The sequence below is a fragment of the Somniosus microcephalus genome, chromosome 2 (assembly GCF_052327205.1).
Source record: "Somniosus microcephalus isolate GS21.2 chromosome 2, FLI_Smic_1.0, whole genome shotgun sequence".
Taxonomy (NCBI): domain Eukaryota; kingdom Metazoa; phylum Chordata; class Chondrichthyes; order Squaliformes; family Somniosidae; genus Somniosus; species Somniosus microcephalus.
The window spans coordinates 272,013,468-272,264,807 of record NC_140988.1 but is presented as its reverse complement, the minus strand read 5'-3'; the positions used below and the strand labels follow the sequence as shown (position 1 = coordinate 272,264,807).

The following is a 251,340-nucleotide window of genomic DNA, read 5'->3' as shown; positions in this document are numbered from 1 at the left end:
GTCTGGGCCAGAAGCCTGGGACTGGAGTTGCGCTGCTGGCTGTTGGAGAAGCCTAGGCCTCGGGCCCCTGCACTGACATGGCAAGTGGTGGGGTAGCAAGGGGTGGGGAAACATGAAATTTAAAGTACTTATAAAACATTTTTGGTAAATTCTTCTATAATACACTTTAGAACCTCACCAATCTTTTTATTAAAAAAGGGGTCCTCACCTCTGTGTGTTGTATCACAAACAATGGCCGCCGCTTGCTTTTCAGTTGGAAAGATTAGGCCCTGCCCACACAGCTAATTGTCTGTCTCGGTCACCAGGACCCGATTGGGAGCACAGAAGCCCCACCCACTCTATGTTCCTGTACTAAGATGGCCGCGCATGCACTCTGTTACACACTGAATCAAAATGGCGTCGCACTGAAACTTTTCACCCTCCTTGACAAAGATGGCTGCCGTTAACCTGTGGCTGTCAGCAGAAGAAATTTCCTCAGCTGCAAGCACAGGATCTTCAGATTATTATTCAGGGCTTGCAACCTGCCCCAGTTGCTTATGAAGCCTCCCCACCTGCTGACCCCGGGAATGGAGCTGAGGCAGCACACCCTCTCCCCTCTGCCAGTGTTTGGCTTTGTCTAGGCCTGGAGCCTGGGACTAGAGTTGCGCTGCTGGCAGTTCGAGAACCCTAGGCCCCGGGCCTGGAAAAACGGTGAAAGGTAGGAAAATTATAGACGTTAGAGAAAAGATTTACAAATTAATTAACTTTAAAAAAAAACAATTTGTGTTTTAAAAGCAACTTTTTTTTTTGCTGGAAATGTAGATTTGAAAAGAAACACGCAGAAAGCGGGAAAAAGAAATGAAAAGTTTGGAATCAAGATGGCGGCGACTCACCTCGGTTCAGAACGATAAGGCCCACCCACACATGCACCGATTGGTCGACCGTCAGGTCACCAAAGCGTAGGATTGGTCAATCATCCCGTCACTCGACTCTAGGAGGGCTCGCCCGCACGCGCCAGGAACCCGCCCCCGCCACGCAGCGATTGGTCGACTGTCGGGTCACTCGACCGTACGATTGGTCGACCTTAATGTCACTCTATTGCTAATGAGCGGATAATGAGTGGAATTTTGAACGTTTTTTGGATACCGCGGGCGCAATTTTTGTCCGGCCAAAACGTAAATACGCTTATGACGGTTCTGGAATTGTAAGCTTTCTTTTGATGTAACGCACGTGTAGGTACGCTCTATAACTTTAGAGTGTATAGCCGGACAGACACACCGAAGGACAGACAGACAGACAGACAGACGTATCCTTTTATATATATAGATAAAAAAATAGATATGATGTCAAATTATTACAAAATTACATTTCACTGAACAGATTTATGCAATTCCTTTATTTAAAAACATATAAAAGATAATTATAAGCTCGTGTTCTTAAAAAATTACAGGACAAGATGAAATCCATATTTAAGTTGTACATGAAGACACATTCCAAACAACAACTGCAAAATTACACTGACTAAATATATTGAATGAGAAGGTGATGAAAAGTAAATATCCTTTTGTCTGGTAGACATAGCAAAAAATGGTAACTGTGACCTTGATTCAAGGCTTTGTTTGATGTTCAAAGGAAAGAAAGAAGTGTACATATCAATTTGTGAGGTAACTCATTCTTAGGATTGATTTCCAGCCAGCAAGTCTATGTTGCTTACAAATAATACAAGTCCAATTCTGTAAGAAATCTGATATATTCGAGTGCCAATTCAAACAGCTTCATTGACCCAGATTGCTGAAAGCATCAAATGAACCAAGTAAAATACTAGTAAGTCACTGACCACCATTCGGGATGGTGCAGAGATGTACATAAGCCATTGGAATTTCAGAAAGATAAATAAGATTTTTTTTAAATCACCTTAGAATATATACTATATAGCTGAAGTGCTCGGCGGTGCTGAGGGGATTTTTGAGGGAATGTTGTTGTTGGAAGAGAGAGAGAGAGCGACTGGGGGGAAGAGAGAGAGAGCGAGCGACTGGGGGGAAGAGAGAGCGAGCGACTGGGGGGGAGAGAGAGAGAGCGAGTAACTGGGGGGGAGAGAGAGAGAGCGAGCGACTGGGGGGGAGAGAGAGAGAGCGAGCGACTGGGGGGGAGAAGAGAGAGAGCGAGCGACTGGGGGGCAAGAGAGAGAGAGAGCGACTGGGGGGGGAAGAGAGAGAGAGACTGGGGGGAAGAGAGAGAGAGCGAGCGACTGGGGGGAAGAGAGAGAGCGACTGGGGGAAGAGAGAGAGCGACTGGGGGGAAGAGAGAGAGCGACGGGGGGGAAGAGAGAGAGCGACTGGGGGGAAGAGAGAGAGCGACGGGGGGAAGAGAGAGAGCGACTGGGGGGAAGAGAGAGAGCGACTGGGGGGAAGAGAGAGAGCGACTGGGGGGAAGAGAGAGAGCGACTGGGGGGAAGAGAGAGAGAGCGACTGGGGGGAAGAGAGAGAGCGACTGGGGGGGAGAGAGAGCGACTGGGGGGGAAGAGAGAGAGCGACTGGGGGGGAAGAGAGAGAGCGACTGGGGGGAAGAGAGAGCGACTGGGGGGAAGAGTGAGTGACGGGGGGAAGAGAGAGAGCGACTGGGGGGAAGAGAGAGAGCGACTGGGGGGAAGAGAGAGAGCGACTGGAAGAGAGAGTGACTGGGGGGAAGAGAGAGCGACTGGGGGGAAGAGAGAGCGACTGGGGGGAAGAGAGAGCGACTGGGGGGAAGAGAGAGCGCGACTGGGCGTAAGAGAGAGAGCGACTGGGGGTAGAGAGCGACTGGGGGGAAGAGAGAGAGCAACGGGGGGAAGAGAAAGAGCGACTGGGGGGAAGAGGAGGGGGGGAGGGGAGGGGGGAGGGGCGGGAGGGGAAGCGGGGGGGGAGGGAGGGGGGAGGGAGTCCCCGAGCCCCGCCCTCCCGAGGCCCGATCTCCGGAGCCCCACGCCCCAATCTCCCAAGCGGCGATCTCCAGAGGCCCGATCTCCCGAGGCCCGATCTTCCCCCCCCCCCCGCCCGATCTCCCGAGCCCCGCCCGAGCCGGCTTCAAGAGCAGAGAGACGCCACTGCGCAACCTACCGCGTGAGGCCCGGCCGGACTCAAGTCGTGCGCGCTGACTCCTGCCCCACCCGCCTTTACTAACATGGCGGCGGTGGCGACGCTCGGCTCAGGCCCGCCCCCTCCAGCCTTCACAAAGATGGCGGCAATCGCGAGCCGCTTGTTCAGCGTGACGGGAGGTGCCTAGCTCGGGCGTGGCTGGGCAACAGAGGCCCAGGCTTACAGGCCTGGAAAAACGGTTAAAGGTAGGAAAATTCTAGATATTACAGAAAAGATTTACAAATTAATTAACTTTTTTTAAAAACAATTTGTGTTTTAAAAGCAACTTTTTTTTTGCTGGAAATGTAGATTTGAAAAGAAACACGCAGAAAGCGGGAAAAAGAAATGAAAAGTTTGGAATCAAGATGGCAGCGACTCACCTCGGTTCAGAACGATAAGGCCCACCCACACACGCACCGATTGGTCGACCGTCAGGTCACCGAAGCGTAGGATTGGTCAATCATCCCGTCACTCGACTCTAGGAGGGCTCGCCGCAAGCGCCAGGAACCCGCCCCCGCCATGCAGCGATTGGTCGACCGCCGGGTCGCTCGACCGTATGATTGGTCGACCTCGACGTCACTCGATGCTAATGAGCGGCTAATGAGCGGAATGTTGAACGTTTTTTGGATACCGCGGGCGCAATTTTTGTCTGGCCGAAACGTAAATACGCTTATGACGGTTCTGGAATTGTAAGCTTTCTTTCGATGTAACACACGTGTAGGTACGCTCTATAACTTTCGAGTTTATTCAATACAGACAGACAGACAGATCGACCGCTTATATATATATATAGATTTTGCATTATTTACACAGTTAAGGATTATGATAGGTTTAAAGTGCTGCTTTTATTAGAAGTTCAACAAATCTAGTTTTGGAATCTTCAGCCATCAGAGGCAACACCTTTCTGCTAATAAAGCCTGATTCTCAAACTGCTGCAGCTTGCATTTAGTTTGTATAATTATGCATTTTGCATCTGCTCATTTTGTGTACACTGGTGAATGTATAGCAATAATTAGTCATTTATGGGCTGCATCTTAAATTGAGATCTGCAGATTTTCTTAAGAAGCATGCATGAAGTGTGCAGCAGAGCCAAACCTCCCCAGGAAAACCAAGCAATTCCATTAATATTCTAATGTAAGAAATCACACAACACCAGGTTATAGTCCAACAGCTTTATTTGAAATCACAAGCTTTCGGAGCGCTGCTCCTTCGTCACCTGACGAAGGAGCAGCGCTCCGAAAGCTTGTGATTTCAAATAAAGCTGTTGGACTATAACCTGGTGTTGTGTGATTTCTTACATTTGTCGACCCCAGTCCAACACCAGCATCTCCACACCATTAATATTCTAGACTAAGCTCTTACCTACCAAAAATATTATATGGCGGTTGGTTTAGACTTCAGCCTCTAGTCCTCAAGACATGAGGGTAGATTTTCCGATACAGGTACAATTTATTCTTGGATTGTTAGAAAAGCTCACCTGAAGTGGAATGTGCCTGTGTGTCATCTTACCACCATTTTGCACAGCTCCTATTTAATTGTGCAGGGAGTACAATAGTGGTGGGAGTAGAAAACTGCATGTAGGTGAAATTTAAAACGTTTTGAATAATTAAAGGAAAGGGTCAAACTAGGTGGACATAAATTCTTGGCACCTGAGAAAAGCCTCAAAAGGTATTGCAACTCATTAGAAACCTTTGCCATGGCTCAAGGGGAAGCCAGGAACTGATGGGCAAAAATGAAGAGAAAGGAATCCCAAGGCATGAGTCTGAAGGCAACTAGTGGAGCAGTTCATCATCCAAATCACTGTTTGGTGGCTGTTGAAGTGATTGGCAGTGCACAGGACCACCCTCACAGGTGAGCATTACAGTATGCATGAAAGGAGATGGAAGCAGGTTTGAGGCCTCAGCTGATCGGTACTGTCACTGACTGTATCAGCTGTAAGTGTCCTTGCAGCATATGAACCAGCCATGACTGGCTCACTGCTCAGCAGCAGGTGCGTGTGCCAAGGTCTGAAGATATCATTATGATCTAGGCATGTGCGGTCAATATGGTTATGCTGGCTGATCACCCTGGCATGCTTTCTTTCATGCAGTAGCACTTAAAGCATGGAGCGAGCCTTTGGCTTAGTGGTGGCATTCCCGCCTCCGAGTCAGAAGGTGCAGGGTTTGAATCCTGCTCCAGACAGCAAGTGGAGACCAGAGCTCCAGCTCTGAATTCTGGGTTGACAGGTGGGGATACCCGTGTCTGGTGGGTGTGAATGTCCCCCCCCCGCTCATTGTGTGGGTTGTGGGATCCCACAAAACCCTTCCACCATATAGTACTAACTACCCTATCGGCTGGTGTAGGATGGTTACTGCCATGGACGGAGCACTCACGTCATGTCCTGTCAGACTGATAATCAGCCTGCAAATCCTTCCACTACTTCACACTCTTCTCCAAGAGAATGATAACTTAATCCATACTGTGATTGGGATGCCTCCAAAGAATCATCTAGCATAGTGGTTGGTCAGGCTTTCACATGTCATTTTCATGCCATTGGATCTGCTATGGGCGCCTTCCTCGGGAACTGCCAAAGCACGGTAGGTGCACCTGTCTCTAGATGTGGATGCGTAGGTATAACAGATGGGCACAGAATACACTGGTGTTGCCTAAAATGCCTGGCATCTTTCTGTAGATCCACCTCTTCCTGTAAAAAGATGCGTAATTTTGCTGGGATACAGTTCAACGGGTGCCAGTTGCCCTCCAGAACCTCAAGCCTCAGGGGTGTGGTGCTTAACACAGCTCAAGTGACAGAAACTAGGGCCTTCTGGTCTGTATGCCGTAGTATCACACCACATATCACAGTTACCTATTAAGCCATTGGAAGAATAATTCTAACTCTAATAAAAAAACTGGTCTTCTCATAAGCAATCCTCCTCTCATCTCTAGCTTTCAAACTTTCTTCCCTGAATAATCTTTCTTCGCTTTGTTTCATCAATATTCCTATGGTTATTACTCCTCTGAATCCTTTCCATTTGGTTTGAAATGTGCTGCTCTATATGCTCTTCACCCTCCTGATTCCTGACTGCATTGAAATCAAGGTTCATTGCATCATCTTCTACTTTAACTCATTCTCTCCCTGGACCACAAAACTTTCAAACCCCTTACTTCCTGAAGTCTTCTCCATGTCCTACAATCGATTTGGATGTTAAAATCCAAGCTTGATGTCGCCTAACCACTACTTTAAGTTACTTATGTCTTCCCTCCTACTCGTTTTAACCTTGTGGTGTCCTGAACTATAGGCCTTGTCCTTTCAGATAAAATGTAAGAACATCAGACTGAGACATATTGTATATTAAACTGTTTAACTGTATCCAATGAGTTACATGGCCATTACCTGTACTTACACTAGGATGTTCCCTAATTATTAATCAAATGATTACTCTCCGCTTGTGGCAAAGCAACAAGCTCTGTGGTGAAAAGCAGGTTACCGTCTTTGCACTATATATATGTACTAGCTGGGGGTGCCCGGCGGTGCCGAGGCTTTTTTGAGGGCATGTTGTTGTTGGAAGAGAGAGAGAGAGCGAGAGACTGGGGGGAAGAGAGAGAGCGAGAGACTGGGGGGAAGAGAGAGAGCGAGAGACTGGGGGGAAGAGAGAGAGCGAGAGACTGGGGGGAAGAGAGAGAGCGAGAGACTGGGGGGAGGAGAGAGCGAGAGACTGGGGGGAAGAGAGAGAGCGAGAGACTGGGAGGAAGAGAGAGAGCGAGAGACTGGGAGGAAGAGAGAGAGCGAGAGACTGGGGGGGAAGAGAGAGAGCGAGAGACGGGGGGGAAGAGCGTGAGACTGGGGGGGGAAGAGAGAGCGTGAGGCTGGGGGGAAGAGAGAGAGCGAGAGACTGGGGGAAGAGAGAGAGCGAGAGACTGGGGGGAAGAGAGCAACTGGGAGGGAAGGGGGTGGGAGGGGGGAGGGGGAAGGGGGAGGAAGGGGAAGGGGGCGGGAGGGAGGTAGGGAAGGGGGGGAAGCCCGGCGTTGCCAAGGCTTTTTTGTAAAACGGCAGTTTACAGGGCCGCGCGGTTTACGGCCGGCCGCTGCCGCTCCCCCGCTCTGTGTCTTGGGCCGAGCAGTTGTGAGGCCCGGCCCGAGTGACCCCAACTCACCGCCCGCTCCGGCGGGCCGGGAGCGGGATACTTTGCCAGAGCCGTACTGTGGGGGTTTGTTGTGCTGGTGCTGTCGGTATTTAAAAAATGGCGGCGACGTTTCGGGAGGCTGCAGTATTAGGCACGCCCACACATGGAATGAAACGCCCCCCGTGATGCAAGAGAGAGAGAGAGACTGGGGGGAGACGAGAGAGAGAGAGAGGGAAGGAGAGAGGGAGGGAAGGAGAGAGAGAGGGAGGGAAGGAGAGAGAGAGGGAAGGAGAGAGAGACAGAGAGAGAGAGGGAAGGAGAGAGACAGAGAGAGGGAAGGAGAGAGAGAGAGAGGGAAGGAGAGAGAGACAGACAGAGACAGAGGGAAGGAGAGAGAGAGAGACTGGGGGGAGAGAAAAAGAGTAGAGAGACTGGGGGGAGAGAGAGAGACTGGGGAGAGAGACGGGGAGAGAGCGAGATTGGGGAGAGAGAGAGAGACGGGGAAGGGAGAGAGACTGGGAAGAGAGAGAGGTAGAGAGACTGGGAGATGAGAGAGAGAGATAGAGAGACGGGGAGCGAGAGAGAGATTGGGGGAGAGAGAGAGAGACTGGAGGAGGGAGAGACTGGAGGAGAGAGATGGAGAGAGAGAGACTGGGAGAGAGAGACTGGAGGAGGGAGAGTCTGGAGGAGAGAGAGACTGGGAGACTGGGGGAGAGAGAGAGAGACTGAGGATTGAGAGAGAAAGAGAGACGGGGAGAGAGAGAGAGAAACTGGGGGAGAGAGAGAGAGAGACTGGGGGAAGAGATAGAGAGACTGGGAGACAGAGAGAGAGATAAAGAGACGGGGAGAGAGAGAGAGATTGGGGGGAGAGAGAGGGAGAGGGCTAGAAATTCGGTGTCGCCCTGTTTGGAGAGGGAAGGAGAGAGAGACAGAGAGAGAGAGGGAAGGAGAGAGAGACAGAGAGAGACAGAGAGAGGGAAGGACAGGGAGACAGAGAGAGGGAAGGAGAGAGAGACAGAGAGAGGGAAGGAGAGAGAGGGAAGGAGAGAGGGAGAGAGAGAGAGTGAAGGAGAGAGAGACAGACAGAGACAGAGAGGGAAGCAGAGAGAGAGACTGGGGGGAGAGAGAGAGAGACGGGGAGAGAGAAAGAGTAGAGAGACTGGGGGAGAGAGAGAGAGACGGGTAGAGAGAGAGAGACTGGGGAGATAGAGAGAGAGACTGAGGGGGGAGAGAGATAGCGACTGAGGGGGAGAGAGAGAGACTGGGGTAGAGAGAGACAGGGGAGAGAGCGAGAGTGGAGAGACTGGGGGGAGAGAGAGGAGAGAGAGAGACTGGGGGAGAGAGAGAGAGAGAGAGACCAGGGGGGAAGAGAGAGACTGGGGGAGAGAGAGAGCAACTGAGGGGGGAGAGAGAGGGAGAGACTGGGGGAGAGAGAGAGACGGGGAACGAGAGAGAGATTGGGGGGAGAGAGAGACTGGAGGAGAGAGAGAGACAGAGAGAGAGATAAAGAGCTTTGGCAATATGGTTCTCTGTAAACTTTCATGCCAATAAAGCATTTGAACTGAACTGAACTGAACTGAACTGAGAGACTGGGAGAGAGAGACTGGAGGAGGGAGAGTCTGGAGGAGAGAGACTGGGAGACTGGGGGAGAGAGCGAGACTGGGAGATAGAGAGAGAGAGAGACTGAGGGGGGAGAGAGGGAGAAACTGGGGGAGAGAGAGAGAAACTGGGGGAGAGAGGGAGAGAGACTGGGAGACAGAGAGAGAGATAAAGAGACGGAGAGAGAGGAAGAAGCCCGGCCCGAGTCACCCCAGCTGAGTAGGCTGGGCACAGTGAAAGCATTGATTTCTTTATGACAGCACAAAAACTGCTCTGACATCATAGCAGCTCTTCGACATCACAGTCACTCAATGCTAATGAGGGGATAATGAGTGGAATGTTGAACGTTTTTTGGATACCGCGGGCGCGATTTTTGTCCGGCCGAAACGTAAATACGCCTATGACCGGTCCATAATCGCAAGCTTTCTTTTGATGTAACACACGTGTAGGTACGCTCTATAACTTTTGCGTGTATAGAGAACGGACAGACAGACAGACAGAAGAGCCGCTTTATATCTATAGATGATAGATGATACAATATAATAGTGGCTAAGCACATTTCTTGCTAACTTTGATATTCTCAAAGTAGATAGAAAAATGTACAGTACCAAATTAAATATACCACAAGGGGTGTTACAGGACATACTAACATGTTTCAGTGAATAGTTATAGAATGTAATTTCAAAAACGGTACATGCAAACATCAGAATATTGAGGAATCTGAAAGAACTTCTCTACCTGTAACTCTCAGCTGAAGTTAAAATATCTAGTGCAGTTAAATATAGGATTGCACATAAAGTGGAGTGTGCCAAAATATAAAAGGTGGAATTTGGAAAGGGGAAATGTGTTTTTTTAAATAAAAGCTTGCCTAACAGGGCTCAACTTCCCCAGCCATCCTATGCTGGCCATGGATCGGTAGGCAGATGTCAGCACCTTCCAAACCCGCACCCTCCACCACAAGGGCAGCAGTTGTGTGGGAATACTATCACCTCCAAGTTCCCCTCCAGGTCACACCCCATTCTAACTTGGGTATATATCATTGTTCCTTCATCATCAATGGGTCAAAATCCTGTAATACCCTATCTAAAATCATTGTAGGAGCAGCATCAACAGAAGGACTGCAGCAGTTCAAGAAGAAAGGCCACTGACATCTTCTCAGAGCAATTAGGGATGGATAATAAATAAAAAAAAATCGGCTTTGTCAGTGTTACCCACATCCTAAGGACAAATAAAATAAAACCCTGCTACTAGTACAAGAAATTAATCCATGAATAAAATTGAAAAACAAATGAAAAAAAAAATCAATTTTCTTTGGCAATGTGAAATGGAGGTTACTCAATACGCATTAAATCATGGTAAAGTATTTTGCCGAGCTTTTACATTGTCACATGGGAGGAGTGTTCTCATACAGCACTTGAAATCGAAAGGTCCATCCCTCTCTGTGGCAACAACAACAACAGCTTGTATTTATATAGCGCCTTTAACGTAGTAAAACATCCCAAGGTGCTTCACAGGAACATTATCAAACAAAATTTGACAAGGAACCACATAAGGAGATATTAGGGCAGATGACCAAAAGCTAAGTCAGAGAGGTAGGTTTAAGGAGTGTCTTAAAGGAGGAAAGAGAGGTAGAGAGGTGGAGAGTTTTAGGGAGGGAATTCCAGAGCTTAGGCAGCTGAAGGCATAACTTGAAACAAGTTGAGGAAAGAAACCCCTGTCTTTGCTAATTGTAGCATAAATGTGTGTGTGAAAAAGCGGTGTTTCACCACTTTATACATACGCCTAGTTTTTCCATTAAAATTACTGAAGATAGGAATTTCATCCCCATAATTGATAAAGTAACAAACTTATTCTTTAAATACAGCTGAAAGTAAACTGCCCTCACATATTCTTCATTTTTCAATAGTATGTATTAATCATGTGTTTAAAAATGCCACTTGTATTCCTTTCATCTGAAAGTGAAAAATTTCACATTGGTGCAGAGGTGGATGCTACTTCTGGACATTGTTGAATTGGAATAGAGGGAGTTTTGCTCTGCATTTGATTTGAACTGTACATGGACCTTGGAGTACTTGGTGCTGATACATAGTGATAGAAATTGAGAAAATATTCCATTCCCCAGTCCTGCCCATCCTTTACAAAAGCACATTACAAAAAAACAGCCCCCCCCATAAAAAATGAAGGCGCCAAACTTTTGAAGTGCTTATATTTCATTTTTTGCAGTTATTACAGATAATACCTAGTAAAATTAAAAAACGGAAGCCAGCCTCATGCTTCAATGTTTTTTTCTAAGTCTTCAAAATCAAGTTGACTTAGCCTTAAAATTATTTTTTTTAATTTTCAGCTAATTATCTATATGTGTCTCATAGAATTATCAAGAGTAGTTAAATTAAGTTAATCTAGATTTTGAAAAGGGATCAAATGTAATTTCTTTGGCAACAGGTCTACTGAAAAGGCATAGAATCTAAGGTAAGCAGCATCTGATTTCAAAGCTTCATTGCAAAATGTTAAAATACTGATTTTAAAAAACATTGTATCTAATTAATTTAAAAAAAATATATTTCAAAACTTACTTTAGCCGTGCAAGTTGCAAAGATGCTGAATGGAGTTTCTGTCAGAAGTTTGCCTGTCTTACACTCTATGGGCTGAATTTTAATGGGGAAGATGGGTTGGGGGCAGTGGGTGGGGTGGGGAGAGTTGGGGGGGGGGCACCGAGGTAGTTGGGCAACCCGGGAGAACGGGTTTCCTGCAGGCCCTGCCGATTTTAACGGCAGGGCCTGATTTGAATGGGAAGCCTCTGTTTCCCACCTGCAGCCAGCCAGATTGAAAGGCTGGCTAGTTCTGGGCAGGTAGGCCTGTGGCATGGAGGGATGGAAGGGATTGCATGGGGGCCGGGAGCAGCAAGAAAATTGGGGTGTGGGGGGAGCGGGAAGAAGATCGAAGGGGGCTGGGCCGGGAAGAAGATCGAGGGGGCTGAGAGAGGCAAGAAGATTGGGGGCTGGGAGTGGCAAGATGATCGGGGGCCAGGGGGCAGCGCCGGACCAGGATGTGGGGGGTGGAGGGAGCCAAAGAGGTTCAGGGGCCGGAGGAGCAGCACAGGGAGAGCCAGAGAAACGATGGGAGGCCTCGTGGAGGAAATCAGAGGCCGGGGGTGCGGGGGTGATTGGAGGCCTCGTAGGGGGTCTCCGAATGGGGTGGGCAAGGTAGGGACCCTGGATTCAGGAGGTAAGTGTAAAGGCTCTTACCTCCTGGATCCAGTAGTCCTCGCCTTGCATTAGCTGGCAGGTCTCACGAGGTATGCAAAACCCAACCAGCTAAAGTTAAACACAAAATGGAGCTTAAAAGAGGCATCTAGCCTCATTATAATACTTAAATAGACGACCCACCTCCTGGCAGCGGATTAGCTGCCTGCCCCTGTCCCGCCTCCGTTAAAACTGGAACTGGGCAGGTTGGAGGTGGTTTCAGGATGAGTTTCAGATTTTTCACACTTTAACTACCCCCATGCCCCCAACCCATCTGTTTTTTTAGGTTAAAATTCCCCCCTATAATTCAGCAAGGTTTATAGGTAGAAGCAAATCTCTTGCTTTGTTATACCCAGTACTGATTATGCCTCAAGGTTGGATTGGTTGTGCGACAATGGTGCACCATTTCTGCATCAATCTGATTACAATTATAAAGTAGAGTTGAGGTTTCTTTTGAACTAGTGGCTGTTGTGACCATTTGGTTATGTCTTTCTATCAGTGAAGGACTAGAGGGGCCACCTGTATTAAGGCGGGTGACTGTGACAGCTGGAACTGTCGGGCTCCTCTCTACTGGCTGAAAGCTTGGACTTTTTGTTCCACCATTATTGGGATAATTACTTATCAGAGGTTTGTGCTTTGGTTTTTTCTTCTGTTTTATCAAAATTACAACAATGATGATAATGATGAGTGAAAGTGCTAGAAAAGCTAGGGGTAAAATTATATGAAGAGAGCTGGAAACTTGAATGGGTTGAGCAACAGGCTTTCCGTTGACTGGTTCTATTGTAGTCTGTTTTACAAAGCTTGCCAGAGTCACATCTGGGGCAGAGGCAGAAGTATTACTTTTGTGATTTCCCCAGCGAGATTTGTTTCGCCACCGTGGCACAGTTTTAGTAGGCGTTATAGTGGGCATCTCTGTTTGAGTTCCCAGTGGTAACTGACTTGAAGTAGATGTTGCATTTGATGTATGTGAATTGAGAAGTGGTGGATTTTCATTTAACGTGATGTCTTGTACTTTAGAACCATTAAATGGAATAATGCTGTATAGAAAGGTGCCTTCAGCTGGTTGCACATTATTTGCTGTCAAAACAAATGCAAAGGAGTCATTCAATAAGTCCACTCCAGTCATATTGGCCTCAATCTCAAGCAGTACAAGACCTAGTTCGATGTCTTTCTGAGTAAATATTTTTGCAGCTTCTCTGCGACCTTTGACCATGTGGCTTGGTCTCACTAATCTGCCATAGGTTGGTAATCGTTTTACTTCAAACTTGGGAACACTCCCGGTCTGGTTAGCCAATTTGCTTGCATCCAGCACATCTGTTCCAAGTTGACAAATAGTTCCAGTGGGAATCTTAAAATCTTCTGCCATTTTCAGCAAAGGCCTCACTGTAATGTTAACCACCTGCTCAGACACATTACCTTCAGAAGTCATCACTGTGAACTCAAAAGTATCCTGTGATGCAGAGAGGTTGGTCATGTGATAAGTCAAATGTCCTCTCACAAGGTCTTCCTGCTCAAACAAAGTCACACTTTTGTTTCCAATCAAAATATGTCCAAATTGTGGAGGGCTAGTAATTTCATAACTTATCACTGTAACTTTCCCATTAGTTTCTGCAGCCAAGTGTTCATTAGTGATGGTAGAAATACTTTGCCCCTGTTGAACTTCCAGTTGAGTGTTGTTTATAAGCGTGATCATAATAGGTATAACCTCCAGATTAAACAATTTGTATAATGGCCGGTGTTTACCATCAGTGACACTAAAGTAAAAAACACCAGATGATGAGCTTCCATCTTGAACAAACCAAATTTTACCATCATTGATATCAGCCTGTGTGAAATGCTTGATCGATATATTTAAGTTCTCTGCTGTTGCCACATAGCCATTATTGGGTCCACTGATAATGCTGTATTTGATTTCTTCTGGTAGATTATCTAAATCTACAACATTTATATGGTCTGAATTAAGTACAGCATTGTAACCCTGCACTACCTTCAAACTGGGAGCTTTGGTTTTCAATTCTGGAGGCTGATCATTAATAGGGGTAATGGTAATATTGAACATCTCTTCTACCACCTCACTGTCATTCAAGGGCCTTGATGCAGCTTTGCTCTTTAGGTTTAGCCATGCAGCAAAGGTAAAATTATCCGTAAGACTTTCTGAATTATCATGTAAGTAAGTTATTCCATATTTATTAACAATAAACTGAGAAAAATAGGGTTTCTGCTTGGTAATGTTACGCTCACCAACAACAATCACACCATGGGTAGGCAAAGATATTACTTGATACCATACTTCATACAGCGAGCGTTTGGACTCTGGAAGCTTCACCATTAGGTTTGAAGCATCCAGCTTGAATTTGTCAATTAATATCCTTTCACCTTCTGTAACAACAGCACCTGTTGAGGAAAACAAAGACTGCCTTAAGTAAAACAAACTATGCAGTTAGACTTTACTTTGCATTTATATAGCACCTTTCACACCCTAAGAACAGCCCAGCACAATATGATCTGTGAAGTAGAGTCACTGTTGTTATGTAGCCAAACGTGGCAGCCAATTTGCACACAGCAAGGCCCCACAAATAGCAATGAGATAAATGGCCTGTTTTCGTGGTGTTAACAACTGTATTTCATCAAAGCTACTCATATTTTATCAAATTTTTAAATCCCCTTGGTTTAAATAGTTTCTTATTACTGGAATTGGGGGTGAAAATGGTCTTGGTCTAAATTAGCGATAATGAATCAGCACAAATTTTGATTACAGAAGACCGATTTCACCCCCACTGTATCAGCTCATGAACATTTTATCTTACTAATAATTATAAATAATTGGTTCTGAATTTCCTCAGACTTTCTGCTTCTGGGTCATCGTAGCTTCGAAGTGCGGCAGAAATCTCGTTTATGTGCGAGGAAATTCAGGGCTAAAATTTATTTTAAAAAGTGCAAAACTTCATACTGATGACGTTTGGCAGGCTCTGGTATTTTCATACACTGGAGATGTACTTTGAATATCTCACCTGTATTTGCAAGAAGACGACTGGATCGTTCAGCGTTGTCATATGAGATGGTGATATGAAACTCTCGCGGTTCCAATGAGGCTGGCGGGGAGAACACTATAAACTGAAACGAGTCTTCGGCACTCCAGCCTATGGCCTCAATGTGTGTGTGCTCATATGCAATCAAACCTTCATTCACCTGTAGGAAACAATACAAACGAAAATGCTACATCCAAAGGACAGGCTTAACTTTGATAACTGGAAAGAGTTAATGTAAAAAGTGTAATACTATAGCATATAACATTTATAAGCAACTATACGTAGACACTTTCTAACTGCCAGTCTTTACCTTATCTTCTATGTTACTATTATACATTTACCTGTTTTATTAACTAAATTTACCCATTCATCCCCAATTAAAAATTTATCAGGAAGCATGAGATCAATGCCTAAAAGACAAATTTTGGTATTAAAAGCTCATGAGGATTAGTAAACCTTAATAAGCTTTGGCAAATTTACAGACCTTTATCAGGACTTTGAGAGGAAGGAATAATCACTTCTGCTGTGAGAGATGGCTGGATGGGTAAGTGTGTGACAAGCAAAGTGTGACACCCTAGTCAAAATTCCTAATACAGTACCACCTACAGTCTTAACTGGTACTAAAGACTGTACAATGGGTTTGCCCATTGGAACAAAGTTACCAAAGTTTTCAATGAAACTGTGCCTCATGTAGTGAGTGTAATATATACAGTAATAGATGTAAAATATAGTTGTCATGTGTTTTGATATACATCTTCCTGAGCTAATTAGTGGCTTTAGATTAAATTCATTTAAATTATCTATTTAACTTTTCCTCTATGTCAATTCTCTATATCCCCATTTGTTTAAATTTAAGATAAATTAGCTGCTTGGACTCAATTCTCTAAGTTTTTGTTTGAAGGATACCTAAATTTATTCCCTTTTTAATTAAAAAGGTGTTTGCCTTTGATCCAAATTCTCTCAGATTTTTTTCTGTTTTAATGATTTCCCCTTCCTTTATTTAATCATTGTATCATGAGTTATAGGTAGCAACATGACAATACAGGATTTCAAACAAATTAGAACGTGTTAATAAAAATCCCTGTCAAAATACTTCTTTTCTCCTATGTGCAATGAAAACATAAATGCATTCCTTAAAAATAAGTTTAGGATTTTGTTACACGCAGTACATAAATGAAATGTTATCTAGTTATAGGACCTAATGTAAAAATCAGCCAGTCAAAATGACTTTATAGGGTAGACTGACCTTTGTTTGGTGCCCAAAAAGCACCTAAAAAGTGGGTACAATACACAGGAGCAATGGGCACTAATCATTTGCCCCCACTTTGTACTTTAATATAGAGCTACTTCCAAATTTCCTGTATGGCTTTTCAGGTGGCTGGACCTGACTGGGCATGAAGAGGGTGCACAATTTAATTTACAGGAAACTCTCTGTTAACTGGCAAAATTCAGGAGTAGGTTCAGTTAAGTTTTACTTCATATTAGTGGCAGTTCCTGAATCTGTGGCTGTGTAACTGGGGTTCGTGCACTTGTTGCTAAGCAACAGGGACGCTTGGTCTGTGGCCGGAGTTCCTGCACATGTTGCTAAGCAACAGGGAAGCCTGGATTTGTTGCTGTGTATGGAGCTCTCGTACCTTTTAAACTATACCTCTCTGTAATCCGGACTTTTTGATAAACCGGCACCATGCCGGTCCCGTTGGTGCTGGATAATAAAGAGTTTCCTGTACATCAAATGAACATCTGATGGTTCTGCACCTATACAAACAGTGGGTGCAGATCTTGGGGGGAGGGGGGAGGGAAGGTGTGGGTGGGGAAGACTGCCCCCATATAAACCTGCTGTTACTGTTTCCAGAATTGTTGTGTGGATGCTCTGGTTACTTTGGTGCCAGAATGCCACAAAGTATGAACGGCAAAGCAGCTTCTGGGGATGTTCAAGGTAGGAAAAATGGCTTAACAGTTATATTTTGATCACAAACATTTTTTAAGCCTATTAGTAATGCTGAAGAGAAAAATTATGCCTATTAATTACTACTTGTACAATTATAGTAATATAGTGACTCAGAATGGCTACAGCACCTATACAACATGGTGGAGACTGTTGCTGGAATTTTCAGAGGTAAAAACGGGTAGGTTGGGGGGCGTGGGGGGAAAATGTAAAACCCGATCCCAACCCGCCCACTTTCACCTTTCACTCAGGCGGGACCGGGGGGCGGGCTGGTAATTTAAATATAATGAGGCCTGAAGTCTCTACTTTAACCTGTTTTGCAGGTTTTACTACAGCCGGCTGGGAATCCCAGGCCACGGGATTCACACAGCTCGGGAACCACGTCTGTCAACCTGAGGTGCGAGTTCCGTGGCCATTGCTCCAGCTGATTACTTGACAGCATGGAAAACAAACCAAAATAAAAACATGTTGATTACATCAGCTAACAGATTAATGGAGATTCTGTTCTACTTGAAAAGCTACTGGTAAATGTTAATTCAGAAATTCCTGAAGGGATGCGAGTGCTGAAGGCTCCCCTCCTACCCTGGATGGTGAGGGAAATACATTTTTCACTGGCCATTCTCAGCTGTTGCTTTCCAACAGAACAGTAATTGCTGTGAATTGATCTGCACTGTAAAAAATGATATATACCATTTAAATAAACGTTTGTGTTGTTTCTGGTCAGGCTTTTCTCACAGTATACTGTGATTGTCCAGTTAGAGATTAAATCAAGTCATCAACCGTAACAATTTCATTCTCATCACTCATTTCACTGGTTCAATTTGCTTTCAGTCCCTGAATATGACGAATGTAATTTTTCAGTCTGAGATTTTAGGGTGAATACTGCAGAGGTTCTCCCAATTGTCTATTGTTAACTTCAATGGAAGAGCTGCAGAAATCCCAGAAACACATTGTAAGCACTACTTACACTGTTTGTCAGGGATTCCGCAGCTCTTCTGATGAACTTGCATAAGATTGTAAATCCACCCCTTTACAATTACATTTAAAATCTGCTTTATTTTATATATTACCTATACACACACATCTTTTATTTGTACCAGTTACTGATACAAAGGTCTATAGATTTATGACTAAAGCACCAATAACTTCCCAATTAATGTACTTTTTTATTGTGTTCTTGATCGTATTTGTAGATGGAGTCATATTACTTAATAATTTTATTTAAATATTTCTGTCACTCATATATAACTTTTAATATATTATTGTACAGTAAAGATTCAACACCCACTACGTTAGATTAAACTTAAAATTGAATGTGGCCAGGGTCCCTTTAAGGATCCCAGCTTAAAACACGTCATGAGTGATGTCACCAGACCCGCTCCATCTAATTGTGTCGGGTAACGCTCTGGGCAGGCTTAATTGGCCCCATTAAGGTAAGTTCATTCTGTACAGCGGGATGGAGCCAGCAGCGGGGTCGGAACCCGCCAAGGAAAATTCCGGCCAAACTGTCCCAGGACAGTGCTGGTATAGGAAAATCTACCTTGTATTTATTAAGTAGAATAACAAAATACAGCCAAAGTTACCTATGCTTGTTAAGGCTGCAGTAAAAATTTGACTCTGGAGGTTTCTGGCACACAGAAAAAAAAAGGAAATACTGTATTGTGATGTAAGTGGTCAAACAAATTCCCATAGCATAAATATATGTGGATAAGTCATGCAGTCCGGATGGGATGCATCCTAGGTTGTGCTGGCCACAATCTTCCAATCCTCCTTACATACAGGGGTGGTGCTAAAGGATTACAAATGCTACACCCTTGTTCAAAAAAGGGGAGGAGGATAAACCTGGCAATTACAGGCCAGTCAGTTTAAATTCGGTGGTGGGAAGCCTTCAGAAACATAATCCGGGAGAAAATTAACAGTCACTTGGAAAAGCATGGACTAATAAAGGAGAGCCAGCACAGGTTTTTTAAGGGAAAATCGTGTTTGACTAACTTGATTTGAGTTTTTTGATGAGGTAACAGAGAGGGTGGATGAGGGCAGTGCAGTTGATGTGTATATGGACTTCCAAAAGGCATTTGATAAAGTACCATATTTTAGACTTGTTAGCAAAATTGAAGCCCATGGGATAAAAGGGGCAGTAGCGCATGGATACAAACTGGCTAAGGGATAGAAAACAGAGTTGTGGTGAATGGCTATTTTTTGGACTGGAGGGAGGTATACAGTGGCATTCCTCAAGGTTCAGTACTAGGACCACTGCTGTTTTTGATATACATTAATGATGCAGATGACACAAAACTTGTAAGTGTAGTGAACAGTGAGGAAAATAATAATAGACTTCAAGAGGACATTGACAGACTGGTGGAATAGGCAGACACGTGGCAGATGAAATTCAATGCAGAACAGTGCAAGGAAACATTTTGGTAGAAAGAATGAGGAGAGACCATACATACTAGATGGCACAATTTTAAATGGCTGCAAGAAGAGAGACATCTGGGGATATTTGTGCACAAATCTTTGAAGATGGAAGGACAGGTTAACAAAGCAGTTAATAAAGCATATGAGATCCTGAGCTTTATAAATAGAGACATAGGGCTGGATTTTCATTCAGGTGCGGGTTGGTGTTGTGTAATCCACATTTCGTGTTATCCACATGAATCTAAATGGATGTGGGAGATTGATGCAATTTTAACTTAATTGTCCAATTGATTTCCAACGTGTGGGAACCCTTGGCAAATGAGTTTCTCCTGACTGAAAGTTGCCTCCGATGACGTCATCATTGCCGCTGCATTTAAGGTCTACAGCAAGCCTTGCTTCTTCTGCAGACTGCCAAGCTTTTTGACTGTGGAGTGAGAGGGACCTGGAGGCACCATGAGCAGCGGGAGACCCAGATCAGCTCCTCGTTTTGACGAGGTGGCCTTGCAGGCTTTAGTAGATAGGGCTGCAGCCAACAGGGAGGTGCTCTTCCCTTCTACAGGGAGGAAGAGCCCTCCCAAGCAGACCAAGGCAGTGTGGATGCAGGTGGCTGAGGAGGTCAACTCCTTGGGAGTCACCCGCAGAACTTGGATTCAGTGCCACAAGAGATTTCATGACCTTCTCCGCACTGGAAAAGTGAGTATGATTTTCCCATCACCCTCAATCTAATCCCCATTGCCTTTCCTCACCAGCACTCAGCTTCAGCAATCTCTTCCTCCACATCCCACTTGACACTGACATCCATGCACCCTTATCCATTCCCTTTCTCTCTATGGTCACATTCACATAACTATTCGACTATGCTGCCCTCACACTCCCTATCACTCTGATGCTTTGCAAACAACTGACAACACACAGGGAGGGCCCTTGGTCTTGCCACCTCACTCCATCTTTGTCTCCTTCTAAGTGTCGATGCTATGGAACCTCTATACTCCTTCATTCTCTTTGTTGCAGCATTGCGCAGATGTCACTCACTACCTCTCGCGAAAGTCGGAACCGCCTTTGGCACTGCTGCTCAGACATGTTGAGGTAGCTGACCCTGTTTCTGTAGACCCTGTTTGGGGGGTATCTCATGCGCCGACGGGCTTCCAAGCGCTGGCCCCTTCTGGCCTGTGCAGCTTCAGGTGGGTGAGCAGCAGCTTGGCGCTCCTGCTGTTGGTGCTGCTGTTGTTCCTGGTTCTGCTGGTGCCGCGGCTGGTGCTCGAGCTCATCTAATGCCCAGAAGGGAAGGAAATAAATGGCTCCCATGCTTTTGGTATATGCCTCAGTTGAGGAAGCGCTCAGTGAGGGTGGCGAGAGGGGTTTCCCAGGAGGTCACACTGGAGATAGGTGTCAGGCTCCAAACTTCCACAGCTATGGTTATGCCTTCTAAAAGTTCCCCCAGACCTGAGACAACAAAGTCCTGCCACCTGCAAATGATATGATGGCTGATCAAATCTCCTCTTTAATGGTTGACCTGCAGCTGATAGTCAGCAATCCAATAGTGCTCCCGCCAGGTTTCACCATCGTGTTTCCCACCAGGCGTGTTTTGCGTGGGAAAAGGGTTAAATTCGTAAGGGCCTTTCAAAATAGGATTATAGAGGCTATTTAGTGCTTGTTAAGGGCCTTAATGACCTATCCTGCCTGTTGGAGGCGGGACGGAGTCGGGACTATTAGACACGACTGAGGTAAAGTTGCTCGGAGTCGGGAACCAGGTGGGGGGGGCGGGGGGTCCCCCGACCTCCAGTTTTCGCAATTTTAATCCCCCACACGCCTCCACGGCCCAATGAAAATCCTGGCCATAGAGTACAAAAGCAAGGAAGTTATGCTAAACCTATATAAAACACTAGTTCGACCCCAGCTGGAGTATTGTGTGCAGTTCTGGGCACCACACTTCAGGAAGGATATGAAAGTTTTGGAGTGGGTACAGAAGAGATTTACTAGAATTGTTCCAGGGATGAGGGAATAGAGTTATGTGGATAGACTAGAGAGGCTGGGGTTGTTTACCTTGGAGCAGACTAAGGCTAAGAGAAGATTTGATAGAGGTATTTAAAATCATGAAGGGTTCAGATAGAGTAAATAAAGAGAAACTGTTTCTAATGGCTGAAGGGTCGATAATGAGAGGGCAAAGATTGAAGGTGATTGGCAACCAGAGGCGACACGAGGGAAAACTTTTTATGCAACGAGTGGGTTGATTTGGAATGCACTGCCTGATTCAATAGTAGCCTTAAAAATGGAATTGGATAAACACTTGAAAGAGAAAAAAATGCAGGGTTATGGGGAAAGATTGGGGGAGTGGGACTAACTGGATCGCTCTTTCAAATGGCCAGCGCAGACTCGATGGGCCGAATGGCCTCCTTCTGCACTGTACTATTCTATGAAACGATGTTCCAACACCCATAGTTCAGTAAGTGATGGTTAACTCTGCATTTGAGCCTCTGTGTGCAGGTAATCAGAATTCAAAGGGGCAGCATTCCAAAAGCAGAAGTGGTGGAGAGCTTTACTGCTATGTAGAGGTTTTCTGCTTTGACATACAAGGGTAATGTGGAACTGCAGCAGTTCCTTTGCTCCTGGCATAACTCTGGAAGTTTATTTTAACCACCAGTATCATCTATGGTATTTAACCAGTCATAATCTTGTAGCAAACTGACAGTCCAACTATACCTCTCTGGTACTATGAAGAACGGACTCTGACATGAAGCACTTCAAGACCACTAGTCTGCATATCTCTGGGCTGTATTGTGTCAGCAGTTAGATAAGTTTTGTAAAACTAGGGCCAGAATTTTAATCGGGAGGCAGGTTGCCGAATTTAACTACAGGTCCTGATTTGCATTTGAAACCTCTGTTTCCCACCCTGTCTGTGGGTGGGTAGGCCTGTGGCACTAGGCTGCAAAGAGGAGGGAGGTAGGGATCGAGTGGTGGTTGGACTCGAGCATCGGGGGCTGGCGGGCGGTGGGTAGTGAGAGAATATCGGGGACCGGCATCAAGAGATTGGGGGGCGGGGCGGGAGAGAACGGGGCTGGCATCAAGGGATCGGGGGGACGGGGCGGGAAAACGGAGCCGGCAGCAAGGGATCAGGGGCGCGGCGGGAGAGAACGGGGCCGGCATCAAGGGATCGGGGTGGGAGGGAGAGAACATCAAGGGGACTGGAGAACGATCAGGCGGAAGGAGGCTGGGAAGGCGATTGGAGTCCTAGTGGGGGGGGCAAATCTAAGGGCTGGGGAGGGGGTTCGGTGGCCTCGTGGAGGTCTTCGATCGCGGGGGGGGGGGGGGGTGTTAGGCAGGGACACTGGATCCAGGAGGCTAGTGTAAAGTCACGTACCTCCTGGATCCAGCAGGCCTCACCTTCCATTAGCTGTCAGGTTTCCCGAGGCCTGCAAACCCGATCAGCCAGAGTTAAATTTAAAATGGTGGTTAAATCTGAAGCAGCCAGCCTCATTTTAATATTTAAATAGGCGACCCGCCTCCTGGGAGTGAGTTGGCTGCCCCTCCCCCACCCATTAAAACCGAAAGTGGCGGGTTGGAGGCGGGTTCTGGTCGGGATTCAGTTTTTTTAACACTTTAACTTCCCACCCAACCCAAACCCACCCGTTTTTTGGGGTTAAAATTCGCCTCTATATCTTTGCCCTTCAGGAAAAAAATAGAAGACTTGCATTTATGTAGCACCTTTCACAACCTCAGAACATCCCAAAGCACTTAACAGCAAATTAAATTCTTTTAAGTGTAGTCACTGTTATAATGCAGGTAATCCCACAAACTGTAATGACATAAGTAATCAGATAATCTGTTTTGGTGATGGTGATTGATGGATAAATATTGTCCACAACATCGGCAGAAATCCCCAGCTCTTCTTTGAATAGTGTCATGGGATCTTTTATGTTTGCTTGAGAGGGCAGACGGGGACCCAACTTATTGGCCTGTATTTTCCGATCCGAGGCTTCCTGCGAGCGGAGGCCTTCGATCTGGAAAAAATCTACGGACTTAACCTGAGGGATCCCGAGGTCCGGACACCTCCGCTCCTGGGCCTCTCCAACTCGAAATGCGCAGGTTGCATGTATCCCAGAGGTTCATGCGGTTCGCAAGCATCCCTGGGATCACGTGGGCCATGGGGAGCCAATCAAAGAAGGGAATCTCCCTTCATATAATTGACAGGTCTATCTGTAAAGTGTATGAATGGAGATTACCCCAAAATGCTGTAAAAACGCTGTAAAACATTAAATATATATATTTTTTTAAATCATATTTTTAAAATTAGTTGAAATTACAATAAATTAAATATTTTAAACAAAAATTTAATATTTTGAAAAAATAATTAGTTTTTTAAGGGGCTAAAAATAAACTTACCTTTTTTAAAGTATTTTAAAATGATAAATGAGTGAAAAAAAAAATTTCTTTTACTTTTTTCAACTCTTATGCTGGTAAAAGCAGGCCTTACGCTTGCTTTTACCAGGCGTAAGATTTGTAAGGGTTTTCTGCGGGCGGAGGTTCACCAGAAAGCGGAACTCTCCGCCCGCAGAGGCCCTTCTCTAGGGCAGGCGTCCGATCTGTCAAGAGCACTCTTGACAGATCGGAAATGCCGGTTTTCAGCGCATGCTCTTGGCATGCCTGAAACCGGCATTTCTGATGTCCCTACGGGTGTGTACACAGCACGTACACACCCGTAGGGATTGGAATATACTGCCCAATGTCTCATCCAAAAGATGTCATCTCCAACAGTGTTGCACTCTCTCATTGCTTACTGGAGTGTCAGCCTGGATTATGTGCTCAAGTCTCTGGAGTGGGTCTTGAGCACAGGATCTTCGGACTCAGACGAGAGTGTTACCAGTGAGCATATTAAAACTGTTCAGCTATTATGCCTTAAATGTGAAAAATTCAATACTGTGATATTATTGGACCTGATCCATCCATGTTTATTTATACAATTCTAGAGGGTTGCTATTTCAGTAACTTTTTTGTCTTCAAATACAATGGGTTATTGAATCTAAAAGTTCCTGAACTTTTGGCCGTAGGTTTAGATTTGGAATAAACTTTTCTAAATCAATTCACTTTACATACACTAATCTTAATCTGTATTAATGGTGGGGACTCTGTTTAGGTCTGACTTTGAAGGGCTGTATCCTGTTATTTGCTTTATATATTAAATCCCTACTAGCTTTGAAATGGAGCAGAAATAAAGGAAGATATTTTATTAAATGCAACTATAGCATTATTATTGTCTCCTACTGTCAGGCAGTTTAAAAATAAAGTTATTTGACTCCACTAGAGATCTCTTTGCTGTTTGGAATGAATACATGAATTGTTAGTAGAATGGTTAATAGTTTTATAGATATAACTTATGGGAAAGTGAATCACGTTAAAACAAAGTGGGAGCAAGGTGCTGACCATCCCACTGATAAATCTGGAATTTGGTCTATCAGGTGTTTGCGTGTTTTAGACATAATGAAGCTCACTTAAGATTTTTCCTTAATTGCATTTCATTAATAGACTCCTATTTGGACTCTACATCACTTATGTTTGTGCCAGAAAGTTTACAACTTTTGGGTGACTGTCTAATCAAATCTATAAAATTACAAAAATATGATTGGGCTTGATGTCATGCAACTCTTCTGTAAATCATCTGACTTTTAGTAGTAGGACTTACCCGGTCAGGCTTATATGTGACTCCAGACCCACAGCAAGGTGGTTGTACTTTAGTACATTCAAAAATTCCAGGGCCCAAGATTTTTTTTAATGTATTCATTCACGGGATGTGGGCGTTGCTGGCAAGGCCGGCATTTATTGCCCATCCCTAATTGCCCTTGAGAAGGTGGTGGTGAGCCGCTTTCTTGAACTGCTGCAGTCTGTGTGGTGAAGGTACTCCCACAGTGCTGACTTTGTTATAGCGGTTTGGTACAACTGAGTGGCTTGCTAGGCCATTTCAGAGGGCAGTTAGAATCATAGATAGAATCATAGAAATTTACAACATGGAAGGAGGCCATTTAGGCCCATTGTGTCCACGCTGGCCAACAAAGAGCTATCCAGCTAAGAGTCAACCACCTTGCTGTGGGTCTGGAGTCACATATAGGCCAGACCGGGTAAAGACGGCAGATTTCCTTCCCTAAAGGACATTAGTGAACCAGTTGAGTTTTTCCGACAGTCCGCTAGTTTCATGGTCACCATTACTGATACTAGCTTTTTAATTCCAGATTTATTTAATTCCCCAGCTGCCACAGTGGGATTTGAACTCACATCATTACAGATTATTAGTCCAGGCCTTTGGATTACTAGTCCAGTAACATAACCACTATGCTACTGTACCCCGATCAAAACATATGACTTGGAAATAGAAATACAAAATCAACTTACATACATACCCAGACTTGAGATGCTACAAATAATCAAGTGGTCTCCATTTTAATTTATGAAGAATTGATCGAATAAAAGTAAGAGAATTATAGCAGGTTGTGCAAATAAACTATTCAATATTGTGTCTTGTCTGTCTGATCCCTCTTTATTTTTGTTGGATATATAGATTCCCCTTTGTCTGGGCTAGAACTAATGGCTGAATATTTCATGAGACTCTTGATGTTGTCTGTATGAATTATTTAAGATGTATTTATAGTACTTAAATCAAATGCAATTGTTCTTTTTCTCCATTTATTTGCTTTACTCTTACTTTTCTGTTTCATTCCTCCAGCATATGTACTTTTTTTTAGAAAAATCAACCTCGAATGATGCTGTGCATAAAAATATTTGTCTAATTACTTATTTGAATACGGTATCATAGATCCATGGTTACAATCAGTATAGAACAGTACATTACCTAAAATGGCTGGAAATCAGGCAAAGGTTAAGGACATTTGTGTAGACAGCTTTTAAGTATAGATATGGGTTATCAAAAACTCTTCAGAGTACTACAGATACAATGCTGGCTGGACAATAGAAATGTAATCTGAGGAAAGGTTCTACAATGTTTTTCTCTGCCTTCCCAAAAGGTAAAATCAAGCAATCCTCACAAATGATAAATTAAGCAAAACATTATTAGGACAATGAATAAAACTTGAAACACATGCATCAATTTCAGTTTGGCACAAGACTCTGGCTGCAGCTACTTTATATTTTTAAACTCCCCAGGGTATAATTTTTGCGGATGTTCTCCCAATTTCCGACAGAAACCCTGGAGAAACAGCATAAACAGCCATTTCTCCAGGGTCTTCACCACAGTTCTGGTGGGAGATTCAGAGAACAATTGCAGAAATTCTACCCCCTTATGTATTGTGACTGGATTTAAAGGGACAGCCAACAAGCCAATATTTTGCTTTTGTCACATGGAGTACATATAAGAATCATTGCTTTTCTGACTAAAATGTGCTTTTAAATATTTTATTTTATGCTTGGAAGGCTTGAATTTGAAAATGTTAATTTTAATTACTGAATATCCAGATCAATTGTCACCTTGGCTCAGTGTAGCACTCCGACCTCTGAATCAGAGGGTCATAGGTCCAAGCCCCACTCCAGGATTGCATACATAATCTAAGATGACTTCAATGCCATCTTTCAGATGAGACCGAGCCCCCACCTGCCTTTGAAGCTTAATGTAAAAGATCCCATGGCACCATCTGAATAGGAGCAGTGGAGTTCTCGTGGCGGCCTGAACTAAACTTCCAAAGTAAAACCCCTGGCTCTGGTGCATGTGTGAATGTCCTGAGGATGTGAAAGGAGCGACGTAAATGTAAGTTCTTTCTTCTTTCAAATTATTCATTATGAGATGTATTATAAAAATGATAATTTTTTTTAATACAAGTTTATTTACTGTTGAGCCTATAGGATGCAGACCAAAAAATGTTACTGAACACAACACTTACCATGCTTTGGGTGAAGTTGGCCACTTCATGTGTCATGTTGTCAGTCTCAACTTTTACCACTCTACCAAGTTTTGGAAGATTAACCAGAGTGTAAATTATGGTTCGGTTTCCTGTGTTGTCATCATTGGTTACAGCTTTCAAATGTTGGGACTTAATAAGTTTAAGCGTCCCTGGGAGAACAAAATTAAGTGAATAAGATTAAAGTTCATCTGTATAACTGGTTGAATTCTGGCTGACCAGATAAAGAATTGAGGAATGGTAGCATATTGGTTATGTTACTGGACTAGTAATCCAGAGGCCTGGACTGACGATCCAGAGACATGAGTTCAAATATCAGTAACGGTGACCATGACACTACTGGATTGTCGTAAAAATCCATCTGGTTCACTAATGTCCTTTAGGGAAGGAAATCTGCTGTCCTTACCTGGTCTGGCCTATACGTGACTCCAGACCTACAGCAATGTGGTTGACTCTTAACTGCCCTCTGAGATGGCCTAGCAAGCCACTCAGTTGTACCAAACCGCTACAAAGAAGTATCACCACACGGACTGCAGCGGTTCAAGGCGGCGGCTCACCAGCACCTTCTCAAGGGCAAGTAAGGATGGGCAATAAATGCAGGCCTTGCCAGCAGAGCCCACATCCCGTGAATGAAAAACAAACAGCTCAGTAGCTCAAGGCACTAAAGCACGAAAGCACCCACCCACTTGGTAATATTTCCTTTTTTTATTTGCACTGAAATCATTAATGTACACCATTAGAATTGAGAGAAATGTTTGCTTTTGGTGTGTGGTGGGGGGAGGAACGGACAGAATTACCATCAAAATACTTGTGGGGCAAAGTCCAGAATTCTGGAAACCAGACACTTGATTAGTTTACAGCATACTTGTTCACAAATGGCACGCAACATCTCATGAAAGGTTGTTCCTCACAAAATTTGGTTAAAATGATGATTTTTGCAAGTCAGAACATTCATGGATATACATGTCCACGCTTCCAATGTACTCATTCAAAACAAACTCGATATCTGAGAAATGGTCATTAGTAGAGTTTTGTTAAAAATACTCAACAAGGCACTGACACGATGGGCCAAATGATTTCTTTCTGTTCTGTATCGTTCCATGATTCTAAGCTTGTATTCTGACAGATGGTATCATAATGTAAACTCCTCTGCACAACAGGCATACAGACACACCTCAATGCTTTAAAAAAAATGTATCTTTCAAGAGAATAGTTTGAGTATAGTGGAACATCACATCACTCTTGGAAACAGGTGGAGAAATATAACCACTGAGGCCTTTTGCAGTGGTAATGGCCACCAGCTTTGCAGCATTTTAGTCACTGTCCAAAATCAGCAACCAGAAGGCTGCAGCACTGATCCCTATCCCTGAATTAAAATTCTTATCCTCTTGTTCAAATCCCTCCATGGCCCACTATCTCCGTGACCTCCTCCAGCTCTACAACCCTCCAATAACTCTACGTTCCTCCAACACTAGCTTCTTATGCATCTACCACTCATTGGCGGCTGTACTTTCAGCCGTTTAGGCCCCAAGTTCTAGAATTACCTACCTAATCTTCATCTCTCTCTCCTCCTTTAAGACGCTCATTAAAACCTACCTCTTTAACCAATCTTTTAGTCACCCGTTCTAATATCTCCTTTGGCTTGGTGTCAATTTTTGAAGTAATCACATTCCTGTGGATATTTTCCTATGTTAAAGGCACTATATAAATGCAAAGTGTTATTTTTATGGTCCTCTGGTCTGTGCTGCTTGCCCCTCTCTGATCAGAGATGGGCTGTGCTCAGGTCTATGGCTAACTTCCTTTGGGCACCTCAAAATGGTCACTTTCCATCTGAAAAATTAGAACCTTTTCTTGTATCTTTGGGAGAAATCTCAAAAATCTTTGGGCAACGTAATGGGAGCAAAGACTTGGCATCATGGATCTCCGCTATCTGTTTTTCTCCTTTGCATCCAGGAACCGAGTGTTCCCCAGGCACATTGGATAGGAAATAAGTCATACAGTTGCATGAACTATTTTGGGGATGGTATCTTTCTTAAAATAATTGAGCAAAATATCACTTACATCATTGCATCACCAATATGTGATACATTTAGACAGGATCTGGCTCTCAACCTGGCTGGCTGCAGCCGAGAAATGGAGATAAAAATGGTAATGAGGTCCTGCCGTTAAATTTGGTTAGACCTGAGGGAATCCCGTTCTTCTGGGTTTGCCCAACTGCAAAATTGCACCCATCGCCCGCCTCCGAGATAAGATCGGGGCTGATGTTTCAGACAAAATTAGTAGATATTAAAGTCTGTGAACTCAGCTACTTCCTGGTTTGACCTTTTTTTTTTACAGACAATTCTGGTAGAAATGGTGAAATTTCTGGGACAGCAGTTTTTGCCCTCATTATCCTGTCAGTTACATATATGCAACATTTTGGGGCAGGCACATGAAATTTAATGTGTCATTTTAGAATGGGTGTAACTCTGGCATATCCGACTTCCAACCCAAATTCTGGGCCCCTACGCCAGAACTACACCATTTATGCACCAAGAACTTTGAAATTCCAGGTCCATACTGTGTTTAATATAGGTAGAGATAGCATATAAGGGTTAAAATTTCAAAAATCCAAAACCCGACCCCAACTTGCCTCCAATTTTTAATGGAGGAGGGTTGGGGGTCGGCGACTAACCTGCTCTCAATGATAATGAGGCTGCTTGCCTCAAATTTTACCTGACTTTTACATTTAATTGCTGCGGGCTGGGTTTCCCAAGGCTCGGAAAACCCGGCAGCTGAAGGGAGGCGAGAGCGTCCAGATCCAGCAAGTAGGTGCTTTTTAAGAGCACTGCTTGTGGGCCAGGAGGAGCAGGAGTGCTCCCCCCAGCCCCCCCATGCTAACCTGCTTCTCTCCCAGCGTTCCAATCTCTCCCCCCGCTGCCACCTCTATGATCTCAAACCCACCTTCACAATCTCACCCTTGACCTCCAATCTCTCCTCCCTCCCCCCCCGGCCTCCACGTTCTCTCCCTCCCTCCTCTTCACTCCCCGGCTGTGGTTTTCCAGTGCAGGCCTCCACACTCGACGGCCAGCCAGCCTCTCAATCTGACTGGCTGGCTGCCGGCCAGCCAGGAAACAAGATTTTTTTTTAACATTAAGTCCTGCATATAAATTCGGCATTACCCGCATTTCTGGGTTTCCTGCCCGCTACGCCCTCACCTCCCTGTAAACATCGGGGCCAGGATGTTACCGGCAGGAGAAGACCTTTGCTCCATCTAGCCCTGAATCCAGTTTGTTGATGAGAACCTGTCTAGTTCAATTATGAAGCCCATTAAGGATTATTGTTCCACCACACGTGCCTGTAATCTGTTCCACATGCTTATCACGATCAAATATTGTATGGAACTTGATACCTTCTGTGCTAACGGAAGAAATATTATAGGCTGGATTTTGTCATTTCCCACCCGCCCAGAGTGGGGGCGGCCAGTAGACCGCGGGAAACCCAGAGTTTACGGTTTTCCCCACACGCTGTGGACCAAGACGCCGCAGGAACAGGTAGGTGCAGGTTCCGGCAAGAGGCGGGGGGGGAAGGGGGCAGTTTCCAAGCCGGAGGGGGGATCCAATCCCCGACCCTGGAGGGTGTGAGATCCCGATCACGACCCTGGGGGCGAGATCGATCCCGGGGGATCTGATCAATCCCCGGGGGTCCGATCGCGACCCCAGGGGCGAGATCGATCCTGGGGGGTCCGATCCCCAACCCTGGCTGCTGGTGGGTGAGCTTGGGGAGCCAGGAGAAAGCACCTCGGCTGCCGTCAGTAAAACTTGTACAGCAGGTTAAAGCAGAGGCTTCAGGGCTTCATTATCATATTTAAAATACCAACCCGTCTCCTGGCACCGGGTTAGCTGCCCGCCCCCCATCTTGCCTGAGTAAAAGGTGAAAATGGGCGGGTTTTAGATTTTTCCAACTTTCATTTCCTCCCCCCCGCCTCCAACCCACCCATGTGAAAATTCCCCCCTGTATGTGGAAAATAAACAGCCATATTGGAAAAAAGTAGGTGTAAGATATTGACTGGGAATTTCCTCGTAGCTGCTCCCTTTCCAGTGTCGTAACTGAGCTGGAAGTGCAGCGGAAACTGCTGCACTTCCAGTGAAGTAACGGGGGGGAAGAGCAGGAGCAACTCTGAGGAATTTCCTGGACTAATCTGTTTTCATTTTATGTCAAATATAAATTATCCAGGACTCTTTCTACACTGATCCAGCAGGCCTTGCAGTTTAAAATCTACACTGCGGCACAAACGTCACAGATGCTGTGGAACTCTCACAGGTCAACTTAATCATTCCACACTGGCAAGAAGTTTTCATCAGCACTGTACAAGATAAAGACTTGATTAAGTAGAGACCATACCCTTCACTGACCACCTGGGAACTAGGAAGTCCCACTCCCTATAGTTTTTACTTGGACTTCTGTTTTTCCTTGGGACAACCCCATTTACTCAATATGGAAGATCAAACCATGACAAATCCATATTTCCCACCAATGCACCCTTCCTGCCCTCCCAAGTTCAGTTCCACCAGAAATGCTCTGAATAATGCAGTCTTTTTTTTTAATGGTTTTTAGAAACTGCTGAACACTCCGATAACAGTGCTATTCTCACAGTTGAGTTAAAAGCCTTTTACTTTGTAGCCCATTTACAGTATCAAGCTACCATCTAGTTAACTGTTGAATTTGCATTGGAAATGTTAAATTTGTTGCCCGTGACTTTGTGGAATCCCAGCTCTGAGTTGCATTACTGCAGGTTATAGATGTAATTCAGTATACAGTAGTACCATTAAAAGAGACGGTAGCAGTAATCAAAGAGCTGAGGCAGCTACCGTTGTGAAATACTGATGGCCACCTACTCATCCATGTACAGGAAAGCAAAGCAGTTTTGCTATCCCTAATGTTTGGGGGAACTGTTGAAGCAAAAAAAAAGTAATGGCAAAACACTACAGATAAGTGGAAGGTGACATGTTTTGGTGCCACCTTTTTAACTCTTCTTGTTGAAGCCACATACAGGACGGTTTTAAAATTAGAAAGGTTAAAAATCAGAATATACAGAACCACTTTTAGAAATTCTGTATTATAATGGAAAGCTGCAATCCTTTCTTCATTGGGTAAGACTCACTTACCAGGTGAATTATTCAGACATATTAATGCAAATTAATTACGAAAGTAATTAAAAGGGGAGACATTTTTTATCACTCAGTTCTACACTCAAGATTTACTTCAATATTTTCTGGGTTATATATAATGGATTCAAGTTTCAGCCTTGGTTAAGTGGTAGCACTCTTGCCTCCGAGTCAGAAGGTCGTGGGTTCAAGCCCCACTCTAGAGACTTTAGCACACAATCTAGGCTGGCATTCTAGTGTAGTACTAAGGGAGTGCAGAACTGCTAAAGGTGCAGTCTTTCGGATGAGACATTAAACCGAGGCTTTAACCCTCTCAGAAAGACATGAAAGATCCCATGGCACTATTTGAAAGATCCCATGGCACTATTTGAAAGATCCCACGGCACTATTTGAAAGATCCCACGGCACTATTTGAAAGATCCCACGGCACTATTTGAAGAGCAGCGAGTTCGTCCAATGTCCTGGCCAACATTTATCCCTCAAGCAACATCACAACTGCAACAATTTGTATTTATATAGCACCTTTCACGTAGTAAAATGTCCCAAGGCGCTTCACAGGAGTATTATATGATAAAAAATTTGACACAGAGCCACATAAGGAGAAATTAGGGCAGATGACCAAAAGCTTGGTCAAAGAGGTAGGTTTTAAGGAGCGTCTTAAAGGAGGAAAGAGAGGTAGAGGGGTGGAGCGGTTTAGGGAGGGAATTCCAGAGCTTAGGGCCTAGGCAGGGCCACCATTGGTTGAGCAATTACAATCAGTGATGTTCAAGAGGGCAGAATTCGAGGAGTGCAGATATCTCAGGGGGTTGTGGGGGTGGAGGAGATTACAGAGATAGGGAGGTGCGAGGCCATGGAGAGATTTGAAAATAAGGATGAGAATTTTGAAACTGAGGCGTTGCTTAACCGGGAGCCAATGTAGGTCAGCGAGCACAATGTAGGTCACGATGGGTGAACAGGACTTGGTGCGAGTTAGGACACGGGCAACCGAGTTTGGACACGGGCAACCGAGTTTGGACACGGGCAGCTGAGTTTTGGATGAGCTCAAATTTGCATAGGGTAGAATGTGGGAGGTCAGCCAGGAGTACGTTGGAATAGTCAAGTCTAGAGGTAACAAAGGCATGGATGAGGGTTTCAGCAGCGGATGAGCTGAGGCAAGGGCAGAGACGGGTGATATTACGGAGGTGGAAATAGGCGGTCTTAGTTATGCCGCGGATATGTGGTCGGAAGCTCAATTCAGGGTCAAATATGACACCAAGGTTGCGAACAGTGTGGTTCAGCCTCAGACAGATGTTAGGGAGAGGGATGGAGTCAGTGTCTAGGGAACGGAGTTTGTGGCGGGGACCGAAAACAATGGCTTCGGTCTTCCCAATATTTAATTGGAGAAAATTTCTGCTCATCCAGAACTGGATATCGGACAGGCAGTCTGACAATTTAGAGACTGTGGAGGGGTCGAGAGAAGTGGTGGTGAAATAAAGCTGGGTGTCGTCAGCGTACATGTGGAAACTAACGCTGTGTTTTCGGATGATGTCACCAAGTGTCAGGATGTAGATGAGAAAGAGGAGGGGGCCAAGGATAGATCCAGAGGTAACAGTGCGGGAGCAGGAAGAAAAGCCATTGCAGGTGATTCTCTGGCTACGATTAGATAAGAATGGAACCAGACGAGTACAGTCCCGCCCAGCTCGATGACCGTGGAGATGCATTGGAGGAGGATGGTGTGGTCAACCATGTCAAAGGCTGCAGAGAGGTCGAGAAGAATGAGGAGGGATAGTTTTCCTTTGTCACAGTCACAAGGGATGTCATTTGTCACTTTGATGAGAGTCGTTTCGGTACTGTGGCAAGGGCGGAAACCTGATTGGAGGGAGTCAAACATGGAGTTGCAGGAAAGATGGGCATGGATTTGGGAGGTGACAACATATTCAAGGACTTGAGAGGAAAGGGAGGTTGGAGATGGGGTGGTAGTTTGCAAGGATGGAGGGGTCAAGGGTTTAATTTTTGAGGAGAGAGGTGATGACAGCCAATTTGAAGGAGGGGGGACAGAACAGTTAACAATATCAGCTAACATGGATCCAGAAAAGGAAGTTGGTCGGTCAGCAGTTTGGTGGGAATAGGGTCATGGGAGCAGGAAGTGGGTCTCATGGACAAGATGAGCATGGAGAGGTCATGAGGAGAGATCAGAAACTGGAGAAAGATGCGAGTTCAGGGCTAGGGCAGGGGGAAAACCTTAGAGAAAGTTTGGCCCGGTGGGCTAGGAGAAGGAAGGGAAGTGGTAGAGGCAGCTGAACGGATGGTCTCAATCTTAGAGACAAAGAAGTCCATGAGCTCCTCATCCTTGTTATCGGAGGTGAGGGTGGAGGAGACAGGGGAGCGGGGCTTAAGAAGACGGTTAGCAGTGGAGAATAGAAGCCAGGGTTTATCTTTGCCTTCCAGAATGATTCTTGTGGTGTATGTAACCTGTTCCACCTTAAGAGAACTACCTTAAGAGATGTACTACTTTCTCTTGGCTGCTGTATACTGTAGTACCGGTGGTGACCACACCGGTATATAAGCGTTGTGTAGTGATTTACTGGGCAGTTCAGCCCTGACCTCCGAATAGTAAAGACCTGTTAAAGTTATTCTTGTGGTCTGTGTCCAGTGATTTATAATAAGCATAACTGGGACACACAGACTTAACAGTGGCGACGAGTCCGATCTTACCCTGCGGCAGTTTTACATCCAAGGCAGCTTCGTCCTCAGAACGGGCGCCGATAAGAGGCATCCACCCTCATCATCCTGCTGAGCACCATCGCATGGGAGGCATCGAGAACCCGGGTTAAAAAGAAAAATTCTGACCACGAAGCCCTCCATCAGCGACAGGCAGTGATCATCCCTTCTACCACGGTGGTGGGTAAGCCGATCAGCGACACGAGCAGAAAGTCGGCCGCGTTGACTGTGGAGTGGGGGAGGGAAAACGGAGGAAAAAGGGCAGAGAACTCGACCACGGCCGGTGAAAAGGGCCGGGCTGCAATTGAGGCCGAGAGGCGCAGCGACTGGGGCAGCTTAAGGCACGAGAGCCGCGGAGAACTCAAACGCAGCCGGTGTAAAGGACCGGGCTGCATGCGGGGCTGAGAGGCGCAACAGCAGGGGAAGCGTGAATGCCCACGGGAACCGCGGGGGAGTAAAAGCAGCGTCGGGGAATTGAGAACCGCTGGGGAGGCGAGAACGGCAGCAGCACGGCAATCGCCATTGCAGCCAGCGGGGGAAGAAGGCAAACGCGGGAATCCGCCATTGTAGTCGGCGGGGGAAGAAGACGAGCGCGGGAAAGACCGCCAAGCGCGGAAGCCGCCATTTTAGTAGGCGGGGGAAGAAGACAAGCCGCCATTTTGAGAAAAAGGAAAATTTAAAAACTTGCAAGAAATGGATTGCCAGAACAAATATGTTCAGACAACGGACCGCAGTTCGTGTCAGAAGAATTCCAGAAATTCATGAAGAAGAATGGGGTGAAACATTATACCTCTGCCCCACATCATCCGGCTACAAACGGGTTGGCCGAGAGATTTGTACAAACGTTCAAAAAAAGCAATAAAGGCCATGAGCGAAGATCAGATTCCACTACAACACAAGGTGGACAAATTCCTACTGGCATATCGAAACGCCACTCATGCAGTGACAAACCAAAGTCCTGCCATGATGTTCTATAACAGGAGGTTGCGGACCAGGTTGGACTTGTTAAAACCAAATGTGCGGAGGGAAGTTGAAAACAAACAGTTCCAGCATATAAATAACAAGACCACTCGGAGTTTCGAAATAGGACAACCAGTGTTAGCCCGGGACTATAAAAACGAGAAATGGCAATCTGGAACAATTCGGGCCAGACAAGGACCCCTGATGTACACGGTAGCTATTGGTGAAAATGTAATACGGCGTCATGCTGACCAACTGGTAGAATCGAGAACAAGGGTCGAACCCAGGGTTACGGCAGAGACAACCATGGAAGAAGTTAGTGAACCTGAAGCATCTACCTCAGAAGTGAATGTACCTGATGATGATGTCCAATCCATAAGAGATCAACTAGATGAGTCACCCCAGCAACGAGAATCAGAGACCCCTGAAAGGCGTTATCCAACTCGAATCAGGAGGCCTCCTCAGAGACTGAATCTTTGAACTGTTTTGCATGAAGTTGTATATATATATATATATCTATATGTTATTATGTTATGTTAAATGGGGATATTACTGTTAAGCTAAAAAGGGAGGATTGTGGTGTATGTAACCTGTTTCACCTTAAGAGAACTACCTTAAGAGATGTACTACTTTCTCTTGGCTGCTGTATACTGTAGTACCGGTGGTGACCACACCGGTATATAAGCGTTGTGTAGTGATTTACTGGGCAGTTCAGCCCTGACCTCCGAATAGTAAAGACCTGTTAAAGTTATTCTTGTGGTCTGTGTCCAGTGATTTATAATAAGCATAACTGGGACACACAGACTTAACAATTCTGGTATAGTGAGCAATTTTGGCAGACGAGAGCACGACCCGATAATGCTTTATGTGGTCCAGCCAGGTCTGGTGGTGAATGGCTAAACCAGTTGTCCGCCATATCTGTTCAAGTCTGCGTCACTTGGACTTAAAGGAGTGAAGGTGAGGGCCAGGGTGAGAGAGAGTAATTGTTTTAATAGGGACTAGGGTATCAAAGATGGTGGTGAGGATGTGGTTGAGCAGATCAGTAGCTGCAGAAATGTCGTGGTGAATGGAGGGCCAAAGGCTGGACAGTTGGGATTGCATACATGCAGTTGTAAGAGAGTTGGGAGAGAGTTTTTTCTAGGGGTGAACACAGAAGGATATAGGGTTGGGAGGAAGGGAGATGTGGGTGGAGAGTGAGACAAGGAAGTGGTCAGAGATGGCCTTATCTGCGATTGACACGATGAGTAGTGAGGCCACGAGAGATGGTAAGGTCAAGGGGGTGGCTGTGAATATGGGTTGGGGACTTTACATGGAGGGAGAGCTTAAGGGAGGATAGGAGGCTAGTGGACTCAGAGGAGAGAGAATGCATGATGAATTGAGATGGAGGTTGAAATCACCGAGGATGAGAAGTTGCTCGGCGCAGAGGCTGAGGGAGGAAAGAAGTGGTACTTGTGTGGGTCGTAGAGAACGAGAATTTTAAATGAGAGGTGAAAGGGGTGGAATAAGGTGAGATGCTCAAAGGAGGAGAAAGTGCGAGAGGAGTAGGGGAACAAACCAAGATATGATTTGGTGATGAGATCCACACCACTACGATGGTGGTCTGAGCGAGGCAAGTGGTGGAAGGTATAGTCAGGCGGGGAGGCTTCATTTAAGGGTAAGGTGTTATCACAACATCACAAAAAAAATTGTCTGGCCATTTATTTCATTACTGTTTCTGTGTGCAAATTGCTGCTGCATTTCTACATTACAACAATGACTACACTCCAAAAGTACTTCATTGGCTGCCAAGCACTTTGGCATGTCCTGAGGTCATGAAAGGTGCTATATAATGTATGTTATTTCTCTTCTTCAATAGACCACAAATGCAATACTTCCTTTTGCAAATATCCTCAGATGTTTATGTGTTAATGTGCAGATGACAAGGGTAGTGTGGTTACAGATGGCGGTGGGAGTGAAGGAAAACGAAAGCCAATTTACATTTAAAACGTTTAATATAAAAAAAATGAACACAACTTTATTTTGAACAGAATGCAACCAACAGTCCTCAAGAAGATTAAACACTAGGGTCTCAAAATTCCTTGGATCTGCTCTGCTAGTGTAAGTGTGGTAAAACGGAACCCTGTTTAACCGAACCCCAAGCCGGGGGCCTTTGTCCCAAATCCCGAGATGCGGTTATTTGCATGGTTGGGCAGGCCACTAGTGCCTACAATGATGCTCCAATTCGCTATTTTCCTGAGGTCCCACTGAAGCCCAACTATACTGAAGATTTTTTTTTTCTTTTGCATTTTTTGGCTCCCAGTGGAACATGATTCTGTTCAATATTCCCCCCACCCCCCCCCCCCAGCCACCTTACCAGTCCACCCTTTCCGGCTCTAGGAATTTCTGTTTTTGTATTAGCTATTAGGAAGGTTAAGAGATAGGTTTTAAGGAAGATTTTAAAAGTAGGGGAGAGATGTGGAGAGGTTTAGGGAGGAATTTCCAGAGAGTGTGGTCTAGGCGGTTGAAGACACGGCCGCCAATGGTGGGTTGAAAGGAGGGGAATGCATAAGAGGTCGGTGTTGGAGGAATAGTGAGTTCAGGGGGATTGTAGAGCTGGAGGAGGTCATAGAGTTATACAGCACAGAAAGAGGCCCTTCGGCCCATCGTGTCTGCGCCGGCCATCAAGCCCTATCTATTCTAATCCTATTTTCCAGCACTTGGTCCGTAGCCTTGTATGCTATGGCGTTTCAAGTGCTCATCTAAATGCTTCTTGAATGTTGTGAGGGTTCCTGCCTCTACCACCCTTTCAGGCAGTGAGTTCCAGATTCCAACCACCCTCTGGGTGAAAAAGTTTTTCCTCAAATCCCCTCTCAACCTCCTGCCCCTTGCCTTGAAACTATGCCCCCTGGTTATTGACCCCTCTACTAAGTTGAAAAGTTCCTTTCTATCTACCCTATCTATGCCCCTCATAATTTTGGACACCTCAATCAGGTCCCCCCTCAGCCTTCTCTGCTCTAAGGAAAACAACCCCAGCCTGTCCAGTCTCTCCTCATAGCTGAAACGCTCCAGCCCAGGTAACATCCTGGTGAATCTCCTCTGCACCCCCTCTAAAGCAATCATATCCTTCCTATAGTGTGGCGACCAGAACTGCACATAGTATTCCAGCTGTGGCCTAACTAGCGTTTTGTATAGCTGCATCATAACCTCCCTGCACTTATATTCTATGCCTTGGCTAATGAAGGCAAGTATCCCATATGCCTTCTTAACCACCTTATCTACCTGTCCTGCTGCCTTCAGGGATCATGCACGCCAAGGTCCCTCTGATCCTCTGTCCTTCCTAGGGTCCTACCATTCATTGTGTATTCCCTTGCCTCGTTAGTCCTCCTAAAATACATCACCTCACACTTTTCAGGGTTAAATTCCATTTGCCACTGTTCTGCCCATCTGACCAACCCGTCTATATCGTCCTGTAGCCTGAGGCTTCCCTCCTCGCTATTTACCACTCCACCAATTTTTGTGTCATCTGCGAACTTACTGATCATACCTCCTACATTCATATCTAAATCATCAATGTACACTACAAACAGCAAGGGACCCAGCACCGATCCCAGCGGTACACCACTGGACACAGGCTTCCAGTCACAAAAACAACCATCGACCATCACCCTCTGCCTCCTGCCACTAAGCCAATTTTGGATCCAATGTGCCAAATTGCCCTGGATCTCATGGGCTCTTACCTTCTTGACCAGTCTCCCATGCGGGACTTTGTCAAAAGCCTTACTGAAGTCCATGTAGACTACATCAACTGCACTACCCTCATCCACATACCTAGGCACCCCCTCGAAAAATTAAATCAAATTGGTTAGACATGATCTCTCCCTGACAAAACTATGCTGACTATCCTTGATTAATCCTTGCCTCTCCAAATGGAGACTAATTCTGTCCCTCAGAATTTTTTCCAATAATTTCCCTACCACTGATGTTAGGCTCACTGGCCTGTAATCCCTGGTTTATCCCTACTACCCTTCTTGAATAATGGTACTATGTTAGCTGTCCTCCAGTCCTCTGGCATCTCCCCTGTGGCCAGAGAGGTTCTGAAAATTTGTGTCAGAGCCCCTGCAATCTCCTCCCTTGCCTCACACAGCAGCCTGGGATACATCTCATCTGGGCCTGGGGATTTATCCACTTTAAAGCCCGCTAAAACCACTAGTACCTCCTCCCCCTCAATATTAATTTGTTCAAGTATATCACAATCCCCCTGCCTGATTTCTATGCCTACATCGTCCTTCTCCACAGTGAACACAGATGCAAAATATTCATTTAAACCTCACCTACATCTTCCGGCTCTACACACAGATTGCCACTTTGGTCATAGAGTCATAGAGTCATAGAGTAATACAGCACGGATAGAGGCCCTTCGGCCCATCGTGTCCATGCCGGCCATCAAGCCCTGTCTAATCTAATCCCATATTCCAGCATTTGGCCCGTAGCCTTGTATGCTATGGCATTTCAAATGCTCATCCAAATGCTTCTTAAATGTTGTGAGGGTTTCTGCCTCCACAACCCTTTCAGGCAGTGAGTTCCAGACTCCAACCACCCTCTGGGTGAAAAAGTTCTTTCTCAAATCCCCTCTAAACCTCCCGCCCTTTACCTTGAATCTATGCCCCCTAGTTATTGACCCCTCTACTAAGGGGAAAAGCTCCTCAGCATCCATCCTATCTATGCCCCTCACAATTTTGTACACCTCAATCATGTCCCCCCTCAGCCTCCTCTGCTCCAAGGAAAACAAACCCAATCTGCCCAGTCTCTCTTCATAGCTGAAGCGCTCCAGCCCTGGTAACATCCTGGTGAACCTCCTCTGCACCCTCTCTAACGCGATCACATCTTTCCTGTAGTGTGGCGACCAGAACTGCACACAGTATTCCAGCTGTGGCCTAACCAGTGTTTTATACAGCTCCATCATAACCTCCTTGCTCTTATATTCTATGCCTCGGCTAATGAAGGCAAGTATCCCATATGCCTTTTTTACCACCTTATCCACCTGTTCCGCCGCCTTCAGGGATCTGTGTACCTGCACACCCAGATCCCTCTGACCCTCCGTCTTGCCTAGGGTCTTTCCCTTCATTGTGTATTCCCTTGCCTTGTTAGACCCCCCAAAGTGCATCACCTCGCACTTTTCCGGGTTAAATTCCATTTGCCACTGTTCCGCCCATCTGACCAACCCATCTATATCGTTCTGCAGACTGAGGCTACCCTCCTCGCTATTTACCACCCTACCAATTTTAGTATCATCCGCGAATTTACTGATCATACCCTTTACATTCATATCCAAGTCATTAATGTAGACCACAAACAGCAAGGGACCCAGCACCGATCCCTGTGGTACCCCACTGGCCACAGGCTTCCAGTCACAAAAACAACCTTCGACCATCACCCTCTGCCTTCTGCCACTAAGCCAGTTTTGTATCCAATGTGCCAAGGCACCCTGGATTCCATGGGCTCTTACCTTCTTGACCAGTCTCCTGTGCGGGACTTTATCGAAGGCCTTACTGAAATCCATGTATACCACATCCACTGCGTTACCCTCATCCACACACCTAGTCACCCCCTCAAAAAATTCAATCAAATTAGTCAGACATGATCTTCCCTTGACAAAGCCATGTTGACTATCCCTGATTAATCCTTGCCTCTCCAAGTGGAGACAAATTTTGTCCCTCAGGATTTTTTCCAGTAATTTTCCTACCACTGATGTTAGGCTCACTGGCCTGTAGTTCCCCGGTTTTTCCCTACTACCCTTCTTGAATAATGGTACTACATTAGCGGTTCTCCAGTCCTCTGGCACATCCCCTGTGGCCAGAGAGGTCCTGAATATATGTGTTAGAGCCCCCGCAATCTCCTCCTTTGCCTCACACAGCAGCCTGGGGTACATTTCATCCGGGCCTGGGGATTTATCCATTTTTAGGCCAGCTAAAACCGCCAATACCTCCTCCCTCTCGATGTTAATATGTTCGAGCATATCACAGTCCCCCCGCCCTATTTCTATGTCTACATCGTCCTTCTCCATAGTGAAAACAGATGCAAAAAATTCATTTAGAACCCCTCCTACATCTTCCGGCTCCACACACAGATTGCCACTTTTGTCCCTAATGGGCCCTATTTTTTCCCTAGTTATCCTTTTACCCTTAATATACTTATAAAACAGCTTCGGATTTTCCTTTATTTTGCTCGCCAGTGTTATTTCATGGCCCCTCCTTGATCTCCTAATTTCTTTTTTAAGTATCCCCCTGCACTTTTTGTACTCCTCTAGGGCTTCCTCCGTCTTTAGCCTTTTGTATCTACCAAAAGCCCTCCTTTTTTTCCTAATCCATTCCCGTATATCCCCTGACATCCACGGTTCCCTGTGGTTTTTGGAACCACTCTTGACCTTTATGGGAACATGTTGCCCTTGTATGATCTCAATCTCCCTTCTGAAAGCCTCCCATTGCTCCGATGCGGATTTTCCTACAAGTAGCTGATCCCAGTCCATTTTGGCCAGATCCTGCCTTATCCTATTAAAATCGGCCTTCCCCCAATTTAGAACCTTTATTTCCGGCCCATCCCTGTCCTTTTCCATGACCACCTTAAATCTTACCATATTATGGTCACTATCACCAAAGTGCTCACCTACTAGCACTTTTTCCACTTGGCCGGCCACATTCCCTAGAATTAGGTCCAGTACCGCCCCCTCTCTTGTAGGACTTTCTACATGCTGGCTCAAAAAGCTCTCCTGGATGCACTTTAAGAATTCTACACCCTCTGAGCCTTTCACACTTTGACTATCCCAGTTAATATTGGGGAAGTTGAAATCCCCCATTATTATTACCCTATTATTTGCACATTTCTCTGAGATTTGCCTACATATCTGTTCCTCTATCTCCCCCTGACTGTTTGGAGGCCTATAGTACACTCCCAGCAAAGTGCTTGCCCCCTTTTTGTTTTTAAGCTCCACCCATATGGCCTCATTAGAGGACCCTGCTAATATATCATCCCTCCTTAGTGCAGTAATTGACTCCTTAATTAATATTGCGACACCCCCTCCTCTTATACCTCCCCCTCTGTCTCGCCTGAAGATTCTGTACCCCGGAATATTGAGCTGCCAGTCTTGCCCCTCCCTCAACCATGTCTCCGTGATAGCAACAATATCATACTCCCATGTGTTTATCAACACCTTCAGTTCATCCACCTTATTTGCAAGACTCCTTGCATTAAAATAGATGCCATCCAGCCTTGCCCTTATATATTTGCCCTGTCTACCAAGCTGACTTGTTTTTTCCTCCATAATTGGCAGCACATCCCCCCCTATTTCAGCTCCCCTCTGTATCCCATCCCCCTGCCAAGTTAGTTTAAACCTTCCCCGACAGTGCTAGCAAACCTCCCCGCAAGGATATTTGTCCCGCTCTGGTTCAGGTGCAACCCGTCCGACTTGTACAAGTCCCACCTTTCCCAGAAGCAGGCCCAGTGATCCAGGATCCAGGTCCTGTGGTGATTATTCCTTGTTTAGTAAAAGTATTATGATTGATTGTTTGTTAACTGCCTTGGGATATATGTTGTAATCTCATTGGTAGTTGATGTCACATGATGTGTGGTGGCCACCTTAAATTCAGTTCTTTTCCAGCTTTGGTTGGGACTGGATGTGGAAAGATGTGCTGCAGATTTTAAAGTTAATAAAGCCTAGCTTTGGAAGGCAAATCTATTCTTTATTTCAATTTATTAACTTTATGTTAGAATGGAGCGATATCTTCAACCAGAACGATTCAAGGCTGACCCCAATTCTGCTGGAGTGGATGATAAATGGAAACATTGGTATTGTACATTTAAAAACTTTTTGGGCGTGTTGGATCAAGAGTCTCTAAATAAGCTGAATATGCTGATCAACTACATTGCTCCGGATGTATATAAATATATTTTGGACTGTAAAACTTATGAAGTGGCTATTTCTACATTGGAAAAGATTTTTGTTAAACCAAAGAATGAGGTATTTGCACGTCACCTTCTATCTGCCCGTAGGCAGCAGGTGGGAGAATCTTTGGATACTTATTTACAAGCACTTCGGTGCCTTAGTGTTAACTGTAATTATAAGGCCGTGACGGCTGAAGAATATAAGGAAGAATCGGTACGGGATGCTTTTGTTAATGGATTACTGTCTAGATCAATTCGTTAGCGATTGTTAGAAAATAAGACTTTGGATCTTAAAAGTGCTTTTGAGCAAGCTTCTACATTGGATGTGGCTCAGAGAAGTTCGGATTCTTATGCTCTTTTTAATCGGCCTGCGACTATGGTTTCGGCAGTTTCGGATGAAAAGGAATTATGTGGACTTAATGGGAGTGGTTTACTAGATTTTGAAACAGTTTTTACTTCGGCGGCTGTTGCCTCTAGGATTCAGAAGTGTTATTTTTGTGGGAATATCCGGCACCCTCGTCTGAAGTGTCCTGCTCGGGAGGCTGTGTGTAGTAAATGCGGCAAGAGAGGTCATTATGCACGCGTGTGCAAATCATCAGGTTCAATTACCTCCTCCTCTCCTGGTGTGGGAGGGCCCTCCTCTACCACCTCCTCCTCTGTGACTATTCAGCCTTTAGATAGGGTGTTTATTGCATCAATTTCTGCTGCATTTGCTCATGGCCTAAACAAAGCTATAGTTACGGCTCAAGTTAATGGGTTGGAAGTGAAGGCCCTTATAGATACGGGCAGTACTGAGAGTTTTATAAGTCTTCAGTTTACGAAGGAGAAGCATTTGAAAATTTCGCCTGTTACGTATCAGGTGTGTATGGCTCAGACGACCCTTACTTCACAAATAGCTGGTTGTTGCTTTGTGAAAATGATTCTTCTAGGTAATACGTATACTGATATACGCCTATCTGTTTTGCCTAATCTCTGTGCGGATATTTTGATTGGACATGATGTGCTTCAGTTACACGAGTCTCTTAGTCTTTCATTTGGGGGGACTAAGCCACCTTTATCTATTTGTGGATTAACCTCTTTATCCATTTCTCCATTATCACTTTTTTCCAATTTGATGCCGGATTGTAAGCCAATTGCTACCAAGTCAAGAAGATATAGTAGTCAGGATAGAGAATTTATTAATTCTGAAGTTCAACGTCTCTTATTGGAAGGAATCATTGAACCTAGTTGTTCGCCTTGGCGAGCACAGGTAGTTGTCACGACTAACGAGAGACACAAGAAACGAATGGTGATAGACTATTCCCAAACTATTAATAGGTATACTCAATTAGATGCGTACCCTTTGCCTAAGATTGATGAGCTTATCAATAAAGTATCTCAGTATAAGGTTTTTAGCACTATTGACCTAAAGAGTGCTTATCATCAGATTCCTATTGTTAAGAAGGATCAACCATATACGGCCTTTGAGGCTGGTGGAAAGCTGTATCAGTTTTGCCGAATACCATTTGGTGTTACTAATGGTGTTGCTTGTTTTCAACGGGCAATGGATGCTTTTATAAGTGATAACTCCCTCTCTGACACCTTTTCATACTTAGATGACATCACAGTGTGTGGCAAATCAAGGGTGGAGCATGATTCTAATTTAAAAAGATTCCTTCAAGCTGCGGAAAAAGTTGGTTTAACTTTTAATAAAGAGAAATGTATCTTTTCGACTACTGAGGTAAATCTATTGGGGTATATTATCTCGGGAAACAAGATTAAACCAGATCCAGAACGCCTGCGACCATTGATTGATTTACCTTGTCCTACTAATTCTAAGGCTTTGCAACGAGTTGTTGGACTGTTTTCTTATTATTCTAATTGGATTGCAAATTTTTCACGGAAGATCCGGCCTCTTATTCGGGTTACGACATATCCTCTATCATGGGAGGCCAGGACATGTTTTGAGAATTTTAAAAAGGATATTTTAGGAGCAGTTGTGCATTCTATTGATGAGCAGGTTCCTTTTGTGATCGAGATGGATGCTTCTGATTTTGCAATTGGGGCTACTCTGAACCAAAATGGAAGACCTATGGCCTTTTTCTCACGTACTTTGAACAATAGTGAAAAAAGACATTCTTCAATAGAGAAAGAGGCATACGCAATAGTAGAAGCATTGCGTAAATGGAGACATTATTTATCGGGGTGACATTTCACGTTGGTAACTGATCAAAAATCTGTGTCCTTTATGTTTGATGTTAAACATTTTGGAAAGATCAAAAATGATAAAATAATGAGATGGAGGATTGAGTTGGCATGTTACCATTTTGACATAGTTTATCGTCCGGGGAAGGATAATGTTGCTGCTGATGCACTGTCGAGGGCTTATTGTTCTGTGATTCACGGAGATACGCTTATTAATCTTCACAATGCCTTATGTCATCCTGGGGTTACGAGGATGATACACTTCGTACGCAGTAAGAATTTGCCCTTTTCAGTTGAAGACGTCAAGCGGATGACTTCATCATGTTCTATCTGCGCTCGGTGTAAACCGAATTTCTTTAAGCCTCAACGAGCTCATCTTATAAAGGCTACATCTCCTTTTGAACGTTTGAGCGTCGATTTTAAGGGGCCTCTTCCTTCAACTACTCAAAACCGATATATTTTTACTGTTGTGGATGAGTTTTCAAGGTTCCCTTTTGCTTTTCCTTGTGCAGATGTATCAGCTGCTACAGTTATCAAATGTCTGACTCAACTTTTTGTCATCTTTGGGATGCCTGCGTATATCCATTCGGATCAGGGAAGTTCTTTTATGTCTTCCCAGTTGAAGGAATACCTTCAGAGTGGGGGAATTTCTACTAGTAGAACTACCCCGTATAATCCCCAGGGTAATGGACAGTGCAAACGATACAATGGGGTGATCTGGAAGGCAGTTATGTTGGCTTTGACATCCCGGAACCTTAAGAATACACAGTGGGAAATGGTACTGCCTGATGCCCTGCATTCCATTAGATCATTGCTTTCAACGGCTACTAATGTGACCCCCCATGAAAGGCTCTTTAACTATCCGCGGAGATCTACTACGGGATATTCGGTACCTTCATGGCTTACTATGCAGGGACCTGTGCTGCTTCGACGCCATGTTAGATTGTCAAAATATGATCCTTTAGTGGAGGAGGTGGAGCTGTTGGAGGCAAATTCCCAATATGCTCATATTCGATTCCAAGATGGGAAAGAAAGTACCGTTTCAATTAAAGGCTTGGCTCCTTGTGGTGGCCAGCCCTCTTCTGAGGATATTAACAATAGTCATGATTTAGATAATGTGGATGCTGTTACAGATACTACGAATGTCTCCAATCCGATTGCAGATAATTATACTTCTATTAGTCAGCCCTTGATGGATGTTTATGACCGTCCCAGTTTACCTTCTGATGGGATTTCTAATCCGGAAACCGTTGAAAATCGGGATATGGATAGCCTTCCTGCAGAAGATACTTCTGTGTCTCCTGGTGTGGGAGGGCAAGGAATTTCACCAAGGTTAAGAAGGTCGACACGAACAAGATATCCGGTCGACCGATTGAAAATGGACTTTTAAATTGATAGTAATGTTTTAAAATTGTTGAAATATTATATTATATTGTTTTAGTTGAGAGATACTTAATACTTATGTGCAATGTTATTATTTGTTGCTGTTCACTTAGTATTGTGTCATGTAAACAGTTTTACTCTTGTTGTGCATAGTTTTAGTTGTAAATAATTAATTATAAATTGTAAAGGTTATTTAGGTTGGAGTATATTTTAAAAGGAGGGGTGAATGTGGTGATTATTCCTTGTTTAGTAAAAGTATTGTGATTGGTTGTTTGTTAACTGCCTTGGGCTATATGTTGTAATCTCATTGGTAGTTGATGTCACATGATGTGTGGTGGCCACCTTAAATTCAGTCCTTTTCCAGCTTTGGTTGGGACTGGATGTGGAAAGATGTGCTGCAGATTTTAAAGTTAATAAAGCCTCGCTTTGGAAGGCAAATCTATTCTTTATTTCAGGTCCCTAATGGACCCTACTCTTTCCCTGGTTATCCTCTTGCCCTTAATATACTTATAAAACACCTTGGGATTTTCCTTTATTTTGCCTGCCAGTGTTTTTTCATGCCCCCTCTTCGCTCTCCTAATTTCTTTTTTAAGTAGCCCCCTGCACTTTCTATACTCCTCTAGGGCTTCCACTGTTTTCAGTCCTTTGTATCTGCCAAAAGCCTCCCTTTTTTTCCTAATCCATTCTTGTATATCCCTTGACATCCAGGGTTCCCTGGGTTTGTTGGTCCCACCCTTGACCTTTACGGGAACATGTTGGCGCTGTACTCTCTCTATTTCCTTTCTGAATGACTCCCACTGCTGATGTGGATTTTCCTACAAATTACAGAAATAGAGAGGGGTGAGGCCATGGAGGGATTTAAATACGACATGAGAATTTTAAATTGGAGGCGTTGGGGTACCAGGACCATAGGTCAGTGAGGACAGGGGTTCTGGGTGAACGGCACTTAGTACGGGATAGGATATGGACAGCAGAGATTTGGAGGAGTTGAAATTTATGGAGATTGGAGGAGGGCAGCACGGTGGCATAGTGGTTAGCACTGTTGCCTCACAGCGCCAGGGACCCGGGTTCAAATCCGGCCTCGGGTGACTGTCTGTGTGGAGTTTGCACATTCTCCCCGTGTTTGCGTGGGTTTCCTCCGGGTGCTCCGGTTTCCTCCCACAGTCCAAAGATGCGCGGGTTAGGTTGATTGGCCATGATAAAAAATTTGACCCTTAGTGTTAGGGGGGATTAAATACGCGGGGTTACGGGGATAGGGCTTGGGTGGGATGGCTGTCGGTGTAGGGACCGGGTGCTAGGGTTTGGATGATCAGCCATGATCTCGTTGAATGGCGGAGCAGGCTCGAAGGGCCGAATGGCCTACTCCTGTTCCTATCTTCTATGTTTCTATGTAGTGACAAAGAAAAGGCCGAATAGAAAACATTACACTAACAAAACATACTGTAAACAGTGCTGATGTTTAGTCATGACACTAAATACAGGATCACTATTTTGCTTGTACACTATGGGGTAGATTTCTTAGTTGACGGAAAGAATGTGAAATGTGTGCGGGGGACGTGAAATCAAATGGCAATCATCATGCTTAAGTTTCACGGGAGCCTTTTCCAACAATAACAACCACTTGCATTTATATAGCACCGTTAATGTAGTAAAACGTCCCAAGGTGCTTCACAGGAGCTTTATCAAACAAAATTTGACACCGAGCCCCAAAAGGAGATATTAGAACTGGTGATTAAGTAAGTTTTAAGGAGCATTTCAAAGGAGGAGAGCTAGAGAGGTTTAGGGATGGAATTCCAGAGCTTCGGGCCTCGGCAGCTGAAGGCACAGCCGCCAATGGTGGAGCAATAAAAATCGGGGATGTGCAAGAGGCCAGAATTTGAATTTTAGCAGAATCAACAAGAGCTTCATTACCACACGCAATTTTATGTAAATAGCATTGAAAGGAGTCTTTGCTTTATTTCCCTTCTTTACAACAGGAGTGTATGATACACACAGTCCACTGATATTGAATGCGTGCAGTGGAATATTAATGCGCTAAGGAGCTCATGAAGGCTTTTAAAATATTTTTGTTGTTTGATTTGGTTGTTGTGTGTCGGCTTATTCCCGGTCTCCACATTTTGTTGCCATCTACTTCTTTTCATCATGATGATCATTTATCTCAGCCCTAATTTTTTTTTTGTCCACTTACTTTGAAGTGACCGCTTCCCTTTAAATAGCTGTTGCAGCCCTCAACGTATCTGCAGCATCATAAATTCTGTCTCCACACTGTGCAAGCTCCTGACGCGACATGCATTTCAGGTAGGGAGGTCGCACTGAATATTAGAACTACAGGATCCTGGAAGCTGGGCACACTCAACTCAGGCAGTCCAAACCCCACACTGCTCACCTATTCCTACAGCTTTAACACTCTAAAAACACAAGGTATAAACTCAAAGAGTCAATTTACATGACGCACTAAAAATTCTTTGGGTTTGAAAATTTTCCTCATCTATGCTTGGATGCCACTATCCCACTTTTAAGACAAAGAAATACAAGGAAATTCATTTTTCACTGTTTGTAAAAGTTGAAAAATTAACAATGTCCAACATTTTGCTACAAGCAGTTCTTTGTATGTTACAAACGTTAGTAAGAAAACCATGATAATTAACCATAAAGATGTTTTCAATAATCTGCGCATGTGATGTATTATATAATATTTAGAATCTCAACAGTAATTATGCCAAAGCACACCATTCTAGTAAAAATTGCACAATTCACACAAACACACAGCAAAGGCAGTTTTATGACAGAATAGCCTACAAAGAAAGAGTGGGGTAATGTTGACTTTGTACGATAGTGTAAAACAGGCTATAGCGAATTGGCAGCCCATTTCACAGCTCTTCTGATTTTCATTTCCATTGAAGTCAATTGAAATAACTTTCGGGAAGATGTAAAACTGGTTGCTGATTCACTATCGCCCGTTTTACACTACTGGACAAAGTCAAAATTACCCCCAGTAGGTCTTCATTGTTTTTGTTGAATTAGTATGATTTTAAGACTTTTTTTTGCTGAAGTATAAAAAAAATACATCAAGTTGAAATGACCAAAATCCATCCATTTATCAAAATGAAATGAAATAAACCACAGACATTTTAGAATTTTAAGTGATGTCTGCATGTGGCGTCAGCAATCTTTCCATGAGCCTCTGTGGAATTTGGTCAGTTAAAGTGGGCGCTGCATCGATTCAGAGAAAGGTCACATACTGGAACAGGCCACATTCCTTGATGCTACTTGGTGAAATCTATAGATACCAACACTGTTGGTATTAAAAATCTGATGTGAGTTTTCCTTGATGGCTTAGTAGATAAACTGGTCTCAGCACCCCAGACTAGGGAGAAAACATAAAATCAGCAAAGCTTCCTGCAATTGTTTGCTATCCAGTAACCCCTACTGGAAAGTGTGCATCAGCTAAAGATAGGATTGGGCTCAGATGTATTGCCCTCCACAGTGGAATAGCTTTGTGACATTCACTTTCTAGGCTTGTACACGAAGAATGGACACTTGAATGACTTGTTGGTAGACTGCTGAGCAGCTGAGTCAGCACCTTTGGGATAGAAGGGGAGAAAATTGGAAGAGCTAAACATTTTAGTGTATTCTGGATGGTTTCAGAACAATTATGAATGAACTTCAATCCTAAAATAAACAAATTTGGAAGCCTACTGATCAGGAATACACAATCAAAATGTAGTGCAGTCCATATATGGCCAAGAAAACAAAAAGTGACACTGAAGTCTATAATCATCCTGCATCTCAACACTGTCATAACACCCTTAACTGCCTCCAAGGATGAATTATAAACTTACCTTCAAGAATGCCAATTTATTGCTGGCTTCAAGAGACAAAGGGGGAAATTTTAACTTGTCGATATTGGTATTAATGTGCGGTGATGACCTCAAAATGGTGATGTTTGGCCCACTGCCACCTTCACAGGTGCCTACCACTGGGTGTCTGAAGCGCCTTCCTGCTCCAGGCAGTAGGCCCCTTACGGAGGGCCCCAATTGCCATTTTAGGTCAGAATCTGAGAGAGCGGTGACATGCACTCTCAGATCAAATTTACTGCCGATAAAGATGAATAGACCTCAAAAAGGTAAGATTTAAATTATTTTTCCGGGCCCCACACATAATATGGGCCACTGTCACCATGAGCTGTCACTCTTCGCAATCGCCCCACAGGCCTGCACCCCCACCACACTCAACCCCATCCCCCCGTTTACTTTGCTATATAGAAAATAGTTATGGGAATGGAAAATGTAAATGAGGAATATTACTCTAAATTAAATGGTGATATTGTTAACGGGTCTCGCTCCTCAGGTATTGTCCCCCTCTCCCTCAAATCTGCTGTCATCACCTCTCTCCTCAAAAAACCAACCCTTGATCCCTCCGTCCTTGCAAACTACCGTCCCATCTCCAACCTCCCTTTCCTCTCAAAAGTCCTTGAACGTGTTGTCGCCTCCCAAATCCGTGCCCCTCTTTCCCGCAATTCCATGTTTAATCCCTCCAATCAGGTTTCCGCCCTTGCCACAGTACTGAAATGGCTCTCATCAAAGTCACAAATGACATCTTTTGTGACTGTGACAAAGGTAAACTATCCCTCCTCGTCCTTCTTGACTTGTGCTGTGAGGAGGATGCCGAGAAACTCCAGGATGATTTGGACAGGTTGGGTGATTGGGCAGAAGCATGGCAGATGCAATATAACGTGGATAAATGTGAGGTTATCCACTTTGGTAGCAAAAACATGAAGGCAATTATCTGAATGGCAATAGATTGGGAGAAGGAGAAGTGCAACGAGACCTGGGTGTCCTTGTGCACCAGTCGCTGAAGGTAAGCATGCAGGTGCAGCAGGCGGTTAAGAAGGCAAATGGTATGTTGGCCTTCGTAGCGAGGGTTTGAGTACAGGAACAAGGATGTCTTGCTGCAGTTGTACAGGGCCTTGGTGAAACCACATCTTGAGTATTGTGTGCAGTTTTGGTCGCCTTATTTGAGGAAGGATGTTCTTGCCATGGAAGGAGTTCAGCGAAGATTCACCAGGCTGATACCTGGGATGGCAGGAATGACGTATGAGGAGAGATTGGATCGATTGGGTTTGTATTCACTGGAGTTTAGAAGAATGAGAGGGGATCTCATTGAAACTTATAAAATTCTGACCGGACTGGACAGACTAGATGCAGGAAGAATGTTCCCGATGGTCGGGGAGTCCAGAACCAGGGGTCACAGTCTAAGGATAAGGGGTAGGCCACTTAGGACAGAAATGAGGAGGAATTTCTTGACCTAGAGAGTGGTGAACCTGTGGAATTCTCTACCACAGAGGGCAGTAGAGGCCAATTCATTAAATATATTCAAGGAGGAGTTGGATATATTTCTCAAGGCTAAAGGGATCAAGGGGTATGGGGAGAAAGCAGGGACCGGGTACTGAATTTGGATGATCAGCCATGATCGCATTGAATGGCGGAGCAGGCTCAAGTGGCCGAATGGCCTACTCCTATCTTCTATGTTTGTCTGCAGCCTTTGACACGGTTGACCACACCATCCTCCTCCAACGCCTCTCCGCTGTCGTCCAGCTGGGTGGGACTGCACTCGCCTGGTTCCATTCTTATCTATCTAATCATAGCCAGAGAATCACCTGCAACAGCTTCTCTTCCCGCTCCCACATCGTTACCTCTGTGGCCCCCAAGGATCTATCCTTGGCCACCTCCTATTTCTCATCGACATGCTGCTCCTTGGCGACAATATCCGAAAACACAGCGTCAGTTTCCACATGTACGCCGATGACACCCAACTCTACTTCACTACCCCTTCTCTCGACCCTTCCACGGTCTCTAAGTTGTCAGACTGCTTGTCCGACATACAGTTCTGGATGAGCAAAAATTTTCTCCAATTAAATATTGGGAAGACCGAAGCCATTGTTTTCGGTCCCCGACACAAACTCCGTTCCCTAGTCACCGACTCCATCCCTCTCCCAAACATCTGTCTGAGGCTGCACCACAATGTTCGCAAACTTGGTGTCATATTTGACCCTGAAATGAGCAAAACTGCTGCATAACAATGACCACCTATTTCCACCTCCGTAATATCACCCGTCTCTGCCCTTGCCTCAGCTCATCCAGGGGAGGAGCTAAACACGATCAAAATCACTAAGAAAGTGGTACTCGGTAAAATAATGGGACTCAAGGCGGATAAATCACCTGGACCTGATGGCTTACATCCTAGGGTCTTGAGGGAAGTGGCGGTAGGGATTGTGGATGCATTGGTAATAATTTTCCAAAACTCCCTGGACTCGGCAAAGGTCCCGGCAGGCTGGAAAACTGCTAATGTAACACCCTTATTTAAAAAGGGCAGTAGACAGAAGGCTGGAAACGATAGACCGGTTAGCCTAAGAACATAAGAACATAAGAAATAGGAGCAGGAGTAGGCCAATCGGCCCCTCGAGCCTGCTCCGCCATTCAATAAGATCATGGCTGATCTGATCCTAACCGTCAATCCACTGTCACAGAACCATCTCCTGAATCTAACAGAATTAGACACACGAAATAGGAGCAGGATCAGGCTACACGGCCCCTGGGCCCGCTCCGCTACCCACAGGGCCATGACCGATCCGAACCTAGACTCATGTCCAAATTCCTGCCCGCTCCCCGTAACCCTTAATTCCCTTTACTTCTAGGAAACTGTCTATTTCTGTTTTAAATTTATGTAATGATGTAGCTTCTACAGCTTTTTGGGGCAGCATATTCCATGGACCTACCACCCTCTGAGTGAAGTAGTTCCTCCTCATCTCAGTTTTGAAAGAGCAGCCCCTTATTCTAAGACTATGCCTCCTAGTTCTAGTTTCACCCATCATCGGGAACATCTTCCCCGCATCCACCCGATCCAACCCCTTCACAATCTTATATGTTTCAATAAGATCGCCTCTCATTCTTCTGAACGCCAATGAGTAGAGTCCCAATCTACTCAACCTCTCCTCATATGTCCATCCCCTCATCCCCGGGATTAACCGAGTGAACCTTCTTTGTACTGACTTGAGAGCAAGTATGTCCTTTCTTAAGTATGGACACCAAAACTGTACGCAGTATTCCAGGTGCGGTCTCACCAATACCTTGTACAACTGAAGCAATACCTCCCTATTTTTATATTCTATCCCCCTAGCAATGAAAGCCAACATTCCATTGGCCTTCTTGATCACTTGCTGCACCTGCATACTAACCTTTTGAGTTTCGTGCACCAGGACCCCCAGATCCCTTTGTACTTCAGTACTTTCCAGTTTCTTGCCATTAAGATAATAACTTGCTCTACGATTTTTCCTGCCAAAGTGCATAACCTCACACTTTCCAGTATTGTATTCCATCTGCCAAATCTCTGCCCACTTACTTAGCCTGTCGATGTCCCCTTGCAGGTTTTTTATGTCCTCCTCACTCACTACTTTCCCTCCCATCTTAGTATCATCTGCAAACTTTGATATGTTACACTCGGTCCCCTCCTCCAAATCGTTAATTTGGATTGTAAAGAGTTGGGGACCCAGCACTGACCCCTGCGGAACACCACTAGTTACTGATTGCCAGTCTGAGAATGAACCATTTATCCCAACTCTCTGCCTTCTGTTAGATAGCCAATCCTCTATCCATGCCAGAATATTACCCCCAATCCCGTGATTTTTTATCTTAAGCAATAATCTTTTGTGTGGCAGCTTGTCAAATGCCTTTTGGAAGTCTAAATACACTACGTCCACTGGTTCCCCTTTATCCACCCTATACGTTACTTCCTCAAAGAACTCCAGCAAATTTGTCAAACATGACTTCCCCTTCATAAAACCATGCTGACTTTGTCCTATTAAATTATGATTATCCAAATGTCCTGTTACTGTCTCCTTAATAATGGACTCCAAAATTTTACCTACCACAGATGTTAGGCTAACCGGTCTATAGTTTCCAGCCTTCTGTCTACTGCCCTTTTTAAATAAGGGTGTTACATTTGCAGTTTTCCAGTCTGCCGGGACCTTTGCCGAGTCCAGGGAGTTTTGGAAAATTATTACCAATGTATCCACAATCCCTACCGCCACTTCCCTCAAGACCCTAGGATGTAAGCCATCAGGTCCAGGTGATTTATCCGCCTTGAGTCCCATTATTTTACCGAGTACCACTTCCTTAGTGATTTTGATCGTGTTTAGCTCCTCCCCCCCTTTTAGCCCCCTGTTTGTCCAGTGTTGGGATATTCTTAGTGTCTTCTACTGTAAAGACTGATGTAAAATATTCATTCAGTGTTTTTTGCCATCTCCATATTTCCCACCATTAATTTCCCGGTCTCATCCTCTAAGGGACCAACATTTACTTTAGCCACCCTTTTTCTTTTTATATAACTATAAAAACTCTTACTATCTGTTTTTATATTTTTTGCTAATTTACTTTCATAATCTATCTTCCCTTTCTTAATCAATCTTTTTGTTATTTTTTGCTGTCTTTTAAAGTTTTCCCAATCCTCTATCCTCCCACTAGATTTGGCTACCTTATATGCCCTTGTTTTTAGTCGAATACTATCCTTAATTTCTTTACTTAGCCACGGATGGCTGTCTTTTCTTTTACACCCTTTTCTTCTCAGTGGAATATATATTTTTTGGAAGTTGTAAAATAACTCGTTAAATGTACACCACTGATCATGTATCGTCTTACCCTTTAATCTATTTTCCCAATCCACTCTACTCAATTCCGCTCTCATACCTTCATAGTCTCCTTTATTCAAGCTTAGCACGCTTGTTTGAGATCCAACCTTCTCACCCTCTAATTGAATATGGAATTCAACCATGTTATGGTCACTCATTCCAAGGGGATCCTTTACTAGGACATTTTTAATTAATCCCGTCTCGTTACACAGGACCAGATCTAAGGTTGCTTGCCCCCTGGTCGGTTCAGTTACATACTGCTCAAGAAACCCATCCCTAATTACATAGTTACATAGAGATAGGAACAGGAGTAGGCCATTCGGCCCTTCGAGCCTGCTCCACCATTCAATGAGATCATAGCTGATCTTACCAGTTCAGTACCCCGTCCCCGCCTTTTCTCCGTAACCCTTAATCCCCTTAGCCTTCAGAAATATATCCAATTCTCTCTTGAAAATATTTATTGAATTAGCCTTCGCAGCCCTCTGTGGCAGGGAATTCCACAGGCTCACCACTCTTTGAGTGAAGAAATTCTTCCTCATCTCTGTTTTAAATGATTTGCCCGCTATTTTTAGACTGTGGCCCCTGGTTCTGTGCTCCCCGGCCATTGGAAACATTCTCTCTGAATTCAGCCTGTCCAGGCCTGCCATAATTTTATATGTTTCGATGAGATCCCCTCTCAATCTTCTAAACTCCAGTGAGTACAAGCCCAAACTATTTAATCTCTCTTCGTAGGTCATTCCCGCCATTCCAGGTATCAGCCTGGTGAATCGCCGTTGCACTCTTTCCATGGCAAGAACATCCTTCCGCAGATGGGGCGACCAAAACTGTACACAATACTCCAGATGCGGTCTCACCAGCACCTTGTACAGCTGTAGTAAGGTATCCCTATTCCTATACTTGAACCCCCTTGATATGAAGGCCAACATACCATTTGCCTTCTTAATCGCCTGTTGCACCTGCATGCTCTCCTTCAGTGACTGGTGCACAAGAACACCCAGGTCCCTCTGCACTTCCCCATCTCCCAATCTATTGCCGTTTAGATAATAATCTACCCTCCTGTTTTTACCCCCAAAGTGGATAACCTCGCATTTATCCACATTATAGTGCATCTGCCACGTATCCGCCCATTCCCCCAACCTGTCCAAATCGCACTGTAGCCTCCTGACATCCTCATCAGAGCCCACCCCTCCTCCTAGTTTAGTGTCGTCAGCGAATTTGGAAATATTGCATCCAATTCCCTGATCCAGATCATTTATATATATTGTGAACAGCTGGGGTCCCAGGACAGATCCTTGCGGCACCCCGCTGGTCACTGCCTGCCACTCCGAAAACGAGCCGTTTATTCCAACTCTCTGTTTTCTATCCGCCAGCCAGTTCTCTATCCACGTTAATACTTTGCCCCCAATCCCATGAGCCTTAATTTTGCATGATAATCTTTTGTGTGGAACCTTATCGAAGGCTTTCTGGAAGTCAAGGTACACCACATCCACTGGCTCTCCCCCATCTATTTTCCCAGTTACTTCCTCAAAAAATTCCAGCAGATTAGTCAAACACGATTTACCCTTTGTAAATCCATGTTGACTCTGTCCGATCCTTTCCCCATTTGTCAAGTGCTCCGCTATTTTATCCTTAATAATGGACTCTAGCATTCTGCCCACAACCGATGTAAGGCTTACTGGTCTATAATTCCCTGCTTTCTCTCTACCCCCCTTTTTAAATATTGGGGTAACATTAGCTACCCTCCAATCCACGGGTACTGTTCCCGAGTCAATGGAGTTCCGGAAGATGATCCTTAGAGCATCTGCTATCTCCAGGGCCACCTCCTTAAGTACCCTAGGATGTAGTTTATCAGGCCCCGGGGATTTGTCGGCCTTCAGTCCCCTCAACTTACCCAGCACCATATCCCTAGAGATACTAATTTCTGTCAGCTCCTCCCTCTCATTAGTCCCTATGTTTGCCGATATTCCTGGGAGGTTATTTGTGTCCTCCTTTGTGGGACACTCATTGTGGTACTAACATCTGTGGTAGGTAAAATTTTGGAGTCCATTATTAAGGAGACAGTAACAGGACATTTGGATAATCATAATTTAATAGGACAAAGTCAGCGTGGTTTTATGAAGGGGAAGTCATGTTTGACAAATTTGCTGGAGTTCTTTGAGGAAGTAACATATAGGGTGGATAAAGGGGAACCAGTGGACGTAGTGTATTTAGACTTCCAAAAGGCATTTGACAAGGTGCCACACAAGATTATTGCTTAAGATAAAAAAAATCACAGGATTGGGGGTAATATTCTGGCATGGATAGAGGATTGGCTATCTAACAGAAGGCAGAGAGTTGGGATAAATGGTTCATTCTCAGACTGGCAATCAGTAACTAGTAGTGTTCCACAGGGGACAGTGCTGGGTCCCCAACTCTTTACAATCTATATTAACGATTTGGAGGAGGGGACCGAGTGTAACATATCAAAGTTTGCAGATGATACTAAGATGGGAGGGAAAGTAGTGAGTGAGGAGGACATAAAAAACCTGCAAGGCGACATAGACAGGCTAAGTAAGTGGGCAGAGATTTGGCAGATGGAATACAATACTGGAAAGTGTGAGGTTATGCACTTTGGCAGGAAAAATCGTAGAGCAAGTTATTATCTTAATGGCAAGAAACTGGAAAGTACTGAAGTACAAAGGGATCTGGGGGTCCTGGTGCACGAAACTCAAAAGGTTAGTATGCAGGTGCAGCAAGTGATCAAGAAGGCCAATGGAATGTTGGCTTTCATTGCTAGGGGGATAGAATATAAAAATAGGGAGGTATGGCTTCAGTTGTACAAGGTATTGGTGAGACCGCACCTGGAATACAGCGTACAGTTTTGGTGTCCATACTTAAGAAAGGACATACTTGCTCTCGAGTCAGTACAAAGAAGGTTCACTCGGTTAATCCCGGGGATGAGGGGATGGACATATGAGAAGAGGTTGAGTAGATTGGGACTCTACTCATTGGCGTTCAGAAGAATGAGAGGCGATCTTATTGAAACATATAAGATCGTGAAGGGGTTGGATCGGGTGGATGCGGGGAAGATGTTCCCGATGATGGGTGAAACTAGAACTAGGGGGCATAGTCTTAGAATAAGGGGCTGCTCTTTCAAAACTGAGATGAGGAGGAACTACTTCACTCAGGGTGGTAGGTCCATGGAATATGCTGCCCCAAAAAGCTGTAGAAGCTACATCATTACATAAATTTAAAACAGAAATAGACAGTTTCCTAGAAGTAAAGGGAATTAAGGGTTACGGGGAGCGGGCAGGAATTTGGACATGAGTCTAGGTTCGGATCGGTCATGGCCCTGTGGGTAGCGGAGCGGGCCCAGGGGCCGTGTAGCCTGATCCTGCTCCTATTTCGTGTGTCTAATTCTGTTAGATTCAGGAGATGGTTCTGTGATAGTGGATTAGCGGTTAGGATCAGATCAGCCATGATCTTATTGAATGGCGGAGCAGGCTCGAGGGGCCGATTGGCCTACTCCTGCTCCTATTTCTTATGTTCTTATGTTCATCCGCTGCTGAAACTCTCATCCATGCCTTTGTTACCTCTAGACTTGACTATTCCAACGCACTCCCGGCTGGCCTCCCACATTCCACCCTACGTAAACTTGAGGTCATCCAAAACTCGGTTGCCCGTGTCCTAACTCGCACCAAGTCCTGTTCGCCCAACTCCCCTGTGCTCGCTGACCTACATTGGCTCCCGGTTAAGCAGCGTCTCGATTTCAAAATTCTCATCCCTGTTTTCAAATCCCTCCATGACCTCGCCCCTCCCTATCTCTGTAATCTCCTTCAGCCCCACAACCACCCCCCCCCCCCCCCCCCCCGAGATATCTGCGCTCCTCTAATTCTGCCCTCTTGAGCATCCCCGATTATAAATCGCTCCACCATTGGTGGCCGTGCCTTCTGTTGCCTAGGCCCTAAGTTCTGGAATTCCCTGCTTAAACCTCTCCGCCTCGCTACCTCTCTTTCCTCCTTTAAGACTCTCCTTAAAACCTACCTCTTTGACCAAGCTTTTGGTTACCTGTTTTACGACGTTAAAGGTGCTATATAAATACAAGTTGTTGTTGAGTAGAACAAGGGAACACAGATTGAAACTCGTAAAAGGTAAAGTTAAGTGTCAAATTGTGATTGATAATGCCCCTGTGAAGAAGGGACTTGGGACGTTTTATTGCATTAAAGGCACTATATAAATGTGAGTTGTTGTTGCTACCATCGGCCAGGCAGCCTCTGGGCCACCCAATATGGGGCCTGCAGCTCGCAGTTTCTTTTTTAAATGAGCCTTGGGCCTCAAAATGGCTCCGGTCTCTTCCCTGCCAGAATAGGCGGGCTATCGCCGCGCTCTCCCGGTCGGCCATCTAAAAAGGTCAAATCAACCCCTAGGTGACCCGTACTCCAGCGTTCTCTCTCTGTGGCAAAGCACCTTGGCAGGAGAGGTGTCTGAGAGATCAACCCATAGATATCCTCAATTCTGCTCAGTGATTTATGCAGAGTGCTATAGAGGATAAAACGCACAAGACTTGAACATTTACTTACTCAATTTGGCTACAAAGGAATCAATTGCTCCTCAATGCACATGACTTCCATTTATATAGTTTCTAGTTGTATACAAATAGTGTGTTTGTCCCTCACGTGCATGTACTTAACCCTCTTAACCTTCTCCATCTGCCCAAGTGCTCATTGCTCTCTTGGGGAAAAGATAGTTAAAATTACACTATTGGAGGTAGCACTATGGAGTTATACAGTTGTTTCACTTCATTTAAAGAGCACAGGTGAAAGCTGCCTGCAACAGTGTCATTCTACCTCTGCCTTGCCTTTAGAATAAGCACTGATTAAAAAGCACTCACCAGATACAGAAACATAGAGACTATGGCTGTGATTTTACAAACCTCAGCGGCGGGAGACGTCAGTGGCGGGTCCCGACCCCGCTGCTGTCTCCATCCAGGCCTCTGAAATTAATTTCCCGAGATTGGGCTTCTTAAGCCCGCCCAGCGCATTTCCTGGCCAATTAGAGGAAGCAGGTCTGGTGACATCATTTGATGACATGTCATCAGCCGACACGCCATCAGCCGATTTCCTTAAAAGGGACCTGGGTGCAGTGATGCAAATGTTTCAATGATCTCAGTAGATCACGAAGCATTAGTACAAAGCCACACTCAACTGCATCCTGCTGTACCTCTCATCACATCCCCATCACTCTGCCTTCCCTACCCTACTCCTGCACATCCTTACTCACATCAACTTACCTTGCACCTCCACCTATCCCTCTCTATCTACATTATCACATCCTCATCTCACTAGCCACCCCTCACACTCACCCTCATCCCAGTGCAATCATACCAACTAACAACACACAAGGGTAGGCACTTGGGTGTTTTATGCAATGTTCATGTAAAGTTTCTGTTAATGTGGTGTCAAACATTGAAACCTTTATTTTCAACACTTTGCATTCTTGGATAGATTTGTGGGCATGTTTGGAAGTGGCTTAGTGAGTTTTAGTGAATGGTGAGACACAACGGTAACCCCGCAATGGTGATGAGTGTGAAAGGAATGGCTTGGGCATTGTAGGGATGCTTTATGGTGTTGGGGTGGGGTGGTGCCAACCTGGTGCATCATGTGGCAGCCAGGATGTACAGCGTCAAGTGAAGTAAATCTGACCATGGTGAGGCCATCCCTGGCCTCCCGGGCAGCAATGTTGTCGGGTGCTGATGCCCTGTGTCCTGTGCAGCCCTGTGTCCTGTGTAGCATCAGTTGATTAGGAGGTTCTAATGGTGTCCTAAAAAACTTATCCTTGATTACACACTAAATATTGCAGCCAAAAAGATACCAAATTTATACCAACATTTGCAATGTCACTGCTTCTTTTGCTATTTTAAGAGAACAGATTATATAGATTGTACTGAGGGAGTGCTGCACTGTTGGAGGTGCTATCTTTCGGACGAGACATTAAACTGAGGCCTTGTTTGCCCTCTTGGGTGGAAGTAGAAGATCACATGACAGAATGGCAGAGGATTCAGCGCCTGCCTGATCATCATTCCAGTCAAATTAATGGAAGGAAAGTCTGTCGGCTTCTGTAAGGAGCGTGTGATCCTCCCTGACAGATTTTCTTTCTTTCCACTCTGCTCGGGCGAAGTTTAATTTCTGGCTATAAAGACAAAAGTCTACACCATTGTGTCAATGCCAGCTCTTTGCTAGAGCAACCCCTATCAAGGTTCATTTAATTAAACAAGGGGAAATTGAGCCCTGCTCCATTTAGCTAGCCTTGGGTGCACATTCTAGAAAAGGCACAATGTATTAGCATACCAGCTAGCTAATTTGTTCACATGTTGGAAAAGTGGCCTTTCTGCTGGCTGTGAGCTGTACAATCAATTCTCTTAAAATAGGAAAAGCAGTGACAAGCCACTACTACCACACTGGTTATGTTATCAGGTTTGTTGTGTATGTACCTTTAAGGGAATAACTGGTCTCAGACTGCAGTACCGGCAGTGACCACTGTAGTGTCCGTGTGTAGATGAAGACAGGAGTTGGTTCATAGGTATTTACTAAGCAAGTCTGGGGGGGGTTCTAAAGGATATACACAATACACAGGCTTATATAGCCCAAGTGGCAATTACCGGCATTACGCACACCTGGGGCTCTTAAAGGCACATACACCACAATTGCACTTAAAGGCACATACACCACAATTCCTCCCCTTCTAGCTAACTAGTACATCGTATTTTAAGTAATTATTAATTACATGTTATATGCAAAATAATATACATTGCTGTATTAATTAATTATAAGTTAGTCTCTCAGGAGGCTTCCTGACTCGGTCCGGATAACGCCTCGGGGGTGTAGTAGTTTCTGGTGGTGTAGTAGGTTCTTCTGGCAAGGCTGATTCGGCTTGAAGGCCAGTGTCGGGTTCATCGGGTTCCAGTATCACCGGATCGGAGGTAGATATGGGTATCTCTACTTCATCGTTAGATGTATAGCGTGGTGGTGTAGGTTGTCCCTTTTCGGATGACTTGATGATTTGGTCAGCATGGCGCCTTATTATGCTTTCTCCGATGTCCACGCTATACATCAGTGGTCCTAGTCGTGTGCAGATAGTTCCAGGCTGCCATTTCTCGGTACGGTAGTCCCGGGCCAAAACCGGTTGGCCTATCTGGAAGGCCCTAGTTGGCCTTTCATTCATGCCCTGAAACTGCTGGTTCTCCACGTCCCTTCGGATGTTGGGCTTGACCAAATCCAGCCGGCATCTTAGGTTTCTATTGTAGAACATCATGGCGGGAGTTTGGTTTGTAACCATATGTGTTGCATTCCTATATGCAAATAAGAAGTTATCCACCTTGTGCTGAAGTTTTATGTCTTCATTACCCATGGCCTTTATGGCCTTCTTAAAGGTCTGGACAAACCTTTCAGCCAATCCATTGGTGGCGGGATGGTATGTGGCGGACGTGTAGTGCTTTACCCCATTGTTCTTTAAGAACTTTCTGAATTCTTCGGACACAAATTGCGGTCCATTATCAGAACATATCTGTTCCGGCAGCCCATTCCTGGCAAATATGGTCCATAATACTGTGATGGTTTTTTCCGTGGTGGTGGAGGACATCGTTATTACCTCCGGCCACTTGGAGTGTGCATCAACTGCGATTAAGAACATTGAATCCATAAATGGACCAGCAAAGTCGATGTGCACCCTTTGCCAGGGAGATGAGGGCCACTCCCATGGATGTAGAGGGGCCTGTGGCGGAGCATTTTGGACCTTCTGGCATCCTAGGCAGCTCTTGGTCATGTCTTCGATGTCTCCATCGATACCTGGCCACCATACAAACACCCTAGCTAGGTTCTTCATTTTCACTCCACCCAGATGCCCCTCGTGAAGCTCCTTTAGCACTTTATCCTGGAGTTTGGGTGGAATCACCACTCTGGATCCACACATCAAGGTTCCTCGGCACACTGACAGCTGTTCTCTTCTTTGTGAGAATGCTGGCAACAGTGGTTCGCCATGTGCTGGCCATCCCTTCATTGTTAAATCGTAGACCCGTGAGAGAGTAGGGTCATTTCTGGTCTCCCTTTCAATGGCAGAATTTGTCACCGGTAGACATTCCACTATGGTAGAGTGGAATATCTCTACTGGGTCTACTGTAGGTGCCTCTTCTATCGTTGGCAACGGCAGGCGCGATAAACCGTCAGCATTCCCATGCTGTTTTGACCCTTTGTATTCAATGTTGTATTGGTGTGCCCCTAGAAAAAGGGACCACCTCTGTAGTCTTTGTGCCGTCATAATGGGGACACCTTTCTTAGGGTTGAATATGACGATGAGGGGTTGATGGTCAGTCAGCAAGGTAAATTTTTGTCCGTGTAGGTAATGGTTGAATTTCTTCACTCCCCATACCAGGCTGAGTGCTTCCCTGTCTATCTGGGAATAGTTACGCTCAGCTGAGTTCAATGAGCGTGACGCAAAAGCTATCGGCCGTTCCGAGCCATCAGGGACGCCAGTCTGATTGGTAGTGATGGGTTGTAATGAGCCAAAACTTTCTCGGATGTGATTAAGTCTTTACATTTATGGAAGGCACGTTTACAGTCTTCGTTCCATTTCCAAATCACTCCTGTGTGTAGAAGATCATTAAGAGGGTGTAGAATAGTTGATAAGTTCGGTAAAAATTTATGATAGTAATTTATTAATCCCAGGAATGACCTCAATTGTGAAACATTTTCAGGTGCTGGGGCTTTTATAACTGCTTCAATTTTTTCAGGTGACTTATGCAACCCTTCCTTATTAATTATGTGGCCACAATATGATATCTGATTTTGGAAAAATTCGCACTTGGGGCGATTTGCTCGTAGGCCCCGTTCTTTCAGCCTAGTGAGCACCTGCTCCAAATTGGCAAGGTGCTCGTTGTCGTTTTCTCCTGTTATAAGGATGTCGTCTAGGTAACACTGAGTCCCCGGAATCCCTTGCAGGACTTGCTCCATAGCTCTTTGCCAGATAGCTGGAGCTGATGCTACTCCAAAAACCAGTCGATTGTACTGGTACAGGCCTTTGTGTGTGTTTATTGTGAGATACTTTTTAGAGGTCTCCTCAACCTCCATCTGTAGATATGCCTGTGCCAAGTCAATTTTTGTGAAACGTTTTCCTCCGGATAGTGAGGCGAAAATATCTTCTATCCTCGGAAGAGGACACTGTACCGTGTGAAGGACCGGGTTTACAGTCACCTTAAAGTCCCCACAGATGCGAATTTTTCTCTGTTCCTCAGAGTTATTTTTCAATGCTTTTTTCATGACTGGAACGATGGGTGTTGCCCATTCGCTCCAATCTATTTTGGATAATACGCCTGCCTTTTCCAAATTCTCCAGCTCTGCCTCGACTGCCGGACGTATTGCGTATGGCACCGGTCTTGCCTTAAAATTTTTTGGAATTGCTGCATCTTCCACTTTTATTGAGGCGGTGATGCCTTTCAAGGTTCCTAGTTTCTCTTGAAACACTTCTTTGGCGTTGGCCAAGATGTCTTTTAATCGTTCAGGTATGATGTCATCATTTTTTTTTCCTTACTGGTCACCGTTAGTGCCTGAATGGAGTGCCAGTCTAAACGTATCTCCCTTATCCATTCACGTCCCAACAACGGTGGACCACCATCTTGTAGAATGTATAAATACAACTTTTGTATTTCTTTGCCTTTGTATACCACAGGCACCTTTATTTTTCCTTGGGGTATACTTTCTGCCCCGTATATGTTTTTAAGATAATGGATGTGTCTTTTAGAGGTATATGCGAAAATAGCCTCTCGTAATCTCGTCGATTTATTACGGTTAGAGCTGATCCTGTATCTAGCTCCATTTTAACTGGGGACCCTGCTATTTTGAGGGTAACCCAAATGGTCTGGTAATCTTCATTGGCAATTACATTATGTAATTTGAGAGAGCTTAGTCTCTTGTTTCCGGAGTCGCTATCGCTCTTCTGGTCTTTGGAGCTACTGTCCGTCATCATTTGTGCCTTTCTGTGCTTTTCCTTATTGATTCTTTTCCCGTTAGTGGATTTTTTATTTTCAGATCGGCATACACGTGGAATGTGTCCCATCTTTCCGCATCGCCTGCATGCTTTTTCTTTGAACCAACAATCCCTCTGGTCATGGTTGGATCTGCCGCAGCGATAACATCTCTCGAAACCCCGTGTCATTTCATGGGTGCCGAAGTCCTGTGGCCTTTGCTGCATCTTTGCCGCTCCTATTGCACTGAAAGCCTTGTCCAGTGTTAAATCTTTTCCAGAAGATACCTTTTTTTGTGTTTCTACACTTAGGGGATCGCAGATGAATTTGTCTTGCAGAGAATCTGCCAGTCCTGCCTCGAATTGGCAGTGTAGGGTATCAACAATCTCCTCAAAATTCTTGTCCATCGGTTCGGCTGGAGTGATTAAGTTGCGTAACAGCTTGTATGTTTCTGCGCCCATTAGATCCAGAAGCACTGAAGCTTTTTTTTCATCTTCTATTCCATTTGCGGTGCAAAACACCTCCACTCTTTCTACGTATGTGGTCCAATCCTCTATCTTGTTATCAAAAACATCAATATTGCCAAAGTTAGGCTCTGTTTCGTTATCAAAAGCATCAATATTGCCAGACTTAGGCATTTCAAAAAAGATATGGCGCTTCCCGCAGGGTCCCAAGTCAAAATGGAATTGGATACAGGGTCAGCTCTAACCGTCATGAATCGACGAGACTACGAGCAGCTATTCTCACACATACCCTTGAGAGGGACATCCATTGTCTTGAGGATGTATACGGGGCAAAAAGTATACCCCAGAGGAAAAATAAGGGTGCCTGTCGAATACAACGGCAAGAAAATACGGAAATTGTATCTCTACATTCTGCAAGATGGTGGATCACAGTTATTGGGACGATAATGGATCAGAAAGATAAGTTTAGACTGGCACTCCATTCAGGCACTGACGGTGGCTGGTAAAAAGGATGACGACGTCACTCCTGGATGATTGTCAACAATCTTAGCTGACGCCAAAGAGGTATTTCAACAAGAACTGTGCACTCTTAAAGGCGTAACCGCCTCGATAAAAATAGAGAAGAATGCAATTCCCAAGTTTTTCAAAGCAAGACCGGTACCATATGCAATTCATCCAGCCGTCGAGGCAGAGCTGGAGAATCTGGAGAATGCAGGCGTGTTATCTAAGGTAGACTGGAGCGAGAGGAATGATGGGTGTTGCCCAATCATGAAGAAAACGTTAAACAATAAGTCTGAGGAGCCAAGGAAGGTTCGCATCTGTGGGGACTTCAAGGTGACGGTGAACCCAGTCCTTCACACAGTACAATATCCTCTTCCAAGGATAGAAGATATCTTCGCCTCACTGGCTGGAGGGAAGCGTTTTACAAAAATTGACCTAGCACAAGCATATTTGCAGATGGAGGTTGAAGAATCCTCTAGGAAGTATCTCACGATAAATACTCACAAAGGTCTTTACCAGTATAATCGACTGGTATTCGGAGTAGCATCAGCTCCGGCGATATGGCAAAGAGTGATGGAACAAGTCCTGCAAGGGATTCCGGGGACTCAGTGTTACTTGGACGACATCCTAGTGACAGGTGAAGATGACAGTGAACACCTTGCCAACCTAGATCAGGTGCTCACTAGACTACGTGAACATGGGCTGCGAGCCAATCGCCCCAAGTGCGAGTTTTTTAAGAAACAGATATCGTATTGTGGCCACGTGATTGATGAAGAGGGGTTGCATAAGTCCCCTGACAAAATTGAAGCGGTAGTTAAGGCTCCAGCGCCTGAAAATGTGTTGCAACGGAGGTCATTCCTCGGATTGGTGAATTACTACCATAAGTTTTTGCCGAATTTGTCCACAATTCTGCATCCACTGAACGCCCTACTACGAACGGGAGTAGCATGGAAATGGAGCGATGAATGTAAGCGGACCTTTCAGAAGAGTAAGGACCTAATCACTTCAAGAGAAGTATTGGCTCACTACAACCCATCACTACCGATAAGACTGGTGTGTGATGCGTCTCCCTACGGCATTGGGGCGGTACTGTCACATAAATTCCTTGATGGTTCAGAGAGGCCGATAGCTTTTGCGTCACGCTCATTAACTTCAGCCGAGCGTAACTACGCCCAGATTGACAGAGAGGCCCTCAGCCTGGTGTGGGGGGGGAAGAAGTTCAATCACTACCTGCACGGTCAGAAATTTACTCTACTAACTGATCATCAACCTCTCGTCTCCATTTTCAACCCTCAGAAGGGCGTACCGATAATGACGGCACAACGGCTACAGAGGTGGTCCTTTTCCTAGGGGCACACCAATATGACATCGAGTACAAAGGAACTAAACAGCATAGGAATGCTGATGGATTGTCGTGCCTACCGTTGCCGACGGTGGAAGAAGAACTGGCAGTGGATCCAGTGGAGTTATTCCACTTGACTATAGTCGAATGTCTCCCTGTGATGAATGCAAACATAGAAAAGGAAACGCGAAATGACCCGACACTCTCCTGGGTCTATGATTTAACGGTGAAGGGATGGCCAGCACATGGCGAACCACTGCTGCCAGCATTCTTGCCGAGAAGAGAACAGCTGTCAGTGTGCAGAGGAACCTTGATGTGTGGATCCAGAGTAGTAATTCCACCCAAATTGAAGGATAGAGTGCTCAATGAGCTTCATGAGGGTCATCTGGGAGGGGTCAAAATGAAGAACTTAGCCAGAGCGTTTGTGTGGTGGCCGGGAATCGATAGAGAAATCGAAGAGATGACCAAGAGCTGTAAAGGATGCCAGAAGGTCCAAAACGCCCCACCACAAGCCCCTCTACATCCATGGGAGTGGCCCTCATCTCCATGGCAAAGGCTGCACATTGATTTTGCTGGTCCCTTTATGGACTCGATGTTTTTAATTGCGGTGGATGCACAAAGTGGCCAGAGGTAATAAAAATGTCCTCAACCACCACAGAAAAAACTATCACAGTCTTACGAACCATATTTGCCAGGAATGGGCTGCCTGAACAGATTTGCTCTGACAATGGACCACAGTTTGTGTCTGAAGAGTTCCGGAGGTTCTTAAAGAACAATGGTGTTAAGCATTACACATCCGCCCCATATCATCCAGCCACTAATGGATTGGCCGAGAGGTTTGTTCAAACATTCAAGAAGGCTATCAAGGCAATGTGTAATGAAGATATACCCCTACAACACAAGGTGGATAACTTCTTGTTTGCCTACCGGAATGCGACACATGCGGTTACCAACCAAACTCCAGCCATGATGTTCTTCAATCGAAGACTACGATGCCGCTTGGATTTGGTTAAGCCAAACGTCAGAAGAGATGTGGAGAACAGGCAGTTTCAGAATATGAATGAAAGGCCGACCAGGAGTTTTAAGATTGGTCAACCAGTTTTGGCCCGGGACTACCGCACAGAGAAATGGCAGCCAGGAACGATCTGTACACGGCAAGGACCTCTAATGTATACCGTGGACGTTGGAGAGAGCATTGTAAGACGCCATGTTGACCAGATTCTAGAGTCACTGGAAAACGTCAACTCCACACCACGATCTGATACACCTGGCGATGAAGCCGAAGTACCAATTGCATCTACCGCAGAATCGGTGATATTGGAAGCAGACGAACCAAACAACGACATTGATCCCGACTCAACCTTGCCAGAAGAACCTGATATCTCAAAGAGGCGTTATCCAGACAGAATCAGGAAGCCTCCTCAAAGACTGAACTTATAATTGCTTAACTTCAACCAATGTATCTAGCAACTGTAATTGTAATTAGTTATTATTTAGTTGTTAAATGAATGTTATGTACTGTTTATCTAAAAGGGGAGGAATTGTTGTGTATGTACCTTTAAGGGAATAACTGGTCTCAGACTGCAGTACCGGCAGTGACCACCCCTGTATAAAAGGCCCTAGCAGGCTTCTGTAGTTTCAGTTTCCAGGTTGTCTCCATTCAGTAAAGACTTGTTATAATCAACTCCTGCAGTCCGTGTCTCAATTATACACGGACATAATAAGGTTCACTCATGATTTAAAAATATAATTAGCTGTCTTGACAAGCATCCTCCACATACTGCAGATGGAACTTCTAGCTCAATTGGTTCGGTGAAAATCAAGTGCTGAGCACATGCGTAAAAGTGTTGCAATGATGCTGGAGGTAGACTAGGGTACTCATCATGTCCTCTTCCTGTACAACATCAAGCCCGAGGTTATGCACCAGTTTGCTTCGACCTGAAGCCACTTAGGAACAGGAGTAGGCCATTCAGCCCCTCGAGCCTTACACCATTCAACGAGATCATGACTGATCTGTGACCTAGCTCCACATACCCGCCTTTGGCCCATATCCCTTAATACTTTTGGTTAACAAAAAGCTATCAATCTCAGATTTAAAATTAACAATTGATCTAGCATCAATTGCCGTTTGCGGAAGAGCGTTCCAAACTTCTACCACCCTTTGTGTGTAGAAGTGTTTCCTAATTTCACTCCTGAAAGGTCTGGCTCTAATTTTTAGACTATGGCCCCTAGTCCTAGAATCCCCAACCAGCGGAAATAGTTTCTTTATCTATCCCCCTTGATAGCTTGTTTGAACTTTCAGAGAAGACAGCGATAGTGCGATTAAAATGGTACAAGACAATGTGGTGGAGCAATTAGATAGGCTAACCATGAAGAAGTAGTACTAAATAAGTTGGTGAAACTCAAGGTGGAAAAGGCACCTTTCTTTTTACAGATCTGTTCACAAAATGAGAAAGGGATAAAACAGGTAACTATAGACCAGTCAGTCTAACTTGATAGTCGGTAAGTTTCTGGAGACCATAATGTGGGATCCTAGCCATAGTCACTTAGAAAGACATGGGTCAATTCAACAGAGTCAAGATCGATTTGTAATAGGCAAGATGTGGCTGACAAATTTAACAGAGCCCTTTGAGGAAATAACAAGCGTACATTGATAAAGGAAACGCAGTGGATGTTAACCCTGAAATTCTGCCCGTTTCTTGCAATAACTGTGGCAGGAGACCAGCAGAACCCCTAGGGAATCGGTGGTTTATTTTATTCATTCACGGGATGTGGGCATCGCTGGCAAGGCCATCATTTATAGCCCGTCCCTTGAAAAAGTGGTGGTGAGCCACCTTCTTGAACCACTGCAATCCATGTGGTGAAGGTATGCCCACAGTGCTGTTAGGTAGGGAGTTCCAGGATTTTGACCCAGCAATGATGAAGGAACGGCGATATACTTCCACGTCAGGATGCTGTGTGACTTGGAGGGGAACTTGGAGGTGATGATGTTCCCATGCGCCTGCTGCCCTTGTCCTTCTAGGTGGTAGAGGTCGCGGGTTTGGGAGGTGCTGTTGAAAAATCCTTGGTGAGTTGCTGCAGTGCAAAAGGCTGATAAGGCCTTTTGTGCCATTTCACTGGGGAATCCATCTTTTTCCCACTGGAATTACAGTGACAGACCGGTAGAAAACCCCAAGGAATTTCAGAGATGTTGTGTATATGGATTTTCAAAAGGCATTTCATAAGGTATGCATAGGAGTCTTGTGGATAAAATCAAGGCACATAGTGTTAAGGGGAAAGTGGTAGCGTAGTTACTAAGTTGATTAGTAATTAATGGATGGTGTTTGGATTGGTGAGACTTTAACAATGGTGTCCCAGGGGTCAGTGTGAGAACCAATGCTCTTCTCAAATAATCTGGACTTGGGTATAGGAGGCACAATATCAAAATTTGCAGATGGCGCAAGAACAGGGAGTGTGGCTAACTGTGAAGTGGACTGTAAGCAACGTGCAGAGGACATAGACATGATAGTAGATTAGGCAGATACATATCAGATGAAATTTAATGCAGAGAAATGTGAGTTTGTATATTTTGTGAGGAATAATAAGGGGAGGAGATATATACTAAATAGTAAAACATTAAACGAGTACAAAAGCAGAAAGACTTAAGGGTTCATATATTCACAACTTTAAAAGCTGTTAAAAAAAATCTTCAGGATTCTAAGATTTATAGTCATAAAAAAGCAAACAGGCAGTGCTAAACCTATACAAATATTAAAATATAGGTAACCTATATAAATTAAGTTAGGCTGCAGTTAGAACGTTGGGTGAAATCTTCTGAGATCTTGCGCCACATGGGTGGAAAATTGTAGCAATGCACTGGTGGTTTCTTGATAAGTGTCCTCTGTGCTCACCACTGCCCAAGTGAGAGCGGCTAGATACCTAGACATCGGTAGCTTCTGACTGTGGGGCATTGCTTTGGCAACAAACATCAACTTGTTTTCAGGATGTGGGCGATGTTGGCAAGGCTACACTTTTATTGCCCATCCCTAGCTGCCCTGATTGTAAAAATAATCACTACAAGCACAATGGAGTGACTTTGTTGGCCAACTTAAAGGGAATTAAGAGTCTGACCTGTGCACAACTCCAGTGTGGGACTGGATGCGCATGCAAGACCTGACTGGGTAGGGGTGGCAATTTCCCTGTCTTAAGCAAGTCAGTGATCCAGTGGGTTTTTATGACATTCTGGCAATTTTTATGGCCATTTTTTCCCCTGGTGCCAGCCCACAAATTTCTAGACTTTATTGAATTCAATTTCACAACTTACCATAATCATGTTCATCATGGGTTGTGAATGGGCTGTATTTTTGCACAGTATTTAAAGCCTTTGGCAGATATTGTGGGGCTTTATGCAACATGGGACCAGTGGACCACGTTTAACATTGCCGATCTCCATCACAAAATGACCGTGTGTGTGCCAAGCATGTGGTTTCTGGAGAACCATTCAAGGTAGGCCTAACACCAACACTGGATGGAGGATGTTTAAATAAGCAATTTGCTTTCTCTACAAAACCTAGTTTCTGGTTTTACAAAAAGCCTGCCCCTGTAATTATGGACCTACAGCATAGTAAATGCTTGTTACGGTAGGTATATAATTAGTCTGTTGTTTGAGGTCTGTGCATAGTTGTAATGCACACACACTGCAGTTTATGAAGTAGGGAAATTTTAAAAGGAAAACACATTCTGGCCCAGAATTTCCTGAGAACTTGTACACTGTAATAGCGGCATTATTCTAACGAATGGGTTCCAGAAAATTATGGTTTAAGTGACTTACGCCCATGCCAAAATTTCTTGCGTCATTTGTGCGGCTCCGCCAAAACCCTCGGCAAAACAGTTAAAAGTTCAATTATAATAGCTCTGCCCTCATTCAAAACACCGGTGCTGTCGAATTTCCTTGATTTGCGCCAATTTTCTTACCACTTGCACGCGTGCTAATTACGAAAGACGCAGGTGGGCATTTGGAAACCATGTTAAAACATGTCCCCCCCATGATCAGTCAGTTAAGTATATTGATTCAAAGTGACAGTCTTCCCACAGCTCGTTTGATTTTCTTTTTAAAACTAGCTGTTTCTGTTTTGTGAAACTGATTTGGAATATTAAGAGGACGCAAGAACCATAATATACTAAATACAAATCCCAGCACTTAAATAAAAGTGGGAGCGCCACCCTACATATGATGTGGGTTTGCTCTGTCCATAAATACTCAACTGATGCATAAGGTTACAAAATAAACCTTCTGTGTATATGCATGACTTAGCAAAAACATTCTTTCAAAATTCGAGGTTGATTTTTTTCCTATAAAGCTTTGTTCCGGTTGCTACAAAGTACTATGTGTGTAGTTCAAACTATAGCATGGCATTGCAATTACTGGTCAATATTTTAAACCGATTACAACCAATGCATGCACTAACAAAAAAGTAATTTGTTAACTAAATTGATGTTAAATAGGCCACATGTAATAGCTGGAGTCACGGCAATTGTCAAATGTTATACAAATAATATGGCGTGGACACGATGTTTTGTCTTTCATCAAAGCAATGTCACTTAAATTTTCTTAATTGTCGCTTTTATTTCACTGCTGACATTTATTTCCATTCAGTGAAGACTTGACATAGGATTAAAAGCTAGCATCTGTCTTTAGCCTTAGAAATAGCATTCTAAGACGTTACAGTCCACAGGCTAGTCTGACAGCTGCACTGGAGCTATATTTTATTATACAGTCCAGCACTTTGAAAAAGTTGTGTCTCATTTATTCACTCGCACGTTAATATTTTGGACACGTAGGGCAGGATTTTCATTGAGCCGTGGAGGCGGGATTGGAGGCGTGTGGGGGGTTAAAATCCCGAAATCGGGGGGCACGAACCCATCCCGCCCCCAACCCGCCTTCATGCCAGTTTCAAAGGAGGCGGGTACCCGACCCGCACTGGGACCCACCTCCCCGAGGCGGGAAGGGGATTAGTGCCAATTAACTACCAGTTAACAGGCAGTTTTTAGCCTAATCCCTATTTTCATAGCTGAAGTGTGGGATTCCCGACGGCTCCAAACCATGCCAAGTTAGCGAGGCGGGCTGTCGGGCTTGGAGGGGTCGAGATGTCCGGTGTTGCATGAGTGCAGAGGTAAGTGTGTTTGGTGTGTTTACAGTGTTTAAAGAAGTTATACTTACTTTTACAGCCTTCCTTCCTTCAGGTCTCAGGAGTCCCTCATCTCACCGGCACAGAAAGCAGAATGGCCGCGATCTGTCAAAAATTGCAGCATTCAGCTTTCTGTTCCAGGGCGATCTCTAAATCATCCTGAGAGGAAGGAATTAACCTGGAGTACAGATCGTCAGTGTTTGACAGCTTCAAACAGTTGTGAAACGCTGATATTTCATCTGTCAAAAGGTCTTAATTGGCCTGCTGAGCCCGCTGGTCAATCAAGTCAAAATCGCGTGGGTTGGCTAGAACTCGATGGAGGCGGGACTACAACCCTGAAATGTTTTACTACGTTAAAGGCGCTATATAAATACAAGTTGTTGTTGTTGTGATTAGAACACAGTTAGGAAGGCAATGGAGTCTGAAAGCACAATGATATTACTTAGATACAACTCTTAAGCTTATTTCTTGTAAAAACTTCCCATGCGAGATAAACTTTGCAGACATTGCATTATGTTTCATCCTACATAAAATTATGTGTTGTCTTGGCTTTTTCTTTAGTAAAGTGAATTGATCACATCAAAATTTGGGGTGGAATTTCCTGTTTATTTGCAGCCAGAGACACATGTAATTGGGGATGTAAAACAAATACCCTGCATAAAAGATCAAGCATACTCAGGCGCAAATGTGTTCCGCACATAATTACACTATGTATAAATCTCTTACATCCGTCTATCAATCCCTGTACCCGAATGCATCTTGGCTCATTATAATGGCCCCACCCCCACCCCCCGCCCCACCCCCAAAAGCTAAACATGTGAATTTCCTGAAATTACACTGGTTCAAAACTGGTGTAAAATTAAGCCCAAAATTTTAAGTGCACTGTTACTGCTCTGATTCTGAAGGCAGCAATGTAAACAAGGGGATATTGCCTGTGCCAAAACCCACCTAATCAGGTCTTTCATATATGATTCAGTCCTGCAACCAACAATAACCTCTGGTATTGAGCTAAGCTAATTGCCTTTTGACATGGTGTTGGTGCTTCATTCACCAGCATCATTCCAGATAGCAAATATAAATGCTGCTACTGAAGAGAAGTGCTGCCATTTCTGCTGGCCCCTAAGTATACAGGGCAGTGAATGCAGCTTCCTGCTTGTTGCCTGTTTATAAGTTCTTGCAGGCAGAAAATATAGTGTATAGCTTTCAAACAACTATATATTGCTCTGGCGCTTTGTAGCCTGTCCAGCAATATAGAAGGGCAGCAAAATAACCTGAGGCTGTATTGCCGCTTCTGTAATATAAAGGCAGCATAAAATGTTTAAAGGGGGCATTATTGACTCAAAGGCCGGTTTGTTTCTGGAACTGCGCATTATAAAAACTCAGCTTTTGTACTGCCACAAACGGCCACTACAGCTATGTACAGTATCTGCTACAGGATGACCTACAGCTGAGATCGAGGGTGTCTGTATTTATGTCAGATAAACAGTACCAGCAAATATTTTTAGTCTGGCTGTAGCATCTTGAGATTTTTGCTGGATAACCCATGACATACAGGGTTTCAGAAATAGCTCGAGTCAAAATGGAAGTAGTCTTTCATTATTAAAATTCAAAGTGCAGACTGGAACCCAGCTGCCTGTAAGGCACAGGCAGGTTCGCTGATCTGTAGATGATACAGATGATTGGTTCTTGGCACTAATCATGTTATTGACCCATTGAAAGAAAATTTGTATTTTTATTTGTTGATTCAACTCATGCCAGTTAGACATAGCATTGGTTTAAATTGTTTGGAAGTTTCAAAGTATTTGAGCTTATAAATTAATTTATTATATCCTAAATGGCTGAACCATCAAGGGAGCTTATGCTGGGAGAAGCTGAAAACGTGCAGCAGCTGAATTTTCATAGCGGGCGATTCAAGAAAAAAGTCTGTGGTTAATGCCCCTTTAAACCTATTATGCTACTTTTACAAAGTATTACTGAGTATTTACAGCACAGAAACAGGCCATTCGCTCCAATAGGTCCATGCCAGTGCTTGTGCTCCACACGAATCTCCTCCCATCCTTCATCTAACCCCAACATCATATCCTTCTATTCCTTTCTCCCTCAGTTGTTTATCTAGATTCCTTTTAAATATATCTATGCTATTCGCCTCAACTACTCCTTGTGGTCGCGAGTTCCATATTCTCCTGAATTCCCTGCTGGATTTATTAGTGACTATCTTATATTTATGGCCCCTAGTTCTGGTCTCGCCCGCAAGTGGAAACATCTTCTCTCTGTCTATCCTATCAAACCCTTTCATATCTCAACATAACTTCTCTGCTTTTCGGTTCTATCCCTCTAGAAATTAACCCCAGTGCTTTGTTTTATATTATTGGACCACCAATATATGCAGAACTGGGCAAGATAGGATTTCAATTGCTGCCAGTTGTCAGAAGACAGAATTTGCATCTTATATAGTGCCATTCACATCCTCGGCACGTCCCGAAGAACTTTACAGCCAATTAAGTTTTTGAAATGTAATCATTGTCAAATGGACAGCGGAAGGCTTGGAAACTACTGTTCACACCTCATCTATGTGTTAAAAATGGCTCATAACTCAACTGTCTGACCATTGAGAATTAATTTGATCAAATAAGCTAGCTATAATATTAAAGTAAAGATAGACATATAATTGAGGAGCAATCTTGTGGTCTCCAGTTCCTTGCTTTGCATTGCCTATACCACACAAGATGGCTAAGAGATGTTCCATAGAGTCACCTCCCACATAAACTTCCATTAGAGACTCAATCAAATGCGCCTGAAAAGAACTACAAAGATTTTGGACTTTTTTCTTTTGACTCAGTTTACAGATTGTGTAAGTCAAGCACAGTTCCACTAGCTTCATGCTGTATCCTTCTGCTTGTCTAACAGCTTGTAAGTAAATCTTTATTTTTAGCCTGAATGCAACACCCCGACAGTGCAGAATTTATTGCCTATTGGAGTAGATATCTCAAGTGGTTTCTGGCACATTATACTGTAATTAAAGTGTAATTGTTAATCTCATATCATGCTAGCCAACTCATAAGGGTACAAGCTTCAGTTCATAGAGTTGGTGTGCTTATGGAAACTCCCTCTTTGCTGTGACTGCAAGGTAAAAGTATTGTGAGAATAAAAAAAAGAGTTTTGGACTACAGGCTTGTTTGCCAAACATTACTGGCTGTTCATAATAAATTTGCTTTAATCACAAAGATACACCTGGTCATAACCAGAATGTAAACATAAAGTGCTGCAACATGACCTTTTCCATTTTTAAAGACAACTATACACTAAATAACCACATTTCTGGGCAATTATTTTACACTGTTTGCACAAATTGCAAAAACAAAAACATGGTATATATCTAAAGTCTGCTCTGAGATGAGCGAACAAACAGAAAATCAATTTTTTTAAAAAGGGCAGCTCATTACGTTGGGACTCTAATGCTCACAGAGTGGTAGCACGTGGGTTTGTGTTTCCAGTTCCCCAAAGGATAAGTCACCCAAACCCCAAATGAATTTTTGGAACTTATGGTTCTCTGGGAAAGTCTACGCAGTCTTTTCCTATCACTCACCACTGTCTCTGCAATATATGGCCTTAGACCAACATAGTAACAGATCCATGCAAGCTGTTACTGCTATCGTAATGTCACAACAGCTGCTGCTCTCACCATTACAATACTGTTTTATACATTTTTAAAGCTTACTTTTCATTTATTTTAGAAATGTTAGCATCATTCATATCAACAGTCAAGAAGTTTCACTTAATTTTTTTTATTTAAAAAGGAGCTGTTTTTCCAATTGTAGCTGACCAAAAAGGGGTACCTTACCATCTGTATGCTGGATTAAAAAATAGTTTGGCGAACCTTGTTTAAGCAACAAGTGCTGTTGACATCAGGGGTACAGGCTTGGAAGGTTTACTAAGCCTGAAAGAGCAGGGGAGCTTAAATAGCATGTACCAGAAGATGCTGTATAACAAAAAGTGAACAAAAAAGTGTTTCAAGATTAATCATAATCGCTTGCAATTACTGCTGATGGTGAAACTCCCTTTTTAGACTAAAAATATCACTGGAACACTTGCCCTTAATCTTTGATCCACCATCATAAGATGACTTGTTTAAGTGGATCGTCTTCCCTGTGTCACCAAGTTAACTTGTCAGGGGTTTTAGAGTCATAGTCATAGAGTCATAGAGTTTTACAGCACAGAAAGAGGCCCTTCGGCCCATCGTGTCTGCGCCGCCCATCCATCCCTGTCCAGTCTAATCCCATTTTCCAGCATTTGGTCCATAGCCTTGTATGCAATGGCATTTCAAGTGCTCATCCAAATGCTTCTTGAATGTTGTGAGGGTTCCTGCCTCCACCACCCTTTCAGGCATTGAGTTCCACATTCCAACCACCCTCTGGGTGAAAAAGTTCCTCCTCAAATCCCCTCTAAATCTCCTGCCCCTTACCCTGAATCTATGCCCCCTTGTTATTGACCCCCCCACTAAGGGGAAAAGTTCCTCTTTATCTACCCTATCTATGCCCCTCATTATTTTGTACACCTCAATCAGGTCCCCCCTCAGCCTTCTCTGCTCCAAGGAAAACAACTCCAGCCTGTCCAGCCTCTCTTCATAGCTGAGGCGCTCCATCCCAGGTAACATCCTGGTGAATCTTCTCTGCACCCTCTCCAAAGCAATCACATCCTTCCTATAGTGAGGCGACCAGAACTGCACACAGTACTCCAGCTGTGGCCTCACCAGCGTTTTGTACAGCTCCATGTTCTTGAAGGACAGCCCAAAAATTGGATCAGCGTTTAACTGTGTCACTGTAATGTTGAAACTAGATAAAACTTTATTGCCCTGCCTCTTGATTGGTTGGAGAACAGGCCTCTGGAATTAGTTTTCTGCCAATGAGGGACTGAATTTTATTTTCTGCTACAGAATCAGGTGCAGCTTATTGGAGGCCTATAAAAACAGGCAAATTTAGATTTTTAAATTATAAAATAAAAAAAATATAAAATAAGTTATTGTTAATTTAGAAAAGGTTACTGTGCTGCTACACTACATGCATGATGGAATTGTCTATTTGCAGCTCTGATTTAGAAATGACAGCCCTGGTAATTAAATAAAGTTATTTGCTGAGCTTCCATGAGTGTCATACTTGGCACAAAAGTACCAATTCATAGGGGGCAGTGAGAGCAGATTCACTGCAAGCATTCAAAAGGGAGCTGGCCGAGTTCCTGCTTACAGAGGGTAGGTGGGAACTGGGGGATGTGTCTCCCAGAACTCATTTGATCGCCTTTAGGGTCAGTTTTTTCCTAAATTGACCTATGTTTTTCTTTCTCTGTTTATTTGCCTCACTCTGGAGATTGCATGGCTGATGGGTGGAGGGGACAGATGGGGTGATGGGTGATGTTGTGTAGAAGTTACACCATGACAGTAGAAGACAGGCGCGATGGACCAACTGATCTGTTCCTGACCTTTGGTTTCATATGTTCAAGGCTACCATACCAGACCAAAGCACTAAAAAATAAATAATTGAGCTGGAACTAAACATTCAGTGAATAGATTATTACATAGGAAGTCACTCATGAAGGTGGCGTAAATATTACTCAAATTCATTATTGATGACTTATAGAATTTTCTTTGCCTGTTGAATGTCATTTATTTTCAACTTCCAATGCAGTATCCTCTATTTATATATTTTATAGCTTTCTTTCTGTTCTTTGGAGGGAAAAGTGTCATGCAGGTATCAGTTGGATGTGTCTGGGTCAACAACTACATGGACAATGTTCTATCAGAAAAGTTCAAGCTTTTCATGTAAAAAAAAGAGAATAAATCTGTATTTGTTCAGTGACAGATAATTTCAAATCATATGCAGCACTTTACCAAAATATAAATTGATCAAAACAGTACTGAAGAATGGACACCTTACCTGGAAAGACTCCTAAACCATTGTTTGTCTCCATGTTTATGACCAGTGCTCCAGCGGTAATGCTAAAGATCTGCCGAGGGGCAAAGTTCAATCCATCTGTAACCTGAAAGTTAAAACCGCCTGACATGGCTCCTAGAAAAATAGAAGGGACAAGTTAAGTATATTTAAAACTGTCGAGATTCAAGGTTGAAAAGCAACTCACCTTAATCGGGAAGGCCCCAAAACTTCTCTAGCCCAAATCCGCTGCAACAAGTGTGATGGGGCAGGACATCCAGCCACCAGTCTTCCCCAGCACGGACTCCTTCCCAAATTCCAGGGACAAGGTCATCTACATAAAGGGGGCATGCGCCTGCTCCATTTATGGTGCTTCTTGGACCAGGGGCCCGGAATTTCAGAGCAGCACCAAACCGCACCAGCCGATGGTTGGAATTTCTTCTAAACAACCCCCAGAAATGTCACCATTGCCTTTAGAGGTTGGCATTGGGGTTCCACTTCCACAGTTATGTAGGAATACTTTTCATTGGCTCCAAGAACTCCAGAACTGCTGGGATTTCTGGTGGATAATGTCATCCTGCCTGTCCTGCCTCTTTCAGTGACACCAGGCAGACGGCAGCAGGCGCAAAAAGCACCTGCCCCCTCCTGTCAGAGTTATTGCTTGTGGGGAGAAAGGGTTAGAGACCCAGTGCAATTAGATCCCGCCCCAAATTCCAACCCACCCAATATCTGGTATACCCCCCAGTACCATCCACCCAAGTCCAGGAACTTCTGGGGTGGAGTCTTTTTAATTAAGATTTTAAAAAATATGAAAAAAATGATTCATTTAGTAGTCTCTGCTACTTGTCTGTCATTCTACTTATTTAAGCTTGTATTTGAACACAGTGCTGCTGAATATCAAGAGCAACAATTTGAAGGAATTACTGAGTTTAGTGGTACAAAGAAAATAAATTAACACACACAGTTTAAGTGCCGTGGGTTAACAAGACAGAAGCTGTAGTCGATTCAGTTCCCTTGCATTGTTGGAAGCAGTTCACCACAGAAATTTTAAGTACAAAGGAGGCATTTAGGTCATCATGCCTGTGCCACTGCAAACTTCGTGCCAGAGCTATCTACATTAAGCCCATTTTTTTTGCTTCTTTTCTATTCCTCTTTAATATTAAAATTGTTTAGCCCTCCTCTTAAATGCTGTGCTTATATCTACGTTGTCACTTGTGGTAATGGATTTCTTCTAACCGCCCTCTTTATGCTTCTATCACTGATCCTAAATTAGTGACCATTGTTGCTGATATAATTCTTTTGTTCTTTTGTCCGCAGAATACACCACTTCACATTTATCTTCAAAACCTTCAATACATACAACAATAATGTCATTAAGACTCTATGTTAAATAAACTTAAAGAAGAAAATAGGCAGTGTAGTGTATGTAACCGTTCCACCTTTTAAGAGAACCGTTCCACCTTTAAGAGAACTATTTTAAGAGTTGCACTACTTTATCTTGGCTGCTGTATACTGTAATACCGGTGGTGACCACACCGGTATATAAGTGCTGTGTAAGGATTTATTGGGCAGTTCCGCCCTGACCTTCAACCAGTAAAGACCTGTTAAATTTTACTCTTGTGGTCTGTGTAGTAATTCTCAATATAACACACAGACTTAACAGTGGCGACGAGTACGATCTTACCCTGCGGCAGAGATACATCCAAGGCAGTTTAACGGGCGTCGAGAAGAGGCATCCGCCCTCATCATTCTGCTGAGAGAAGACTCGAGTCTGCAGAGCGAAGGAAGAATTCTGACACGAAGCCTTCCATCAGCAACAGGCAGTGATCATCCCTTCTATCACGGTGGTGGGTAAGCCGATCAGCGACGAGCAGCAAGTCGGCCACGTTGACTGTGAGAAGGGGAGAGAATAAAAAAAAAAAAAAACGGAGGATATAAGGGCGGAGAACTCAACCACGGCCGGGGAAAAGAGCTGGACAGAAGTCGGGGCCAGAGGCGCTGAGACTGGGGCAGCGTAAGGCACAGAAGCCACGGTGAATACAAACACAGCCGGTGTGAGAGACCGGGCTGCAAGCGGGCTGGGAGACGCAACAGCGTCGAGAGAGAGCTCGACCGCGACCGGTGAAAAAGGCCGGGCAGCTACCGAGGCCGCGAGGCGCAGCGACCGGGTCAGCGTAAGGCGCGGGAGAAAATTTTAAAAAAAACGCGGAGAACTCCGCTGCAGCCGGGGGGAAAGGACCGGACTGCAAGAGGGGCTGGGAGGCGCGATTTGAAAACCGCTGGGGGAGGGCGAACGCAGCAATACGGCAATCGCCATTACAGTCAGTGGGGGAGAAAGGCAAACGCGGGAAGCCGCCATTTTCGGAGGCGGGGGAAGAAGACAAGCGCGGGAAACCGCCATTTTGTAAAAGAAAAAAAAAAAATTCTTTTGTTTCTCAAGAAGATCGCGAGGATGCCTAAGCGTGGTAACATCAACGATTTCGATCCCGATGTTGAAGATTGGGCCACGTATGTAGAACGCATAGAGATATATTGTAAGGCAAATAAAATATCAAATGAAGATAAAGCATTAACCTTACTAAACTCAATGGGTGCGAAGACATACGGGCTATTGAAGCATCTTCTATCACCAGCTAAACCGGCGGATCAGACTTTCGCTAATATTGTTGCTGTCCTGAAGGATCAGTTGAACCCCACACCGCTGATGTTAGCGGAACGATTTAAATTTTATGCGAGAACGCAACTGAAAGAGGAAAGCAACGCGGAGTACTTAATTGAACTGCGTAAGCTAGCGAAATACTGTCAGTTTGGGGAAGGACTGACAGAGGCACTGAGAGACAAATTCGTGTGCGGATTGTCGAAAGAAGGAACACAAAAGCGGCTACTTGAAGAGAATGATCTTACACTTGATAAGGCTGTCTCTATTGCAGCATCGCACAAAGCCGCAGCGAGAGGCACTGCGGAAATGCAGCTGAAGGCAGCGGTACTCAGCGTAGATCAAATGGCTTTGGGTACAACGAAATGTTATCGTTGTGGGAAGACAACACACGATCAGAACCAATGCTGGTTTAAAAACCAGGAATGTAGAAAATGTGGCAAGCTTGGTCACATAGCTAAAGTATGCCGGTCAGGAAAGAAGACCAGCAACAAAAAGTCACCACAGGAAAAGTGCAGCAAGGTACACAAGGTGGCTGAGAAGAGTTCGGATGAACAGAATTCGGATTCAGACTCCAACAGCAAGGAACTGGGTAGTCTGAGAATTCACAATGTGAGTAAGGAAGCTGACCGACAAACTATCTGGGTCACCCTGCAGATAGCAGGAGTCCAAGTGAAGATGGAATTGGACACCGGATCGGCGTTGACGGTCATGAATAAGCAAGATTACAAAAGGTTATTCACACATATTCCCCTACGGGATACGGAGATAGTATTAAAGATATACACGGGGCAAAGAGTATACCCCATCGGAAGGATAAAAGTCAAGGTGGTACATAAGGGCAAAGAACACCAAGGAATGGACATATATGTACTACCTGAGGGAGGTCCACCACTTCTGGGACGGGAGTGGATCAGGAAAATAAATATGGACTGGCACCCCCTAAAAGCAATAACGGGCGATTCCGGAAAAAGAAAAGATGTCAAACCTGCACGATTGTCCAGAATATTGGATGAGGGCATATGCAGCAGTGACAGTGACAAAGCAGAGAGTGAGAACTCGGTGAAGACAATCAGCTCAGACCCTGGAACTGATGATGGTAAGACCAGCCCATGTGCAAAAGACAAGTCTAAAATGGACTTGCAGACTAATGATGGAAAAACGAAGGAGTGTATAAATGCTTCAGGAGAGAACAAAGTATCAGAACAGAATTCCACTGAACAGCAACAACATAGTTTGACAGAGAATTCTGAGTCTGTCCAGTCTACAGACATGCACATTTCTGAGGAACACCGGGCTCGAATTCAACTCAATTTCAAACTACAACAGCAATTAGAACAAATGATTCGCCGTTTTGAGCAAGAGATGAATGCAAAGAAAAAGTTCTTTGACACAGAGTGGGAGAATCTGGAAAGACAACAGAAGCAGCTGATTGAGAAAATGGAACAGGAACACACAAACCGTCTGCGCGATGAGGCCAAACGAATCAAAGCTGAGCAAGAAAGGGAATATGTCAAATTCATCGATCAGTTGAAAGCTAAGAAGAAAGAGCACACTTTTGTGAGCAGTGTCAGTAGTAATAAGCCACTCAGGGAATTGGTGGCAGAGGCAAAGACTGAAGATGCTGCAGAGATCAAGTTTGTTGCTGAAAGCGCTACTTCCAGAGCTTTGCTTCGAATTAAAGAATTGCCAGTTAAAATTGTGAAACCCTTAAGAGAGAAGATTGGCATGGAAAAACATCGTGTCATTTTCGAATGCAAGGTTTCCAGGCCAAATGCTGTCAAGTGGTATTACAAAGACAAAGAGATTCATCCCAGTAATAAATATGAGATTGTGAGTGAAGATGTGTACAGGAAGCTCGTTATTAATAATGTCGCTTTTGAAGATGAAGGCAACTACATGTGCGACGCCATAGATGACCAAAGCACAGCAAAGTTATATGTAGAAGAGCAATCAATTGCCATCATTAAACCCATATGTGATGTGGAAGTGACAGAGCCAAGTGACGCCATTCTTGAGTGTGAGCTTTCAGTTGCTGACGTGAAGCCTCCAAAATGGATACTAAATGGTGAAATTCTTCATGCTTCTGAAGATGTGGACATTGAGCATTGTGGCACTATTCATCGTCTCACTCTGAAAAAAACAATTTCTAAGATGACCGGCTTGCTGCAGTTTATTGCAGGGAAATCAAAATCTAAGGCGAGGCTGACTATTAAAGAGCCTCCGTCAAAGGTAGTCAAAGAACGACGTAGCTAAAAAAAGGGAAGAGGTCCTACAAGTAGAATTTAGGGAGTTAGGAGCCAAGCTAAAAAGTAGGACCTCGAAGGTAGTAATCTCTGGATTACTACCAGTGCCACGTGCTAGTAAGAGTACAGAGAACAGGATAGTTAGGCTAAATACGTGGCTTGAGCAGTGGTGTAAGAGGGAGGGTTTTAAATTTTTGAGGCATTGGAACCAGTTTTGTGGTAGGTGTGACCTATACAAAAGGGACGGTCTACACCTGTGCAGAGATGGAACTGATGTTCTCGGGGTAATTTTTGATAAAGCAGTTCGGGAGCATTTAAACTAGTATGGCAGGGGGCTAGAAACCTATGTAGTGAAATAGAGGAAAGTGAAAGGCAGACAGAAATAAATGGTAAAAGGGTGAGGAACAAAAAACAAAGGGCCAAACTAATTCATAAAAAATGTGAGCATAAAAAAAGCCTGAGGGTTTTATACCTTAATGCGAGAAGCATCAGGAACAAGGTAGATGAATTAGCTGTGGAAATAGAGGTTAATAATTATGATCTAATTGGGATTACGGAAACATGGTTGCAGGGTGAGCAGGGCTGGGAGCTTAACATACAGGGGTATTCAGTATTTAGGAAGGATCGACAAAAAAGAAAGGGAGGAGGGGTAGCATTGCTAGTAAAAGAGGGGATAAATGCAATTGAAAAGAAGGATATTAACTCAGTTAATACAGAATCTATATGGGTGGAGCTAAGAAATAGCGAGGGGCGAAAAACATTAATAGGAGTGGTATATAGGCCTCCAAATAGTAAAATAGAGGTTAGGGAGGGCATCACGAGGGAAATTAGAGAAGCGTGCAATAAGAGCACAGCTGTCATCATAGGTGACTTTAACTTACATATAGATTGGACTAGCCTAATCAGTAAAAATAATGAGGAGGAGGAATTCCTTGAGTGTTTAAGGGATGGTTATCTGGATCAATATGTCGAGGAACCAACTCGGGAACAGGCTATATTGGACTGGGTACTGTGCAATGAGAAGGGACTAATCAGTAATCTTGTTGTACGGGGACCCTTGGGTCAGAGCGATCATAACATGATCGATTTCTCACTCGAAATGGAGAGCGAAGAAATTGACTCAGAGACTAAGGTCCTGAATTTAAACAAGGGGAATTATGATGCCATGAGACGGGAACTGAGTAGGTCTGATTGGACAACGTTCCTGGGAGGACTGGAGGTAGATAAACAATGGCAAACATTTAAAGATAGAATGACAAAATTGCAAAAATTGTTTATACCAATCTGGCATAAAAGGAAATCTAAAAAGGTGACTCAACCGTGGATAACAGGGGAAATTAGAGACAGCATAAAATCCAAAGATAGGGCGTATAAAATAGCCAAAAAAAGCGCCAGAGCGGAAGATTGGGAACAGTTTAAGATAGAGCAAAGGAGGGCAAAGGGCATGATCAAGAGGGGCAAAATAGCTTACGAAAACAAGCTGGCGGAAAATATAAAAACTAACTCCAAAAGCTTTTATAAATATATCAAAAGGAAAAGACTGGTGAAAACCAAAGTTGGTCCATTGCAGTCAGATACGGGGGAATATATAATGGGAAATAAGGAAATGGCAGATCAACTAAATGCATACTTTGGGTCAGTCTTTACGAAGGAAGACACAAAAAACCTCCCTGGGATATCGGGAAAAATAGGGACATTGGCAAAGGAGGAACTGACGCAAATCAATATCTCTAAGGATATGGTGTTAAGGAAGCTAAAGGGATTGAAGGTGGACAAATCCCCAGGGCCTGATAACATGCATCCTAGGGTACTGAAGGAGGTGGCCCTAGAGATAGCGGATGCACTAAGGATGATTTTTCAGAATTCATTAGACTCGGGAACAGTGCCGATGGATTGGAGGGTAGCTAACGTTACCCCACTATTCAAAAAGGGGGGTAGGGAAAAAGCAGGTAATTACAGACCTGTAAGCCTTACATCAGTTGTGGGCAAAATGCTGGAGTCCATCATTAAGGATGAAATAGCGGAGCACTTAGCAAATGGGGACAGGATAGGACAGAGTCAACATGGATTTACAAAGGGTAAATCGTGCTTGACTAATCTATTGGAATTTTTTGAGGGAGTAACTGGTAGAATAGATGGGGGAGAGCCAGTAGATGTGGTGTACCTGGACTTCCAAAAGGCCTTCGATAAGGTCCCACATAAAAGATTAGCATGGAAAATTGAGGCTCATGGGATAAAGGGGAAAGTTTTGGCGTGGATAGGGAACTGGCTGTCAGATAGAAAACAGAGAGTTGGAATAAACGGCTCATTTTCTGAATGGCAGGCAGTAACAAGTGGGGTACCACAGGGATCTGTCCTGGGCCCCCAGCTGTTCACAATTTACATTAATGACCTGGATCAGGGAGTCGGATGCAGCATTTCCAAATTTGCAGACGACACTAAACTAGGAGGGGGGGTGGGCTCAGAGGAAGAGACCAGGAAGCTCCAGAGCGATTTGGACAGACTGGGCGATTGGGCGGATAAATGGCAGATGCACTATAATGTGGACAAGTGCGAAGTTATCCACCTTGGGTGCAGGAACGGGAGGGCAAATTATTATTTAAATGGCAATAGATTGGGAGAGGGGGAAGTACAGAGAGACCTGGGTGTTCTTGTACACCAGTCACTGAAGGCGAGCATGCAGGTGCAACAGGCGGTCAAGAAGGCAAACGGTATGCTGGCCTTCATAGCAAAAGGGTTAGAATACAGGAACAGGGATACCTTGCTGCAGCTGTACAGGGCACTGGTGAGACCACACCTCGAGTACTGTGTACAGTTTTGGTCGCCTCATCTGAGGAAGGATGTTCTTGCCATGGAGGGGGTGCAGCGGCGATTCACCAGGCTGATACCAGGAATGGCGGGAATGACCTATGAGGAGAGACTATGTAGTTTAGGGATGTACACACTGGAGTTTAGAAGATTGAGAGGGGACCTCATAGAAGTGTATAAAATTCTGACAGGTCTAGACAGACTGGATGCAGAAGGAATGTTTCCCTTGGCGGGTGAGAACAGAACTAGAGGACATAATTTAAGGATAAGGGCTAAACCATTTAGGACAGAGATGAGGGGGAATTTCTTCACTCGGAGAGTGGTGAACCTGTGGAACTCATTGCCACAGAGGGCAGTGTACGCCAGCTCATTAAATATATTTAAGAGGGAATTAGATATATTTCTACGGGCAAAAGGGGTTAAGGGTTACGGAGAGAAGGCGGGGACGGGATACTGAATTAAAGGATCAGCCATGATCTCATCGAATGGCGGAGCAGGCACGAAGGGCCGAATGGCCTACTCCTGCTCCTATCTTCTATGTATCTATGTATCTATGTAACTACAGAACATTACAGGGGAAGAGAAGCATTCGGCTACTTTGAGCTGTGAGTTTACACCTACTCCCAAGATGGTCAGATGGTACAAAGACCAGAGCTTAATCGAATCTTCTGACCGAAACAAATTTAAACAAAAGAAGAATGTGATAGAACTTACCATTACAAATCTCATACCCAAAGACTCTGGTGAATATAGCTGCAAATCAAGTAATGCACAGACCACAGCCACACTCACAGTTGAAGCTCCAAAAATAGAAATAATAAAACATTTGGAGGACGTAGATACTGAGGAGGACAGCAATCTAGTATATTCATGTGAGTTGTCCCAGGATGATGAAGATGATGACTCATCTGAACCATTATCACCCCTACCAGGTCACGCACGTGGTCCCTCCGAACTGAGCCAAATCAGTCTGGACGCAGAAAAACTTCCCAAGGTACTCGAGCCTTTAGAAGTCAACAATGCTGGTTCTGAAGTTACGAAAATTCAAGCTGTTAAGTCCAGTGAAGGACTATTAGATGAGTCACCCCAGCAACGAAAACCTACTACACCACCGAAAACTACTACACCACCGAGGCGTTATCCGGACCGAGTCAGGAGGCGCCGCCTCAGAGACTGAATCTGTGAACTGTTCTTACATGAAGTTGTGTATATATGTTATGATGTTATGTTTAATGGGAAATATATACTGTTAAGCTAAAAAGGGAGGATTGTAGTGTATGTAACCGTTCCACCTTTTAAGAGAACCGTTCCACCTTTAAGAGAACTATTTTAAGAGTTGCACTACTTTATCTTGGCTGCTGTATACTGTAATACCGGTGGTGACCACACCGGTATATAAGTGCTGTGTAAGGATTTATTGGGCAGTTCCGCCCTGACCTTCAACCAGTGAAGACCTGTTAAATTTTACTCTTGTGGTCTGTGTAGTAATTCTCAATATAACACACAGACTTAACAGGCAGTTTTATCTTTAAAGGTGGATCCTCATGGTTAGGGCAAGTGACTCATCATTACATGACAGCTGTGCCACATCCTGTGATCATTAGCACTTATTCTGTGCAGCATGAAGTTAGTTCCATGATGTACATGCCTGGGCAATGAAGTTTAGCATGCCAAATTAATTGTACATGGTAACACTAAGATGTAATTATCTGGATACGGGAAGATGGGAGGAGCCTCCGCAGGGTTGTTAACCAGAATCTGACATTTTCACAGGCTTATGGACTTTGTTTAAGAAAATTCGAGGGGGGGGGTTGGCGGAGAAGCCAAAAGCAAAATTGAACAGGTGGTCTTCAAAAGCAGAAAGGTGGCAAGGTAGAGGGAACTGGGTAGAAAGTTCCAGGGGGCAGGAGCATAGTGACTGAAGCAGCGAGAGACAAGCCCAGAGTTAAGAGGAGCAGATGGTGCATGCGGGGATGTAAGGCAGAAGATCACTAAGGTAGGGCAGGATAAGAGCATGGATGATCTGAAAGTGAGGAGAAGATTTTTGAAGTCGGCTCGTTGGTGCACAGGTTGTAGATGATGGGGGTAATGGGAGTGTAGGACTTTGTACAGTTGGGGACATGGGCTGCAGCACTGAAGCCGGATGTCCAGCTTAGAGTGTTTGAAAAGTTGAGCCTGCAAGGTGATAAAGGCATGAACTAGGAGGGCTTCTATGGTAAGTGTGTGTGTGTGTGTGTGTGTGTGTGGGGTTGGGGGGGAGAAACAGAAATATTGCTTAAGTAGAAGAAAGCTGTCTTGGTAATAAGAGATGTGGGGGAGGAAGCTGAGCTTGGAGTTCAATGGTACATTAAGACTCAGTATTTTGAGGTAGCCTGAGAAGGCAGCGGATCAGAGCCAAAAAGGACAGCTTTGGTTTTGCAGACATTGAGCTGCAGGATAGTTTGGATCATCCGGATCTTGTAACTACAGCCTTTGGATTGATGGAGAAAGCAGAAAGGTAGAGCTGGATGTCATCAGCGTACAGGTGGAAACAGACCTACTGCTTCTTGTTGATGTTGCCAAGGTATACCAGAGTTGACCTTGTGGGCAGAGGAGGGCAAGTAAGTTAGTGTCTGCATTGTAACAACTACGAACCAACAACTACGAACTAAAAGGGAGCAGCGCCAGAAGTGAACTGTGGAGAGAAATAAACCGTGCAGGAGATCAGAATGGCTAAATAGTGTGGGAGGTGGCAGAAGGGGCAAAGTGGGTGTACCCATTGCACTCATTTCTGTGGATTAGGATTTCTCCATGCCTACTTACGTGAATTTCACTTTCACCTACAATTGTTCTGTAATTTTCTGCATTTTTTGTCATAATAAATCACATGCCCTAATTATAGTGATACACCCCCTTTAATAAAACACACAGGCTTTTACATTCCTCAGAAAACTAAAGATTAATGAAAAACTATAAGATCTCCTGTGGCAAAGCTCAAAGTGAGTTGGAGGATATGTTACTTTATAATGACAGAAGCATTATACCGTGCAACACACAATGGCCTAGAAATTCGGTTGCATAGTGCCCGTTGTTTGGTTGCTACGGTTGTCGAATTGGGTCCAAAATGGTTTCCGAGCAGCATGCGCACACTTCTGGTGCGGGCTGCGCCGGACGCCATCTTGGTGAGGGCGGTCGGGCGCCGTAGGAGCGTGTGTTGGAGTATGGTAGGCAGATCATGACGTCAATCAGCACGCAATGCTGATTTGATGCCAGTGCTGCCATTTTCGTTGTCATTGCTGGAACTAACATCCTGTGTTAACCTCGCACAGCTGAACATGCATTCAGCAGCAGGAAGGAACCCCCAACAGGGCTATTTAAAGGGATCATCAACAACTTTCAGGTAACTTGCTTTTTGATTTCTACTGGCTCTGTGTAAGTTTATGGAAGTGTTTGGAGCTTTCTCGAGTTGTTTAAAGTTGTTGAAGTGGCAGGGAGTGGTGCTGCAAGTGGAGAAAGCCTTGCTTCTGACTACAAGGGTTCTGGTCAGACCACTTGTTCCCAGTCATCAGTGCTCTAGTTGTCATCCCCATTAGCCTGCAGTATGACAGGGAGATGGAGCAGAGTCAGCAAAGAAGGGGACAAGCTGCTCACAGAGGGAAGAGGAGGAGGTGGGGAGAAGGGCTCTCAGCAGGAGGCCTTATCCACCTAGGGTTTTTGGAGAGCAATTCTCTTACCTCAACTTGAGCCAGGAGCAGTGTGTGAGAGGTATGCGCTTTACAAAGGAGGTGCTCACAGAACTCTGCCACCTCTTGCAACCAGACCTGCAGCCTCACTCCAGAGCAACGACAGCACTGCCAGTGGTTGTGAAGGTGACAGTGACCCTGAATTATTTTGCGTCGGGATCAATCCAGGCTGGAGTAGGTGACATCTGTAACATCTCCCAGTTCACCATCCACTGCTGCATAAGAGAGGTGACAGATGCTCTTTATGCCAGGAGAGGGGACTTTATTGTCTTCTTTCTGACCAAAGAGAAGCAGGCGGACTGTTCACGTGGCTTTGCCAGGATCATGGGCTTCCCCATGGTGCAGGGTGCCATCGACTGCATACACGTGGCTTTGCGGGCACCGTATCTAAATGCTGAGATGTACCGCAACTGCGAAGGTTTCCACTTGCTGAATGTGCAGTTGGCGTGTGACCATGCTCAGCACATCATGATGGTGAATGCCCAGTATTCTGGCAGCAGTCATGATGCTTTTATTCAGCGCCAGTCTGCTGTTCCTTCAGTCTTTGAGCCAAGACAAACCAGAGGGTGGCTACTGGGTGACGAGGGATATCCCTTGACTTCCTGGCTCATGACTCCGCTCTGCATCCAACCACACGTGGCCATAATGTGTAAACGAGAGCCATGCTGCCACACAAAACATCATAGAGCAGACCGTTGGGATGCTGCCTGGACCGCACTGGAGGAGCCCTACAGTACTTGATTCCTGGTGGTCTGCTGCACCCTCCACAACCTGGCTGTCATGAGGGCACAGCCCTTGCCACCAGCTCAGGAGCAGGAGGAAGATGAGAAGGAGGAAGAGGAAGAGAAAGCGAAAGGAGGGAGGCAACCCAGACAGCCCTTTTTCCCCATTCAACATTAATTTCAGATAATTATCCCTGCCCCCATTTTTCATGCAGTATGATTTTTGCCATTCCCATTTGCAACATTTTATCTTTCCTGCCGCTTACAAAAGTACAGGGTGTTCTTTCTATTCCTTCCTCCCCTGCTAAACCCCACCCCCTGTCTCTGCACCTGCTTAATATCTGTTACATCTGCAGCTTTTTCCAGTTCTGATGAAGGGTCCCAGACCTGAAACGTTAACTCTGTTTCTCTCTCCACGGATGCTGCCTGGCCTGCTGAGTATTTCCAGCATTTTCTGTTGTTATTCCAATCCAACATCTATTCATCCAATATTACATCAAAAAATCAACTAATCACCCTTGGGCATTCCCTTAGGGACTGTCTTGCATGTGCCTTTGTCTATCGTAGTGCTCTTACGCAGTGCTGCCCCAGTGGCTGCAACATGGCCGGTGGAAGGCTGCCGACTTTCAGTGGGGGAGACTGCAGATGCCCTTGTAGGATGACCTAGTAGGCCCGGCCTTTGACTGCACCACCTCAGCATGGCCGGCAGCAATCTGGACTGGCTGGCTGACAGGCATCAGCAAGGGCGCTGGTGGAGTGGCAGTGGTGGGACGACAAATGCTGTCATCGTGAGAGAGGACAGTAGGGGCGGCCTCCACGGATTCATTGCCACTCCCCCGGGGCAGCGCCTCAGCAATCTGATGGAGTACAGACTGCTGTGACACCCTGCAACCCTCTTTCAACACTGGTAAACCCACCCATAATGGCAGAAGTCTGTGCTCTGCGTGGCAGCAAGCTGAGTTTGCACGACTTCAGTCTGAGCTTCCATTGCAACACTCCGACATTGGGTGGCTTCTGCTTGTGCTGCAATGGAAGCTGAGACTTTGGCCATCAGACGCTGCATGATAGTTGGGTCCACAAGTGCATTAATGGATCTGCCCAGCCCTTCCACGCTGGGAAGGATGGGCTCCAAGGTCTGCCCAAAGCCCTGTGAAAGTCTGGAGCTGGACATGCTCTGTGACATTGCATTCAGGCTTTCTGGCAGGCCTGCCAATGCACCAAGCATTTCATTGTGCATATCCATCAGCGTTCTCGTGTAGGCCGCCCCAGCGAAGTCTTCATTGGAGTCATCTGCAGCAGAAATCGTGTGCAACCTTGCCCTCCGGGGAGCTGGCACCTGAGTTACCCTTTTCCCCCTGCCCTGGCTGCAGGCCACTTGTGTCCGGTGTCTCACCCTGTGCAGATCCCACATCTAACCTATCTTCTAAGGTATGCGAACTGTCAGTATCTGAGCTGGTGGCTGGGAGTGTGAAATCGAGTGACTGTTTCTTCTTCTTCTTCACTTTCCTCTCCCTCTTCATTTTGACTCACTGGCTGGGCAGGCTGGATTTCTTGGGTGTCTAAAATGAGGAAGGCACAAGGGTAGAGTTGTGGTGAGCAGAGGGGGGGAAAATAAGACGTGCATGCTTACACCATGTGTAGATTGTAAATCAGAAGAGGTTGTGGGATGAGGAGGAAGTGGGATGCGAGGAGGATAAAGTATGAAGATACCATCATCTTCTATTCTTTCAGCCCCGCCGCTGGCTATGGGCTCAGCATTGCCCCTGCCAAGAATGGCCAGCACCATCTCCTCCGAGGGGGTGAGGCGATGCAGGCGAGCCTGTACCCCACCAGTTAAGGTCTGCTGGCACCCGTTATAAGCCACCTTTTTCTCCAAGAGAAAGGGAAGTGTGTCAGTGAGTATGGTGTAATGTGTTTAGCTGATGTGCCCGTCATGGTCGAATAGCTTGTGTTGAAGCTGTGAGATGTGGGTGTGAGGCAACAGTGGCAAGTGTGCGGGTGAGGTGAAGCTATGAATGTAAGGTGCGAGTCGTGTTTGGTAGAGATTGTTGGTAGATGAGTGATAGGGGGGTGGTGCACTGAGCATTGCGTGAGGCTCGAGGTGCAGATGGTGAGAGACAGCATTTGAAGACGAATTCACTGACCTTGACCACTCGTGTGAGGTCACTAAACTTCTTACTGAACTAAGTCCAGGTCCTCGGGGCTATACTGCTATCATTTATCACACTGGTTATCCGCTTCCACTGTAGTCTGGTCTGTTGCCTGGAGGGCCTCCTGGACAGAGGACCTCTCTCCTGGAGTTGACCTCCTGGACCAAGGCCTCCAGTGCTGCATCAGAGAATCTTGGAGCCCTTTCTCTGGCCTGTTGAACCATTAAGCAATCTGCTTCTTTCTCACATTTACCTCTACAACCAGTTCCAGCAGCTGCTGCAGGCAGAATGTGCCGCCCCTTTAAGAGGTGCAGATTGCCTTTAAGAAGTGCAGGCTTGCTTTAAGTGGTGCTAGCCTGACATGAACTTGAGCTCCCTGCTGAGCATTCAGCCACTCAGCAGTGCGTTCAGCGATGGGCTGAACGCTACAATCATGTAAATTAGCAGGTAGCACGAAATTTGCCCGCAGCCTGCAGCCCTCTGAACTGGCACTGTGATCCTCGTGCCCGTTTTCGGGCCTTATCAAATTTCTAGGCCATTGTATTATAATAGCTGATAGCCTGTGGCACTGATCATGGACAAAAAAAACATCTTCCCCAATTGTCTCTCTCTTTTCTCACTCTCATTGTTTGTATTGCAGTTTCTGTTTTTGTCTTCTATCTTTTCTCTCTCTGTATGGTCATTACACGCTGTCCTTCATGTGGTGTCTGTTACTCTGTCCAATTCATTGTTCTATTTCATTCTTTCTGTAAGTTTCTTCTCCATTATATCGCCTCTCTCTTTATCGTCTGTGTGTGGCTCTCAAACATTTACCTATGTACTTAATACCCATTTATTTTTTAAAGATTAGAGTAGGCAGTAAGATGGAAAATGGATTGGAGTTGGGATAAGGAAAGGCTGTTGCAGATGTTCAAACATAATTTTCCCTCGTACAAACTGATGGAAAGTCGGGAGCCACAGCATTGCTCATAATTTAGTACAAAAACCACCACTAATACTCAGAGAAACTGCTGGGTTTGGGAAAAGAAATTCTACTCTGATCCATTTGGGAATGGGGATCTTGGGTTTAGGCACCCTCTTGGAGTTGAATAAAGGATTATTCTGCATTTGGCTGTGCTGTAACTAATCTGAGAATGTTTAATACTGATAATGGGTGTCAAAATAGAAAAGTATTCGATTCCTGACAGTACCGTTCCTTACCTTGATGAGCACAAAAATTCAAATCAACATACCACATATATTTTGATAAAGACCAGCAGGCTATATAGTAAGCTTATTTTGATAGGAGACAGTTAGTTCAGACGTAACCATGTGCCCATATTGTGATTAAATTCCCTAAATCGTTTCCACATTAACTGTATTTTAGAAGGAAAAAAACTGGTAGAATAGTTTTATATCACATATGCTATAATTCCATCAATATTTTTCATATTGTATGGCGAGCACATCACAGTCCAATTACTGAGAGTTCTTACCCCTCCGATGAAAAATTGCTTCAAAATTAATTACAAAAGTGTAACCATTCTAAGCACGTCACTCAGTAATTGTCTTACTATGAGTCATAGTCATAACGGCACAGAAGGAGGCCATTCGGCCCATCGAGTCCACGCCAGCTCTCTGTACAGCAATCCAGTCAGTCCCATTCCCCCGCTCTATCCCCGTAGGCCAGCAGGTTTATTCCCTCAAGTGCCTATCCAGTCTCCCCTTGAAAACATCAATTGTCACTGCTTCCATCACTTACTTAGGCAGCAATTCCAGATCCTCACCACTCGCTGCGTAAAAAGGTTTTCCTCACATCCCCCGTATCTCTTGCCCAAAACCTTAAATCTGTGTCCCCCTAGTCCTTGTACACCAACTAGTGGGAACAGCCTTTCTCCGTCTAGCCTATCCAAACCATTCATAATCTTGTACACATCCATCAAATCACCCCTCAACCTCCTTTGATCTAATGAAACATAGAAACATAGAAGATAGGAGCAGGAGTAGGCCATTCGGCCCCTCGAGCCTGCTCCGCCATTCAATGTGATCATGGCTGATCATCCAAATTCAGTACCCTGTCCCTGCCTTCTCTCCATATCCCTTGATCCCTTTAGCCTTAAGAAATATATCTAACTCCTTCTTGAATATATTTAATGAATTGGCCTCCACTGCCTTCTGTGGTAGAGAATTCCACAGGTTCACCGCTCTCTGGGTGAAGAAATTCCTCATCAGTCCTAAATGGTTTACCCCTTATCCTTAGACTGTGACCCCTGGTTCTGGACTCCCCGGCCATCGGGAACATCGTTCCTGCATCCAGTCTATCTAGTCCTGTTAGTATTTTATAAGTTTCAATGAGATCCCCTCTCATTCTTCTAAACTCCAGCGAGTATAAGTCTCATCGACCCAATCTCTCCTCATACGTCATTCCTGCCATCCCAGGGATCAGCCTGGTGAATCTTCGCTGAACTCCCTCCATGGCAAGAACATCCTTCCTCAGATAAGGCAACCAAAACTGCACACAATACTCCAGGTGTGGTCGCACCAAGGCCCTATACAACTGCAGCAAGACATCCTTGTTCCTGTACTCGAATCCTCTCACTACGAAGGCCAACATACCATTTGCCTTCTTAACCGCCTGCTGCACCTGCATGCTTACCTTCAGCGACTGGTGCACAAGGACACCCAAGTCTCGTTGCACTTCCCCTTCTCCCAATCTATTGCCATTCAGATAATAATCTGCCTTCCTGTTTTTGCCACCAAAGTGGATAACCTCGCATTTATCCACATTATATTGCATCTGCCATGCTTCTGCCCAATCACCCAACCTGTCCAAATCATACTGGAGTTTCTCGGCATCCTCCTTACAACACACACTCCGACCCAGCTTTTTGTCGTCTGCAAACCTGGAGATATTACATCCAATTCCCTTGTCTAGATCATTTATATATATTGTGAATAGCTGGGGTCCCAGGACCGATCCCTCTGGTACCCCACTAGTCACTGCCTGCCACTCGGAAAAAGACCCGTTTATTCCAACTCTTTGCTTTCTGTCTGCCAACCAGTTCTCTATCCAAGTCAATACCTTGCCCCCAATCCCATGTGCCTTAACTTTACACGCTAATCTCTTATGCGGGACCTTATCGAAAGCCTTCTGAAAGTCCAAATACACCACATCCACTGGTTCTCCCGTATCTATTTTACCAGTTACATCCTCAAAAAATTCCAGTAGATTAGTCAAGCACGATTTACCTTTTGTAAATCCATGTTGACTTTGTCCGATGCTGTCACTGTTTTCCAAGTGCTCTGCTATTACATCTTTTATAATGGACTCTAGCATTTTCCCCACTACCGATGTCAGGCTTACCGGTCTATAATTCCCCGTTTTCTCTCTACAACCTTTTTTGAATAGTGGGGTAACATTAGCTACCCTCCAATCCATGGGTACTGTTTCAGAGTCTATCGAATTTTGGAAGATGACCAGCAATGCATCTACTATTTCTAGGGCCACTTCCTTAAGTACCCTGGGATGTAGATTATCAGGTCCTGGGGATTTATCAGCCTTCAATCCCGTCAATTTCCCTAACACCATTTCCCTACAAATACTGATTTCTTTCAGTTCCTTCCTCTCATTAGACCCCATGTTCCCTGACATCTCTGGGAGGTTATTTGTGTCCTCCTTTGTGAAGACAGAACCAAAGTATGCATTTAATTGGTCTGCCATTTCTTTATTCCCCATTATAAATTCCCCTGCTTCTGACTGCAAGGGACCTACGCTTGACTTCACCAATCTTTCTCTCTTCACATATCTATAAAAGCTTTTACAGTCAGTTTTTATCTTCCCTGCAAGCTTACTCTCATACTCTATTTTCCCCCTCTTAATTAATCCCTTTGTCCTCCTTTGCTGAATCCTAAACTGCTCCCAATCCTCAGGTTTACTGCTTTTTCTGGCCAATTTATACGTCCTCTCCTTGGATGTTATGCTATCCCTAATTTCCCGTGTTAGCCATGGTTGAGTCACCATTTTTGTTTTATTTTTATGCCAAACTGGGATGAACAGATTCTGTAGTTCATTCATGCGATCTTTGAATGTTTGCCATTGCCTATCCACCATCAACCCTTTGAGTGACATTCCCCAATCAATCCGACCCAACTCTCGCCTCATACCATCATAGTTTCCTTTATTTAAATTCAGGACCCTAGTCTCTGAGTCAACTACTTCACTCTCCATCTTAATGAAGAATTCTATCATATTATGATCGCTCCAACCCAAGGGGCCTCGCCCAACAAGATTGCTAATTAATCCTTTCTCATTACATAATACCCAGTCTAAGATGGCCTGATCTCTAGTTGGTTCCTCGACATATTGGTCCAGGAAATCCATCCCGTATACACTCCAGGAATTCCTCCTCCACAGTATTGTTACTAATTTGGTTAGCCCAATCTATATGTAGATTAAAGTCACCCATGATAACTGCTGTGCCCTTATTGCACGCATCTCTAATTTCTCTTTTAATGCCATCCCCAACCACCGCATTACTGTTTGGGGGTCTATATACCACTCCCACTACCTGTGGCGTCGATAACTGCCTGAACATGGAGAGGGCCAGGGAGAGAGCGCAGCGCTTCAGCGAGGGGGCATTGGATGCTCTGGTTGGCGCGGTGGAGTGCAGGCGATCTGTACTCTACCCAGAGAATGGCAGGAGGCCTCAGCACAGCGACTATCGCAGAGCTTGGAGGGAGGTTTCCAACAGAGTCACCTCCAGCAGCATGGTTCCCAGGACTCCTGTGCAATGCAGGAAGAAGTTCAACAACCTCACTCGGGTCGTCAGGGTGAGTGCCTTTTTCAGAATCATCTTCATCCCTCCATCTGGACCTCACTTTATGGCCAGAGGGTGTGCAAAGCCCCAATGCCCAGCTGTCATCCAGCACCCATGGCCCTTTCTGGAAACACACACGCACATTCAGCTCTGTGCATAATGTAAGGGCTCCTGGACCACGGGAGGCACGTCATCCCAGATCAGGGCAGCATAATGTAAGGGCTCCTGGACCATGGGAGGCATGTCATCCCAGATCAGGGCTGCAGGTTTCCTCACACCCCATCCTTTCTCTTGCAGGCCAAGTTGGCCCATAATAGAAGGCAACAGCATCGAACCGGAGGAGGCCGGCCTCACTTGCAGACCCTCACAGACCTGGAGGAGCGAGTCCATCGGATTGTGGCAAGCCGGATGATTGGACCCGTCGCCTCTGGAGATGCCGACCCCATTGTGGACAGCAATGGTAAGGTCATCACCTTTTTGACCTCTCTCCTTCCACTTGTTCCTCACACCAGCATGCTTTTTCACTCTCGAGCCAACTCAGAGCATTGCAGCCCTCATGCATCCCTTGCTGCTACCCTGTCCTTTCGCTAAAGCCACTCTTGAACCTCCCTGCTTTCAGATGCTGCATCACCAGCTCGGGAGGCGGGCCCTCAAGCTGCCAGTGCGAGTGACTCTGGAGGCAACGAGGAGGAGGAAGCCGGACCATCCGTGCCACCCTCAAGCAAGCCAGCCCATGTCCAGACTGGGGAGACGCCTTCCCTGGGGGGGAGCGGGGGGGGAATGGTCCGAGGAGGATGCAGCTCCAGGACCCAGCGGCCTGCAGCAACGCGAGGGGGGTAGGGAAGCTCGGGGGCCATCTCCCCGGAGGATGAGTCGGGCCACGAGTGCTGCTGCACAGAGCGCAGAAGAGGTGCGTGCCCTCGCAGAAATGAGCGCCCAGGCTGGGCTGAGGCACACTTGAGCTCATGGCTGCAGTGGCAAGGATGCCCGATTCCATTGAGACACTGGCAAGGAGTGTCCAAGACTTCGGCGCAGCACAGGCAAGGAGTGTGCAGGACTTCGGTGCAGCACTGGCAAGGATTGTCCAGGACTTCGGCGAAGCACTGGCACCTGCCACACAAGTGCTGAATGCTGCCACGCAGTCAATGGCTGGTCTCATGCAGACGCAGATTGAGGCCACGCGAGCACTGACTGCTGCCACCTTCGCTGGATCGGGCAGGAGTCCCCGGGGCCCTCGCTGCGCCACAGCAGGCCAGCAATCTGTGCACCAGCCGATTGCTGCGCATGCTGCGGTGCTGCCCTGTCAGAGTGCCAGTGTGTCGGCCGACCAGGGAGCTGCTGTCCGCTCTCAGGATGACAGCATTCCTGATGCCACCACTGGCACTTCTCCACTGCAGCTGCCACCACCTGTAGGACAGACTGCTGCCGCCCATGCGGAGTTGGAGCAGTCAGCAGCCGGGCCCTCCAGGCCCAGAGCTGGTCCAGGCCGTACCTCAAGGGCATCTGCGGTCTCAGTTTCGGACAGTCAGCAGGTCTCCCCCAGCCTTGCTGCAGCCACTGGGGTCCCATTACGGAGGAGCTGCAGGGTGGGAAGGGGACAATTCCGCAAGGGAAGCAGATCATCATCGAGGGGCAAAAAGTAGGGGGTGATGCTAAATTATGTTATTTCTTTCATTCAAGGCCGAGGATGCTGGTCTGAATGTTGGTTATGTTTTGGACATTGTCTCCAGGGTGTGAGAGCCAGTTATGTGGCAGTCTGTTTGTTTTGGTGTTTGTTTCCATTGCTTTGTCATGCGGGAAGGATACACAGTTTGTTAAATAAAGAAGTTTATTTATTCACAATGTCCATGTCTGTTCTTTGCACAAATTGTTGCCTTGACCGGCTTAGGGGTAGCAGAATGGTTCCATTAATGTTCTTGGAATGGCAGAAAGCATTCCCTCAGAGGGGCCTAGAAGCGACTTGCTAGAAGCCTCTGACGGACGGCCCTTGCAGTTTGTGCCTCCCTCCCGTCTTGGTGCTGCTCCTCCTCCTGCTCTGCTGGTGCTTCAATGTCTGGTGGCATTGGCTGGGTCCTGAGGATTGCCAGGTTATGCAGCATGCAACACACAACCACGAAGTGGGAGACTCGCTCAGGTGAGTACTGAAGGGCTCCTCCGGAATGGTCCAGACAGCGGAACCGTTGCTTCAGCACGGCGATTGTGTGCTCCACGATGTTCCTAGTCACTTGATGGCTCTCGTTGTATCGTTCTTCAGCAGGGGTGCTGGGCGAACGGAGCGGGGTCAGCAGCCGGGGCAGAGGATAGCCCTTGTCCCCGAGAAGCCAGCCTCCTGGGTGAGCTGGGGCTTCGAAAAGGTCTGCCACAGAAGTCTGGCGCAGGATGAAGGCGTCGTGGCTGCTGCCTGGAAAGTGGGCACTGACAGCGAGTATCAGCTGTCGGTGGTCACAGACCAGCTGCACATTCAAAGAATGGAACCCCTTTCGGTTGCGCATTCTCTAGAGGCGCCCACAAAGCCACATGCGTGCAGTCAATGGCGCCCTGCACCATGTGGAAGCCCGCTATCCTTGCGAAGCCCTCGGCGCGCTCTCGCTGCTTGTCCGGGGTCATTGGGAAGGAGATGTACTGCCGTCTCCTTTTAAAGAGGGCATTAGTCACTTGACGGATGCAGCAATGCACCGTGAACTGTGAGATGTTGGCAATGTCCCCAGCAGCGGCCTGAAAGGAGCCGCTGGCATAGAGGTTTAGAGCCACAGTGATCTTCACAGCCACCGACAGAGATGTCCTGCACCTTAGTTGAGGCTGCAGATCTGGCTGAAGCAGGTGGCAGAGCTCAGTGACCACCTCCTTACTGAAGCGCAGCCTTCGGAAACACTGCTCCTCCGACATGTTGATATACGAAAACTGTTGGCGGAAAACCCTGGCAGCATAAGGTCTCGTGTGCCGACGTCTGTTGGCCCTCCTCTGTCTGGCCATGCCTGCCACTCTATCCCTGCGTCTCTGTGCCGTCAGTGTGATTGAGAAGGACGACGTTCCCATCCAATGCAGCCCCCATAGTAAGTGCGCACTGAAAGTTATGCCGGTTGAGAAGCTTACCAACTGCAAAGTTATGTTCAGAAGGCTAAAGTTCCTCAGCCAGCACTGGCTCACTGCAGGAATGGCTCTCCGTTTGTCCCTGAGCAACTCTCTCTCTCTCTCTCTCTCTCTCTCTCTCTCACAGAAGGTGTGGTCCAAAAATGGCTACCACTAATAATCCAGGAAGAGTCCCCTTTAAATAGCACCCCCACCCCCAGCCCGACAGCGACTGGGAAACGTTCACGGTAACCTGTTGTTGGTAGCGACAGGCGGAACGGAGGGGGGCGCCACTGAATTTCCAGTCCGGGGCGCCCCAAGGGCATTGCACACTGAAATGACATCATGATCTGCGTGCGCCAGTGAGCAGGCGCTACAGTTTAGCACCGGCGCTAAATGTCCGCTCAATTTGGGAAGAGATGCAGGGTTCGCTGCGCCCGGGCGCTAGTTGGCTAGCGCCCCACTTCTAGACCTCTTTAGGCGCTAATGGGTGGCGCAACCTGTAGTGTATGTACCTTTAAGGGGAGAACTACTTTTTACAGCTCCTGTATACTGTAGTACCGGCAGTGACCACACCTGTATATAAACCCTGAGTAGGCATCTGTATGTTTCGTTTTAGAGTAACCCTCATCCAGTAAACACCTGTTGATTGTTCCCTGCAGTCTCGTGTCTAGTTATTGAAGGACACATAACATCAAGATACACGGATCTAACATTGGCGACGAGGCAGATTCGAACCTACCTGCAACTCTGCATCACCTCCCAGGGATTCGCTCCTGGAGAACAGTGGAAGGTGGTCGAGGCCAGAAGCACAGGCGTCGACCACGAGCAACCGCCCAGTTATCCAGCGGAGATTTGAGCATCGCAGGGGAGGCTGTTGAGAGCTGGGCTTGGTTCTCCAGCGAAATGGGCTGGCAACAGGTGCGGCGCAGACCCTTCCCGGACAGCGGCGGCTAGAGCCGACCGACGGCATAGGAAAGGCCGAGCAGCGTCGACGGGAGAAGAGAGAGGGTAGAGCGCACAGGGCGCAGCCGGTGTTCAGGACCGAGTGGCGTCGACGGGAGAAGAGAGAGGGTAGAGCGCACAGGGCGCAGCCGGTGTTCAGGACCGAGTGGCGTTGACGGGAGAAGAGAGAGGGTAGAGCGCACAGGGCGCAGCCGGTGTTCAGGACCGAACAGCATCGACGGGAGAAGAGAGAGGGTAGAGCGCACAGGGCGCAGCCAGTGTTCAGGACCGAATGGCGTCGACGGGAGGAGAGAGGCGCGAAGGAAAACGCGCAGAGCGCAGCCGGTGTTCAAGGGACGAGCAGCGTCAGTGGGGAAGAAAGGGAAACGTGCAGAGCGCAGCCGGTGTTCAAGGGCCGAGCAGCCGCAGCGGAGAAGGGAGAGCGCGGGAAATGCCATTTTGAGCCACAGCGGAGAAGGGAGAGCGTGGGAAAACGCCATTTTGAGCCAGTCTAACCACACCCAGGGATGCCGAAGAGTGGCAGTATCACAGCGTTCGACAATGAAGTCGAACATTGGACGACATATGTTGAACGCATAGAAGTGTACTGCAAGGCGAATGAAGTGCCAGATGAGAGGAAAGCGCTGGTATTGTTGAATTCAATGGGTGCAAAAACGTATGGCTTACTGCGAAACCTAGTAACCCCAGAGAAGCCAGTGGAAAAGGATTTTGGAAACATAGTGTCAATCCTACAGGACCAATTAAACCCCACACCGCTGCTGATAGCAGAAAGATTTAAGTTTCACAAAAGGAACCAGCATAAAGATGAAAGTAATGCTGAGTATTTAACGGAACTGCGCAAGCTATCAAAACACTGCCAGTTTGGAACGGGACTAGCAGATACTTTAAGGGACAAGTTTGTGTGTGGGCTTCAAAGTGAAGGAACCCAGAAACGGCTTCTATCAGAAAAGGATCTTACGCTGGACAAGGCTTTCAGCATGGCAGTATCACACGAAGCAGCCGCACGGGGCGCTGCAGAGATACAACGGAGACCGCAAGAATATGGCACAAATGAAATGTCATACGGAACAGTGAAGTGCTATCGCTGCGGCAGAACAACACACGACCATAATGATTGCTGGTTCAAGGACAAAGTGTGCAGACAGTGTGGAAAAGTAGGACACATAGCAAGAGTCTACAGGTCGGGAAAGAAAACCAGCAGCAAGAAATCTCCACAGGAGAAGTACAAGAAGGTACATAAGGTGACGGAGAGTAGTTCAGACGAACAGAAGAGTGATACAGACTCCGGAAGCAAGGAGCTGGGTTGTCTGAAACTACATAAGGTGATCAAAACGGAGGATCACCAAACTATCTGGGTCACGCTCAAGATAGCTGGAGTCCAAGTGAAAATGGAATTGGACACAGGATCAGCCCTAACAGTCATAAACCGAAGGGACTACAAGCGGCTATTCTCACATATACCCTTGAGAGATACAGAGAGTGTCTTGAAGACGTACACGGGGCAAAAAGTCTACCCCAAAGGAAAAATAAGGATGAACGTTATATATAACGGCAAGGAAACACCAAAAATGGACCTATATGTATTGCCAGATGGAGGACCACCACTACTAGGACGTGAATGGATCTGGAAGATACAGCTAGATTGGCATTCCATACAAGCACTGACTGTAGATGCCAAAAACGATGACGACGTCACACCTGGACGACTGTCAAAAATGCTAACTGACGCACAAGAAGTGTTCCAGGAGGGACTCGGAACACTAAAAGGCATAACAGCGACGATCAAAATAGAGGAAAATGCAAGCCCAAAGTTTTTTTTAAGGCCAGACCTTATGCAATCCGCCCAGCCGTCGAAGCAGAGCTGGAAGGTTTGGAACGTTCAGGAGTACTGTCCAAAGTGGACTGGAGCGAGTGGGCTACACCCATCATTCCTGTAATGAAGAGGTCGTTGAGTAATACGCCTGGGGAACCAAAGAAGGTTCGCATCTGTGGGGACGTTAAGGTGACAGTGAACCCAGTCCTTCACACGGTACAATATCCGCTTCCACGGATTGAAGATATTTTCGCCTCGCTATCTGGAGGGAAACGCTTCACTAAGATTGATCTGGCCCAGGCGTACCTGCAAATGGAGGTAGAAGAAGCCTCGAAACAGTACCTCACGATCAACACTCATAAAGGTCTCTACCAACACAATCGGCTGGTGTTCGGGGTAGCATCAGCTCCGTCTATTTGGCAAAGGGCAATGGATCAAGTCCTGCAAGGGATTCCAGGGACCCAGTGTTATTTGGACAACATCCTGGTCACGGGCAAAAGTGACAGTGATCACCTTGCCAACCTGGAGCAGGTGCTCACTAGATTGAAGGAATATGGGCTCCGAGCAAATCGCCACAAATGCGAGTTTTTCCAGAAGCAGATCTCGTATTGTGGCCACATTATTCATGAAGAGGGGTTACATAAGTCCCCTGAAAAGATTGAGGCAGTAGTCAAGGCTCCAGCACCGGAAAATGCGTCACAACTGAGGTCGTTCCACGGGCTGGTGAACTACTACCATAAGTTCTTGCTGAATTTGTCTACAGTACTACACCCACTGAACACCCTACTGCAAACGGGGGTACCATGGAAGTGGAATGACGAATGTAAGCGAGCTTTCCAGAAGTGCAAAGAATTGATCACATCAAAAGAGGTGTTGGCTCATTTCAACCCAGCACTACCAATTCGGTTGGCGTGTGATGCATCACCCTATGGCATTGGAGCGGTGCTGTCGCACAAGTTCCCGGGCAGCTCGGAGAGGCCGGTAGCCTTTGCGTCTCGGTCACTAACCTCAGCCGAGCGTAACTACGCCCAGATTGACAGGGAGGCCCTCAGCCTAGTGTGGGGAGTGAAAAAGTTCAACCACTATCTGCACGGGCAGAAGTTCACCTTGCTGACTGACCACCAACCACTTGTCTCCATCTTTAATCCAAAGAAGGGCGTTCCGGTGATGACTGCGCAACGGCTACAAAGATGGTCCCTTTTTCTAGGGGCGAACCAATATGAAATCGAGTATAAGGGCACGAAACAGCATGGAAACGCTGATGGGCTATCGCGCCTGCCACTGCCTACTGCGGAGGAAGCACCAGCAGTGGACCCTGTCGAAATATTTTATTCGACTATAATTGAACGCTTGCCAGTAACTAACGCTGATATAGAGGAGACCCGAAATGACCTGACACTGTCTCGGGTAAAAACTGGACGGTGAAGGGATGGCCAACACATGGCAACTCACTGTTGCCAGCATTCTCATCCAGAAGAGAACAGCTGTCAGTATGCCAGGGGACCTTGATGTGTGGATCCCGAGTGGTAATTCCACCCAAGTTAAGGGAGAGAGTGCTCAATGAGCTTCACGAAGGCCATCTGGGAGGGGTGAAGATGAAAAGCCTTGCTAGGGCTTATGTGTGGTGGCCGGGGATCGATCAGCAAATTGAGGACCTGACAAAGAGCTGCTCAGGATGCCAGAAGGTCCAAAATGCACCACCACATGCCCCTCTACACCCATGGGAGTGGCCCTCATCTCCATGGCAAAGGGTGCATATTGATTTTGCTTGTCCATTCATGGACTCAATGTTTTTAATAGCCGTGGATGCGCACTCGAAATGGCCTGAGGTGATCAAAATGTCGTCCACCACCACGGAGAAAACTATTGCAGTCCTACGGACCATATTTGCCAGGAACAGCTTGCCAGAGCAGATTTGCTCTGATAACGGACCACAGTTTGTGTCCGAAGAGTTTTGAAGATTCATGAAAAGGAATGGGGTAAGGCATTACACATCCGCCCCGTATCATCCAGCCACAAATGGATTGGCTGAGAGGTTCGTACAAACCTTTAAAAAAGCAGTACGGGCCATGTGCGATGACGACATTCCACTACAGCACAAGGTGGACAATTTCCTGTTAGCTTACAGAAATGCGACAGATGCAGTCACCAACCAGACCCCGGCCATGATGTTCTTTAACCGAAGGTTGAGATCTCGTCTGGATTTGCTCAGACCAAATGTACGAAGGGATGTTGAAAATAAGCAATTCCAGCACATCAATGAGAAGCCGACAAGGAGCTTCAATGTAGGGCAACCAGTCTTGGCCCGCGACTACCGAACAGAGAAATGGCAACCTGGAACGATATGCACACGGCAGGGGCCACTAATGTACACAGTGGATGTTGGGGAGAACATTGTGAGACGCCATGTCGACCAGATCCTAGAGTCACAGGAACGAGTCAACCCCATGTGTCGCGTACCTGGTGATGAACCCGACATACAGGTAGCATCTACCCCAGAAACAGTAGCATCGGAAGCTGATGAGCCAACTGACGACAGGGGGCCTCCGCACCAAGAGCAAGACACTCAGGAAAAGCGCTATCCAGAAAGGATCAGGAAGCTGCCCCAAAGACTGAATTTATAAATGGACTATTTTCAGTTAATGTGCATGTTAAAAGTGTTAATTGTTAAATGAATGTTATGGTACTGTTAATCTATAAAAGGGGAGGAATTGTAGTGTATGTACCTATATAAGGGGAGAACTACTTTTTACAGCTCCTGTATACTGTAGTACCGGCAGTGACCACACCTGTATATAAACCCTGAGTAGGGATCTGTATGTTTAGTTTTAGAGTAACCCTCATCCAGTAAACACCTGTTGATTGTTCCCTGCAGTCTCGTGTCTAGTTATTGAAGGACACACAACATCAAGATACACAGATCTAACACAACCAACCAAATTTTTCCCCCTTGATTTCTCTGACTGCCACTTTTGTTTTTCTCCTTCCTATCTTTTGCTTCTATCCTTGTTTCCCTTTCCTCTGTCTCCCTGCTGAGGTTCCCAACCCCCTGCCATTTTAGTTTAAACCCTCCTCGAGAGCACTAGCAAACACTCCCCCAAGGACATCTTTCCCGGTCCTGCTCAGGTGCAGACTGTCCGGTTTGTACTGGTCCCACCTCCCCCAGAACCAGTTCCAATGTCCCAGGAATTTGAATCCCTCCCCCTTGCACCATTCCTCTAGCCACGTATTCATCTGAAATATCCTTCTATTTCTACTCTGACTAGCACGTGGCACTGGTAGCAATCCTGAGATTACTGCGTTTGAGGTCCTATTTTTCAATTTACCTCCTAACTCCCTATATTCAGCTTTTAGGACCTCATCCCGCAGGTCTGCACTGCTGCTGCTCTGGGGCCTACCTGCTCCTCTGCCGCCTCGGGGTCGCGTTTAAATACTGCTGCCGCTGCCCACATAGGTCCGCACTGCTGCCACTCCGGGGCCTACCTGCTGCTCTGCCGCCTCGGGGTTGCGTTTAAATACTGCCGCCGCCGCTTCCCACACACATTAACTCCCAGGTCCCTCTGTCCCTGACTTATACTCCCTTCAGCTGTTCTGGATCCACACCATGAAGGATTATTGCATGCCGTTATAATCTTTTATATTTTCACCTAAACAGTTTTATCTAATTCATCTTTGTCTGGTATAAACAGAATACATTATGAAAACCCACGTAATTATATCCACATTTATATCTGTTACATGGGTGAGCAGTCAGCCCACTTGTGGAACATAATTCTTATCCCACAGGTTTTCATAAATGTGTCACCTATTTTTATTTAGGATCAGGGTTTCCCCTAATTAAAAGCAAGACTCTCTATTGCAGCAGTTACAGGCCATAAGAAACACTCCAATGGATTGAATGTAACAAAAATCGAATTATTCCAGATTTTACAAGAACTCACTGTAGGCTATCACAGTAATTAAAATATGGAAATAGTAGCATTCATTTTCTTTCTGATAGATATCTATCATAAATCAAGAAAATTAGAGATTGTTTAAATTCTTTTGACAAACTGATTTTTAAAAAAACTAAACATACTTTCAATTATAGCACAGTTTATACAAAAGCAAAATATTGCGGATGCTGGAAATCTGGAATAAACAGAAAATATTGGAGATACTCAGCAGGTCAGACAGCATCTGTGGAGAGAGAAACAGAGTTAACGATGATCTTTCGTCAGAACTGGAAAATGTTAGAGATGCAACAGATTTTAAGCAAGTGTGGGGCAGGGAAAGGGGGGGGGAAGGTGAGGAAAGAACAAAAGGGAAGGTCTGTGATCAGGTGGAAGGCAGCTGATGATGATTCTGCCATTCCCATTTACACCTCTTCTAGACTCATCTTCTGTTTCTTTACTTGTCCCATTACCATCTCCTTTTGCTTTGTACAGGTACACTATCCCTTATCCGAAAGCCTTGGGACCAGCTGAGTTTCGGTTTTCGGAATTTTTTGGATTTCAGAAGGTATTATTATAAGACTGGGAAATTTGTATTTAATATAAATTTTAAAAGTTCCGGCTACCTCTTGCGACTGTTCCATGTCTCATTCCCCTTCCTGCTTCTCTGGAAAGCTGGATATCGGCTGACTCCTTCTAAGCTAGCCCGTAAATCAGGTCGGGGGTCGGATGGGGGGGGAGAAAAGAATATCGGATGGGCCGCGGTTCAGGTCGGGGGGGGGGGGGGGCGGTCGGGTTGGGTCGGGTGGTGGGGGGAGAAAAGAATATCGGACGGGCCGCAGTTCGGGTCGGGGGTCGGGTCGGGGGGGGGGGGGGGAGGAGAAAAGAATATCGAATGGGCCGCGGTTCGGTTCGGGTCGGGGGGAGAAAAGAATATCGGACAGGCCGCTGTATTGTTGGGTTCACTCTCCCGGTACCTCCTTCACACTGCCCGGCTTGGCCTGCAATCTCCTACCCAGGAGGGAACTCTGTGACCCTCTGCCCTGCTCAGCGTAAGTCGTGCGCCACTCTGGTCATGTCGTGCGCACGACTTACGCTGAACGAAAAAACTTTCGGTTTTGAAGAGGTTTTCAGTTTTCGGAAGTTCGGATAAAGGATAGTCTACCTGTACTATCATACCGTTTGTCATTTAATCTCTCCTGCCTTCCATCCTATCTCAGACCTTCCCTTTTGTTCTTTCCTCCCCTCCCCACTTTCCCGGCCTCTGCACTTGCTTAAAACCTGTTACATCTCTAACTTTGTCCAGTTCTGATGAAGGGTCATCGACCTGAAACGTTAACTCTGTTTCTCTCTCCACAGATGCTGCCTGACCTGCTGAGTATTTCCAGCATTTTCTGTTTTTATTTTAGTTAAGACACTTGTCAATCTGCCCAGTAGACAAGTATGCTTTTTGGTAACCTTTTTTGGATAGAAATGCAATGAAAAAGCATTTTATGGGAAATTATTGCTGCTTTGATGTCTTCCAACTTGTACTTAATCCTGAAGTAGTATTCCCTCCGAAGAACACTTTGAAATTCAACTGGAGATACTCCAATGCAAAATAATGTGAAAATTAAAAAGAAAAAAAACTGCAAATGCTGGATATCTGAAACAAAACCAGAGACTACCAGGAATATACAACAGGAGCAACAACTGTTCATTCACCTCTTCTGACACCATTGTCCAAGGCCCCAAATCCTTTCTCAATGTGAGAAACTTCTTTACATGTACTTCGTCCAATCTAGTATATTGTATTCACTGGGTACTGTGTGCTTTTCTCTACACTGGGGAGACCAAATACAGATTAGGTAATCGCTTTGCTGAACATCTTCATTTTGTTTGCAAATACAATTTGATCTCCCTGCGGCTTGCCACTTTAACTCCCCTCCCACTCTGATCTCTCCACGTTTGGCTCGTAACCAAGCTGCAGGAACAGTATTTTATCTTCCTCCTAGGCACTTTGCAGCCCTCTGGTTTGAACACTGACGTAATTAACTTCAGACTTCAGCTTTAGTCCCCATTTTCTTGAATGCAGGGAATGTGGGGTGGGTTGTTGGTGTCCGGGGAAGGAAGGCAAATTGACATTCTAGATATAGGCTCTTAGTCATAACATAGCTCTGGCACAAAGGGGGGAATTTTGGGATGGGGGGAGGGGGGGCAGTTAAAAAGGAACAAGCCAATTACCTGCTCCATGGGGATTTTAGCATTGCTAATTCTGGCAGCAAATTAGGTGCCTGCCTAAATCAGTCAGGAGTCTCAACACATGTATGCAAATCATGGTCCTATCAGGTCAACAGGACTCCAGTGACTTTTTAACTGGTCTCAGCAGGTGCCTGTCTCAGTCACCCACTCAGTAAAAGCTGCTCTGAATGCTGAAGAGGCCACAAATGGCAAGAGTTAAACTATATATGTGTGATATAGCAGGGATTGGAGAATAAACAGCTGTAGGTGCAGGAGTCTCAGCCTGATCTGTCCCGGGCTTCCCACCCCTTTCCCCAACTTCCCACCCGAGACCCTGCTAAGACCCCCTCCTCACCACTTGCCTTCCAGCCTGCACAATTTTAACCACCTGGCCCGTTTCGGGCTGCCAGTTGGTTAGTGAGGTGTAAATGAGGCCCAGGAGTTAAAATAGGCCGGGCCTAAAACTGATGACAACGGGCAGGTTTGATGTTTGCCTTGCCCCACACCCATCCAAAGCCTGCACCCAGTTAAAATTTTCCTAAAGGTCTGTGCCAGTGGTGCTTGTTAGGTTTTTTTCCCTTGCGGACTGACATATCCACTGTGTGATTCCTGCATTTTCAGATTCATCCACAGGTTTTCACTTTCTCCCCCCTGAATTTCCACTCCTCACTTTTTCCTGGTTACCCTCTTATTTGTTTGCATGTTCTTTTGTATTTTTTAATCTTTGCATTGGTTGACAGATCCTTTATATCTAAAGAATGCCTTTCCTTTCAGCAGGTTGCAGGTCATTTAAACCATTAATCTCCTCTCAATGTTAAACCATTAATCTCCTCTCTGAATGGAGTACGTCTGGTGAATTTTTGAGCCTTGCTTTGTGGCGGGCTTCAGTGTTTGGTGAGGTTGTTGATCCAGTGAAGTTTTGCACCTGTGGGCTGATGATAGTTGGTTAATTAGATATTGTAATATTTTACTGCAACATCCAAGGCACCTGGAGTAAGAGGTATGTTCCTCTGTTGGACATGTTGCTTCTCATCTTATCCATGCCTATGTAACCAGAATTCCCTCCATGACCATTCATGTGTGCATTTCGACTGCCTCTCCACATCAGAGCCCATTACTTCCATCTCTTCTTTTTCCCTCTTGGCCCCTCTCGGGCTTTCCATTTAATTTCTCCCCTTTTGGGTACTTTGTCCCCTGTTAATTATTACCCCAACCCCAACCCATCACTACTCCTCTGCCTTCCTACTCACCAGTTTCCGTTCCAGCCTTGAATCCCCCTTAAATAAGCCCACAGCTTCCCTTGGTGCCTCTCTTGACATCCTCTGAAAAACCCATCAAGACACCGGTCAGGCGAGAACAGATAAGCCTGGATGTAAAGCTTCATCCAAAAGACAGCACTTTCAACAATGCAGCAATCCCTCTGAAGTGTCTGCCAAAATTATATTACATCCTGTCTTCCAGATGAAACATTAAACCGAGGCCCCGTCTGTTCTCTCAGGTGGACGTAAAAGACCCCATGGCACTATTTCGAAGTAGAGCAGGGGAGCTATCCCCAGTGTCCTGGCCAATATTTATCCCTCAATCAACGTAACAAAAAAACAGAGGATCTGGTTATCATCACATTGCTGTTTGTGGGAGCTTGCTGTGCGCAAATTGGCTGTCGTGTTTCCTACATTATAATAGTGATTACACTGCAAAAGTACTTCATTGGCTGCAAAGCACTTTGAGACATCCGGTGGTCGTGAAAGGCACTATATAAATGCAAGTCTTTCTTTCTTGGAGTGGGGCTTAAACCCATAACCTTCTGATTCAGAAGAAATAGTGCTACTAGCTGAGCCAAGCTGATACTTCTAATCAGCAGGTTTTTCCTATTTCTCCATGAAGTGCCTTGGGACATTTTTCTATGTTGAAGCCACTATACAAATGCAAATTGTTGAATGTAATGACACATATAAAATGATGCATCCTACATGAAGGATGTAAATGGGAGACATGGTTTATGAAGAGTTTCTCTGATAAGCTTTGCCACAGTAAGGCTGACATGCTGAATTGCTTTCACACTGATAATACTGTAGTGATACTAGTTTTGAAGCACATTTATGATGAAGTTATTAAAACAGCGAGTTGTGGTAAATGGCTGGTTTTCAGACTGGAGGATGGTAGACAGTGGTGTTCCCCAAGGGATAGTGCTGGGGCCACTGCTTTTTTTGATACATATAAATGGCCTGGATATTGGAATACAGAGTAGAATTTCTAAATTTGCCGATGATACCAATCGACTGCAACAGGACATAGAAAGGCTAGCAGAATGGGCAGACAAGTGGTAGATGGAATTTAATACAGAGAAGTGTGAGGTGATGCATTTTGGCAGAAGGAACAGTGAGAGGCAATATACACTTAATGGCACAGTTTTAAAGAGTGTGCAGGGACACAGGGACCTGGGAGTTAATGTGCATAGGTCCCTGAAGGTGGCAGGATATATTGAGAGAGTGGTTAGCAAAGCATATGGGATCTTGGGCTTCACAAATAGAGGTATTGAGTACAAAAGTAGAGAAGTTATGCTGAACCTTTATAAAGCACTGGTTAGGCCACAACTGGAGAATTGCATCCAGTTCTGGTCACCACACTTTAGAAAGGATGTGAAGGCACTTGAGAGGGTGCAGAGGAGATTTACCAGAATGGTTCCGGGGATGGGGGATCTTAGCTGCAAGGACAGGTTGGAGAAGCTGGATTTGTTTTCAGTAGAGCAAAGGAGGTTGAGGGGTGATTTGATAGAGGTGTACAAGATTATGACTGGTTTGGATAGGCTAGACGGGGAAAGGTTGTTCCCACTAGTTGATGGTACGAGGACTAGGGGACACAGATTTAAGGTTTTGGACATGAGATAGAGGGGGGATTTGAGGAAAAATGCTTTTACGCAGCATTTTTCAGGAAAAATAAGCAAAAAGGAAAAGGAGGTGGGGTAGCATTGCTTGTTAAAGAGGGGATTAACACAATTGTAAGGAAGGATATTAGCTCGGATGATGTGGAATCTGTATGGGTAGAACTGAGAAATACCAAGGGGCAGAAAACGTTAGTGGGAGTGGTATATAGAACCCCAAACAGTAATGCGGAGGTTGGGGATGGCATTAAAAGGGAAATTAGAGAAGCGTGCAGTAAGGGCACAGCAGTTATCATGGGTGACTTTAATCTACATATAGATTGGGCTAACCAAATTAGTAACAATACTGTGGAGGAGAAATTCCTGGAGTGTATACGGGATGGTTTCCTGGACCAATATGTCGACGAACCAACTGGAGATCAGGCCTTCTTAGACTGGGTATTATGTAATGAGAAAGGATTAATTAGCAATCTTGTTGTGCAAGGCCCCTTGGGTCGGAGCGATCATAATATGATAGAATTCTTCATTAAGATGGAGAGTGAAGTAGTTGACTCAGAGACTAGGGTCCTGAATTTAAATAAAGGAAACTACGATGGTATGAGGCGCGAGTTGGGTAGAATTGATTGGGGAATGTCACTCAAAGGGTTGATGGTGGATAGGCAATGACAAACATTCAAAGATCGCATGGATGAACTACAGAATTTGTTCATCCCAGTTTGGCATAAAAATAAAACAAAAAAGGTGACTCAACCGTGGCTAACAAGGGAAATTAGGGATAGCATAACATCCAAGGAGAGGACATATAAATTGGCCAGAAAAAGCAGTAAACCTGAGGATTGGGAGCAGTTTAGGATTCAACAAAGGAGGACAAAGGAATTAATTAAAAGGGGGAAAATAGAGTATGAGAGCAAGCTTTCAAGGAACATAAAAACTGACTGTAAAAGCTTTTATAGATATGTGAAGAGAAAAAGTTTGGTGAAGTCAAGCATAGATCCCTTGCAGTCAGAATCAGGGGAATTTATAATGGATAACAAAGAAATGGCAGACCAATTAAATACATACTTTGGTTCTGTCTTCACAAAGGAGTACACAAATAACCTCCCAGAGATGTTGGGGAACATGGTGTCTAATGAGAGGGAGGAACTGAAAGAAATCAGTATTTGTAGGGAAATGGTGTTAGGGAAATTGACGGGATTGAAGGCCGATAAATCCCCAGGGCCTGATAATCTACATCCTAGGGTAATTAAGGAAGTAGCCCTAGAAATAGTAGATGCATTGCTGGTCATCTTCCAAAATTCGATAGACTCTGAAACAGTACCCATGTATTGGAGGGTAGCTAATGTTACCCCACTATTCAATAAAGGTGGTAGAGAAAACGGGGAATTATTGACCGGTAAACCTGACATCGGTAGTGGGGAAAATGCTAGAGTCCATTATAAAAGATGTAACAGCAGAGCACTTGGAAAACAGTGACAGGATCGGACAAAGTCAACATGGATTTACAAAAGGTAAATCGTGCTTGACTAATCTACTGGAATTTTTTGAGGATGTAACTGGTAAAATAGATACGGGAGAACCAGTGGATGTGGTGTATTTGGACTTTCAGAAGGCTTTCGATAAGGTCCCGCATAAGAGATTAGCGTGTAAAGTTAAGGCATATGGGATTGGGAGCAAGGTATTGACTTGGATAGAGAACTGGTTGGCAGACAGAAAGCAAAGAGTTGGAATAAACGGGTCTTTTTCTGAGTGGCAGGCAGTGACTAGTGGGGTACTGCAGGGATCGGTCCTAGGACCCCAGCTATTCACAATATATATTAATGATCTAGACGAGGGAACTAGATGTAATATCTCCAAGTTTGCAGACGACACAAAGCTGGGTGGGCGTGTGTGCTGTGAGGAGGATGCCGAGAAACTCCAGTATGATTTGGACAGGTTGGGTGATTGGGCAGAAGCATGGCAGATGCAATATAACGTGGATAAATGCGAGGTTATTCACTTGTGTGTCAAAAACAGGAAGGCAGATTATTATCTGAATGGCAATAGATTGGGAGAAGGGGAAGCGCAACGAGACCTGGGTGTCCTTGTGCACCAGTCGCTGAAGGTAAGCATGCAGGTGCAGCAGGCGGTTAAGAAGGCAAATGGTATGTTGGTCTTCGTAGCGAGAGGGTTTGAGTACAGGAACAAGGATGTCTTGCTGCAGTTGTACAGGGCCTTGGTGAGACCACATCTTGAGTATTGTGTGCAGTTTTGGTCGCCTTATCTGAGAAGGATGTTCTTGCCATGGAGGGAGTGCAGCGAAGATTCACCAGGCTGATACCTGGGATGGCAGGAATGACTTATGAGGAGAGATTGGGTCGATTGGGTTTATACTCACTGGAGTTTAGAAGAATGAGAGGGGATCTCATTGAAACTTATAAAATTCTAACAGGACTAGACAGACTAGACGCAGGAAGGATGTTCCCGATGGCCGGGGAGTCCAGAACCAGGGGTCACAGTCTAAGGATAAGGGGTAAGCCATTTAGGACAGAGATGAGGAGGAATTTCTTCACCCAGAGAGTGGTGAACCTGTGGAATTCTCTACCACGGAAGGCAGTAGAGGCCAATTCATTAAATATATTCAAGAAGGAGTTGGATATATTTCTTAAGACTAAAGGGATCAAAGTGGAGAGAAGGCAGGGACAGGGTACTGAATTTGGATGATCAGCCATGATCTCATTGAATGGCGGAGCAGGCTCAATGGGCCGAATGGCCTACTCCTGCTGCTATCTTCTATGTTTCTATGAGTGATGAGGACCTGGAACTTGCTGCCGACGGAAGTGGTGGAAGCGGAGACACTCAGTGTTTTCAAGGGGAGACTGGGTAGGCACTCGAGGGAAATAAACTTGCAGGGCTACGGGGATAGAGCGAGGGAATGGGACTGACTGGATTGCTCTACAGAGAGACGGCATGGGCACGATGGGCCGAATGGCCTCCTTCTGTGCTGTTATGACTGACTCTATGAAGCACATTTATGATGAAAAGTTATTTTAAAACAGCACATTTTTGTTTTAATCTGCAGTATGACATACATATAGATACATTCACACACAGCTGATCGTGACTGATACACCCATAATAAACAAAACTGTCCTTTCTGCAAGTAGAGTTATTAATATAACACGCCTCTTAAGAGAACTAAAGGCTCTAATTCATGTCTAACAGCAGGTCAGCATTAAGTAATCAGGTGTGAAATTGATGATTTCAGCCCCTCGGGACTAGATCTGATCAATGGCACACTAGCAGATGGTAATGAAAATCTACTCAAATTATGCTAGCTAGATTTTACTAGCTTCTGCACCACTTAAGGGTCTAGAAACAAGGGTGGAACAAGTTTTGGCCATTCCCTGATAGTGTTAAAATTCAGATCCTCAGGCATTTTCCTAGGTTTTGTCTAACTGCAAGACTGGTCGTCATCAGTCAGTCACTCAGTAAGCCATGCAAACAGAGCGCCATCTGGCGGTAGAAAAAGCAGGTACCATGACCTTTCAATTTATTGAAGCGATCGCTATGTTTTCACCGATTTAGTGGCAGTTACCAAACACACCATGGAATTAAATGGCCACTGAAGAAAGTGATGTGGAATGCCCTAAAAAAAACCCAGCAACTGTGCATGCAATGACCGGCATCAATTAAATATCAAATATTAATGAAACATTAATGGAAGACACAGCAATCCAAAGTCACATTACTCTATAGATGTGTGGGTAACTATATACCATATCATGATCCAGAATAAACCAGTAGGCTTCAATAGCCTATGTCATATTCCAATATTCTGTGATGGCCTCTCATCACTTAGACCTTTTTAAACATGAGCCAATATCAATGGACGCCACTAATTCAATTAATAATTTTTAAATTACAATGAAGATAACAAACGTCTTATTTAAGAACTATCCCAGTATCACAGAGTTGGGGGAAGAAAGACTGCTTGGGGTAAATCAAACAAAGCTCCAGAATGTATAACCAACATTGGGGTCGAGTTTCCGTTAGGCTGCACGCAACTCGCCCAAAATCAACCAAACCAGCGCAAAAGATCGAGGAATTTCAAACACAAATTACATCCAGTGCAAATATAATTTGCGTCATCTTTTGCGCTAGTTTAAAAAAAAATTGCATTGGAAGTTGGCCCCGCCCACAAAACCGACCACGTCCCCAGATCCAATTAATCACCATGGCGAGTATCTGCTAATCAGACCCGTTTGCAGGCCTTCGTGGAGACTCTTAAAATTAAGCTTCTTTTTTTTTTAGGTGCAAGGGCACTAATAAGCACCTTTTAAATATTAAAAAGTATTTCATTTACTAAGAAACTGACTAGTGTAGACCAATGAAACTAGTAAATGGCTCTGTCTAGTTTATTAAAGTAATTGTCAGTTATTTAAAATCAGGTTACTCACAGGTGATGGACTAGACACAGATTAAAAATGCTGATTTTTTTGTGATAACCCATTTTTGGCTGCATTAGTAAAACTGCATCAGTTTACCATTCCAAGAAATATTTTTTAATGCAAAATAATTTTTTTTAAACATTCTAAAACACAGCCCAATTGCGCTGGCTCATGGAAGATTTTACGCTCGGCCATATGCAAATGAGTTTCAGCAAAAAATTCAATTCAGTAAACTAGCGCAATTTGCGCCTGGATTGCCGACTGCACCCAAAGTGGAAACTCTACCCCCAAACGTTCCACAATATTCATCCTTTACCGGTTTGCCTTTCTTTGCGTGACATTTCTCCTGTTCCGTCAATTCAGGAACTATCACAAGAACATAAAATGCGAAATGTCAAAAAATTATTTGGCCCATCAAGCCCTCTGCTCCCACACTACTAATGTAAAATCTACTCTATTGTGGAGCTTATAAGAACATAAGAAATAGGTGCAGGAGTAGGCCATACGACCCCTCGAGCCTGCTCCGCCATTCAATATCGTAGCTGATCATCGACCTCAACTCCACTTTCCCGCCTGATCTCCATATCCCTTGATTCCCCTAGAGTCCAAAAATCTACCTATCTCAGCCTTGAATATACTCAAAGACTCAGCATTCACAGCTCTCTGGGGCAGAGAACTTCAAAGATTCACAACCCTCTGAGTGAAGAAGTTTCTCCTCATCTCTGTCTTAAATGGCCGACCCCTTATCCCGAGACGATGCCCCCTAGTTCTAGATACTCCAGCCAGGGGAAACAACCTCTCAGAATCTACCCTGTCAATCCCCTTCAGAATCTTGTATGTTTCAATGAGATCACCTCTCATTCTTCTAAACTCCAGAGAGTATAGGCCCATTCTACACAATCTCTCCTCATAGGGCAGCCCTCATTACAATCCTAATGCCTGGGCCAACATTTCTGATGTGGACCTAGCACTGATACAGGGACAATGGACCGAGTAGCCTCCTTCTTTGCTGACGTTTCTAGAATTCTATAGGTAAACACAAAAGCAGGGGGGGGGGGGATTTTAACTGCAAAGAGTGAGTGTGTTTGGGAGTGTGTGGGTGGTTAAAAGTGCTGAAATTGACAGCGCTTCGGGAGGTCGGCTCCAACCCGCCGACTTCCACATTTAACTGGAGTGTGTTCGACTGCGTGCGAGAAACCCTCTCAGGAGAAGCAGGTTGCCAATTTAAAGAGGCAGTTAAGAGATAATTAACAGCTTTATTAACAGGGGTTTTCAACTTTAACTGTGGGTGCACGGCTTCCTGGACCTCGCCAGTGAAAGCAAGTCGAGAGCACAGCGGCAATTGAGGGAGCTGACCAAATGACAGACAATAAATCCCATAAGAACTGAGAGTTGACACTTGCTTCGCTACCTCTGAGAAAGGCTTTTGCTCACAGTACTTGCTCGGAGTTTGCTTTCAGTACTTTGTAGGTGATTTCTAAAACCTCGTCGGTTTTTGTGTCTGATCTGCACTTTCCATCTATCAGATCAGTATGTGATCTCCAGGTAAAAATTCCAGCCAAAGTAGTAATAACAGCTGCACATGAACTTTTCCACCTTTGCTAATGAAGTTCTTCACTGTGTTCCTGTGCTTCAGCTTATATTTATGCACATTAAAATTTGTCTGTTATTCTTTAGCTCATCTACTTAATTAGTACAGATTTAAATGCCATCAGTGTCCTTTACACGCGGCAACTGGCTGGAAGGTTTAATTTCATCAGTAAATTCTGTAGGATTACAAAATGCAGTTTCAGATTCAACAGCAAGGAACCAAAAGCAGATCCCTGTGCAACTCTACTGTGCGGATTCCAGTCGCAGATTATCACCGCCTCCTATTGTTGAGCTAATTTTGAATCCAATTAGCTATTAATTATTTTGGCTTTATCAAATGCCTTCTGAAAATCCAAGTATTATATCTACTGTATAAAATTTTAACCAATTTATTTAATTCTTCAAATCCTTCTAGCATGTTTGTGAGCCACAGCTTCTAAAATCAATGCTGACTATTCCTTAAGGCCTCTGCAACTTTCAGATAAACCTTGTACATATCCCATCCCCAATAACTATATAAGGCTAACTGGTCTCGAATTCTCAGATACATATCTCGTTTGGTTTATCAAAATTGGCACTACATCCACTATTCTCCAGTGGTTCAACATTCAGGTCCTATGTTTATGAAACTGCTAAAATGTTATCAAGAGTCTCCTCATTTAGTTCGAGAACTATGTTCCACTTTAAATTCCATTAACATTTCCAAAACAAACTTGAAAGTTGAATAACAGGAAGACTTACCATTATGGACAAACACAAGTTGCCCATTATTTATATGAAGTTGGGTGAAGCTGAGGATGTGTTTATTTGGAGAAGACTTTAGAGCAAGGTGGCCATTGCTAGGAGGAGTGACAGAGTAGACTAGTTCTTCGGGGGATGAGTCTTTATCTTCTGCATTCAGATCATTTTTTGTTATCTCTGTAACTGAGCCCACCCATACCTAAATGAAATAAGAACAAAGCAACAATAAAATAGTCATTTGAACATAAGAACATAAGAAATAGGAGCAGGAGTAGGCCAATCGGCCCCTCGAGCCTGCTCCGCCATTCAATAAGATCATGGCTGATCTGATCCTAACCGCCAATCCACTATCATTTGCACCCTCTTTTAATTATTCATCACTGAAAAAAATAACCTCTTAATAGTGTTAAATGCATTAAAGTTTCTACTGAGGAATCTAGTAATTATGGAATAGCACTTACACCCACAAGTAAGACCACTTTACATTAAAAGTGACACTACTGAATTATGCTTCAGATTTGCTTTCTATTCTGAGTATATTAAATCATGGTTGTTTACATCTAGCTAAATAGAGTGACAATCTTTGTGGCCACTTGCCAATGACATTTTCTTTTTGAGGAATTGGTTTTAGTTGCAACTTCATGATGAACTGAAATTTCCCATGACATTTTAGGGACAACAAAATTACAAGACAAAAGCCTCATCTGTTTTATTCACTCTAGTTGTTCAATGTAATGAAACATTTATCACAATTAATATAACAGGCAGGCAGAACAAAAATGGCACTGTGCCTATAAATTGTGACTGTGCCTATAAATCTGAGTGCAGCAGGCACAGAGTGAACAACTTGGGAGTTTGAGAGGTGGTGGACCTGAGCGGGAGCAGACCGCGGCCCGAGAGCGGGGCTAAATGCAGCAGCAGACCTGCAACAAGAGAAAACTGCAGTGTGACGTCACAGGTAAGGTAGGTAAGTGATTGGTAGTGTCTGTGGGCTAAGTTTTAAGTTAACATATAGCATATAACTAAATTTTAAAAACTAAATTTAATTTAATAAACTAAACGAGGTAAATAATTTGATTAACACTAAACTAATTAATTAAATAAATAAAATAATGGGAGAACAGGAGATGTGTTGCTGCTGCAATATGTGGGAGCTTGTGGACATTTTTGTCCAGGGCGACATTTACGGTAAGTGTCTGCGGCTCGAGGAACTTCGGCTCCGAGTTGAGGAGCTGGAGTCCGAGCTGCAGACATTGCGAGACATCAGGGAGGGAGAAAGTTACCTTGACCTTTTGCTCCAGGAGGCAGCCACACCCCTTAGATTAAATACTTTAGAATTGATACGTGGTTAGGGATAAGAGGGTGTGACTGTGAGTGAGGCAGGTACGGGGGTCCAGGAGGTAGTATTGCAGGAGCCTCAGTCCCTGCACGTGTCCAATAGATTTGAGGTTCTTGCAACCATTGTGGACAGGTGTGGGGGCTGCGGGGAGGACAAGCAGCTTGACCACGGCACCGCGGTACAGGAATCCATTCAAGTGGGGGGGGGGGGGGGGGGGGAGTAAAAAGGAAGGTGGTTGTAGTAGGCGACAGTATAGTTAGGGGGATAGACACTGTTCTCTGCAGCCAGGAGCGTGAGTCCTGAAGGCTATGTTGCCTACCCGGTGCCAGGGTAAAGGACATCTCCTCCGGGCTGGAGAAGAACTTGGAGTGGGAGGGGGAGGATCCAGTTGTCGTGGTCCACGTAGGTACCAACGACAAAGGTAGGACAAAGAAAGATGTTCTGCTGAGAGAGTTTGAGCAGCTAGGGACTAAATTAAAAAGCAGAACCACAAAGGTCATAATCTCTGGATTATTACCGGAGCCATGAGCAAATTGGCATAGGGTCAATAGCAATAGGATCAGGGAGATGAATGTGTGGCTCAAAGATTGGTATGGGAGAAGTGGGTTTCAATTCATGGGGCACTGGCACCAGTACTGGGGAAAGAGAGAGCTGTTCCGTTGGGACGGACTACACCTGAACCATGCTGGGACCAGAGTTCTAGCGAATCGAATAACTAGGGAGGTAGATAGAGCTTTAAACTAAATGGGGGGGGGGGGGGGGGGGGTGGTCCTGGTGGAGAGAAATCTAGAATGCTGAAGAGAAAGGACAAGGAAGCAGTGCAGGAAAGTGATTGGGGTAAGGATAACCAGATTGTGTGAGGAAGAGACAGAGTATACAAACAAAAAAGTGCACTAACAAATAGGGTCTGGGTAAGAAAAAATGGTAATAAGGCAAATAGGACCATAGTACAAAAAATGTTAAGATGTCTAAAAATGATAAAAAGACAAATCTAAAGGCACTGTATCTGAATGCATGAAGCATTCGTAATAAGGTAGATGAATTAACAGCGCAAATAGATGTAAACGGATACCAAGGCTGGGAGCTGAATATCCAAGGATATTCGATATTTAGGAAGGACAGGCAAAAAGGAAAAGGAGGTGGGGTGGCGTTGTTAGTAAAGGATGAAATCAGAGCATCAGTGAGAAAGGATATTGGCTCAGATATTCAAGATGTAGAATCAGTCTGGGTGGAGCTAAGAAGCACCAAGGGGCAGAAAACATTGGTGGGAGTTGTCTATGGGCCTCCAAACAGTAGTGGTAATCTAGGGGACGGCATCAAACAGGAAATTAGAGATGCATGTAACAAGGGTACTACAGTAGTCATGGGTGACTTTAATCTATATATAGACGGGCCAAACCAAATTAGCAATAATACTGTGGAGGATGAATTCCTGGAGTGTGCACGAGATAGATTTTTAGACCAGTACGTTGAGGAGCCAACTAGGGAACAGGCTATCCTAGATTGGATATTGTGCAATGAAAAGGGGTTAATTAATAATCTTAGTGTGCAGGGTCCTTTAGGGAAGAGTGACCATAACATGATAGAATTCTTCATTAAGATGGAAAGTGAAGTAGTCCAATCCAAAACTAGGGTCCTAAATCTAAACAAAGGAAACTACGACGGTATGAGAGTGAGTTGGCTATGATAGATTGTGGAGCTTCATTAAAAGGCACGATGGTTTCTCAGGGGAATGCAGCAAGAGCCAAGTCCGTGGCACTACGAGTGGCTCAGCTGCACAGGAGGGGAGGAAAAAGAGTGGGAGAGCAATAGTGATAGGGGATTCTATCGTAAGGGGAACAGATAGAGGTTTCTGTGGCCACAGAAGTGACTCCAGGATGGTATATTGCCTCCCTGGTGCCAGGATCAAGGATGTCACTGAACGGCTGTAGGGCACTCTGAAGGGGGAGGGCAAACAGTCAGAGGTCATGGTTCACATTGGTACCAATGACATGGGTAGAAAGAGGGATGAGGTCCTGCAACAAGGATTTAGGGAGCTAGGTAGATTAAAAAGCAGGACCTCAAAAGGTTGTCATCTCTGGATTACTCCCGGTGCCACGTGCTAGTGAGTATAGGAATAGGAGGACAGAGCAGATGAATGTGTGGCTAAAGAGTTGGTGCAGGAGGGAGGGCTTTAGTTTCCTGAATCACTGGGTCTGCTTCTGGGGAAGGTGGGACCTGTACAAGTCGGACGGGTTGCACCTGAACCGGAACGGGACCAACATCCTTGCGGGGAGGTTTGCTAGTACTGTTGGGGGGGGGGGGGGGTTTAAACTAACTTGGCAGGGGGATGAGAAACTGAGTGGAGCTATAGTAGGAGGTGATGCACAGCCAAATATAGAGGAAAAAACAAGTCAGCCTGGAAGGCAGAGCAAATATGTAATGGCACAAGGGAGAATGGCAAGGCTGGATGGCATTTATTTTAATGCAAGGAGTCTTGCGACTAAGGCAGGTGAATTGAAGGTGTTGATGAACACATGGGAGTATGATATTGTTGCTATCACAGAGACATGATTGAGGGAGGGGCAGGACTGGCAGCTCAATATTCCGGGGTATAGAATCTTCAGGCGAGACAGAGGGGGTGTAAAAGAGAAGGGGATGTCGCAATATTAATCAAGGAGACAATTAATGCTGTAAGGAGGTATGATTTCTTAGCAGGTTCCTCTAATGAGGCCATATGGGTAGAACTTAAAAACAAAAAGGGGGCAAGCACTTTGCTGGGAGTGTACTATAGGCCCCCAAACAGTCAGGGGGAGATAGAGGAACAGATATGTAGGCAAATCTCAGAGAAGTGTAGAAATAATAGGGTAATAATAGCAGGGGATTTCAACTTCCCCAATATTAACTGGGATAGTCAGAGTGTGAAAGGTTTAGAGGGTGTGGAATTCTTAAAGTGCATCCAGGAGAGCTTTTTGAGCCAGCATGTAGAAAGTCCTACAAGTGAGGGGGTGGTTCAGGACCTAATTCTAGGGAATGTAGCCGGGCAAGTGGTAGAAGTGTCAGTAGGAGAGCAGGTTGGTGACAGTGACGATAATTCGGTGAAATTTAAGGTAGTCATGGAAAAGGATAAAGATGGACCGGAAATAAAGGTACTAAATTGGGGGAAGGCCAATTTTAATATGATAAGGCAGGATCTGGCCCAAATGGGCTGGGATCAGCTACTTGTAGGAAAATCCACATCAGAGCAGTGGGAGTCTTTCAGAAAGGAAATAGAGAGAGTACAACATCAACATGTTCCCCTAAAGGTCAAGGGTGGGACCAACAAGCCCAGGAAACCCTGAATGTCAAGGGATATACAAGAATGGGTTAGGAAAAAAAGGGAGGCTTTTGGCAGATACAAAGGACTAAAAACAATGGAAGCCCTAGAGGACTACAGAAAGTGCAGGGGGGTACTTGAAAAAGAAATTAGGAGAGCGAAGAGAGGGCTTAAAAAACACCGGCGGGCAAAATAAAGGAAAATCCCAAGGTGTTTTATAACTGTACTAGCTGGAGTGCCCGGCAGTGCCGAGGGTTTTTTGAGGGCATGTTGTTATGAAAAAAGTAGAAATAATTTTTAATATATATAAAAGAGTTTGTCTGTCTGTCTGTCTGTGTGGGAAGGAGAGAGGGAAAGAGAGAGGGTGTAAGGAGAGAGAGAGAGAGACTGGGGGGGGGGGGAGCGAGAGACTGGGCGGGGGGGGCGAGAGACTGGGCGGGGGGGCGAGAGACTGGGCGGGGGGGCGAGAGACTGGGCGGGGGGGCGAGAGACTGGGCGGGGGGGCGAGAGACTGGGCGGGGGGGCGAGAGACTGGGCGGGGGGGGCGAGAGACTGGGCGGGGGGGCGAGAGACTGGGCGGGGGGGCGAGAGACTGGGCGGGGGGGCGAGAGACTGGGCGGGGGGGCGAGAGACTGGGCGGGGGGGCGAGAGACTGGGCGGGGGGGCGAGAGACTGGGCGGGGGGGCGAGAGACTGGGCTGGGGGGCGAGAGACTGGGCGGGGGGGGCGAGAGACTGGGCGGGGGGGCGAGAGACTGGGCGGGGGGCGAGAGACTGGGCGGGGGGGCGAGAGACTGGGCGGGGGGGCGAGAGACTGGGCGGGGGGGCGAGAGACTGGGCGGGGGGGCGAGAGACTGGGCGGGGGGGCGAGAGACTGGGCGGGGGGGCGAGAGACTGGGCGGGGGGGCGAGAGACTGGGCGGGGGGGCGAGAGACTGGGCGGGGGGGCGAGAGACTGGGCGGGGGGGGCGAGAGACTGGGCGGGGGGGGCGAGAGACTGGGCGGGGGGGCGAGAGACTGGGCGGGGGGGGCGAGAGACTGGGCGGGGGGGGCGAGAGACTGGGCGGGGGGGCGAGAGACTGGGCGGGGGGGCGAGAGACTGGGCGGGGGGGCGAGAGACTGGGCGGGGGGGCGAGAGACTGGGCGGGGGGGCGAGAGACTGGGCGGGGGGGCGAGAGACTGGGCGGGGGGGCGAGAGACTGGGCGGGGGGGCGAGAGACTGGGCGGGGGGGCGAGAGACTGGGCGGGGGGGCGAGAGACTGGGCGGGGGGGCGAGAGACTGGGCGGGGGGGCGAGAGACTGGGCGGGGGGGCGAGAGACTGGGCGGGGGGGCGAGAGACTGGGCGGGGGGGCGAGAGACTGGGCGGGGGGGCGAGAGACTGGGCGGGGGGGCGAGAGACTGGGCGGGGGGGCGAGAGACTGGGCGGGGGGGCGAGAGACTGGGCGGGGGGGCGAGAGACTGGGCGGGGGGGCGAGAGACTGGGCGGGGGGGCGAGAGACTGGGCGGGGGGGCGAGAGACTGGGCGGGGGGGCGAGAGACTGGGCGGGGGGGCGAGAGACTGGGCGGGGGGGCGAGAGACTGGGCGGGGGGGCGAGAGACTGGGCGGGGGGGCGAGAGACTGGGCGGGGGGGCGAGAGACTGGGCGGGGGGGCGAGAGACTGGGCGGGGGGGCGAGAGACTGGGCGGGGGGGCGAGAGACTGGGCGGGGGGGCGAGAGACTGGGCGGGGGGGCGAGAGACTGGGCGGGGGGGCGAGAGACTGGGCGGGGGGGCGAGAGACTGGGCGGGGGGGCGAGAGACTGGGCGGGGGGGCGAGAGACTGGGCGGGGGGGCGAGAGACTGGGCGGGGGGGCGAGAGACTGGGCGGGGGGGCGAGAGACTGGGCGGGGGGGCGAGAGACTGGGCGGGGGGGCGAGAGACTGGGCGGGGGGGCGAGAGACTGGGCGGGGGGGCGAGAGACTGGGCGGGGGGGCGAGAGACTGGGCGGGGGGGCGAGAGACTGGGCGGGGGGGCGAGAGACTGGGCGGGGGGGCGAGAGACTGGGCGGGGGGGCGAGAGACTGGGCGGGGGGGCGAGAGACTGGGCGGGGGGGGCGAGAGACTGGGCGGGGGGGCGAGAGACTGGGCGGGGGGGCGAGAGACTGGGCGGGGGGGCGAGAGACTGGGCGGGGGGGCGAGAGACTGGGCGGGGGGGCGAGAGACTGGGCGGGGGGGCGAGAGACTGGGCGGGGGGGCGAGAGACTGGGCGGGGGGGCGAGAGACTGGGCGGGGGGGCGAGAGACTGGGCGGGGGGGCGAGAGACTGGGCGGGGGGGCGAGAGACTGGGCGGGGGGGCGAGAGACTGGGCGGGGGGGCGAGAGACTGGGCGGGGGGGCGAGAGACTGGGCGGGGGGGCGAGAGACTGGGCGGGGGGGGCGAGAGACTGGGCGGGGGGGCGAGAGAGACTGGGCGGGGGGGCGAGAGAGAGACTGGGGGGGAGAGAGAGAGAGACTGGGGGGGAGAGAGAGAGAGAGACTGGGGGGGAGAGAGAGAGAGACTGGGGGGGAGAGAGAGAGAGACTGGGGGGGAGAGAGAGAGAGAGAGACTGGGGGGGGGGGGAGAGAGAGAGAGAGACGGGGGGGGGTAGAGAGAGAGAGAGAGAGAGAGAGAGAGAGAGAGACTGGGGGGGGAGAGAGAGAGAGAGAGAGAGACAACCCAGAAACACTTAAGATCAGACTTAAATGCTCATAAATTATATTGACACATAATTCTGCTCGGGCTGCTATGAAGGAATCTGCATAAAACGTTGGTTGATAAAGTGATCTCTGAATAGTGCTTCTACTGAAATCCAGACAGCTGTCTTTTTATTTTGCTAACTTTCTTCTAGACTTTTATCAGTTTGTTTACGAAAAGCTGCATGGTTGTAAAAGACTATTTAGACAAAAACTGAAGACAGTGATCCAAACAAAAACTGAGGTTAACATAATCAGCAGTATAACATCTACAAAATCAAATACAAGTTTGTTCACGATGTAATAGAAATTGTTGGCTTGGCTCAGTGATAGCATTCTTGCCTCGGAGTCAGAAAGTCATGGATTTAAGCCCCAGTCCAGTACATCAACACACAATCGCAGCTGACACTTGAGTGCAGTACTGAGGGAGAGCGCCATTGATAGAGGAGCTGTCTTAAGGATGAGACTTTAAACCAAGGCCCCGTCTGCCTTTTCAGATGGATGTAAAAGACCCCATGGCACGACCCCAATAAGAGCTGGGAAATTCTCCCAGTGTCCTGGCCAACCAACACCACCAAAATTAGATTAACAGATCAATATCTCAATATTGTTTATGGGATTTTGCCTTACGCAAATTGACTTCTGCGTTTGGTTACATAACAACAGTGACTACTTCAAAAAGCAATTAATTGACTGTGAAGCACTTTAGAATGTCCTGAGGATGTGAAAGGTGCTATATAAATGAAAATTCTTTTTTTTTAATGTCTGAAATTGTCATGAGGAAAACATAATCTGTTCCTTTTACAATGCATAATAAGCCAAGTACAAACTGCTGCGTGCTTGTACCCATTTCATAAATATTTGTAAAAATTTTATTCTGCATTTTCTCATGGCATTTAATAAACAGATGTAGGTTGCTGTGATTAAATAAACAAATTTAGAGCCAGTTATTCCAGTCTCATAACTTCATCATGCAATATAATTTATATTTGGTAATGCATTGAACCAGCATAGACAGAAGGTATGAATGTGTTGTAAACTTCTATGGTTTATCTTCAAAAAGCAATAATCCGGAGGAGAAAAAGCAATAATCCGGAGGATTGGGAGCAGTTTAGGATTCAACAAAGGAGGACAAAGGGATTAATTAAGAAAGGGAAAATAGAATATGAGAGTAAGCTTTCAGGGAACATAAAAACTGACTGTAAAAGCTTTTATAGATATGTGAAGAGAAAAAGATTGGTGAAGTCAAGCGTAGGTCCCTTACAGTCAGAATCAGGAGAATTTATAATGGGAAACAAGGAAATGGCAGACCAACTAAATACGTACTTTGGTTCTGTCTTCACAAAGGAGGACACAAATAACCTCTCAGAGATGCCAGGGAACATAGGGTCTAATGAGAGGAAGGAACTGAAAGGAATCAGTATTTGTAGGGAAATGGTGTTAGGAAAATTGATGGGACTGAAGGCCGATAAACCCCCAGGGCCTGATGGTCTACATCCCAGGGTACTTAAGGAAGTGGCCCTAGAGATAGTAGATGCATTGCTGGTCATCTTCCAGAACTCGATAGACTCTGGAACAGTACCCATGGATTGGAGGGTAGCTAATGTTACCCCACTATTCAAAAAAGGTGGTAGAGAAAAAGCAGGGAATTGTAGACCGGTAAGCCTGACATCGGTAGTGGGGAAAATGCTAGAGTCTATTGTAAAAGATGTAATAGTAGAGCACTTGGAAAGCAGTGACAGGATCGGACAAAGTCAACGTGGATTTACAAAAGGTAAATCATGCTTGACTAATCTACTGGAATTTTTTGAGGATGTAACTGCTAAAATAGATAAGGGAGAACCAGTGGATGTGGTGTATTTGGACTTTCAGAAGGCTTTCGATAAGGTCCCACATAAGAGATTAGCGTGCAAAATTAAGGCACATGGGATTGGGGGCAAGGTATTGACTTGGATAGAGAACTGGTTGGCGGACAGAAAGCAGAGTTGGAATAAACGGGTCGTTTTCCGAGTGGCAGGCAGTGACTAGTGGGGTACCGCAAGGATCGGTCCTAGGACCCCAGCTGTTCACAATAGATCTGGACAAGGGAATTGGATGTAATATCTCCAAATTTGCAGACGACACAAAGCTGGGTGGGAGGGTAAGCTGTGAGGAGGATGTCGTGAAACTGCAGTACGATTTGGACAGGTTGGGTGATTGGGCAGAAACATGGCAAATGCACGGTTATCCACTTTGGTGGCAAAAACAGGAAGGCAGATTATTATTTGAATGGCAGTAGATTGGGAGAAGGGGAAGTGCAAAGAGACCTGGGTGTTCTTGTGCACCAGTCGCTGAAGGTAAGCATGCAGGTGCAGCAGGCGGTTAAGAAGGCAAATGGTATGTTGGCCTTCGTAGCAAGAGGGTTCGAGTACAAGAACAAGGATGTCTTGCTGCAGTTGTACAGGGCCTTGGTGAGACCGCACCTTGAGTATTGTGTGCAGTTTTGGTCACCTTACCTGAGGAAGGACGTTCTTGCCATGGAGGGAGTGCAGCGAAGATTCACCAGGCTGATAACTGGGATGGCAGGAATGACGTACGAGGAGAGATTGGGAGAAGGGCTTATACTCACTGGAGTTTAGAAGATTGAGAGGGGATCTCATCGAAACCTATAAAATTCTGTCAGGTCTGGACAGGCTAGATGCAGAAAGGATGTTTCTGATGGCCGGGGAGTCCAGAACCAGGGGTCATAGTCTAAGGATAAGGGGTAAGCCATTTAGGACTGAAATGAGGAGGAATTTCTTCACCCAGAGAGTGGTGAACCTATGGAATTCTCTGCCACAGAGGGTGGTGGAGGCCAGTTCATTAAATATATTCAAGAAAGAGTTGGATATATTTCTTGAGGCTAAAGGGATCAAGGGATATGGGGAGAAGGCAGGGACAGGGTACTGAATTTGGATGATCAGCCATGATCTCATTGAATGGCGGAGCAGGCTCAAAGGGCCGAATGGCCTACTCCTGCTCCTATCTTCTATGTTTCTATGCACATGGCTTCTAAGATTTCATTACAGAGAGCGCCTATTGTACTATGTACTGTTACAGGGTTCTACCGTCTCGGAGCCTCCTTTCTCCTACAAACAGTAGTCCTCTCCAACTCCAAGCCTTTCAGCCTGCCTACTTCTCTTGAACCTCACCCTTTTATCCTCAGCAGACGGAGAAAGTCTCTCTCCACTCCAGTTGCAATTATCTTTTAAAAGCAAAGATCTTAAAGGGGCCATGCCCTTCCCCTTAAAAGGTGAGGTTTTTTAAAAGCCCATTCCCTTACTTGGGGATCAGGGCCCTCAAACACTCTGCCACAGTAGATATTATTAATTAGGGTTTATTCTCCAAGTGTCCAAGACTAACTTGCTGCACAAACTGTTGCAGGCAAGCACAATAATTTGTTCTAGTTTAGATGACTTTGCCCAACATGATTTCAAGATAGTATAAAGCTATAGGTCTAGAAATTCGTTGACGCCATGTCTGTTTTACAGGTGCAAAATGGGCACCTAAGCGTTCAATATGGCAGGTGTCATGTGCTAGCACACTCCGCACCGGAAGTGCGCTGCCTGCCATATTGGTAGACGTCCAGGGCAAGCCTGAAACAGACATTAGGCCCTTTCCATATGCAAATAGGGGGCCTAATGCCTGTTTGAGGACCCCTTCCCAAAAATAGGCTGCCATGTTTACCTAACCTTCCCAAAAATGGACCGATGTTTACCTAACATTAAAGAGTTTCTTTTTGAAAATACTTATCTGAATGTGGAGCCGATGAGAAGCAGGCCTGTTCCTCCTGGCTGCAAAGCAGTCCCGAAGTCCATTGCCAGCCCCCGCTCGGCCCTCCCCCCCCCTCCCAATCGCCTCCCCTCCCTGGACTTAACTGAGGGCCTTGAAGGGAGCATGCCCGACTACATCCTTGTGAAACCGGTGAATTGCCTCGGGACACCTGAATGCCATCTGCAGCTCGCCAGCTGATGAGGCAAAGTTGTGTGTGAGCCTTGGGCCTCTGGCACGTGCTCCCAGCGGGCCATCTATTGCAGTCCCAAAAACAGGCCAAATTTCCACCCCAAAGTCGTCCATCATCAGCATGGAACAAATCAAAATATACAATGGATCGATCTATCTATACAATTATAATTCTGGTGTTAGTGTATACATGCCCTATGTAGTACACTATTTCCCCCCCCCCCCGATTGGCTCAGGAACAGGACACACCATAGTTGGCCACCTTGCTTTTTTTTAAACTCCACCTCCCCCTCAACAATACATACAAAATTCAAAAATTTGAAAATTAAATACAAAACCTACCAATAGTTACCTATATCTCATCTTTCATTCAGCAATTTTTGGCTCATTAGCCTCCCTACTTTCAGCAACCCTCAGCCTTGCCTTCTGCTGCTGTTTCCAGAGCGCCTATATTTCTTCTCGCACTTCACTACTGCACTAACACTGCGCTCCTCAAGGCTACTTCCATGATCTTCCCATGTGTGATTTCCCCCTACAATGTGACAGTTGAGCCCTCTGTGCTCTCACTGCTGCCAACTTGTGCTGTGTAAATGCTGGGGGTATCCCATCATCTCTACTCCCTTTGAGCCACGTCATGGAAGATCAGCTAGTAAGCTATTGATTTTTTGTACTCAGTTAGTGTTTTTGTGCACACATTCACCTCAAAACATGGTTAACTTACTTTGAATATTTCTTTTGTGATAATGATGGGGGGCTCATCATTCACTGATGTGATATTAATAAAAACTGTCCAAAGCAAACTCTGTTTTCTCAGTTGGGTATCATTGACCATTATAGAGAAGTTGTCCCGGAGACTCTCGCTGTCATCATGAACATAGTAAATAAATTCTTGTTCAACCTAAAAGGTGAAGTGATATAAAAATCAGTGTTATTACCAATATACACAGATTCTGAAAATGTTCACTTGTCATATGAATTTGAACTATAAGTAGAACCTACATCTTTCAAGTAGGAGATGAATTGCTCTCAGTTAGAATTGTAGCCAAGATAGTCTTATTTATGCATTTGACTGACAAAAGACATCTTATGGGGAAAAACAAAATTAAATCATTAAGTACACAGGAAAGTCTACATTGACAAGAAAAATGAAACATTTTCACAGTACCTGTTGTCTAGTAAATGACAAGAGAGATAAATCAGGAAAACGGGAGTTCTCTATATGTCCGTGTTTTGGTTTTTCTATTACTGAATATTCAAAATTAAGCTCAGCAAAGTGTGGACTTGCAACTTTTATAAAGTCCTCTGTCAATGCCTTAGATGAACCTTCCTTGATTGTAAAGTTATGTACTTCCAGTGGGATCAGTCTTGGAATAATATCAATCTGGATTAGAATTCCAGACAGTTCTACTACTCCATTAGTAATATCCACAGTAAAGCTGTCCTTTATCTGATTTGCTCTCACTTGCACATACTGAATGCTGCCATCATTTAGGTCTTGTTGTGTAAAGTACTGGACTGGTTTATGTTCTGTTCCAACATAGTACCCTTCTGCTTCAGCAAAGCTACGAATGTAGCCATGAGCTGGTGCAATTTTCACTTTGTAAATTATTTCGGATGGTAGATTGTCTTCATGCATGGCCTGAAAGAAAGAAGGTATCACAATACAGAGGTGAAATATGTAGTGCCCAGATCAGCGACATATTTACATAGACATATTTTAAAAAGGGAAAAACGCCCATGCCTGGAATTTCCCCAGATGTTCTCCCGATCATCCGCTGTAACTTCAACGGAAACCCCCGCAAAGCGGGAGATCTGGATACCGGTGCAGAAAGTTTACCCCCATTGCCAAAAAAAACAAATTCACTTGCCATTTTTTTGATTGTACATAGACAAGCGGGGAAAGACTATTTCCTCTGGGTGGGGAGTCAGTATTGAGGGGTTATCCATTTAAAATTGTCACTAGGATAGTGAGGAGAGAGAAATGTCTTTACACCGAGCATCGTTAGAGTGTGGAATTCTGTGTTACACGGAGCAGTTAAGGCAGCCCATTGCTTCTTTTAGGGGAAGACCAGATAAACATTCAAAGCAGAGGCAGATACAGATCTGTGGGGAGAGCAGGGCAGTGGGATTAGTTTTGGGTTGCTCTAACAAAGCTCTGGCACAGATACAATGAGATGACTGGCATTCTCCTGTGCTATAAGTTTCTATAGTTCCAAGGCACTACATTTTAAATCTACTAATGCGCTTGGAAGCAAGGAACCAGAAAATTGCGAAGAATTTAGCTTGCAAATTGACCTCTATCAGCTCAGCAGTGAAGTTAGACATTCACAAAACAACAGTTGAGACAAGAAATTCTACCATTTATGTTGCATTTATCTTGGGGAGCTGCTCAAGTACCAGCAGCTGTGTATTGGCTTTGGCTCCCAGTGCTGTGAAACTCTTCCTGCTTAAAATGCAAGGCAGAATCTACAGCACCGTTGAAACAAACAACTTTTCACACAATCTGTGGCTTTATTTTCTGGCTTTGAGACCTTCCCCACTAGGTGATGAATTCCAGTACAGGTCAGCCATTCTGAAATCGCATTGCTGGCTCATACATAGCAGGCAACTTACTTCAGGAACAAATGGCAGCTGATACCATTAGAGCCTGCACTTACATTGCTGCTAGCTATAGATACCCAGGGAAATCCACTTCTTCAGGTAGATTTCAGCATTTACAAAAGGTCTGATATACCTCGCTGCACTGTTGCCAAAACCAGGGATCCCATGAGCAATATCGCTCAAAGGTAATGTACCATTAGAAAGACTGCATGGTTAATTCTGCTAATGAGGTTCTCTCACAGACTGAACAGGCTGGGGCTCTTTTCTCTAGAAAAAAAAGAGAAGGCTGAGGTCTGACCTAATAGAGGTCTTTAAAATTATGAAGGGCTTTGATAGGGTAGACGTGGAGAATGTGTGGTGGAATTAAAACCTTGGTGCCGTAAACATAAGATAGTCACTAATAAATCCAAGAAAGAATTCAGGAGAAACTTCTTTACCCAGAGAGTAGTTAAAATGTGGGACTTGCTACCACAAGGAGTAGTTGAGGTGAATAACTTAAATGCATTTAAGGGGAAGCTAGATAAACATATGAGAGAGAAAGGAATAGGAGGATATTTTGATAAGGTGAGGAGGCGAGATGAATTAAGGCTCGTGTGCAGCATAAACACTGGCATAGACCAGTTGGTCCGTCTGGCCTGTTTCTGTGCTGTAAATTCTATGTAAAACAAACTTTTGCTGTCTACAGAACCATACCCTTTAATCACACCGGAAAATTCATGCTGACAGCAGCATAGTTTGAAGCACCTCACAGTCACAGGTTTAATGAAAACAAAGAACAGGAATAATGATCCACTATGCAAGGGAGAAAGTGACGCAGATCCCCATGAAAAGCCACATTCTTACAAACACAAAAAACCCACACACTCTACCACAATGGAGTAACTTAGAAGGAGGAAGGAGAATAAATTAGTGAAACTCAACTTAGAAACATGATTTGGCTCTACATTTTAGAATAGCATATATAAACAAGGCGAAAATATATTTATAAACTCAGGGATATACCTGTTTATACACTGTATGAATGGAACCGCGTTTATGTGCTCAACCATAAATGTATTTTGATGCTTTGGCAACATAAGATGTACCTTATCATGCCAATAAAGCGATTTGTATTGTATTGTATTGTATGTGGCTGATGCCAGCAATGTTTAAAAAATGCCACTGGCTGCAGCGCCAGTACGCAACTGAGCATGTAATTCCCAGTAATCAACTCCAGATCAACACCAAATGGTAGGAGACGATTTTGAACTTGTCAGAAGAATTGAAGAATAAAAATATATTTTTGTGAAGTTGTGGTTTTAATTAAATTTCTGATACTTTTAATACGTTGGGTTCCAGGTTTACAAATTTATTTAAATCTGTAAAATTTCTAACTTAAACCACCTGCAGCTCGCCAGTAGTAAATAAATAAATAAACGAGGTCGGCGGACCAATTTGCCATTGTCCTGCCAGTGACTTCTCTCGCTACGTGGGCCATGAGTTTTCAGCCTGGAAAGGATGCATCTAAGAGGTGATTTTATAGAGATGTACAAGATAGTAAATGGTATGACTTTACATTAAACTGAGAGAGTAGGACAAGGAGGGCACAGGTTCAAGCTAGTAAAAAGGTAAATTTAGGACTGATGTCAAGAAATTCTTCTCGACATAAAAGGGTGATCAACGTATGGACTAGACCTCCTGGTGGAGGCAAAAACCCTGGAATCAGTTAATAAACAACTGGATGCTGCAATGGAGGAACTTTAGCATCTCTCTGGCTGGATGAATTAAGATGGATCGAATGGCCCTTCTCATTCATAATCATCTTGTGAGCTACAGCTGTCTACTGTCTACCTGGCCCAGGTTAATAAACTTACATCATTCAGCAGAGACCGGTGATCAACAGGGACTGGGGGTGTGGCCTTCCCAGTCTGTAAAGAATTGCGTTTTATTAGCTGCATAGTTTACCAACTGAACAGTGTTGGGTATTTAATAGGATCTCACACTAAGCACAATATTAACAGCCTCATTTCAAGAATGCTAAAGATCCATATTCATAAACGTTAACTCTGTTTCTCTCTCCACAGATGCTGCCTGACCTGCTGAGTGTTTTCCAGCATTTTCTGTTTTTATTTCAGATCTGCTGTATCCGCAGTATTTTGCTTTAGGAATAAAAAGATTTTACAGTGCTCTCACACAAACCTGTACTACAGACCTCCAAATATATGAGCCAGTAATTTTCACAGGGGATCTCTAGACCTCCTGCTGTAACTTAGGTGTAAATGGCTGGATATGCCATTTCTCTAGGGTTTTCACTGTTCTTCCACCGAAATTATGGTGGAAGATTGGGGAACTCGACACAGAAATTCTACCCCATAATTTCAATGGCTCAGAAGCTACCATAGGGAAAAAATGGCTTAAATATGGCCTATAGTAAAGAACAGACCATGTCACCCCATTAAAACTGCACTAATCCAATACCTACACAAAACCTAAAAAACTAAACAATACATGAACGTATTATCCACTTCTTAAATTTAAAATATTTTTCAAAATTTAACTTGTTCTGATATGGCCCATAATACAGCAAATAACTTAAGTGCACTAAAACACACAACAGCATCTACAGTCAGCAATTTAAAAAACCGCATTCAGTAGGATTAGATGACATCTGGTGGACAAAAATAAGTTATGCCTTGTCGATAAAAATTTGAGAAAAACAAAACACTACTTCAGGTTAGAACTCATTTGAATTTTGGATTAAAAACACAACTTGAAGATCAGACTAACTCTCAGCATGACCATGTCAAATTTTGACGAGTTTGGCAACAAAAATGCTCGTCAAAGTGAAACTGCTCAAAAGGCTGTTTGAAGTGGTCATTTAGCACTATGGTTGTAGAAGGTACAGGGATTCCAGTTACAAAATCACGTGACTGACACAGATGTTCAATATTCAGAGGATTAGTTTGAGTAATGGTTGGTGGAAAATGTGGTGCCAATGGTCACTGGAGTTAAGAAATGGTATTATAACCTAACTGCATTTAATTACAAAATAAAAACAGAAAATGCTGGAGATACTCAGCAGGTCAGGCAGCATCTGTGAAGAGAGAAACAGAGTTAACGTTTCAGGTTGATGACCTTTTGTCAGAACTGGAAAAAAAGCAGGCAATGGAACAGATTTTTAAGCAAGTGTAGGAGCTGAGAAAGGGGGGAGGGGATGAAAGCACAAAAGGGAAGGTCTGTGATAGGATAGAAGGCAGGAGAGGTTAAGAGACATTAAGAGATATTCAAGGCAAAAGGAGATGGTAATGGGACAGGTTAAGAAACAAAGGATGGCTCCAGATGAAGTGTAAATTGCGCTGGCAGAATGAAAGACAGCTGCCATGTGGGAGAGAAGAAAACACAAACAAAAAAAGTGTTGAAAAAAAAAGATAGGGGCCGAGGTTATGATCTGAAATTGTTGAACTCTATGTTGAATCCAGAAATCTGTAAAGTGCCGAATCGAAAGATGAGGTGCTGTTCCTCGAACTTATGTTGAGCTTCAGTGGAACAATGTAAGAGGCCGAGGGCGGTGAGGTCCGAGTGGGAGTGGAGCGGAGAATTAAAGTGACAGGCGACCCGAAGCTCCGGGTCCCCCTTACGGACTGAACGGAGGTGTTCCGCAAAGCAGTCACCCAATCTGCGTTTGGTCTCCCCAATGTAGAGGAGACCGCATCGTGAGCAGTGAATACAGTATACTAGATTGCAAGAAGTACAAGTAAATCGCTGTTTTACCTGGAAGAGGTGTTTGGGGCCCTGGACAGTGGGAAGGGGGGAGCTATAAGGGCATGCATTTCATCTCCTGCGCTTACACAGGAAGGTGCTGGGCAAAGGGGAAGGGGTGTTGGGGGTGATAGAGGAGTGGACCAGGGTGTCGCGGAGGGAGCAGTTCCTTCGGAATGCTGAAAGAGGTGGTGAGGGGAAGATGTGTTTGGTGGTGGGATCATGCTGGAGGTGGCGGAAATGGCAGAGAATGATCCGTTGAATGTAGAGGCTGGTGAGGTGAAAGGTGAGGACAAGGGGAACCTTATCGTGGTTCCGGAAGGGAGGGGCAGGGGTGAGGGCAGAAGTGTGGGAGATAGAATGGACACAGTCAAGGGCCGTGTCAACCACAGTAGAGGGGAATCCTCGGTTGAGGAAAAAGGAAGACATGTCGGAAGCACTGGTATGGAAGGTGGCATTGTCAGAGCAGATGCGGTGGAGACGGAGAAACTGGGAGAATGGAATAAAGTCCTTACAGGAAGCAGGGTGGGAGGAAGTGTAGTCCAGGTAGCTGTGGGAGTCAGTGGGCTTGTAGTGAATGTTGGTCGATAACCTATCCCCAGAGATGGAGATGGAGAAGTCGAGGAAGGGAAGGGAAGAGTCGGAGATGAACCATGTGAAGGTGAGGAAAGGGTGGAAATTGAAAGCAAAGTGAATGAAATTTTCTAGTTCAGGGCGAGAGCAGGAAACAGCACCGATACATTCATCAATGTACCGGAAAAAGAGGTGAGGGAGGGGACCGGAGTAGGACTGGAACAAAGAAAGTTCCACATATCCCATGAAAAGGCAGGTATAGCTAGGACCCATGCGAGTTCCCACAGCAACACCTTTGATTTGGAGGAAGTGAGTGGAGTCAAAGGAGAAGTTGTTAAATGTGAGAACAAGTTCAGCCAGGTAGAGGAGGGTGGTGGTGGATGGGGACTGGTCGGGCCTCTGATCAAGGAAGAAGCGGAGCTAATTACATACTTGCTTTTGCTATTGCAGTGTATATTTTGTGTTTGTATTTACTGTACTGGTACTTCACTGCTGGTAGCATATTTATAGTTAACAGATTATAGTAACAGCTGAGATAACCTATACATGGTACATATAAAACATTATTGAATAAAATTACATTTGTTCATTTACAAAACAAATTTGTTAATTTGATGCAAAAAGGCATTGTTCTATTATAATGCCAATATATGAAAATTGCATTTTTGCTAATATAAAGTGACTGAAGCATCAAGCTTCTGCCTATTTAGTGCTACACAATTTACACTGTCATTTAATAACGCCTTTACAATTAACATGGAAATAAAAGTCAGATCAATAGCCACAACTACAATTTACAATTCAACCTGTAGTCCAGAACCAGAGAATAGTTACAGGCTTAGTAAGGAGCCAGCCTTTCTATCTCATCACATCACTGCATATCATACTCCAACAACTTGGTATATTAAAAAATGTGAGGGGGATTTGTAAATAACATCCTGTTTATTCAATGCAGACTGTGGCACGGTGGCATAGTGGTTAGCACTGTTGCCTCACAGCGCCAGGGACCCGGGTTCGAATCCGGCCTCGGGTGACTGTGTGGAGTTTGCACATTCTCCCTGTGTCTGCGTGGGTTTCCTCCGGGTGCTCCGGTTTCCTCCCACAGTCCAAAGATGTGCAGGTTAGGTTGATTTGGCTGTGATAAATTGACCCTTAGTGTTAGGGGATTAAATACGTGGGGTTGCGGGGATGGGGTGGGATGTGTGTCGGTGCAGGCTCGATGGGCCGAAATGGCCTCTATCTGCACTGCAGATTCTGTGATTCTGTGATTCTGATTTCCACCAGAACAAAGTCAGTGGTCGCGATTTCGCCAGCTGTGGCGAGTCTGGTGCGGCCGGAGCAGACAGCGGCCTCAAAATCCGCACCCGACTTCATCCCGCCTCCTCCAAGTGATTATGCCCTGATTGGCCTGGTTAAGCCCGCCCTGCGAGGTTCCTGGCCACCTAAAAGGAAGCGGGTCTGATGACGCGTCATCAACCGGTTTCCTTAAAGGGACCATGTCCACATTCATTTTGACAGTGGTGCTGTCAGTGTTCTATAGCATTGAGGTACTGCAAAAACTAAAAACTGGTGCACGGCTGCATACAGGCTCTCCCATGACTCCCTCCATATGCTTATGGATGGAGTCACAGCATGCAGAGAGGTCCTCTTCCATTCCAATGGGCGGTAGAGACCTCCCCAGGACACCAACGCAGCCTGGTTGCACATTGCACAGGAGGGCACAAGTCGGGATGTCGTCAGGAGGACCAGGCTGCAGAGGCACAAACTTTTCAATGATCTCAGTAGATCACGAAACGTTACTGAAAAGCCACACTCAACCTCATCCTTATGTGCCACTCATCACATCCCTATCACTCTGCCTTCCTACCCTACTCCTGCACATTCTTACTCACACCAACTTACCTTGCACCTCCACCTATCCCTCTCTATCTACATTATCACATCCCCATCTCACTGGCCACCCGTCACACTCACCCTCATCCTAGTCCAATCACACCAACTAACAACACACAAGGGTAGCCACCTGGGTGTTTTAGCCAATGTTCGTGTAAACTTTCTGTTAATGTGTTGTCAAGCATTGAAAACGTTATTGTCACCACTTTGCCTTCTTGGACAGATTTGTGTGCACCTTTGAAAGTGTCTTAGTGAGTTCCAGTGAATGGTGAGACATAACATCCCCCCAACACACCCCCAATGGTGACGAGTGTGAAAGGAAGGCTTGGACATTGATGGGATGCTTTATGGTGCTGGTGTGGAATAGTGCCAACCTGGTGCATTATGTGGCAGCCAGGGTGTACAGTGTTAAGTGAAGCAAACCTGGACACGGTGAGGCCATTGCTAGCGTCCCGGGCAGCAATGTGGTCGGGTGCTGATGCCCTGTGTCCAGTGCAGCATCAGTTGATTGCGGAGAAGGTTGGTGTGCCCGGTGATGCTGATCGTGGTGGGATTCTGAGGACCAAGGTGAGATTTTTTCAAGGGCACCGGTGCTAATGGAATAGATGGCAGGTGAGGTTGAGCTGACAGGTTGTTCCAAGGAGGCGACAGTGGATAGAAAAATTATTCCAAACACTTCAAAAGTGCATAAAGCACAAAAGTGGGTTGCAAATCATTAATACTCCAGCTTCTAAGATTGGGAAGTGAACAGCTGTGAAATGGTAGGTTTTATACCACTTTTGCAGCTTTCACCTATTCACAGCAATCCAGTTATTGAGGACCCGACATACTTACCTGACGCGATAGCCGCTCTCTGGGAACCTCATTCAAAACCTGGTAAAATGGTAAGTACATGGGGAAATGGTTCTTAACTACCTTCTAATAAGCTTTTAACTATCTAAATTGGCTGACCCGCTGCTTGGTGTCGGGTCTGTTCAGGGATGACAGACCCGATACTTGGGAAATTGGCAAGGAGGTGGGTTTACAGCGGGATACCGACCCGCTGTCAATCTGTGTGATTTTGACAGCAGACCCGCCTCCAAACCCGCACTCTGAGTACCGGTAAAATTCCAGCCAGTGTTTTGGATCAATTCCCTAAAGTACTCCTTTAATTTGAAGGGATATTTGGAAAAACAATTCGGGAAACAATCAGACAAGTAATGTTAACCAAGAAGATAACAGTTTATATTCAAGAACAAACTCACATCTTGCAGCCATCTCACCTGAAGATTTTTTTTGCTGATTTTCACAGGCTTCCCTTCTTCAACCAATAGATTGCTGTTGTGCACAATTCTTGGAGCACGCTGATGGCTTTCCAGGTATATACGAACATTAACCCCTCCATCCAGCAGTAAATGCTTCACCTTTATTGTGAAATTGAACTTGTCCACAAGATTGTTGCTGTTGTCATGGCGATACACTACTTGGCCATTCTTCAAATCATTCTGAGTGAAAGATTCTGTACGCATACCATTCAAATAGAGTGCTCCATGTTTCGGTGACAAAAACACTCTGTAATTAATCTCACTTTCCTCTGCAATAAAAAGGTTTGTATTAACACTGAAATTAGCTGTTGTTAGAGGCTCTTCTTGTCCCTTCTGCACCAGAAGCCCTGTGTTGTTAGCTATTTGAACATAAGCATCTGAGGCACTGACCTCCAGTAACGAAGAAGTGTAGTGTTTACCATCAGTTACAAACAAGACAAACCTGCCAGTGTCAGCACCGCGATGCACAAACAGAACTCGCTTCTGCTCAAGGTCTTCCTGAGAGAACTGGAAAAGTTTTTTGGCGGTGTCATTTACTAGAACTAGGTCACCGTTTGGAATACCACGGCGAGTGTACAATAACTGTGCGTCACTGAAGTCCGAATCAGGATCATGATAGCGCAGATCTTCAAGGGTCAGCAGCCGCTGACCATTCCTAACCACATGAAAAACTTTGTCTACAGCACGAACTGGTTTCTCATCATTTTTTAGCTGAATAGTTATGGCAAATGTCCCCAAAACAGAGAGAGAGTTCGGGTCTGCTTCTGAATTGTCTGTGGCCTCTCCAGCAGCAGCTACAAATATAAACTCATCATGTGTAGACTCAGAATTGTCATGCACATACATGAGACGTTGTCCAATAATATCTTCATTAGTGAAGGTCGTTATATTGTCATTACTGTCAGTTGAATCAGAGCGGTTGATGCGCTTCAACTTGCCAGATCTTGGACTCTGCATAATAGTGTACAAGAACCTTTTAGTGTTCAAGGTTTCTGCATATAACTCTGCCTGAGTTATTAATTCTCCATCTCCCTCAACCAAGGTGAGACCTTTATTTGTCAAATTAATGGAGTTAACATCAGCTTTAATAAGTGTATGGAAATTATGCATTAGTGATACTGCATGCTTGGAGAAAAGCTGAAAGCTGAAGACATCCTCTATGTCTTCATGAGGTTTGCCAATTAGTTCATATTCCACCTTCTGTGCAGATATATCTTTCTGACTGAAAGAAGAATTTTGTTTTAGGATCTTGCCATCCAACAGAAGTTGTCCTCTTTTAGGTGCAGTCACCAACCTATAGTGTAGCCCACTTTCAGAGGTTCTTGCACCTTCCATCACAGCATGGAGATTTTCAGAAGTTAGAGCTTGTTTCTTCCCTTTATCAATCTCTAATGGTGTATTTTTCAGAAGTTTGAAATGAACCCATTTCACTATGATGGGGAAAACTAGCTCCTCACTTGTCTCCCTCCCTATACTAACTTTAAATTTGAACATCTCAGTTACATTAGGAGACTGAAGTTCATGGAAAGTGCCAAAGTATCGGATGCGGCCCCGCTCCACCGACCGTTGAGAAAAAGAACTGATTTTCTTCCATTCGCCGCTAGATTGCAGCCGTTGAATTTCACCATACTTTGGGGCTTTAGCGATGTTATAACGGATTTCTACTTCCTGATTGACTGCATTAGTTTCAACTGACAAATTGTATTTAGTGATCAAGGCCGTATCACTCTGTTCCACTATTAGGCCTGTGTTATTGACCACTTTATAATCCACTGGTACAGCCATTATACGTAAAACTACAGTGTTGCTCACTCTATCACCATCACTGACACGTAACACAATCCTTGAGGTACGAACACCCTGGTGAACGTAATACATGTTCCCTTCTTCCAAATCAGTGTTGGAGAATGTAGTTATAGCCGTACCAGGATTCATGGCATTTTCCAAAAATCCAGCATCTGCATTAAGGTTACCTAAAATGGAGAACTGAAGCTCTGTAGAATTTGTGTCAATATCAATAGCCTTAATCACATTACTTGCAAGACATTTCTTGGAATTCTCCAGCAAAATGAACAAATTACCTTCAGGAAGAACAATTTCAGGAGCATCATTAGTTGGAGTAATAGTAATGTTAAACAGATACTGCTTGTCTCCTTTCAGGTATTCTGGGACCACTTTCTTACTGCTTGTAAAAACAGAAAATGAGAACTGATCATGGGAATACTCAGATCCATCGTGAACATACAATACTCTCCCATACCAGAGGTCCAACATGGTGAAAGAATTCGGTTCACTCTCTGGACCAGTGTCCAATTTTAGATGTCCATGGTTTGGCCGCTTTGTTATCTTGAATATTATTTGTGACTGGCGCACTCCCAATTTCTTGAACTCTAGGTTTAACTTTATGTGTTTAGACTCTAGTGCTGTCTGCCCTCCTTCTGCAACTACTAGGTTATTGAGAGTTAGGAATTTCTTGGTCTGTGCCTTTGCTGTGGGTTTAACTGTCGTCTGAGGAGTAGAAGTCGTTGGAATAACTAGCATTTGAGCTGTAGTTGTTTTAACAGTTGTGAAACTTTTTTTCACTGCTGTGCACCCAGCTGAAATGTCTTTTGTAACTAGCACGTTCCTTAAGCTTTTTTTTCCTGAGTTAGCTTTCACATCCTTTAGGCAACCCCTGAAGGATCCTCCTCTTGCTTTTCTTCCTGCAAGGGATTGAAGACCGATCTTCAAGACTTCGACGCGAGTGCTGTCATCTATACCGCCAACAAACAGAGGGCCCCTCAACTTAAGATTCTTGCTGCCAGAACTCAGAGTAACCTTTACAGTCTCCTCGTCCACTGTAAGATGGAGATGTTTAGATGTAAATCGCAGCTTAATGTAATGCCAATTATTGTCGTTAACATGACTTAGGGAAGAAAGGTGTGTTTTTCTTCCAGATTTTCCAATAACTACACGAATTAATCCTTCCGCAATCTCCATAGCGACAAAATCACCTTGTCGACCAGCGTTATACAGCAGCAGACCCAATGGTTCAGTGGTGCGCACAGCACATTCAAGCACTGCCTCCTCTTGTGCATTCCACAAGGCAAATTCAAGATAAGATTTGGAACTAAATAAACTGATTGGCTCACCATCTTCAGCAAAAAATTCATCACTGCAGCCTGCTGAAACCTCATGTACATTTTTAAAGCCAGAATATGTTCTTAAAGATGACAAAATGTCATGCAGGTTGAATACCACCTCGTCAATGCATCCCCGGAAGTTACGCGCTGCCCCTTCCATATAAGATTTGTCAAACCCACCAGTACCACCTACAAATATGCCATGTTGAATGTTCAGCTCATGAAGCAATCCTGGCATCTTCACACTAGTTATGAAGTGTTTGTCGACTGTCAGGGTAACTTCACCATCTTCATGGTATATTTCCAATGTGTGCAATGCCAAATCATTTAGCTTCACTCCTCTTTCAGAGCGAAGAATCTTTTCACCAGAACCAAGCTCCAATTTCACCTAAGAACAGCAAAAAACAAAAGTTAAGCAAAAGGGTGAATGAGCATTATTTCAAAACGCTACTCCATTTTTCCAACTAGCATACCTGTACACGCCCAGACTGGAGCTCCACCAGCCAGTAGTCCGTTTCCCCTGCTGCAAGGAAAAGTAGTCCACTTGACTTTGAGGTGTGAAATTGTAAACTTAATGATGTCTTGCTAGAGGCCTCTATTATTTTAAGCTGCACGTAGCTCTCTCCAAAAAATGATGCTGAAATAAATAAAAATCATGAGAGTCATTGTATGCAACAAAAGGTTTTATCTGAGCTAACAGATAGACTATCTGCAATGCAAATCACCACAATAAAAGTCAAGATTTAAAGAATAATATACCTATCAATTCAGTTCATGAAAAGCGACGAGTTAAGTTAGTAACTATAGGTTTTTATTGGCTAAATAACAGAGCCCACCCTCGTGGGTGATCGGATCCAACAAGGAGGAATACCAGCCAGTCGACCACCTTTATACCTGGGCAAGCAGGCGGAGCCATGGGGCGGAGTCAGCTGTGGTCAGCCCAGGTATAACAGCATGACAAGAGGTGACCTTGTGTAGTGATACAACAGTGTAAACAGTGATAACCATAGTGTAACGATATAAACAGTGATAACCATAGTGTAACGATAGTGAACGATAAAAGTGGTTTACCACATTCACCCCTTGTTTAAATTTGAGTCCGGCGGGGTGAAGTGTACTACCAGTTCGGGTATGTCAGTCTGTCCGGAGGCCTCGTAAGCCTTTCTGATCGGCGCAGCAGCGGCGGCGGTGATGCAGTATCCGATGTTAATGCTGGTGTCTGCGTGGTCGGCGAAGGCTCGTGGGGTTCCGGCATGCCGTCTACCTGGGCTGGATTTGGGGGCGTGGTGGGGGGGTAATGGTGGTGTCTCAGGGATGCCCGAGGGTGCGAGGTCTCGTAAGGAGACTGTGTCCTCCCGCCCGTCTGGGTATGCCACATAGGCGTACTGGGGGTTGGCGTGCAGGAGGTCCACCCTCTCGACCAGGGGGTCCGTTTTATGGGCCCTCACGTGCTTTCGCAGCAAGACGGGCCCCGGAGAAGTCAGCCATGTTGGTAGCGAGGTTCTCGTAGTCGACTTCCTGGGGAAAACAAACATTCGTTCATGGGGGGTGGCGTTAATGGCAGTGCAAAGCAGTGACCGGATGGAATGCAGCGCTGCCGGGAGGACTTCCTGCCAGCGAGAGGTTGGGAGGCCCTTAGACTTTAAGGCTAAGAGAACGGCCTTCCAGACAGTCGCGTTCTCTCTTTCCACCTGGCCGTTCCCTCGGGGGTTGTAGCTGGTGGTCCTGCTTGCAGCAATACCTCTCGCTAGTAGGAACTGGTGAAGTTCCTCGCTCATGAAGGATGAGCCCCGGTCGCTATGTATATAGTTCGGGAACCCGAACAAGGCAAAGAGGTCGTTCAGGCATTTGATGACCATGGTACTGGTCATGTCTGGGCAGGGGAAGGCAAAGGGGAAACGGGAGTACTCATCAATAATGTTGAGGAAGTACACATTACGGTCAGAGGACGGGAGGGGCCCCTTAAAATCGATGCTCAAGCGCTCGAAGGGGCGGGTGGCCTTGATCAGGCTTGCTCTGTCCGGCCTAAAGAAATGCGGTTTGCATTCGGCACAGGTTTGGCAGTTCCTGGTCATGGTCCTGACCTCCTCGATGGAGTAGGGCAGGTTGCAGGCCTTAATGAAGTGGTAAAGTCTGGTGACCCCGGAGTGGCAGAGGTCGTTGTGGAGGGTCTGCAGTCTATCAATTTGCGCATGTACTTCGTGATAGAGCATCTGGGGGTTCGTTCAGTTTACCAGGCCGGTACAAGATATCATAATCATAGGTGGAGAGCTCGATTCTCCACCTCAAGATCTTGTCGTTCTTGATTTTGCCCCTCAGCTTGTTATTAAACATAAAGGCGACCGAACGCTGGTCGGTGAGGAGGGTAAATCGTTTGCCTGCCAGGTAATGCCTCCAGCGTCGTACTGCCTCCACGATCGCCTGGGCCTCCTTCTCGACCGAAGAGTGTCGGATCTCAGGGCCCTGGAGGGTCCTTGAGAAGAAGGCCACAGGTCTCCCCTCCTGGTTAAGGGTTGCAGCTAGGGCGAAGTCGGATGCATCGCTCGCCACTTGGAAAGGGATAGACTCATCCACCGCGTGCATTGTGGCCTTAGCAATGTCTCCCTTTATGAGGGAGAAGGCTGCGCATGCTTCTGCCGTCAGGGGGAAGGAGGTGGACTTCATGAGGGGTCTGGCTTTGTCCGCATAATTGGGCACCCATTGGGCATAGTAGGCGAAGAGCCCCAGGGTTCTCTTCAGCGCCTTTGGACAGTGGGGGAGGGGAAGCTCCATGAGGGGGCGCATTCTTTCGGGGTCGGGGCCGATGACTCCGTTCTCTACTACGCAGCCGAGGATGGCAAGACGCGAGGTGTTAAACACACATTTTTCCTTATTGTAGGTGAGGTTCAGCCGTTGGGCCGTACGGAGGAATCTCTCCAGATTAACATCATGGTCCTGCCGGTCGCGGCCGCAGATGGTGACGTTATCTAGATAAGGGAACGTGGCATGCAGCCCATTCTGGTCAACCATCCGGTCCATCTCCCTTTGGAAGACCGAAACCCCGTTGGTGACGCCGAAGGGAACCCTAAGGAAGTGGTAGAGGCGGCCATTCGCCTCGAAGGCGGTATACTGGCGGTCCTCAGGGCGGATAGGGAGTTGGTGGTAGGCCGACTTAAGGTCGATGGTAGAGAATACCCGGTACTGTGCAATCTGATTGACCATATCAGATATGCGGGGAAGGGGGTATGCGTCCAGCTGGGTGTACCGGTTTATGGTTTGGCTGTAGTCGATGACCAGGCGGTTTTTATTGCCGGTCTTAACGACTACGACCTGGGCACGCCAGGGGCTGTTGCTCCTCTCGATGATGCCCTCCTTCAGGAGACGCTGCACCTCAGAGCTAATAAAAGCTCTGTCCCCGGCGCTGTACCGCCTGCTCTTGGTAGCGACGGGTTTACAGTCGCGGGTGAGGTTGGCGAACAGGGAGGGGGGCGGGACCTTGAGGGTGGATAGGCCGCAGGTGGTACGCGGTGGGCGGTTTAAAAGCTGCTGGTTGTCGACTGTGAGTGGGGGGAGGGGTCCACCGTATGCCAAAGTGACACTTTGAAGGTGGGATTGGAAGTCCAGCCCTAGTAGGATGGCAGCGCAGAGCTGGGGCAGGACGAGAAGTTTAAAATTTTTATACTCCGTGCCCCTAACCGACAGGGTCACAACACAGTAGCCGCTGATGTCTGTAGAATGGGACCTCGACGCCATCGAGATCCGGTTGCGCGTTGGCCGGACAGTGAGGGAGTAGTGGCTCACCGTGTCTGGATGGATGAAGCTCTCCGTGCTTCCGCTGTCGAACAGGCAGGTCGTGGCGTGGCCGTTTACTTTGATGTCGCGGGCGAGCTTGGTCAAGTGTGACGGAGGCTAGTGTATGGCTGAGCGAGCTGCTGTAGTCTGCGGGTGAGGCGGTGGTCGGGTCTGGAGACAAGGTGGCGGTCGAGTGTGGTGAACAAAATGGCGGTGCCCACGACGTTGAATAAAATGGCGGAGAAGATGGCCGCCCCCACAACTCACGAGGCACTGCCGGCGTCGGTGGCCTTGATCAAAGATGGCCGCCCCCACGACTCACACGAGGGGATACTGGCATCTGTGGCCTTGATGAAAGATGGCCGCCCCCACAACTCGCATGAGGCACTGCTGGCGTCTGTGGCTTTCCCCCTGCAGGCCTTCGCGAAGTGGCCTTTCTTGTGGCAGTCGGAGCAGGTCGCGTTTCTTGCAGGGCAGCGCGCCCTCGGGTGTTTCGCCTGGCCACAGAAGAAGCAGCCAGCGGCCCGATCGCGGGGCTCCGATGTCGCAGCCGGTACCGGGGGTGGCGGTCCCGATCGGACCGACGCTGTGGTAGGTCCCAGAGGCGGCGGTGCGAGGGGTATTGCGGCCGGGGTCGGGCCCGAGTCCCAGGGTCGCGCAGCACAGTACCTGGAGTACGCCACGAGGTCCCGATGGGCCACTTCCAGAGAGCGAGCGAGGGCTGCAGTTGTATTCAGGTCGAGGTCCTTTGATTCGAGCAGTCTTTGCCGTGAGTAGTCGGACCGAAGGCCTTTCACGGAGGCATCGCGGATATTCCCTTCAGTATTTTCTGCAGCCGTTACAGCTTTAAAGTCACAGTCCCTGCCGAGTGTTTGTAGCGCCCGTAAAAATTCATCTACAGACTCTCCTGGCTGTTGCGAGCGGGGTCTTAGGAGATGTCTGGCATACATAGAATTTACAGGGCTCCGGTACTGCTCTTTCAGCAGGTTGCGGGCGTCCTCGTATGTAGCAAGGTCCCGGATGAATGCAAATACTTTAGGGCTCACCTGGGCGGTCAGAACTCTTAGTTTGGATCCCGGAGGCACGCCGGATTCTCCCAGGTAGGATTCGAAACAGCTCAGCCAGTGTTCGAAGTCGAGGGCTGAGTTCGCTGCCTGTGGGTTTAGATCCAGGTACGGCGGTCGGAGGGCTCGCAGCCAGGCCGGCTGCTGGGGCTGTTGTAGATGGCCGTTTAGCTGAGGCTGTACGTCTGACTGGTCGTTTGGCTGCTCCGTTGAAGACATTTCAAAATTTAGCCAATAAAATTGATATACCTATCAATTCAGTTCATGAAAAGCGACGAGTTAAGTTAGTAACTATAGGTTTTTATTGGCTAAATAACAGAGCCCACCCTCGTGGGTGATCGGATCCAACAAGGAGGAATACCAGCCAGTCGACCACCTTTATACCTGGGCAAGCAGGCGGAGCCATGGGGCGGAGTCAGCTGTGGTCAGCCCAGGTATAACAGCGTGACAAGAGGTGACCTTGTGTAGTGATACAACAGTGTAAACAGTGATAACCATAGTGTAACGATATAAACAGTGATAACCATAGTGTAACGATAGTGAACGATAAAAGTGGTTTACCACAAAGAATAATGAACATTGCCATTTAACATTATAGCTCTACTGCAGGCATCAGCCCTGACTTTGGTGACAGTGCTATGAACGCTACTGAGATGACGACACTGCCTACCATTTCTTCCGGACACGGAAAGCTCAGCACCACCCATACAGGCCAGCTATGCAGTTTGCCACTTTCTGGCTGTACAGACCTTCCCAAGATACCAGGGAATGTCTGTGAGCAGAAAAAAAATCAGGATTTAATACTGCCAAACACCACACGCACTGGGTCAAAATCCTGGAACTCCCTACTGAACGGCACTGTTGGGAGTACCTTCACGATGTGGACTGCAGCAGTTCAAAAAGGCAGCTCACCACCACCTTCTCAAGGGAAACTAGGCCAATAAATACTGTGTTTGCTTGCGACACCCACATCCAGAGAATGAAATTTTTTTTTTTTTTAAATGTAGAATTAACTCTCTGCATTTATATTACTGAAACTGACTTCCTAGGAAGAAATTGGAGCCATTATGCTAATAAAATCTTAACTATTTTGACATGTCAATGGTGGATAATGCTCTAAAGGATTCATTCATTCTAAGGGCATCACCAACCTTTTCCACCCAAAAGCTACAAAATTGGAACGATCAAGATGGAGAAACATGACTTCCAATGTTAATCATTAATACTGCTACACCCACCAATTACAGAAATTAGATCCATCGAGATTAGTTTGGCCCATTTCATTGGGTAAACAACTATAAACCATTGAGAACAGATCAAGTATACACCTATACTTCATAAACACTAAATGAAAGCATTTTAAAAACAATTGTGATGACAAATACTGATTGGGGCAGAGTACGCCATCATACAGTCTTTGAAATTGATCGCAAGTTCGGGATATCTGCATCCTGAACTTGTGATCTGTCAAGTGTTGACGAGACAGATCACCCGCTGCGACTGTCAAATCCTCATTGCTGGCGAGAAGTTGGGCTAATTGTCCACCAACTGCGCAGCAATTACACTGGAAAATGTTATGGCTGGTACAAACAGGTGCAGGAGCCCGTTTGCACAGCTTGGGGGAGGGGGCGGAAGGATGAGAAAAAATGTATAAATAATTAAAGACGAACACATAAAAGTGCCATGCATTAATCTACCAGGCAGCTGTAAAGGCTTGCTTTGAGGGATGAGATGTTTTAATCTTTTTTAATCTTGCAAAGTCTTCCAGTAAATAACTGTACTTACGCCAAAGTATTCCCTGTGCTTTTTAAAAAGAAAGACGTGCATTTATATAGCACCTTTCTCAACTACTGGATGTCCTAAAGCACTTTACAGCTAATGAATTACTTTTTGACGTGTAGTCACTGTTGTAATGTAGGAAACACGGCAGCCAATTTGCGCACAGCAAGGTCCCACAAACAGCAATGTGATAATGACCAGATTATCTGTTTTAGTGGTGTTGTTTGAGGGATAAATATTGGCCAGGACACCGGGGATAACTTCCCTGCTCTTCTTCAAAATAGTGCCATGGGATCTTTTACATCCACCCGAGAGCGCAGACGGGGCCTCAGTTTACCATCTCATCTGAAAAAGACAGCACCTGCGACAGTGCAGCACACCCTCAGCACTGCACTGGAGTGTTAGCCTCGATTTTTGTGATCAAGTCTCTGGAGTGGGATTTGAACACACAACCTTCTGACTCAGAGGCAAGAGTTCACACCGTTTAACTTTAAATTTGATTGATGTCGGGCATCAGAGATTTCCGTTTCCTGATTGGCTAGTGAAAAGAGCACCACCCCACGTGATCCCAGGTACGCTTATGCACAATGGTGATCCAGTAAGATTTGGACAGATTGGGTGATTATACTGCATTTGCTATGCATCTGCCCAATGTGGATAAATGCGAGGTTATCCACTTTGGTGGCAAAAACAGGAAGACAGATTATCTGAACGGCAATAGATTGGGAGAAGGGGAAGTGCAACGAGACCTGGGTGTCCTTGTGCACCAGTCGCTGAAGGTAAGCATGCAGGTGCAGCAGGCGGTTAAGAAGGCAAATGGTATGTTGGCCTTCATAGCGAGAGGATTTGAATACAACAGCAAGGATGTCTTGCTGCAGTTGTACAGGGCCTTGGTGAGACCACACCTTGAGTATTGTGTGCAGTTTTGGTCACCTTATCTGAGGAAGGACGTTCTTGCCATGGAGAGAGTGCAGCGAAGATTCACCAGACTGATACCTGGGATGGCAGGAATGACTTATGAGGAGAGATTGGGTCGATTAGGCTTATATTCGCTAGAGTTTAGAGGAATGAGAGGGGATCTCATTGAAACTTATAAAATTCTAACAGGACTAGACAGACTAGATGCAGGAAGGATGTTCCCGATGGTCGGGGAGTCCAGAACCAGGGGTCACAGTGTAATGATAAGGGGTAAGCCATTTAGGACAGAGATGAGGAGGAATTTCTTCACCCAGAGAGTGGTGAACCTGTGGAATTCTCTACCACAGGAGGCAGTTCAGGCCAATTCATTAAATATATTCAAGAAGGAGTTGGATATATTTCTTAAGGCTAAAGGGATCAAGGGATATGGGGAGAAAGCAGGGACAGGGTACTGAATTTGGATGATCAGCCATGATCTCATTAAATGGCGGAGCAGGCTCGAAGGGCTCCTATCTTCTATGTTTCTATGGTGCGCCCCTAGGATCCGTGAGCCACTACGCTTCGCACAACTCTGCAGCATTTCAAAGCAAGTTTTCGTTTGGGGCCTCACACCAGGTAAGTGCGGATTTCCTCCGGAGTTCGGCAGTGTACTCCTTAGCTACGCCAGCGACGGCAATTTCAGGGCCAATATACACTAGTAAAATTAGAGGATCCACAGCAGAAGCATTCATACAAGTAAAAGCAAGGAAATATGGAGATTCTGTCTATACACAATGAATGCATTTGTTCTATTTTAGAATTAATTGAGTTAATTAACTCGATCTTCCATGCTGTCGCTCATGGGAAGTCAGATGATACACTGTTTCATAAGGAGTGCTATATGATGTAATCCACAGTGTATACGTTTACTGATAAAGTGTTGCTGTTTCCCTTTAAGGAGTTGATGTTAAATAACACACGCTCAGTTAGAATTTAATTGTTGTTTGGTCAGGGAGTTTTGCTAATTTGCACCCTCTACTCGGCCCCAATAACGTTTGGTAGTCTGAACCTCAGAAAAGCACTCAATTGTATCAGTGTGATTCCCCCCCCCCCCCCATTTTCTACATCAGCTATCCCCCTCTGTAGCTCCCCTATGGAGATTGGGGGATTTCTGCTGAGGCCAGTGTGCATTTGGGGAAGGGTTCAATTGCACAAGCACATTTAATGTAGGAGCTACACAGTCAGCAAACAGCAGAGACATTCACCCCATCATATTTGGCTACATTTAAATCCAAGCTCCAAAGATGACAGGATAATTAATGATCCACTGTACCACTGAAAGATGGGGAGGGGGGTAAGAGGACCAATTAATGGCACTTTGGGTAACAGTAATGGCTCAAGGAAGCAGAGTAATGATCTGCAGGTTTCAGCAGACGTGGTGAGGATGAAGTACCAAGGACGCGATCTTGCCAGCCCTGGGGAGGCGGGACTGCCGGGAAAATGGCAGAATCTGGGGGCGGGTGCCCATCCCTTCCCCAACCCACCTCCGTGCCATCTTCCCGGGAGGCGGGTAGCCGACCCACACTGGGTCCCGTCTCCTGGAGGCGGGAAGGGGATTACAGCCACTTAACTGCCTGTTAACAGGTAGCTAACAAGCAGATAAGAGGATTATCCCCATTGTACCCACACAAGTGCGGGCTTCCCGAAGGCTGCGAACCCCACCAGGGTCAGCAAGGCGAGCGGTGGGTCTGCGGGGGTCGGAGGGGTGCAAAAGTGCACTGTGAAGGTAAGTGATGGGTGCAAGTGTGGAGAGGTAAGTATGTGAGGTGAGTGGAAAGTGATAGAAAATGTTTACTTACCTTTGTTTTTTCCTGCAGGCTTCAAACGTTGGGGTTGCGGAGAGTCTCGCATCTCACCGGCAGAGATGACAGATGGCTGCTGCATTCTCCAATGCAACAACCATCTCATTTCTGCTCACAAAAGAGGTCTGAGTCTTGAATACAAGAACTCATCAAACAACATAGAATGTCAGTGTTTGACAACTTCACAGATATCTCGGGGTATGTAGGGCTTGAGCAAATTACAGAGATAGGGAAGGACGAGGCCACGGAGGGATTTGAAAACAAGGATCAGAATTTAAAAATCGAAATGTTGCTTAACCAGGAGCCAATGTAGGTCAGCGAGCACGGGAATGACCGGCGAACGGGACTTGGTGCGAGTTAGGACATGGGTAGCTGAGTTTTGGATGACCTCAAGTTTACATAGGGTAGAAGGTAGAAGGCCATCCAGGAGTGTGTTGGAATAGTCAAGTTTAGAGGTAACAGAGGCATGGATGAGGGTTTAAGCAGCAGATGAGCTGAGGCAGGGGCAGAGACAGACGATGTTACAGAATGTGAGAATGTGATGTGATAATGATTTTACATCTATCCGAGAGGGCAAATGGGACCTCTGTTTAACATTTCCTCCAAAGGACGGCAGCTCTGACAGTGCAACACTCCTTTAGTACTGCACTGGAATGTCAAGCCTTGATTTTGTGCTCAAGTCCCTGGAGTGGGCCTTGATCCTACAACCTTCTGACTCCGAAGTGAGATTGCAAACACAGCCATAGGCGACACATTGGTAGCCAATTTGTGCACAGAAAGGTCCCACAAACAGCAATGTAATAATGACCAGATAATCTGTTTTAGTGATCCATGGCTAACACACACAAAGGGCCTGCAAGAGGTTTTTTAAAAATGTTTTAAAATAAGACTAACATAAAAATAGTAACCACTAAGTAGGGAGTTCCAGGATTTTGACCCAGCGATGATGAAGGAACGGCGATCTATTTCCAAGTTGGGATGGTGTGCGACTTGGAGCGGAACGTGGAGGTGATGATATTTCCATGCACCTGCTGCCCTTGTCCTTCTACATGGTAGAGATTGCGGGTTTGGGAGGTGCTGTCGAAGTACCTTGGCAAGTTGTGGCAGTGCATCTTGTAGATGGTACACACAGCAGCCACGGTACGCTGGTGGTGGAGGGAGTGAGTGTTTAAGGTGGTGGATGGGCTGCTGATCAAGCAGATGCTTTGTCCTGGATAGTGTCAAGCTGCTTGAGTGTTGTTGGAGCTGCACATCCAACAAAGTGGAGAGTATTCCATCACACTCCTGACTTGTGTCTTGATGGTGGTGGAGAGACTTTGCGGAATCAGGTCGTGAGCCACTCGCCACAGAATACCCAGCTTATGACCTGCGCTAGTAGCCACAGTATTTATGTGGTTGGTCCAGTGGAGCTTCTGGTCAATGGTGGCAGATTCGGTAATGGTAATGCCATTGAATATCCAGGGGTGCTGGTTAGACTCTAATGTTGGAGATGCTCATTGCCTGGCACTTGTGTGGCACAAATGTTATTTGCCACTTATCAGCCCAAACCTGGAAAATGCCCAGGCCTTGCTGCATGTGGACATGGACTGCTTCATTATCTGAGGACTTGCAAGATTAATTTATTTAATAGATGCATATTCCATATGTAACTTAAAAACCAACAACTAAAAAACATCACCTGGTAATCTATCATTACAGTCTTCATGCTACACAACAGGGAGATGGAATTTAAACAACTTGAGCTTTAAAGGATTTTGTTTGATATGAAACAGACAGCACATCAAAGCTTCTGATAACTGACTGGAGACAAGAGGATTTTGTTCTTGTTTCAACAGATAAAGGGATCAGAGACTCTTGATCATCTAGAATAGTTGTTAAACCTATGTTTTTAAATGGTATGTATAGATTTTAAGCACATTTATCCCAGCTGCCTGTATCTGTTAATTATTATTTCTTTAAAAAAAATTCTTTCATAAACATAGAGCGAAGAAGACCAAGTGATCTGTTCAATCATTAGCAACTGCACAACTGCAGCAAACCAACTTCAGTACAGGGTACCAATAAAAGAGCCACTCAAATTTTCTTCATTGCCAATCAACTCTTAACTAGTTCAGTTTAGGATAGTCACTTTCGGGAGTGGGTGTGAAACCATCAATCCATCCACTCCTGTGGGTTTCCCGCCCAGCGAGTGAAGTTAAAATGACCCCCAATTGTGTCTTGCAACTATTTGGTGTTTTTTAAACTCCTGAGCTTTTGAAATCTCACTACAAAAGCAAGCAACACATCTAATTGTTGGTTTCCACAGAGGATCTACACCAAGAATGTCTCTTAATGATCTCTAGATTAAAAGGGCATGAATTAAGGTATAATTTCTTACAGTAGATACCAGCAGACTCTGAACTATCAAGTATAACATAACACAGCTGCTTTCCCCATATAGCAGTTATTATCACTTTTAATAATAGTCAGAGACAGTTTGGGACTAGCTTAACAGACAAGTACAAATGTGGAATTTTAACATTGATTTTTATGGGTGTTTTACACTATAACTTTAGCACTGCTGCAACACTGAAGTTGTTGTAAAAATTTAGAATCAGAGCCCAACCTGACTCTGGAGAGAAATGGTGCGGCGACTCCTTGGGGATAAGGTTCAACATTGGATCATGTGCAGCTCCAGTGAGGTGCAGTCAGGGTTTAATAGAGTGCTCTTGGACACTTTTTACAGCTGCCAGCAGTTAATTTAAAGGTGTGGAAAGTGGGACATAGCACAGCCACACGCGTGCTCTTTGAAAGGTGGTCTAAGCCCTAACAGCAAGCACAGCCACGGAGAGAGGTCAGCACTGCTGATGAGATGCACTCATTCTGAAATAGCTGATCTGGTAGGAAACAAAAAAGACAGATCGTACTGCTGCTGTGGTGAAGTGTATCGGCCCCATAACAGATCAGTCTCCTGCAAACACATCCAGCTTCCCCCTTGAAGTCACAAATGACATCCTGTGTGACTGTGACTGGGGTGCACTACCCCTCTACATCCTACTCTGTAGTGTATGTACCTTTAAGAGAGAACTACTTTTACAGCTCCTGTATACTGTAGTACCGGCAGTGGCCACACCTGTATATAAGCCCTGAGCAGGCATCTATACTGTTAGTTTTTAGACTACCCTCATCCAGTAAACACCTGTTGATTGTTGATCTGCAGTCTCCGTCTATTTATTGAAGAACACCATACCTTAAGATTCACGGATTTAATAGTGGCGACGAGGTCGATTCGAACCTACCTGCAACTCTGCATTTCCTCCCAAGGATTCGCTCCTGGAGGACAGTGGAAGAAAGTCGAGGCCAGAAGCACGGGCGTCGACCACGAGCAACCGCCCAGTCATCCGGCAGAGAGTGAGCATCGCAGGGGAGGCTGTTGGAGCTGGGCTTGGTTCTCCAGCCACGACGATCCAGCAACAGGCTGGCAACAGGTACAGCGCAGACCCTTCCCGGACAGCGACGGCTGGAGCCGACCGACGGCACAGAAAAGGCCGAGCAGCGTCGACGGGGTAAGAGAGAGGGTAAAGCGCACAGGGCGCAGCCGGGGGATGAAGATCGAGCGGCGTCGACGAAAAAAAAAGAGAGGGTAAAGCACAGCCGGGGTTCAGGACCGAGCGGCGGCAACGAGAGAGGCGCACAGGAAAACGCGCAGAGCGCAGCCAGGGCTCAAGGGCTGAGCAGCGTCCGCAGGGGAAGAAAGGAAGCGCGGGAGACGCCGTTTGAGCTGTGGAGAAGAAGGGAGAGCGCGGGAGACGCCATTTTTGAAGCCGCAGCGGAGAAGAAGGGCGAGTGCGGGAAGAAAGGGAAGCGCGGGAGACGCCATTTTGAGCCAGCGGAGAAGAAGGGAGAGTGCGGGAGACGCCATTTTAGCCAGTCTAACCACACCCAGGGATGCCGAAGAGTGGTAGTGTCACAGCGTTCGACAATGAAGTCGAAGATTGGGCGGCATATGTGGAACGCATTGAGGTGTACTGCAAGGCGAATGAAGTGCCAGATGCCAGGAAAGCACTGGTTTTGTTGAATTCCATGGGTGCAAAAACGTATGGCTTACTGCGAAACCTAATAACCCCAGAGAAGCCAGTGGATAAGGATTTCGAAAGCACAGTGGAAATCCTACAGGACCACTTAAACCCCACACCGCTGCTGATAGCAGAAAGATTTAAGTTCCACAAAAGGAACCAGCATAAAGACGAAAGTAATGCTGAGTATTTAACGGAACTGCGCAAGCTATCGAAACACTGCCAGTTTGGAATGGGACTAGCAGATACGTTAAGGGACAAGTTTGTGTGCGGGCTTCAAAGTGAAGGAACCCAGAAACGGCTTCTATCAGAAAAGGATCTTACGCTGGACAAGGCTTTCAGCATTGCAGTATCACACGAAGCAGCCGCACGGGGCGCTGCAGAGATACAACGGAGACCGCAAGAATATGGCACCAATGAAATGTCATATGGAGCAGGGAAGTGTTATCGCTGCGGCAGAACGACACACGACCAGAAGGATTGTTGGTTCAAGGACCAAGTGTGCAGACAGTGTGGAAAAGCAGGACACATAGCAAGAGTCTGCAGGTCGGGGAAGAAAACCAGCAGCAAGAAATCTCCACAGGAGAAGTACAAAAAGGTACATAAGGTGATGGAGAGTAGTTCAGACGAACAGAAAAGTGATACAGACTCCGGAAGCAAGGAGCTGGGTTGTCTGAAACTACATAATGTAATCAAAATGGAGGATCACCAGACTATCTGGGTCACGCTCAAGATAGACGGAGTCCAAATGAAAACGGAATTGGACACAGGATCAGTCCAAATGAAAACGGAATTGGACACAGGATCAGCCCTAACAGTCATAAACCGAAGGGACTACAAGCGGCTATTCTCACACATACCCTTGAGAGCTGCAGAGATTGCCTTGAAGACGTACACAGGGCAAAAAGTCTACCCCAAAGGAAAAATAAGGGTGAACGTGATATACAACGGCCAGGAAATACCAAAAATGGACCTATATGTATTGCCAGATGGAGGACCACCACTACTAGGACGTGAATGGATCCGGAAGATACAATTAGATTGGCATTCCATACAGGCACTGATGGTAGAGGCCAAAAAGGATGACGACGCCACACCTGGCCGACTGTCAAAAATGCTAACTGATGCACAAGAAGTGTTCCAGGAGGGACTCGGAACACTAAAAGGCATAACAGCAACGATTAAAACAGAGGGAAATGCTTCACTAAGATTGATCTGGCCCAGGCGTACCTGCAAATGGAGGTAGAAGAAGCCTCGAAACAGTACCTCACGATCAACACTCAAAGGTCTCTACCAATACAACCGGCTGGTGTTCGGGGTAGCATCAGCTCCGGCTATTTGGCAAAGGGCAATGGAACAAGTCCTGCAAGGGATTCCAGGGACCCAGTGTTATTTGGATGACATCCTGGTCACGGGCAAAAATGACAGTGATCACCTCGCCAACCTGGAGCAGGTGCTCACTAGATTGAAGGGATATGGGCTACGAGCTAATCGCCACAAATGCGAGTTTTTCCAGAAGCAGATCTCGTATTGTGGCCACATTATTCATGAAGAGGGGTTACATAAGTCCCCTGAAAAGATTGAGGCAGTAGTCAAGGCTCCAGCACCGGAAAATGTGTCACAACTGAGGTCGTTCCTCGGGCTGGTGAACTACTACCATAAGTTCTTACCAAATTTGTCTACAGTATTACACCCACTGAACACCCTACTGCAGACGGGGGTACCATGGAAGTGGAATGACGAATGTAAACGAGCTTTCCAGAAGTGCAAAGAATTGATCACATCTCCATCTTTAATCCAAAGAAGGGCGTTCCGGTGATGACTGCACAACGGCTACAAAGATGGTCCCTTTTTCTAGGGGCGAACCAATATGAAATCGAGTATAAGGGCACGAAACAGCATGGAAACACTGATGGGCTATCACGCCTGCCACTGCCTACTGCGGAGGAAGCACCAGCAGTGGACCCTGTCGAAATATTTTATTCGTCGATAATTGAACGCTTGCCAGTAACTAACGCGGCTATAGAGGAGACCCGAAATGATCCGACACTGTCTCGGGTATATGATTTGACGGTGAAGGGATGGCCAACACATGGCGACTCACTGTTGCCAGCATTCTCATCCAGAAGAGAACAGCTGTCAGTATGCCAGGGGACAGTGATGTGTGGATCCCGAGTGGTAATTCCACCCAAGTTAAGGGAGAGAGTGCTCAATGAGCTTCACGAAGGCCATCTGGGAGGGGTGAAAATGAAAAGCCTTGCTAGGGCTTGTGTGGTGGCCGGGAATCGATCAACAAATCGAGGACCTAACAAAGAGCTGCTCAGGATGCCAGAAGGTCCAAAATGCACCACCACATGCCCCTCTACACCCATGGGAGTGGCCCTCCTCTCCATGGCAACGGGTGCATATTGATTTTGCTGGTCCATTCATGGACTCAATGTTCTTAATAGCAGTGGATGCGCACTCGAAATGGCCTGAGGTGATCAAAATGTCCTCCACCACTACGGAGAAAACGATTGCAGTCCTACGGACCATATTTGCCAGGAACGGCTTGCCAGAGCAGATTTGCTCTGATAATGGACCACAGTTTGTGTCCGAAGAGTTTCAGAAATTTATGAGAAGGAATGGGGTAAGGCATTACACATCCGCCCCGTATCATCCAGCCACAAATGGATTGGCTGAGAGGTTCGTACAAACCTTTAAAAAGGCAGTAAGGGCCATGTGCGATGACGACATTCCACTGCAGCATAAGGTGGACAATTTCCTGTTAGCCTACAGAAATGCGACACATGCAGTTACCAACCAGACCCCAGCCATGATGTTCTTTAACCGAAGGTTGAGATCTCGTCTGGATTTGCTCAGACCAAATGTGCGAAGAAATGTTGAGAATAAGCAATTCCAGCACATCAATGAGAATCCGACAAGGAGCTTCAATGTAGGACAACCAGTCTTGGCCCACGACTACCGAACAGAGAAATGGCAACCCGGAACGATATGCACACGGCAGGGGCCACTAATGTACACAGTGGATGTCGGGGAGAACATTGTGACATGCCATGTCGACCAGATCCTAGTGTCACAGGAACGAGTCAACCCCTTGTCTCGCGTACCTGGTGATGAACCCGACATACTGGTAGCATCTACCCCAGAAACAGTAGCATCGGAAACTGATGAACTAACCGACGACAGGGGGCCAGAATCGCCTCCGCACCAAGAACAAGACACTCAGGAAAGGCGCTATCCAGAAAGGATCAGGAAGCCGCCCCAAAGACTGAATCTATAAATGGACTATTTCAGTTAATGTGCATGTTAAAAGTGTTAACTGTTATTTGAATGTTATGGTACTGTTAATCTAAAAGGGGAGGAATTGTAGTGTATGTACCTTTTGAGAGAACTACTTTTACAGCTCCTGTATACTGTAGTACCGACAGTGACCACACCTGTATATAAGCCCTGAGCAGGCATCTGTACTGTTAGTTTTTAGACTACCCTCATCCAGTAAACACCTGTTGATTGTTGATCTGCAGTCTCCGTCTATTTATTGAAGAACACCATACCTTAAGATTCACGGATTTAATATACTCGACCTCTCTGCAGCCTTTGACATGGGTGACCATATCATCCTACACAAATGCCTCTCCTCCGTTGTCCAGTTGAGTGGGACTTCGCTTGCCTAGTTCCACTCTTACCTATCCAGTTATAGCCACAGAATCTCCTGCAATGGCTTCTCTTCCGGCTCCACACCATACCTCCGGAATCCTCAAGGATCTATCCTTGATCCCCTCCAATTACTCATCTACATGCTGCCCCTCTTCAGCGCCACCATCTCTCGACTCCTCCACTGCCTCGGTGTTGTCAGACTGCTCCAGTCCCGAATGAGCTGCAATTTCCTCCAACTATACATTGGGAAGACCAAAGCCTATGGACTACAAATTGGAGAAGGCCTGAAAACAGGTGGGGGCATCGCCCAGCGCTATTTGTCTGTGCCCTTTCAAAGTGGTGCAGGCAGCACACAAAATTCATGCTGCCTGCTCATTTACATGATTGCAACACTGATCGCAACACTAAACACGCTGCTGATTGACTTAGCGCTCAACAGGAGATCCAATATCGGGTGCAGTCTACTGGCCAATAAAGTTTGGCCTAGGCTGTCTGCTCTACTTAAAGGGGAGGTGCTTTGTTGCAGAAGCACCTCGTCAGTCGAAACGAAGCCAAGGCCCAACAGCCGAGGGAAAGGGCTAGACGATTTTCTGATGCAGCACTGGAGGCCTTGGCCCGGGGGGTCCAAAGATACCATGAGGTCCTCTATCCGCAGGGAGGGGCAGGAGGCCTTTAAGGATGACCACAAGAAGGATCTGAGAGGAGATCGCTCAAGCCATCACTTCGACAAGTGTTGTCACCAGGACCTGGATCCAGGTCGCAAAAAGCTTAATGACCTCACACGAGTGGTCGAGGTGAGCGAATGCATCATCAAAAGCCATATCCCACCATCTGCACCTCAAGCTTCACACACTGCTCAATGCACCACACCCCCACCACTCACCTACCAACAATCTCTACCTATCACCACTCATACCTCACAATCATAGCTTCACTTCACCCTTACACACTTACCACTGCCACAACACTCACATCTTACACCTTGCACACACTGCCAGCTATTCAACCATGGCAGACACATCACACCACACTTCCCTTTCTCTTGTAGACCAAGATGGCGCACAACCGCAGAGCGCACCAGCAAACAGGTGGAGGGCAAGCAAGAATTGAGAGAACCTGACAGACCTGAGGAAGCAGTGCTGGCAATAATTGCAGGGGCAGTGACAAAGTCCATGGCAAGCAGAGAAGTGGAAAGCATTGCTGATGAGGACAGTATGCTCATACCTAATCCTTCTTCTCACATCCCACTTCCCCCTCATCCCACAATCGCTTCTCACTTACAAGCTGCTGATGGTGTATGCATTGATATCTTGCTGCCCCCATCCATGCCCCCCCCCCACTCCTCCCCTCACCACAACCCAACCCATGTGCCTTTCTCCTTTCACATACCAAAGAACTCCAACCTGGCCAGCCGGCCCTGAAGTTCTGGAGGAGAGTGATGGAAGAAAGGACGATGACACATCGGCACTGCAGCTAACATTTGCAACACCCGTGCAGAAAATGGCACTGTGCGTATTTTAGAGGGGACTACAGAGGCGGGATCTGCACATGGTGAGTCACCGGGCATGAGTGGGCTGCAACAAGATTGGGGGAAAGGGTAACTTGGATGCCAGCTCTCTGGAGGGCGAGTTTGCACACGGGACTCAGGTGATGACCTCATTGTGGCGGCCTTCAGAAGAAGGGTGATGGTCATACACACCGAAATACTAGGTGCAATAGAAAGCCTACCAGAGAACCTCTGGTCAGTGTCAAGGAGCATGGAGTAGTCTGGTTCCAACATTGCACAGGGTTTTGTGCAGAGCTTGGAGCCCATACTTTCCAGGATGGAAATGATGGGCAACTCCATGAGAGAACTTGTGGACCCAAACATGATGTTGGGTGTGATGGACGATCTTGCAGCTTCCACCGCAGCACAGGCGGAAGCGACCCAATGTCTCAGTGCTGCAGTGGAAGTGCAGACGGCTCTCATGCAGTGTCAGCTTGCTGCCACACAAGCGCAGACCGCTGCCATCGTGGTTGGATTTACAAGTGTCGAAAGGGGCTTGCAGGGTATCACAACAGTCCAGCAATCTTTGCTCCAATAGATTGCTAGGAATGCTGAGGCGCTGCCCCAGGGCAGTGGCTGTGGCTCTGTGAAGCAAGAACCTGCTGTTCTCTCTCAGGATGACAGCATTCCTACTCCCACCACCGCCACTCTGCCAGTGCTTACTGCTGCCTATCAGCCAGCCAGCCCAGACTGCTGCTGCCCATGCCGAACTGGTGCAGTCTACAGCCAGGCCTTCTAGGTCCAGAGCTAGGTCCAAGGTCATCCTGCAAGGCCATTTGAAGTCTCCCCCACTGAAAGTCAGCAGCCTTCCACCAGCCATGCTGCAGCCACTGGGGGAGCACTTCATAGGAGCGCTAGATTAGGAAAAGACACACAAAAGACAGAGACTAAGGGAATGCACAAGGGTGATTATTTGACTTTGTTCTTTTGATTTGGATTTGATAAATTTATAGATTATGCTTGGAATGTGTGCTTTGTAGTGGCTCTCATTTCAGCTTTGTGCCCAGGAGGACATTGTGATGTTCCATGACAGAGAGATGGCAAGATGGGGAAGTGATGAGCAACGGAAATCTGGGGTTTCATTCACTGGAACCGGAGTCTGAGGTGGTGCTCACGGACAGCCCATTCAGAATAGGGATGTGCTGCCTCCCTCCTCCCTAGGAGGTCCCGGAACTCGTGGTGGCAAGGGCTGTGCGTTTCATGATGGCCAAGTTGTGCAGCATGCAGCCACGAAATGGGACACCTGCGTGCTCTGGAGGGCTCCTGCCGAGCGGTCAAAGCAGCGGAACCATGCTTTAGCACCCCGATGGTCTGCTCGATGACATTCCTCGTGGCAGTAAGGCTGAGTGCTGGCCACGAGTGGTGGGGTTGCAGAGGGGAGTCATCAGCCAGGTGCAGAGTGGTTAGCTCTTGTCTCAGAGTAGCCACCCTCGGGTTTGACATGGTAGCTGGAAGATTGCTAGTACGCAGGATGAAGGCATCATGACTGCTGCCAGGATAGCGAGCCTTCACCATCATGATGCGCTGGGCGTAGTCTACTGTACATTAAGTGAGTGTAGGTTTTGCGGTTACGGAAAATCTCAGGATTGGTATATGGCGCCCGCAAAGCTACATGTGTGCAGTCGATGGCACCTTGCACCATGGAGAAGCCCGCTATCCTGGCAAACCCACATGCGCACTCGTCTTGCTTCTCTCTGTTCAGAGACCTGAGACTGCAGGTCTTGTTGCAGGAGGTGGCAGAATTCAGGAACAATCTCCTTGGTGAAGCGGAGCCTCAATACACTGGTCCTAGTTGCCACACTGGGGAAACACTGTGTGTATGTAGATAAACCTGTATAATCCCCTTTTAACTGCTGTATTCCCCTCCCCCCGCAAGACAGTTGCAAGCTGAGAGGAATAAGGCACGTTCAGACTTGCCTGCTGCTGATTGGTTTTCCTTCTATCAGGTTCCAGCAGGTGACCAATCCGTGAGTCATCACAGGTTCGCGGGCTTCACGAATTCAGTACTGTATTGTGAGAGTTGGAGTAAAGACCTATTTCTTGTAGCTCGCTGTGTTGCCTATTTCTTTACGCGGGAGACCGTAGTCCCCCACATTGGTGACCCCGAATGTTGGTGGCCGAAGCCCCCGACTCACGCAGCCCTACAGAGGCCAGCAACGACCCGATGGCAACCAGCAGCAGCCTGATGTCGGCCGGCGCCGCGTCCTTGAAGCTCCCCACCTTCTGGGAACACCAAGCACCAGCTTGGTTCGCGCACTCGGAGGCCCAATTCACCCTTCGCAGGGTTCAAGACGATGAAGAAAGGTACCTCCACGTAGTCTCGGCACTAGCAAGCTCTACCGCCGCCGAAGTTCTCGACCTGCTGGGGAACCCACCACAGACCGGCAAGTACTCAACCATTAAGGGCCGCTTGCTGCAGGCTTACGGCCTGTCCAAGGAGGAGAGGGCCCGCAGGCTTCTCTCACTACCAGGCCTCGGCGATTCTACCCCGACCCAGTTGATGAGCCGGATGCTTGCGCTCCTGGGCTCTGAACCGCAGTGCTTTTTGTTTCGGGCCCTTTTCCTCAGCCTGCTTCCTCAGCAGGTACAGACTGCCCTCGCGGGGTCCCCGATCGCGGACTGCGTACAACTGGCAGCCGTCGCGGACAAAGTTTTTGCCGTCGCCCAACTCTGCTGTGCAGCCGCGAGGCTTCCCGACACCACCGAGCGCGCGCCGCCACGCCAGGCCGCAGAACTATGCTACTACCACGCGCGTTTCGGCCACAAGGCCCAACGCTGCAGAGCACCCTGCTCTTTCGATCAAACCAAGATGGCCGCCCGGCCCAACGCACCAGCCCCGCGCCGCCGCCTAGGCCCGCTCAACCGCACCCCCGCCGCCACAATGGCCATCGGCACCGCAGGTAAACTGCTGTACATAACCGGCTCTCTTTCAGGGCGTAGATTCCTTTGCGACACCGGAGCCCAATGCAGCATAATTCCTGCCTCCCAGCTCGACATCCAGGCAGGCTGCAGTGGCCCACCCCTCGTGGCGGCAAATGGCACAGCCATCGCTACTTTCGGAAAGTGACGGGCCGAGGTTTGTTTCAACGGCCAGCGATTTACGTGGGATTTCGTGACGGCCTCGGTGGCACATCCTTTGCTGGGCGCCGATTTTCTTTGCGCCCACGGACTCCTGGTCGACGTCCGTGACAGGCGCCTGATCGACGCAGCAACTTTCGCTTCACTGGCCTGCCAGCAGAGCAACAGCCCGGCCCTCGTCGGGTCCTGCTCCGCCCCGGCGCATGACGGCTACGCCCGCCTACTCGCAGATTTCCCGAGGCTCACACAACCGACCTTCTCAGCCGTGGCAGCCAAGCATGGGGTCGAGCACCACATCGCCACTACGGGACCACCAGTGTTCGCTCGAGCCAGACGCCTGGACCCAGCCAAGATGGCGGTGGCCAAGGAAGAATTCGCCACGATGGAAAAACTGGGCATCATCCGCCGCTCAGACAGCCCTTGGTCGTCCCCCCTCCACATTGTGCCCAAGCCGGGCGGTGGCTGGCGCCCCTGCGGCGACTACAGACGGCTCAACGACGCCACCACGCCCGATAGATACCCCATTCCGCACATCCAAGACTTCTCGGCACACCTAGCAGGAAAGTCCGTCTTTTCCAAGGTCGACCTGATTCGCGGCTACCATCAGGTCCCCGTCCACCACGCAGACGTCCAGAAGACGGCGGTCATCACCCCCTTCGGACTGTTCGAGTTCCTGCGCATGCCCTTCGGGCTTAAGAACGCCGCACAGGCCTTCCAACGGCTCATGGACTCCGTCCTACGGGACCTGAGCTTCCTGTTCGTCTATCTGGACAATATCCTCATGGCCAGTACCAGCAAGGCCGAGCACATCGCGCATTTGCGCTCCCTTTTCCAGTGCCTCAGCCAACACGGGCTAATCGTCAACCCGGCCAAATGTCAGTTCGGAGCAGCCCAAATTGACTTTCTCGGCCACAGAATCTCGCCAAGGGAAGCCATTCCCCTACCTTTCAAGGTGCAGGTGGTGGCAGACTTTCCCCAGCCCACCTCGGTTAAGGCGCTGCAGGAATTTTTGGGGATGGTCAATTTCTATCACCGGTTCGTGCCCAAGGCCGCCGCACTCATGCGCCCCCTCTACGAAGCCACCAGGGGCAAAACGGGCAAAGAGCAACTCACCTGGTCCAGCGAGATGGCGACAGCCTTCCACCAGACCAAAAGCGCCTTGGCCAACGCCACACTACTGGCCCACCCCATCCCGGGCGCCAAGACCGCCCTCACCACGGACGCCTCGGATTACGCCGTCGGCGCCGTCCAGCAACAGTGGGTCGAAGGCGCGTGGCAGCCACTGGCATTTTTCAGCCGACAGCTGCGCAAGAACGAGCAGGCCTACAGCACGTTCGACAGAGAGCTTCTGGCCCTGTTCCTGGCAATCCGGCACTTCCGTTTCCTTCTGGAAGGCCAGCCGTTCACCACATTCGTGGACCACAAGCCGCTCACTTTCGCCATGGCCAAAGTAACCGAACCCTGGTCCGCGCGCCAACAGCGCCAACTCAACTTCATCTCGGAGTTCACCACGGACATCCGCCACGTCGCCGGCAAGGACAATTTGGTGGCCGACTGCCTTTCAAGACCCTCGCTCCACGCAGTGCACCTGAGCGTCGACTACGCCAGCATGGCGAGAGACCCGGCTGCCGACGCAGAGATCCAGGCCCTCAGGACGTCAACTACCAGCCTCACCCTGGCCGACATCCACTTCCACGCAGCCGGCACAACCCTCCTGTGCGACGTCTCAGTCCCCTCGCCTAGGCCGGTCGTTCCATCCGCCTGGCGCAAGCGAGTTTTCGACATCATCCACGGCCTTTCACATCCAGGGATGCGTGCGTCTCAGAAACTTATGTCCGCCAAGTTCGTCTGGCCTGGACTCCACAAGGATGTGAGAGACTGGACCAACACATGCGTGCCGTGTCAGCGTGCCGTGTCAGCGCACTAAGGTCCAGCAGCACACCAAGGCGCCATTGGAGTGTTTCCCAGTGCCCAAGAGGCGTTTCGACCACGTCCACGTCGATCTGGTAGGCCCCTTGCCGCCGTCACACGGTTTTACACACCTGCTCACGATCGTCGACCGCACCACCAGATGGCCCGAGGTGGTTCCCCTCGCCTCCACCACCACGACCGACGTCGCGCGAGCATTCGTCTCGACATGGGTGGCCCGGTTCGGTGTGCCGACCGACATATCCTCGGACAGAGGCCCCCAGTTCACCTCCCACTTGTGGAATGCCATCATCGCCGGCCTCGGCACCAAGTTGCACAGGACAACAGCCTACCACCCGCAGGCCAACGGGCTCTGCGAGCGCTTTCATCGTTCTTTGAAAGCCTCTCTCCGCGCCAGCCTGGCTGACACCAGCTGGATCGACAAACTACCCTGGGTTCTCCTGGGATTGCGTACCACGCCCAAAGAGGACCTCCGCGCCTCTGCGGTCGAGATGGTCTACGGCCAACCACTCAGACTACCAGGCGACTTCCTCCCCCTGACAACGGAGCCGTGGTCGGCCGCCAGACAGCTTTCCCTGCACCAGGACGCGGCCCAGCAATTCCGTCCAGTGCCCACTTCGCAACACGGCCCGCAGCCGTCCTACGTGCCTCGAGACTTACGACATGCGGAGTTCGTCTTCGTGCGCCGGGACGCGCACAGAGGCCCGCTGCAGGCACCATACACCGGCCCCTTCCCAGTATTGGAGACAGGGGACAAAGCTTTTCTTATCGATGTCGGCGGGAAGCCGGACCTTATTTCAGTAGACCGCCTCAAACCGGCGCACCTGGACCTCGGCTTCCCGTTTTGGCCGGCTCTTCCCCGCGTTGGCGGCGGCCCCACAAGAGGACCAAGACACGCCAGAACCTTACTTCCCGGCCGCCGCCCCACCTTCGCCGGCAGCCCGTCCAGCCAGCCCACCGGCAGACCAGCCGACGAACCAGCCGGCCGACCTCCCAGACAGCCCTCCTCACACGCCAGATGGCCACTACAGTCGCTACGGCCGCTTGGTCAAACCTCCGCAGAGACTGACTTTTACAGTTAACGAGGATTCTGGGGGGGCGTATGTGGCGTTGCCACATTGGGGAAACACTGTGTGTATGTAGATAAACCTGTATAATCCCCTTTTAACTGCTGTATTCCCCTCCCCCCGCAAGACAGTTGCAAGCTGAGAGGAATAAGGCACGTTCAGACTTGCCTGCTGCTGATAGAAGGAAAACCAATCAGGTTCCAGCAGGTGACCAATCCGTGAGTCATCACAGGTTCGCGGGCTTCACGAATTCAGTACTGTATTGTGAGAGTTGGAGTAAAGACCTATTTCTTGTAGCTCGCTGTGTTGCCTATTTCTTTACACGGGAGACCGTAGTCCCCCACACTAGCTTAGATGCAGGTAGGAGAAGTGCTTCCTGAAGACCCTAGGTGGGCAAGGCTTCCCGCTGAGAGCCCTCCTGCCCCTCCTCCGCGAGCATCTTGTCCTCTTCTTCTGCCTCCACTCGAACTCCGTCATACTCGAGCGCAAGCAGCAATGCAAGTAGAGCCCCGTGACTGTGAGCAAGTGGTGTGAGCAGAACCCTTCAAATGAGAAGCAAGGCGTTCTCCAGTTGCAGCAACACTCCCTGTCACCTCAGTAACTTTAAATAATTTTAGAAAGCTCCAAACAGCTGCACAAACTTAGACAGAGCAAGTAGAAATCAAAAAGCAGGTCAGCTGAAGGCTGTTAATGATCCCTTTAACTAGAGCTGCTGGAGGCTCCTTCCTGCTGCTGAACATATGGTCAGCTGGTCGTGATTAGGACAGGGCATTAAATGGAGCGGCGACATCGAAAATGGCAGATCATGCGTCAAATCAGCGTTGAGCACTCATTGACGTCACTATCTGCTTCATCTAAATATCTGGAGCAAGCGCAGGCAACGGCAGCACTACCGACCGCCCCAAAATGGCGGATGCCACAGGGCCCATCAAAAGCGGGCAGAAGCGAGGCTGCCGCCATTTTTTCAGCAAAACTGGCCGGCGCTACACCTCCGAATTTTGTGACAATTGTCTTCGGACCTCGCCACAAACTCCGTTTCCTTGCCACTGATTCCATCCCTCTCCCTGACCACTGTTTTAAGCTGAACCAGACTGTTTCCAACCTTGGTATCCTATCTGACTCTGAACTGAGCTTCTGACCCTAATCCTCACCATCACGAAAAACTACCTACTTCCACCTCTGCACCTGCTTTAGCTTATCTGCTGCTGAAACCCTCATCCATGCTCTTGTTACCTCCAGACTCAATTATTCAAATGCTCTCCTGGCCAGCAACTCATCTTCCACCCTCCATAAACTAGAGCTCATCCAAAATCCTGCTTCCTGTATCCTAACTCGCACCAATTCCCGTTCACCTATCAGCCCTGTGCTCGCTGATCTAGAATAGCCTCCAGTCCACCAATGCCTCCATTTTCAAATTCTCATCCTCATTTCAAATCATCGCTCCTCCCCATCTCTGTAACCTCCTCCAGCCCTACAACCCTCCCAAGAACTGTGTTCCACCAACTCTGGCCTCTTGTGCATCCCCCACTCCTTTTGCCCCACCACTGATGGCCATGACTTCTAGGCCCTAACCTCTTGAATACCCTCCCTAAACTTCTCTGCCTCTCCATCTCTCTCCTCCTTCAAAAGACCTTCCTTAAAACCTATCTCTTTGACCAAGCTTTTAGTCACCGTCCTCATATCTCCTTCTTCAGCTTGGTGTCAATTTTTGTCCGATTACACACCGATGAAGTGTGTATGTGGGATCTTGCTGTGTGTAAAATAGCTTCCACGTAATAATCACCGAACATGAAAGCAATTCAGTGTATGTGAAACACTTTACGATGTTTGAGAGACATGAACACAAGTCCTCATTCTGCTCAATTGTTCATTAAAAATGCAACTACCTCATTTTCCATCTATTCAGTTAGAAAGAAAAGGCCTTGCATTTATATAGTGCCTTTCACGACATTAGGACGTCCCAAAGCACTTTACAGCCAATGAAGTACTTTTGAAGTGTTGTCACTGTTGTAATGTAGGAAATCAATAAGGCAAATTCAGTACTGGCATGCATTTGGAGGGTATTGAACTACAGGTCAGAACATGTTGCACTGACATTGTACAGATCCAGCAGGAGACCAATTCTGAAATATGAAGTGCAATTTTGATCACCATCTCATAAAAGATATAGGTGCGGAACGGTAGCATAGTGGTAATGTCACTGGGCTAGTAATCCAGAGGCCTGGACTAATGATCCAGAGACATGAGTTCAAATCCCACCACGGCAGCTGGGGAATTTAAATTCAGTTAAGTAAATAAATCTGGAATATAAAAGCTAGTATCAGTAATGGTAACCATGAAACTATCAGATTGTCGTAAAAACCCATCTGGTTCACTAATGTCCTTTTAGGAAGGAAATCTGCCGTCCTTACCTGGTCTGGCCTATATGTGACTCCAGACCCACAGCAATGTGGTTGACTCTGAAATGGCCTAGCAAGTCACTCAGTTGTAACTAACCACTACGAAACAAAATATTAAGAATGAAACCGGACGGTCCACCCGGCATCGACCTCGGCACCGGCTACAGACACGGCAACGCCACACACAGCCCAGTCAACCCTGCAAAGTCGTCCTCACCAACATCTTGTGCTAAAATTGGGAGCGCTGTCCCACAGACTAGTCAAGCAACAGCCTGACATAGTCATACTCACAGAATCATACCTTTCAGCCAATGTCCCAAACTCCTCCATCACAATCCCAGGGTATGTCCTGTCCCACCGGCAGGACAGACCCAGCAGAGGTGGTGGCACAGTGGTATACAGTCGGGAAGGAGTGGCCCTGGGAGTCCTCAACATTGACTCCGGACCCCATGAAGTCTCATGGCTACAGGTCAAGCATGGGCAAGGAAATCTCCTGCTGATTACCACCTACCACCCTCGCTCAGCTGAAGAACCAGTACTCCTCCATGTTGAACACCACTTGGAAGAAGCACTGAGGGGAGCAAGGGCACAGAATGTACTGTGGGTGGGGGACTTCAATGTCGATCACCAAGAGTGGCTCAGTAGCACCACTACTGGCAGAGTCCTGAAGGACATAGCTGCCAGTCTGGGCCTGCGACAGGTGGAGAGTGAACCAACAAGAGGGAAAAACTTACTTGACCTCATCCTCACCAATCTATCTGTTGCAGATGCATCTGTCCATGACAGCATTGGCAGCAGTGACCACCGCACAGTCCTTGTGGAGACAAAGTCCCATCTTCACACTGAGAACACCCTCCATCGTGTTGTGTGGCACTACCACCATGCTAAATGGGATAGATTGAGAACAGAACTAGCAGCTCAAAACTGGGCATCCATGAGGCGCTGTGGGCCATCAGCAGCAGCGGAATTGTATTCTACCACAATCTGCAACCTCATGGCCCAGCATATCCCTCACTCTACCATTACCACCAAGCCAGGGGACCAACCCTGGTTCAACAACGACTGTAGAAGAGCATGCCAGGAGCAGCACCAGGCGTACCTAAAAATGAGGTGACAACCTGGGGAAGCTGCAACACAGGACTACATGCAAGCTAAAAAGCGGAAGCAGCATGCTATAGACAGGGCTAAGCGATCCCACAATCAACGGATCAGATCAAAGCTCTGCAGTCCTGCCACATCCAGTCATGAATGGTGGTGGACTATTAAACAATTAACGGGAGGAGGAGGCTCCAAGAATATCCCCATCCTCAATGATGGTGGAGCCCAGCACATGAGTGCAAAAGACAAGGCTGTAGTGTTTGCAACCAACTTCAGCCAGAAGTGCTGAGTGGATGAACCATTCAGCCAATTCGATTCACTTCACGTGATATCAAGAAACGGCTGAGCGCACTGGATACAGCAAAGGCTGTGGCCCCGACAACATCCCGGCTATCGTGCTGAAGACTTGTGCTCCAGAACTAGCTGCGCTTCTAGCCAAGCTGTTCCAGTACAGCTACAACACTGGTATCTATCCGACAATGTGGAAAACTGCCCAGGTATGTCCTGTCCACAAAAAGCAGGACAAATCCATCCTGGCCAATTACCGCCCCATCAGTCTACTCTCAATCATTAGCAAAGTGATGGAAGGTGTCATCAATAATGATATCCAGCGGCACTTACTCACCAATAACCTGCTCACTGATGCACAGTTTGGGTTCCGTCAAGACCACTCGGCTCCCGACCTCATTACAGCCTTGGTCCAAACATGAACAAATGAGCTGAATTCTAGAGGTGAGGTGACAGTGACTGCCCTTGACATCAAGGCAGCATTTGACCGAGTGTGGCATCAAGGAGCCCTAGTAAAACTGAAGTCAATGGGAATCAGGGGGAAAACGTTCCACTGGCTGGAGTCATACCTAGCACAAAGGAAGATGGTTGTGGTGGTTGAAGGTCAATCATCACAGCCCCAGGACATCGCTGCAGGTGTTCCTCAGGGCAGTGTCCTAGGCCCAACCATCTTCAGCTGCTTCATCGATGACCTTCCCTCCAACAGGTCAGAAATGGGGATGCTCGCTGATGACTGCACAGTGTTCAGCGCCATTCGCAACTCCACAGGTAATGAAGCAGTCCATGCCTGCATGTAACAAGACCTGGACGACGTTCAGGCTTGGGCTGAAAAGTGGCAGGTAACATTCGCGCCACACAAGTGCCAGGCAATGACTATCTCCAACAAGTGAGAGTCTAACCACCTCCCCTTGACATTCAATGGCATTACCATCGCCGAATCCCCCACTATCAACATCCTGGGGGTCACCATTAACCAGAAACTTAACTGGACCAGCCACATAAATACTGTGGCAACAAGAGCAGGTCAGAGGCTAGGTATTCTGCAGCGAGTGTCTCGCCTCCTGACTCCCCAAAGCCTTTCCACCATCTACAAGGCACAAGTAAGGAGTGTGATGGAATACTCTCCACTTGCCTGGATGAGTGCAGCTCCAACAACACTCAAGAAGCTCGACACCATCCAGGACAAAGCAGCCCACTTGATTGGCACCCCATCCACCACCAGCATACCGTGGCTGCAGTGTGTACCATCTACAAGATGCACTGCAGCAACTCACCAAGGCTTCTTCGGCAGCAACTCCCAAACCCACAACCTCTTCCACCTAGAAGGACAGGCAGCAGGCGCATGGGAACACCACCACCTCCAAGTTCCCCTCCAAGTCACACACCATCCTGACTTGGAAGTATATCGCCGATCCTTTATCGTCGCTGGGTCCAAAATCCTGGAACTCCCTACCTAACAGCACTGTGGGAGTACCTTCACCACACGGACTGCAGCGGTTCAATAAGGCAGCTCACCACCACCTTCTCGAGGGCAACTAGGGATGGGCAATAAATGCTGGCATTGCCAGCGACACCCTGATCCCATAAAGGAATTTTAAAAAAATTAGAAAGTGTTTAGAGAAAGTGACCAAAATGATCCCAGGCTCCAGAAATTCACTGGAGAACAAACTGAAGAGATATGATATAGATCATTAAAATAAACAAAGGAAATAGATAAAGTGAAGTAAGCAAACTATTTAACTTGGCCAATGAGCATAGGACTAAAATTCACATGCCTTGAACAAAGTTAAATTAGAATAATCTTCTCCCCCCAACAGGATAGCGGGCATATAGAACAGGTTTGGGATCAATTGACACTTTTAAGGAGCTGAATTGACACCTTTTAAGAAAGAGGATCGAAGGTTATAGAGATATTAAAAACATAGCTTGATTTTTTTCTGGGAAGGTACAGTAAAGAACTTGGTGCTTCTCAAATTAGGGGATCAACTGGTGGTATGGGAGGAAGTCCAAGATAGAATAACGATATTTCGATTTTGCATGAAGCAGACATGCTGCACTAAGCAACCGTTTTTCCACTCAGAATTTTATGATCTTTAAGAAATGAAGAAACCAACAGTTGTGTGGCAGCCATCGACCCCTTCCCCTCCAAAAAGTGCTGGTTACTGCTCGGGAATGGCTTCACAGGCACCAATAGCCCCCTGGTGCCTTGCCCAAATGGCCAATCTTCATATGAGCCTAGGCAGTGAATATTGGCAGCTACTCAACTTCAGAGGGCATCATAACAGGATAAGATCCTGTTCTCACCTGATGTCCACAGATACACATGTTCTACCAGGAGATCATTGGCTAGCAATCAGGAGCAGGATCCCCGCCTCAGAGCCAAGGAACACAAATGGCCAACTGCCCCAGCTGAGTTGGAGCCACTTTCAAATAGGTTCCGAAGTCCTCCAAGCCAAATGCAAGATTAGCAGATTTCCAGACAACACTAAAATGGGGACAACAGTAGAGGTGTAAATGGGAATATCAGAATCAACAGCTGGTGTCCTAAAAAATGGGGGCAGAGGTTATGATCTGAAATTGTTGAACTCAACGAGTCTGGAAGGCTGTAAAGTGCCTAATAGAAAGATGAGGTGCTGTTCCTCGAGCTTACGTTGAGCTTCATTAGCACAGTGTAGGAGGCAGAGGACAGAGAAATTAGAGTGGGAGTGGGGCGGAGAATTAAAAATGACAGGCGACCGGAAGCTCAGGATCACACTTACGGTCTGAACGGAGGTGTTCTGCAAAGCAGTCACCCAATCTGCGTTTGGTCTCCCCAATGTAGAGGAAACCACATCGTGAGCAATGAATACAGTATACTAAATTGCAAGAAGTACAAGTAAATCGCTGTTTTACCTGGAAGTGTGTTTGGGGCCCTGGATGGTGGGAAGGGAAGAGGTAAAAGGGCAGGTGTTGCATCTCCTGCACTTGTCCGGGAAGGTGCCATGGGAAGAGTAGGTCATGGGGGTGATAGAGGAATGGACCAGGTAGTCGCAGAGGGAATGGTCCCTTCGGAATGCTGAAATGGGTGGCGAGGGGAGGGGAATTTTTGTTTGGTGGTGGGATCACACTGGAGGTGGCAGAAATGGCAGAGGATGATCAGTTGAATGTGGAGGCTGGTCAGGTGGAAGGTGAGGACAAGAGAAACCCTATCATGGTTCTGGGAGGGGAAGGGGTGAGAACAGAAGTGCGTGAAATTGAGGGCCCGGTCCACCATGGTGGAGGGGAATCCTCGGTTGAGGAAAATGGAAGACATATCAGAAGCACCTCTATGGAAGGTGGCTTCGTTGGAACAGATGTGACGGAGACAGAGAAACTGGGATAATGGAATAGAGTCCTTACAGGAAACGGGGTGGGAGGAAGTGTAGTCAAGGTATCTGTGGGAGTCAGGGGGCTTGTAGTGGATATTGGTCGATAGCCTATCCCCAGTAATGGAGACAGAGAAGTCGAGGAAGGGAAGGGAAGAGTCGGAGATTGACCATGTGAGGTGAGGGAAGGGTGGAAATTGGAAGCAAAGTTGATGAAATTTTCCAGTTATGTTAAAGTTGTACAATAGCTGGTTAGACCACATGGAGGGTATGGTGTGCAGTTCTGGTCACCACACTACATGTGCATGCTGGAGAAAGTGCACAAAAGAACAAAAATGATTCCAAGTGAAAGGGGAATGTACTACGAGGAAAGGTTAAAAAAAGCTCAATCTCTACTGCATAGCGAGAAGATCTTGTTGAAAAATATAAATTAAAAATAGTTCAGGCAAGGTAAATCTGGAATATTACTTCAAAATAAGGCAGTAAGGGCCAGTAGTCACAAACACAAACTAGTAAAAGGTAAACTTAAATCAGTAATCAGACAGAACTTTTACATTCAAAGGCTGATAAATTCTATGCTCGAATCGGGAACATAGGGTACGAGAGAGATGAGCTTCAGTGGCCTGTATAGCCTTTACTTATATTCAAATCTGTTTCCAACAGACCAGTGTTACCTCTGGTTTCAGTTTCCCTACAGCTATTTTCAATGGTAGTAAATACAACTGTATAGAATTTCCTTTGCTTAGCAATAGCCTGAATGGGTATGATGGGTGGGTATGATGGGTGCATCCATTTGAACGGAACAATCCACACTAGCAGCAAAACAAATACACAAACAGAATAAAATATAACATGAGAAGGAAAAAGCTGGGTCCAGTATCTCCAGTTAATGAGTATTAATATTGTGGTATTTTTTCTGTACAATACCTATTTATGTTATAGGGAAGAGCCTTGTTTCTAAAGGTGATAAATTACCATTTGCAGAACAGGTCTAGCTGTTATTCTTCAGTATATGCCACATTTTACAAAACTAGGATTTATGTTTGACTTTGACCTAATCTCTATGTTAATAACTATCAAGATTTAACATCATACATTATGCAACTCCTATTAATAATACAAATATACTCTCCAAGTTTCATTAAAAAAACTATTGGGGGTTACTGGTAAAGTGTGAACATTCACATGATTTATTGCCTCCTCATGCACCAGTACATTCATTGTTTAATAGAAAATTGTATTTGTGATCCTTTTCAAATCTTAAATGTACTCAGCATTTTTCATTGGTAACTCTCTTCATTGTAGAGCTTAACCTTCTAACATTTTCTCACTTGGGATTTTCTTGTTGCTCTTTTCTGCACTCTCCGATGCAAGTACATCCTTTTAAGTGTAGTTGCCAAAACTGTACAGAGTGCTCCACAATGGGTTCGACAAGTACATTATAGAGCTTCAGCAGAGGCTCTGTAGATTTGTACTCCACTGTTCTAGGCCTTACTTCCAACATTCTACTTATTTTGTTTTTCCAGTTTTTTGACATTGAAAGTGATGAGTTTAGTGCTACACCTTGATACCAATCTAATTCTCCGGGCGCTCACTTTATTCCTTCACCGTATATCCACGGCACAAATGTTTTAAATCAAGTGCTCTTGGAGAGAGCCAGCATGGGCGTGATGGGCCCAATGGCCTCCTTCTGTGCTGTAACCATGCTATGATTCTATTCTATGATTCAATATGCAATACTTTCCATTCGGCAGTTTTAATTTGCCATTTCTTCAACCAATTACACAACTGATCTAAATCCCTCTGCAAATTCATAACAACATCTTCCTGTTCCCTTTATTTTGTCATCAGCAAGTTCAACAAGCTTACAACTGGTTTCTGGTCATTGATGTAAATCAACTGCACCATAAAGTGCTGAGTTGGTATAACAACACACATGGAGAATTATATCCAGAAAGAAACATTCAATAAATAAACAAAGTACTGATAAGGCCATTCAGTCCACACCTTTTGCACACAAGGTATAACTTGCCTACCATGGCCTCATCTCAATGGGCCAGAAATTCCAGAACGGGGCTTGCAGCGCGTGCAAGCCCCGTATTTGCACTTACCCCGCGCTCCTGCCGATCAGCTCCAGGGACGCCTGCACTTGCAGAAACTGAAAGAAGAATCCCGGGCAGCGTATGACGTCATGCCGCCCAGGAGTGCAGCCAGCGCGGAGCCAGGAGCGTGCAGTGTAAGTGAGACACGCCCCTTGAGGTCTCAGTTTCACTGGACACGCCCCCAATGTTTCTGTCAAGCTGCTTTGCTTTTTTACATGCAAAGCAGCAGTTTAAATAGGTTTTTGGAAGTTTTTTGAAGATTTTGGCAACCTTTATAAACTTTTTAAAATGTTTACATTATTTTGAGTAATCTGAAGTAGTTTTAAAGAGAATTAAAGCAATTTAAAGACTTTTAAAAGCCCTAAAATAATTTTTTAAATTCCATTTATTTATTTAGCAATGTCGTCGTCATACGTGTCTTCACACTGTTCCCTTTGGGGAACTGTATGAAGTGGTGGAAGGATTTATGGCCGTGATTAACGCTCATTCCGTGACCGTAACCATCTTTGAACCAGCCATTAGGGCGGTTAGTCCTATGGCGGGAGGGTTTTACGGGCTCCCACAAGCTATACAAGGAGGGGGGGCCACCCACACCCACGGACGCAAATATCCCACTGGATGTCAACCCAGAATTTAGAGCCGGAGCTCCGACTCCACTTGCCGGGACTGTCTGGAGCGGGGTTCGAAACCCTACCCTGATCTGGCCCAGCGGCGGGGATCCTACCGCTATGACAAAGGCCCAATCCGATTAGCAACGTGAAATGGCAGCATAGGGCTCCAGTCACGGGGAGGGAAAAGGTGCAGGAAACGTATGGGTGTCACCTTTTGTGCGGAGTGGACCTTTTGCGTAGCAGTAAGCATCCCCGCCGCTGGGCCAGAAGGAGTAGGGTTTTGAACCCCACTCCAGACAGTCCCGGCAAGTGGAGTCGGAGCTCCAACTTTAAATTCTGGGTGGACATCCAGCGGGATACTTGCGTCCGTGGGTGTTGGTGGCCGCCCCCCCTCAGATGGGTTGTGGGAGCCCGTAAAACCCTCCCGCCATAGGACTAACCACCCTAATGGCTGGTTCAAAGATGGTTACGGTCACGGAATGAGCGTTAATCACGGCCATAAATCCTTCCACCACTTCATACAGTTCCCCAAAGGGAACAGTGTGAGGATACGTCCGATGATGACCTCTTGCGCAATGCACCTCCTTGGACCCTCAGTCACAGATGCGAGGGGGCAAGTCGTGCAATTGTTAAATTTTTTATTTTATTGACATGTAAAATGTTGGCCCAATAATTCCCTTCCAAATGCGCTAGTATGGTCGGGGTACTTACGCATCTGGCCGGATGAAATGCCGGTTTTCAGCATGCACAGTGCATGTGGGGAAAACCGGCATTTCCTGTCCTCTGAACGAAGGGGTTCAGAGGCAGAACGCGTGCGACTGCACAGGCAGCGCGTGCGCAGTATAATTCGCCGCTTTCATTAATGCTTTCAGTGAGGTCCAGTCATTACAACTTACACATGAAAAAAGCATGGGTACAGTTGCTCCAGAGGCTGCGGAGGAAGATATTTCTTATCGTGGAGCTTCTGAAAGTATGTATGTCTGTATATATTCCTTTGCGTGTTATGTATATATTCCTTTACTTATGTGTATGAATGTATTATTTAATTATGACTATCAGAGAAAGTAACTTATTGGAAAATCATAATTAAAAACATACATTCATACACATTAGTAAAGGAATATAAAACATACATACATATACGTAAAGGAATATATGTGGACATACATACATAACTCATTCTCACATTCCATTCACACAGCCACAATTGCTCCTTCTACCTACCGTTCTGAAAACCCTTTTAAAAAAAAAATTTTAACTTTTAAACTTACTTAAAATTTCTTAAAATAACTTCCCTCCCTTTCCCAAACAAAAATATTGCATTTCAAAAGCTCCACGATAAAATATATCTTCCTCCGCAGCCAATGAACAACTTTACACTTGCTTTTTTCAAGTGTAACTTCTAAGGACTTAACCTCACGGATTTCATGAATGAAATCCACGAAGTTCACTGCGCAAGCGCTGCCTGTGCAGTCGCACGCGCTCGAGGTCTGGAAATGCCGGCGTTCCCCGCATGCGCTATTCATGCTGAACGCCGGCATTTCCAACGGCCAGAAGCGTGAGTAAGCCGACCGTACTCACGCTTCTGGCCTGGAATTTCTGACCCAATGTATTTAATCTCCTGAGGGAGGTGAATTATCACAGGCAAAACTCCCAAGATAAAGCTCTGCGAACCATCTCTGACCACCTAAGGTCACCAAGTAAAGCTTATCAGTCTACTAATGAACCACCACCGCCGCCAGTCACCCCTCCTAATATCTCTTTCTTTGGTTAATTATGCCTCTGAAGTGCCTTGGGTCATTTTTCTATGTCAGTCAAAGGCAATATATAAATGCAAGTTGTTGTTGTATGCATCCACAGTTCTCTGTCTTCTCCAGCTTGAGAATTTTACAGATCCAACATTATGGGCTCGATTTTCCAAGCCCCGAGGAGGCGGGTTTGGAGGTGGGAAAATTGCAGAATCGGGGGGCAGAAACCCATCCAGCCCCCAACCCGCCTCCGTGCCAATGTCCCAGGAGGCGGGTACCCGACCTGTGCTGGGAGCCACCTCCCCGAGGCGGGAAGGGGATTAGTGCCAATTAACTGCCTGTTAACAGGTAGTTAACAGGCAGTTTTTTGCCTAATCCCTATTTTTAGCCCTGAAGCGTGGGCTGTCCGACGGCTCCGAACCACGCCAAGTTAGCGAGGTGGGCCGTCGGTCTGCAGGGGTTGGAGGGGTCGAGATGTCTGTTGTGCAGGTGCGTGATGGGTGCACGTGTGCGGTAAGTGTAAAGTGTTTTAATAAGTTTTACTTACCTTTACTTTCTCCTGCAGGCTTCCTTCCTTCAGGTCTCAGGAGTCCCTCAGCTCACCGGCACAGAAAGCAGAATGGCCGCTGAACTGTCAAAAGCTGCAGCCTCTGCTTTCTGGTCTGGAGAGCTCTCTAACTGAGTCGGAGTAGAAGGACTCTAGTTAGAAGACAGATTGTCAGTGTTTGACAGCTTCACAGAGCTGTCAAACGCTGATTTTTCATCTGTCAAAAGCTCGACAGATGAAATGTCAATCGCTGACGTCACCAGTAACCAGGTGTCCCTTAATTGGCCTGCTGAGCCCGCTGGGCGGACTCAACAAGGTCAATCAAGGGAAAGTAGCGTGGGTTGGCCACAAGTTGATGGAGGCGGGACTACAACCCAAAAAGTGGGAGTCCCGCCTCCAAAAGCTCCCCATTGACAAAATCGAGCCCTATACCTCAGGTCTGCCAGACCTCCATCATCATAAGCAGGTACTGGTACCTTAATGTATAGCAATGCCCATATATGGCAAGTCTATCTGGACACGACCATATTATGTCTAGACACAATATTTTATATTCCAACAAAATTATATACTTGACTGAAAAGCTAAAGAGAAAACTATGTGACAGCCAAGTATATTTCCTTACTGGAATGTAAACAACTTGAAACACGTTTCGGCAAGAGACATGCTTCTGAGTTTACAGGCTATAAAGTAAGAAGCTATAAAGCCAAATTTTTATTTCAAATTTGTGATTAAGTTGACAGGAGCAATAATCGCTTAAATACTTTTGTTAATGCAGCCTTTCAGTACAATAAGTCAAACAATGCCAAGATAAAATAATGTGCATAATTAAATATTATTTGATAAATATTCCCATCACGTAAATGATCATTTGTAAACTGTTGCTTGGTATAATCTCAACTTTTTGAGAGAACAATTCTCGCATTTGGTGTCACCGTCACTAGTTCTCAGACAGGAGTGATGTAGATTAAAAGAAAGACTTGCATTTATATAGCACCTTTCACAACCACCAGGTGTCCCAGAGGACTTCTGACTCAGAGGCGAGAGCGTTACCAACTGAGCCACAGCTGACACTAAGGTAATGAGAAAGGATTAAAAAAGCTGAAAAGGACAGATCCTTGACCAAAGCTAATAGGCATGGTGTGGAGATGCCGGAGTTGGACTGGGGTGGACAAATGTAAGAAGTCACACAACACCAGGTTATAGTCCAACAGTTTTATTTGAAATCACAAGCTTTCGGAGCGCTGCTCCTTCGTCAGGTCAAGTGGAGAGATGCATAAAGACACAGCTTATATAGTCAAAGAATAATGCCAGACGATTACAGGTAATCTTTCTAACTGCCATTTGTCGCACCTCGGCAGAGAGATAATCACAGCGATCAAAGGTGTGAATGGTGTCCAAACAGGTCAGTCAGGAAAACATTACATCGAAGAACAATGAGGTGGGGTCACAAGGGGTCAAATGTTGCAGATGCTGGGGTCTGTATGAAAAACAAAAAACAGACCGAAAAACATTTTTTTTTGCTGGAAATCACAGCAGGTCCGACCGCATCTGTGTAGAGAGAACAAGCCAACGACGACTCGAGTCTGGGTGACCCGACGTCAGGTGGGGTTACATGTAGCGTGACATGAACCCAAGATCGCGGTTGAGGCCATCCTCATGAGTGCGGAACTTGGCCATCAGTTTCTGCTCGACGATTTTGCGTTGTCGTGTGTCTCGAAGGCCGCCTTGGAGAATGCTTACCCGAAGATCGGAGGCTGAATGTCCTTGACTGCTGAAGTGTTCCCCGACTGGGAGGGAACACTCCTGCCTGGCGATTGTTGCGCGGTGTCCGTAATAGGGGCTATATAGAAACACCTCAATTCATCTATACTAACCTCATCTCTTCACTGTTCAGTTTAATCCATTTTTTTGTTGTTGTTAGAATTTTTTACAAAAAGGGTTGCATGTCACAGATCTGTTTCCTTGCATTTTTGTTCAGTTCAATTGCACCCTTTGTACTACCATTTTGTACTATCTTTCTATAGTGTTTCAATGTTGAACCACATAGCCAAATCAGTAGAATATATGGTCAGAGAAAGCTGAGACTAAACTGTATAGTGCTCTGGTCAGATTGCATCTCGAGCACTGTGTCCAGTTCTGGTTGCTGAGACATTTATGCATTTGGAGCCCAGCTCAGTGAAGAGTTGCATGACTGATCTCTAGTGTCATAGGTCTGAGTTATGAGGAAAGATTTAAAAACTTGGGCATTTTAGCTTGAAAAGAAGGCATCTGGGAGAGGATCTTGTAGAGTTATGCAAGATAGTTAGAGATGGAAAAGGTAAATCCGGAATATCACTAAGTTAAATAATCAGAGTAGGACAAGGGGACATAATTTCAAACTATAAAAGGCAAATTTATGACTAATGGCCAGGAAATTGTTCTTAACAAAAACAGTGAACAACATATGGAATAGATTTCTAGAAATAGTGGAGGCAAAAAGCCTGGAATCATTTTAAGAGTTGGATACTAAAATGGGGGAACTTTAAGAACTTTTTGGGTGGATGAATTAAGATGGGCTGAATTGCCTTCTTCATCTGTAGCTACCTTATCAGCTCCTGTAAACAAGGCAGGCTGAAAATCTGATGGAGGATGTTATCAAAAGTTATAACGACAAGTATAGGCAAGGGTAATGAAATACTCAATGTAACACTATATACCTGTGCTGTTGGGACAATGGGCATGCATCTGAGGAATGCAGCTGACTAAGTTGAGCAATGTTCATTGAAATGTTATGTTGTGGCAGAGCCACCAAGGGGACTCTGATCTTATGTACATAATTAGCTTTAACTAATTGTCAGCTACAGAATGAATCTATCTCTGTTCATATTATCACATGTACATAGCGTGGTCCCTTTAAGACTGAGACCCAACGCGATGACGTCATCACGTGATCCTCCAACGGCGGGAAAATGTGATGACGTCCGACCAGGGAGGGGCTCTAGTCAGTCCTCGTGGAGCTAGCAACCAGTACAGACCTGTTATCCAGCTTTCCATTGTTTTAGTGTTAAACAAACGATGTTTAATACTAATAAACAGAGTTTAACAGACTGACTCGATCTCAGTCCTTTAGTTAGGAATCTAGCCATTCCTACAGTGGTGACCCCGAATTTTCGTGGACAATTTTCGCGAAAGCAGCGTAACGAAACATGGAAGCACCGCCGTGGCTTTGAAGCTCCCACAGTTTTGGGAACAACATGCTGCCTCCTAGTTCGTCCAAGCAGAAGCACAATTCGAACTCCGTAACATCGCCACGGATCAGACCCGCTACCTCCATGTGGTCTCCGCACTCGACAGCTCCACGGCCGCATGGATCATCAGCCTGCTCGAAAACCCCCAGAGGCCAGCATGTATGATGCTCTTAAAGCACGGTTAATACAAGTCTTCGGACTCACGAAGGCAGAGCGAGCCCGCCGGCTGCTCGCTATGCCCGGCCTGGGCGATTCCAAGCCATCTGAGTTAATGAGCCAGATGCTCACGCTCCTGGGCTCTGAACCCCAATGCTTCCTTTTTCGGGAGTTATTCCTGAGTCAACTCCCCGAACAGGTTCAAGCCGCTCTCGCTAGATCGGACACTGCGGATTGCGCAGCACTGGCTGCAGAAGCAGACACGGTTTATGCGGTCACGCAGCAATACTGCTCCGCCACGAGACAACCCTCCTCCGCAGATGCTGCCCCGACGCCTCCATCCCCCGGCTTGTGTTTTTACCACGCCCGTTTCGGCGCGAAAGCCAGAAGCTGCCGCCCTCCTTGCAGTTTCGCACCTAAAAAAAAACAGCAACCCCGACAGCAGCCCCAAAAAAGGAGGATCGAGTTTAAGGTACGGGCCGCGGCCGCGATGGCGATTGGGAATTCCGGGAAGCTCCTCTACATTACCGATTCCCTTTCGGGCCGGCGCTTTTTATGCGACACCGGGGCGCAGTGCAGCATCCTTCCCGCCTCAGCACTTGACATCCAGTCTGGGAGGCACGGTCCCGCCCTCGAGGCAGCTAATGGCGGGGCCATTCGTACCTTTGGCAAACGGCAGGTCCGGGTGTGCTTCGGCGGACAACGGTTTCTGTGGGAATTTATCACAGCCAAAGTTTCACAAGCCATCCTCGGCGCGGGTTTCTTATGCGCCAACAGCCTCTTGGTAGATGTCCGAAACCGTCGACTGATCAACGCGGCTACCTTCCATTCCATTCCGTGCTTCCGCAGTTCCGCACCGGCCCATACTGTCTCCTGCGCGTTACCTTCGCCGGACGAATTCACCCACCTACTAAGTGAATTCCCGGAGCTGACCAAGCCCACTTTCTCCGCCTCGGCAGCTAAGCATGGTGGCCAACACCACATTACTACAACCGGCTCCCCAGTGTATGCACAAGCTCGGCGACTGGAACCCGGTAAGCTCGCGGCAGCGAAGGCCGAGTTTGGCACGATGGAGCGGCTGGGGATTATTCGCCAGTCAAATAGTCCCTGGTCCTCACCCCTACATATCGTTCCAAAGCCCGGCGGCGGATGGCGGCCATGTGGGGACTACCGTCGACTGAATGATGCAACGACGCCCGATCGGTACCCGATCCCGCACATTCAAGACTTCTCTGTCCATTTGGCGGGAAACTCAATCTTCTCCAAGGTTGACCTCGTCCGGGGCTACCATCAGGTCCCCGTACACCAGCAGGACATCCAAAAAACTGCGGTTATTACTCCCTTTGGCCTGTTCGAGTTCCTCAGAATGCCTTTTGGGCTCAAGAACGCCGCGCAGGCCTTTCAACGACTCATGGACTCGGTCCTGCGGGATCATCAGTTTTTATTTGTCTTTGTCTATCTGGACGATATCCTGATAGCCAGCTCCACCAAAGCGGAGCACGTCGACCATCTCCGCACCCTTTTTCGGCACCTCAGCCAGCATGGCCTCAATCAACCCGGCCAAATGCCAGTTTGGCCTACATCAGATTGACTTCTTGGGCCACCGCATTACCCAGGAGGGTGCAATCTCGCTGCAGTCAAAGGTCGAAGCAATTTCGGCATTCCCGAAGCCACAGTCCACCAAAGCCCTCCAAGAATTCCTGGGCATGGTGAACTTCTATCACTGCTTTGTGCCGAAGGCAGCACAACTCATGCAGCCCCTCTACGAGGCCCTCAAAGGCAAGATGGGAAAGGATGCAATAACCTGGACGGCGGCAATGGATGACGCTTTCGACAACACAAAAACCGCTCTAGCCAATGCAACTATGTTGGCGCACCCTCTGCCAGGAGCCACCATCGCCCTCACCACGGACGCTTCCGACTATGCCATAGGCGCCGTGCAAGCACAGTGGGTCAACGGGTCGTGGCAACCACTGGCATTCTTCAGCCGCCAACTCCGGCGTAACGAACGCAAATATAGTACTTTCGACCGTGAGTTGCTGGCACTGTTCCTGGCCATTCGCCATTTTCGTTTCCTGTTGGAGGGACGTCCCTTCACTGCGTTTGTAGATCACAAATCACTGACTTTTGCAATGGCCAAGACCGCCGAACCGTGGTCGGCCCGACAGCAGAGACAGCTAACTTACATTTCGGAATTCACGACAGACATCCAGCACGTAGCTGGCAAGGACAATTTGGTAGCCGATTGCCTTTCTCGCGTGCCCGTACGGGCAGTCCAGTTGGGCATCGATTATGCCCTCATGGCCACCGACCAAGCATCGGAGCCTGAAACGCAGTCGTATCGCGCCGACACCTCTAGCCTCCAACTGGCCGATGTGCAATTCCACGCAGCAGGCACCTTGTTGCTCTGCGATGTCTCCATGGGGGACCCTCGCCCGATCGTTCCAGCTGCCTGGTGCCACCAAGTCTTCGGTGCCATCCATGGGCTTTCGCACCCGGGTGTGAAAGCGTCCCAAAAATTACTGTCGGCTAAGTTCGTCTGGAGAGGAATGCGTAAGGATATCCGCGACTGGGCTAACACCTGCGTCGTCTGTCAAAAGTCTAAGGTGCAGCGCCACATCAGGGCCCCATTGGCCACGTTCGCTGTACCAGAATGGCGATTCGACAACGTCAACGTGGATCTCGTCGGACCGCTGCCACCGTCCCAGGGTTTCACACACATTCTAACCATGGTCGATCGTACTACCAGATGGCCCGAGGCAGTACCTTTGGCGTCTACTACGTCTGCCGATGTAGCCAGCGCGTTCCTCTCCTCATGGGTCGCACGTTTCGGCGTTCTGGCGGATATTTCTTCAGACCGCGGTCCACAATTCTCGTCCGAGCTCTGGAACGCTGTGGCCCAGGGTCTTGGCACCAAACTCCACTGCACTACGGCCTATCACCCACAGGCAAACGGTTTGTGGGAACATTTCCACCGATCGTTAAAGGCATCGCTGAGAGCCAGCCTCCAAGGCGCCGGCTGGGTGGATAAGCTTCCATGGGTCATGTTGGGGCTGCGCACGGCACCCAAAGAGGACCTGCAATCATCTGCCGCAGAGCTCGTGTATGGTCAGCCGCTCCACGTACCGGGAGATTTCCTGCCGCTTCCCACCGCGCCATGGTCTGCGGCCGACCAACTCAGCAACCACCGGGAAATGGCCAAGGCTTTCGCGCCCATTCCGACTTTGCATCACGGCCTGCCATCTTCGCACGTTCCAGCGGAGCTCAAAAACGCTGAATTCGTATTCATTCGGCATGATGCCCATAGGGATCCGCTCAAGGCTCCCTACACAGGATCTTTCCGCGTAATAGAGCCCGGCGACAAGAGTTTCTCGGTTGACATCGGTGGTAAACCAGACCACATCTCCATTGATCGTCTCAAACCGGCGCATCTGGACATCGACCGGCCAGTAGAGACTGCACAGCCGCCACGCCGTGGCCACCCTCCAGCTGCACCCACACCAGTCCAAAGGCTCCCATCCGCCAGCCCGCCCGCTGTTCAACAACGTTCACTCCGAGAATACAGGAGTCGCTCTGACAGGCTTGTCAGACCTCCGAGTCGATTGACTGTTACTGTTAAAGACAATTCTGGGGGGCGCATGTGGCAGAGCCACCAAGGGGACTCTGATCTTATGTACATAATTATCTTTAACTAATTGTTAGCTACAGAATGAATCTGTATCTCTGTTCATATTATCGCATGTACATAGCGCGGTCCCTTTAAGACTGAGACCCAACGCGATGACGTCATCACGTTGATTACATGATCCTCCAGCGGCGGGAAAACGTGATGACGTCATGACGTCCGACCAGGGAGGGGCTCTAGTCAGTCCTCGTGGAGCTAGCAACCAGTACAGACCTGTTATCCAGCTTTCCATTGTTTTAGTGTTAAACTCTGTTTATTAGTATTAAACATCGTTTACTCATAGACTCGATCTCAGTCCTTTAGTTAGGAATCTAGCCGTTCCTACAATGCTACATTTATATTAGTGTTGCTGTAGGTGGCAGCCCTGACTTCAGGGGCAGCACTGCAATATAAATAAAGTGGTCCTCCTGCAAGTGACAGAAGAACATAAGAAATAGGAGCAGGAGTAGGCCAGTCGGCCCTTCGATTCAATAAGATCATGGCTGAACTTCTACCTCAACACCACCTTCCCGCATTATCCCCATATCCCTTGGTTCCCTTAGTATCCAAAAATCTAGCGATCTCTGTCTTGAATATACGACTAAGCATCCACAGCTCTCTGCGGTAGAGAATTCCAAAGATTCAAAACCCTTTGAGTGAAGAAATTTCTCCTCATCTCAGTCCTAAATGGCCGACCCTTTATTCTGAGCCTGTGACCCCTAGTTCTAGACTCCCCAGCCAGGGGAAACATCCTCCCAGCATCTACCCTGTCAAGTCCCTTAAGAAATTTATACGGTTCATTGAAATCACCTCTCATTCTTCTAAATTCTAGGGAATATAGGCCTAGTCTACTCAATCTCTCCTCAAAGGTCAATCCCCCATCCCAGGAATCAGTTTAGTGAAACTTTGCTGTACTCCCTCCAAGGCAAGTATATCCTTCCTTAGGTAAGGAGACCAAAATTATACACAGTACTCCAGGTGTGGTCTCACCAAGGCCCTATACAATTGCAGTAAGACTTATTTACACTTATACTCCAATCCTTTTGTAATAAAGGCCAACATACAATTTGCTTTCCTAATTGCTTGCTGTACCTGCATGTTAACTTTCTGTGATTCATGCACAAGGACACCCTGGTCCCTCTGAATACCAACATTTCCCAATCTCTCACCATTTAAAACATTTTCTGCTTTTCTATTTTTCCTACCAAAGTGGATAACTTTACAACTCTTCACATTATATTCCATCTGCCATGTTCTTGCCCACTCACTTAACCTGTTTATATCCTTTTATACAGCCTATTTGCATCCTCCTCACAACTAACTTTCCCACTTAGCTTTGTATTGTCAGCAAACTTCAATACATTACACTCAGTCCCCTCATCTCATGGAGGTACCATAAAGAGGTGTATTTTTTGTGCTGTTACCATGTAGCCTACTGATAATTTTGGAATTAAATTATTTTACTTTATTGCAAAAGTAAACAAAAGCTTTTAAAGTATTGAGGTAATAATTCTAATTAAATGTCTAGGTTTTCTTTAACTGGTGCATTCTATTTATATATAAAAATGGAGATAACAGTTTTTGTTTCAAATTAAATACTTGTTAACCCTCCTAAACATCTCTTCTCCTTCTGGCTCCACATCCATTGCTTTGTCTTCTTTAATGTAAAATGCTGTTAGATGTCTTTCTTCATGTGGATGTACTATAGAAATGCAAGGTGTTGTTGTAAAATACATATATTCTTGTTGCACACTATAAAATGTACGTTAGCTTCAAGCATTGCAGCTACATTCTTATTATATAAATGTTAAATCAGTCAAAAGTTCTAAGATTTTCCATCAAGAGTAATGCAGTTATCATCTTCACAACTAATGAAATGTAGTTGTTATGTTGACAAACAACAGGCAATTTATGCACAAGGTCCCACAAACAATAAATGAGATGAATAACCAACTAATCTGTTTATGGTGACGTTGAGTGAGCAAAGAATGTTTCCCCAGACAATGGGAAGACTCGCTGCTCTTCTTCAAATAATGTTTTATGTCCACCTAAACAAGGATATGGGGCTCTTGGTTTAATATCTCACCCAAGAAATGGCACCTCCGAGAATGCAGCAGTCCCTCAGTACTGCAGTGTGCAGTGAACTGTCAGCCTACAGTATATGCTTATATCCTGGAGTGGAGTTTGAACCCACTCCCTTCTGGATCAGAGGCAAGAATGCTACCAATTTTAGAGTCCTTTAGGCAGATAAGCATCTTTCATTCAAGCCAGGAAAAGAACCCCGAGAGCTGTTTGTAAGCCCAACACCCTGAAAAAAAATGCACCACTATGAAAAATGGAAACCTACACAACCAAGCCAACTGGATAGTCACTTGGACAAACAAGTGCCCTAACAAGAGGGTGAAATCGGTCTACACCAGTAATGTGAAATTTGTTCATAGCGAATCAATAGCCCATTTTACACCACGCCCGGTTTTCATTTTCATTGAAGTCTTACACTATAATGAATGTCTACCAGCAATTGCAACAAAAAAAAATCAAACCAAAGAACAACTATAGCATTGGGAAGTAACAGCAATGTGATGGCCCAGATTTTAACAAAATGTCATCGACCTGAAATGTTAGCCGTTTCTCTCTCCACAGATGCTGAGTATTTTCAGCACTGTTTTTATCTCTAATTCAATACGTTGCTTTGTGGTGCAGTTCAGAAAGGATTGAGCCAGAGACTTGAGTGGCAGTTGTATCATGGCAAAACGGCAGCATGCAGCAATGTCTGTGAATATCTTTGAATCCTTCCCTAGCAGTCACGAGCTTGCTCAGGGTGCGCACAGTTGCTAGGACATGGTTTAAACAATCCTAGACTCAATCCCTTGGCTGTCCTGCTCAGGTTTAAGCAGTGCGAAGAGGTAGACAACTTCCACCCTCCCCAACATGCACTTAGCAGCTTTCCGCAAACGCGTCATCCCTTTCAATCGATTTCCTTTTTTGGCCAAACAAAAAGTGGGGGAGTTGAAAGATATGCATAAAATCCAACAAGTAAAATGACATTGTACATTTAAAAACCAAGTGCGTGTCAAATCTTTTTGGGGAAACACGTTTTTAAAATAGTAAAACTGATTTGTATGTACGTATTGCACAGAATACACCCTAAACCGAGCCCGAAACCAAGAGGCAACACTTCTCATAAATCTCAAAAATTGTTACTAAACGTGAATCTAATTTGAAGAACTGTGTGGCATTCTATTCCCACCATCCTATCTTAACAAGCAGAGCTGCCGATTGCTTCGCAGTGACCTTGCTTGTTCAGAAAAATGGGTTTCTGCTATCTCCTTTCTGTTAACGCTGATAAGAGCGAGGAAGGTGTACGAGATCTGTGCGAATTTTGACTTCAGCAAGTTAGAATCAACTGGTTTTTAGTGAGGGAAATGCATTGTGTGTGTAATAAAACCAAGCTTTAAGAGACTGTTCAGATTCCTAAACATATTTAACAATAGAAGTCATCGGTTCAAAATCATTTCATTTGGCTCAGGTGACTGAAAGTTGTTGTTGTTATAAAATTTGCCCATGGACAAAAAAGTCATGCTCAGAGAAGATGGTGGCCCACTTAGTACAAATAAAAATTAGAGGGAACATTGCTAGACAGGCTAATGGACTGCTTATTGATTAGTCTTTGGGGAAACAATTTCAAAGCCTCGCTCAACAGCATTTGAATCACCTTCTGTTTCACTGCCTTTTTTCCCCCCAAACTTGTGCAAATGCATTTTGCTTTAAAATACAGCCCTTAAAAGCCAATTTTATCCCACCTCCCAATCATTTCTGCAAAAATATGGTCAAAGAAATCCAGAAATGTGAAATCCATTTTCAAGAACATAAGTCATGAAGATGCATTTCCCTGCATTTCCAAAGATAAGCTTATTCAGAGCAATATCCAATGAAGATTTTTATGCTGATAAATGGAGCATTGTTCTCAAAGTATGGCTATGGTGTCATGAAAGACAGAGGGAAGGTAATGATGCAGGACTGTCAAATAGCCAACTTCTTACTCCAGCACAAATCTATGAGCTAGTGGGCTTGTGTGTCTTTAAATGGAAATACAAAAAATTAATATATGTGACCTCTGTTTCAAAGATTGCAAAACTATTTTGTGATCCTTCAAAATCTGTCTGAAAATGTCAGTGAGCCAACCACCTCCTTCAATGACATCTAAGGAATTCCAATATTTTGCAACAGATTTGACAAGTGATAACATCTGAAAGGATGTCAAGATCAGAATCAGCAATGGCAATTCAATCCTCCAGTCAGCTGTGGAAAACTGGAAAGGCAGCAAATTACTCCGAATGCTAAACTTCACTTGTCAAGGTTCCTAATGTTACTCGTCATCTTGTGTATTTGGACGGCATAGATTGTAATAAAGATGAAAAGTAACTGAATTTTGTTCTTTCGTTACTCCACAGACTCCTCAATACTACCAAGAAACAGTAAAAATACAGCAATCACAGTGGAACCTAAAACCACTGGACTGACAGCTGGTGAAATTACAGCTGCGGGGCACGTGCTGGAGGGTCCATAAAGGGGGTTTGAGTGGCTCATTTACTGAGTGGAGCTCATAACCTACCAGTAGCTTAACTATTTAAATACACACATGTACACATACCAGCTGCATTAAAAACTCAGTAAAAACATACTTTTTGTACTTTTTTGATTAAACTGATCTGGACTCTCAGTACTTTTTATGAACATATTGTGCATTCCTCTTCACTTTTTCTAGATTTTCTACTATTATTAAATACAGATAAATACCATGTAAAACAAATATTTTAACCCCATACTGTCCCTATCCTTTTAAGGCAACAGATAACAACAATGACGATGGGTTGACCTTTTAACGGTCAGGACAAGCCAATAATTTGGAAACTACAACAACGCTAGCAAATAGGTTTAGGGAGAGAAAAAAATGCCACAACAGACGAGAAATCATTTGGTGGAAAAGTTTGTAAATAGAAGCTCTCTGGGAACAAGCCTGCATTATTCCCTGAGGAACAGTACTGCTTGAGTGACTTGGCAACATCCGAGCTACAAATGCTTACCTCCATAAGCAAGCCCGGCCGCAGACACAGATATCCCCAAGAAGAACAGGGCACTTCCTAACTTCCCCGAGAAGCCCATACTTGATCGCAGAGTTGCTGCAAACGTGCTTTGTTACATTGTCGATCGCAGTCCGCCTCAATCAAAGCCTAGGCTCTGCGCTCGCGCCGTACCTGCTCCGTCCCCACAGACGCACGGCGTCAAACCGCGTCTCACGTTTCTGCTTCAGCGGCACCGCCCCTATTCAGCTGTGCCAGTCAGTCAATCTGTGCCACCACTCTTCTGATCAGAGCTATCTGCTCGGAACCGCTCCAATATCCAGGTCAAAATTGTGAGGATAAAGTAATAAAATTGTTTACAGTCAGTTCTCCGGTGTTTTTTTTAGAAAAACCTGAAGGCTCTTTAATCTGGCCAATGACACTTGGGAGGAGTGGGGATGAGGTGCTTCAAAAGGCACTGTATATAAATCAAGGTGACAAATGAGTGGGTTGGGCTCCGCCCCATCCTTCAACTCTGGTGTGCACTTAGCAAATTGTCTAAGAAACAGCTTGGAAGTCTTAGCTGGATATTCATAAATACAAAAGAGTGACACCAAAAAGAGTCTTGAGAAATACCACAAAAAGTGGTAAGGGAGAATGCAGAAAAGAAAGCTGCAGACAATGATGGTACAAGTTTAAAAAAAGTAGGACTTGCATTGCAAAAGCGTTTTTCACGATGACTCAAAGCGCTTTACAGCCAATGAAGTACTTTTGAAGTGTCGTCATTGTTGTAATTATAAACACAGTCGAAGAAAAATCATTAAAGAGGGTGTGAGTATGGTGAGATTATTAAAGTAGGTAAGGAAATTGTGAGTAGCTTAATGAATACTTTGCTTTGGTATGTAGAGGAGAGTGAAGGACGTCTTCAAAGGCTTGTGGATGAGGAAGTCAACCCGCAACCAACAGATACATGCATTTAATATGGAAATTGTTCTGAAAACTGAAGGTGCTAAATTTGATGTGCCCAAGACGAATTGGTTTACACCCCAGAATACTGAAGAAGGTTAGTAAGGAAGGAGACAAAGAAATAACCATGATTTTCCAAATTTCATTAGAAATGGGAGCTCTGCCAAAAGACAAATTTTACAGATTTCCTCTCCACCACCAGGCTCACCTGACTTTGTGCTTTTCTGACTTGGATGAGCTGCAATTCTTCAAGCTAAACATTGGGAAGACTGAGTCACTGTCTGTGGTCCCTGCCACAAATTATGTAACCTTGGGACTAATCAAGGATAGTCAGCATACCTTTGTCAGGGGGAGATCATGTCTGACCAATTTGACTGAATTTTTCGAGGGGGTGACTAGGTGTGTGGATGAGGGTAGTGCAGTTGATGTAGTCTACATAGACTTCAGTAAGGCTTTTGACAAAGCCCCACATGGGAGACTGGTCAAGAAGGTAAGAGCCCTTGGGATCCAGGGCAATTTGGCACATTGGATCCAAAATTGGCTTAGTGGCAGGAGGCAGAGGGTGATGGTCGAAGGTTGTTTTTGTGACTGGAAGCCTGTGTCCAGTGGTGTACCGCAGGGATCGGTGCTGGGTCCTTTGCTGTTTGCAGTGTACATTGATGATTTAGATATGAATGTAGGAGGTATGATCAGTAAGTTCGCAGATGACACGAAAATTGGTGGAGTGGTAAATAGCGAGGAGGGAAGCCTCAGGCTACAGGACGATATAAACGGGATGGTTAGATGGGCAGAACAGTGGCAAATGGAATTTAACCCTGAAAAGTGTGAGGTGATGCATTTTGGGAGGACTAACAAGACAAGGGAATAAACAATGAATGGTAGGATCCTAGGAAGGACAGATGATCAGAGGGACCTTGGTGTGCATGTACATAGATCCCTGAAGGCAGCAGGACAGGTAGATAAGGTGGTTAAAAAGGCATATGGGATACTTGCCTTCATTAGCCGAGGCATAGAATATACGAGCAGGGAGGTTATGATGGAGCTGTACAAAATGCTAGTTAGGCCACAGCTGGAATACTGTGTGCAGTTCTGGTCGCCACACTAGGAAGGATGTGACTGCTTTGGAGAGGGTGCAGAGGAGATTCACCAGGATGTTACCTGGAGCTGGAGCGCTTCAGCTATGAAGAGAGACTGGACAGGCTGGGGTTGTTTTCCTTAGAGCAGAGAAAGCTGAGGGGGGACCTGATTGAGGTGTACAAAATTATGAGGGGCATAGATAGGGTAGATAGAAAGGAACTTTTACCTTTAGTAGAGGGGTCAATACCCAGGGGGTATAGTTTCAAGGTAAGGGGCAGGCGGTTTAGAGGGGATTTGAGGAAAAACTTTTTCACCCAGAGGGTGGTTGGGAATCTGGAACTCACTGCCTGAAAGGGTAGTAGAGGCAGGAACCCTCACAACATTCAAGAAGCATTTAGATGAGCACTTGAAACGCCATAACATAAAAGGCTACAGACCAAGTGCTGGAAAATGGGATTAGAATAGACAGGGCTTGATGGCCGGCGCGGACACGATGGGCCGAAGCGCCTCTTTCTGTGTTGTAATGAGGGAGGGTTGACACTCCAGTGCAGTACTGAGGGAGTGCGGCACTGTCGGAGGTGCCGTCTTTTGGATGAGATGTTAAACCGAGACCCCATCTGCTCTCTCAAGTGGACGTAAAAGATCCTATTGCACTTTTTCGAAGAAGAGCATGGGAGTTATCCCCAGTGTCCTGGCCAATATTTAGAATCATAGAATGGTTACAGCACGGAAGAAGGCCCATCAAGCCTGTGCCGACTCTTGGCTAGTCCCACTCCTGTGCCCTATCCCTGTACTGCTGCAAATTTTTTTCCTTCAGATACTTATCCAACTCTCTTTTGAAAGATAAGATTGAGTCTGTCTCCACCACCCTTTCAGGCAGTGCATTCCAGATCTTAACCACTCGCTGCGTAAAATAGTTATTTTCTTACATCGCCTTTGGTTCTTTTGCCAATCACCTTAAATCTGTGTCCTCTGGTTCTCGACCCTTCTGCCAATGGGAACAGTTTCTCTCTATCTACTCTGTCCAGACCCCTCATGATTTTGAGCACCTCTATCAAATCTCTTCTCAATCTTCTCTGCTCCAAGGAGAACAACCCCAGCTTATCCAGTCTATCAACGTAACTGAAGGCCCTCATTCCAGGAATCATTCTCATAAATCTTTTCTGCACCCTCTCTAAGGCCTTCACATCTTCCTAAAGTGTGGTGCCCAGAATTGGCCACAGTACTCCAGTTGGGGCCGAACCAGTGTTTTATACAGGTTTATCATAATTTCCACACTTTTGTACTCTATACCTCTATTTATGAAGCCCAGGATCCCTTAAGCCTCTTTAACTGCTTTCTCAACCTGCCCTGCCACCTTCAACGATTTGTGCACACATACCCCTAGGTCTCTCTGTTTGTGCACCCGCTTTAGGATTGTACCATTCAGTTTATATGTCCTCTCCTCATTCTTTCTACCAAAATGTACCACTTCACACTTTTCTGCATTAAATTTCATCTGCCACATGTCCGCCCATTTCACCAGCCTGTCTATGTCTTCCTGAAGGCTATCACTCTCCTCACTGTTCATTATACTTCCAAGTTTTGTGTCATCTGCAAATTTTGAAATTGTGCCCTGTACACCCACGTCCAAGTCATTAATATATATCAAGAAATTTATCCCTCAATTAACATGATGATCTGGTCATTATCACATTGCTGTTTGTGCAGGCTTGCTATGCGTAACTTGGCTGCAAAGTCCAGATCCAAGGTCGTCCCATCCTCTGTTGTTGAATTACAGTATGCAGACGACGCTTGCGTCTGCACACACTCCGAGGTCGAACTCCAAACCATCATTAACACCTTCACTGAAGCGTACGAGAGCATAGGCCTTACAATAAACATCCGTAAGACAAAGGTCCTCTACCAACCTGCCCCCGCCGCACAGTACTTACTGCCCCCCGATTGTCAAAATGAACGACAAGGCCTTGAACAACGTGGATCACTTTCTATACCTCTGGAGCCTACTGTCAACAAGGGCAGACGTCGATGACGAAGTCCAACACCGCCTTCAGTGTGCCAGTGCAGCCTTCGGTCGCCTGAGGAAGAGAGTGTTTGAAGACCAGGACCTCAAACCCGGCACCAAGCTCATGGTCTACAGAACAGTAGTAATACCCGCCCTTCCGTTTGCCTCAGAGACATGGACCATGTACAGCAGGCACCTCAAAGCACTGGAGGGGTACCACCAACGCTGCCTCCGCAAGATCCTGCAAATCCATTGGCAGGATAGGCGCACCAACGTCAGTGTTCTCGCTCAGGCCAGCATCGAAGCTTTGAGCACACTCGATCAGCTCCGATGGACAGGCCACATCGTCCACATGCCCGATATGAGACTCCCAAAACAAGCGCGCTACTCAGAGCTCCGACACAGCAAGAGAGCCCCAGGTGGGCAGAGGAAACGCTTCAAAGCCTCCTTGAAAAAGTGCAACATCCCCACCGACACTTGGGAATCCCTGGCCCAAGACCGCACAAAGTGGAGGAGAAGCATCCAGGAAGGCGGCGAACACCTCGAGTCTCTTCGCCGGGAGCAAGCGGAAGCCAAGCGCAAGGAGCGCACATCAACGCAAGCACCCCACCCACCCGCCCCTTCAACCACCGTCTGCCCCACCTGTGACAGAGACTGTAGGTGCCGCATTGGACTCATCAGTCACCTGAGAACTAATTTTTAATGTGGAAGCAAGTCATCCTCGGTTCCAAGGGACTGCCTAAGAAGAAAAGAAGTTAAAAGGTACTTTATTTCCTGTAAAGTGCTTTGGTCCTGAGGTAGTGAAAGGCGCTATATAAATGCAAGTCTTTCTAATTTAAAATGTTCATCCTTGTATTTAAATCCTTCAACCACCTCCCTACATCTGTAATCTCTTCCAGCCTACAACCCACCAAACTCCCTGTTTCTCTGACTTTGGCCTCTTGCACATCCCCCCCTCCCCAATCTTTGCTGTGTCTTAACAAACATGCTGAAATTCACTTACTAAGCCCCCCCCACCCCAGACCCCTCTTCATTCCTTCCTCCTCCATTAAAACCCTCCTTAAACCCCACCTCTGATCAAGCTTTTGGTCTTCCCTCTTAATACCTTCTTCTTTGGCCTGGCATCCATTTACTGATTACGCCTCTGTAAAATGCTTTTGCATGTTTTTCTACTTTAAAGGTGCTATATAAATGCAAGTTGTTTTTGTGTTCAAAAAAGAAAAAGGGTTTTGATTGTTACTGGAATGTGGAGTGCTTGCCACAAGTGGTGATCAGTTAAATTGCGTACAGCATTCAAAAAGAAAGAAAAGTATAAAGGGGTATGGGGAGGGAGCAGGGATTGTAAAATCAGCCCAAAATGGCCCTAAATATAATGCAGGTCAGAAGGGCTGAATGACTTCCTCCTGCGCACCCTATGTTTCTAAACTCATCAAATGTGCTCAATTAATGGTGATGTTGTGAAAGTAATAATTCACAATGCAATGAATTAATAGATATGAACAGATTTTGGGGGGGAATATTCTTTTTTGGTGTCATTCTAGGCTCATCAAGTTGTTATGCAATGAAAAGTTCACTTTTGATTCCAGTGTTAGCATCAAGCTCTCACTGGTTTGCTGCGGTGTCAATCCCTTTCTAATTGCCATCTCGTACCATCAATCCCTGTGGACTCCGTGTCAGATTACACAGCAGCTTGAGATTTGGTAATAGTGTTCTGTGGACTCCTGTCTACTAATGGGTAGATTGCACTTTTATGTTCCCCACCCCTCCCTCCCTCTACTCCACCTTTTGTTGCAGAGTCTTCAGCAGACACGCAAACTCTCTACCTAAACCCCTCCTTCTTGCTGCCTCCTTACCTTCAAAAGCATAACTCATTGACCATGCCTTTGGTCCTTGCCTAATTCTTCTACTAATCTGTTCTTGCCTCTGTGAAATGCCTTCGTATGTTATCATGTTAAAGGTGCTATATAAATTAAAGTTTGTGATGATAATTCTGTTATTTCCTCCAGTTTATCGTTGGCACCCTCTTTGGCTCTCACCAGCACCTATATGCTTTTTTCCTCAACTCCATCAGTCTTTCTGGTTCCTATTCATGGCTAAGTCCAGAGAGTTATAATTTTTGCTGTTTACTTCCCCACGTCTGATCCTTTACCAAAACCACTTTCTGCACCTGCAATACATTACCCATCTCTGCCCCTACTCCCTGCCTTCTCCTCCACTCTCCTGCATTAGAACAATAATTCACACCATTATCACTACAAAACTTGACTGCTCTAATGCTCTCCTTCCAAACCTTCCATGAACTCAACTTATTCAAGATGCCATGGAAGAGACCTCACCCTTACAAGACCCTGGTACTCCTAAGTTTCCTCTTTGCCAAGCTCTATAACTCCTTGTGTCCCAGTGCTCTTCCTCATTTTCAAATTCTCCACTTCCTTGCCAATTCTACCTTTATGATCTTCTCCAGCCATATGTCCCTGCTTGCACCCTGAAGTAAGATTTAAAAATGAGCGTAACAGGGCACGTTTAGTAGAACGCAATTGCGGCAGCAAAATGTGTAAAGATGAAATGTACTAATTATCCTATGTTTAATTGCAGAAATGACCATACCCGTTTAGAGAGATGAAACTTACAAAAAGAGACACTGACATAACCCTTTTCTGGAAAAACAAAACTTAGTAGTGGTCAAGAGAGAGAATGACCCGTTTCTCAGAAATCACATGTCCTGATGACTCATTTCCAAGAAATCAGAGGATCCACAGGCCCCTGCAGTGAAAAGTGAAACTTATGTTATAGGCTACCTTATAGAAGTTAGACACACCTAGTTAGTGATTAATGTATAGACTTTTAAATCGATTGGACCTCGGGAGTAGGAGGTCTCAGAAAATATGTATAACTGTGTGAACCTCAAGAGATTCGGTGGAGTCGGAGCCTTGTGTTGGGACGCAAGAGCCACAGCTCCCCAGGCCTGAATAAACCGTTTTTACTTCAATTATTGGGTCTGTCTTTCTTACAACAAGCCAGTGTCGTCGACTTTGTATATCACTTAGTCCGCACTTTGGGGGCTTACATCAATTGGTGACGAGGATGGGATACGCAATCTGAACAAGACTCTCGGACAGCGTTAACCTAAGATGGGTGAGTGTGTTTTAATTACCACCTGTAAAATTAGAGGTTAATCGCTGGCGAGACGTTAAGTCAGAATCAACGTATAAAAGAACTATAAAAAGAAAGACACCTTTAATTGAAGGCAGTTAAAAAGCAGGGTGTTCCCTAAGCCGAGTGGTGGCAAACCGAGAGGGGCGGAAAGACCCCTACCCCGGGAGGCGGGAAATCCTTTTAGCCGAATGGCGGCAAACCGAGGGGCGGAAAGACCCCTACCCCAGGGAGGCGGGAAATCCTTTCAGCCGTGAGGTGGCGTTCCCTAACCAATTGAATGAATGGGTGCACCGTGGTGAGTGAATGAAATAAAACCCCTAGTCACAAAGAGGTTAAAACTCAAAACCTTGGGACTAAAGGGTTGGTGTGTTTAACGAAACAGAGTGATTGACAGGAAGTGAGCAATTAATCAGAGTAACGCTATAGGGGTGAGCAACGTAGTGTATAAACCTAATTCACCAATACCGTGAATTACGCATTAAACGTAGCAGTTAGTTATGACTAAGAGGGTGGAAGAAGAATCCTCAAGGGACCTGGATTCTATAACCCGACTCCTGAAAATAAAAACAGTGCAGAGAGCCAAAGGCTTGGTGGGGAGGAGCTAAAGATAAAGAGGCAACAGATAATGTATGGAATTGAAACAGAAGGGAGAGACAAAGAAGGAAAAAGATCTAATTTGCAGGCAAACCAATTTGAAACCCCAGCAAGAAAAAACAAACAAACAGGGATTTGGAAACTAGGGAAAGCTGTTGAGTCACAGATTTAAAAAGGAAGGAAAAGATAAACTTAAAGCTTTACCAACATGGAAGTTATTCGCATCTGTACCAAGACAAGTAAAACACGAGATTTGCTGAGTGAAAGGAACCTTAGACATATGCTGGAATTACAGTTTGTATGAAAATATGTGTTAAAGTGTGAATATTTCCTGACTAAGAATGTTTAAGAGGTTATAATATTCCTTTGTCTGAAAATCTGTCCGTTAGGAAAAAGAAATGTCTGCTGTGTGTTGTAGCTCCACCCACTTCTCTGTGTTAACGAAAAAGCATTTAACCCCTTTGTCTGGTCTTGGATTTTGGAAGTTTAAGAATGTGCAAATAAGATTGTGCCCTCAGAAGGAAAAAAAACCTATTACAATTTGAGTTAAGCTGAAGTGTAAAAACTGAGAAGAGCAATAAAAAGTTTGTTTAACGAGAGATTAAGTTTCAGTCTAAGATCTAACCTTGGAGTTATGAGGTAAATTAACGTATTAAAACCAGATTTTCATTGTGGCCACAGTGAAATTCTGGTTGATGTAAATTGGTGTAGTCCGAATTGAATAAGATAATTCCACTCCGCAAGAATATCCGATAGTGGCAGGTCCCTCTACAATATTTAATTGACTATGGTACTGGAAGCCTTATAGAAGGTGGGACTAGAGTTAAACCTTAGAAAGGTACAGGTAGGGAAGGATGAAGTAATCTACCTAGGATACATAGTAGCACAAGGGAAGAGACAAATGCCCAAAAACAGATGGGAGGGGCATTAGAACTGGCTGCGTGCTTTGATTGCTCGCAAGCTTCTAGGGATGGCAGCAGGAAGGGACCGCGCCAGAGAGGGGAGGGGGATCCGAGGATGTTTGTTGACGCATTGGTAGGGGGCCGACAGTGAAAAATGTTAATAGACACAGGAGCCACAATCTCATTGATAGACTTACCCTTGCCCCGAACGAAACTTTCAGTTAGTATAGCAGGAATCGGTGGACGAAGAATCAGGACTTATAAGAGCGAAACAGTCTTCCTAGAAATTGGATGTATAATAGTACCTACACAGTTGTGGGTATGCGAGAACACCGAAGGAACAATCCTAGGGATAGATATACTGCGAGAAGTAGGAGCTTTAGTGGACCCTAAAGCGAATGAAGTGTACTGGCCCCCAGATTATAAGTTAAACAAACAGACAGACCCGGGAAACAAAGTAGAAATTGCCCAGCCTATACAGGATTTGATCAAAGGGGGGTAGCCAAAGGAAAAAGTGTAAACCTATATAGATATAGTCGGAATGCCTTTGGGGTGGTGTCTGATTACATGATAGCGGGAGTAGGCAGGGATATATGACACCAGGAGGAAGACCCGTAAGAGACAAGAATATAATCAAGGAATGAGTAGGAACCTCTCTCCTACCCAAAGAGTGCGTAATAATAAATTAAAGCACACAAGAGGATGGGCAGCTAAACGAGCAATTGAGAGAGGGAATCTGACCAATGAAGCCCAAATGTTCATGTTGAATCAAAGTGTGAAACCACAACTGTCTTTCAGTCAGGGATGTTTTTTGGGTTGCGTGAAGTGACGCAATAATGTTTAGCTCCACCTTCAAAAGCCTGCGAAGGAGTTAACCCTTTCCACTGACAGCTGTTTGAGTTCACCAAGCAACAACTTCAGTATTACTGAATAGAAGTTAAAGATATTGGACATTAATAAATGTAAATTTCTTAATGTTGAGTTAATATTTCCCCACAGTGATAGAAGGAAAATTAGGATTTGATAAATGGAAGTTATCTTATAAACTAATTGCAGCACCGTCTCAAACGGCCGGGAGACTGCTTGGGAGGCTGTCCTGTTACCCAAAGATAAATCTGGACAGATAGTTAGAGACATGAGGCCAAAGACCAACAGATTATACGGGATCGAGAGCAGGATACACGGGACGACCAGAAGGAGGTCTTAGCAATAGATAGCAAAGTGATGGCAGAAATAATACCAGCCAAACCAGGGCTAGCACCTAGATGGTCAGGACCTTATGAAGTATTAATGAATAGTGACACATGTGCTCATGTAGATGGGTCTGGAACGGGTAAAGGAAGGTGGAAACACTGGACTCAGTTAAAAATATATAAGGACAATGAGTAAACCAGAGATGGTGCCCTTTTTGACAGAGTGAGGAGTATACTAGAAGATATAAAGAATGGGAAGGGGAGTTACTACATATATCAATGATAGGGCTGTGTATGATGATAATAGGCTGTGTATGATGATAATATTATATGCCATAGTTTACATCTTCAGGTATGTCTGGGGACAGAGCCACAGAACAAGAAATGAACCAGATGTACAGCATTTTGAACTGATAAAATGGATAAGAGCAGAATAATTCTAACTGGCTGGTGACGACCAGCCCCTTTTGTAATTACAGGAACATTGGACATCCGGAATGAGATGGAGCGTCCTCGCCTTGATTCTAGGGATGAACATAAGTATTGCTATTATCAAGGGGGATTAGTAATAAGGAGAACACAGGATGAGGTGTATTTTAGTGTAGCACATAGAGTTACTAAGCTTGCCATTAATATGAGTACTTTTGAGATACAAAACAAACCTGGAACTCCCTGTGGGTAAAACAATTAGAGGATCCACAGAAAAAAAAAATCTATCTTACAAAGATGTAAGAAACGGGGAGTATTGGAAACGACTGGAGCAGGGTATGCGGCCGGGTTAGCAACAGTTAATAGCTTGGACATAGAAGGAGTAAACGAAGGAGTAGAAGAATTACAAGCAAAAATAGAGAAGTTACTAAAACAAGCTACTGGAAATAGCCAGCGATTGACACTGGCAGGGAAACCAAACAATAATGCAATTGTCGGGGGTGGAAGAGATAGTAGCCCCCCATGCAGAAACAATCAATACAATTATTGATAGACTTAATAATGCTTCTCGCCAAACCGATAAGGAACTAATATGTGTCACGTAGGGCTCATGGCTATTGTCAAATGCTCAGCATAACATGAGGCAAATAAATAATGAACAGATCCCTGATTGGATTACTAATAAGGATCTGGAACCTTGGATTGACACAAATAAAAGCCTATGCAAAGGATGTAAAATGGGACAAGTATACCGGGCAGGCGATTGTCTGACCCCATGGACTAAGATGATTGACTTTGTACTGGCCATTCCACAATTCCCAGAAGGGGGACAACCCCTATACGATGTGATTAATATAGGAGAAGTACAAAGGGAAAGTGGGTTAAATATCATGATGTCCCTACCAAGGCACTTTGGGAAAGGGATGAAGATAATAAACAGAAGAATGAAACCTAAAGGGGGGTGGTAGTGGACGGGTGCCACCACAAGGGAAGGACATGGGTGTGCACACACCCCCCCACCGAGGGAGACACATCAGAGTGCGGATTTACGAAAATTACCAATTGCACCCTCGAGGTACACCCAAGGAGGATACACTGGACATGGGTAGCACCAATGAACAACGGGACATGTTGTGTCACCACAATTGAACAGAAATATGAATATCAAGATATGGCTTGTACCATTCCCCAACCAACCCATTGTTTTGGTCTAAAGATACCTACACAGATAGGAAAACCTGGTCATTTGATAATATGGAACTTACTAAAAAGGGTTGAAACTTATGTCATACCAGAGCCCAAGGCAATTCCTAAGTTAGAGGAAGCTTGGCAGAAGTTACGGCAGGAAACGAAGGAAATTTTAAAGTATTATCATAAAATAGAAGACTTAAAGAAGACAACAAAAAGACATTAGTGCAACATTAGAGGAAACTCACCCACTTCCTCATATTTTGATAATTGGGGATCAGGATGGTCGGGGACTTTAGGCGCCTCAGTGATACAAGGCATAATGATATTCCTCATGATTGTTATTACGATATATTGTGTATTTTAATTTTTCCAGTGCCTCTGTACCAGAATGAGTAAGGCCGATATTGGTGCAGTGAAAGAAGTCGAGCCTGAGGAGGGGCAGGTAGCGAAGTTAAGAATGGACAACTCCCCCGCCTCTCCAAGGCAAATGGTGTAAGACGCGATGGGAAGCCCTGAAATTATATGGGATTAATTGGGCATGGTAATTAAAGACCGGGCCGGCCAACCGTAAGATGGAGGTGGCAGAAGGAGGGTGGTGAATGAGGATTGGTGTGTGATGACAGTCTCGAATTGGCACGTCACACACCCCACGTGGGAATGAGGGACAGGCTTGAGCAGAAAGCCTCAACCATTAGTGCAGGGTTTAAGGGGCCCCGGGAATGGTTACACCGGAAGGAGTGCATAAAGGAAAGCCCACCCTAAAGGAAAGACCACCGTAAAGGAAAGACCACCATACCACGGGGGGGAAGTCGGCCTCCAAATTAATAAGACATATACATGTATAACCTAGACTGGTAGAAGGCCAGGGAGTGCACGCTTTGGCAGACACCAGGCAGTGGAAATACATGTTGACCTGTTTTGGAACAATTGTCCAAAAGGTCAAAAGGAGGGACTGAAGTAAGATTTAAAAATGAGCGTAACAGGGCACGTTTAGTAGAACGCAATTGCGGCAGCAAAATGTGTAAAGATGAAATGTACTAATTATCCTATGTTTAATTGCAGAAATGACCATACCCGTTTAGAGAGATGAAACTTACAAAAAGAGACACTGACATAACCCTTTTCTGGAAAAACAAAACTTAGTAGTGGTCAAGAGAGAGAATGACCCGTTTCTCAGAAATCACATGTCCTGATGACTCATTTCCAAGAAATCAGAGGGTCCACAGGCCCCTGCAGTGAAAAGTGAAACTTATGTTATAGGCTACCTTATAGAAGTTAGACACACCTAGTTAGTGATTAATGTATAGACTTTTAAATCGATTGGACCTCGGGAGTAGGAGGTCTCAGAAAATATGTATAACTGTGTGAACCTCAAGAGATTCGGTGGAGTCGGAGCCTTGTGTTGGGACGCAAGAGCCACAGCTCCCCAGGCCTGAATAAACCGTTTTTACTTCAATTATTGGGTCTGTCTTTCTTACAACAAGCCAGTGTCGTCGACTTTGTATATCACTTAGTCCGCACTTTGGGGGCTTACATCACACCCCCTGTTCCTCCTTGATCTTGGCTCTACCATCACTGGCTGCTCTTTCAGCCATTATACCCCCACCCTCTGTATTCCCTTCTCCAAATTCTTCCTTCTTGCTATCTTGCTCACTGCTTTCAAAATATTCCTAAAATCCTTTCTCTTTGGCCGTATTTTTGTACACCCAATTTTCCATTTCTCTTTTTTTTCCTTCTGCTTAGAAGCCATTATTTGCCTCTGACCTGCAAAGTGTTATTAGAAATCTTTATATGAGGCGATCTACATAAAAGTTACACTACAGAAACTGACCATTTGGCACAACCAGATCTATGGAGATGTAAGTTGCTATTATGTTTTCATACTTGTCAAAGAATTCATTCTTTTTTTTACATGGTATCAACATCTGCCCAAGTTTATCAACTATTCTATTAAAATTCCTAAATAAAAACATATCCAAGTGTAGAGAAATGGAAAAATTTACTTTTATCCAAATTACTGTTGAGGAAAAAATCTTTTCTGACATATTCATGTTGATTTAAACATGGATTTGTTAATGGATAGATTTGCACGTCATAGTGCAAAGGAAGGAGCACTCATCATTTAGCCCAGTAAGCTAGGAAACTTTGAATTCTAGGTTTAGACTTTAGCAAAGTGGCTATATATTTTCCTAAATTTTAGAGTAATTGGGGTTGATTTTCCTCTGGAGTAACACTCTCTCATGGAACCAGTATTTGTTTTGAGCTCAATGGTAGCATGTGATTTTATAAGGAGCGGGAGAGAGAGCAAGGCCCAGACTCACCAGCAGTAGCAGCAGTGAGAGTGGCCCTGGATGGAGCTTGAGCGAGGAGTATAAGGAGCGGGAGAGAGAGCGAGGCCTAGACTCACCAGCAGTAGCAGCAGCGAGAGTGGCCCGCGGTGGAGCCTGAGCAAGGAGTATAAGGAGCGGGAGAGAGAGCGAGGCACAGACTCACCAGCAATAGCAGCAGTGAGAGTGACCCTGGGTGGAGCCTGAGCGAGGACAGTGAGGATTATAAGGAATGGGAGAGAGAGCGAGGCCCAGACTCACCGGCAGTAGCAGCAGTGAGAGTGACCCTGGGTGGAGCCTGAGCGAGGACAGTGAGGATTATAAGGAATGGGAGAGAAAGCGAGGCCCAGACTCACCGGCAGTAGCAGCAGTGAGAGTGACCCTGGGTGGAGCCTGAGTGAGGACAGTGAAGATTATAAGGAATGGGAGAGAGAGCGAGGCCCAGACTCACCGGCAGTAGCAGCAGCAGCAGCAAGAGTGGCCCTGGGTGGAGCCTGAGTGAGGACAGCAAGGAGTATAAGGAGGGGGAGAGCGAGCAAGGCCCAGATTCACCGGCAGTGGCAGCAGCGAGAGCAGCCCTCGGTAGAGCCTCAGCGAGGTGTATAAGGAACGGGGGAGAGAGCGAGGCCCAGACTCACTGGCAGTAGCAGCAGTGAGAGTGGCCCTGGGTGGAGCCTGAGTGAGGACAGTGAGGATTATAAGGAATGGGAGAGAGAGTGAGGCCCAGACTCACTGGCAGTAGCAGCAGTGAGAGTGGCCCTGGGTGGAGCCTGAGTGAGGACAGTGAGGATTATAAGGAATGGGAGAGAGAGCGAGGCCTAGACTCACTAGCAGTAGCAGCAGTGAGAGTGGCCCTGGGTGGAGCCTGAGCGAGGACAGCGAGGATTATAAGGAGCGGGAGAGAGAGCGAGGCCCAGACTCACCAGCAGTAGCAGCAGCGAGAGTGGCTCTGGGTGGAGCCTGAGCGAGGACAGTGAGGATTATAAGGAATGGGAGAGAGAGCGAGGCCTAGACTCACTGGCAGTAGCAGCAGTGAGAGTGACCCTGGGTGGAGCCTGAGCGAGGATTATAAGGAGCGGGAGAGCGAGCGAGGCCCAGACTCACCGGCAGTGGTAGTAGCGAGGGGAAAAAAAACAGAAGGAGTGACATCACAGGATAGCTGATAACTGATTGGTTGAAACATAGAAACATAGAAGATAGGAGCAGGAGTAGGCCATTCGGCCCTTCGAGCCTGCTCCGCCATTCAATGAGATCATGGCTGATCATCCAAATTCAGTACCCTGTCCCTGCCTTCTCCCCATATCCCTTGATCCCTTTAGCCTTAAGAAATATATCCAACTCTTTTTTGAATATATTTAATGAACTGGCCTCCACCGCCCTCTGTGGCAGAGAATTCCACAGGTTCACCACTCTCTGGGTGAAGAAATTCCTCCTCATTTCAGTCCTAAATGGCTTACCCCTTATCCTTAGACTATGACCCCTGGTTCTGGACTCCCCGGCCATCATAAACATCCTTCCTGCATCTAGTCTGTCTAGTCCTGTTAGAATTTTATAAGTTTCAATGAGATCCCCTCTCATTCTTCTAAACTCCAGTGAATATAAGCCCAATCGACACAATCTCTCCTCATACGTCATTCCTGCCATCCCAGGTATCAGCCTGGTGAATCTTCGCTGCACTCCCTCCATGGCAAGAACGTCCTTCCTCAGGTAAGGCGACCAAAACGGCACACAATACTCAAGGTGCGGTCTCACCAAGGCCCTGTACAACTGTAGCAAGACATCCTTGTTCCTGTACTCGAACCCTCTTGCTACGAAGGCCAACATACCATTTGCCTTCTTAACCGCCTGCTGCACCTGCATGCTTACCTTCAGCGACTGGTGCACAAGAACACCCAGGTCTCTTTGCACTTCCCCTTCTCCCAATCTATTGCCATTCAAATAATAATCTGCCTTCCTGTTTTTGCCACCAAAGTGGATAACCTCACATTTATCCACATTATAGTGCATTTGCCATGTTTCTGCCCAATCACCCAATCTGTCCAAATCGTACTGGAATTTCACGACATCCTCCTCACAGCTTACCCTCCCATCCAGCTTTGTGTCGTCTGCAAATTTGGAGATATTACATCCAATTCCCTTGTCCAGATCATTAATATATATTGTGAACAGCTGGGGTCCTAGGGCCGATCCTTGCGGTACCCCACTAGTCACTGCCTGCCACTCGGAAAATGACCCGTTTATTCCAACTCTTTGCTTTCTGTCCGCCAACCAGTTCTCTATCCAAGTCAATACCTTGCCCCCAATCCCATGTGCCTTAATTTTGCACGCTAATCTCTTATGCGGGACCTTATCGAAAGCCTTCTGAAAGTCCAAATACACCACATCCACTGGTTCTCCCTTATCTATTTTACCAGTTACAGGTTGATAAAGGTCACATTGTTTTACTTTGCTATTCAGATTCGGGGCTGGTGAGTACCACTTTTTTTTGTCTGTTGTCTTTCAGTCTTTAACTAAGGGCAGAGGGGCATACTAAAATCTTTAGTTAATTAATCTAATAACTAGAGGCATGGCAGGGCAGCTCAGTCCCGTGGAGTGCACATCCTGTGCCATGTGGGAAGTCCTGGACGCTTCGCGTAGCCTGTACGACCACATGTGCAGGAAGTGTCGCCAGCTACAGCAACTCGAGGTCCGGGTTTCGGAGCTTGAGCGGCAGCTGGAGTCACTGCAGTGCATCCGCAAGGCTGAGAACTTTGTAGTGTAAGGGGTTTTCTCCGATACTGGTCCCCTGTTACACACAGTTCTTGGACGTCAGGATTTATAAGAACAAAATACACACGGCACAGGGTTTTGGCTCAACCTTTGATTCATTCGTTTATTGAACACACACACACAGTTACTTCCCCAGTATAAATCCCTACGACTTATATCAGGCTAACAACACCAAAATACAAACCTCTATGCAAGGGTCATTTGCATCGACACAATATGGCACAGTTAAAACCGTCCGCGATTTGACTGTTACATATAAAGTTACCCAGACTCAATCACAAAGCCCTTATTGTGTTCTGACTGAAACTCTCAAACTTACTCAGACTCAATCATAAAAGCTCCTTCTATGATTTGACTGAAACATACAATCACCACTCCCAATCGGCTGTCTCTTGGAGTTGATTGTAGGCCCGAATCTTTCTGTTCGCTGTTCTGCCGTTGGCTTCCCACACCACTGTCTTCGAAGTGCTCTTACTTTAAACCAAAACCAACTTGCAGTATTTCCTGGCCCCCTCCTGAGCATACGATTTGTTTCAAAATGTGTGAATTGTCCCTGGTATTGTCCATTGATTTGAGATATCTTTCTGGCAATGCAACCTTCCCAGAGTGACTGCATATGCGAAGTTGTTGGTTTCTGTTAGCAGTCGTATGCAAAATGTTCAAGGCCCGGCCCATTGTCTAGACCTGCACTGTAACTAGTTATTCAGGGGCCATGGTCTAAGGTGGACAATGTAACCCCTTAAGGTACATGAATATGCGGATGTTCTTGTTCAGATTTTAGATTCGTAGTTTCGGCTGCAATGTTTGAATTAACCTTTTATTGCCGAGCCCTTTTTGCGGGCTCTGCAGTTCTGGGTTTTTATATTTCATAGTCCAATATTTTTACCATGGGGGGGGGAGGAATCGATCCTACAGTGGATAGCACGTTTCTAGAGGTGGTCACCCCGCAGCTTAAGAGTGTGCAGGCAGAGAGGGAATGGGTGACCGCCAGACAGAAGGGGAAGACCAGGTAGATAGTGCAGGAGTCCCCTGAGTGCATCTCGTTCTCCAACCAGTATTTTGTTCTGAGTACTGGTGAGGGTGAAGGTTCCTCTGGGGAGTGCAGTCAGAGCCAAGTCCACGGCACCACGGGTGGCTCAGCTGCACAGGGGGAGGAGGAAATAGAGTGGAAGAGCAATAGTGGTAGGGGATTCGATAGTTAGGGGAGCAGACAGGCATTTCTGCGGCCGTAGACGTGACTCCAGGATGGTATGTTGCCTCCCTGGTGCCAGGGTCAAGGATGTCACCAAGTGGCTGCAGGGCATTCTGGGGGGAGAGGGTGAACAGCCAGAGGTCGTGGTCCATATTGGTACCAACGTTATAGGCAGAAAGAGGGATGAGGTCCTGCAGGCAGGGATTACTCCCCATGCCACATGCTAGTGAGTACAGGAACAGGAGGATAGAACAGATGAATGCGTGGCTGGAGAGATGGTGCAGGAGGGAGGGCTTTAGATTCCTGAAGCATTGGAACCATTTTTGGGGAAGGTGGGACCTGTACAAGCCGGCCGGGTTGTACCTCAACAGAGCTGGGACCAATATTCTCGCGGGGAGGTTTGCTAGTGCTGTTGGGGAGGGTTTAAATTAGCTTGGCAGGGGGATGGGCACCAGCATATAGGAGTAGAAAAGAGGAATAAAGTGCATAAAAGAGTGAGTGTGTTGGATAGTACTAGAGAAGAAAGTAGTACTAGAGGAGGAAGTAGTACCATATTAGATAGGAGCAGACTAAGAAAGACTACGAAAAATACAAAAATGGGTTTAGAATGCATGTACGTAAATGCACAAAATGTGGTGAATAAGGTTGGTGAGCTACATGCACAATTAGCCGTGTGGCAATATGATGTTGTGGCAATAATGGAAATGTGGCTTAAAAACGTTGAGGACTGGGCACTTAATATTCAAGGGTACAAGGTGTTCAGAAAAGATAGGGAAGGAGAAAAGGGAGGTGGGAAGGCAGTGCTGATTAAGGAAGACATTGTAGTGTTGGAAAGGAGGATGTCCTTGCGGGGACAAGGACAGAATCCAATTGGTTAGAGTTGAGGAGCAAAAAGGGTATGATCATGCTATTGGAGGTATTCTATTAGCCTCCAAATAGTGAGAGGGAGGTAGAGGAGCAAATCTGCAGGGAAATCGCAGAGATATGCAAGAGCTATAGTGTGGTGATATTGGTGGACTTTAATTACCCAAATATCAATTGGGATAATGCTAGGGTAAAGGGAAAGGATGGGGAGGAATTTCTGAAATGTGGTCATGAGAATTTCCTTGACCAATATGTTGTTGGCCCAACTAGGAAGGAGGTATTGCTGGATCTGGTACTGGGGAATGAGGTGGGCCAGGTCAGCCAAGTGTCTGTGGGAGAACACTTGGGTACGAGTGATAAGATATTATAAGATTTAGATTAACAATGGAGAGGAACAAGGAACAATCTAGAGTGGAACTTCTAAACTGGAATAGGGCTAACTTCAATGGGATGTGAAAGGATCTAGCCAGGGTAAAATGGAACCAAAGACTGACAGAAAAAACTGTAACGGAACAATGGGTGATCTTTAAGGATGAGATGTTCCAAGTACAGGCTAGGTACATTCCAACAAGAGGGAAGGGTAAGGGAACCAAAACAAGGGCTCCTTGAATGACGAGGGAGATAGAGAAGATGATGAAACAAAAAAAAATTCTTCAAGGGAGAAGCAGACCAAATACAATAAGTTGAGAGGGGAAGTGAAGATGAAAATAAGATTGGCAAAGAGAGAATATGAGAGTAGAATGGCGGTTAACATAAAAGGAACCCAAAAATCTTCTACCAGCATGTAAACAGTAAGTGGGTAGTAAGAGGCGGGGTGGGGCCCATTAGGGACAAAGAAGGTGATATATGCTTGGAAGCGCAGGGCTTTGTATCGGTGTTTACTAAGGAGGTGGATGCTGACAAAATATCAGTAGAAGTGGAAAAGGTAGAAGCAATGGAAGGGGTGAAAATTGATAGACAGGATGTACTAGAAAGGCTGGGTATGCTTAGAGTGGATAAGTCGCCTGGTCCAGGTGGCTTACGACCCAGGTTGCTAAGAGAATTGGAGGAGGAGATAGCGGAAGGGCTTGCCATAATTTTCCAATCTTTCCTAGATGCGGCGGAGGTGCCTGAGGATTGGAAAATAGCAAATGCAACACCGTTGTCCAAGAAAGTGTGTAAGGAGAATCCTAGTAACTACAGACTGGTCAGTTTAACATCAGTGGTGGGTAAAGTTTGAGAAACAATAATCAAGGAAAAAATTAATAGGCACTTGGAGAGGTTTAAGCTAATTAAGGAGCGCCAACTCGGATTTGTAAAAAGCAGATCGTGTTTGACTAATTGAATTTTTTGATGAAGTAACAGGGAAGATTGATAAAGGGAATGCAGTGGATGTTGTCTACATGGATTTTAGGAAGGTGTTTGACAAAGTACCACATAGAAGGCTGGTTAACAAAATTGAGGCTCATAGAATAGGTGGGTCAGTGGCAACTTGGATAAGGAATTGGCTTAAGGACAGAAAACAACGAGTTGTGGTAAATGGCTGTTTTTCAGACTGGAGGATGGTAGACAGTGGTGTTCCCCAAGGGTCAGTGCTGGGGCCACTGCTTTTTTTGATATATATAAATGACCTGGATATTGGAATACAGAGTAGAATTTCTAAATTTGCCAATGACACCAAACTTGGGGGTGTTGCAAACAGTGAGGATGATACCAATCAACTGTAACAGGACATAGAAAGGCTAGCAGAATGGGCAGACAAGTGGCAGATGGAATTTAATAGAGAAGTGTGAGGTGATGCATTTTGGCAGAAGGAACAGGGAGAGGCAATATACACTTAATGGCACAGTTTTAAAGAGTGTGCAGGGACAGAGGAACCTGGGGGTTAATGTGCATAGGTCCCTGAAGGTGGCAGGACATATTGAGAGAGTGGTTAGCAAAGCATATGGGATCTTGGGCTTTATAAATAGAGGTATTGAGTACAAAAGTAGAGAAGTTATGCTGAATTTTTATAAAGTGCTGGTTAGGCCACAACTGGTGTATTGCGTCCAGTTCTGGTCACCACACTTTAGGAAGGATGTGAAGGCCCTTGAGAGGGTGCAGAGGAGATTTACCAGGATGGTTCCGGGGATGGGGGATATTAGCTATAAGGACAGGTTGGAGAAGCTGGATTTGTTTTCATTAGAGCAAAGGAGGTTGAGGGGTGATTTGATAGAGGTGTACAAGATTATGACAGGTTTGGATAGGCTAGACAGGGAAGGGCGGTGTGACATCAATGCAGTATCGAAAGAATCTGGTGTCCGTGACGGGTGAGAGATGCAGTTTAAATAGTGGTTAAGTTGATTGAAACCTGATGTGTTATTTCGGAATGTAAATGTCTCGAGGACCCATACTGAGCCGGAATTAAGAGGGCGACTGGGCCCCACGTGAAGGCCAGAGTTAGTTGGGAATCCGAGACAGACTAAAAGTCTCTCTGCTGTGTTGCGTTGCGGGATCTGTTGTATTGCATTACGTGACGTATTGTATTGATGTATTAACGGCTGCAAGTGAAATAATCACCTCTGACAGCGAGATAGTTACAAGTCAGGACTGCCATCACTAGTGGTGGACGATAGGTAGACCTCTGAGAACGAGTTATTAGGGGGGACCGGGACGCGGTAAACTAGTAACAAGAATTAATACATTATGGCGGAAGGCGGAGGCCCAGACTGGGGTCCGCCAGGATCGATGTGTCGGCTCTATGCTGACGACCAAAAGGGTTTGATCGATAAAATGAAGAAAGATGGGTGGGATCCACTAGAAAAACCAATAACACAACAGGAGTGGTGGGAAAAGCAGAAACAAAAGAAAACTAAGAAAGCAGGAGTAATTTTAATACATCAGTTAGTAATGTTAATAAAAAGGGTCAGGACACAAACCAGTAAGATGGAAGAACAAGAAATGAGAATAGCAGAATTAGAAACTTTAGTAGAAAGGATGGAATTGACAGGCAAGGGAAAAGGAGATGAATGGGATAAAGAACACCTCCCGCTGTATGCCTCGGCTCCACCTGGAGACGAAAGTGATATTCCGGTAGTGCCGATGGCACCCGTAATACGACACCCAGTGCCAGCTCAAAATCGATATCGGGCTTTCTCACCTCTTGAAAAACAAGCCATTCTTAAAGATTTAGGAACCCTTAAACCCCGTAGTCAGAACTCAGAGTTCTGGAGGAAGTTAGAGGAAATGTGGGAAATCCATGATTTGCACCCTCGAGACATCCACCAGTTAGTTAGGGCGAAATGCCCAGCCGACAAATGGAGAAATGTAAACCCCGCTGCAGGCATGCAAGATGGAGCGTGGGCAGATGCAGTACCTGCGAGTGCCGCACTGGCGGCACAGCGGGCAGCATATGGGCCCTTTAAGATCGCAGTAGAAACGGCATTTGGGGCCCCTACTATAAACTGGGGAAAAATCCAATCAGTAAAGCAAAGAAAGGGAGAATCTAGTAGTGATTATGGAGAACGATTGTTTGACGCCTATTGCGAATCGTCAGGGCAAGCAAACCCACAATGAACAGACCAGCCCTTCATCCAGATGTTTAAGGATGGACTCTCATCGGCACACCAAGCCATCCTAAAAATGGGGGTAGTAGCCGCCCCTACGTATGATCTCGCAGTTCAATGGGCATGTCAGATAGATGCAAAGGAATCTGAACACACCGAAAAGGGAGGAGTAAAAATAGAAGGGACTTTCTTGAGTACCTCAAGTCAAAAGGGAAGAGTCAATGACGGGAGGCGGCCCCAGTAAAAGGAGGCTCGGATAACCGAGTCTATGTAGCAGCATTATTAGGGGGCCAACCGTGTGAAATGTTAGTTGACATAGGAGCATCAGTATCCTTGACTGATTTGCCCCTTCTGACAACCAAGGAGTATATATATATATAGTAGGATTAGGGGGGTGGGGGGGAGAGTTGTGGGGGGGGGAGGAGTGTGGGGGGGGAGGATTGGGGGGGGAGAGTGGGGGGGGAGGAGGAGTGTGGGGGGGGAAGAGTTTGGGGGGGAGAGTTAGAGTGGGGGAGAGGTGGGGGGGGGAGAGCAAGAAGGGCTTTCTATGCCATTAAAAAATCAATCCAAATAGAAATCCCAATTAGCATTTGGCTCAACATTTTCAAATCAGTAATTGAACCAATTGCACTCTATGGCAGTGAGGTGTGGGGACCGCTAACACAACAAGAATTTGCAAAATGGGACAAACACCCAATTGAGATCCTACATGCAGAATTCTGTAAAAGTATCCTCCGGACTCAAAGGAAAACCGTAAACAATGCATGCAGGGCAGAACTAGGCCAATATCCATTAATAATCACTATCCAAAAAAGAGCCACCAAATTTTGGAAACACCTAGAAATGAGCAACCCCCAATGCTATCATTACGAAGCCCTGAAATGCCAAGAGAGGACCATAAAGAAGAATACCCTCAGTCAACTAGTCCTGGGACTCAGTGAAGTAACTATTAACACTACTAACAATAACCAGCCCCAGGACAGTGACAGCATAACACAAAGAATTCGACCCAACACAATCGTCACTAAGCAAAAGGAAAAATACCTGTCATATTGGGCAGAAACAACAAAAACCCAAAGCAAACTCAATTGCTACTTGGCCCTAAACAGACAATACAACATGGCTGATTACCTGACCATGGTAAAGGATAGCAAACTGAGAAAAACCTTGACAATGTACAGGCTTAGTGAACATAGCCTGGCGATCGAAAAAGGTAGACACAGGCAGACCCGGCTACCAAGAGAGGACAGGATATGCTCTCACTGCAGTCAGGGAGTGGTGGAGACAGAGATGCACTTCCTCACAGCTTGTAGAAAATATCAGGGCATAAGGGAGAATTTCTACCCAAAATTCACAAAAATATGCCCGGAATTCAGAAATTTGAATGACGACCAAAAACTCCCATACCTACTAGGGGAAGAGAGAAATTGTGTAACACTAGCGGCACACTATGTTACAGCTTGCCATAAACAGAGGGACAACCACTAAATATAAGAAAAGAGTATATATAAATTATATGAAAGTATATTTATACACTCAGGGATATATCTGTTTATACACTGTATGGATAGATCTGTATTTTTGTGTACAAACATGAATGTTTTTCGATGCTTTGGCAACATAAGATGTAACTTGTCATGCCAATAAAGCGATTTGAATTGAATTGAATTGAAAATTGAGTGGGGTGTGGGGAGGAGTGTGGGGGGGAGGAGTGGGGGGGGAGGGGAGGAGTGGGGGGGGGAGGAGTGGGGGGGGAGGGGTGGGGTGGGGGGGAGAGTGGGGGGGAGGGGAGTTGGGGAGTGGAGTTTGAGGGGGGAGAGTGGGGGGGGGAGAGTGGGGTGGGGGGGAGTGGAGTGGGGAGGAGTGTGGGGTGGGTGGAGAGTGGGGGGAGTGGGGGGGCGGAGGGAGAGTGGGGGCTAATGGAAGGCCTTCTCTAACATAGCCTTTCGAAGCTAAGCTGGCTCAGACTTTAACAATCTGACAGCTTTTTTCTGTTGGCTGTAAAACCCCAGAGAACTCTGTCACTGAGAGAGAGAGAGAGTTCCTCGCTCTGATCTATTCCCCTTAGGTCTGTGAGATGTGAGCCCTTTCAGGCTGTCAATATACCTCATGTTTTAATTAACCCAGAATGGTTATTCAGCACTTTTGAATTTAAAAAAACCTTTATTGATGGCCTAATTTGCTTGTCAATAAATGTGACTATTCCAGCTGACTGACTATTCCAGCTGACTGACCTGGGGAGGTTACCATTGTTCACAGCTTCTGCATCTGGCAAAGTAAACAGGGATCATGCTACTGGGTCTGGGGTTGAACTGCTGTGAGCCACCCTGTGAGAAACCTTGTGTGAGATAGATTTAACCTCTTGTGTGTTGATTCTAGCATTACAAAAATATTATAAGTTAAAAATTCCAACACAGGCAAAAATTTAATTTGCCCCAATCACACTATTTATTTTGGCTTTTTTTGAAAGAAGTCTGCTTAATTCTAGCACAATCTTAGTCCTGATGAGAATGTCTAAAAGGATTTCTATTTTTTCTGAAACAAAGTACACACTTTACTCAGAGTGCAGCCCTTTTTAAGAAAAATACTTTTTAACAAGCAGCCCCCTCCAATTGAAAATTATCCAGGTTAACCATCCACACCACTGAGCCAAACCGGCAACTAACACCAGGCATAATTTTCCAAAAGTAAAATTGAAATATGTTTTCCATTTTAAACAATGGCATATTTTGATTGGAATTGGTGTAGAAGGCAAGATGTTTTTGACATGCTCCAAAATAACCTCCAAAGTACACTCTCCACAAGAAGGGCACAATAACAACATAAACCAGGCGGTAAAGGGGAGGCCAGAGTTTGGGACAGGACCTGGTTTTGCTGACTCTGAATGTTTTCTCCGTTGCTTATTCCAAACACCTGGTGGTGATTTAACAGGTATTAGCTGGACCACATTGTTCACTTGTATTCAAGATGTGACTGATGTACTGTTCCAGGAAGTCATGGGGGCAAAAATTCAGTATCGCTCTGTTTTGGGCGGGCGCAAAGATTAGCACCTGGTGCAGATTATTGCCTCCGACTGCAAACTTGGCTTTTATCGCCCCTGGAGATGATTGGAGCGCTAAATCTGGCGCTTCACACCTGTCTTAAGGTGCAAAGGCCGAGGAGCGAGGTGCTAGCTCAGAGCGCTGGCAAAGCTCATGTGATGTCAGTCAGCAATGGAACACAGACACAATGGCGCCAGCCAGTTCTTAAAGGGGAGGGTTCATCTTGCTCTCCATCCACATCCTGCTCATTGCAGCCTTGAATCTCGGCCTGGAGAGACCTGTACATCAAATCTGCTGGAAAGAACAATGGAGAGACCCAGGGAAAGAGCTCAGAGTGCAGCCCCCACAGTCTCTTCTAAATCAATACAAGGAAGGGCAAATCAAAATGAACCTGCAAAGTGCTGCTCAGTACCCAAAACTCCTTCACACAGCGTTGAATCTCTCCAGAAGTCTCTCTCTCTCTCAGAATGCGTGGTGCAAAAATGTCACCAAAAAAAGGCAGGAAGCGGTCGCCTTTAAATAGCGCTCCCCCAGTCCCTTCCTGACTGCAAAACGCTCCCCTCAACCTGTCCTTGCTAACGGCAGGCGGTAAGGCAGGGGGCGCCACTCAATATCCGGTCCGGGGCACTACCAGGGCGTTGCGCACTCGACTGACGTCACGATCTGCCGGCGCAGGAGATCATGGCGGTAGTGTTTAGCGCCACCGCAAAATGTCTAGTTAATTTCGTGAACGGTGCAAACATCGCCACGCCCGGGCGCTAGTTGCTTTGCGCCCCATTAGCGCCCTCTTAAGGCGCTAACAGGAGGCGCAAACCAACTGAATTTTTCCCCCATGGTCCCATCTATTTCCACAGATATGTTGAGCAGTAGTTGGAGAGACAGCAACAATACTATACTATTCCTGCCTTCCCCAAGATCAACCTACTGAACCTTCTCTGAACTGCCTCCAATGCAAGTATATCCCTCCTTAAATAAGGAGACCAAAACTGCATGCAGTACTCCAGGTGTGGTCTCACCAATGCTTTGTATAGTTGTAGCAAGACTTCCCTACTTTTATACTCCATCTTCCTTGCAATAAAGGCCAACATTCAATTTGCCTTCAAATTACTTGCTGTATCTGCATGCTAACTTTTTGTGTTTCATATACAAGGACACCCAGATCCCTCTTTTTTAAAATTCGTTTGTGGGATGTGGGCGTCGCTGGCAAGGCCAACATTTATTGCCCATCTCTAATTGCCCTTGAGAAGGTGGTGATGAGCCACCTTCTTGAACCGCTGCAGTCCGTGTGGTGAAGGTACTCCCACAGTGCTGTTAGGGAGGAAGTTCCAGGATTTTGACTCCGCGACGATAAAGGATTGGCGATATACTTCTAAGTCAGGATGGTGTGTGACTTGGAGGGAAACTTGGGGATGGTGGTGTTCCCATGCGCCTGCTGCCCTTGTCCTTCTAAGTGGAACAAGTCACGGGTTTGGGAGGTGCTGCCAAAGAAGCCTTGGCGAGTTGCTGCAGTGCATCTTGTAGATGGTACACACTGCAGCCACGGTACGCCGGTGGTGGAGGGAGTGAATGTTTAAGGTGGTGGATGGGGTGCCAATCAAGCGGGCTGCTTTGTCCTGGATGGTGTCGAGCTTCTTGAGTGTTGTTGGAGCTGCACTCATCCAGGCAAGTGGAGAGTATTCCATCACACTCCTTACTTGTGCTTTGTAGATGGTGGAAAGGCTTTGGGGAGTCACTAGGTGAGACACTCGCCGCAGAATACCTAGCCACAGTATTTATGTGGCTGGTCCAGTTAAGTTTCTGGTCAATGGTGACCCCCAGAATGTTGATGGTGGCGATTCGGCGATGGTAATGCCATTGAATGTCAAGGCAGGTGGTTACCGCAGCATTTTGTAGTCTCTCTCCATTTAAATAATGGCCCAGAAATTAGGTTCGGGGGCTTGCCGCGCGTGCAAGCCCCCGATGTGCACTTACCTGGCGCGCCGACAGCTGAAGCCTGGGCCTGCTTGGAATTCCTGTCACTGGCCTGGTTCAGCTGTCGGCGCGCTGTGCTTGCCTGATCCAGCGGCGTAGTTGGTTTGATGTGCCGGCTGGGATCAGGTGAGCACTGGGCAGCCAATCAGGGGAGGGAAAACTTCATTCATGAGTTTGATAGTAAGAACTGTCAAACTCATGAAAACTACGGGCGCCCAAAACACTACTTAAACTTTAAATAAAATTTTAAAAAACATCCCAATAATTAAATGAACTATAACTAACTTAAAAAAAACTATTTTAAACAATTAATCAAATTTTCGAAAAAAATAATTTTTTAAGAAATCGGGTCTAAAAATAAACTTACCTAACTGTAAAGTCCTTAAAAACAATAAAGCTGTGGAAAAAATGTTATAATTTTAAATAATAGACCACTTACCTTAAAGAATCAAGTCCTTACGTCTCCTTTTTACATTTCTAAAAAGTTGAGGCCCTTACACACAGGCAAACCTGTCAAAAAGAAGGAAGTTCAACGCGTGCGCGCAGAGTCCTGCGCGCACGCGTTGGACCTCTGAACCCCTTAGAGGAAATGCCGGTTTCCCGCGCATGCGCTGTGCATGCTGAAATCCGGCACTTCCAACAGGCCCACGCGTGAGTACCCCGTCCGTACTCGCATGTTGGGACCGGAATTACTGGCCCAATAATTTGCTTTTTTATTTTTCATACCAAAGTGGATAACCTCACATTTTCCCACATTGTACTCCATCTGCCAAATTTTTGCCCACTCACTTAACTATCTGTATCCCTTTGCAGATTCTTTGTGTTCTCTTCACAACTTGCTTTCCCACCTACCTTTTGTATCATCAGCAAATTTGGCTACATTACACTCGGACCCTTCATCTAAGTCATTAATATAGATTGTAAACAGCTGAGGCCCGAGCACTGATCCCTGTGGCACCCCAGTAGTTGCCAACCTGAAAAGTACCCATTTATCCTGACTCTCTGTCTCCTGTTAGTTAGCCAATCCTCTATCCATGCTAATATATTACCGCCAACCCCATGAGCTCTTATCTTGTGCAGCAACCTTTTATGTGGCACCTTATCGAATGCCTTCTGGAGATCCAAATACACTATATCTACTAGTACCCCTTTATCCACCCTGTAGGTGATTTGCCTTGGTGATTCGAATCACCTCTTCTACTTAGTTCCAGATGACAGGAATTACGGTGAACAGGACAAGCTTTTCGGATTCAACCGTACGGTGTTTAATAAGGTTAACACACACACCTGCCTCCAGTATGTAAAATGCTTGGTGGCATAAAACAAACAGTACAACAATACTCTTGTCCAGTCTCTTCCCACCTACATCCGCGACTCTTCTGACGCCCTCCGCCACTTTAACGCTTTCCAGTTTCCTGGCCCCAACCGCCTCCTTTTCACCATTGACGTACAATCCCTCTACACCTCCATCCCCCACCAGGATGGCCTGAGGGTGCTCCGCTTCTTCCTTGAACAGAGGCCCAACCAGTCCCCATCCACCACCACCACCCTCCTCCGCATGGCTGAACTCACATTGAACAACTTCTCCTTTGACTCCACTCATTTCCTCCAAATTAAAGGTGTTGCTGTGGGTACCTGCATGGGTCCTAGCTATGCCTGCCTTTTTGTGGGATATGTGGAACACTCTTCCTTCCAGTCCTACTCTGGTCCCCTCCCTCACCTCTTTTTCCGGTACATTGATGACTGTATCGGTGCTGTTTCCTGCTCTCGCCCTGAACTCGACAATTTCATTCACTTTGCCTCCAATTTCCACCCTTCCCTCACCTTCACATGGTCCATCTCCGACTCTTCCCTTCCCTTCCTCGACTTCTCCGTCTCCATCTCTGGGGATAGGTTATTGACCAACATTCACTACAAGCCCACTGACTCCCACAGCTACCTGGACTACACTTCCTCCCACCCCGCCTCCTGTAAGGACTCCTGTAAGTGTATTTAGACTTCCAAAAGGCCGAGTGTAACATATCAAAGTTTGCAGATGATACTAAGATGGGAGGGAAAGTACTGAGTGAGGAGGACATAAAAAACCTGCAAGGGGACATAGACAGGCTAAGTAAGTGGGCAGAGATTTGGCAGATGGAATACAATACTGGAAAGTGTGAGGTTATGCACTTTGGCAGGAAAAATCGTAGAGCAAGTTATTATCTTAATGGCAAGAAACTGGAAAGTACTGAAGTACAAAGGGATCTGGGGGTCCTGGTGCACGAAACTCAAAAGGTTAGTATGCAGGTGCAGCAAGTGATTAAGAAGGCCAATGGAATGTTGGCTTTCATTGCTAGGGGGATAGAATATAAAAATAGGGAGGTATTGCTTCAGTTGTACAAGGTATTGGTGAGACCGCACCTGGAATACTGCGTACAGTTTTGGTGTCCATACTTAAGAAAGGACATACTTGCTCTCGAGTCAGTACAAAGAAGGTTCACTCGGTTAATCCCGGGGATGGACATATGAGGAGAGGTTGAGTAGATTGGGACTCTACTCATTGGAGTTCAGAAGAATGAGAGGCGATCTTATTGAAACATATAAGATTGTGAAGGGGTTGGATCGGGTGGATGCGGGGAGGATGTTCCCGATGATGGGTGAAACTAGAACTAGGGGGCATAGTCTTAGAATAAGGGGCTGCTCTTTCAAAACTGAGATGAGGAGGAACTACTTCACTCAGAGGGTGGTAGGTCCATGGAATATGCTGCCCCAAAAAGCTGTAGAAGCTACATCATTACATAAATTTAAAACAGAAATAGACAGTTTCCTAGAAGTAAAGGGAATTAAGAGTTACGGGAAGCGGGCAGGAATTTGGACATGAGTCTAGGTTCGGATCGGTCATGGCCCTGTGGGTAGCGGAGCGGGCCCAGGGGCCGTGTAGCCTGATCCTGCTCCTATTTCGTGTGTCTAATTCTGTTAGATTCAGGAGATGGTTCAGTGATAGTAGATTGGCGGTTAGGATCAGATCAGCCATGATCTTATTGAATGGCGGAGCAGGCTCGAGGGGCCGATTGGCCTACTCCTGCTCCTATTTCTTATGTTCTTATGTTCTATTCCATTCTCCCAGTTTCTCCATCTCCGCCGCATCTGCTCCGACGATGCCACCTTCCACACCAGTGCTTCCGACATGTCTTCCTTTTGACCGTGTCCGTTCTATCTCCCGCACTCCTGCCCTCACCCCTGCCCCCCCCCTCCTGGAGCGACGATAGGGTTGCCCTTGTCCTCACCTTTCACCTCACCAGCCTCCACATTCAATGGATCATCCTCCGCCATTTCCGCCACCTCCAACGTGATCCCACCACCAAACGCATCTTCCCCTCCCCTCTCCTTTCAGCATTCCGTAGGGACCGCTCCCTCCGAGACACCCTAGTCCACTCCTCTATCACCCCCAGCACCCCTTCCCCTTTGCCCGGCACCTTCCCGTGCAAGCGCAGGAGAGGCAACATCTGCCCTTTTACCTCCCCCCTTCCCACTGTCCAGGGCCCCAAACACCCCTTCCAGGTGAAACAGCGATTTACTTGTACTTCTTGCAATCTAGTATACTGTATTCGCTGCTCACGATGTGGTCTCCTCTACATTGGGGAGACCAAACGCAGATTGGGTGACCGCTTTGCGGAACACCTCTGTTCAGTCCGTAAGGGTGACCCCGAGCTTCCGGTCGTCTGTCATTTCAATTCACCGCTCCATTCCCACTCAGACCTCACCGTCCTCGGCCTCTTGCATTGTTCCATGGAAGCTCAGCGTAAGCTCGAGGAACAGCACCTCATCTTTCGATTAGGCACTTTACAGCCTTCCGGACTCAATATCGAGTTCAACAATTTCAGATCATAACCTCGGCTCCTATCATATTTTTATATATTTTTTATCCACACTTTTGGTTTGTGCCTTTTCCTTTTTTTCTCTCCCACATGGCAGCTGTCTCTCACTCTGCCAGCGCATTTCACACTTCATATAGAGACATCCTTCGTTTCTTAACCTGTCATATTACCATTTCGTCTCGCCTTGAATATCTCTTAATGTCTCTTCACCTCTCACAGACCTCCCCTTTTGTTCTTTCATCCCCTCCCCCATTTCCCAGTCTCCAAACTTGCTTTTTCATCCGTTTCATTTCCTTCTTTTTTCTCAGTTCTGATGAAGGGTCTTCGACCTGAAACGTTAGCTCTGTTTCTCGCTCCATGGATGTTGCCTGGCCTGCTGAGTTTTTCCAGCGTTTTCTGTTGTTATTTCGGATTTCCAGCATCCGCAGTATTTTGCTATAGTACAACAATACAACTTGGCCCATCGAACAGGCCCCTGTCTCGTATTAAGTTGCCTAAAATCACACTGTGTTGCTATACAGAGTATAACATGGACTTGTCCCACAAACCCCGGAACATACACTATATAATACACACAGAACCTCCCCACTAAGCCCCTCTGGATTGGTTGGGACACACAACACCCCCTCACACAGTACCGGTGGTCTTAAGGATGCGTGGGCTTGGACAATGCTCACCCTGATTGTCCGTTTTCTTGCTCACTGCTTCCCTCTGTAGAGCGTGTCTCCTGGTTCCGTATCGCCGATGCAATATCCAAGTCCCAGTTTCGAGGTTCATTCCTACAGCCGAAGAGCAAGGCGAGGCTCTTGTCGCTCGTGGTGGTTTCTTCTCTCCATCTCGGACGGAGTGCTCGGTTCTTGGTTCAGAGATGAGGGCACACGAAGGCGAGAGAGAGCGAGAATGGCCAAAGCTGCCTTCTCTTATACCCTATAAGTTCAATGATGTCTTTTTAATCACCCTTCTTTGTCTGGTTTCCCGCCTTTCGGGGCTATCCCATCTAGGTGCTGGTGTTAATGGCAGATGATGGGCTGCACTTCTCACCCGATCCTGGGTTAAGTGGTTTCCCATTCATTTACAATGGCCCTCCATCTTCTACCCATTGTTTCCCAGAGAACTCTGTCTGCTCAGACATTCTCCCGTAATCAGTTTGTAGGCCTGGCTGGAATCTCCTGTCCATCATGAACACCTGGGTCCCTCCCATCTTCTCCAAACAGGCTGCTGGTCAATCAGCAGTAACAATCATACAAAATGTCCGATACAAAAATCCTTGGGGCCTGCGCTGATGCTTACAACCCTGCTCGTTACATCCTCAAAGAACTCTAGCAAATTTGTCAAACATGATTTCCCTTTCATAAAACCATACTGTCAAGCAGAGTTAGCATCATGATTTTCTAAATGTCCTGCTAATACTTCCTTAATAATGGACTGCAGCATTTTCCCAATGACCAATGTTAGGCTAACTGGTCTGTAGTTTCCTACTTTCTGTCTCCCTTCTTGAATAGGGGTGTTACATTTGCGGTTTTCCAATCCACTGGGACTTCTCCAGAATCCAGGGAATTTTGGTAGATTACAACCAATGCATCCACTATCTCTGCAGCCACTTCTTTTAAGACCCTAGGATGCAGGCCATCAGGTCCAGGAGACTTGTCCCTCTTTAGTCCCATAAGTTTGCCTAGTACTTTTTTTCTAGTGATAGTGATTGTTTTAAGTTCCCCCCTCACTATAGCCCCTTGATATCTATTATTATTGGGATGCTTTTAGTGTCTTCTACCGTGAAGACCGATACAAAATATTTGTTCAAAGTCTCTGTCATTTCCCTGTTTCCCATTATTAATTCCCCAGTCTCATCCTCTAAGGGACCAATGTTTACTTTAGTTACTCTCTTCCTTTTTATATACCTGTAGAAGCTCTTACACGTCTGTTTTTATATTTCTTGCTAGTATAGTCTTATCATCTCTTTCTTTATTGTTTTATTAGTTGTCCTTTGCAGGTTTCTAAAGATTTTCCAATCCTCTGGCCTACCACTAATCTTCCCATCATAGTATGCCTTTGTTTTAATTTGATACCATCCTTAACTTCCTTGGTTAGCCACGGATAGTTCATCCTTCTCTTAAAGTCTTTCTTCCTCACTGGAATATATCTTTGCTGAGAGTTATGATATATCTCCTTAAATGTCTGCCACTGCTTATCTACCGTCTTACTCTTTAATCTATTTTCCCAGTCCACTTTAGCCAACTCTGTCTTCATACCTTTATAATTGCCTTTATTTAAGTTTGGGGCACTAGTTTGAGACCCAAGTTTCTTACCCTCAAACTGAATTTGAAATTCCAACATGCTATGATCATTTTTCCCTAGAGGATCCTTTACTATGAGATCATTAATTAATCCTATCTCATTACACATTACCAAATCTAAAATAGCCTTGTCCCTGGTTGGTTCCACAACGCATTGTTCTAAGAAACCATCCTGAATACACTCTATGAACTCTTTTTCAAGGCTACCTTTGTCAATTTGATTTGTCCAATCTATATGAAAATTAAAATCACCCATGATTATTGCAGTACCTTTCTTACAAGCCTCCATTATTTCTTGATTTATACTCTGTCCTACAGTGTAGCTACTGTTAGGGGGCCTATAGACCACTCCCACCAGTGACTTCTTTCCCTTATTATTTCTTATCTCCAACCAAACTGCTTCTACATCTTGATCTTCTGAGCCAATATCATTTCTCACTACTGCACTGATCTCACCCTTTATTAACCACCTCCTTTCCCTTTCTGCCTATCCTTCTAAAATGTCATATACCCCTGAATATTCAGTTCCCAGCCTTGGTTACCTTTCAGCCACGTCTCTGTAATGGCTATCAGATCATACCCATTTATTTCTATTTGTGCCGTCAACTCATCCATCTTGTTATGAATGCTGCGTGCATTCAGATAAAGAGCTTTTAATTTTGTCTTTTTACCACTTTTCCCTACTCTGACTCTACTTTTTGATGCACTCTTATGTTTACACGCTCTGTCCCTTCCTGTCACACTATGGTTATCATTACCCCTATCGCTACCCTGCACTATTGCCTTCTCCTTTCTCTTTGACTTTTGAAATTTCCTCTCGCATGAACCCTTCCCCCCACTATTTAGTTTAAAGCCCTATCTACAGCCCTAGTTATTCGATTCGCCAGGACACTGGTCCTAGCATGGTTCAAGTGAAGTCCGTCCCAACGGAACAACTCCCTCTTTCCCCAGTACTCGTGCCAGTGCCCCATGAATTGAAACCCATTTCTCCCACACCAATCTTTGAGCCACGCATTCATCTTTCTGATCTTATTTACCCTATGCCAATTTTCTCGTGGCTCAGGTAGTAATCCAGAGATTATTACCTTTGTGGTTCTGCTGTTTAACTTAGTCCCTAGCTGCTCATACTCCCTTAGCAGAACCTCTTTCTTTGTCCTACCTATGTCGTTGGTACCTACGTGGACCACGACAACTGGATCTTTCCCCTCCCACTCCAAGTTCCTCTCCAGCCCAGAGGAGATGACCTTAACACTGGCACCGGGCAGGCAACACAGCCTTCGGGACTCACGTTCTCGGCTGCAGAGAATAGTGTCTATCCCCCTAACTATACTATCCCCTATCACTACAACATTTCTTTTTACTCCCCCAACTTGAATGGCCCCCTGTACCATGGTGCTGTGGTCAGTTTGCTCATCCTCCCTGCAGTCCCTGCTCTCGTCTACACAGGGAGCAAGTACCTCGTACCTGTTGGACAAGTGCAAGGGCTGAGGCTCCTCCAATGCTACCTTGTGGATCCCCATACCTGCCTCACTCATAGTCACACCCTCCTTTCCTTGACCACGGACCAAATTTGAATTATTTAACCCAAGGGGTGTGCCTTCCTCCTGGAACACTGCGTCCAGGTAGCTCTCCCCCCTCCCTGATGTGTCGCAGTGTCTGAAGCTTGGACTCCAGCCCATGAACTCTGAGCCGAAGTTTCTCAAGCTGCAGAAACTTACTGCAGATGTGGTTGCCATGGACCACACTAGGGTCCACCAGCTCCTACACGCTACAGCTGCAACATATCCCCTGCCCTGTCATCTCTATTGTATTTTATTTAACTAGTTAGCTTTTCAAGTTTTAAACTATCAATTATCTATATATAGTCTTTAATCTGTAATCACGGATCTTAATTTAAACCAATGCCCAAGTTTAGAAAAAGAGAGAAAAAGAGAAATACTCACCAACCGATCACTTACCTGCTTTCCTGTGATGTCACACTTTGATTTTTTTTTCTCCCTCACAGGTCTGTCCGCTCCCGCTCTCACTGCTGGTCTCGGGCCTCGGGCGCTGCCGCTTTTATGTCCGCAGCTCCTTCCCTGGTCCCGCTCTCGCCGCTTGTTTTTTTTTTAGCGGACTATATTTTTCCCGGTCTCTGTTGAAAACCATTAAAAATATTTCCCACTGCTGTTCTGCATCATTGTTTGCCAATGTAAGAACAATAACTGTGCCAACTATCAACTTATCTTTAAATTTGACTAGAATTGGATGGTTCCCACACTCCACACTGCAGTATAATTCTCCAGGCCAGATGATTACCATCAGATTCAAGACCAGACAATCTGTATATTTAGGGAGATCATCCCGATCCTCTGGATTGCCAGCTGCACAAGGGAAGGACTGTCAAATAGCAGTTCACTTGCAGTGGTTGCTTATGTGCTCCAAATAGCTCTCAATATCTTTTACGTTTGAGGCACCTTTATAATATGAGTGAGAACTCCAATTTTATTTGCATCTTTAGCATTTATTAGATCTCTGTGTTTCATATTGTTACAATTCGGACAATCTATTCATAGTCACAGCAAAATGCTGTTTTCACATGGTTAACAATTACCCTTTTATGGAGTTATTTTGCACTATATAAATTGCATAGGTTGCCTACCATGCACCCCTCTCTGAAATGTGGAGCAAATTAGAGTAGAGCAAAGTATAGGGAGAGATTGAGAAGTGAATTTGTAGTAAAATGGAGTGGATGTGTGCTGAAGTGTTTGTGAACTGTGGTTATCTTTGAGGATTGCTTTTTTGGCAACTGACTGCTTAATTGGTAGTCAGCTAGAAGTGTCTAGCTTTTGTCTTTATTGGCAGATATGAAAATTTGAATTTTGTACTGTGATTGGCTGAATTAAAGGGGACGGGCCTTGCGCAGCGCAACCCGGGGCCCAGCTGGGCTACCGGGGATTGGAGTGCCAGCAAAAGAGCCCAGCACTCAAGAGAAGTGCCGGGCTCACGGAGCGCAGCCGGCACTCCGCGGGGGGGGGGGCTGCAGAGGAGACCAGAGACGGCAATGGGGGCAGGTGCTGGCAGGCGGCCAGCAACAAAAATGGCCACCCGGCACCTCACCTTTAATTAGCGCCACCCCTGCCGCAGGTAGGCTCCCCTGACCCCGTCGGACATAGCGTCCGGTGGTAAGTCAGGGGGCGCTACCAAAGATCACAGCCGGGGCGCTGCGCACGGCGATGATGTAATCGCCGGCGGCGCAGCGCCATGGGGCGCTAACGGTTACCGCCGCTGCGAACCTCCCGCTGAATTTCACGGGAGGCATTGGCAACGCTGTGCACTCCTAATGGGAGGTGCAAAGCAACCGAATTTTCCCCCCAAAATGTTTATACATCATACAGCACAAGTTAGATAAAGCCTGAATCTGCAATGTATGTACCTTTAAGGGGGGAACTACTTTCTACAGCTCATGTATACTGTAGTACCGGCAGTGACCACACCTGTATATAACGCTGAGTAGTAATCTGTTGTTTCAGTTGCAGTTTGAACCACGTTGAGTAAACACCTGTTGTACCGTTCTCTGCAGTCCTTTTCTTATTATTACACGGACGTAACAGTGGCAACGAGCAAGTTCGAACCTACCTGCAACTCTGCATCACCTCCCAGGGATTCGCTCCTGGAGAACAGTGGAAGAAGGTCGACTCCAGAAGCACGGGCGTCGACCACGGGCAACCACCCAGACATCCAGCGGAGATTTGAGCATCGCAGGGGAGGCTGTCGCGAGCCAGGCTTGGCTTTCCAGTCACGGTGGTCCAGCGAAACGGGCTGGCAACAGGTAATGCGCAGACCCTTCCCGGACAGCGACGGGCTAGAGCCCGACCGAGCGGCACAGAAAAAGGCCAAGCAGCGTCGACGGGGGAGAGAGAGAGGGCAGGGCGCAGCTGGTGTTCAGGACCAAGCGGCGTCAACGGGGGAGAGAGGCGAGAGAGAGCAGAGCGCAGCCGGTGGTCAAGGGCCGAGCAGCGTCAACGGGGGAGAGAGGCGCGCAGGAAAACGCGAGGTGCTGCCATTGCCACGAGGACCGCAGAGAGCGGCATTGGTAGCAGCGCAGGAGCAGCACACGAAACCCACAGGGCATCGCCATTTGCCACGAGGACCGCCGAGAGCGGCGTTGGCAGCAGCGCGGGAGACGCCATTTTAAGCCGCAGCGGGGAAGAAAGGAAAGCACGGGAGACGCCATTTTAAGCCAGTCTAACCACACCCAAAAATGCCGAAGAGTGGCAGTATCACAGCGTTCGACAATGAAGTCGAAGATTGGACGACATATGTCGAACGCATAGAAGTATGCTGCAAGGCAAATGAAGTGCCAGATGACAAGAAAGCGCTGGTATTGTTGAATTCAATGGGTGCAAAAATGTATGGCTTACTGCAAAACCTAGTAACCCCAGAGAAGCCAGTAGAAAAGGATTTTGAAAACATAGTGTCAATCCTACAGGACCACTTAAACCCCACACCGCTGCTGATAGCAGAAAGATTTAAGTTTCACAAAAGGAACCAACATAAAGATGAAAGTAATGCTGAGTATTTAACAGAACTGCGCAAGCTATCGAAACACTACCAGTTTGGAACGGGACTAGCAGATACTTTAAGGGACAAGTTTGTGTGTGGGCTTCAAAGTGAAGGAACGCAGAAACGGCTTCTATCAGAAAAGGATCTTACGCTGGACAAGGCTTTCAGCATTGCAGTATCACACGAAGCAGCAGCACGGGGCACTGCAGAGATACAACGGAGACCGCAAGAATATGGCACAAATGAAATGTCATACGGAACAGTGAAGTGCTATCGCTGCGGCAGAACAACACACGACCATAATGATTGCTGGTTCAAGGACAAAGTGTGCAGACAGTGTGGAAAAGTAGGACACATAGCAAGAGTCTGCAGGTCGGGAAAGAAAACCAGCAGCAAGAAATCTCCACAGGAGAAGTACAAGAAGGTACATAAGGTGACGGAGAGTAGTTCAGACGAACAGAAGGGTGATACAGACTCCGGAAGCAAGGAGCTGGGTTGTCTGAAACTACATAATGTGATCAAAACGGAGGATCACCAAACTATCTAGGTCACACTCAAGATAGCAGGAGTCCAAGTGAAAATGGAATTGGACACAGGATCAGCCCTAACAGTCATAAACCGAAGGGACTACAAGCAGCTATTCTCACATATAACCTTGAGAGATACAAAGATTGTCTTGAAGACATACACGGGGCAAAAAGTCTATCCCAAAGGAAAAATAAGGGTGAACGTTATAGATAACGGCAAGGAAACACCAAAAATGGACCTATATGTATTGCCAGATGGAGGGCCACCACTACTAGGACGTGAATGGATCCGGAAGATACAGCTAGATTGGCATTCCATACAAGCACTGACTGTAGATGCCAAAAAGGATGACGACGTCACACCTGGACGACTGTCAGAAATGCTAACTGTCGCACAAGAAGTGTTCCAGCAGGGACTCGGAACACTAAAAGGCATAACAGCGATGATCAAAATAGAGGAAAATGCAAGCCCAAAGTTTTTTAAGGCCAGACCGGTACCTTATACGATCCGCCCAGCCGTCGAGGCAGAGCTGGAAGGTTTGGAACGTTCAGGAGTACTGTCCAAAGTGGACTGGAGCGAGTGGGCTACACCCATCGTTCCTGTAATGAAGAGGTCGTTGAGTAATACGCCTGGAGAACCAAAGAAGGTTCGCATCTGTGGGGACTTTAAGGTGACAGTGAACCCAGTCCTTCACACTGTACAATATCCGCTTCCGCGGATTGAAGATATTTTTGCCTCGCTATCTGGAGGGAAACGCTTCACTAAGATTGATCTGGCCCAGGCGTACCTGCAAATGGAGGTAGAAGAAGCCTCGAAACAGTACCTCACGATCAACACTCATAAAGGTCTCTACCAATACAACCAGCTGGTGTTCGGGGTAGCATCAGCTCCGGCTATTTGGCAAAGGGCAATGGAACAAGTCCTGCAAGGGATTCCAGGGACCCAGTGTTATTTGGACGACATCCTGGTCACGGGCGAAAATGACAGTGATCACCTTGCCAACCTGGAGCAGGTGCTCACTAGATTGAAGGAATATGGGCTCCGAGCTAATCGCCACAAATGCGAGTTTTTCCAGAAGCAGATCTCGTATTTTGGCCATGTTATTGATAAAGAGGGGTTACATAAGTCCCCTGAAAAGATTGAGGCAGTAGTCAAGGCTCTAGCACCAGAAAATGTGTCACAACTGAGGTCGTTCCTCGGGCTGGTGAACTACTACCATAAGTTCTTGCCGAATTTGTCTACCATACTACACCCACTGAACACCCTACTGCAAACGGGGGTACCATGGAAGTGGAGTGACGAATGTAAACAAGCTTTCCAGAAGAGCAAAGCATTGATCACATCAAAAGAGGTGTTGGCTCATTTCAACCCAGCACTACCAATTCGGTTGGCGTGTGGTGCATCACCCTATGGCATTGGAGCGGTGCTGTCACACAAATTCCCAGACGGCTCGGAGAGGCCAGTAGCCTTTGCGTCTCGGTCACTAACCTCAGCCGAGCGTAACTATGCCCAGATTGACAGGGAGGCCCTCAGCCTAGTGTGGGGAGTGAAAAAGTTCAATCACTATCTGCACGGGCAGAAGTTTACCTTGCTGACTGACCACCAACCACTTGTCTCCATCTTTAATCCAAAGAAGGGCGTTCCGGTGATGACTGCACAACGGCTACAAAGATGGTCCCTTTTTCTAGGGGCGCACCAATATGAAATCGAGTATAACAGCACGAAACAGCATGGAAACGCTGATGGGCTATCACGCCTGCCACTGCCTACTGCGGAGGAAGCACCAGCAGTGGATCCTGTCGAAATATTTCATTCGACTATAATTGAATGCTTGCCAGTAACTAATGCTGGTATAGAGAAGGAGACCCGAAATGACCCGACACTGTCTCGGGTATATGATTTGACGGTGAAGGGATGGCCAGCACATGCCGCCTCACTGTTGCCAGCATTCTCATCCAGAAGAGAACAGGTGTCAGTATGCCAGGGGACCTTGATGTGTGGATCCCGAGTGGTAATTCCACCCAAGTTAAGGGAGAGAGTGCTCAATGAGCTTCACGAAGGTCATCTGGGAGGGGTGAAAATGAAAAGCCTTGCTAGAGCTTATGTGTGGTGGCCGGGGATCGATCAGCAAATCGAGGACCTGACAAAGAGCTGCTCAGGATGCCAGAAGGTCCAAAATGCACCACCACATGCCCCTCTACACCCATGGGAGTGGCCCTCATCTCCATGGCAACGGGTGCATATTGATTTTGCTGGTCCATTCATGGACTCAATGTTTTTAATAGCCGTGGATGCGCACTCGAAATGGCCTCAGGTGATTAAAATGTCCTCCACCACCACGGAGAAAACTATTGCAGTCCTACAGACCATTTTTGCCAGGAACGGCTTGCCAGAGCAGATTTGCTCTGATAACGGACCACAGTTTGTGTCCGAAGAGTTTCAGAAATTTATGAGAAGGAATGGGGTAAGGCATTACACATCCGCCCCGTATCATCCAGCCACAAATGGATTGGCTGAGAGGTTCGTACAAACCTTTAAAAAAGCAGTAAAGGCCATGTGCGATGACAACATTCCACTGCAGCATAAGGTGGACAATTTCCTTTTAGCCTACAGAAATGCGACACATGCAGTCACCAACCAGGCCCCGGCCATGATGTTCTTTAACCGAAGGTTGAGATCTCGTCTGGATTTGCTCAGACCAAATGTACGAAGAGATGTTGAGAGTAAGCAATTCCAGCACATCAATGAGAAGCCGACAAGGAGCTTCAATGTAGGACAACCAGTCTTGGCCCGCGACTACCGAATAGAGAAATGGCAACCAGGAACGATATGCACACGGCAGGGGCCACTAATGTACACAGTGGACGTTGGGGAGAGCATCGTGAGACGCCATGCTGACCAGATCTTAGAGTCACAGGAACGAGTCAACCCCATGCCTCGCCCATACGTAGCTGGTGATGAACCCGACGTACAGGTAGCATCTACCCCAGAAACAGTAGCATCGGAAGCTGATGAACCAACCGACGACAGGGGGCCAGAATCGCCTCCACACCAAGAGCAAGACACTCGGGAAAGGCGCTATCCAGAAAGGATCGGGAAGCCTCCCCAAAGACTGAATTTATAAATAAACTATTTTCAGCTAATGTTGCATGTTAAAAGTGTTAATTGTAATTAGTTTGATATTTAATTGTTAAATGAGTGTTATGGTACTATTAATCTGAAAGGGGAGGAATTGTAATGTATGTACCTTTTAAGGGGGGAACTACTTTCTACAGCTCATGTATACTGTAGTACCGGCAGTGACCACACCTGTATATAACGCTGAGTAGTAATCTGTTGTTTCAGTTGCAGTTTGAACCACGTTGAGTAAACACCTGTTGTACCGTTCTCTGCAGTCCTTTTCTTATTATTACACGGACGTAACAGAATCACTTGATCCTGATCCCTTCATGCCTTTTAATAGGACAATTAAAATTCTGTTTCTTTTGATTCCTCTAAAATGCAGACTCTTAACTCTCTATAAACCTTGAAGTCTATTCTCATCTGGAAAGACTCTTCTAAAATCGTTCTCGTTTCTGGATAGAATACAAGAAAAAGCTGATGGGAACTCCTTGTCTGGTCTCTAGGCTCCAACCTGACATTCTCCATCATAGCATTTATTGTCATTCCTTGTTTTATTGATCTGATTATAGTCAGTGCTCCTCTTAGCCTCTCTTTCTTGTTCTAAACTCAAAATATACTAATACGAATCAAAGAAAGATGCCTAAGCAATCTTTTGGAAAGTGCCATGTGACAGTAAAAATAAAACAAGATCAGCTGCTTAGATAGACTTTCTGCAAAGCTTAATGCTGTTCCATTGGAGAATTCTATGTTTCCTGATTGGCTAAGAGTCAGTAAGTGAAAGGCGCACCGCCCCACGTGATCCCAGGTTCACATACACACAACCGTGCGCCCCTGGGGTCCAAGGGTCACTATGCTGCGCACAACTTTGCAGTGTTGGAAAGCAAGTTTGTGCTTGGGGCTTCGCATGAGCCAAGTGCGGATTTCGTTCGGATGCCGGCGGCGTACTCCTTAGCAATGCCGCCGACCGCAAATTCAGGGCCATTAGTGGGCCAGAAATTCAGGTCCCCACGGGTGAGTACGCGCTGTGTACTCGCGCGTAGGGCCAATGAAAGTGCCGGTTTCGTGCATGCACTGCGCATGCGCTGGAAACCGTAACTTCCGTTCCCTTGAAGGAAGGGATTCACAGGTCAAATGCGTGCGCCGGACAGGCAGCGCGTACGCCTGGAACTTCCGATTTTTTTACAGGTTTCTCCATGCGGGTAAGTCCCTAGCAGCTGCGCATGAAAAAAGCAGACGCAAGGCCTGCTTTTAACAAGGTAGGATGTTAATTAAGTAAAATTAAAACATTTTTTCCACAGGTTTATAATTTTAAAATACTTTAAAGAAACGTAAGTTTATTTTTAGCCCCGTTAAAAACTTTAATTAATTTTTTCAAAAATTTAAATTTTTGTTTAAAATAGTTAATTTATGTAATTTATAGTTATTTTAAAAATGTGATTTAAAAAAACATTTATTTGAAGTTTTACTTAGGTTTTGGGGCCGATCTCTATTCATAGATTTGACAGGCCTTCCTGTCAAATCTATGAATAGAGATTCCCTGCTCCGATTGGCTCCCCATGGCCCACATGATCCCAGGGGACACTGCGAACTAACTTCACTGCTGGGATATGCAAGCACTGCACACCTGCAGCTGGAGGAGGCCCAGGATCGGAATCCCATGCAGCCCCACAGCACAATGGCAGGCACGATATGTAAGTGCAGGTTGGGGGCTTGCGCCCATGGGAAGCCTCTAATCCAAATTTCTGGCCCATTAAATGATTTGATGTCAGGCTTCAGCTTTTTAATTGCTGCCTATTAAAAAAAAACATTTAAAATAATTTAGCAGCTAGAAATGCTATTTCATTAATAAATTACAATCATTGCAATAGTATTTAATACACAAACCAAGATTTCAGCATAAATAGATTGAACACTGAAAAGTCTTCAGATACTTTATACTGAAGGTGTCCTTAAAACCATAAAACTCAATTTAGGATACTTCTTATGGGTCGTAGCATACACCTAGCTCAAAATTAATACAATTTTCTCATCTCCCCCCCAGCCACACCTCCCCTTCCGCTATGCAACAGGCTCCTGCACCTATTTGCACCAGCTGTAAAAATTTTCAGGGTAATTGATGCACAGTCGGTGGGCAGTTAGTCCAACTTTTCGCCAGCACGTTGATTTCAATGGGTGGGTGAAATGTGCAGCGAAGCCGATGTGGAGTCGGGACTTGGCAGACCGCAAGTTTAGAAATCCCGAACTTGCTTAATTTCAAAGGCGGCATGACATCGTACTCTGAGAGTACGCCGTCCTACCGATCGCGAATTCAGGGCCACTAGTGTCCTACATGCTGTTGCTCCTCCCTCCATCCTCACTTTATTGATATCAAGACTTATCACACAATCTCCTACTCTAACTAATTTTTCCCAGGATCTTAAACTGTGGAGTTTCTAATTCCCTCAGTGTTTCTTTCCGACAGTCTGCAAACTTTTAAAACACAAGTACAAAAGCAAAATACTGCGGATGCTGGAAATTTGAAATAAATACAGAAAATGCTGGAAATACTCAGTAGGTCAGGCAACATCTGTGGAGAGAGAAACAGAGTTTCAGGTCGATGACCTTTCGTCAGAACTGGAAAAAGTTAGAGATGTAACAGGATTTAAGCAAGTGCAGGGGCAGGGAAAGTGGGGAGGCGAACCAACCTCTACCTTGCGGAGGCTGAACGCCAACTCTCTGACACCTCCTCCTACCTCCCCCTGGACCATGACCCCACTACCGAACATCAAGCCATCATTTCCAAGACTGTCACTGACCTTATCGCCTCTGGAGCTTTTCCCTCCACGGCCGCCAACCTCGTAGTTCCAACCCCGCAGAGCCCGTTTCTACCTCCTTCCCAAGATCCACAAACAGGACTGCCCTTGTAGACCCATCGTTTCAGCCTGTTCTTGCCCGACGGGAATGATTTCTTCCTATCTCGACTCTATTTTTTCTTCCCTTGTCCAGTCTCTTCCCAACTACATTTGCGACTCTTCCGATGCCCTCCACCACATTAACAGTTTCTAGTTTCCTGGCCCCCAACCGTCTCCTTTTCACTATGGATGTTCATCCCCCACCAGGATGGCCTGAGGGCGCTCCACTTCTTCCTTAAACAGAGGCCCAACCAGTCCCCATCCACCACCATCCTCCTCTGCCTGGCTGAACTTGTTCTGACATTGAACAACTTCTCCTTTGATTCCACTCACCTCCTCCAAATTAAAGGTATTACTATGGGAACCCGCATGGGTCCTAGCTATGTCTGCCTTTTCGTGGGATATGTGGAACATTCTTTGTTCCAGTCCTACTCAGGTCCCCTCCCTCACATTGATGACTGTTTCGGTGCCATTTCCTAATCTCACCCTGAACTAGAAAATTTCATTCACTTTGCTTCCAATTTCCACCCTTCCCTCACCTTCACACGGTCCATCTCCGACTCTTCCCTTCCCTTCCTTAACTTCTCTGACACAATTTCTGGGGATAGGCTATCGACAAACATCCACTATAAGCCCACTGACTCACACAGCTACCTGGACTACACTTCCTCCCACCCCGCCTCCTGTAAGGACTCTATTCCATTCTCCCAGTTTCTCCGTCACCGCCTCATCTGTTCTGACGATGCCACCTTCCATACCAGTGCTTCCAATATGCCTTTCTATTTCCTCAACCGAGGATTCCCCTCTACCATGGCCCCCGACCGTGTCCGTTCCATTTTCCACACTTCTGCTCTCACCCCTTCCCCTCCCTCCCAGAACTATGATACGATTTCCCTTGTCCTCACCTTTCACCCCACCAGCCTCCACATTCAACGGATCATCCTCCGCCATTTCCGCCACCTCCAGTGTGATCCCAGCACCAAACACACCTTCCCCTCCTCTCCCCTTTCAGCATTCTGAAGTGACCGCTGCCTCTGTGACACCCTGGTTCACTCCTCAATCACCCCCCACACCCCTTCCCCTTCCCACGGCACCTTCCCATGCAAGTGCAGGGGATGCAACACCTCCCCTTTAACCACCTCCTTTCCCACTGTCCAGGGCCCCAAACACACCTTCCAGGTGAACTAGCGATTTACTTGTACTACTTGAAATTTAGTATACTGTATTTGCTGCTCACGATGCGGTCTTCTCTATATTGAGGAGTCCAAATGCAGATTAAGTGACCATTTTGCGGAACACCTCCGTTCAGTCCGTAAGCGTGACCCTGAGCTTCCAGTCGCCTGTCATTTTAATTCTCCACTCCACTCCCACTCTGACCTCTCGATTTTTAGCCTCTTACACTGTTCCAACGAAGCTCACCGTAAGCTCGAGGAAGAGCATGCCATCTTTCGATTAGGCACATTACAGCCTTCTGGACTCAAAATCGAGTTCAACAATTTCAGACTATAATCTCTGCCCCTATTTTTTCACATGGCAGCTGTTGAAGATTCTGCCATTCCCATTTACACCCCTTCTACACTCATCCGTGGATAACAAGGGAAATTAGGGATAGCATAAGATCCAAGGAGAGGACATATAAATTGGCCAGAAAAAGCAGTAAACCTGAGGATTGGAAGCAGTTTAGGATTCAGCAAAGGAGGACAAAGGGATTAATTAAGAGGGGGAAAATAAGAGTACGAGAGTAAGCTTGCAGGGAACATAAAAACTGACTGTAAAAGCTTTTATAGATATGTGAAGAGAAAAAGATTGGTGAAGTCAAGCATAGGTCCTTTGCAGTCAGAATCAGGGGAATTTATAAAGGGGAACAAAGAAATGGCTGACCAATTAAATGCATACTTTGGTTCTGTCTTCACAAAGGAGGACACAAATAACCTCCCAGAGATGTCGGGGAACATAGGGTCTAATGAGAGGGAGGAACTGAATGAAATCAGTATTTGTAGGGAAATGGTGTTAGGGAAAATGACGGGATTGAAGGCCGATAAATCCCCAGGGCCTGATAATCTACATCCTAGGGTACTTAAGGAAGTGGCCCTAGAAATAGTAGATGCATTGCTGGTCATCTTCCAAAATTCTATAGACTCTGGAACAGTTCCCATGGATTGGAGGGTAGCTAATGTTACCCCACTGTTCAAAAAAGGTGGTAGAGAGAAAACGGGGAATTATAGACCGGTAAGCCTGACATCGGTAGTGGGGAAAATGCTATAGTCCATTATAAAAGATGTAATAGCAGAGCACTTGGAAAACAGTGACAGGATCGGACAAAGTCAACATGGATTTACAAAAGGTAAATCATGCTTGACTAATCTACTGGAATTTTTTGAGGATGTAACTGGTAGAATAGATAAGGGAGAACCAGTGGATGTGGTGTATTTGGACTTTCAGAAGGCTTTCGATAAGGTCCCGCATAAGAGATTAGCGTGTAAAGTTAAGGCGCATGGGATTGGGGGCAAGGTACTGACTTGGATAGAGAACTGGTTGGCAGACAGGAAGCAAAGAGTTGGAATAAACGGGTCTTTTTCCGAGTGGCAGGCAGTAACTAGTGGGGTACCGCAGGGATTGGTCCTTGGACCCCAGCTATTCACAATATATATTAATGATCTAGACGAGGGAACTAGATGTAATATCTCCAAGTTTGCAGATGACACAAAGCTGGGTGGGCGTGTGTGCTGTGAGGAGGATGCCGAAAAACTCCAGTATGATTTGGACATGTTGGGTGATTGGGCAGATGCATGGCAGATGCAGTATAATGTGGATAAATGCGAGGTTATCCACTTTGGTGGCAAAAACAGGAAGGCAGATTATTATCTGAATGGCAATAGATTGGGAGAAGGGGAAGTGCAATGAGACCTGGGTGTCCTTGTGCACCAGTCACTGAAGGTAAGCATGCAGGTGCAGCAGGCGGTTAAGAATGCAAATGGTATGTTGGCCTTCGTAGCGAGAGGGTTTGAGTACAGGAACAAGGATGTCTTGCTGCAGTTGTACAGGGCCTTGGTGAGACCACATCTTGAGTATTGTGTGCAGTTTTGGTCGCCTTATCTGAGGAAGGATATTCTTGCCATGGAGGGACCGCAGCGAAGAGTCACCAGACTGATACCTGGGATGGCAGGAATGACATATGAGGAGAGATTGGGTCGATTGGGCTTATACTCGCTGGAGTTTAGAAGAATGAGAGGGGATCTCATTGAAACTTATAAAATTCGAACAGGACTAGACAGACTAGATGCAGGAAGGATGTTCCCGATAATGGGGGAGTCCAGAACCAGGGGTCACAGTCTAAGGATAAGGGGTAAGCCATTTAGGACAGAGATGAGGAGGAATTTCTTCACCCAGAGAGTGGTGAACCTGTGGAATTCTTTACCACAGAAGGCAGTTGAGGCCAAGTCATTAAATATATTCAAGAAGGAGTTAGATATATTTCTTAAGGCTAAAGGGATCAAGGGATATGGGGAGAAAGCAGGGACAGGGTACTGAGTTTGGATGATCAGCCATGATCTCATTGAATGGCGGAGCAGGCTCGAGGGGCCGAATGGCCTACTCCTGCTCCTATCTTCTACGTTTCTATGTTTCTATGAGATAATTCAATGCTGAATCCACTCACGATATGCTGAGCTGAGGTGTTCCCTGAGCAGCGGGTAACCTGTGGGGGGGCACGTACAATGCCCAATCCATTCCTTTCACACTCACCGCCATTGCGGGGGAGTGGGGGGGGCTCTCTTATGTCTCACCATTCACTACAACTCACTAAGCCACTTCCAAAGGTGCACACAAATCTGTCCAAGAATGCAAAGTGCTGAAAATAAAGGTTTCAATGTTTGACAATGTATTAACAGAAACTTCACATGAACATTGGCTAAACCACCCAAGTGCCTACCCTTGTGTGTTGTAAGGTGGAATGCTTGCAGTAGGATGAGGGTGAGTGTGAGGGGTAGCTAGTGAAATGGGGAAGTGATAATGTAGATAGAGAGGGATGGGTGGAGGTGCAAGGTAAGCTGGTGTGAGTAAGGATGTGCAGGAGTAGGGTAGGGAAGGCAAAGTGATGGGGATGTGATGAGTGGCACAGCAGGATGAGGTTGAGTGTGGCTTTGCAGTAACGTTTCATGATCTTCTGAGATCTTTGAAAGGCTAACGCCACTGCAGCCTGGTCCTCCTGTCGACATCCCTGTTTGTGCCCTCCTGTGCAATGTGCAACCAGGCTGTGTTGATCTCCTGGGGAGGTCTCTTCCGCCCATGGGAAGGGAAGAGAACCTCCCAACATGCTGTGACTCCCTCCATAAGCATATGGAGGGAGTCGAGAGAGCCTGGGTGCAGCCGTGCACCTCTGTGCAGCCATTGTCAGTGTTTGCAGCACCTCAATGCTGTAGAACACTGACAGCAGAACTGTCAAAATCAATTTGGACATGGTCCCTTTAAGGAAACCGGCTGATGATGCGTCATCAAATGACATCATCAGACTCGCTTCCTTTTAATTGGCCGGGAACCTCGCAGAGCAGGCTTAACAAGCCCAATTAATGTAAAATCACTTGGAGAGTGAGGGCTGTAGCAGGCAGCGGGCTGGGACCATGACGCCGCCCCGGTCGGCGAAATCGCGGCCTAACTCTCTATCTCTAATTTTTTTCTCATTTTCACTTAAGTATTTTCTAGGTATTATTACTTGAGTCTTTAAATAACATTGTGAGTCTTATTCATGAACATAAACCTCCTTTTACACTGCTAAATAATATTGCACTTTCTGTAGTGTATATGCCTTTAAGAGCCCACTGTGTACTGTAATGCCGGTAATGGCCACTCGGGCTATATAAGCCTGTATATTGTGTTGTATCAGTTAGTTCCCCTCCAGACTTTGTTCAGTAAACACCTGTGAAACCAACTCCTGTCTTCAGTGTCTCTATTAACACACGGATACAACACTTTCCTGTTTACAATGCACAAAAGTGCAATGCTACTGCATTTGTAACAGTCCATTTTTTATTGAATGTTCAACACAAAGTGTCAGAATAGTACTGACATATCACCAGTAGAGGGAGACATAATATTTGCTGCCAACTCAAACACTACTTTCAGAAGAAAAACTGTGTAAATTTGGATACTACGTTCTTTTTCTGGGTTTTTTTAAATTTTAATTAATCATGTATTTCCCCTTTCTTCAGCCATCTCAATTTTATGTAAACAATACTCAAACATTTCAAGACAAGTGTTAATGTGCAAAGATTGGTACTATTTGTTTAATTGGTATTGCAATCTAGAACCATTAAAAAAAATCCAGCAATTGCTTTTCAGCAAGAAAATAAATCCTCATTATGCCTTTTACAATGAAGAAAAAAAATCTTGAAATCAGATATACAGTATATGATTAAATGTTATAATTATAGTTCATGCAAAAGCCATCTTAAATTCAGTACTTTATACAAATATTTTGTTTTTGTTGTGGCATAGAATTCTGCTAAACCTTCGACAAATCCAAATGAGAGTTCAATATTTCTGTAACTAGATTGCTGCCAAAGCATTGGAGCAGTGGCTGTGCCAGAAAGGATTAGGGCCATTTTTTGCCCTCTGCCCCAAAGAACACGAGCAACACTGCTCAAGATATGGAGAGAAACATAGGAACAAGAATAGGCCATTTCCACGAGCCTGTTCCGCCATTCAATTCAATCATGGCTGATCTATGCCTTAATTCCATTTACCTGTCTTTAATCCATATCACTTGGTACCCGAATACAATATTAAAAATCGCGTGAGCTCAGTCTTAAATTTCGATTCGCCCAGCATCCACAGCCTATTGGGAGACTTTCAACTCGTGCCCAAAATGGGCACAAAGTGGGCAGGGCAACCACATTCCTCGCCCAATATTAACGCAAGGCACAAATCCTTTTCAGGTTCGTGGATCCTTGAAATTTGATGGGCGAGTTCTCAGCATGAATTGTGCTGGTAATTGGACATGGTAGTGGGGGAGGGGAAGAATTTTGGCCGGACCCAACCCCAGTTACTGGTGGCTTGCACCTCTTAAAGGCACAGTGCAGTGCTCGCTGTAGAGCTCAACTGAAGGCTGCTTGTGTACTGGAAGGGCGGGGGGGTCGCGGCTATGTAACATAGTGGAGGCGTCTACTTCCAACTTGTATGTGACATTCACGCATGGCATCAACTCACTGCAGTTTACCATGGAGCATATGGTGACCTCAATATAGACTGTAGTTGGGCCTGCTATCTAGGAATCTCTGGCACCAGTGGTAGAATCTCTCAGGGATTCACATACTGAAGCTATACAGGCTCTGGGCTACACCATTTCCTGCAGCTTACTAAGGAAAGCACTGATAGGGGCTTCCAAGATGTAAAAGCACTCCTAAAATTTGCTCTCCTGCAGATCTGTAGGAGTTCTAAGGCACCGCTCCATATGAGTGGCAGTTGCACCATGGGAGAGATGTGTGCTGTCCTCTCTTAGGAGCTTTCTCCCCTGCCACCCTCTCATCTAGTGCCAGTCCTGGTGCCATAGTATGAAGCTGGGCCTTCTCAGGTTGCCAGCCACGGCCATCTCAAGATCCCTTATTTTTGGCCCAGCAGCCTTCTGCATCCCAAGCTGAAACCACTCGGGAACACCTTACAGATTAGAATCAGAGAATGATACAGCACAGAAGGAGGCCATTTGGTCCATCGTGCCTGTACTGCCTGTTTGGTAGAGCTGTCCAATTAGTCCCACTCCCCTGCTGTTTCCCCTCAGCCCTGTAAATCTTTTCCATTCAAGTATTTATCCAATTCCATTTTGAAAGTTACTATTGAATCTGCTTCCACCACCTTTTCAGGCAGTACATCCCAGATCATAACAACTCGCTGCGTTTAAAAAAAATGTTTCTTCTTATTGCCTTTGGTTCTTTTGGCAATCACCTTAAATCTGTGTCCTCTGGTTATCGACCCTTCTGCCACTGGAAACAGTTTCTCCTTATTTACTCTATCAAAACTGTTCATGATTTTGAACACTTCTATCAAATTTCCTCTTAACCTTCTCTGCTCTAAGGAAAACAATCTCAGCTTCTCCAGACCCTTCACATAACTGAAGTCCCTCATCCCTGGTACCATTCTAGTAAATCTCCTCTTGCACCCTCTCTAAGGCCTTGACATCCTTCCGAAATTGTGGTGCCGAGAATTGTACACAATACTCCAGCTGAGGCCTAATCAGTGTTTTATAAAGGTTTCTATCTGCCATGTGTCTGGCCATTTCACCAGTCTGTCTATGTCCTCCTGAAGTCTGTTACTGTCCTCCTTATTGTTTACTACATTTCCGAGTTTGGTGTCATTTGCAAACTTTGAAATTATGCCAAGTCCAGGTCATTAATATATATCAAAAAGAGCAGTGGTCCTAATACTGACCCCTGGGGAACACCATTATATACTTCCCTCCAGTCTGAAAAACAACCGTTCACCACTACTCACTGCTTTCTACCTCTTTTGTATCCATGCTGCCATTATCCCTTTAATCCCAAGGACTTTAATTTTACTAACAAGTCTATTATGTGGTACTTTATCAAATGCCTTTAGAAAGTCCATATACACAACATCAACTGCACTACCCTCATCAACCCTCTCCGTTACTTCATCAAAGAACTCAATCAAGTTAGTTAAAGGCAATTTTTCTTTAACAAATCCATGCTGACTTTCATTTAATAGTCCATACTTTTCCAAGTGCCAATTAATTTTGTCCCGGATTATTGTCTCAAAGTTTCCCCACCAAAGATGTTAGACTGACTGGCTTATAATTGCTGGGTTTATCCTTCTCGTTTTTTTTGAACAGGGTTGTAACATTTGCAATCCTCCAGTCCTCTGGCACCACCCCCAGATCTAAGGAGGATCGGAAGATTGTGACTCTACAATAGAAGCGCTAGAGTAGGTAGATAAGCACAAGACAGACACTAGGGGGTTGCACATGGGTGAACAGTAGGTGTAAAGATCAATGTTAATTATGTTATTTTTCAAAGCTCTTGTTGTGCAGAGTTTGTTTGAGTATTTGGCCAGGCAGTATGCTTTGTCTGAAAACCCCATACTTTAGATTGAGTTCAGTTCTAAGGATGATGGAAGGACTGAGACTGATGTTGGGAGGGACTTTTGATACAGGGGAATAGTAACTTTTCAGTCGAAGCACTCTTGGATGCAACTGGCAGGATACTTGGGCCTTGCTCTTCCTCGTCATCCTCAATGTCTTCCTGACACTCCTGCTTCTCTGTCTCCATATCTTGCTCTGCAACTGGCTTGATGAATTGGCCATTCTGGATGTCAGCGTTCTGCAGCAGGCAGCAGACAACAGTGATCCTGTAGACTCTCTGGGGGCTATATTTCAGCACGCCTCCAAATCAATCTAGTCAGAAGTGTTGCTTCAGAAGGTCTATGGTCTGTTCAATCACCACTCAAGTGGAGGCACTAATTGTACTTCGTCCCTGCATCAGTGCTGGCGAAAGTGTTAAATACAAAAGTTATTTTCATACTGGCAGATATCCTGAAAAATGTCTTTGTATGGGTCTTCATGGAAGAAGCTGCGGACTCTCTCCTGGAAGTGAGGATTGATTTCTCTGCAAAATGAGGTGGAAATTTTAAGTATAGTAGTAATTACTGATAAAGAAGTGATAGAAACATTGAAGCCACTGAAAGAGGATTTAAAAAAAAAATCATCCTCGGGATATGAGAGTCACTGGCAAGACCAGCATTTATTGCTCGTCCCTAGTTGCTCTGAACTTTGGAAAAGTTTGTTACAGTTCAGAGGGCAGTTAAGAATCAACCACCTTGGCGTGGGACTGGAATTGCATATAGGCCAGACCAGGTAAGGACAGCGGGTTTCCTTCCCTAAAGGACATAAATGAACCAGTTGGGTTTTTACTACAATCTGATAGCTTCTTGGTCACTTTTTTTTTTACTGATACCAGCTTGTTTCAGATTATTTTTTAACTGAAGTCAAATTCTCAAATTGCCATAATGGAACTTAGTCCAGGCCTCTGGATTACTAGTTCAGTAATATAACCACTATGCTACTGTGCCCTGGTGACCTGCAGTATTTAAGGAAATGTTTTCTTATTTTCCTTTCTGTCTCAATTTCTCTCTCAATCGAATATTTCTTTCTCTCTTTATTTCTCTTTCTGTACCTGATTTGACTCTAATTCACCCGATTTCCTTCTCCGTCATTCCTGTTTCTTTCTCAATCCTTAAATCTCATTGGTTGAAGGGATAGACTGTTGGTCTGGTCGTTCACCTAGGTCGCAGATGCCCCATTGCCCTCGCTGCAACGTTATCAGCCCGCACTTCCGGCAAATTGCAGGGCAAAATCATTTTGAGCTGAAGATGAGGGAAAAAGTCTAACTGATGGGGCACGTCGCTCCAGCAAAATCTGGGCTAAATACAGCAATTCACAATTAAACGTTCCACAGAAGAACTTAAGGAAGCTGGCTCCTAATTTTGTGTAAGTTCAGACCTTGCTGTTATTTCCCCATCATTTTGCATGGTTGGTATGTAATAATAAATGACTGGCATCTGAATGTTTGACTCAGAACAAGGTTATAGGTCCTAAAGGTCAAATATTATCAAATTTCCATTAAATTTTATCTTGATGGTAATTATATTTTGGTTTGACTCGGGAGTAGTTTATGCAAAAATGCTATGTAAATTTTAAAAGGTATTCTATTCTGTGCAGTTATGCTGTGACCTTTGTATCGTAGAGAAGCAGATTTAGGTATGCGTCGACACAAAATGCGGCCGTTTGATTTGGGTAAGATCCTAATCTAATGCCCGAATCCATTAAAGTCAGATAGTGTGAGAACCCCTTGAAGAGGCTTGCACCACTTTATGTTCACCTTGGCTGCAGCATTCTGTAGTCCAGTATGAAACACATTTTAAATGTGTCCAATAGGTCTTTTAGGCCTCCTGAGAACCTCTAACGTGTTGTGTGTTTTTAATGTTAGAGAATGATCACTCCTTCCTGCTCTCGCCCAACATTAAAAATTGAGCAGTGAAGAGAGCTCTGTTCTTGCTGCATCTCGGTGCCAGTTAAACCAAGGTCTGTCTGCAGTTTAGCAAATCTCTGCTAACTGCACGTTGCAGTCGACAGGTATTGCTATCAGACCGGTAGTTCCAATATACTATAGCTGCAGCCTTAAAATGCCTTTTTTTAAAAAAGTTAGATCTGATTCAGAATGTTGTACATTGAACTTTATTATTTTTAGATTTTTATTTTTTTGTGTATAAGCAGTTAAGTCAATACTGGCTCATTCTTCATAAGTTGACAAAACAATTGCTCTTTTTTCCAATATCCCTTTGTGAACTGTAAATAGTTGCTTACAAGAAGTAATTACTTTATTTAGAACTAAACACTTGTTTTCTGCGAAAGAGCCAGACATAACATAATTTCCTGTTATGTGGATGTGTGAAGTTAACAATTCCTTTTTGTTGTGTTGCTGTAAACATTATTGCATGTTCTCCTATGAAATCCTGATTATTTACCCTGGTGTTCCCACATCTCGGTCTCCGAGGACGATGGTGACGCGAGTTTGCAGGAAGATAAAGGGTATTTCTCACCAACAGTTTCCTGTTTTTGATTTGCTATTGTTTAGATATAAACTCCTGACATCTAGGTTCTCTAGAGAAATGTCAACAACAAAGTAATATAGCCCGCACATGTGAGCTATCTTTTTCCATAATCTAACCAATTAAGCATACAACATAAACTATTGAAGGAGGATAAGCTTCCATAATTTACTTAAGAACGATTCCTCAAATCCTGATTACTAACAACATTAAAATCAGTAATGTTAACCTTAACCAGCTTATGAAAGGTTACATTTTTGAAAGATTTGGGTTATGAAACTTCGTCAAATAAAACTCTGTTTTGCTAATATAATGAGGGAGAAACTGACTTCTTTCCCTAAAATATAATCCAATGTCAAAAGCTTTCAGAAATGTTAAGTTTGTCATCCATATCTCAGCAAATAAAGTTGAACATGTCATGGAATAGATTAATAATCACTGAATCGTTTTAAATTCTGAAACATTAACATCTATGTCTAGAAAAGAAAACTTTCACCAGAAATTGTCCACTCCATCGGAGTAACTTTGGTGGAACTCTTACTTTAATTCTGAAAATAAATTCTACTTCCAGCCTGCTATTTAGAATCATAGAATCAATAAATTCTAATTGGTCAAGGGTTTATTGTTTTGCTGTTGCACAACTAGATATGTCATTATAGTGTTATTTATGAAGCTTATATCATGGCAATTTTGGTCCACAATGTGTGTGTACGCAAAGATTCATGTTCAAGGCCATAAGAATAATCTAATGGAATACTGAGTTATATGGCAAAAGGTATAAAATAGAAAAGTAAAGATGTAATGGTGAATCTATATAAAACTTTAGTAAAACCACAATTGTGTGCCATTTGGGGTTCTACATTATAGGAAGGATGTTGAGGCAATCGAGTACTGCCTGGTATGAGGAAATACAAATACAAAAAAATATTTGGAAAAACTAGGCTGTTTCCCTTCTAACAGAAGAGATTATGAGGTGATTTGAAGGAGGTGTTTAAAATTATGAAGGGATGGGACAAAATAGAAACAGACTGTTTCCAGTGGTTAAGCAATTTAGAATGAGGGGACATAGATACAAAGTAAATGTATGAAATTTAGGACAGAGAGCAGGAGAATCTTTTATGCACAGAGGTTTATGTGGCTGTGGAATGCACTACTGGAGTTAGTGATTGAAGCGGAGACCATGTCACCATTTAAGAATAGGTAAGATAGGTGGTTGAAAGAAAGGGGGATAAAGCGATATTAGGACAGTGTGGGCACATGGGACTAGGACTACTGCTAGAGTGGATAATTAACACTAACCTGGGTTGACTGGGCCAAACGACCTCTTTTGTCATAATTTCTCCATAA

At 46.0% G+C, this 251,340-nt stretch overlaps 1 protein-coding gene across 2 annotated transcripts; it reads right to left on the bottom strand.

Annotated features, from left to right (window-relative positions):
* Window positions 1–8,785: 8,785 nt before the first annotated feature.
* Window positions 8,786–195,327, bottom strand: cspg4ba (chondroitin sulfate proteoglycan 4ba). 2 transcript variants are annotated; one of them, XM_085972375.1, is made up of 10 exons: window positions 194,965–195,327; window positions 146,456–146,619; window positions 142,819–146,370; window positions 133,917–134,390; window positions 133,473–133,649; window positions 121,430–121,628; window positions 80,697–80,828; window positions 27,307–27,476; window positions 15,049–15,226; window positions 8,786–14,431 (listed from the first exon to the last, which is right to left on the bottom strand). In XM_085972375.1, exons 1-10 carry the CDS (start codon window positions 195,041–195,043, stop codon window positions 12,384–12,386), a joined length of 7,173 nt encoding a protein of 2,390 aa, XP_085828501.1. In that variant the 5' UTR covers window positions 195,044–195,327; the 3' UTR covers window positions 8,786–12,383. The 2 variants fall into 2 exon arrangements, with proteins under 2 accessions (XP_085828501.1, XP_085828511.1); XM_085972385.1 differs by having other exon boundaries at window positions 134,214–134,390.
* Window positions 195,328–251,340: the final 56,013 nt, after the last annotated feature.

Coding starts and splice junctions, on each gene's coding strand:
- cspg4ba (XM_085972375.1), bottom strand. CDS start 195,043: ATGGGCTTCTCGGGGAAGTTAGGAAGTGCCCTGTTCTTCTTGGGGATA. Junction 121,629..133,472: donor TCACAAAAGAAATATTCAAA/GTAAGTTAACCA, acceptor TATTTCATTTAG/GTATGGGTGGGCTCAGTTAC. Junction 14,432..15,048: donor TCGTCTTCTTGCAAATACAG/GTGAGATATTCA, acceptor TTTCCTCAACAG/GTGCTGTTGTTACAGAAGGT.